General features: G+C 33.5%; 5 protein-coding genes across 5 annotated transcripts; 4 read left to right on the top strand and 1 right to left on the bottom strand.

Moving 5' to 3' along the window:
• The first annotated feature begins 24,830 nt into the window (after window positions 1-24,830).
• Window positions 24,831-26,778, top strand: LOC139866176 (U-box domain-containing protein 40-like). Its single transcript, XM_071854328.1, has one exon. It carries the CDS (start codon window positions 24,993-24,995, stop codon window positions 26,577-26,579), a length of 1,587 nt encoding a protein of 528 aa, XP_071710429.1. The 5' UTR covers window positions 24,831-24,992; the 3' UTR covers window positions 26,580-26,778.
• A 35,980-nt stretch (window positions 26,779-62,758) lies between these two features.
• Window positions 62,759-246,892, top strand: LOC139868045 (uncharacterized). The gene is made up of 4 exons (XM_071856383.1): window positions 62,759-63,055; window positions 242,979-243,904; window positions 244,082-244,397; window positions 246,878-246,892. Exons 1-4 carry the CDS (start codon window positions 62,759-62,761, stop codon window positions 246,890-246,892), a joined length of 1,554 nt encoding a protein of 517 aa, XP_071712484.1.
• Window positions 246,893-249,465: 2,573 nt separating this feature from the next.
• Window positions 249,466-250,002, top strand: LOC139868044 (uncharacterized). The gene has a single exon (XM_071856382.1). It carries the CDS (start codon window positions 249,466-249,468, stop codon window positions 250,000-250,002), a length of 537 nt encoding a protein of 178 aa, XP_071712483.1.
• Window positions 250,003-261,439: 11,437 nt separating this feature from the next.
• LOC139868043 (secreted RxLR effector protein 161-like) lies at window positions 261,440-262,197 on the top strand. Its single transcript, XM_071856381.1, has 2 exons — window positions 261,440-261,869; window positions 261,914-262,197. Exons 1-2 carry the CDS (start codon window positions 261,440-261,442, stop codon window positions 262,195-262,197), a joined length of 714 nt encoding a protein of 237 aa, XP_071712482.1.
• A 3,666-nt stretch (window positions 262,198-265,863) lies between these two features.
• Window positions 265,864-273,207, bottom strand: LOC139868042 (uncharacterized). The gene is made up of 5 exons (XM_071856379.1): window positions 272,805-273,207; window positions 268,995-269,527; window positions 268,709-268,811; window positions 268,280-268,501; window positions 265,864-267,401 (listed from the first exon to the last, which is right to left on the bottom strand). The coding sequence occupies exons 1-5, from the start codon at window positions 273,205-273,207 to the stop codon at window positions 265,864-265,866; spliced, it is 2,799 nt and encodes a 932-aa protein (XP_071712480.1).
• Window positions 273,208-288,358: the final 15,151 nt, after the last annotated feature.

Below are 288,358 nucleotides of genomic sequence, written 5' to 3'. Positions count from 1 at the left end.
TTGTTTTTGCATTAAAGACTTGGAGGCACTACTTATATGGGGTCAAAAGTATTATATATACCGACCACAAAAGTCTTCAACACATATTTAATCAGAAACAACTGAATATGAGGCAGCGTAGGTGGATTGAATTGTTGAATGATTACGACTTTGAGATTCGTTACCACCCGGGAAAGGCAAATGTGGTAGCCGATGCCTTGAGCAGGAAGGACAGAGAACCCATTCGAGTAAAATCTATGAATATAATGATTCATAATAACCTTACTACTCAAATAAAGGAGGCGCAACAAGGAGTTTTAAAAGAGGGAAATTTAAAGGATGAAATACCCAAGGGATCGGAGAAGCATCTTAATATTCGGGAAGACGGAACCCGGTATAGGGCTGAAAGGATTTGGGTACCAAAATTTGAAGATATGAGAGAAATGGTACTTAGAGAAGCTCATAAAACCAGATACTCAATACATCCTGGAACGGGGAAGATGTACAAGGATCTCAAGAAACATTTTTGGTGGCCGGGTATGAAAGCCGATGTTGCTAAATACGTAGGAGAATGTTTGACGTGTTCTAAGGTCAAAGCTGAACATCAGAAACCATCAGGTCTACTTCAACAACCCGAAATCCCAGAATGGAAATGGGAAAACATTACCATGGATTTCATCACTAAATTGCCAAGGACTCCAAGTGGTTTTGATACTATTTGGGTAATAGTTGATCGTCTCACCAAATCAGCACACTTCCTGCCAATAAGAGAAGATGACAAGATGGAGAAGTTAGCACGACTGTATTTGAAGGAAGTCGTCTCCAGACATGGAATACCAATCTCTATTATCTCTGATAGGGATGGCAGATTTATTTCAAGATTCTGGCAGACATTACAGCAAGCATTAGGAACTCGTCTAGACATGAGTACTGCCTATCATCCACAAGCTAATGGGCAGAGCGAAAGGACGATACAAACGCTTGAAGACATGCTACGAGCATGTGTTATTGATTTCGGAAACAGTTGGGATCGATATCTACCGTTAGCAGAATTTTCCTACAACAACAGCTACCATTCAAGCATTGAGATGGCACCGTTTGAAGCACTTTATGGTAGAAAGTGCAGGTCTCCGATTTGTTGGAGTGAAGTGGGGGATAGACAGATTACGGGTCCGGAGATTATACAAGAAACTACCGAGAAGATCATCCAAATTCAACAACGGTTGAAAACCGCCCAAAGTCGACAAAAGAGCTACGCTGACATTAAAAGAAAAGATATAGAATTTGAAATTGGAGAGATGGTCATGCTTAAAGTTGCACCTTGGAAAGGCGTTATTCGATTTGGTAAACGAGGGAAATTAAATCCAAGGTATATTGGACCATTCAAGATTATTGATTGTGTCGGACCAGTAGCTTACCGACTTGAGTTACCTCAACAACTCGCGACTGTACATAACACTTTCCACGTCTCGAATTTGAAAAAATGTTTTGCTAAAGAAGATCTCACTATTCCGTTAGATGAAATCCAAATCAACGAAAAACTTCAATTCATGAACCCGTCGAAATAATGGATCGTGAGGTTAAAAGACTTAAGCAAAACAAGATACCAATTGTTAAGGTTCGATGGAATGCTCGTAGAGGACCCGAGTTCACCTGGGAGCGTGAAGATCAGATGAAGAAGAAATACCCGCATCTATTTCCAGAAGATTCGTCAACACCTTCAACAGCTTAAAATTTCGGGACGAAATTTATTTAACGGGTAGGTACTGTAGTGACCCGAACTTTTCCATGTTTATATATATTAATTGAGATTGATATTTACATGATTAAATGTTTCCAACATGTTAAGCAATCAAACTTGTTAAGACTTTATTAATTGAAATATGTTTCATATAGACAATTGACCACCCAAGTTGACCGGTGATTCACGAACGTTAAAACTTGTAAAAACTATATGATGACATATATATGGATATATATATAGTTAACATGATACTATGATAAGTAAACATATCATTAAGTATATTAACAATGAACTACATATGTAAAAACAAGACTACTAACTTAATGATTTTTAAACGAGACATATATGTAACGATTATCGTTGTAAAGACATTTAATGTATATATATCATATTAAGAGATATTCATACATGATAATATCATGATAATATAATAATTTAAAATCTCATTTGATATTATAAACATTGGGTTAACAACATTTAACAAGATCGTTAACCTAAAGGTTTCAAAACAACACTTACATGTAACGACTAACGATGACTTAACGACTCAGTTAAAATGTATATACATGTAGTGTTTTAATATGTATTTATACACTTTTGAAATACTTCAATACACTTATCAAAATACTTCTACTTAACAAAAAAGCTTACAATTACATCCTCGTTCAGTTTCATCAACAATTCTACTCGTATGCACCCGTATTCGTACTCGTACAATACACAGCTTTTAGATGTATGTACTATTGGTATATACACTCCAATGATCAGCTCTTAGCAGCCCATGTGAGTCACCTAACACATGTGGGAACCATCATTTGGCAACTAGCATGAAATATCTCATAAAATTACAAAAATATGAGTAATCATTCATGACTTATTTACATGAAAACAAAATTACATATCCTTTATATCTAATCCATACACCAACGACCAAAAACACCTACAAACACTTTCATTCTTCAATTTTCTTCATCTAATTAATCTCTCTCAAGTTCTATCTTCAAGTTCTAAGTGTTCTTCATATATTCTACAAGTTCTAGTTACATAAAATCAAGAATACTTTCAAGTTTGCTAGCTCACTTCCAATCTTGTAAGGTGATCATCCAACCTCAAGAAATCTTTGTTTCTTACAGTAGGTTATCATTCTAATACAAGGTAATAATCATATTCAAACTTTGGTTCAATTTCTATAACTATAACAATCTTATTTCAAGTGATGATCTTACTTGAACTTGTTTTCGTGTCATGATTCTGCTTCAAGAACTTCGAGCCATCCAAGGATCCGTTGAAGCTAGATCCATTTTTCTATTTTCTAGTAGGTTTATCCAAAGAACTTAAGGTAGTAATGATGTTCATAACATCATTCTATTCATACATATAAAGCTATCTTATTCGAAGGTTTAAACTTGTAATCACTAGAACATAGTTTAGTTAATTCTAAACTTGTTCGCAAACAAAAGTTAATCCTTCTAACTTGACTTTTAAAATCAACTAAACACATGTTCTATATCTATATGATATGCTAACTTAATGATTTAAAACCTGGAAACACGAAAAACACCGTAAAACTGGATTTACGCCGTCGTAGTAACACCGCGGGCTGTTTTGGGTTAGTTAATTAAAAACTATGATAAACTTTGATTTAAAAGTTTTTATTCTGAGCAAATGATTTTTATTATGAACATGAAACTATATCCAAAAATTATGGTTAAACTCAAAGTGGAAGTATGTTTTCTAAAATGGTCATCTAGACGTCGTTCTTTCGATTGAAATGACTACCTTTACAAAAACGACTTGTAACTTATTTTTCCGACTATAAACCTATACTTTTTATGTTTAGATTCATAAAATAGAGTTCAATATAAAACCATAGCAATTTGATTCACTCAAAACGGATTTAAAATGAAGAAGTTATGGGTAAAACAAGATTGGATAATTTTTCTCATTTTAGCTACGTGAAAATTGGTAACAAATCTATTCCAACCATAACTTAATCAACTTGTATTGTATATTATGTAATCTTGAGATACCATAGACACGTATACAATGTTTCAACCTATCATGTCGACACATCTATATATATTTCGGAACAACCATAGACACTCTATATGTGAATGTTGGAGTTAGCTATACAGGGTTGAGGTTGATTCCAAAATATATATAGTTTGAGTTGTGATCAATACTGAGATACGTATACACTGGGTCGTGGATTGATTCAAAATAATATTTATCGATTTATTTCTGTACATCTAACTGTGGACAACTAGTTGTAGGTTACTAACGAGGACAGCTGACTTAATAAACTTAAAACATCAAAATATATTAAAAGTGTTGTAAATATATTTTGAACATACTTTAATATACATGTATATATTGTTATAGGTTCGTGAATCAACAGTGGCCAAGTCTTACTTCTCGACGAAGTAAAAATCTGTGAAAGTGAGTTATAGTCCCACTTTTAAAATCTAATATTTTTGGGATGAGAATACATGCAGGTTTTATAAATGATTTACAAAATAGACACAAGTACATGAAACTACATTTTATGGTTGAATTATCGAAATTGACTATGCCCCTTATTATTAAGTCTGGTAATCTAAGAATTAGGGAACAGACACCCTAAATGACGCGAATCCTAAAGATAGATCTATTGGGCCTAACAAACCCCATCCAAAGTACCGGATGCTTTAGTACTTCGAAATTTATATCATATCTGAAGGGTGTCCCGGAATGATGGGGATATTCTTATATATGCATCTTGTTAATGTCGGTTACCAGGTGTTCACCATATGAATGATTTTTATCTCTATGTATGGGATGTGTATTGAAATATGAAATCTTGTGGTCTATTGTTACGATTTGATATATATAGGTTAAACCTATAACTCACCAACATTTTTGTTGACGTTTAAAGCATGTTTATTCTCAGGTGAATATTAAGAGCTTCCGCTGTTGCATACTAAAATAAGGACAAGATTTGGAGTCCACGTTTGTATGATATTGTGTAAAAACTGCATTCAAGAAACTGATTTCGATGTAACATATTTGTATTGTAAACCATTATGTAATGGTCGTGTGTAAACAGGATATTTTAGATTATCATTATTTGATAATCTACGTAAAGCTTTTTAAACCTTTATTTATGAAATAAAGGTTATGGTTTGTTTTAAAAATGAATGCAGTCTTTGAAAAACGTCTCATATAGAGGTCAAAACCACGCAACGAAATCAATTAATATGGAACGTTTTTAATCAATAAGAACGGGACATTTCAGTAAAAACATGACTTTTTAGCCGATTTCACCACTCCTCATTAATTGTTAAACCTTTTACTGCTTGTTTAACCTGTTTACATTTCAACAACCACTGAGAAAATTTTGAATTCTCATCCCCCTCTACATCCCATTTAACCTGCGATTTTTGAATAACATCTTTATCCTCTATCTCTTTTAATTTGACCAATTCATGATTCAAGTTGCTCCACTCCATCAACTCTGAATCAGTAGCCAATTGACCATCTATCTTTTTATCAATAACCTCCGACAAAGAGCATACCACACCCTTCCTTGAGTTATTCGCATCTTTAGGATCCCTCACAAAAAGTTTTATCCCACCATGGTGAAATTTAAGCTTATCATGAAAATCATTACATCCTATATACTCCTCATCCTCAATGGCAGATTTTACCATATCATCAAATCCCGGAAAAGCTATCCACGAATGAAAAAATCTGAATGGGTATGGGCCGAAGTCCATTTTCTGACAATGATACATGATCGGTACATGATCCGACAACCACGCGTAAGAGCCGTGAGTTTCATATCCGCGAATAGAGTGGTAATACCATGAGAAACCAACATCCTATCCAATCTACTCATCTTTGAAGCCGTTTTGTTCATCCATATGAACCGATGACCCCCTAAAGGAACGCCGATCAAATTATTGTCACTAATGAAACCGTTAAATACACGAGCCTCTTCACTTCTGAAAGTAGAACCAAACCTTTCACTATCATTACGAATTTCATTAAAGTCACCGAACAAAACAAATTCCCCCACCTGACTTAAAATGAACACCGATAACCGATTCCATAAGTTGCGTTTATCAGTAGTACGTTGAGGCCCATATATATTTATCATGAATACGTTTAATCTGAATTTATCCACTTCCCTTTTACAATGACAAAATTATCATCATACCAAATGCGCTCCTTATTAAAAAATTGGGATCCCACATTGAAACAATTCCTCCAGAAAAACCCCTCGACAAACTACATGCATATTCGAATGCACAATTTCCCCACATAGATTTAATCCGAAATAATTTCAACCGAGACATTTTCGTTTCCTGAACCCCTACAAAGTGAATGTTATTTGCAAAGCATAATTGTTTCACCCTTGCTCGCTTTCTTCCTTTCTGACTCCCCCGCATATTTAATGATAACAAATTCATTAGGATATCATTAGGTCCCCTACTCTTTTCATCAAATTTAAACAAATCTTATGTTTATATCCATCCCACATTGGGGTGTTCATAATATCCGAATCTATAATCCGAATAATCTGAAAATTCGATCCGAAAATATTCGAAAAATCGGATATCCGGATTTTCGGATATCCGAAAATCGAATATCCGATTTTTCGGATTCGGATATCGGATTCAATTTTCAAAATTTTTGGATAATCGGATATCCGAATATCCGAAATTAAATACACTTTATTATTAATATATATTTCATATTAGACTTTATAAACAGAATATAGTCAAGTAAGTGACAACATTTCTCACAAACCAACTTAAATTTTGTTGAATCTCACTCTCAAATTAAACAAAACTACAATACAAAGCTACCAACATATATGTTATTTCCGTTAATTACACACAAATCGATCTGTAAAACAAAGTCATTAACAAAAGTGCAGCTTGTTCTACTTTACCCATCTTTCTCCTCTGTTTTGTAAGTAGATCTCGGTTAATAGATGGCATTAGTTTCTTATTTAAGCACAAATCACTCATATAATTACTTTTGTTGCTAATTAAACCACTACTTTTGACTATCTCCATTTTATTAACTGTTCTTGAATCTCACTTTTGTGGCTAGTTAACCCAACAGTGCTACCAACAGTGCTATGTATTACGAAGTATTTATTAAACTATTCCCATTTAATGTTAAATCTGTTATAATTCAGTAGGCTTATAACTACCTTTAGTGGTCTGACTCTTGGCTATGGACTACTGATATTAAAGAGAAAGGAGAGAGTAATAAACTTCTAATATACTCTAAGAATAATAAGAAGAAGTAATATATTATAACTTGGCATATTTTTGAGGTACATTCATCTGCTTGTAGTATGCTTATTTATAGCAAATAACAATAAGAAGTTTTCGTAGTAATAATGTCCACATCAAATGCATGTGATATGGAATAGTCACAAGATAAGTATCGATAAAATTGATACTATAAATTTTACTGTGCAAGTAACTATTCAAATACATGCGTAACTATTCTTTAAATTGACATCCACACAGCCTTAGTGGTCTGACTTTTGATTTCATAACACTCCCCCTTGGATGACAATTTGTTTTCATTAGAGATCAACTAGTACTGCCTCGTTAAAAATCTTGCTAAAGAAAAACCCAGTGGAAAAAAACTTTAACTAAGAGAAAAAGAGTGCAGCATAGAGTTGACTCCCCCTCAAGTAGACATTGCTGAGCTGTTACATCTTTTGAATATGCCTCATGCCAATATTGTGTGTATGCTTTCTGAAAATAGCAGTTGGAAGTGCTTTGGTGAAAAGATCAGCAGATTTTTTGCTGGATTGAATATATCTCATTTCAATCTGGTTGTCCTTAATGAGATCTTGAGTGTATGAGAAGAATTTAGGAGGTATGTGTTTTGTTCGGTCACTTTTGATATACCCTTCTTTCATCTGTGCTATGTAGGCTGCATTATCTTCATAGATAGTTGTTGGGCTTTTATTGCGTTCTAGTCCACAAGAATCGGTAATGAGTTGTGTCATTGATCTCAACCAAAAACATTCTCGAGTAGCTTCATGTAATGCAATCACTTCGGCATGATTTGATGATGTTGCAACAAGTGTTTGTTTTTGAGAACGCCATGATATTGCAGTACCTCCATTTAGGAATACATATCCATTTTGAGATTTAGCTTTATGTGGATCAGATAAATTAGCTGCATCTGTGATAGTGCTCCAAATGAACATATATTTAGCAGCAATATCCTCCCAATATGTAAATTATTTAGTTGTAATTTCCCTATTTTAAGTTGTAATCGTTTATATTAAATAAGTGCGAAGACAAAAGGCGAAAATGAAGATTTGAAGATGCAAACGTCCAAAAAGCTCAAATGTACAAGATACAATCCAAGTGGTTCAAATTATTGATGAAGAACGTCTAAAAAAGACAAGAGTACAAGTTACAAAACGCAAAGTACAAGATATTAAATTGTACGCAAGGACGTTCGAAAATCCGGAATCGGGACATGAGTCAACTATCAACGCCCGACGCAACGGACTAAAAATTACAAGTCTACTATGCACAAGAATATAATATAATATATAAATAATTATATTAATTATTTATATTTTATATTTATATATAAATTATATCGACAAGCAAGGTTCCAAAATTATGTGAGCTGGTTTTTCAAACTCCACGACTCGTGGAGTTTGCAGGCTTAAAACTCCACGACTCGCGGAGCCACCCTGACAGGCGCAGCCAGGAACCCTACTTCGCATTTATTACGGAATAATATTAATTATTATTATTTTAAAACCCTAATTAGGTTTAATTAATTTAATATTTAATTTTTAGTTTTAATTAAATTTGTAATAATTACTTTTAATTAGTTTTATTATATATAAAAATTAATACTTTTATAAAATAAAAATATAAAAATAATATTTTTATAAAAATTGTACTTTTTACAACTTTAAGTTTATTTTTATATTTTGTATTTTTTTTAGTGTAATATTTGTATCTTTATTGTTCGTAGCTAGTTTTAAGTTCTAGTATTTTGCCGTAGCTTATTTTTATTTTTAGATTTTTAGGCTTTGCCGTTAAATCCCTTAAGTGCTATTTCTTTAAACTAAGATTTAGGTGCTTTAGAATTTTGCGACGATTTTAAAATTTTAGTGCCTTTTAAGTCACGACTCGCTACTTTCTTATTTTTATTTTTCGACATTTTTCGACGCGCATTCTTTTTCTTTCTTATTTCTCGACGCTTTAGTTTTTAGGACTTAGAAATTTTCTCTATTTCTTATCTAATATCTCAAACGGAAAGAAAAATTATTTAAGTGGTTAAATTAATGGACGTTGACAATTTTCTGCTTCGTAGTAATAGTTGGATTTGTTAGTGGCTGAGTTGTGAGCTTCCGATTTAAAGGGTTCTGGCTCCCTGCTGCATCTTTTGGCTATTCGAAACGTGGGCAAAAGCAGAAAAGTCTATTAATTGGACAACTTATATAAGTTTTTCTATTTTTATAACTAATAGGATAATTAGTAAATGCACCACATTGTAGCTAAAATTTGGCCATCGCAATAAAATGAAATTTTTTGAAAACAAGGCTATGGAAACTCTTTTTGATATCCAAAATCAATTAAATCAATACTCTCAAACGGGTGTTGATGACAATTCATTCGGTCAATCTTGGATCACGAATGACGAAATAATAACTGGTTGTGAAATCTGTGGAGATTATCACTCAACATGGGAATGTTATTATTACGTTTCTATGGAAAATTACGCACCCACGGAACCTGAATGGAATGATTATGAAGAATACAATTCAAATTGGGATTATTCCCAAGAATATTTCCAAACTCAACAACCAGTAGACGAGGAAAATTACATGTCTAAAAATTTATTAGACAATATGAAAATCAAACTCGAAGAACTCAATGCTCAAAATGAACAAATGAGAGAGTTTGTAAACCGAAAAGCTGAAACTCTATCAGACTACACACCTGTTGATCTGAGGAGTCGTGTGCAAGAAAATCTCATATCATCGAATTTTGATGAATTCGAGAGCTCCGAAATCACCAACTATCCCGATGATACTTTTTATTCAGTCTTACCAATTTCACAACATATCGACACATTAGCCTCTACCGACGAAATCATCGATCCATCAATGGATAAAGAAGAAGTAAGGGTGACAAATTGGTACTCTTGGGAATACTATAACGTTGAAAATTTTACCCCCGAGGCCAAACCGAACTTCACCATTCCACAACCTTCCAACCCAATATTCTCAATAGACGAGTCATCCACCGGAAATGAACTACGAGCTGTAATAGATAATGACACCTCGAATTTCACCTAATTGGGTAATAGAGGTGAAAACTTTGATCCTGAGAATAAAAAGAAGGAAATATTAGGAATTGTCCACCCTATAGAAATAAGTATGTCGGTGTATATCGATCCATTTGACCAAAAACCAGAAAAGAGACATATCCATTTACTAAAAGCTACACTTAAAAAAGAATTAAGTAGTGACAATCGCCTTGAGTCTAAACTTTAAACCCATTGATATATTATACACCACCCGAGATGTAAATAACTGGCTCACTACTCTAATTCATGGAACTCATTCTACCGACTTCACATGTCATCAGCTAAGTGTGGGGAAGTCTAACCCCACTTAACGTTAAATTCGGGGTTCGGGTTAGTGCATAACTCGTTAATAAAAATGCATGATAATTTAGGGTAAAATACGTATATTCAAATATTAGCAAACAGTTCAGAAAAGCAACCGTTTTTGAAGAAAAATATGTGTGATAAAACAAGAAGGAATGAACGATGAGGCGCGCCATCTATCATTTGAAGAGCTTTGTAATTACAAACTAGGCATTTTCAATCACTTTTCTACACTAATCACCCTCATGAATTTATAATTAGAGTCTGATTTCATGCAAATGAGGGCATTGCATGATCTCAAGTGTGGGGAAGGGTTATAAATTCTCTCGGGTTTATACGCCAAATTTTATGAAAATTTGAAAAAATTGCAACTAAATGAATTTAAAATCATGTTTATATATATTTATGAACGGTGAAAATTAGGTGTTAATACCGAAATTATCGTTACCTCGGAAAGGACATAAATTGAGAAACACCCTAAAACGCTTGAATTTATTTATTTAAGAATAAAAAGGTAAAGAAAGAAACTAAGTGTGGGGAGAATGTACCTAGTTATTCAATTAAAAACTATCTAGCACATGTTTCTGTAAAGTTTATTGCAGGGGCTTTTGTTTTGGACTAAATTAACTATTTTACCCGATGAAAGAAAAGAAAAGATGGATCTACACGATGAATCAATTCCATCATTAAAAGGAAGTAAAGTCTTCCGAAAAAGACACGCGCTTCTTGATTTAGGTCAAGAAGTTGTCGTCCAGACCAGCTGTAGGTTGACGAAAAATCTAGAAAAGTCATCACTAAAATCAGCAGGAAATCTACGGACCTCAGCATCAAACAGGGTCGCCAAGTGGTCAGATTTATCCTAACCATGAGAAGGATTTATCTCGTACAATGGGGGGATACCGTGGAAATTAGCTTGATAAGACTAATGAATCAGATCCCCAGAAAGGATAATCTCCTTAAAGAGTAAAATTCAGCTTTTAAGCCTGATATTACTCGATCCTTGAGATTGACCTTAAAGATTGAGAATTACAAACTCATGGAATTCAATGATATCTAAACTCGAGCTTGAACGAGAAAATATTTTGATCAAAATTACAAACCGATTTGTTTTCTGAAAACCTATTTTCAATGCGTTCATTACCATTGAACGTAAAATCCTAGGAATTCACCTGGAATTCATTAGGTCACCTGAACCAAATCGGGTGTCAACCGTAAGAACGGTGGTTGCATAGCATGGTCAAAGACAGGACCTTGTGCCAGACCGGAAAATTATAAGGGTGAGCTTTACTATTGCTCCTACAAAGGATAGTAATTGCGTCTGACACGTTATAGACCATAATCAAAAGCAAGTCACAGGACATTGCCTTAACAGTTGCTTGTTCATCGCTTTCCTTTACAACCGGACGGTAGTTTACCGAAAGGTAATATACGGGACAAGTAAACTGGACGTGTTGCTTTCCTAATACAAGGTTAGCAAGTGGGTGACACAAAACCATAAAGTTTTGAGCTAAAATTTTCAAATCTGAAACCCACAAAACCCACAAAAATATTTTGCAACACCGGTGAAGGGTTATTCCGAAAAACTTATCTAGGGTAAAAGCTAGATTTAATTTTTAAAAAGATCAAATGTTTCCTTAAGGATCTACATTTTCATAGTCATGTGGGACTGTAAACTACATCGTTACTATCATTGTTTATACCGCCGTATCAAAATCACTGATGTATAAAGTGTGAAGAATAAAGAAGTGATTCGTGTGATTTAATTTCAAGTTCTGTATTGCTTGAGGACAAGCAACGTTCAAGTGTGGGGATATTTGATAGTGCTCCAAATGAACATATATTTAGTAGCAATATCCTCCCAATATGTAAATTATTTAGTTGTAATTGTCCTATTTTAAGTTGTAATCGTTTATATTAAATAAGTGCGAAGACAAAAGGCGAAAACGAAGATTTGAAGACGCAAACGTCCAAAAAGCTCAAATGTACAAGATACAATCCAAGTGGTTCAAATTATTGATGAAGAACGTCTAAAAAAGACAAGAGTACAAGTTACAAAACGCAAAGTACAAGATATTAAATTGTACGCAAGGACGTTCGAAAATCCGGAATCGGGACATGAGTCAACTATCAATGCCCGACGCAACGGACTAAAAATTACAAGTCTACTATGCACAAGAATATAATATAATATATAAATAATTATATTAATTATTTATATTTTATATTTATATATAAATTATGTCGACAAGCAAGGTTCCAAAATTATGTGAGCTGGATTTTCAAACTCCACGACTCGCGGAGCTGTCAGAAATCAAAACGCCTATAAAAGGCCATGCATTCTGCCGAGTAAAAATATAAAAAAATAATAATAATAATACTCTGTAATAAATAATAAATAAATATACATAATATATATATAATATATATATATATATATATATATATATATATATATATATATATATATATATATATATATATATATATATATATATATATATATATATATAGTATAGGGTAGTTTTATATTAGATTAGTTCGGGTTATGTAAAGGTTATTTTACGGGTTTTTGAAGTCGAAATTCTGTCAGTGTAACACTACGCGATAAATACTCAATGTAAGTTATGTTCTCCTTTTTAAATTAATGTCTCGTACTTAAGTTATTATTATACTTATTTAATACCGAAGTAATCATGATGTTGGGCTAAAAATATTAAAATTGGGTAATTGGGCTTTGTAGCATAATTGGGGTTTGGATAAAAGAACGACACTTGTGGAAATTAGACTATGGGCTATTAATGGGTTTTATATTAACTAAACAATACCTTGTTAATTTAATATACAAACTTATAATTTGACGTATTTATATATAACCACATACGCTTGACTGGGTACGGTGGGCGGGATATCTATAAATACCAATAATTATTCATTTTACCGGACACGGAACCTGATTAATAGTTAATAGACTTGTTGAAACAGGGGTGAATTACATTCAAGGGTAATTGGTGTAATTATTAACAAAGTAGTAAAACCTTGGTTTACACGCAGTCGATAACCTGGTGTATTCATTAAACAAAGTATTAAAACCTTGTTACAATTCGAATCCCCAATTAGTTGGAATATTTGACTTCGGGAATAAGAATAATTTGACGAAGGCTTTCGCTCTTTATATTTATGACTGATGGACTATTATGGAAAAATCCGTATGGACATATTAAATAATCCAGGACAAAGGACAATTAACCCATGCGCATAAAACTAAAATCAACACGTCAAACATCATGATTATGGAAGTTTAAATAAGCATAATTCCTTTATTTTCATATTTAATTGCACTTCTAATTATTGCACTTTTATTTATTGTTATTGTATTTAATTGCACTTTTAATTATCGTACTTTTTAATTATCGCACTTTTATTTATCGAAATTTCATTATCATTATTTATTTTACGTTTTAAATTAAGTTATATTTATTTTACATTCGGTTTTAACTGCGACTAAAGTTTTAAAATCGACAAACCGGTCATTAAACGGTAAAAACCCCCTTTTATATATTATTAATATAATATATTTTGTACAAATATAATTGTTTAAAAATATAGTGTGCAATAAGCCCGCTCCCTGTGGAACGAACCGGACTTACTAAAAACTACACTACTGTACAATTAGGTACACTGCCTATAGTGTTGTAGCAAGGTTTAGGTATATCCCATTTGCAAATAAATAATTAAAATTTGTGTAATTTGTAACGTATTTCGTAGTAAAATATAGTACTATCACATACCCCCACGCTACCACATCAATCTGCATAACCAACCAAATCTTGTTTTGATTCGTTAGAATAAAATAATCCTAAATCATTAGTTCCTCGAAGGTATCGAAAAATGTGTTTGATCCTATTCCAATGTCTTTTGGTAGGAGCTGAGCTGAATCTTGCCAACAAATTAACTGCAAAAGAAATGTCAGATCTTGTACAATTTGTAAGATACATAAGAGCTCCAATTGCACTAAGATATGGTACTTCTGGTCCCAGGATATCTTCATGATCTTCACAGGGACGAAATGGATCAGTGTCAACATTAAGTGATCTAACAACCATAGGAGTACTTAATGGTTTTGCCTTGTCCATATTGAAACGTTTTAAAATCTTTTCCGTATAAGTTGTTTGATGTACAAGTAAACCATTAGGCATATGCTCAATCTGCAAACCAAGGCAATACTTGGTTTTTCCGAGTTCTTTCATTTCAAATTCTTTCTTTAGAAGTTGAATGGCTTCATGGATCTCTTTATTTGTACCTATGATGTTAAGATCATCAACATAAACGGCTATGATCACATATCCAGATGTTGTTTTCTTAATGAATACACATGGGCAAATAAGATTATTGGTATACCCTTTGCTTATCAAGTAATCACTTAATCATTTATACCACATGCGACCCGATTGTTTTAACCCATATAAAGACTTTTGTAACTTGATTGAGTACATTTCTTTGGGTTTTGCATTGGTTGCTTCTGATACCTTAAATCCTTCAGGTATCTTCATATATATATATATATATATATATATATATATATATATATATATATATATATATATATATATATATATATATCACCATCAAGCGATCCATATAGATAAGCAGTCACAACATCCATGAGATGCATTTCTAAATTTTTAGAAACTGCCAGGCTGATTAAGTATCTAAAAGTAATTGCATCCATAACAGGAGAATAAGTTTCCTCATAATCAATTCCTGGTCTTTGAGAAAAACCTTGAGCTACAAGTCTAGCTTTATACCTTGTAACTTCATTTTTCTCATTTCTTTTTCGCACAAAAACCCATCTATATCCCACAGGTTTCACATCTTTAGGTGTGAGAACGATAGATCCAAAAACTTTTCTTTTATTGAGCGATTCAAATTCAGCTCGTATTGCTCCTTTCCAATGATCCCAATCATGTCTATTTTGACATTCCATGACAGATTTCGGTTCTGGATCATCATCATCATTCATGATGTCATATGAAACATTATATAAAAACATCTCATCAAGATTTTTCATTTCATTTCGGTTTCATAATATTTTTGAATGTGCATAATTAATTGAAAATTCCGTATTGACATCATCAATCTCCTTTGCAGAAGGAGTATTGATTTGTGGTTCTTCTTGAACACTTTCTTTTACCTCATTATCAGCTGATTTTCTTTTTCGAGGATTTTTATCTTTGGAACCAATTGGTCTCCCACGTTTCTGGCGTGGCAAAGACTCAAGAGTGACATTATTGCCAGCTTTTGGAATTTCAATTCGAGCTGGAGCATTTGCTGCTGGTATATATGATTTAGTCGATCTTTTTGTATCTGTAAATGCATCCGGAAATTTATTCGCAAGTTATTGCATATGCATTATTTTTTGAACTTCGGTCTCGCATTCTTTTGTGCGAGGATCAAGATACATTAATTGAGGTTCACACCTTGAAACATCATTTTCTTTATTTTTTATTTCTCCCCCTAATCTAGGGAACAATGTTTCATTAAAGTGACAATCAGCAAAACGTGCTGTAAAAATATCACCCGTCATGGGTTCAATATATCTTATGATTGAAGATGTTTCATATCCAACATATATTCCCATCCTTCTTTGAGGTCCAATTTTAGTGCGTTGTGGTGGTGCGATAGGAACATAAACCGCACAATCAAATGTTCTAAGGTGGGAAATATTTGGTTGATGGCCAAAAGCAAGTTGCAAGGGAGAACATGTATGACTTGCACTTGGTCTAATGTGAATTAATGATGCAGCATGTAAAATTGCATGACCCCATACAGATACTGGGAGTTTTGTTCTCACTATCAATGGTCTAGCTATTAACTGCAATCGTTTAATTAGTGATTCGGCTAAACCATTTTGTGTATGCACACGAGCAACATGATGTTCAACAACAATCCCAATAGACATGCAAAAATCATTAAATGCTTGAGATTTAAACTCACCAGCATTATCCAATATCACCCTTTTAATAGTATAATCAGGGAAATGTGCTCTCAATTTAATAATTTGAGCAAGAAATTTTGCAAATGCCATGTTTCGACTTGATAATAGACAAACATGAGACCATCTACTAGATGCGTCTATTAGGACCATGAAATATCTAAATGGTCCACATGGTGGATGAATTGGTCCACATATATCACCTTGAATTCTTTCAAGAAACATTGGTGACTCTTTTTCAACCTTAAGAGGTGATGGTCTTATTATCAATTTTCCAAGTGAGCATGATGTACATGGGATAGTTGCATCATGAGAGATCTTTTGATCCGTCAATGGATATCCATGTGTATTTTGAATTATTCTTTTCATCATTGTTGATCCTGGGTGGCCTAATCTTTCATGCCACAGATTGATCATTACAGGATCACATGCCTTTTCATTAACTACCATGTGTGTTTCTGGTACATTTATATATGTATAATGTAAACCAGAACTAAGTCTTGGTAGTTTTTCAATCGCATGCTTCTTGTCAGTGATACTTAAATATTTATCATCTTCTGTAGTCACTGACTGATAATCATATCCATTTTGGTATATGTCAGAGAAGCTTAACAAATTTCTCTTTGACATGGGAGAAAATAACGCATTTTTTATCAGAAAATTTGTACCATTTGGTAACATGAGTTTTGCTTTTCCCATTCCTTTTATTAAATCCGCAGGACCTGATATAGTATGTACCGTTCCTTCTGTTGCTTCAAAATCAGTGAAATATTTTTTAGATTTGAGTATAGTGTGTGTGGTACCACTGTCTGCAATACAAAGATCCCCACCATTTGACTGATTTTGCACTCCAGTAGTGTACATCATGAACTTCAAAATATGAGAAACAAATAATGAGTACATAATTCATCAATATATTACATTCAGAAATATATTATAAACGAAAGTACATAATAAGGAAACATATAGTAAAATAGATATGGTATAGATCGTAAATCTACATCCATTTATTTGATATGGACATATAATAGGAAATTTATTCATTAAAGTAATCACTTGTTGGCTTGGTGATTTTTGTATCAAGGTCATCCACAAGGTTTGCCTCTTTTCCTTTTCCTTTTAGGGATTCCTGATATTGATTAACAAAATATTGATTTGTTCGACAGTTTTTAGACCAATGGCCAATTTTACCACATCGATAACAAGAATCTTTAATATTCTTTGAAGAGCTTCCTTCACCATTATGATTTGTGGGATTGTATGGTGGTTGAAATTTATAATTTTGTGGATTATTATTTCTTTGTCTACGACCACGACCACCGTAACCATTACGACCATGACCACCACCACGACCATTACCATAATGGTGATTTCGAACATAGTTATGATTTTTATTATTGTTATGGTAATTTTCATGATGATGGATTTGGCCAATATGACCACGACCTCGCCCACGTCCTCGTCCAGGTGCATTTCTTTTTATTATTATTATTATTATTGTTAATAGCATTAGCTTCAGGGAATGCTAGCGCACCCGTAGGACGAGACTCTTGATTTTTCATCAGTAATTCTTTATTCACTTCTGCAACTAAGAGATAAGTTTGAAGTTTGGAAAAAGTTTTGTAATTCTGCAATCTTAAATTTTCTTGTATAGTAATGTTTGCAGAATGCATTGTGGAGAAAGTTTTCTCCATCATATCAGCATCACTTATTTCTTGACCATAGAATTGAAGCTTTGAACGGATCTTGAACATGGCCGAGCTGTATTCACTTACCTTTTTAAAGTCTTGGAACCTTAGATTTCTCCATTCTTCCCTCACAGCTGGGAGTAATATTTCCTTTTGATTATCGAATCTACTCTTGATACTTTCCCATAAAACATGTGGATCTTTGATAGTGAGATACATATGTTTTAAAGTGATATCAATATGTTTGCGAATAAAAGCAATTGATTTTAATTTATCTTGATCAGAACAAGTATTGTTTTCTTTTAAAGTTTCTAGAATACCCAATGATCCAAGATTTATTTCTACATTCATGACCCATGATGTGTAGTTTGTTCCCGATACGTCTAGGGCATCAAACTCAAGCTTTGATAAGTTTGACATTTTCTATTTTCAGAAAGATGAACAACATAAATTATAATCATAATCAATTTCTAACAACATGAAATTAGAATCATTTTAAATTCATAAGTAGCAAACAACAGAATAATGGTATGATTACAAATAACAAAACTACAAGGGCAGGATAGAATATAGGTTCACCCGGTGGTATATTAGCAACAATGATGATAGTTAATATGACCAATACAATAGAAAAAATCATCCTTGTGTGAATCATCTTTACAAAAACTTTTTGAGAGTGGTAATCTGAGAAAATGAAGATTGATTTGTGAAAATGTGAAAACGGAGATGTTTATTTTATATTTGAAAAATATAGTCGTCGTAACGTCGTCAGTTGATGTTAACAACCGTTATGTATATATGACCGTTGTAGTGTCGTTAGTTGACGTTAACGACTGTTATGTACTTGTTATATTAATAATAATTTTAATAAAAGAATTTTATTAGTATAAATATGATTACTATAAAATACATTTAGTATAAATACGAAGATTAAGAGAATAAACATTAAGAGAATAAACATATTATGCATAAATAATAAATTTAAGAATAAACATTAGTATGCACGAAATAAGTAATGATTAATTGCATAAGTAATCATAAATGTTAGATAACATAAATATAAATGTTAGTGAAGTTAATAAGAGTTAAATTACAGAAATATAATTCAGGCGGTATAACCGACCATATATAACATAAATATAAATGTTAGTGAAGTTAATAATAGTTAGATTACAGAAATATAATTCAGGCGGTATAACCGACCATATATAGCATAAATATAAATGTTAGTGAAGTTAATAATAGTTAGATTACAGAAATATAATTTAGGCGGTATAACCGACCATATATAACATAAATATAAATGTTAGTGAAGTTAATAATAGTTAGATTACAGAAATATAATTTAGGCGGTATAACCGACCATATATAACATAAATATAAATGTTAGTGAAGTTAATAATAGTTAGATTACAGAAATATAATTCAGGCGGTATAACCGACCATATATAACATAAATATAAATGTTAGTTATGATGATAATAATATTTACCTTGCTAATAAATAATAGAAGATATCGTTAAAGAATTTTTTTTATTATTATTATTATTACCTTGATTAGTGACTTGTGCTTGCTTAGATAAACCTTGATTATACGGAGCACTTCGTGCTGATAACGTGTTATAATTCAGTAGGCTTATAACTACCTTTAGTGGTCTGACTCTTGGCTATGGACTACTGATATTAAAGAGAAAGGAGAGAGTAATAAACTTGTAATATACTCTAAGAATAATAAGAAGAAGTAATATATTATAACTTGGCATATTTTTGAGGTACATTCATCTGCTTGTAGTATGTTTATTTATAGCAAATAACAATAAGAAGTTTTCGTAGTAATAATGTCAACATCAAATGCATGTGATATGGAATAGTCACAAGATAAGTATCGATAAAATTGATACTATAAATTTTACTGTGCAAGTAACTATTCAAATGCATGCGTAACTATTCTTTAAATTGACATCCACACAGCCTTAGTGGTATGACTTTTGATTTCATAACAAAATCTTCTTTATAAAGTTCCATTTAGACAAAATTATGCCGGTCGTCCTTGAACTTGTATCGAAATCACTGACGTCGTCCTTGAACTTTTTTTTTTGCTTGGGTCGTCACTGAGCTTTCAAAAAATAACGTCCGTCATCATTCCGTCTCATTAACGTCAAAATTTACCGTTAACTTTAAGCATGTGACAAAAATGTGAGGTTAGTTTAGTCTTTCAATAACTTTTAATTAAATAAATTAATTTATTATTTCTTTTTTCTTTTATTTTCTCTTTTTCAGTTTTTTCTTTGAAAATCCAATAACTTCTTACTGTACCCTTTGATATCTACCCCATTTTCTTCTCAGACCCAATCGTTCATCATCATCTTTGTGATAAGATCCCAAATCAAACTCTACTTTTTCCCTTTTTTACTCCTTTAAAGACAGAAGAAAACCCTAGATCGTTTTCCTTCTCTCTGCAAATGTCGCCACCTCTTCCTACAATGATGTTGACAAATAACCTCCACTCGTTGCCGGCAGATTGCAGTGGTTCTGGTGGTTGTGATGTGGTGGGTTACGGCCGATCGCGTTCTTTCATCTCCAACCGTTTGATGATGTTAGATTAAGTTGTAAAGACAACTCAGATGAGCAGCACGCACGCATGAATTGATCAAAGGTAGTCTCCAGACCTCAATTCAGAAATTAAAACCATGCTTCCATTTACTACTGCTACTATATTTAATTTTCCATGAAACAGAGGATAGTATCATATTTCAATATTAATAATATAATATATTAATAATTTGATAATAATTAATTAATTAATAATAAACATTTAATAGAAAAAGGTTGGCTGAAAATGGAATGTGCAAGAGTGAGGACAGAAACATGAACGGTGCAGTGAAAAAGATGATAATTTTATGAGGAAACATGAATGGATCATATGATCAGTTGCAACCACCAATTGTTTACGCTCTTGATTTATATATGATTTTATATTTTAGTTTGGATTTGGATTTGGATTTGTTAAGATACTTTCATTTATAATTTTGTAATGTAAAAATGAGAAGGTTGTGTGAAGAAAAAATTAGGGTTTTTGAAATATTGGGGATGAAGATGAAGATAAAGGGAAGAAAGATAAAATTACGTCCTTGTATTATAAAAGAGATAAAATGACAGAATTACCCTCACATGTTTGGCACATGCTTCAGTTTGACAGAGGAAAGAGACGGCAACTAAACAGAATGACGACGAGCGTTATTTTTTTGAAAGTTTAGTGACGACGAGAGCAAAAAAAAAAAAGTTTAAGGACGACGTCAGTGATTTCGATACAAGTTCAAGGATAACGGGAGTAATTTTGTCTTCCATTTATGTGATGTAAACTTTGTTATGTGTGTAACTATTTCAAATTAAATTTGAATTTCGGATATTCGGATTATCCGATATCCGAATCCGAAAATTCGGATATCCGATATTCGGATATCCGAAATTTCAGATTCGAATATCGGATGGCCAAATTCACTATCCGAATTTTCGGATATCCGAAATTCGGATATTCGAATTTTAGGATATCCGGTTTTGAACACCATTCCCACATGTTAACTTTAGATGCATATAATTTGTCCCATTTTTCGAAATTTGCATTCACCTTATAATTAACATTACCTTGATCTGCACCTTTTGAATTATCCTCTGTTGCATAATCCCTCCCTCCTTATCATTATCCCCCATCTGCTTGTTCACCTTTTTCTCCACATTCTGTCTCATCACCTCATCCTCATATGTACTATTAATAATCGAAGGAATTGTGGAATCAACATCCGAACCCTCATCTTCCTCCGAATCCCCTTCATGTAGAGCATCAACTACAATAACACAATCATGTAGATGTAATTAAAGATCACGATGACAATAAATGTGTTGAATACATATAGACATGTTGTTCAAACATGAAAGTAATAAAGATAAAGATGTTTAATGTATGTTGTTCAACTATGGCCCATGTGGATTCAATTTCAATATACACGTGATTTCAATGATTCTAGATTGGCTTTATGTATATGGACCGGTCAACCTTATTTGGACTATGGTATAGGTTTTATAGGTTATAATTAGTTAATAATTACACAATAATTAAATTTTAATATAATAAAAATTAATTAAATTATTTTATTTATTAAAGTAATGATTACTTCATAATGGGGGATGATTCTCACACACATTTTTTTGATCCCCACACACCTATTTTAACCTTTTACTCTTCTAATAATACTCAATTGGTGTGTGATGATCAAAAAAGTGTGTGTGAGAATCATCCTCCCTTCATAATTATTATGTGAATATAAATATATCAATAAATAAAACTAATATTAAGAATATTAAAAAAGTTAAATACTATTAATAAATAAAATACAATACATGTACTAACACTAAAATAATTAATCATTTAAATCGACAAAATATCAATAAATAAAACTAATATTAAGAATATTAAAAAAGTTAAATACTATTAATAAATAAAATACAATACATCTACTAACACTAAAATAATTAATCATTTAAATCGACAAAATCAGCTTCACGGCGGTTAAATCGGATAAATTGTTCAAAGCGCTCCTTATAAACTTCTTTCCATCTAGCTGCAGAAGTGGTAATATAGCGATCATGAAAGTAACCTGTAACCGGAGGCATATGGTAATCTCCTTGTAATTCCACCGTAACATAATGATTCTCACAATTTACTAGGGCAATTGTAAGAACTCTTATTTGTTGAAACTCTTCTTGACCCATCCAAAACTCTTCTGGACCCTTCAAAAATAATATCAACAATATAATATATAATATACAATAATAATGATAGTATAAAGATAACTAATTTACCTGATTAGTGACGAATTCGGGTGTCCTCATGATAAAATCGCCTTGTTCAATCGAGTTATTATCGCTAGAAACCGACATCTACAAATAATGCTCCATAATAATAATAATAAAGTTAATATGTGAATACATTATTATGTGAATACATTATCGCTACTAACATGACTAGTCATGTTATGTAAATTATGGCCATTGGATTTAACCAACGATCAAAATTAACAGTTAATTTCTCATTTATATTTTATCATCCTTATCACAAATTCCCTCCAATTAAAAAACTTCCCATCCCTGTGTTTTTATTCCCTCGAGCCACATTTTTATTCAATTGAGATTAATTAATTGTTTTTATTTTTTTTTTATTATAAATGAATATTTATATTTCAATCTTAGCCGATAATATAAATCAATGGCTATAATCAAAACAACATGACTAATATTCAATCCTCCTAATAAATAGCCTTTTCATTCTCTTTTACAATTTATTCTAACCCTTTTAAACCCATTACGAACCAAAAAACCTCCTACCCTTCCTACCCAAAATCCGCCGCCACCGCCACCGCCACCGCCACCACTCTGACGCCACCAATCATCTAACTCCGTATTATAACCGTGGGAAATCGCCAAGAAACCACTTAATCCGTCGTACAACTTACCGTTTGAATCCGCCGTACAATCATCCAACTTTGACGCCACCAATCAGATCTGTGGTTTCTTGTTTCATTTAGATGTACGGCGACAAACGGCAGTGTGACGGTGGCCGTCGTTGATATTATTCACGGTAACAGCAGATCTATATTATTATTTTTAAGAAAAAAACAACTGGCGGTATGACGATGGTGGCCGGCGATGGTGGCCGTCTGAGATATGTTTTCTGTTAAAATTACCACCATCAAAACACTTTAACTTCTTTGCTTCTTTGCTTCTTTGTTAAAAAGGATTAATTTAGTGACAATGTTTCTTTGTGGTACTAGTAAAATTATTCTTTATTTATTAAAACCGTTTGTATGTTCAATTTCTGAAAAAATAGGAAAACTTGACATTAAAACTACAAGTTAAAAATAAAAAAATGTGTACCTTTGTATTAATCTTGAATCTGAAAACTTAAGTATAACTGATAGGTGATGAATTGAAAGGTGATGAATGTAGATTTAGTTAATTGAATACTCAGTATTTAGATTGATTAAACACGATTAAGTTATATATTAGTATTATGATAATTAAATGTAATCTACTAACTGTATTTTTTCTTAAAATTGTTTTCAAAAAGTTAAAGTGGAGTTTCTAAAAAGTTGACCACTTTGGTATGACATGACAGAAGTAGGGAGACAGAATTTAAAAATATTAAATATTTAGACCATTTTGATCCATAAGACTTAACCCTTCTAGATTTTGCTAATAAAAAACACATCTTGATTGCAGTCAACGAATTCATCAAAACTAAATAAATTCACCAAACATCTAATCTAATAATTACTAATAAAAATTAAATATTACAAAATCAAAATTGAAAATTATAATTAAACCTTCTCTAATAAACTTTAGAGAATGTAATAAAATAAATTTATTTACATTCTCTAATTATCTAATATACATAATAATAATTAAATAAATAATTAAATAATAACCTAAGTTTCCTTTAATACTAGACATCATTCAACATTCAACATCATAATCAAACCAAAAGCATATTAGTAACACTCAATAAAATACAAACCACATTAAGTTAAATAAACAACTTAGGCACGTTACATGTTTGTGGCTCTCGTAACATTTGTTTTATCCCTTTTAAATCTTGATAACAACATAACTCAATATAATAATAATTATTATTATCTAGTTTATTCACAGATATATATCTATCATCAAAAAATCAAAATTCAAAAATCAAATATACTCTTCAACCAATCCCAAATCTCCCTCAAACCTAAACCCTCTTTTTTGAGTCCTTTTCCATTTTCTTCCTTGGACAAAGTCACCAATCTTCACCTACTTCTTTTTTTCCCTTTTTTTGATTCCATTTTATATTTATAATCATGAATCAAACCGCACACTTCTTCTAAAATTATTAAACAAAATGGCCGGTAACAGTAAATTTCGTCGCTGGAGGTTTTCGTTGCACAAATCAAAATCGGAAAAACCAAAACCTTCAGATGAATTCATTTGTCCAATTTCCGGTTCACTCATGTTCGATCCGGTTGTCGTTTCATCCGGTCAAACATTTGAACGGACTTCAGTTGATATCTGTAACCACTTTAATTTCATTCCAGTTCTTTCTGATGGATCTAAACCTGATTTTTCAACTGTAATCCCTAATTTAGCTTTAAAAAAAGCGATTACTAATTGGTGCGTGACTACCGGAACTGATTTACCTCGTTACGCACCGGATTATAACTCCGTTACGGATTCCGTTAAGTCGTTGATGTCTAATTCGGTTCAAACTGAATCCGATTCCAGATTTAGGGATTCAGAACGTGATTTACTTAACCGCGTGACGGAGAAACCGAAAGTGATATTAACGCACGCCGTTACGCAATTGAATAATCGATCTACGCCTAAATGTCAGTTTTATTCATCGAGTTCTGAAGAATCGGTGCTCGCGAACGTTCCGGATACACCGCCGTTACCGTTTGTTACACGGCCGTCGTGTTACACGTCATCACCTTCAGCATCCACGTCATCCGAAATCGTGCTTGACGAAACCCTAGAACCTAACTCTAACCCTAACTCGTCAGATGAGCAAAATTTCATCACGAAGCTTCAAAGTGTCGACGTTTATGAACAGGAACAAACGGTGATTGCGTTAAGGAAAGTAACTAGGACTGATGAAGAAGCTAGGGTTTCACTTTGCACGCCACGGCTGCTCGCAACACTCCGTAATTGTCTAGTTTCGCGATACGTGGTAGTGCAAACGAACGCTGTTGCTGCGTTGGTGAACTTATCGCTTGAAAAATCGAATAAACTGAAGATTGTACGGTCGGGGATTGTACCGGTGTTGATTGATGTCTTGAAAGCTGGATTTGTTGAATCTCAGGAACACGCGGCTGGTGCTTTATTCAGCCTTGCATTAGAAGAAGAGAACAAGACTGCTATAGGCGTTTTAGGTGCGTTACAGCCATTGTTACACGCATTGCATTCTGATAGCGAGCGAACGCGTCACGACTCAGCATTAGCACTGTACCATTTGTCTTTGGTGCAGAGCAACCGAGTGAAACTTGTTAAACTCGGCGCACCTTCAACTTTATTATCAATGCTGGAAACTGGATTAGCTGGTAGGGTGTTACTGGTGCTATGCAATTTAGCTGCTTCTAGTGAGGGTAAATCAGCATTGTTAGACGCAAATGCGGTTGAATGTTTGTTTAATAAATTGAGGACCGAAGATGTTGATTCCGCGGAGTCAACTCGTGAGAACTGTGTGGCGTGTTTGTATTCGCTGAGTCAGGGGAGTATGAGGTTTAAAGGGTTGGCGAAGGCTGCAAGAGCGGTTGAAGTTCTTCGTGTGGTGGAGGAAAAAGGAAGTGAGCGAGCGAGAGAGAAGGCGAAACGTATGATAACGATGCTTCGTGAACGGGATGATGGTGAAGAGAGTATGGATTGGGATGCTTTGTTGGAGGGAGGATCGAGTCATAATCGGTATGGATGTAACAACTCAACTCAGTTTTAATGGTTTAGTGCAGTAGGTTTTATTGATTGAATTTGTTATATAAATTATTATGGTGCTGGTTTTAGTGTTTTGATATGTAATTTTTGCTAGGGTTGAAGGAATTGTAAATAATGATTCTTTAGAAATCTTGTTTTGTAAACGTTTTGTAAATGCTTAGTTTGCAAGTGAATGATTTGCAGGTAGTCCTTAATTAAGGAAAATTTACATATTATCAATATTTAATGAAATAAATGATGTTAGATGTTAGTACAATGCAAGCCTGATTAATTAAAAAATATATATGAGTTATTACACTATGCTGAATCTTCTGTTTCTCTATCCTTTTTTTGGTGTTGGGTTATACTATGAGTTATTACAGTGTTTGCAGAACTCAGAATTAGTCGGTGAGTACTCGGTTTATTTTATGCAACTTGGGTACTCGGCAAGAACTTGGTCAAAATCGGTCAAACTTAGCCGAAACTCGAAATTAGTTTGAAAACTCGGCAAAAACTTGGGATTACTTGGAAAATCAGTCAAAACTTAATCAAAAGTCAAAGTCAAACTTGGTCAATATCCGAGTATTTCCTGAGTTGCAGTCACCCGAGTAGCGAGATTTGCAACCTTAGGTAGTTATAGGTGTGTGGGTTTTAATTTGTTGGATTCAAGTTCATGTGTGTGATGCATTAGGCTTGGTTGTGTACTTGTGCATATCATCAATTTGGTACAGATGTTGGATCGTTTGATTTGGTCAGCTCGTAGTTGAAGTCAGTTGCAGCTGGATGCATTAGGCTTGGTTGTGTACTTACGCTTATTTACAGATGTTGGATTTGATTTGGTGTGCTCCTAGCCGAGGTCAGCGCTTGCAACTGGGTGCATTAGGCTTGGTTGTGTACTTGTGCATATCGTAAAGTTGGTACAGATGATGGATTGTTTGATTTGGTCCCCTGCTAGCTTAGGTGAGAGCCTTGGAGCTGGATATGAAAGGGTTTGTTAAAATAAAATAGATACATAAACCTTTCCTCTTTAGGCATGGCTATAAAATTAGCTTTTTTCAAAAAAGGAAAGCATAGTCAAAAGCAGCTACTGATTAGTGATTACTTGTGTACCTATACATAAAATTTTGTGAATCGTGATTGTTCGGTATTTAAACATAAAGCCTTTCCAAAAGTAATGTTAGGCATAAAAAGTATGTTAAGCCGTAACACGGATGCTCTGCATATTCATCTCATTAGTTTGCTTAGGAGTGTGTTGCTCTCAACACTTTCAGGCACCCTTGACAATATTAAACTTGGTATATTTTTAAAGAGGACAAAAAATTTGTCAAACATTTTGACAAATTACAAATTTTGAATGTATGAAAAAAGTTGGGCAGAGCCACATGGTAACTGATCAAAAGTGTTTATTTATTTATTGACGGGAAAACGAAAAGAATACAAAGATGAAAAAAAACGAAAAAGATACAAACCGAACAAGTGAATAACCAAAAATAATAATCTAAGGTGTTGTTTGTTTTTCTATTTGCAGACCTTATTATGTCTTATGTCTGCGCGCTCGCAGACATTTTTACTGCAGACAGTTTGTTTTTCTGAAGACATAAGATAAAATTATATCTTATTATGTCTGCAGCCTCGCAGACTTAGAAATGTGCTTCTAAGTGCTGCAGACAAAATTAAGTTATGTTGCAGACCCAAAAACAAACGGTCTTCATTATTCAGGATACAGACCTTCAGACCGCATCTTCTTTACAGGCATGGTTCGCAGATCTTCAGACAAAAACATCTTAAAAAACAAACAGCATCTTAAAAAATCAACTAAATACCCCCAACAACACTAACACTAGATCGAAAAAAAAGAAGCCAAAACAACATACTAAAACCAAACACAAAACCCGACATAAAGCTAGAAACCACCAGCGAAAACAAATGCAACACGCCAGAAGACTAAATAAAGGATCCTCGACAACCACTTGATCCCTTTCATAAAAGCGACAAATCATTCTAACTCAGACCCAAGAGGATGCTTGCTCTTAAACTTCTTATTCTTCGGGTTAATGAGCTCACCTTCAACGGTATGTAGTAAACTTGATCAAAGCGCCATAATAAAAGAAGACGTGCCATGAGTATCGACACATCTGTCCCACAACCTTCCAACCTCGACATCTTCATCTCTTAAATAAAAAGACTTGGAAAACACCAATCCTTAGACTTAACCTTCTTATTCTCGGAAGAAATCGGGAGCCGATGTTCCTTATGCATTTTGACATTCATCCAAAACTTATCACAAGAGGACCCACACTCAAAACCAACACACTCATCAACCCGCGAAACGTCACCCGGAGGCACGGTAGGCACAGATTTGGGATCAAGGGAAAATGCGGGAGTATGAGCATCACCAACAACACCAGGGGCGTCTTAGAGGGTGTGCGAACATATGCAATCGATTAGGGCCCAAAATTTCAAAAGGGCCCAAAATTTTGAAAACTCAAATATATATATATACTGGTTTTTCTTATCGGTCGTAGAAGAGAAAAGAATTACAACCATAAAACAAACTTTTTATTTGCTTCGGTCGAAAACAAGGTTTATATATCGAAAATCTTAACGTTTATAACGACTCGCATTGTATATTCGAACACGGTCCTATAAATTAATGAGACGGCCCCGAGCAACACGGTCAGTGATGTATGGGGATGTATGCTTTGATTAGTTAAACATGTATAAATCTCAACAGACCATGTGCTCGAAGCTTTCATACAATTTTTAGAAAGGAATAAATTAAAAATTAAACAAACCATGTTGTTTTGAAGCTTTCTACAATTTTACCCCGTGAATGATGTTTTGATGTTTGGTCATTTTGTTACTTTTGTCATTTTGTTAGTTTGATAACAATGAACATTTAACCCTGTTTACATTACACTTTTGATTCCTACAAGGTCCATACAAAACCACAGGTGTGTGTAACACCTGTAACGAAAAGTAATTATATAGTCGAAGATTTAATAATGAAAAGTTTAATGGTAAAAGTAATTATTTTGATAACAACTGTTTCCGGTGTGATTGATGTTTGCTACTGTTGGAGCGAATGGGATTTTAGATTGAAGTTTCTAGCAAATCGTTAACTTTCAGGTATCGATTTAGTCGAACTGATCAATAATTGATGGATTGGATCGATCATCTGTCAAATTTGAAGTTTCTAGAGCATAAAGTTGTGAGGGTTCAGTTTCTAGCGCATAACGTTTACACAGTTGATAAACTGTCAAATTTGCAATAGAAATAAAATTTGCATCAGAAACAAATAAAATATAAACTGAACAATTGTATTTCACAAAATAAACTACATACAAAATTTAGGAACATGAACCCTCATAACGTTCCTATTTGTTCATGTCAAGGATCCTATCTACGCTAAGGCCAGGCTCACCATCTATGGCTTCAATGTAAGGAACCTTCAGTCAGTGGCGGATCCAGGATTTTTTCCACTGGGAGCGAATTTTTTTTTTAAAACCATAGCAATCTTTTTTTAGTGAAATATGGAGGTTTTGGGGCAAAAAATTGAAGTTTTTAGGCAAAATTTGAAGATTTGTGGGTAAAATTTGAAGGTTTTGGGGCAAAAAAAAAATCCACCGGGGGCAAAGTCGAAAAATTCAAAATTTTTAAACTAAAATTTCGAAATCCACCGGGGGCGGGCGCCCCCCCCCCCCCCCTCTTACACTCTGAATCCGCCTCTGCCTTCAGTGCTGCCACTTCGGTCACAATGGCCTCATAATTATTAAAGGCATTTGGATCCACATATTCCTGTATGGCTTCCGGCAAGGGATCCGGGAGCGTAGCGTTGGAGCTGAAAACGTAGAACGCTTCAACGTGTTCAACGGCCCTTGCAGCGTCAAGCAGTTTGGTAAAAGGCTCAATAACGGGCTTTGATTGAAGGACCTTGTTGAAAATGTTGGAGAAGGTAGCGCGGCGCGAGCAACCCCTCAAAGTCATCTGCTGCCTTCTTCTGGCGCTTCAAGCTCTTTGGTTTTTGCAGCAAGAAGTTCCTTGGCGGCCTGTTGTTCCGCCACTTCCTTCTGCGCCAAGTCTTTAAGGGCCTGCTTCTCCTTTTCAGCAATGGTGGCCAACTCCTTAATGGCCCTTTGTGCCTCGCGCTCCGCCTAATTTTGGTTCACCGTCACAACCTCAGCTTCTTTCCTTGTCTCCTCTATCCAACCTGGATTGACACAATCTCAGAGTTCATTTGTGTAACGACCCGACTTTTTCGACTTATATTTATACTTATTATTTTCACGAAACTACGTATTTGTGCGTACTGAGCTATATTATATTTTGGGATCTTAATTCATGTTAATTACTTTCGTTAATATTTTAAAACGTATTATTAAGTGCTTAATCACTTAACTTGGTCCTCGAATGCTTTTATGACCGTTAGTGTCACTTGACGTTTAGAACGAGCTATGTACTTTGTACACGTTAAACTTTTGTCGTAATTGGAATATTATGACTACTTAAAACTAATTGTTATTTTCTAATGACAATTACTTGGCTTATTGGTTGCTTAATTACGCTTAGTAATTTATTAATACACACTAGTTAGTCTTAATGGACTTTTTTTTTACCGTAATGGACTTAGACCCACCCTACTCTAGTTAATGGACCATTAAATTAGCCCAACTTTAATTGATTTATGATCCATTAAGATGTAGGACAAAAACCCATTAAAATGAGCCAACATACTAGCATTTTTGTTAGCCATTACTATACTTTGTTGCATGGGATCCCAACATACAAGCGCCACCTTTGTACCACCACCATGCAAAAAGCAAAAGTTGTCCCCCTTGTGGCCGTCGACCAAACCACCACCACCACCACTATAAATTTCAAACTTGATTCTTCATTTCACACTTCATTTCATTCTCATTTCACACACTCTTGCTCTCTAATTTTCTCTCTAGTATTTCTCACACTAAAATTGTAAGTTCTTGAATTTTCTTCTTCTTCTCTTTTTCTTCTTAATCACGACATCATTATCATCATCATCATCATCATCATCATCATCATCATCATGAGATCAAGCTTTTTAGCTTTTTGATCTTGTTATATCTTGTAGATTCAAACTTTGATTTGAATCCTTCAAGAACATGAAAGATTCAAGCTTTTCAGCTTTGAATCTTCATTACTTTGTTGGATCTAGGTTTTAAGGTTTAAGATCACTTTATTTTGTTAAAAGATCAAAACTTGTGTTTATGATCTTCATGTAACTTGTAGATCTAGCTTTTTGCTTTAAAGATCTCCAAGAACATTAAAGATCCAAGCTTTCTAGCTTAGGGTTTATTATTTTGTTTAGATCTAAGCTTTTTAGCTTATGATCTCATTACTTTTACTAGATCTTAGCTTTCTAGCTTATGGTCTTATTTATCTTGTAAAAATTCAAGCTTTCTAGCTTAGGGTTTCTTAACACTTGAGATCTAAGTTATTATTGTAGATCTCACTTACTTGGAACCTTTCTATGATTTTTGTGGTGATAAGAATCAAGTCTTCATCATCTCATATGATGAAGATGCATAAACTTGTATCAAAAGGACAAAAGTTGAAGCTTTATTGTGTTTATACAATAAAGAGACAACTTTGATGTTCCAAATTTATAAAAAGTTAGCTTTTACTTTTAGTTGTGTGTTGATGGTTAAAACTTGGTCATAATGATGCTAAAACATCAAAGAGTTGTACACTTGAGGCTTATACGCATCAAGGATGAGAACCGTGATTAGCATCAAGCACCAAGGAACCCACCGGAGCACTTGTTTCTGTTTTAAGGTTCTTATTAGACTCCTGGGGCTTCTGGAAAGTTGATTTCCAGATATTTTGGTTCGAGTAGATGACTTTTCGTTTAAGACTCGCATAAATCCGATATACGGTTTAGGATTTATAGCCTTCCGAAAATCACTACGCCTTCGTAACGACGTGCTGAAATTTCTGACCTACTCGCGCTTGAACCGACGCCACGGTCAAACAACATCGAGTTAGGATCTGAAAATTGTACAGCGGTAAGAGGACTCACAAACGGATCCTTGGCCACTGGCCGCACGTCATTTCAGTTTGTATAGAGGTCGTAGTATCTGTCCGAAGTCAGCCCTTTGTTTCGATCTCTATTCTTGTTGAAAACTTACTTTATCTTTTACGTATGATGATAATGATGATGCTTAGGACTTAACTTTCGTACTTTTAAACCTTTTGGGAAAATTTACTGACTTAGTAACCTTTGACTTAGGTTGAGGACTGATGTTATGCGAGGGGTATATGAAATAGTATTATTTTTACAACGAAATACTATTAAATACGATACAAATTACACAAGATATTTATTTATTTATAGAATGGATATACCTAAACCTTGCTACAACACTTATAGGCAGTGTACCTAATCGTACAGTAGTGTAGTTTTTAGTAAGTTCGGTTCGTTCCACAGGGAAAATTAAACAAGCTTAACGCTATATTAGTTTTAACTTATAAAAATACAAATATATATATATAAGTAATATTATTATTATAAAAGGGGGTTTTTACCGTTTAATGACCGGTTTGTCGATTTTAAAACGTTAGTTGCAATTAAAACCTAATGTAAAATATTAAAAAAAAAATACAACTTAATTTAAAGCGTAAAGTAAATAACGATAATGAAATTGCGATAAATAAAAAGTATGACAATTAAAGAGTATGATAATTAAAAGTGTAATTAAATACAATGACAATAAATAAAAGTGCGATAACTAAAAGTGCAATTAAATATAAAATAAAGGAAATTAAATATGAAATAAAGGAATTATGCTTATTTAAACTTCCGTAATCATGATGTTTAACGTATTGATTTTAGTTTATTCCCATGCGTTAATTGTCCTTTGTCCTGGATTATTCGATATGTCCATACGGATTTGTCCATAATAGTCCATCAGTCATAAATATAAAGTGCGAAAGTCTTCGTCAAATTATTCTTATTCCCGAAGTCAAATATTCCAACTAATTGGGGATTCGAATTGTAACAAGATTTTAATACTTTGTTTAATGAATACACCAGGTTATCGACTGCGTGTAAACCAAGGTTTTACTACTTTGTTAACAATTACACCAATTACCCTTGAATGTAATCCACCCCTGTTTCAACAAGTCTATTAACTATTAATCAAGTTCCGTGCCCGGTAAAATGAACAATTATTGGTATTTATAGATATCCCGCCCACCGTACCCAGTCAAGCGTATGTGGTTATATATAAATACGTCAAATTATAAGTCTATATATTAATTTAACGAGGTATCGTTTAGTTAATATAAAACTCATTAATAGCCCATAGTCTAATTTCCACAAGTGTCGTTCTTTTATCCAAACCCCAATTATGGTACAAAGCCCAATTACCCAATTTTAATATTTAGTCCAACATCATGATTACTTCGGCATTAAATAAGCATAATAATAACTTAGCTACGAGACATTAATTTAAAAATAACATTAACCATAACTTACAATGATTAAATTAGCGTAGCATTACACGGACAGAATTTCGACTTACACCCTTACAACATTCGCTAACATACCCTTATATATATATATATATATATATATATATATATATATATATATATATATATATATATATATATATATATATATATATATATATGTTTACGTATGAATGAGAAGAGAAAAAGATGATGGATATTGAACCAAAACACGCGAATTTATAGCAATGTGGGCTGTCACCTACTGCCATGCGATCGCATGGCTTTTTGCCTTCCAGGCCATGCGATCGCATGACCCCTTTTTCCAGCTCACAAGACTTTGTTTCTTTGCTTGCCGACGGTTTATAATAATATATATAATATATAAATAATTTTAAAAATTATTTAAATATTATATTATATTCGTGTGCATAGTTGACTTGTAATTTTTAGTCCGTTGCGTCGAGCGTTGAGAGTTGACTTTGGTTCCGGTTCCGGATTTTCGAACGTCCTTGCGTATAATTTAATATCTTGTACTTTGCATTTTGCGTCTTGTACTCTTGTAATTTTGAGACGTTTCTTATCAATAATTGGAACCACTTTGATTGTATTTTGTACTTTTGAGCTTTTTGGTCGTTTGCGTCTTCAATTTGTCGAATCTGTCTTTTGTCTTCACCTTTTATTATTTAAACGAATATCACTTGTAAATAGAACAATTGCAACTAAAAGCTTGTCTTTCTTGAGGGATAATGCTATGAAATATATGTTCGTTTTTAGCATTATCAAGGGCCTTTCGGACCGACTTACTACTTGCTTACATTTTCGTATCGACTTTACCGCACATTCACTGTGAGTTATAGCTCCCTTTTTACTTTAACTATTTTTGGGACTGAGAATACATGCACTTTTTATGTTTTAACATACTAGATGCGACTACTTTAACTTTATATATGTGTGGGTGACATAACGGCACAAATTTTCCCCTTAGCTCGGTAACGTTTAGTCATTGGTTTATGAACCGGTGAACGCGAATCTTAGATATGGATCCATAGGGTTTGACATCCCCACTCGGGCTAGTCGCGCTAGCATTTTGATGTGTGCAGCGGGGTGTACGAAATACTATTAAATTTTACAAGAAAATACTATTAAATACGATACAATTTTACACAAGATATTTATTTATTTATAGAATGGATATACTTAAACCTTGCTACAACACTTATAGGCAGTGTACCTAATCGTACAGTAGTGTAGTTTTTAGTAAGTCCGGTTCGTTCCACAGGGAAAATCTTTAAACAAAGCTTAACGCTATATTAGTTTACTTTTATAAAAATGCAAATATATATATAAGTAATATTTTTATTATAAAGGGGGGTTTTTACCGTTTAATGACCGGTTTGTCGATTTTAAAACTTTAGTCGCAGTTAAAACCAAATGTAAAATAATAAATAAATACAAGACTTAATTTAAAGCGTAAAGTAAATAACGATAATGAAATTGCGAATAATAAAAGTGCGATAAAATAAACTTGCGATAATTAAAAAGTACGATAATTAAAAGTGCAATTAAATATAATAACAATAAATAAAAGTGCTATAATTAGAAGTGCAATTAAATATAAAATAAAGGAAATTAAATATGAAATAAAAGAATTATGCTTATTTAAACTTCCGTAATCATGATGTTTGACGTGTTGATTTTAGTTTTATGCCCATGGGTTAATTGTCCTTTGTCCTGGATTATTTAATATGTCCGTCTGGTTTTTATCCATAACAGTCCATCAGTCATAAATATAAAGTGCGAGTGTCCTCGTCAAATTATCCTTATACCCGAAGTTAAATATTCCAACTAATTGGGGACTTAAACCGTAACAAGATTTTAATACTTTGTTTAATAATTACATCAGGATGTCGACTGAGTGTAACCCAAGGTTTTAATATTTTGTTATCAATTATACCAAGTGTCCTTGTACATAATTTCACCCCTGTTTTAATTATTCTAGTGGCTATTAATCCATTCCCGTGTCCGGTTAAATGAACGATTATTCGTACATATAAATACCCCGCCCATCGTGTCCGATCGAGTGTATATGGTAATTTATAGGGACGCCCAATTGTAAATCTTTATATTAACATTAACAAACTATCATTTAGTTAAACAAATATAAAGCCCATTAATAGCCCATAGTCTAATTTCCACAAGTGTCGTTCCTTTGTCCAAACCCCAATTATGGTACAAAGTCCAATTACTCAATTTTAGTAATTAGCCCAACATCATGATTACTTCGGATTAAATAAGCATAATAATAACTTAGCTACGAGACATTAAATTAAAAAGGTTGAACATAACTTACAATGATTAAAAATAGCGTAGCGTTACACGGACAGAATTTTGACTTACACCCTTACAACATTTGCTAACATACCCTTATTATTAGGATTTAAAATTAAAATTAAAATTAAAATATAAATTATATATATATATTTACGTATATATTGAGAGAGAGATAGATTATATGTTTTTTTTGCGATCAGAATTCGTTTGCTTTTATAGGGAGTTTCAGAATTTGGGGCTCCGCGACTCGCGGCCTTTTTTGCCTTCAAACTCCGCGAGTCGCGGAGTTTGTAAATACAGCTCACTCCATTTTGGCTCTTTGTTTACCGACGGTTTATTATATAAATATAATATATATATAATTTATATAATTAATTATATATTATATTATATTTATATACATAGTTAACTTGTAATTTTTAGTCCGTTGCGTCGAGCGTTGAGAGTTGACTCTGGTCCCGGTTCCGGATTTTGGAATGTCCTTGCGTACAATTTAATATCTTGTACTTTGCGTTTTGAATCTTGTACTCTTGTAATTTCGAGACGTTTCTTATCAATAACTGGAACCTCTTTGATTGTCTTTTGTACTTTTGAGCTTTTTGGTCGTTTGCGTCTTCAATTCGTCGAATCTGTCTTTTGTCTTCACCTTTTATTATTTAAACGAATATCACTTGTAAATAGAACAATTGCAACTAAAAGCTTGTCTTTCTTGAGGAATAATGCTATGAAATATATGTTCGTTTTTAGCATTATCAAATATTCCCACACTTAAGCGTTGCTTGTCCTCAAGCAATATCATCTTGAAATACTAGAATCACTTCTTTATTCTTCACACTTTGTACATTAGAGATTTCTATACGGCGGTATAAACAATGGTAGTAACGATATGGTTTACAGTCCCACATGACTATAAAAATTTAGATCCATTAAGGAAATTGGATCTTTATGAAAACATTTGATCTTTTGAAAATTAAATCTAGTTTTTACCCTAGATAAGTTTTCCGGAATAGCCCTTCACCGGTGTTTGCAAAATATTTTTGTGGGTTTGGTGGGTTTCAGATTTGAAAATTTTAGCTCATAACTTATGGTTTTGTGTCACCCACTTGCTAACCTTGTATTTGGAAAGCAACACGTCCAGTTTACTTGTCCCGTATATTACCTTTCGGTAAACTACCGTCCGGTTGTAAAGGAAAGCGTTGAACAAGCAACTGTTAAGGCAATGTCCTCTGACATGCTTTTAATTATGGTCTATAACGTGTCGGACGCAATTACTATCCTTGGTAGGAGCAATAGTAAAGTTCACCCTTATAATTTTTCGGTCTGGCACAAGGTCCTGTCTTTGACCATGCTATGCAACCACCGTTCTTACGGTTGACACCCGATTTAGTTCAGGTGACCTAATGAATTCCAGGTGAATTCCTAGGATTTTACGTTCAATGGTAATGAACGCATTAAAAATAGGGTTTTCAGAAAACAAATCGGTTTGTAATTTTGATCAAAATATTTTCTCGTTCAAGCTCGAGTTTAGATATCATTGAATTCCATGAGTTTGTAATTCTCAATCTTTAAGGTCAATCTCAAGGATTGAGTAATATCAGGCTTAAAAGCTGATTTTTGATCTTTTAAGGAGATTATCCTTTCTGGGGATCTGATTCATTAGTCTTATCCAGCTAATTTGCATGGTGCCCCCCATTTTACGAGATAAATCCTTCTCATGGTTAGGATATTTCTGACCACTTGGCGACCCTGTTTAATGCTGAGGTCCGTGGATTTCCTGCTGATTTTAGTGATGACTTTTCTAGATTTTTCTTCAACCTACAGCTGGTCTGGACGACAACTTCTTGACCTAAATCAAGAAGCGCGTGTCTTTTTCGGAAGACTTTACTTCCTTTTAATGATGGAATTGATTCATCGTGTAGATCCATCTTTCTTACAGTAAATCAGGTAAAACTTTTTAGTTTAGTCCAAAGCAAAAGTATTTTCAGTTATTTGTACAAAAATATGTGATATATGTTTTGAATAACTTGGAGAATTTTCCCACACTTGGCTTTTATTTTCCTTTTTATTGTCCTCTATTCCATTTTAAATGAATTTTAACATTTTGGTTTGTTTCTCAATTTATGTCCTTTCCGAGGTTATAATAATTTCGGTGTTAAAACCTAGTTTTATCGTTCATAAATATGTATAAACATGATTTTGAGTTCATTTAATTGAAAATTTTGAAAAATTTTACTAGAATTGGGTAGTCAGTATATATGACTAGGGCTGTTCTTTATTATCAGAGAGCACTAGATTCTAATACAACTACTGCTTTACTAGTATTTTTAATGGTAACCCAGTGTTTAAGATAAAAATTTTAAAATCCGAAAGAATTTAACCCCTTTCCACACTTAATATCTTGCAATGCCCTCATTTGCAAGAAATCAGTAACAATTTAAATTATTGAGGGTGATTTGTGTGAAAATGATTAAATTTTTACCAAAGTTTCCAAATATATTGGCGTTTGTTTGCTGAATGATAAATGGTGCACATCATTTGTTCATTCCGTCTTGTTGTTATTTCACATATATTTTGCATCTTGTCGTCAAAATTAGTTACTTTTGCTGAACTTAATGCCAGTCTTTGAAAATGCGTTGTTTTACCCTGTTGTGTACATAAGATAAACTGCAAACATATATACATATTTTTGAAGTTTGGTATATTACCCCACATTAAAAAATTATTAAAATCTAAGAATAAAAGTTAGAAAATTATAAAAACTATTACAATATTAACATAAGTATTAAACGTATCAACATTACAAATTACAAAATAAATAAAACTAAGTAGACTAGGGATGATACTGATACCAATAGGGGTTCCATGCATAACCATAGGTGCTATAGAATGCTTCGGCTGGGTTATACGTAGGATACGGTGGTTGAATCTCTATAGACCAGGGAGGGAATATTGGCTTTGGAGTAGGAATATAGTTTCTACCTATATGTTGGCAATAAACTATGATTTGGTTTTGATGAACTTGCCAATCTTCAAATGCTCTTTGTCTAGCATTTTCGTACTCCTGTGAAGCTATAAACCTTTGCATTTCTTGCATTTCATTTCCCCCTCCTACATTACCTTACTGTTGGTTTCTCTCAACCTGTGGATGTCTACCATGGTATTGTACTGCGGTGTTATTTCGCCTCTTCAAAACTTTCGCACCATGGTATACATTTAAACCTATTGTATCGCGGGGTTCTGGTTCTTCGACTAATAATCCCCCCGACTTATATCCACACCGAGATATTCAGCAATCAAAGTAATAAATATACCACCTCCTATTATGCTATGTGGTCTCATCCCCCTAACCATAGCTGATAAATAATAACCCACACAATAAGGTATACTTACAGCGCTTTGTGGGTCTCGAATACACATATGGTAAAACAAATCCTGTTCATTTACCTTTTCCTTGTTCTTACCTCTTTGTGTAATCGAATTAGCTAAAAACCTATGAATTACTCTTAATTCAGCTCTATCTATATCCAAATAAGAGTAATTTCCCCCTTTGAATCGGTGATGGCTTGTCATTTGACTCCATACACCATGTGTATCAAAATTTTCATCTATCTTTCTACCATTTAGTATCAACCCTCTACAATCGGCAGATGCTAACTCCTCAGGCGTATAATATACGTAAAGCCTGAGCCATGTCTAGTAAAGACATGTGGCGCATCGAACCTCCTAACAAAAATCTAATAAAAGATCGATCGGTTAAACTAGCTACCCGATCATTTAATTCTATACTACACAACAATTCTTCACACCATACTTTATATACAGGTCTACGCATGGTGAATAAATGTACCCAGTCGTTAAAAGTAGAATTACCATACCTCTGTGCAAGTAATTCCCTAATTGGCCCGGCCAATTCTACAGCTTCTAATGATCCCCATTCTATGACCCTAGGTACCTCAACAACTTTAGAATGAAGAGTATGCAAACCCCTTTGGTATTTTGGATAATCTATCCAAAGTATGTCAAATCTCAGGTTCGGGTGCAAATCTTCCAAGTGCATATCAGAAAATGTCATGACTGGATGAGGTATATCTTGTTTGTAGAAGTTATCCACCTCCTGTTGTTCCGCATTCTCGGCAGGAGCATTGCGAGCTTGGGATGAAGATTCACCCCTTTCAGTCTGCAAAACACATCAAACACAATTTTTGTGCATCCAAATATGCATTAGTGTCAGCAAAATCATCAATCAAAATAATTACAATGACATGATCAATTTATATCAAACTTAAGCTCATTTTCATATTTTTATCAAATCTACACTTTTTCAAATAAGCATATACGAAAATGTTCGCCAAGTTTATAAGCATTTAACTCAAATAACATGTCAAAATAATCATTACTAGCAATTAAACAAGTTTCAAATGGCATTATCTTTCAAAAATCAAGTTCATGAATTTTAGACTTGAAAAAGTCCACTTTAATTCTCAAAATCATGTTTAGGCTTAAAGTTTGGATCATTTAACTACCTAAACATGTTACACTACTTAATTTAGCAACAATTCATGACAAAAATCGGCCATAACCTGTTTATATCAAAAAGCCCCAAATTTGCTCAAGAACACAAACCCTAGATTACTCAAAATTTGAAGTTTAAGGCTTCTAATCATGTTAAATAGCATCAATCTAGGTTATACAAGCATAATACATAAGCAATTTAAGCATAATTACACTAAAAAGCATCAAAATCAAATTGGGGAAAAAATTGCTCAAGAACACTAATTTTCGGATTAAATGGTGTTTAGGTGTAGAAATTTACCGTTTTTCTTGAGTAATTCCTTGATAGCATCCTTCTCAACATGATTTTAGTAAAAGATTTGATGATTAACGGTTAAAAATTGTGATTTTGGGGGTGTTTTTGCGGGTTTTTTCGGCAGTATTTTCGCAGTTTTTTCTGTGTTGTGGGTTGGGGACTGATCAGTTCTGCGTTTATATTTTTTTTTTTTGGATTTTAGGAACTCCGCGAGTCGCGGTATATTACCCTTCAAACTCCGCGACTCGCGGAGTTTGTTTGTTTGTTTTTTTTATAACATCTTATACTAATTAAAATAATTAAGTAATTAATTTTAAAATTTTGTTACCCTTGTTATTTAGGACGAGGTCGTTTCGGATCGATGTCCTAGTCCGTCCTTCGACAAAATTTTAAAATTTGTCTTTTTGTAGCGATTGTTTTAAAAGCTAAGATTTTTGGGTTTTTTTTAATGTTTTTGGCATACTTTAATTCAATAAGATTAAAAATAATGATAATAAAAGTTCTCGTCCCTCCCTCGGGTAAAGCAATTTCGGTTTAAAGACCTAGTCTTCAACTTACGACGAAATTTAAAAATCATATTTTTAACTTAATGAGATAAAGTAAATTTTTGTTTTTAAATTCACACAACTTAAATATAAAATTCAAAATTAATATTAAAAATTCACACCAAACTTAAAATTTGAAATGCATAAAATTAAAAATTCATATTTTAAAAATTAAAAATTCACACCAAACTTAATTTAAAAATTCATATTATAAATTCACACCAAACTTACATTAATTTTTCAAATATTTACAATTTTAAAAATATTGTTTTTACAAAGTTTACAATATTAATTTAAGATTTAAATATTAATTTTAAAAATATGGTAAAAATAAAATTAAAAATCTTTTTGGCTTTTTATCCCACTTTAATCAATCAAATATTATCAAAAATATGCACCCCTCTTTTTGGTAAAGTAATTTCGGTTCCAAGACCTAATTTAACTCATGACGAATTTTTGAAATATTTTGGGTTGATTGATTAAAGATATTTATACCTTAAGAATAAACGTTAAATTTCGCAGTGATGTAATAAATTTTTGAATGATATCAATAATTTCGGTCGCCAAACCTAATTTTATTCAATACCAATTTAATACTTTATAGCGAACAAATTAGCGTTTATTATCAAAAGGTTAAAAATAAAAATAAAAAAATAAAAACTGTACAAACATACCTGTGAAATAGATTTCTTAGTTATATGATCTATCCCATTCATAACATAGTCGGTTTAATTGGTTTTCCATGGCTACATAGGCGTAACCTCGAGCATTCAGTGTCTTTTCTTCTAAACATATGAACGGTCCGTCTCTGCATAAAGTAACAAATTCGGTGTTTGAATAGGTTTGATTATTTGAACATTTATGAAAGGATCCGTTCATATACATTATAAACGATTCACAATAGTTGATTACATCGCCAGGTATTTGACCTCTATATGATACGTTTTACAAACATTGCATTCGTTTTTAAAAGACAAACTTTCTTTACATCAAAAATTGACGGCATGCATACCATTTCATATTACATCCAACTATAATTGACTTAATATTAATCTTGATGAACTCAACGACTCGAATGCAACGTCTTTCAAAGTATGTCATGAATGACTCCAGGTAATATCCTTAAAATGAGCTAATGCACAGCGGAAGATTTCTTTAATACCTGAGAATAAACATGCTTAAAAGTGTCAACCAAAAGGTTGGTGAGTTCATAGGTTTATCATATCAATCATTTCAATATATTAATAGACCACAAGATTTCCGTTTATAAATATATGTACACTCGCAAGTGTATAAAAGTATTCTATAAGTTGTAGGCACCCGGTAACAAGCCTTAACGTTCATGTTTTACCCTCTGAAGTACACCAGATCAGCTGTGTTTAATATAACCTCGAAGTACTAAAGCATCCCATAGTCAGGATGGGGTTTGTCAGGCCCAATAGATCTATCTTTAGGATTCGCGCCTACCGTACATAGACAAGTAGTTTAATGTTACCAAGCTAAGGGTATATTTCTGGTTTAAACCCACGTAGAATTAGTTTTAGTACTTGTGTCTATTTCGTAAAATATTTATAAAACAGCGCATGTATTCTCAGCCCAAAAATATATATTGCAAAAGCAATTAAAAAGGGAGCAAATGAAACTCACAATACTGTATTTTGTAGCAATTATGTATATGACGGCACTGAACGAGTGCAGGGTTTGTCTCGGATTCATGAACCTATATTAAGTATATATATATATATATATATATTTATATGTTGGTCAATATCTGTCTAACAATTTAGGTCAGGTCGTAGTGTATCACAATCCTAATGCTCGAGACCGACATGCAAAAGTCAACAAAAGTCAACTTAACCCAAAATGACTTCCAAAATCTATACATGTTTATTATATAACTTATATATAGTCGTTTTATATATTTAAATATATTTATCAGATCTTATTATACTAAATAATACAAGTCATTTATTAATAAATAAAAATTTATATTTAAATTCATATATGATAAAAATATACTTTTATATATCTCAAGTAATAAAATTTATAAAACTCACTTAATATCATAAAAATATAGTGGTATGTATTATTAATGTAATTATATTACGTGTGGTAAAAATATCTGTGTACGCATATTTATTTGATTAAATAATATTGATAATAATAATAATGATAAAAATAATAAAATGATAGTTTCAATAAAAATATTAATTTTTAGTAATAAAAATAATTTTAGTAATAACATCAACTGATAACAATTATAATAATCGTTTTAATAATAATATTAAAATTAATAATAATTCAGTTGACCATATCTTTTAATCCGTTCATCGAACCCACACGATTTCTAAATGAAAAGTTATTAATTTTTCTTTAGCTTTTCAACGACATGCATATCATATACCTTATCTCAGTAGCATATGTATCAAATTCGTGATTTATCATAAACTATTTAACGACGAAACTAAGCATACAAACATGCATAATCATATATACTCGAGCACTAGTCAGGGATACACTATTAATATATAAAAGATAAGATATGAATGCTCACGTATCAATATTGTGATTCAATATTGCAGGAAAGTACGTAGACGCAACGAAAATGATAAAAGTTAGGTTGACCTCACGAGCAATACCCTCGAACAATATCCATAACCTCCATAGCTATAACCCATAATTTCCTTAGCTCTATCCCGTTTAAAAACTTATTTTGAAATCGTCTGAATATAACTCCGTCGTAGTATTTTATGTATACTAATAATATCTTGAAATAATACTAAGTAAATATATATATGTAATTCGATTGAGAGAGTTTAGAGAAATATATTTTCAAGTTTCTATGAAATAATAAAACCTATTGAATTCTATTTATAATAGATTTTTAAATTATTAAAGTGAATTATTAAAGTATGAATTATTAAAGTGAATTATTAAAGTATGAATTATTAAAGTGAATTATTAAAGTATGAATTATTAAAGTGAATTATTAAAGTGAATTATTAAAGTGAATTATTAAAGTGAATTATTAAAGTAATTTATTAAAGTGAATTATTAAAGTTAAAGTAAAGTAAAAGTAAAGTAAAAGTAAAGTAAAGGTAAAGTTAAAGTATAGTAAAAGTATAAAACTATGTACGTATAATACGCGTATAAATATATTTAATATTAATTTAAATCGTTACATCATAAAACATTTTAGAAAAGTAGAATTATATATATTCATAATAGGTTTCAAGATTTTAAATTACAGTCTGTTGGTGAAGCATGAGATAAAATCCAAAGGTTTAATAAACGTATGAAATCATCTTAATGAAAAATGTCGAGTTACTTAACTTGTCGATATCCAACATCTAAGTTATTTACACTCCACGTTCTTACTTATAGATCACTTTACCATTTTCCGAATATTGTCAAAAAGAATAGATTTCTTAAATCACAGTGGACCTCATAACATTGGCCCGTAATCATATCATAATGTATCTGATAATTCAATCATTTGATATTATCTCTTAATTCTGTCGATAAATATATCGAAACAAATACGTTCATGTAAAGTATCATATATATCAAATACTTTGTTAATGTTTTCAGTTATTATATATTATATATACATATCTATATACACATAATTGTTCGTGAATCGTCAAACACGGTCAAAGGGTAATTGATTACATGAATGTAGTTCCAAACTTTTTGAGATTCAACATTACAAATTCTGCTTATCGTGTCGGAAACATATAAAGGTTAGGTTTAAATTTGGTCGGAAATTTTCGGGTCGTCACAGTACCTACCCGTTAAAGAAATTTCGTCCCGAAATTTGATCGTGGTCGTCATGGCTAACTTTAAAAATGTTTTTATGATGAATATGAGTTGATAAATAGAGTTTTATCATCATTGAGTAATATAGATAAAACAATTTGATTACGCGAAGAGTATAAGTGAAGCTATCGCAAGAGAGTGAAATGAGTAAACGTATATTCGTTTAACCGATGACGTAGTTATGATTGATTTCCAGAATTCATGGAATTTAAAGAAAATCTTTACAATAAGATTTGGTTCTTTGGCGATTAAGGAAATCAGGATCTTATTTGATTAAATGCGATAATCTGTCTCGATTTCTCTGTCTGATATTTTACTATAAATCCGCCCCTTCGTTTCTTTATTTCCACAGCTCACACCTTCTAGTCTTTCTCCCCAATTCATACTTTAAAGCATTCATTAATATGCTTCATCCAGTATTGATTCTTGATATACTCTTAACTTTCATATCTGTCATTCTTCTTTTTCATCTACCACCGGAGGAAGTTATTTTCTTCTACCATTACCTTGGGGTTATTGTGTTTTTTATCCTCCCGTGTCTTTATATTGCTATACGCATTGATATACAAAGTTTGTAATTTCGGGGTTGTTATCGGGCTTTATATTCTCCATTATATTTCGGAGCTTCATGCTTTCATTTTCTCTTCCCGACCTTAAGTTAAGCGGATAATGGTCCAGAATTTGTAGATATGAATTTTTGGATGAACATAGTTAATGTTCCAAGAAGAAAATCGTAATGGCACGATCTTGATTTGGCAAATTACCAGAATATCCTAAAATATAGAGCTATCAAGATGATATGTTCTTAATATGTTTGGAAATTGGGTAGAATGTAAGAGTCGTGTAAATAGTACATGATGACGGTATGTTCTGTGAATCATCACGTTCCATTAGAAACTCAGTATGACTTACTGTAATATAATCACATTGATCAAGTGTCATTATATTATACTAACTCATGCTTCAGTTCCCAATACTACTTCAAAAACATTCCTATGTTAAATTCGAATTTTTTTTTCTTCAGAATTTAGAAACTAACACAGTTTCTTTTTATGTTGTAACGCAGATATTGCGAATAGATAGAAGATTTTGGATAAGAATAGTTGTGAAAATATCTTCAGGAATATCGAAGATATTTATAATAAAAGATGCGATAATATCTTAGAATTCTTAACATAGATGGATGATGAAGAAGATTTGTCTGTGAAGGTTTAGAATAAGAAGTAAGGTGTTTGCTAACTATTTCAGTAGACTCTGAATCATTTGGATCCTTTGAAGGCAGGTTTAGTCTTTGTGATTTGTCCACAGCCTCCTTCATGGTCTGCTCAATCCGTTTTCCAGTTTCAAACCTTCTCTTTTTCTCAGCTTTACCACCATACTATTCTTTATCATCAAACTTTTGACTGTTAAAGTCGTTTACAGTTTTTGCTGCTTCATCAGCATTTTTCCAATTTCGGAGAACTAGTTCATAGTTTGGGATGTTTTTCAGAAAATTCACATTCGAAGTATGTAAGTCTAGGAGATAGACGTTATATGTATACATATAACTTTTGACTTAAAATTGTCGCGAAATTCAAAATACTGATTGCTAATTCCCAGTAGTTGGTGTGATAATTATTGTTACAGGATGTAGGTGAGTACATGATGGGGTTTTAATGAATAAGTATAGTGGCTTTTCGGAGAGGCTTAAGTCGAAGGTTAATGAAGTTTTTGATAAGTTTACTGCTAATGTGGCGAGATATGAAAGGTTTCCTGGTAACAATGATGAAGGGGTAATTGTTATAATAAGGTTTATTCGTATAAACAAATGAAGGTGATTTGTTGAAGCTATGACAAAACTGTCTATTTTGGAAAGAGATTGAAAAATTATATTTGGTAATAAATATCAAAGGATCTGACACGGATACGTGTTAAACTATAACTTTGGTTTCGAGAGCTTTTCAGGTGCATGGCAGTGGGTAATGTGTGGTTGGATCATCATCTCGCATGTCTTTAATAATTTCGAAGTGTTTGAACACATATTGTAATTGTTAATATACATATGATGTTCTAAGATTTTGAATGATACAAATATTTTTGTGAGTTCCATAAATAGACATGAGGTTCTAGGACAGTTTTGAAGTCAAAGTATAGTTTTGAAAGATGTAGAAATATAAGAGTGATGATTTCGGTTATATCTTGAATCGAATTCTGAGATTTCAAAATCAGAATATGTAATTAGATTTTGAATGAGTATGGTTGTTTTGATTTCTATAATAGAATGTATATTGTTGTGAAATTAGGGAGTATAATGGATGATTTGCTGAATCAGATTCGAAGAATGTAACATATTAATTGTGAATTTATATATCTCTCGGGTATTACCTACCCGTTAAAAAAAATTTCACAATTAATATTTTGTACAAAAGAATTTTATTACAGTTTTTATGGAAATATATATGTGTATATTTCTTCAGATATAATATAGATTTAATGAGTTAATATTAAATTAAACTCATTTGATTTATGGTTAAGGCTAGCATAGATAATTTATAAACTTTAGAAATTACATAATCGTCGTAGAATGTTTTCCCAATGAAGTTATGAATCAGTACTTCATCGTTGTGGTATTCCTTGGTATCTACACGGCGTATGACGTCGATGCTCGTGGGACAGATTGTGAAGTTGAGGTTTGCGATGCGGTTGTTGTTGGTGGTGGTAATGGTACTGTTGATGTTGTTGATGGTGGTACTGGTTATGCTGCTGGTGCTGCTGCTGGTGTTTGTAACGTTTGCACCATATTCTCCAAAGCCACTACCCGAGAGCGAAGCTCGTTGACTTCTTCTATTACACCGGGGTGATTGTCGGTTCGGACGAGCGGATAAATAAGATCTAGAATTTGGTGTAGTATATAATCATGACGAGATACTCTGGAAATGAGAGAGAAAATGATGTTTCGGACAGGTTCGTCGGTAAGTGCTTCAGGTTCATTGCCAAGAGGGCAATGTGGTGGATGTAAAGGATCGCCTTCTTCTTGTCTCCAATGATTAAGGAGGCTACGAACCCATCCCCAATTCATCCAGAATAGATGATGGCTGATTGGTTGATCCATTCCAGTCACACTGCTTTCAGAGCTTGAGTGGGATTCCATTTCGGAATCCGAGGAACTTGAACTGATGACGAATTCCATTTCGTACGATTTGATAAAGGATTTTTTTGATACGAAATGATTTTCCGGCTATCGGGTGGTATTCTAACTACATAGAATATCTATATATATATAGATCAAAAGATTTCATAGATTACGGAGGAATTTACGGAATATGTCAGGCAAAGTTTACGGTAATAGATACGATAAGATATGATTTAGCAGATACGCTAAGATTTGAATTTTGTCTATACACTATTCATGCAATCAATGCAGCAAGACATGTCTAGACTAAGAATGATAAGCAGGTAATTTCCTAAGGATGGTAAGTAGATGATTTCCGACTAAAAATGATAAACAAAACTTTTGACATGCAGACACGGTCGAAGTCCAGACTCACTAATGCATCTTAACAACTATCAGTTAGACACACTAATGCAAGACCTGGTTCGCTAAGACCACGGCTCTGATAACAACTGAAAGGATCCGTTCATATATATTATAAACGATTCACAATAGTTGATTACATCGCCAGGTATTTGACCTCTATATGATACGTTTTACAAACATTGCATTCGTTTTTAAAAGACAAACTTTCTTTACATCAAAAATTGATGGCATGCATACCATTTCATATTACATCCAACTATAATTGACTTAATATTAATCTTGATGAACTCAACGACTCGAATGCAACGTCTTTCAAAGTATGTCATGAATGACTCCAGGTAATATCCTTAAAATGAGCTAATGCACAGCGGAAGATTTCTTTAATACCTGAGAATAAACATGCTTAAAAGTTTCAACCAAAAGGTTGGTGAGTTCATAGGTTTATCATATCAATCATTTCAATATATTAATAGACCACAAGATTTCCGTTTATAAATATATGTACACTCGCAAGTGTATAAAAGTATTCTATAAGTTGTAGGCACCCGGTAACAAGCCTTAACGTTCATGTTTTACCCTCTGAAGTACACCAGATCAGGTGTGTTTAATATAACCTCGAAGTACTAAAGCATCCCATAGTCAGGATGGGGTTTGTCAGGCCCAATAGATCTATCTTTAGGATTCGCGCCTACCGTACATAGACAAGTAGTTTAATGTTACCAAGCTAAGGGTATATTTCTGGTTTAAACCCACGTAGAATTAGTTTTAGTACTTGTGTCTATTTCGTAAAACATTTATAAAACAGCGCATGTATTCTCAGCCCAAAAATATATATTGCAAAAGCAATTAAAAAGGGAGCAAATGAAACTCACAATACTGTATTTCGTAGCAATTATATATATGACGGCACTGAACAAGTGCAGGGTTTGTCTCTGATTCATGAACCTATATTAAGTATATATATATATATTTATATGTTGGTCAATATCTGTCTAATAATTTAGGTCAGGTCGTAGTGTATCACAATCCTAATGCTCGAGACCGACATGCAAAAGTCAACAAAAGTCAACTTGACCCAAAATGACTTCCAAAATCTATACATGTTTATTATATAACTTATATATAGTCGTTTTATATATTTAAATATATTTATCAGATCTTATTATACTAAATAATACAAGTCATTTATTAATAAATAAAAATTTATATTTAAATTCATATATGATAAAAATATACTTTTATATATCTCAAGTAATAAAATTTATAAAACTCACTTAATATCATAAAAATATAGTGGTATGTATTATTAATGTAATTATATTACTTGTGGTAAAAATATCTGTGTACGCATATTTATTTGATTAAATAATATTGATAATAATAATAATGATAAATATAATAAAATGATAGTTTCAATAAAAATATTAATTTTTAGTAATAAAAATAATTTTAGTAATAACATCAACTGATAACAATTATAATAATCGTTTTAATAATAATATTAAAATTAATAATAATTCAGTTGACCATATCTTTTAATCCGTTCATCGAACCCACACGATTTCTAAATGAAAAGTTATTAATTTTTCTTTAGCTTTTCAACGACATGCATATCATATACCTTATCTCAGTAGCATATGTATCAAATTCGTGATTTATCATAAACTATTTAACGACGAAACTAAGCATACAAACATGCATAATCATATATACTCAAGCACTAGTCAGGGATACACTATTAATATATAAAAGATAAGATATGAATGCTCACGTATCAATATTGTGATTCAATATTGCAGGAAAGTACGTAGACGCAACGAAAATGATAAAAGTTAGGTTGACCTCACGAGCAATACCCTCGAACAATATCCATAACCTCCATAGCTATAACCCATAATTTTCTTAGCTCTATCCCGTTTGAAAACTTATTTTGAAATCGTCTGAATATAACTCCGTCGTAGTATTTTATGTATACTAACAATATCTTGAAATAATAATAAGTAAATATATATATGTAATTCGATTGAGAGAGTTTAGAGAAATATATTTTCAAGTTTCTATGAAATAATAAAACCTATTGAATTCTATTTATAATAGATTTTTAAATTATTAAAGTGAATTATTAAAGTATGAATTATTAAAGTGAATTATTAAAGTGAATTATTAAAGTATAAATTATTAAAGTGAATTATTAAAGTGAATTATTAAAGTTAAAGTAAAGTAAAAGTAAAGTAAAAGTAAAGTAAAGGTAAAGTTAAAGTATAGTAAAAGTATAAAACTATGTACGTATAATACGCGTATAAATATATTTAATATTAATTTAAATCGTTATATCATAAAATATTTTAGAAAAGTAGAATTATATATATTCATAATAAGTTTCAAGTTTTTAAATTACAGTCTGTTGGTGAAGCATGGGATAAAATCCAAAGGTTTAATAAACGTATGAAACCATCTTAATGAAAAATGTCGAGTTACTTAACTTGTCGATATCCAACATCTAAGTTATTTACACTCCACGTTCTTACTTATAGATCACTTTACCATTTTCCGAATATTTTCAAAAAGAATAGATTTCTTAAATCACAGTGGACCTCATAACATTGGCCCGTAATCATATCATAATGTATCTGATAATTCAATCATTTGATATTATCTCTTAATTCTGTCGATAAATATATCGAAACAAATACGTTCATCTAAAGTATCATATATATCAAATACTTTGTTAATGTTTTCAGTTATTATATATTATATATACATATCTATATACACATAATTGTTCGTGAATCGTCAAACACGGTCAAAGGGTAATTGATTACATGAATGTAGTTCCAAACTTTTTGAGATTCAACATTACAAATTCTGCTTATCGTGTCGGAAACATATAAAGGTTAGGTTTAAATTTGGTCGGAAATTTTCGGGTCGTCACAATTTACCTCCATGTGACCATTTTCCGCATTTGTGACATCTTTCTAGGTGTCGTGCTCTTCTTTTCGCTGCGGATTTTGATTTTCCTTTACCAAATTGTAACTTATTATCTTCGCATCTGGATTCTTTTCTAACTCCGTCCAATCTTTCTCTGATTACTGATACTATTTCACTCGGTAGTGTGTCATTATTACGTTTAGTGATCAAAGCATTTAGCATTAGACCATGGTTTAGTTCACAGGCAGTCTTCATTTTGTAAAAACCTAAAAAAATAAAAATTCAGAATGGGGGGAGAAGACTAGTTCTTTAGGGTCTGCTAGGGAAAGACCATTCGGGTTCCATTTTCGAGAACTATACGAAAACAGACAATCTAACTCTAACAGAAATACATATTATCCTTTAAAGACTTGATTCTCCCCACACTTAGTTAGCTGTGGTATCGAAATTGTGATTAACTTCGTTGTCGACTTCCATCGGACTATCTATATAATGTTTAACTCTGTGACCATTAACTTTAAATTCAATTCCATTTGAATTTATTAATTCTATAGTTCCGTATGGGAAAACTCTTTTGACTATGAATGGTCCAGACCATCTTGATTTCAATTTTCCAGGAAATAGCTTGAATCGTGAATTGAAAAGAAGAACTCTGTCTCCTTCTTTAAATTCTTTTGAACTTCTGATTCTTTTATCATGCCATTTCTTTGTTCTTTCTTTATAGATTAACGAATTTTCGTATGCTTCATGTCTTAATTCTTCTAATTCGTTTAATTGATTTAATCGTAGACGTCCAGCTTCATGTAAATCAAGATTACATGTCTTCAAAGCCCAAAATGCTTTGTGTTCAATTTCTACTGGAAGATGACATGCTTTTCCATAAACAAGTCTAAAAGGTGTGGTTCCAATTGGAGTTTTGTAGGCTGTTCTAAAAGCCCAGAGTGCATCCTCCAATTTAATGGACCATTCCTTCGGATTTGATCCTACGGTTTTCTCTAGAATACGTTTTAAAGCTCGGTTGGTATTTTCAACTTGTCCACTTGTTTGTGGATGATATGCGGTGGAGATTTTATGAGTTACTCCATATCTTTTAAGAACTTTCTCAAGTTGATTATTACAGAAATGAGTACCCCGATCACTTATTAAAGCTTTCGGTGTTCCAAACCTTGCAAAAAGACGTTTTAAAAAGTTGACTACAACTCGTGCATCGTTAGTTGGGAGAGCTTGTGCTTCTGCCCATTTAGATACATAATCAATGGCTACGAGTATATATAGATTATTATGAGATTTTGGAAATGGACCCATAAAGGCAATACCCCAAATGTCAAATACTTCACATACTTGGATGACATTTTGTGGCATTTCATCACGTTGACTTATTTTTCCGGCCCTTTGACAAGCATCACAGGATTTGCAAAGAAGGTGTGCGTCTTTGTAAATTGTAGGCCAATAGAATCCAGCATCATAAACTTTTCTTGCTGTTAGTTGAGGCCCATAATGCCCTCCTGTTGGTCCTGTGTGACAATGGTTTAAAATTTTACTAGCTTCATCTCCAAATACACATCGGCGTATTATTCCATCGGGACAACTTTTAAACAGATGTGGATCTTCCCAAAAATAGTGTTTTATATCAATGAAAAATTTCTTTCGTCTTTGGTACGATAATCCTTTTTCAAGGAATCTACAAACTAAGTAGTTTGCATAGTCTGCAAACCATGGAATTTCTTTATAATCTATCTTCAATAGATATTCATCAGGAAAGTTGTCTTGTATGGCCGATTCATTTAGAACTTCTAACTCAGGATTTTCAAGACGAGAAAGATGATCTGCGGCGAGATTTTCTGCTCCTCTTTTATCTCGAATTTCAATATCAAACTCTTGTAAGAGTAAGATCCAACGGATTAATCTTGGTTTAGCATCTTGTTTCGAAAATAGGTATCTAAGAGCAGAATGGTCGGTATAGACCACCGTTTTTGCTAGAACGAGATATGATCGAAATTTGTCAAAAGCAAAGACAATAGCAAGGATTTCTTTTTCAGTAGTTGTATAGTTCGTTTGTGCTCCTTGTAACGTCTTACTAGCATAATATATAGGTTGAAATCGTTTTTCAATCCTTTGTCCTAAAACGGCGCCCATTGCAAAATCACTTGCATCGCACATTAGTTCAAATGGTAGATTCCAATTTGGTGTTATCATGATCGGCGCATTAGTGAGTTTCTCTTTAAGAATATTAAAAGATTTGATACACTCATCTGAAAAGATGAATGGAGCATCCTTTTCTAGGAGTTTATTCATAGGAGTGGCAATTTTAGAAAAATCTTTTATGAAACGTCGATAAAAACCGGCATGCCCTAGAAAACTCCTAACTCCTCTAACATTGGTGGGATGTGGAAGTTTAGTAATTACATCTACTTTAGCTCTATCCACTTCAATTCCTTCTTTTGAAATTTTATGTCCAAGAACGATGCCCTCTTTAACCATGAAATGGCATTTCTCCCAATTAAGAACTAGATTTGATTGTTCGCATCTAATAAGCATTCATTCCAGATTAACTAGACATGATTCAAATGTATCACCGAAGACTGAAAAGTCATCCATGAAAACTTCCATGCATTCTTCTATCATGTCATGAAAAATCGCCATCATACACCTTTGAAAGGTTGCAAGGGCATTACAAAGTCCAAACGACATGCGTTTGTAAGCAAAAGTACCATAAGGGCACGTGAATGTGGTTTTCTCTTGATCTTCGGGTGCTATTGGAATTTGAAAATATCCGGAAAATCCATCTAGAAAACAATAGTAACTATTTCTGGCTAATCTTTCCAACATTTGATCTATGAAAGGTAAGGGAAAGTGATCTTTTCTGGTGGCGTCATTTAATTTTCTATAATCAATACATACACGCCATCCTGTTACAGTCCTAGTAGGAATAAGCTCATTTTTCTCATTTGTAATGACAGTCATGCCACCCTTCTTAGGTATGCATTGAACTGGGCTTACCCATGGACTATCAGAAATTGGATAAATTAGACCTGTGTCTAGCAGTTTAATAATTTCCTTTTTAACTACATCTTGCATATTAGGATTTAGTCTTCGTTGGCGTTGCACATACGTTTTATGACCTTCTTCCATAAGGATTTTATGTGTGCAATACGAAAGACTTATTCCTTTAATATCATGAATCTTCCATGCAATGGCTGGTTTATGAGCTTTCAACACAGAAATGAGTTGTGATTTCTCATTTTTAGTAAGAGAAGACGATATTATTACAGGTAATTCAGATTCACCATGTAAATAAGCGTATTCCAAATGGTTTGGAAGTGGCTTTAACTCTAATTTCGGAGGTTCTTCTATCGATGATTTGTATCGATATCTGTCTTCTTCTTTTAGCATTTGAATTTCTTCTGTTGTTGGTTCATATCCATTAGCTATAAGTGTAGCTAACATTTCAGCTTCATCAATTGGTTCATTACCTTCTCCTAAAGAACATTCTCCTGTTCCTTGTAATTCTGGAAATTCTTCTAATAATTCTGCATGTGCATCTATGGTTTGAATATAATAACACGTATCATCTGCAGATTGTGGTTGTTGCATTGCTCTATCAACTGAAAAGGTATCACTCTCATCCTCTATACTTAGGGTCAATTTCTTACCGAACACGTCTATCATTGCTTTAGCCGTGTTTAAGAATGGTCTTCCTAATATGAGAGGAACTTGAGAATCTTCTTCCATGTCCAGAACAACAAAATCTACTGGAAATACTAAAGTACCAACTTTAACTAGCATGTTCTCCATTATCCCTCTAGGATATTTTATTGATCTATCGGCTAGTTGTATGCTTATTCTGGTTGGTTTCAATTCTCCAAGGTCTAGTTTAGCGTATAGTGAATACGGCATTAGATTTATACTAGCACCTAAGTCTGCCAATGCTTCTGTTGAACTAAGACTACCCAAAAAACATGGAATTGTGAAACTTCCTGGATCAGATAGTTTTTCTGGTATCTTATTCAACAGCACTGCTGAACAATTAGCGTTCATGGTAACAGCCGAGAGTTCTTCCATTTTCTTTCTATTTGAGATTAGATCTTTCAAGAATTTAGCATATCTAGGCATTCCTGAAATCACATCAATGAAAGGAAGATTTACATTTATCTGTTTAAACATATCCAAGAATTTGGATTGCTCGGCTTCAAGTTTCTCTTTCTTCATTTTACTCGGGTAAGGAAGTGGTGGTTGGTATGGTTTAACATAAGGTTTAGCCTTAACTGTGTTATCTTCATTAATCTTTTCAATTACCGGTTCTTTTTCCTTATCTTGATTAGGTTGTGGTTCTTGTGGAGTAGGAATAGCTTCATCAGAAGTTACAGGTATTTCAGGTGGTTTAAGTGTTGTACCACTTCTTGTGGTAATGGCTTTAGCTGTTTCATTCCGGGGGTTAGCATTTGTATCACTAGGTAGACTTCCTGGTTTTCTTTCACCTATTAATCTTGGTAGGTTACTTACTTCTTGTTCCAGATTTTGAATAGAAGCTTGTTGATTTCTAAATGCTTGAGCATTTTGTTCATTAGTTTGTTTCTGAGATGTGAAAAACTGCGTTTGAGTTTCAACTAGCTTCGTCATCATATCTTCTAAATTCGGCTTTTTATCATCGGTTTGTTGTGGTGGTTTGTTTTGAAAATTAGGTCTTTGCTGATTGTAAGTATTATTGGATACTTGTTGATTGCTAGGACCTTGTTGGTTGTTGTATGGAATATTTCGGTTATAATTCTGGTTTTGATTGTAAATAGGTCTTGGCGGTTGATAATTATTCTGATAATTATTTCCAGGCCTTTGGTTTATGTATGAAATATTCTCTCTTTGTTCCATTGTTAATTCAATACTGAGACAATCTTTTGTCAAATGTGGTCCTCCACACTGCTCACAACTAATTCGTATTGAGTTAATATCTTTAGTCATCTTTTCCATTCGTCTCTCGACAGCATCTATCTTTGCGAAAATGGAATCTAAGTCATGGCTAGAATCGGCTCTAGCTGCTTTAGATGATCTAACGATATCTTTTTCTTGGTGCCACTCATGTGAGTGGGAAGCAGTGTTATCAATAATTTGTAAGCATCAGTTTCGGTTTTCTTCATAATAGAACCACCAGCTACTATATCTATGTCTTTCCTTGTAGTGATGTCGCATCCTTGGTAGAATATTTGTACTATTTGACAGGTGTCTAAACCATGTTGCGGACATCCTCTTAACAACTTTCCAAATCTAGTCCACGCCTCATATAGAGTTTCATTCGGCTTCTGTGTGAACGTAACAATTTCTCCTTGAAGTCTTACGGCTTTAGATGCAGGAAAGAATTGTTTAAGAAATTTTTCAACTAAAACGTCCCATGTATCAATTGCCCCTTCAGGTAACGATTCCAACCAATCTTTGGCTTCTCCCTTTAAAGTCCAGGGAAATAACATGAGATATATCTGTTCATTCTCCACTTCTCAGATTTTAAATAGTGTGCAGATCCTATTAAAGGTAGGTAGATGTTCATTTGGATCTTCCTTCGGCGCACCACTAAATTGGCATTGATTAGTCACCATGTGTAGAATTTGTCCTTTGATTTCATAATCTGGCGCATTAATGTCTGGATGAGTAATTGCGTGACCTTGGCCAGTGCGTTTAGCTCTCATTCGGTCTTCCATACTTAAAGGTTCCAGATTCTCCATAATTGAATTTGTTGAATCGGAATCACTAGAGGATTCTGATTTAATGGTTCGTTCCTCAACAATCTCTGTTTGAATGATTGGTGGTTCTGGAGGAAAATTTAATGGTTCAGGATCTACGAATCGTTCCTGAATATTCTCCGGATTCTCAATTGTGAGGTCGGGTTCAAAAAATGGATTATCGGAAATTTGAACTGGAGTACTTGGTCGACTGGATGACGATTCTAAAGAAAAATCAACGGTGGTAATATTTGCTAAATGTCTTGATCTAGTTACAGGTGGTGAACGTACAAAAGGTGGTGAACGTCTTGCTCGGTGCATTCACTGAATATCCTATTAGTTTTTAAAAGGAAAGAAAAATTATAATGAGTTATCCAATCAATAGACTTTTCTGATTTTGCCCACGTTTCGAATAGCCAAAAGATGTAGCAGAGGGGCAGGATTCATTTGGTCTCAATATAATTGAGGACTGTTTGGCTCCAATAACCCGGTCCACGTACAAATCCAACTATTACTACGAACCAGAAAATTTTGATGTCTATCAATTTAACCACTTAAAATAAATTTTCGTAATTTTAAGAAATTTAGATAAGAAGTAGAATAAAAATATATGTCCTAAAAACTAGAATATCGAGAAATAAGAAAGAAAAAGAGCGTGTCGAAAAAGGTCGAAAAAGAAAAATGGTTGAAAAATAAAAGGTGACGGAAAAATAAAAGAAACTTATAAAACTTAAAAACACTTGACTAACCTAACCTTATTACTACAACTAACTTAAAATTATAATCGCAAATTGAGATTACTAATTGGAATGATAATTGATACATAGGTAAAAGTCGTCTAAAAATATTAAAGCTTACAGGAAAAACTAAATCCCAAATGGAAATAACTTAAAAAGAAACTAAAACTTAAAAAGGCGTCGCAAAATTCTAAAGCACCTAAATCTTAGTCTAAAGAAAAAGCACTTAAGGGATTTTACGGCAAAGCCTAAAAATCTAGAAGTAAAAATAACTATGGCAAAAACTAAGTTTAAAACTAAATATGAGCTAAAAATACAAATATTACGTTAAAACGATTGAAAAGGGACAAAATATAAAAATATACAAAAAGTTGTAAAAAGTACAATTTTTATAAAAATATTATTTTTATATTATTTATTTATTAAAACTATTAATTTTACAATTTAATTAAACTAATTTAACTAAAATATAAATTAAATAAAAAGTAAAACTAATTATAATAATAAAGATTAATTAGGGTTAATAATAATAATAATTAATAATTACCCGTAATTAAATGCAGATTAGGGTTTCTGTCGGTGTCAGGGTAGCTCCGCGAGTTGCGGTATTCCAAGCAGCAAACCCCGCGAGTCGCGGGGTTCCAAAATTCAACTCTGGTACAGTTTTAAATTTGACGCTTTTTTTATTTTTTTTATTTTATATTTTCTGTTTTATAATCTAAAATTTTTATATAATAAAAACTTATATTTTAAAAATTAGAATAAAAATAGAACTACTTTATAATTTTATAAATAAAAATCTTAAAACTAGATTTATATATATATATTTTTTTATATGTTTTAAATAAAAACAAAATACTTAAATAAAACTTATATAAAAATAAAGAAACTTTATAAAACTTAAATATTTAACAAAATCTTAAAAATACTTATATTTTTGTTTTTCTTTTTATATTTTCAAATATTTAAAACATATTTTTATAAAAACGAATTTTAATAAAAGTAAACTAAAAATCTTTTTTTCTTCTTTATATTAGCGTTGCGCTTCCGGCGTTTAAGAGTTCCCCGGCAGCGGCGCCAAAAATACTTGATGTGTGCAGCGGGGTGTACAAAATACTATTAAATTTTACAAGAAAATACTATTAAATACGATACAATTTTACACAAGATATTTATTTATTTATAGAATGGATATACTTAAATCTTGCTACAACACTTATAGGCAGTGTACCTAATCATACAGTAGTGTAGTTTTTAGTAAGTCCGGTTCGTTCCACAGGGAAAATCTTTAAACAAAGCTTAACGGTATATTAGTTTACTTTTATAAAAATGCAAATATATATATATATAAGTAATATTTTTATTATAAAGGGGGGTTTTTACCGTTTAATGACCGGTTTGTCGATTTTAAAACTTTAGTCGCAGTTAAAACCAAATGTAAAATAATAAATAAATACAAGACTTAATTTAAAGCGTAAAGTAAATAACGATAATGAAATTGCGAATAATAAAAGTGCGATAAAATAAACTTGCGATAATTAAAAAGTACGATAATTAAAAGTGCAATTAAATATAATAACAATAAATAAAAGTGCTATAATTAGAAGTGCAATTAAATATAAAATAAAGGAAATTAAATATGAAATAAAAGAATTATGCTTATTTAAACTTCCGTAATCATGATGTTTGACGTGTTGATTTTAGTTTTATGCCCATGGGTTAATTGTCCTTTGTCCTGGATTATTTAATATGTCCGTCTGGTTTTTGTCCATAACAGTCCATCAGTCATAAATAAAAAGTGCGAGTGTCCTCGTCAAATTATCCTTATACCTGAAGTTAAATATTTCAACTAATTGGGGACTTAAACTGTAACAAGATTTTAATACTTTGTTTAATAATTACACCAGGATGTCGACTGAGTGTAACCCAAGGTTTTAATATTTTGTTATCAATTATACCAAGTGTCCTTGTACATAATTTCACCCCTGTTTTAATTATTCTAGTGGCTATTAATCCATTCCCGTGCCCGGTTAAATGAACGATTATTCGTACATATAAATACCCCGCCCATCGTGTCCGATCGAGTGTATATGGTAATTTATAGGGACGCCCAATTGTAAATCTTTATATTAACATTAACAAACTATCATTTAGTTAAACAAATATAAAGCCCATTAATAGCCCATAGTCTAATTTCCACAAGTGTCGTTCCTTTGTCCAAACCCCAATTATGGTACAAAGCCCAATTACCCAATTTTAGTAATTAGCCCAACATCATGATTACTTCGGATTAAATAAGCATAATAATAACTTAGCTACGAGACATTAAATTAAAAAGGTTGAACATAACTTACAATGATTAAAAATAGTGTAGCGTTACACGGACAGAATTTCGACTTACACCCTTACAACATTTGCTAACATACCCTTATTATTAGGATTTAAAATTAAAATTAAAATATAAATTATATATATATATTTACGTATATATTGAGAGAGAGATAAATTATATGTTTTTTTTTGCGATCAGAATTCGTTTGCTTTTATAGGGAGTTTCAGAATTTGGGGCTCCGCGACTCGCGACCTTTTTTGCCTTCAAACTCCGCGAGTCGCGGAGTTTGTAAATACAGCTCACTCCATTTTGGCTCTTTGTTTACCGACGGTTTATTATATAAATATAATATATATATAATTTATATAATTAATTATATATTATATTATATTTATATACATAGTTAACTTGTAATTTTTAGTCCGTTGCGTCGAGCGTCGAGAGTTGACTCTGGTCCCGGTTCCGGATTTTCGAATGTCCTTGCGTACAATTTAATATCTTGTACTTTGCATTTTGAATCTTGTACTCTTGTAATTTCGAGACGTTTCTTATCAATAATTGGAACCTCTTTGATTGTCTTTTGTACTTTTGAGCTTTTTGGTCGTTTGCGTCTTCAATTCGTCGAATCTGTCTTTTGTCTTCACCTTTTATTATTTAAACGAATATCACTTGTAAATAGAACAATTGCAACTAAAAGCTTGTCTTTCTTGAGGAATAATGCTATGAAATATATGTTCGTTTTTAGCGTTATCACATTTAACGGGTGTTTAATACTTCGTCTGTTTTAACGCACTCGCCAAGTGTACTTTTAGGGGGTGATATATTATTTTACGTTAAGTTAGTTACCAAGTGCCCACGGTTAAGCATATACTTTTTCATACTGTTTTGAATACGAAATCTCGTGGTCTACATTACATTTTTGTTTACAATAAAACTATAGCTCACCAACATCCGTGTTGACATTTTAAAGCATGTTATCTCTCAGGTGCTTAGACGTTTGTTGCTTCCGCTGTTATAGACTTGCTGTGTTAGACTTCCGCTGCATTGTTTAGAGATGTCTCGATCATGGAACTTTTACTTTGCATTCACAACTTATGTTACATTTGAACAATGGTTTTGTAATGACCTTTGTGTCACGTACTTATGTTAATGCTTTCTATTCGTAGAAGCACGTTACCTTTTGTAAAACATTCGACGTTGGTAAAAACGTTATCTTTTTATGAATGCAAACTTGTTTTAAAACAACATGTAGTGTTGTAACCGTGTAATGGAGATGTTGTTGATGATCTGTACACATTGATTTTGTACGGGGCGTCACAATTTCCTTGTTAACTAACTCGCTCCTGCAAAACCTTTGGTCCATGTTATTGGACCTAAGGACAACACTATAGCAGATGTGTTGCACACTGACGTGATGGGTTGCGTTATCAGACATCTTTTTATCTCATCTATCAGAATCGGAGGGACACATCTTTGTAAATAATAAAAGTGCGACATGGCGTCGTTGTGAGGAATGTTCTAGATGGTGTCAAGGTTGCTGAAGGTTAGATGTTTGTCAAAACCGGGTGACAGGTGCACCTCTGATTTGTTATATCCCTCCAAGTCAAATGCTTGCAAGTGTCGGAGGAGGAAATCGTTGTGCTTTTGGTTCTGGTGCAATTGAAGGTAATCATATTCAGAAGTCAAATTGATGGTTGGATCCTGTGATACCAGGTCTACAGACATAAAAACTTTAATTAGTTTCTGCCACTGGGAACTGGTGACGTAGCTACATTATTTTCAGGGTTAATGAAATACCCACCAGTGATGGGCAGCTTCTCGAAAGTATTGAGGTTTCTCTCGGCAACCTCTTTGATGGTATTTTGCTTCTTACGCCCTGCGGGAGTCACAATAAACTTCTCAGGGGCATATTTGGGAGGATGTTCATGTGATGGAGGCGCAACGGATACGGGATCTGAATTGGTGAATGGAGTAGACGTTTCGGCTTGCATGGTGGCGTTTGTGTCACTTGCAGCATTTGTTGATGAGGCAATAAGTTGCTATTTACAAGGGTCACCTTCTAGCATATCAGACTCTTTAATCCTCTTAAACTCCAACCCTTGGACAGAAGGACGCCTCAGAGCATTGGAGAAATCCGTTTTCGCGAAAGTGATTTTAAGTAGAATCAGAAATGTAAAGGAAGATTACTTACATTATAAAAGGTTACATCAGGCGAGGCGAGAGCCTGCCCTATCCATTGGACAAAATTACAGGAACTTTGTTAACCCATGGCTAATAACACCGGAGGTTGCCAAGACATAGCATCACGTCTTCATATCGACGCATCTCCAGCCCCGCATCTTTGCAAAGATCAAACAAGAATGGGTCATTCTCGTCTAGAATTGGCATCTTTAACAAGTCAGCTACTCGTTTGAATTGCCATGGAAGGTGAGACGACCCGTCCTAATCCATAAGGACGAATACAATAACATATGATTACATCGCGAGGTATTTGACCTCTATATGATACATTTTACAAAAATTTCATTCGTTTTTAAAAGATAAACTTTCATTTCATCGAATGTTGACAGGCATGCATACCATTTCATAATATCCAAACTTTAATTGACCTAATCTGTCATTTACTTTAATTATAATCTTTATTGAACTCAACGACTTGAATGCAACGTCTTTTGAAATATGCCACGAATGACTTCAAGTAATATCTTTAAAATGAGCTAATGCATAGCGGAAGATTTCTTTAATACCTGAGAATAAACATGCTTAAAAGTGTCAACCAAAAGGTTGGTGAGTTCATAGGTTTATCATAATAATCATTTTCATAATTTTAATAGAACACAAGATTTTCTTTTTATAACATAATCCTCAAGCAGAATCCTCTCGTCTGCATTAAGGTAAAATCATTCATATGGTGAACACCTGATAACCGACATTAACAAGATGCATATAGAATATCCCCAAAACAGAATCCTCTCGTCTGTATAATAATAAGTCAAAGTACTAGTACCTCGGATGGGGTTTGTTAGGCCCATAGATCTATCTTTAGGATTCGCATCAATTAGAGGTACTGTTCCCTAATTCTTAGGTTACCAAGCTAAAGGGGTGATATTCGATTTCGATAATCCAACCATAGAATGTAGTTTTGAGTACTTGTGTCTATTTCATCAAATATTTATAAAACAGCGCATGTATTCTCAGTCCCAAAAATATATATTACAAAAACATTTAAAAAGGGAACAAATGAAACTCACGATACAATATTTCACGATACTGAACAATGCAGGGTTGGCCTCGAATTCACGAACCTATATCAATTGTATATCTATTAATACATATGATGGAAATCACATAATATCATTTATTAATACATATTATTTATATATTTGTAGTTATATAGAATTTATATTGAATTCCATTTTAAAACATATACTTTATTTATATATATTATATCTTAAAATACATATTTATTTTGTATATATATATCTATTCATTTAGTTATGTTAATATATCTATATATAAGATTAGTATTATGTTTAAAAATCAGTAGTTCGTAATGTGTAATTATTTATGTAAATAATATTAATATGTCTGATATATAGCTATATGAAGTATTAATTTAATTATAGTATATGTAATAAATATGTTTTTATATACAAAATTATTTATCAGTTAATAATGATAGTTTTGATGATAAATAAATGACAATTTTAATAAAGATGTTAATTTCAATGAAAATACTAATTATAAATTTTAAAATAATGATACTTTTAGTAATGATAATAATAATAATAATACTGATAATAGTAATAACTATAATAATAGTAATTTTTATTACTAATGATAATGGTATAGTTGTAGTATTTATAACAATGGTAAAAGTAATAATAATAATAATAATAATAACAATAATAATAATAATAATAATAATAATAATAATAATAATAATAATAATAATAATAATAATAATAACAATAATATTCATAACACTTAATAATAACCATACTAATAATAATAATAATAATAATAATAATAATAATAATAATAATAATAATAATAATAATACTTTTCATAACACTTAATAATAATAATAATACTAATAATAATAATAATAATAATAATAATAATAATACTACTACTTAATAATAATGATAATAATAACAATAAAAATAGAGTACAACCTTTGAAGACAAGCCTTTAAAACAAAATAAACACCTTAGCCAAGGTTCGAACCCACGACCTCTCGTTCCTCGACCACACCGCTAACCATCTAATCCGTTTCATGTTTCTAAAATTAATCTCAGTTTAATTCCTTTTATCCTTTAAATCTCTATCATCTTTATGTCACTCAATTTTTACAGCCACCACAGATTGGGTCTCGGCCCAACAGCATAAACAATCCACGGCCCAATTACAAATTTAGCCCTACGAAACATGTAAGATTTATGAATTTAGTTCGTGGCCCAATAGTGGTTATATAGATTGGGATTTATAGGATTCTGTTTTAAAAAGGCAGCAGGAAAAAGAAAAAAAAACAACAGTAGCCATATGATTGCATGTCTTCATCTATATTGAATTGTATTTCTCAAATATCATACAATCCAAAACTATATTGTTTCCCAACTTGTCGGCCATGATGCTGAAATTTGTCCCATATATTCCGCAAATTATAATGAGTTTTATAAAGATACTTTAATTCAATCAACTTGAACTTTAAATTGTGGACATATATGACCCGTGCCCCACATATTCCTTTCTATCCATTAAAATAAAATAGAAAAAAATTTATGTTGCAACAATTTTTACCATGCAACGATGAGAAAGGATAAAGGGGAAAAAATATATAGTGGTCAGTTTTCATAAAATAGTCTCGGGTATAGCAACAAAACAGATTTTAAAAGATGGTTTTGGTTTTGGGATTAACCTGAAACAGGAAGGCAGGTTTAAGTAGTTATGGAGGTGTTTGACAATATTTGTTGTGGTGTTGGAGTTTGATAATCAGATGGTATTGATATGGTTGGGTTCTCGATTGCCGTGGTTAGCCGAGGATTAAGGTGATTGTTGTGGTGTTGGGTTGATAGTTTATGCTTTGTGTTTCTTATTGTTGGCTCGACAGAAAAATAGAAGGATGGTAGAAAGGTGGTGATGGTTCTTGAATGACGAAAGGTGATGAGGTTGTTGGTGATGAAAGGTGAACGTGGGTGTGGGGTGGTGATTGAGATCGATCAAGGTGGTGAACCAAGATGATGATGGCTGATGGTTGTGTGGTTTATAGTGATCGAAGATGAGAAATAGAAACGTGGTGACAGTGTTCTCGGTTGGTTATAGGTGTTTGCTTTGTGTTCAAGTACGTAGGCACATATATAAATATGAAATGTTAGGTGACAGTAGTATGCTAATAAAAGAAAACAAAAAGCACACTAGACAAAAGTATATCTATATAATATTAGTGGGGATAACTAATCACATGAATAAATTTATGAGGAAAGAAAAATGTGTGAACTTAGTAGTTAGCCATCACTCCTTGTTACTATGTCGACATAATTTTTAATTACCTAGACTTCATGTCTCCACAGGATCTCGTTTTCCCCACAAATCATTGAAAGGAGTATTATATAATGAAAAGAAATAAATGACAGTACAGGTGAATTAGTAGTGGGAATATATACACGGTACATCAATATCTAACTTTTATAATATTATAATAATAATAGTAATAAACATGTTAAAATAATATAGCCGCCCTATTACTATTCCTTTCACGGACTGGATTTCGTGCTCCATTGTTAATCAGTGGTGGATAAAAATATATTCGGAAAAATCCCAAACTTTCACAGTAATTATCTTTATTTATTTCGGTCATTATGGTATAAAATTCGATCATTAATTTATTAAATAAATATTACATCAACTGTCCCGCTCGATTCTGGGTAAAATATAAAAAGTGTTAAAATTTAATAACTAGATCCTAAATACATTTTTAGTAAGCCTAAAATTTATAGAACTCATTTTCGGAACACCATTTATTTTAAAATCATATAAGTTTGAATTTTAACTTGCTTAATATCAATCGAATGACAATTGAGGGTTACTGTTGTTTACTAAATAGATTCGAATTCACAAAATATATATTTAATATACTTTATATATATATATATATATATATATATATATATATATATATATATATATATATATATATATATATATATATATATATATATATATATATATGTTTTAAATATTAATTATCATAATATCATATTTTTATTTTTATTTCACATCCTTACTTTTAATAACTAAATCATATAATCTTTTTCAAATTATATATATATATATATATATATATATATATATATATATATATATATATATATATATATATATATATATATATATATATAAACTTATATAACATCTATTTACAATTAATTGTTCATGAATCATCGGAACTAGTCAAAGGTCAAATGAATATATGAAAACAGTTCAAAAATTTTGAGACTCAACTTTACAGACTTTGCTTATCGTGTCGAAATCATAATAAGATTAGGTTTAAATTTGGTCGGAGATTTTCGGATCGTCACAGTACCTACCCGTTAAAGAAATTTCGTCCCCGAAATTTGATCGAGATCGTCATGGCTAACAGTAAGAATGTTTTCCTAACGAATATGAGCTGATAAATAGAGTTTTATTACTGTTGAGTAATATGGATAGGATAATTCGATTACTCGAAGAGTATAAGTGAAGCTATCGCAAAAGTTTGAAATAAAGAAATAGAGATTCTTCTTAACTTTTGACGTAGTCATGGTTGATTTCTGGAATTCAAGGGATTTAGAGAAAAATTTTGTAATAAGATTTGATTCTCCGGTAATTAAGGAAATATGATCTTCTTTGATTAAATACGATAATCTGTTTTGATTGCTCTGTCGGATACTTCACTATAAATCCACCCTTCTCATTTCCTTTATATTTTAGAGTTCCATACTTTTGTTTTCTCTTCCCGACTTTAAGTCACGCGAATAATGGTTCAGAATTCATAGGTATGAAAATTGAAATGAACATAGCTAACATTCTAAGAGAGAAATTGTAATAGCACGATCTTGATTGGTTATATTATCAAAATTTAAGAGAAAAGATAGAACTATCAAGAAAATATGTTCTTGATGTGTTCATAGATTAGGTAGAATGTAAGAGTCGTGTAACATGGCACATGATGACGTTAATATCTGTGAATCATCAAGTTCCATTAGAAACTCAGCATGACTTACTGTAATATAATCACATTGATCAAGTGTCATTATATTATACTAACTCATGCTTCAGTCCCCAACATTACTTCAAAAATATTCATAATTTAAACTCGAAGGTTTACAGAATATAGAAACTAAACAGTTTCCTTTATGATGTAATACAGATAACGCGAAGAGGTAAATGATTTCAGATAAGAATAGTTATGAAAATATCTTCAGAAATATCGAGGATATTTACAATGAAAGATACGATGATATCTTAGAATTTCTAATATCAAGGATGATGAGGAAGATTTGTCCGTAAAGGTTTAGAGTCAGTAGCAAGGTATTCGTTAATGACTTCAGCAGATACTGAATCATTTGGATTCTTTGAAGGCAGGTTTAGTCTTTGTGATTTGTCCACAGCCTCCTTCATAGTTTGCTCAATCCGTTTTCCAGTTCCAACATTTCTGAGCCTTGCCAACATACAATTCTTTATCATCAAACTTTTGGCTGTTAAGGTCGTTTACAGTTTTTGTTGCTTCATTCAACTTTTCAAAATTCAGACTATTGATTCGTAGACTGGGTACTTTTCAGAATTACAGAATAGAAGGTCATTATTCTAAGAGATAAAGGTTATATGTATACATATAACTGTTGATGTAGACATGCTGCGAGATTTCTAAATACTGATTGCTAATTCTCGATAATTGATGTGGTAATTCTCGTTATAAGATGTGGATGAGTATATGAATAGGTTTTAATGAACAAATATAATGGTTCTTCGGAGAGACTTAAGCCAATAAATAATGAAGTTGCTGGTAAGTTTACTGCTAATGTGATGGGGTATAAAAGGTTCCCCGGTAACGATGACGAAAAGGCAAACGTATATATCAAAGTTATAATAAGGCAAATCCGAATGAAAAGGCAAAATTGATTTGCTGGAGCTGTGACAAAATTGGCTATTTTGAAAAGGGATTGAAAAGTTATTTTTGGTAATAACAACGCCCAAAGGAGTTAGCACAGATACGTGCCAAACGTTTACTCAGGTTCTGAGAGTTTTTCAGGTGAATAACTATATGCATAAATCTTTCCTTCCGTAGATGAAGTGCGGTTGGTTCATTCCCTCGATTGAGGTGTTTTCAAGAATTATGAAAGGTTTGAACGCAGATTGTAATCGTCAAGATACAAATGAGGTTTAAGATGAAATCAAGTGGTAAACTTGAAGAATTGTTTAGTTTCATATGTTATAATCAATATTTTATTTCATTTTAATTGTCCAATGTTGGTAGTCCACAGTTAGTAGTCCACAGTTAGCAATTCAATAATTCATATATAGTTTAATATATAATATTTGAATTAATTAATACTTATCGTGACCCATTGTATACATGTCTCAGACTCGATCACAACTCAAAGTATATATATTATTTGAGAATCAACCTCAACCCTGTATAGCTAACTAGAGCATTACTGCATATAGAGTGTCTATGGTTATTCCAAATAATATATATATATATGACGTCAATATGATATGTCAAAACATTGTATATGTGTCTTGATATTTAAAGTGCGTAAAATAAATAACAGAAATTAAATGATGATAAATAAAATTGCGAGAATTTAAATTGCGATAAATAAATTGCGATAATTAAATTGCGATAAATAAATTGCGATAAATAAAATGTAATACAGAATTAACAGTTAGCTAGGAACAGTTAGCTAGGAATAGTTAGCGTGAATTCTTAACAAAATTTCTCATAATTAATTTGTTTGTTTCTAACAAATTTTATTTTGTCCAATGTTTTCTTCATTATGACACTTGTTGGATTCTGATATATCAAAATCCAAATATAAAATTGAATGAAAATGGTTATTCTGCGGTGAACGGATACGTATATCTGTGGATGTAAGTAGGATAGTAAATGACTATTGAATCAGATTCGAAGAATGTACAGTGTAACTTATTAATGTGAAATCTAAATATTCCTCGGGTATTACCTACCCGGTAAAATATTTTCACCATTAACAATTTGTATAAAAGAATTTTTAATTACAATCTTTATGAAAATATACTTACATATATATATTTTATTCAGATGCAATCGTGGATTTAATGAGTCAATATGATATTAAACTCATTTGATTTACCATTAGAACAAGAATATATAATCTCTAAAACATTAGAGATTACATAATCATCATATCGAACGAAGATAAATGATGTAGAACGTCATGTAGAACGATGATTATACTCGAGGTACAGAATGAGATGTTGAGGCATGTGATGTTGAAACTTGAGTTGTTGGTGGTAATAATATTGATGTTGGTGGTACTGTTGGTGCCGGTGATGTTGCTGAAGCTGGTATGTGTTGCACCATATTTTCTAAGGCTACAACTCGGGTGCGAAGCTTGTTGACTTCTTCGATTACTCCGGGATGATTTACGGTTGGTTTTGAATTTGAGATAGTATATATTCATGGCGAGATATTCGGATAATGAAGGTGAAAATGGTGTTTCGGATTGGTTCGCCGGTGAGTGCTTCAGGTTCATTGCTAAGAGGGAAATTTGGTTGATGGAAAGTATCGTCTTCTTCTCGTCTCCATTAATTAAGTCGACTACGAACTCATCAGATGAATTGGGGATGGTTGATTGGTTGATTCATTCTGGTGACGCTGCCTCCAGAGCTTAGGTAAACATCCATGTCGGAATAGCTGTCGGGTTCCGAAGAACTTGAACTAGTGACGAGTCCCATTTCGTACTTTCGAATAAAGGATTTTTCAATATGAAATGATTTTTGGCTATCGGATGGTATTCTAATTACATAGAATATATATATATATATATATATATATATATATATATATATATATATATATATATATATATATATATATATATATATATATATATATATAGAACAAAAGATTTCGTTGATTACGGAGGAATTTACGGCATATGTCAGGCAAATCTACAGTAACAGATACGCTAGAATATGAATTATCAGATACGCTAAAATATGAATTTTGTCTATACACTATTCATGCAATCAATGCAGTAAGATGTGTAGCATGTAATTTTCGACAAAAATGATAAGCAAAAATTTTGACATGCAGACACGGTCGAAGTCCAGACTCATTAATGCACCTTAATAACTATCCATTAGAAACACTAATGCAAGACCTGGTTTGCTAAGACCACCGCTCTGATACCACATGAGACGACCCGTCCTAATCCATAAGGACGAATACAATAACATATGATTACATCGCGAGGTATTGACCTCTATATGATGCATTTTACAAACATTTCATTCGTTTTTAAAAGATAAACTTTCATTTCATCGAAAGTTGACAGACATGCATACCATTTCATAATATCCAAACTTTAATTGACCTAATCTGTCATTTACTTAAATTATAATCTTTATTGAACTCAACGACTTGAATGCAACGTCTTTTAAAATATGCCATGAATGACTTCAAGTAATATCTTTAAAATGAGCTAATGCACAGCGAAAGATTTCTTTAATACCTGAGAATAAACATGCTTAAAAGTGTCAACCGAAAAGTTGGTGAGTTCATAGGTTTATCATAATAATCATTTCCATAATTTTAATAGATCACAAGATTTTCTTTTAATAACATAATCCTCAAGCAGAATCCTCTCGTCTGCATTAAGGTAAAATCATTCATATGGTGAACACCTGGTAACCGACATTAACATGATGCATATTGTAGAGACCCATCCTAATCCATCCGGACGAAGTCCATATCGATTATAAATGATTCACAACAGTTGATTACATCGCGAGGTACTTGACCTCTATATGATACATTTTACAAACATTGCATTCATTTTTGAAAAGACCATCTTTCATTACATCAAAAGTTGACGATATGCATACCATTTTATAATATATCTAACTATAATTGACTTAATAATAATCTTGATGAACTTAACGACTCGAATGCAACGTCTTTTGAAATATGTCATGAATGATTCCAATTAATATCTTTAAAATGAGCAATTGCACAGCGAAAGGATTTCTTTCGTACCTGAGAATAAACATGCTTTCAAGTGTCAACCAAAAGGTTGGTGAGTTCATTAGTTTATCATAAAGAATCATTTCATAATTTTAATAGACCACAAGATTTCATATTTCCAATTCTCATAAACATACGTCCCATGCATAGAGACAAAAATCATTCATATGGTGAACATCTGGTAACCGACATTAAAAATATGCATATAAGAATATCCCCATTATTCCGGGATCCTCCTTCGGACATGATATAAATTTCGAAGTACTAAAGCATCCGGTACTTTGGATGGGGCTTGTTGGGCCCAATAGATCTATCTTTAGGATTCGCGTCAATTAGGATGTCTGTTCCCTAATTCTTAGATTACCAGACTATAAAGGGGCATATTCGGTTTAATAATTCAACCATAGAATGTAGTTTCGATTACTTGTGTCTATTCCGTAAAACAGTTATAAAAGCAGCGCATGTATTCTCAGTCCCAAAAATATATATTGCAAAAGCATTTAAAAAGGGAGCAAATGAAACTCACGCATATAAATATTGTAAAAACAGTTAATAAAGCATTTGCATGTATTCTCAGCCCAAAAGTGTAAAGAGTAAAAAGGGCAAATGAAGCTCACGCATATAAATATTGTAAAAACAGTTAATAAAGCATTTGCATGTATTCTCAGCCCAAAAGTGTAAAGAGTAAAAAGGGCAAATGAAACTCACCTATTGTATTTTGTAGTAAAAATACATATGACGACATTGAACAAATGTAGGGTTGGTCTCGGATTCACGAACCTATATCATTCATATATATATTAAAACATTTACTCGTAATCGAATAAATCTATATATTATTATTAATGATGTATTTGTTATATTTAATAATTTTTAAGTTTCATTATTTATTTATATATTTTTATTTTATATATAGATATATTAGTATAGTTAAGTTATGTAATTTGAATATATTTTTGTATATAAAATATTTATTTTTATTTTTTTATACTTATAACTTTAGTAATATCTTTAAAACCTTTATTTTAATAATCATAATAATTTTAATAATAATAATATTATTGTTAATATTATTAATAATAATAATGATAGTAAAGTTGTTACTTTTATTGATAATACTAGTTTTAACAAAAACGACAGGTTTAAATATAATATTACTTTCAGTAATAATAATAATAATAATTCCAATACTAATAATAATAATAGCTATAATAATTTTATTACTAATGGTAGTAGTGATAATAGTAATAATGATACTAAGTATAATAATCATTTCAATAATAATAATAATAATAATACATATATTAATTAATAATAATAACAATAACAATATTCCAAACTATAACTATAATCATATATGTATATTATCTTATATATTTAATCTTAACCATAATAACAATAGAATTAATAATAATAATAATAGTAATAATAATAATAATAATAATAATAATAATAATAATAATAATAATAATAATAATAATAATAATAATAATAATAATAATAATAATAATAATAGTAATAAGGATAATAATAATATTAATAATAATAAGAGTTATAACCTTTGAAGAGAAATTCAATAAAAAGAAGACCACCGCCGGGACTCGAACCCACGACCTCCCGCTATATCGCTAACACTCATTACCATCCGACCCTTTCTGTTTTTCTGAAATATATTCAACCTAAATTTTATTTAACTCATCCCTGTCTGTTTTCCATTCTCTTCACCTTCATCTTCAATCAGACCTCAAATCGTTTCCAACAAAGCAATAATCATCACATGATATTTAATGGAGACCGTTATATGAAACAGGAACTAATTGAGAGTGTTTGGATTGAATTTCTTAACAGGAAAATTTAAAAAAAAGGAGCTGTAACAGTCGCTGAAAACAATAAGAACACAATTGATGATTTTGATTTTGAAAATGTTTTAGGCTAAAATTATAACACGAAACATATTGTATTTCATTACCAGAAACTTTTTGAGTTGACAATTACACTTAAAACATCACGAAATCTTCGAATTCGTTCCAAGAACAATCAGTTGACTTTTAAAAATCGAAACTTTGACTTTAAAATTCGGTTTCGTTCTGTAAAAATAATCTTTGAAAGTTTGCAGATACTTTTAATAGATGAATCCTAACAACTCCTCAATTCTAGATTTTGATAATTAATTCGATTTCGAGTTTTGAATAAAAATATATGAAACAGAGATATGTAGTGCTGGGAAAAGAAGAAAGAAAATATATATATATATATATATATATATATATATATATATATATATATACAGATTATCTCGCCAGATTAGAGTAGTTAACATGGATAATTGATAGTGTAATTTCATCTGGTATCCTTTTACAACTGTGATTGAACCGATTTTATGACAAAATTATAGACAGGATATTCTGATCAGGTACAAAGAAAATAAAAAAAAAATTAAAAAGGAGACAATGAGTGCTAACTGATTTTGGATTTGCTCTTTTGGATGGAATATGCATTGTATGAATTGGAGACAGGGACATAAATCATCAACAGTTTGATTGTGAAAAGAAGCTGAATTTGATTCAGTATTTTGTTAAATAAAAGTAATAACAATGAATCCAAATTATATATAATTCTGTAGGTACGTACAAATCAGTGTATATGTATAAATATATACTATGTATATGCAGGGGCGATTCTAGCTAATAGGAGGTGAGGTCCTATGACCCCACTATTTTTGAAAATTTGTATATGATGTAGTAATCAAACTGTATAGGACACCACTAAATTTAGTTATAGGACCCCATAAATTTTAAAAATTGATGATTTTTTTTGGGTAAACAACCACTAAAGTATCCTTAAAATACAGTAAGCTTTGAAATTTTTTTTTGGGACCCCGTCGGGTTTTCATCCTGGATTCGCCACTGTGTATATGTATCTTTATATGTTTAGTTGTATTTCGTAAATGTATATGTATATGTATCCATAAATATATATATAAGTGTATAATACTATTAATACTAATAATAAGTATATAAATAATAATAATACTATTAATAATAATGGTAAAAAAAATAATAATGGTATTAACACTAATGAAGATAATAATATTAACAATTATAATAAGGTTTATAATGATATTATTAATGATAATATTAATAAATTGTATTATTTTTATATTATTAATAATAAGGAGGATATATATCATTAATAATGATTCTTAATGATAATACATAATACTAATACTAGTAATTGCAAGTTACATGTTTCAATTTTTATATCTATATAAAATATATAATGTATTATAATAATATTAATTCTACAATAATAACATCAATATCAATTTTAATAATAACAATGAGAGTAATAATAATAATATTGTTATAATAATCTATACTTATCAAATCTCATATTTATATATATGTATATATATAAACTATATATTAAATTAATAATACTGATATCATTATTAATAATGAGAGTAATATAATAATTAAATTTTTAACTTGTAATTAAGTCTATTACAATAATGTTACATATTACTACTTATATAATACTTATACTATATGATAACATATTTGATTATTTAACATGTATATATATTATATATTACAACATACATAATATATTAATTGTGCATGGAATTCATATATATATATTTCTCTACATTTTTAATTTAATTGATTAAATGGTATTATAAATCCAAATTAATATATATACTTATATTTATAATTATATATAAATATATTTATTTACAAACAATTGTTCGTGAATCGTCGGAACTAGTCGAAGGATAATTGTTTATATGAATATAGTTTCAAAACTTTCGAGACTCAACATTACAGATTTTGCTTATCGTATCGAAATCAAATAAAGATTAAGTTTAAATTTGGTCGGAAATTCCCGGGTCATCACAGTACCTACCCGTTAAAGAAATTTCGTCCCGAAATTTGAGTGAGGTGGTCATGGCTAACAATAAAAATATTTTCATGACGAATATGAGTTGATAACTTGAGTTTTATCATCATTGAGTAATATGGATAAAAATAATTCAATTATTCGAAGAGTACGAATGAAGCTATCACCAAAGAGTGAAATAGGAAAGTAAAGATTCATTTTAACTTTTGACAGAGTCAGGGTTGAATTCCAGAATTCAAGGGATTTAAAGAAAATCTTCGAAATCTAAAAGATTTGATTCTTCGGCGAGTAAGGAAATTAAGATCTCTATAATTAAATACGGTGATTTGCCTTGATTACTCTGTCTGATATTTTCATTATAAATTAAGCTCTTCCTTTCCCTTATTCTCACCATTTCTATACAATCCCCAAATTTAAAAGATTATGAAAATGCTTAATCCAATTCTAAACCCTGAGATTTTCCTAATTATCATTTCTGTCATCCTTCTTTTTAATCTTCCATCAGAAAAATTTGTTTACTTCTACTATTACCTTGGGGTGATACTATTCTTAGTTATACCGTATCTTTATATTGCCATTCGTATTAATATCCATGGTTTGTAACTTTCGTGTTGTTTTTGGGCTTTATATTTTCTCTTATATTTTGGAGCTCTTTTCCTTTTTATTATCCTCCTGACCTCTAGTAAAGCGAGTAACGGTCCAGAATTCGTAAGTATGGAATTTCGAATGAACTTAATGTTCTAATTAAGAAAGAACGTAATCGCGCGATTTGATTTGTCAAATTACCTAAATCACTGAGAATAGAACTATCAAGAATATAGTTTCTTGATATGTTCAGAAGTTAATCAGAATGAAAGAGTTATGTAACATGACACATGATGACGTTATAATCTGTGAATCATCATGTTCCATTTAGAAACTCAGCATGACTTATTGTAATATAATCACGTTGATCAAGTGTCATTATATTATACCAACTCATGCATCAGTTCCCAACATTACTTCAATAACATTCATATTTTAAGCTCGAAAGTTTACAGAATATAGAAACTAACAGTTTCTATATGATGTAACACTGATAGCACGAAGAGATTAATGATTTCAGACAAGAATAGTTATGAAAATATCTTCAAAAATATGGAAGATATTTATAATGAAAGATACGATGATATCTTGAAATTTCTAATATCGAAGGATGGTGAAGAAAATTAGTTCGCAAGGGTTTGGAGTCGGAAGCAAGGTATTCGCTAAAGATTTCATCAGAAACAGAATCATTTGGATTCTTTGAAGTCAAACTTATTCTTTGTGATTTGTCCACGGCTTCCTTCATAGTTTCGCATAATCCGCTTTTCGGTACTAGATTTTCTATTGAATGTTTCCAATATAATGATACACATGCAGCACGAAGAGGTATATAATTTCGGACGAGAATATTTATGAAAATATCCTCAGAAATATCGAAGATATTGATGATGATATTTTGGAATTTCTAAGTTCGATGGTTGATAGAGAAAGATTTTCCGTAAAATTTTAACATGACTTCGGAGCAAGATATTCTCTAAAGATTTCAACGGATCCAGAATTATCTGGGTTCTTTGAATATAGGGTATGGTCCTTGTATTTGTCCTTGGTCTCCTTCATGGTTAACTCTTTCCGTTTTCCAGTTCCAACATTTCTGAGCTTTTCCAACATATTATTCTTTATCATCAAACTTCCGACGACTAAGGTCATTTACGGTTGCCTACAGTTTCTGTTGCTTCATTCAGCTTTTTCAACATTCAGAGTATCAATTCGTAAACTGGGTGCCTTTTCAAAATTTCGGAATTGAAGATCGTAATTCTAGGAGATAATTGTTATATGTATACATATAACTATTGATGTAGAAACGCTACGAGATTCGAAATACTGATTGCTGATTCCCGGTAATTGGTATGGCAATTATTGTTACAGGGTATAGATGAATACAAGATGGGATTTCAATGAATATAATAATTTTTCGGAAAGTCCAAATTCATTGAAGTTGCTGGTAATTTTACTGCTAATGTGATGAAATATAAATGGTTCTCCGGTAACGATGACGAGAAGCAAACTTATATATCACGGTTATAATAAGGCTGATTCGTATAGAAGTTGAAGTTGATTTGTTGAAGCTGTGAGAAAATTGGCTAATTTGAAAAAGAGTTGCAATGTTATTTTCAGTAATAACAATGCCAAAGGAGCTAACACAGACACGTGTTAAACGTTTACTCAAGTTCTGAATGTTTTCAGGTGCGTAACTATATACATCGATCTTTTCTTTCATAGATGAAGTGCGGTTGGTTCATCCTCTCGATTGAGGTGTTTTCAAGAATCATGAAAGGTTTGAACGCAGATTGTAATCGTCAAGATACAATGAGATTTAAGATGAAATCAAGTGGCAAACTTGAAGAATCGTTTAGTTTCATATGTTATAAACAATATTTTAATTCATTTTAATTGTCCAATGTTGGTGGTCCTCTATTGATAGTCCACAATTAGCAATTCAATAATTCATATATAATTTAATATATAATATTCCAATTAATTAATACGTATCGTGACCCGTGTACATGTCTCAAACTCGATCACAACTCAAAGTATATATATTATTTGAGAATCAACCTCAACCCTGTATAGAGAACTCGATCATTACTGCATATAGAGTGTCTATGGTGATTCCAAATAATATATATAGATGTGTCGATATGATATGTCAAAACCTTGTATACATGTCCCGATATTTAAAGTGCGCAAAAATAAATAACAGAAATTAAATGACGATAAATAAAGTGCGTAAAGTAAATAACAGAATTTAAATGACGATAAATAAAATTGCGAGAATGTAAATGGCGATAAATAAAATGTAATCAGTTAGCTAGGAAGAATTAGCTAGGAACAGTTAGCGTGGATTCTTAACAAAATTTCTCATAGTTAATTTGTTTGTTTCTAACAAATTTTATTTTGTCAAATGTTTTCTTCATTATGCCACTTGTTGGATTCTGATAAATCAAAATCCCAATATGAAATTGGATGAATATGGTTATTCTGTGGTGAACGGATTTGTATATCAGTGGATGTAAGTAGGATAGTAAACGACTGTTGAATCAGCTTCGAAGAATGTACAGTGTAACTTATTAATGTGAAATCTGAATATTCCTCGGGCATTACCTACCCGTTAAAATATTTTCACAATTAACACTTTTTACGAAAGAATTTTTAATTACAATCTTTATGAAAACATATATACATATATATTTTCTTCAGATGTAATCATGGATTCATTGAGTTAATATGATATTAAACTCATTTGGTTTACCGTTAGAACTAGAATACGTAATCTCTAAAACATTTAGAGATTACTTAATTTCCATGAAGAACGAAGATAATTTATGTAGAACGATACGTAGAACGATGATTATACTCGAGGTACAGAATGAGATGTTGAGGCATGGATGGTTGATCGTACTGGTGCTGTTACTGATGGTACTGTTGGTGCCGGTGATGTTGCTGAAGCTGGTAAATTTTGCACCATATTTTCCAAGGCTACAACTCAGGCGCGAAGCTCGTTGACTTCTTCCATTATTCCGGGATGATTGTCGGTCAAAACGAGTGGATGAATGAGGTTTAGAATCTGAGATAGTATATGATTGTGACAAGATACTCTGGAAATGAGAGAGAAAATGGTGTCTCGAACAGGTTCGTCGGTAAACGCTTCAGGTTCATTGTCAAGAGGTGAATTCGGTTGGTGGAAGGGATCGCCTTCTTCGCGTCTCTATTGATGAAGTCGACTACGAACCCATCAGATGAATTGGGGATGGCTGATTGGCTGATTCATTCTGGTGACGCTGCTTCCGGAGCTTAGGTGAACATTCATGTTGGAATAGTTGTCGGAATAACTATCGGAATAGCTATCAGAATTTGAGGGACTCGAACTGGTTGAGGGATTCATCTCGTATGATCAGATAAAGGATTTACGATAAAAAATAGATTATAGGATGTAGATTAGTACCCTGCAATACATAATTTACATATGCATATATAATACTAAAATCCTATAAGTTACGGAGAAATCTACGGAAGCTGTCAGGCAAAGGTAACAGTAACAGATACGCTAAGATAGGAATTTCTCTATACACTGTCTATGCAATAGAGGCAGTAAGACATGTCTAGACTAAGAATGATAAGTAGATAATTTCCTAAGGATGATAAGCAGATGATTTTCAACAAAAATGATAAGCAAAACTTTTGACATGCAGACACGGTCGAAGTCCAGACTCACTAATGCATTCTAACGACTATCAATTAGACATACTATCGTAAGACCTGGTTCGCTAAGACCACCACTCTGATACCAACTGTAGAGACCCGTCCTAATCCATCCGGACGAAGTCCATATCGATTATAAACGATTCACAACAGTTGATTACATCGCGAGGTACTTGACCTCTATATGATACATTTTACAAACATTGCATTCGTTTTTGAAAAGACCATCTTTCATTACATCGAAAGTTGACGATATGCATACCATTTTATAATATATCTAACTATAATTGACTTAATAATAATCTTGATGAACTTAACGACTCGAATGCAACGTCTTTTGAAATATGTCATGAATGATTCCAATTAATATCTTTAAAATGAGCAATTGCACAGCGGAAGGATTTCTTTTGTACCTGAGAATAAACATGCTTTCAAGTGTCAACCAAAAGGTTGGTGAGTTCATTAGTTTATCATAAAGAATCATTTCATAATTTTAATAGACCACAAGATTTCATATTTCCAATTCTCATAAACATACGTCCCATGCATAGAGACAAAAATCATTCATATGGTGAACACCTGGTAACCGACATTAACAATATGCATATAAGAATATCCCCATCATTCCGGGATCCTCCTTCGGACATGATATAAATTTCGAAGTACTAAAGCATCCGGTACTTTGGATGGGGCTTGTTGGGCCCAATAGATCTATCTTTAGGATTCGCGTCAATTAGGGTGTCTGTTCCCTAATTCTTAGATTACCAGACTATAAAGGGGCATATTCGGTTTAATAATTCATTCATAGAATGTAGTTTCGATTACTTGTGTCTATTCCGTAAAACGGTTATAAAAGCAGCGCATGTATTCTCAGTCCCAAAAATATATATTGCAAAAGCATTTAAAAAGGGAGCAAATGAAACTCACGCATATAAATATTGTAAAAACAGTTAATAAAGCATTTGCATGTATTCTCAGCCCAAAAGTGTAAAGAGTAAAAAGGGCAAATGAAACTCACGCATATAAATATTGTAAAAACAGTTAATAAAGCATTTGCATGTATTCTCAGCCCAAAAGTGTAAAGAGTAAAAAGGGCAAATGAAACTCACCTATTGTATTTTGTAGTAAAAATACATATGACGACATTGAACAAATGTAGGGTTGGCCTCGGATTCACGAACCTATATCATTCATATATATATTAAAACATTTACTCGTAATCGAATAAATCTATATATTATTATTAATGATGTATTTGTTATATTTAATAATTTTGAAGTTTCATTATTTATTTATATATTTTTATTTTATATATAGATATATTAGTATAGTTAAGTTATGTAATTTGAATATATTTTTGTATATAAAATCTTTATTTTATTTTTTTATACTTATAACTTTAGTAATATCTTTAAAACCTTTATTTTAATAATCATAATAATTTTAATAATAATAATATTATTGTTAATATTATTATTAATAATAATGATAGTAAAGTTGTTACTTTTATTGATAATACTAGTTTTAACAAAAACGACAGGTTTAAATATAATATTACTTTCAGTAATAATAATAATAATAATTCCAATACTGATAATAATAATTGCTATAATAATTTTATTACTAATGGTAGTAGTGATAATAGTAATAATGATACTAAGTATAATAATCATTTCAATAATAATAATAATAATAATACATATATTAATAATAATAACAATAACAATATTCCAAACTATAACTATAATCATATATGTATATTATCTTATATATTTAATCTTAACCATAATAACAATAGAATTATTAATAATAATAATAGTAGTAGTAATAATAATAATAATAATAATAATAATAATAATAATAATAGTAATAAGGATAATAATAATATTAATAATAATAAGAGTTATAACCTTTGAAGAGAAATTCAATAAAAAGAAGACCACCGCCGGGACTCGAACCCACGACCTCCCGCTATATCGCTAACACTCATTACCATCCAACCCTTTCTGTTTTTCTGAAATATATTCAACCTAAATTTTATTTAACTCATCCCTGTCTGTTTTCCATTATCTTCTCCTTCATCTTCAATCTGACCTCAAATCGTTTCCAACAAAGCAATAATCATCACATGATATTTAATGGAGACCGTTATATGAAACAGGAACTAATTGAGAGTGTTTGGATTGAATTTCTTAACAGGAAAATTTAAAAAAAAGAAGCTGTAACAGTCGCTGAAAACAATAAGAACACAATTGATGATTTTGATTTTGAAAATGTTTTAGGCAAAAATTATAACACGAAACATATTGTATTTCATTACCAGAAACTTTTTGAGTTGACAATTACACTTAAAACATCACGAAATCTTCGAATTCATTCCAAGAACAATCAGTTGACTTTTAAAAATCGAAACTTTGACTTTAAAATTCGGTTTCGTTCTGTGAAATTAATCTTTGAAAGTTTGCAGATACTTTTAATAGATGAATCCTAACAACTCCTCAATTCTAGATTTTGATAATTAATTCGATTTCGGGTTTTGAATAAAAATATATGAAACAGAGATATGTAGTGCTGGGAAAAGAAGAAATAAAATATATATATATATATATATATATATATATATATATATATATATATATATATATATAATACAGATTATCTCGCCAGATTAGAGTAGTTAACATGGATAATTGATAGTGTAATTTCATCTGGTATCCTTTTACAACTGTGATTGAACCGATTTTATGACAAAATTATAGACAGGATATTCTGATCAGGTACAAAGAAAATAAAAAAAATTAAAAAGGAGACAATGAGTGCTAACTGATTTTGGATTTGCTCTTTTGGATGGAATATGCATTGTACGAATTGGAGACAGGGACATAAATCATCAACAGTTTGATTGTGAAAAGAAGCTAAATTTGATTCAGTATTTTGTTAAATAAAAGTAATAACAATGAATCCAAATTATATATAATTCTGTAGGTACGTACAAATCAGTGTATATGTATAAATATATACTATGTATATGCAGGGGCGATTCTAGCTAATAGGAGGTGGGGTCCTATGACCCTACTATTTTTGAAAATTTGTATATGATGTAGTAATCAAACTGTATAGGACACCACTAAATTTAGTTATAGGACCCCATAAATTTTAAAAATTGATGATTTTTTAGGGTAAACAACCACTAAAGTATCCTTAAAATATAGTAAGCTTTGAAATTTTTTTTTTGGGGACCCCGTCGGGTTTTCATCCTGGATTCGCCACTGTGTATATGTATCTTTATATGTTTAGTTGTATTTCGTAAATGTATATGTATATGTATCCATAAATATATATATAAGTGTATAATACTATTAATACTAATAATAAGTATATAAATAATAATAATACTATTAATAATAATGGTAAAAATAATAATAATGGTATTAACACTAATGAAGATAATAATATTAACAATTATAATAAGGTTTATAATGATATTATTAATGATAATATTAATAAGTTGTATTATTTTTATATTATTAATAATAAGGAGGATATATATCATTAATAATGATTCTTAATGATAATACATAATACTAATACTAGTAATAGCAAGTTACATGTTTCAATTTTTATATCTATATAAAATATATAATGTATTATAATAATATTAATTCTTCAATAATAACATCAATATCAATTTTAATAATAACAATGAGAGTAATAATAATAATATTTATATAATAATCTATATTTATCAAATCTCATATTTATATATATGTATATATATAAACTATATATTAAATTAATAATACTGATATCAATATTAATAATGAGAGTAATATAATAATTAAATTTTTAACTTGTAATTAAGTCTATTACAATAATGTTACATATTACTACTTATATAATACTTATACTATATGATAACATATTTGATTATTTAACATGTATATATATATATATTATATATTACAACATACATAATATATTAATTGTGTATGGAATTCATATATATATTTCTCTACATTTTTAATTTATTTGATTAAATGGTATTATAAATCCAAATTAATATATATACTTATATTTATAATTATATATAAATATATTTATTTACAAACAATTGTTCGTGAATCGTCGGAACTAGTCGAAGGATAATTGTTTATATGAATATAGTTTCAAAACTTTCGAGACTCAACATTACAGATTTTGCTTATCGTATCGAAATCAAATAAAGATTAAGTTTAAATTTGGTCGGAAATTCCCGGGTCATCACACATATAGAATATCCCTAAAACAGAATCCTCTCGTCTGTATAATAATAAGTCGAAGTACTAAAGCATCCGTACCTCGGATGGGGTTTGTTAGGCCCATAGATCTATCTTTAGGATTCGCGTCAATTAGGGGTACTGTTCCCTAATTCTTAGGTTAACAAGCTAAAAGGGTGATATTCGATTTCGATAATCTAACCATAGAATGTAGTTTTGAGTACTTGTGTCTATTTCGTCAAACATTTATAAAAACAGCGCATGTATTCTAAGTCCAAAAAATATATATTGCAAAATCATTTAAAAAGGGAGCAAATGAAATGTAACACCCCGTTTTCCCGTATATGATATATATAGGCGTATTGTATATGTACGACTAGCGTATGAAGGATTTGATACATGTTCGTGTTTTAAAGTTCATGTATGCGAGAAGTGATCAGGCCACGGCTAAGGTCGCGACGTGGAGCTGCCGGTCGCGGCGCGACAATTAACCAGAATCAGAATCAGGAGACATGGTAAGGCAGGCAACAAATCACGACTAATGTCATGGCGCGGCATTCAACTGGTTTCAGTTTCAGTAGGCTCAACAAAACAGTCCCAGATCGAGGCAAAGGTCACGACGTGATAATTAAGGCCGCGGCGCGGCGTTCTGGGCGGAATGGTACCTGATTTTCGTAATATTAAATAAGGTTCAAGGGCATTTTGGTCATTTCGCGTGTGAGCCAGATTGGGATCTTAAATCCTATCCATCCACTTCATTTTCTTTTATCTTTTTCCTTTTCTTCTTCATTTTCTCTCAAAAACTCAAACACCCTAATTGATTCAAAGGGATTTTTGAAAAGGAAGAAGCGGGTTTTGATCGAAAGCGTAAGAGACAAGTTTGTTCTCCTCGTTCTTAGCTACAAGGTGATACTAGCGGTAAGCTCTAACTCTGAATTTCATTTTCGTGTCCATCATTCAAATTTGGGGCTTTTGGCTTGTATGTTCATAGATGGAACCCATTTAGTTGTTAATTAAAGATTAACACCAAGATTCGGGTTTATTATTGTTATTGGCGGGTTTTAGGTTTGGTGAACAAGTGTAAGTTTGTAAGACTTGCAAATGGGTGTAATCACTAGTATTTAGTGATTATTGAGGTGTTGGAAGCCTTTAGGGTTCATTTGGTTGACTAATTTTGAAATGGGTCAAAATTAGGGTTTTGGTGTCAAATTGGGCAAGACAAGTGTTTAACACTTGTGTTCGGGTTTAATTGGCTTATTAGGACTATTGTCACTAGTATTAGTGATTATTGGTTAGTTTGTGCGCGATTTGTGCTTGAAGGTGCATTTGGGTCGAAATTGCGCTAGTTGTCGATTTGGGTTGGTTTGTAAATCCACCCTAATTGTGTTATTTGTCATGTGATAATGGAATAGGAATGTTCCATTGGCGTTTGCAGATTTTGTTTGGCATCCATCAAGACTTCAAGGTGAGTGTAAATTTACTATGCACATGTATATGTGTAAAATGGGTGCGTGTGTGTAGGGTGATCCTTGTTCGGGTTTACTCTATGTTCGTGTGGGAGAATGGACCTTGTGCTTCGGGTCCATGTGATACGCTTATGCGTTGTGGGTTTTACCCTTGGTGTTGCGAATTGGCTAGCGTTTTGAATACCCCTTTTTGGCGATGGGTTGCTAGCATTTGTTGTTGAGGAAATGAATCTCGGTTAGTGCGGATTCATGATGACTCAGGTTGTTTCAGTCATCTTGGGGTGGTGAATTTCGGGTTGTGCGAATTCACTAAGGCTCGGGTAGTTCGGCCAACCTCGGTTGAAGAAGTGGTGAAGGAAATGAATCTCGGGTAGTGCGAATTCACTAAGGCTCGGGTAGTTCGGTCGACCTTCATGTGGTTTGGGTTAAGGGGTTAACCTTATCGTTATTGTTGATTTTATTTGTTATATACGCGTATATACTTATTGTTGTGTTATAGCTAATCTTGTGACATTAGCTTGGTGATTACGTAGCGTGTAGCTACTTTGTGTATGTGCTCTTTTGTAGTTTGTTTACCATGTGGAGCTGGTATGTGTTTATTTGATGCTTAGTGATGCGTAGCCATTTTATGCATATGTATGTGTATAGTATCTTTACATTCACTAAGCATTAGTTTACCCTCTCGTTGTTGATATTTTTATAGGTTCGTGCGTTGGCGGCTCGGGTAAGCGTGGGGATTAGAGATCTTAGGTAGGTTGCTTTAGAAGATCTTGCTTTTGGACTCGATTAGGATTTGGGTAGCGTAGTCCCAAATCACCATGCTCGATTTTGTGTAAACGTAACTAGTCGGGTCATAATGATTATAACCGATTTATGATTTAACCAACGTATTATTATATTAAATAGTTTTAATTATTATTGTATGTTTTCAAGTTCGTTGAACTTACTTTGGCAATAAATACGTTTTGGAAATAGTGTATTAGGACCTAAATATTAATGTATTAACAAAAAGTTTTTTATGGACCGGTTTAATACGAGTTGGGTTGTTTCAAGTGGTATCAGAGCATGGTCTAAGGGATTTAGGCGACTTGAGAAAGGTGCCTAGACTTAGACTTTTGTGTGTACTTATTTGTTGCGGGAGTTGTAGGTGAACGGGTCGGAACGGGTTATAGTTAGTGCCTTGTTTGTAGGTGGACTAACGTTTATGTTAATATGTGGATTCAATTAATATATTATTGCGTTGTGTTGGTTTATATCATCGACCGAGACGGTCGTTGTACTAACGAGTCGATACGGCGTGTGTGCGTAATAAGGACTTGTAAACCTTATTACGGGTGCAAATAGTGTCAAACAAGTGATGTACGACGGGTGTTGAGCAATATAGGGCGGTGTTGTGCTTGTGGTTTTATACGTTCATGGACTAATCATTTTGCATTCTTTAGAATGACGATGCAAAACGAGATCGAGACGAATGCCGAGGAGTTTAATACTAGAGTTGCGACCGCCGTTGCGGAGCAAATGAGTGCATTGGAAGAAAGAATGGATAGGAGGTATTCCGAATTTCGGGGTAGTAGTGAAATGGAGCGTTGTTTTAAGAGCTTCATGAGGACTAAACCTTCGATGTATGACGAGAAGCCGGATCCTTTGGTAAGCACAACTTGGATCTCGGATGTCGAAGGGTGTTTTTGTACTATTGAGTGCCCTCCCGAGAAAAGGACGAGACTCGCTACTAGCTTGTTGCGGGGTAGGGCCAAGGATTGGTTGGATGGTAAGATTGATCTTGTCGGTGGTGAACCGTTTGTGGCGTTATCATGGGGCGATTTTAAGAAGGAATTCTTCGAGGAGTTCCGGACATCAGCCGATTTGTCAAAAATGCGAAATGAGTTGCGAAATTTGCAACAAAGATCGATGGAATTGAATACTCTAAAGACGACCTTTATGTCGAAGGCTCGTTTTTGCCCGGAGTATATTGGGAATGATCGGATGTTGATGGAAGATTTCTATCGGACTTTGAATGATGAGTTGCAGGGCAAAATTAGCGTTGGCCAAGTGAACTCGTTTGCAGAGTTATTCAACATGGCTAGGGGTTTCGAATCATATTCGCGATCGAAGGCTAGGGAGCTTTCAAGTAAGAGAAGGGTTGATTCGTATGGTGCTCCAAGTAAGAAAACTAAGGGCGCGAGTGCGAGTATGGATAATGTGGAGAAAGGTTCGACGAGTTTTCGTGCGCCTAGATGTTTCAGTTGTGGTGTTAGGGGCCACAAGTTATAGGAATGCACAATGCCGAGAAGTGATGACGGAATGTGCTACTATTGTCATAAAGAGGGACATCGCAAGTCGGATTGTCCCGAGTTGGCAGCGGCAAATGCCGCAAGGAGACGTTAAGGTACGTTTCGTTTTAATAAATATGTCCTTTGGATATTTATTATGTGTCGTCGTGTGCGAATTTGTTGAATGCATTGCGTTGTGCGTATTATTGTTATGAATGATGTTCCTATTGAAATTACTCTATGGTGGCATTTTGATTGGCGAACGAAGGCCGTAAGACTTGGTACAACCAAGCATTCCTTAGTGTTGGGAAATATTTCTACCAAGCCTTGGGTATGGGCTTTGGTGTTCAGTTGTTAGCACGTGTTTGCTTCCGTGTTGAAGTAGTGGAACCATGAGGTTTAATGGGTGGATAAAAGCCTAAAGGTTGAGTGTTTGATCTCGATGTATGTTGGTAATGGAGTCTACGCGACGCGGTGTTAGGTGCCTCTTTCATACCTAATAGCGTGGTATTTGACTCCGATGGTAGTGCGGTTACTTTGTGCTTAGGGTACCGGTAAGAAAATCTTAGGTACATGAGTGACTAGGTGGAAATTGGACAAGCCATAGCAATTGGAAGATTGCAAGAGGAAAGTTTTGCAACTTGTAGTGACTTCTGTTCGAAGTGTTTAAGGATTGGTTAAAATCCTTTGCATGCTCAAGGTTGGAGCAAGATGTGGTGATGGGTCGTGTAAACCCAATTGTTAGTAGAGTCTACATTTGGTAGCATGGTACGGTTGTACAAGGGGCGGTTATGGAACGTAGTTCCGAGTGGGGGAGTTACACTCCCACACTAGGAGGTTTTAGTGTAAGGTTTCAGATGATGCTCTTAGTAGGTCCGAAAATTTGTGACGGGACCTAGATTTGGTCGATTTGTGGTAGAGTACGATTTCGGTTAAATTGTACTCATGGTTTCGGTTTTGGATTATCATCGAGGTGGTAATGTGGTGAATCTCGTTGAGAGATAATGGGCGTATTTGGCGAACAAGGTGAAATCCCTCGGTTAAGGGATGTGTGTGTCGGATTCTCTTCTAGAGAATTATTGTTTTGTGCCTATGTGCGATATTGGTGGTTCTTGCTCGATTTTGATAGCGATGTTCGCTTATTCGTATACATTTCGTTTGTGGTGAATGGTTAGTGTGATCCGTTAGGATTCACTATAGTGTAGCAGTGCGCGATGTTGCACTACTCGTTGTATGAGGCCAAAAATGCGTAAGTGATTGGTGGGTTATGGCCGTGGTTCGGTCCGCTAACTTCATCGTGGGTTTAGTGTTATATCGGTATGGTATAACGTTATCGGGAAATTCGAGTACCGATGGGGAATGGGAGTACCATTCTTGCGTGTGGTTTGGGACGTGAATATCGGGTTGTTCGTATTCACAATATTTCGGGTGGTACGATTGTCCATGTTGGTTGGACTCATAGTTTGAGGTAGTGAATGTCGGGTAGTTCGGTTTCACTAAGGCTCGGGTTGTACGGCCATCCTCGATTATACTATGGGGTAGAGGTAGTGAATATCGGTTTGCGCGTATTCATGGTGACTTGGGTTGTGCGGTCATTTCGTTGTGGGAAATATGGATTGGGTTGGTGAATTTTGGGTTGTTGTGAATTCACTAAGGTTTGGGTTGTTTCGACCATCCTCCATATGTGTTTAGGCTCGGGTTATTTCTGCCATGTTGTGTGAACTATTGGTTGTTTTATACACCAATGGTGGGGTCGTATGGACCATGTTGTGTTGTGATCTATTGGTTGTTTTATACACCAATGGTGGGGTCGTAAGTACCATGTTGTGTTGCGAACTATTGGTTGTTTATACACCAATGGTGGGGTCGTGAAGACCATGTTGTGTGATTAGTGATGCGATGGCTGTGTTTCGCTCACATGTTGTTACGGGTGTGACAATAGTCGATTTTGTACACCTCGGGATTTGTATTGCCATAGTCATTTTGGGCACTATCGGTTTTAGCCATTTGCTTACGATGTTATGATAGTTGCGTAATAGACGTGTTTGCACACTACAAGGATTGTTGAGTGGTAAGTGTTATCCGTAAGGATTCACTTTTGGTCGGTCTTCATCGGTTAGATGGTTGACTTTATTTTTTTGGTATGTGGTTGTTACTAGCAATGCATTTGGTATGGTATGCTAGGAGTTGATATCTCGGTTTGGGATTGGATGAGTTCATATGATGTGAGGGATTGAGCAAGTTTGTAGTGCTCGGATTTGTGGATTCTTAATAAGTTGCGGGTGACGATTTAGTTGTTAAGGGTAACTCTTTGAGAAGAATTGCCTAGAGAAGTTGGAAGGATACGTGGCGATTTCGCGTATTCTAAGTGATCGTTGTAGACTTCGGTTGTTGCGTGTATTGCGCGTCTTGGAATACGTGCGTGTGTGTATTTAGTAAATGAATTAATCTTCGGGTTAATGAGGAATGTGTCGGAAGTCAGATTGGAACGATTGTTTGAGAACCATCGAGTGTAGGTTCGGATTGGTTAAGTGACTAGGATCACGAGGACGTGATCGAATCTAAGTGGGGGAGAGTTGTAACACCCCGTTTTCCCATATATGATATATATATGCGTATTGTGTATGTACGACTAGCGTATGAAGGATTTGATACATGTTCGTGTTTTATGAAAGGACCCGTTCATATACATTATAAACGATTCACAATAGTTGATTACATCGCGAGGTATTTGACCTCTATATGATACATTTTACAAACACTGCATTCATTTTTAAAAGACAAACTTTATTCATATCTAAAGTTGATGGCATGCATACTGTTTCATAATACATCCAACTATAATTGACTTAATAATAATCTTGATGAACTCAATGACTCGAATGCAATGTCTTTCGAAATATGCCATGAATGACTCCAAGTAATATCCTTAAAATGAGCTAATGCACAGCGGAAGATTTCTTTCAAACCTGAGAATAAACATGCTTTCAAGTGTCAACTAAAAGGTTGGTGAGTTTATTAGTTTATCATAATCATTCATTTCCATTATCTTAATAAACCACAATATTTTTATTAAACATAATTCCAATAGCAGAATCCTCTCGTCTGCATAAAGGTAAAATCATTTCCAATAATATAATAGACCACAAGATTTTCATTTTTCATAAACATAATCCTCAAGCAGAATCCTCTCGTCTGCATTAAGGTAAAATCATTCATATGGTGAACACCTGGTAACCGACATTAACAAGATGCATATAGAATATCCCCAAAACAGAATCCTCTCGTCTGTATAACAGAATCCTCTTGTCTGTATAAAAATCGAAGTACTAAAGCATCCGTACCTCGGATGGAGTTTGTTAGGCCCACAGATCTATCTTTAGGATTCGCGCCAATTAGAGGTACTGTTCCCTAATTCTTAGGCTACCAAGCTAAAAGGGGTGATATTCGATTTCGATAATCCAACCATAGAATATAGTTTTGAGTAGTTGTTTCTATTTCGTCAAACATTTATAAAAACAACGCATGTATTCTGAGTTTCAAAAATATATATTGCAAAAGCATTTAAAAAGGGAGTAAATGAAACTCACAATACTGTATTTTGTAGTAAAAATACATATGACGTCATTGAACAAGTGCAATGTTGGCCTTGGATTCACGAACCTATATTAATTATATATATATTTATATGTTTGATCAATATCTGTCTAACAATATAGGTCAAGTCGTAGTGTATCAAAATCCTAATGCTCGAGACTAAATATGCAAAAGTCAACAAAAGTCATATTGACCAAAATGTCTTCCAAAATTTATACATGATTATTATATAGTTTAAATATAGTCATTTTATTTATTTAAATATTTTTAATAGATTTTATTAAAGTAAATAATATAGTTCTTTTATTAATAAATAAAATTTTATATTAAAATTTATATAATAAAAATATACTTTTATATATCTTAAGTAATAAAATTTATAAAGTTCATTTAATATCATAAAAATAATATAATAGGTATTATTAATGTAATTATATTATACGTAGTAAAATATCTTTGTATCACATATTTATTTGATAAAATAATATTGATAATGATAATAATAAGTAAAAGTTGTATTATTTTGTAATAATTATTATTATTCTACTAATAAAAATAACAATAATTATATTTTCTAAAAATGATAAAATGATAATTTTTATTAACAATACTACTAAAATGATAATAATAATAATGATGTTTCATATTAACAATGATATTTTTATTAAAAATAATAATTTTAGTAAAAATGATAGTTTTAATATTAATAATACTTTTAATAATAATAATAGTAAAATAATGAAAACGATATTTTTCCTTTAAATCAATATCTTACAATATATTAATTTCATCATGATACTCATACTCATTATTTCCTAATCGCTTCGTTTAATAGCTTTTAGTCATCTTTTATATCGCATTCATATTAATAATAATAATAGTAATCATAATAATTAGATGTTACTAATATTAGTTTTAATTATAATAATACTAATAATAATAATATTAATGATAATACTAATAACTATTTGAATGATAATAATAATAATAATAATAATAATAATAATAATAATAATAATAATTATAATAATAATAATAATACTAATTATAACCTTAACGATAATAACGATAGTAATAATAATAAAAATAACAATAATATCTTTTATTAATAACGACAATGATAATAATAATAATAATAATAATAATAATAATAATAATAATAATAATAATAATAATAATAATAATAATAAGATTATAACGATGATAATAACGACGATAATAATAATCATTTTTAATAATAATACAAAAATTTAATTGACTATAACTTCTAAACCGTTCATCGAAACCATTCGATATCTAAATGAAAAGTTCTCAATTTTTCGTTAGCTATCCAATGACATGCATATCATATACCTTATCTTAATAGCATATGTATTTAATTCAAGATTCGACATAACCTATCTAACGACAATAACGAACGTATAAGCATGCATAATCCTATATACTCGAGCACTAGTCAGGGATACACTAATAATATATAAAAGTTAAGTTATGAGTTGTGATGACCCGGAAATTTCTGATCAAATTTAAACTTAATCTTTGTATGATTAACATTTCTGACACGATAAGCAAAGTCTGTAAAACTGAATCTCAAAATTTTTGAACTACTTTTATATATTTAAATACCCTTTGGTTGTTTTCGACGATTCGCGAACAATTATATGTAAATAGATACATATATACTATAACTTGAAAAGGTAACAATGTATTAAATATTTGATACCGTACATTAAACTTATTGGTTTGAATATCTATTTGAATATATATGATAAGTTGAAATATTTATTATTAAAATTTATTTATAAATAACTTCCAATGTGTATTTAAAAACTGATTTATGTATATATATACATATATATAATTTCAAGTTATTTAGTAAACGATAGTAACAATCGTTTATTGATTCGATTGATATTTAGATAAGTTAACTAAAGCGTTTAAGATGAACCAGTAAAACACTAATTTACTGCAGTATTTTCAAATTGCTACAGTACTCAAAATGCTACAGTGTTTTTGAAAATCACTATTTGCTACAGTGAATTGCAACAGTAAAAATTGACTTTGCTACAGTAATTTAGCTACAGTAAAACACTATTTCAAAATTAAAAAATATATATATATGTATATGTATATACTATGAGACGATGATTTATAGAAGCAAATAACCAAAACACTTAATTGATTAAAGCTACACTTAGAGTGACATAGTTATCAATGATTAAGTTTATATTTTGACAAATGTACGAGTCACGAAACGAAAAGTACTAGTTTTCTCAGCGTACGAAAGTGCGTTCGAAAAACCGAAAGTGGTATGTGAGTCGAGTGACAACGACCGTATCATTTGAGTAAAAATTATATTTTTACTATGCACGTAAATATAATATATTATATAATTAATTATATAAATTAAATAATAATTAATAATAATTAAAATTATGTCGACAGCCTTAAAAAGAAATGGGTTCCAGCTGTATGAGTGTGCCATGCGATCGCATGGCATAACCACACCAAGCCCATGCGATCGCATGGCTAGGTGGGGAGGGTCAGGTCTTTAAATATCCGCTGGTTCTCATTTTGATTCATTTTCATTTAAACACTCGCACACATACACTTATACATTATTATTATTATTATTATTATTATTATTATTATTATTATTATTATTATTATTATTATTATTATTATTATTATTATTATTATTATTATTATTATTATTATTATTATTATTATTATTATTATTATTATTAAGATTAAGATTAAGATTAATATTATTATTAATCTTAATTAGTGATATTGGTATTACTAAATATATTATACATAAAATATTACGACAAGGTTATGGGAGTGTCACTTTCAAAATGGTTTTCAAGCGGGATAGAGCTAAGGAAATTATGGGTTATTGCCAAGGAGGTTATGGGTAATGTTCGGGGGTATATTTGTGAATCAAACCTAGTGTTTATCATCTCCGTTGCATCTACGTACTTTCCTACAATATTGAATCTCAATATTGATACGTTGAGATCTACGGTTATTTGGTAATCCGAGTTTCGATCACATTTTGGTGAACGACTTTATATGCTGCTAAGGTGAGTTTCATATGATCCTTTTTACTCTCTACATTTTTGGGCTGAGAATACATGCAAATCCTTTATTAACTAATTTACAATATTTATATGCGTGAGTTTCATTTGCTCCCTTTTTAATTGCTTTTGCAATATATATTTTTGGGCTGAGAATACATGCACTTTATTTGAAACGCAATGGATACAAGTACATACTAAATTCTACACCGAGTTTGAACCGAAAATCCCTTAGCTTTGGTAACTAGTAACTGCCGGTTATAAGAACTGGTGGGCGCGAGTAGTAGTATATGGATCCATAGAGCTTGATATCCCCGTCCGAGCTAAAGCACTAGCCTTTTAACGGACGTATGCTATTTGAGAAGCGTACACATTGGTTTGCGTGTATTATTAAGATGATTATACAAATGGTACAAATTATATATACGTTAAGTTTAGTTACCAGGGTGCTCAATCTTGTAGAATGATTTGATAAACGTTTCTGGATGAAACAACTGAAATCTTGTGATCCACTTTTATATACAGATTATGCGAAACACTAAAACTATGAACTCACCAACCTTTGTGTTGACACTTGTTAGCATGTTTATTCTCAGGTTTCCTAGAAGTCTTCCGCTGTTTGCTTATATGATAGACAAGCTATGTGCATGGAGTCTTACATGGCATATTTTTCAAGAAAACGTTGCATTCACCAAATCATCACCATGTATCTTATTTTGACTGCATTGTCAACGAAAGTACTGTTGTAAACTATTATTTACAGTGATTGTCTATATGTAGAAATCATCAGATGTCGAAAACCTTTGATTTAAATATTCATTTATGGTGTGCGTTTTCAAAAGAATGAAATGTTTACAAAACGTATCATATAGAGGTCAAATACCTCGCAATGAAATCAATGAATGACGTGTTCGTCCATATGGATTTGGAGCGATCATCACATGAGTGATCACGTATCAATATTGAGATTCAATATTGCAGAAAAAGTACGTAGACGCAACGGAGATGATAAATACTAGTTTGACTCACGAGCAATACTCCCGAACCATACCCATAACCTCCATAGCTATAACCCATAATTTCCTTAGCCTTATCCCGCTCGAAAAACAATTTCGAAATCACTCAGACTGCACTCCGTTGTAATATTTTATGTATACTAATAATATCTTGAAATAATATGGAGTAAATATATATATGTAAATCGATTGAGAGAGTTTAGAGAAAAATATTTTCAAGTTTCTATGAAATATTGAAACCTATTGAATTCTATTTATAATAGATTTTTAAATTATTAAAGTGAATTATTAAAGTATGAATTATTAAAGTGAATTAATAAAGTATGAATTATTAAAGTGAATTATTAAAGTATGAATTATTAAAGTGAATTATTAAAGTATGAATTATTAAAGTGAATTATTAAAGTTAAAGTAAAGTAAAAATAAAGTAAAGGTAAAGTTTAAGTTTAGTAAAAGTATAAAACTATGTACGTATAATACGCGTATAAATATATATAATATTAATTTAAATCGTTATATATATTTAATAAAATAAAATATAAATATCGTTATCTTTATCATACTGGTTAAGTAATGAGTTGTCAAAGGTGGTTCTAGATATTTATAAAAGTTATATACGTTTTAATAATAAAGTTCTTTTTAAACTGAAAACGTTTTTGTACGTTTGAAACTAAATCAAATAAGAATGATAATTTTGTTTTCCAAAACTAAATATATTTAAGAATCATTTTGTTTAAAGGTTAAAATAATGGAAATCGTTATATCATAAAACGTTTTAGAAAACTAGAATCATATATATTCATAATAGGTTTCAAGTTTTTAAATTACAGTCTGTTGGTGAAGCATGAGATAAAGTTCAAAGGTTAAATAAACGTATGAAATCATCTTAATGAAAAATGTCGAGTTACTTAACTTGTCGATATCCAACATCTAAGTTATTTACACTCCATGTTCTTACTTATAAATCACTTTACCATTTTCTGAATGTTGTCAAAAAGAATAGATTTCTTAAATCACAGTGGACCTCATAACATAGACCCATAATCATATCACAATGTATCTGATAAATCAATCATTTGATATTATCTTCTAATTCCATCGATAAACATATTGAAACAAATACGTTCATGTAAAGTATTATACGTTTAATACTTTATTAATATTCTCAAGTTATAATATATATATATATATATATATATATATATATATATATACATATATATAAATATTTATTTATATATAACGGTTCGTGAATCGTCGGAATTTGGTCGAGGTTATAATGAATGTATGAACACAATTTAAAATTCTTGAGATTTAACTTAACAAACTTTGCTTATCGTGTCGGAATAATATAAAGATAAATTTTAAATTTGGTTGGAAATTTCCGGGTTATCACAGTACCTACCCGTTAAAGAAATTTCGTCCCGAAATTTGAATGGAATGGTCATGGCTGACAATAAGTATGTTTTCATGATGTATACGAGTTGGAAATTAGAGTTTTATTATCATTAAGTAATATAGATAAAGCAATTTGATTTTTGTGAAGAGTACGAGTGAAGTTATCACAAAAGAATGAAATGAGTAAATGCACGTTCTTTTTAACCAATGACATAGTCACGGTTGATTTCCGGATTTCAAGGAATTTAGAGAAAATCTTCGTAATAAGATTTGGTTCTTCGGTAATTAAGAAAGTTAGGATCAGCTTTGATTAAATGTGATAATCTGTTTTGATTGCTCTGTCGAATATTTTACTATATATCCACCCCCTTCGTTTCCTTATTTCCACAACTCACACCTTTTATTCTTTCTCCCTCAATTCATACTTTATAGCATTTGCTAATATGCTCCATCCAGTTTTGATTCTTGATATACTACTCACTTTCATATCTGTCATTCTTCTTTTTCATCTGCCGCCGGAAGAATCTATTTACTTCTACTATACTCTTGGTTTTATAGTGTTTTTAGTTCTCCCGTGTCTTTATATTGCTATATGCATCGATATATATGGTTTGTAATTTCCGGGTTATTGTTGGGTTTTATATCTTCCCTTATACTTCAAAGTTCCTGCTTCTGTCTTCTATAATCATTGTCATCCACAGTTAATACTCCCTCCTATTTACTACGATTTATACTCCAATTTCTATTTTGGAGCTTTGTCATTTCGTTTCTTCTTCTTGCGATTAAGCATCGCTTGTAATGGTCCATAATTCGCAGATATAAATTTCGGAATGAACATTGTTAATGTTCTAAGAAGGAAATGGTAATGGCACGGTCTTGATTTGTTAAATTACCAGAATACCCTGGAAAAGACCGAATCATCAAGAAATATTTTCTTAGTATTTTAGAGGTTAAATAGATTACAAGAGTCGTGTAACATGGCACATGATGATGTTATGATATGTGAATCATCACGTTCCATTTAAAAAGTCAGCATGACTTACTATAATATAATCACGTTGATCAAGTGTCATTATATTATACAAACTCATGCTTTAGTTCCCAACACTACTTCAATAGTATACATATTTTAAATTCGAATTTTTCAGAATTTAGAAACTAAAATAGTTTCTTTTATGATGTAACATAGATAGCGCAAACAGATAAATGATTTCGAATAACAATAGTTATGAAGATATCTTCAGAAACATTGAAGATATTTATAATGAAAGATATGATGATATTTGACGTTAAAGCGAAGGGGTACTAAATACTATAATATTTTAGTCGGAAATACTATTAAATACGATACAATTTTACACAAGCTATTTATTTATTTATAGAGTGGATATACCTAAACCTTGCTACAACACTTATAGGCAGTGTACCTAATCGTACAGTAGTGTAGTTTTTAGTAAGTCTGGTTCGTCCACAGGGAACTAGCCAAGTTTAACGCTATATTTTTAAAAACTATATTTGTATATAAATATATATATATATATATAAATATAAGAAGTATTATTATTATAAAAGGGGTTTTTTACCGTTTAATGACCGGTTTGTCGATTTTAAAACTTTAGTCGCAGTTAAAACCTAATGTAAAAAAAATAAATATAACTTAATTTAAAGCATAAAGTAAATGATAATAATTAAAGTACGATAAATTAAAGTGCGATAAATAAAATGACGGTAAATAAAATTGTGATAATTAAAAAGTACGATAATTAAAATGACAATAAATTAAAGTGCGATAATTAAAAGTGCAATTAAATATGAAATAAAGGAATTATACTTATTTAAACTTCCGTAATCATGATGTTCGACGTGTTGTTTTTAGTTTTGAACCATGGGTTAATTGTCCTTTGTCCTGGATTATTTGATATGTCCATATGGTTTTGTCCATAATAGTCCATCAGTCATAAATATAAAGTGCGAGAGTCTTCGTCAAATTATCCTTATACCCGAAGTCAAATATTCCAACTAATTGGGGATTCGAATTGTAACAAGGTCTTAATACTTTGTTTAATGAATACACCAGGTTATCGACTGCGTGTAGTCCAAGGTTTTACTACTTTGTTAACAATTACACCAATTACCCTTGAATGTAATCCACCACTGTTTCAACTAATCCATTAACTATTAATCCAGTTCCGTGTCCGGTAAAATGAACAATTATTGGTATTTATAGATATCCCGCCCACCGTACCCGATTAAGCGTAAGTGGTTATTTATAGATACGTCAAATTATAATCTTTATATTAAATTAACGAGGTATCGTTAAGTTAATATAAAACCCATTAATAGCCCATAGTCTAATTTCCACAAGTGTCGTTCTTTTATCCAAACTCCAATTATGCTAAAAAGCCCAATTACCCAATTTTAATATTTAGCCCAACATCACGATTACTTCGGCATTAAATAAGCATAATAATAATTTAGCTACGAGAAAATAATTTAAAAAGGTTGAACATAACTTACAATGATTAATAATAGCGTAGCGTTACACGGACAGAATTTCGACTTACAAACTTAAAACATTCGCTAACATACCCTTATTATTAAAATTAAATTAAAATTAAAATTATAAATTATAAATATAAATGCATATATTGAGTAATAGAGAGTGAATTAGAAAAAGATGTGTTTTCGTTGTGCAGAATTCGTTGCCTTTTATAGGCCCACATTTTACTGTGCAGCTACACGAGTGTGGAGTTTTTACCCTTCTAAACTCCGCGAGTGCGGAGGTTCGCATTCCAGCTCACAAAAATTGGATCCTAGGCTGCCGATGTTTATTTTTATAATATATAAATATAATATATATATAATTTACATAATTAATTATATATTATATTATATTTATATACATAATTAATTTGTAACTTTCGGTCCGTTGCATCGTGCGTTATTAGTTGGTTCATGTCCTGGTTCCGGTTTTTTGAACGTCCTTTTGTACGATTTAATAATTTGAACTTTGCATTTTGCGGCTCGTACTCTTGTACTTTTGAGACGTTTCTCATCAATAATTTGAACCTCTTTAATTGTACTTTGTATTTTTTAGCTTTTTGGTCGTTTGCGTCTTCAATTCGTCGAATCTGCCTTTTATCTTCACCTTTTATTATTTAAACGAATATCACTTGTAAATAGGACAATTGCAACTAAAAGCTTGTCTTTCTTGAGGGATAATGCTATGAAATATATGTTCGTTTTTAGCATTATCAAATATTCTCACACTTGAGCGTTGCTTGTCCTCAAGCAATATAGTACTTGAATAAAAACATACTTGAATCACTTCTTTATTCTTCATACTTTGTACATCAGTGATTTCAATACGATAGTATGAACAATGATAGTAACGATGTGGTTTACAGTCCCACATGACTATGAAAATTTAGATCCTTAAGGAAATTGGATCTTTATGAAAACATTTGATCTTTTGAAAATTAAATCTAGCTTTTACCCTAGATAAGTTTTCCAGAATAACCCTTCACCGGTGTTTGCAAATTGTTTTTGTGGGTTTTGTGGGTTTCAGATTTGAAAATTTTAGCTCAAAACTTGAGGTTTTGTGTCACCCACTTGCTAACCTTGTATTAGGAAAGCAACACGTCTAGTATACTTGCTCCGTATATTACCTTTTGGTAAACTACCATCCGTTTGTAAAGGAAAGCGTTGAACAAGCAACTGTTAAGGCAATGTCCCGTGACATGCTTTTGATTATGGTCCACAACGTGTCGGATGCAATTACTATCCTTTGTAGGAGCAATAGTAAAGATCACCCTATAGTTTTTCGGTCTGGCACAAGGTCCTGTCTTCGACCATGCTATGCAACCACCGTTCTTACGGTTGACACCCGATTTGGTTCAGGTGACCTAATGAATTCCAGGTGAATTCCTAGGATTTTACGTTCAATGGTAATGAACGCTTTGAAAATGGGTTTTCAGAAAACAAATCGGTTTGTAATTTTGATCAAAATATTTTCTCGTTCAAGCTCGAGTTTAGATATCATCGAATTCCATGAGTTTGAATTCTCAATCTTTAAAAGTCAATCTCAAGGATTGAGTAATATCAGTCTTAAAAGCTGATTTTTGATCTTTTAAGTAGATTATCCTTTCTATGGATCTGATTCATTAGTCTTATCAAGCTAATTTGCACGGCGCCCACCCCATTTTACGAGACAGATCCTCTCATGGTTAGGATAAGTCTGACCACTTGACGACCCTGTTTGATGCTGAGGTCCGTGGATTTCCAGCTGATTTTCGAGAAAAGTTTTCAAGGTTTTTCGTAGACTCTACAACTGGTCTAGACGACAACTTCCTGACCTAAATCAAGAAGTGCGTTTCTTTTTCGGAAGACTTTACTTCCTTTTAATGATGGAATTGATTCATCGTGTAGATCCATCTTTCTTTCAAATATATTACAATTTACTGGAAAAAACGGTTAATTTTGTCTAAAACAAAAGTATCTTCAATTATTTGTACAAAAATATGTGATATATGTTCTAAATAACTTGGTAATTTTTTTCCCACACTTGGCTTTTATTTTTCTTTCTTTGCCTTTTTATTGTCCTCTATTCCATTTTAAATGAATTCTAACATTTTAAGTTGTTTCTCAATTTATGTCCTTTCCGAAGTAACAATAATTTCGGTGTTAACACCTAGTTTTATCGTTCATAAATATGTATAAACATGATTTTGAATTCATTTATTTAAAAATTTTGAAAAATTTTACTAGAATTAGGTAGTCAGTATATAAGACTAGGGCTATTCTTTATTATCAGAGAGCACTAGATTCTAATACAACTACTGCGTTACTAGTATTTTTAATGGTAACCAAGTGTATAAGTTAAAAATTTTAAAAATCCGAAAGAATTTAACCACTTCTCACACTTAAGATCTTGCAATGCCCTCATTTGCAAGAAATCAGTACAATTTAAATTATTGAGGGTGATTAGTGTAGAAAAATGATTAAATTTTACCAAAGTTTTCAAACATATTGGCGTTTGTTTTTTTTTAAATGTTTTTGGCATACTTTAGATCAATAAGATTAAAAATAATGATAATAAAATTTCTCGTCCCGCCCTCGGGTAAAGCAATTTCGGTTCAGCGACCTAGTCTTCAACTCACGACGAATTTTAGAAATCATTTTTTTTAACTCAATGAAATAAAGTAAATTTTTATTTTTAAATTCACACCAAACTTAAATTTAAAATGCATAAAATTAAAAATTCATATAAATATTATTAATATTTTTATACATTAATTTTACAAACATATATTGAAAATATTAATTTTTAAAAATATTTAAAAACTTAAATATATGAATTTATAAAAATTTATAATATTAATTTAATATTTATATATTAATTTTAAAAACAAGTTAAAAATAAAATTAAAAATATTTTTGGTCTTTTATCCCACTTTAATCAATCAAATATAATCAAAAATATACGCCCCTCTTTTGGGTAAAGTAATTTCGGCTATATTACCTAGTTTTACTCCTGACGAATTTTTGAAATATTTTGGGTTGATTGATTAAAGATATTTATACCTTATGAATAAACGGTAAATTTCGCAGTGATGTAATAAATTTTTGTATGATATCAATAATTTCGGTTACGCATACCTAATTTTATTGAATACTAATTTAATACTTTATAGCGAACGATTCAGCGTTTATTATCAAAAGGTTAAAAGTAAATAAAAATAAAAACTGTACATACTTACCTATGAGAAAGAATTCTCAGAGACCTGCTTTAGCCAACTCATAGGAGAGTCATGTGATTTGGTTCTCCATAGCTACGTAAGCTAAACCTCGATTCTTCAATATCTTTTCTTCTAAACATATGAACGGTCCTTCTCTGCATAGAGTAACAAATTTGGTATTTGAAAGTGTTTGATTATTTGAACATTTACCTTCGTGTGACCATTTTCCGCATTTATAACATCTTTCAAGGTGTCGTGCTCTTCTTTTTGTTGCGGATTTTGATTTTCCTTTACCAAAATGTATCTTATGATGATCTTTTCTGAGTTCTTTCCTTACTTTGTCACATCTGCTTCTTATTACTGACACCAGGTCACTCGGGAGTGTGTCATTATTATGTTTAGTAATCAAAGCGTGTAGCATTAGACCATGGTTCAGATCAAAGGAATTCTTCATCTCGTAAAACCTAAAAAAAATAAAAATTCAGAATGGAGGGAGAAGACTAGTTCTTTAGGGTCTGCTAGGGAAAGACCATTCAGATTCTATTCTCGAGAACTACACGAAAACAGAATATCTAACTCTAACAGAAATATATATTATCCTAAAAAGATTCGATTCTCCCCACACTTAGTTAGCTGTGGTAAATTATGATTGACTTCATTGTCAACTTCCATCGGACTATGTATGTAATGTTTAACTCTGTGACCATTAACTTTAAATTCAATCCCATTTGAATTTATTAACTCCATTGTTCCATATGGGAAAACTCTTTTGACTGTAAATGGTCCAGACCATCTTGATTTCAATTTTCCAGGAAATAGCTTTAATCCTGAATTGAAAAGAAGAACTCTGTCTCCTTCTTTAAATTCTTTTGAACTTCTGATTCTTTTATCATGCCATTTCTTCGTTCTTTCTTTATAGATTAACGAATTTTCATACGTTTCATGTCTTAATTCTACTAATTTGTTTAGTTGACTTAATCGTAGACGTCCGGCTTCATGTAAATCAAGATTACATGTCTTCAAAGCCCAAAATGCTTTGTGTTCAATTTCTACTGGAAGATGACATGCTTTTTCGTAAACGAGTTTAAAAGGTGTGGTTCCAATTGAAGTTTTGTAGGCTGTTCTAAAAGCCCATAGTGCATCCTCCAATTTCATGGACCATTCCTTCGGATTTGATCCTACAATTTTCTCTAGAATACGCTTTAAAGCTCGGTTGGTATTTTCAACTTGTCCACTTGTTTGTGAATGATAAGCAGTTGAGATTTTATGAGTTACTCCATATCTTTTGAGAACTTTCTCAAGTTGATTATTACATAAATGAGTACCCCGATCACTTATTAAAGCTTTCGGCATTCCAAACCTTGCAAAAAGACGTTTTAAGAAGTTGACTACAACTCGTGCATCGTTAGTTGGGAGAGCTTGTGCTTCCGCCCATTTAGATACATAATCAATGGCAACGAGAATGTAGAGATTATTATGAGATTTTGGAAATGGACCCATAAAGTCAATACCCCATATGTCAAATACTTCACATACTTGAATGACATTTTGTGGCATTTTGTGACAATCGCTCCAAATCCATATGGACGAACACGTCATTCTTTTGAAAAGGCACACCATAAATGAATATTTAAATCAAAGGTTTTCGACATCTGATGATTTCTACATATAGACAATCACCATAAATAATAGTTTACAATAGTACTTCCGTTGACAATGCAGTCAAAATAAGATACATGGTGATGATTTGGTGAATGCAACGTTTTCTTGAAAAAAATATGCCATGTAAGACTCCATGCACATAGCTTGTGTAACATATAATCAAACAGCGGAAGAGTTCTAGGAAACCTGAGAATAAACATGCTAACAAGTGTCAACACAAAGGATGATGAGTTCATAGTTTTAATGTTTCGTATAATCTGTATATAAAGGTGGATCACAAGATTTCAGTTGTTTCATCCGAAATGTTTATCAAAATATTCTACAAAATTGAGCACCCTGATAACTAAACTTAACGTATATATAATTTGTACCCTTTGTATAATCATCTTAATAATACACGCAAACCAACGTGTACGCTTATCAAATAGCATACGTCCGTTAAAAGGCTAGCGCTCTAGCTCGGACGGGGATATCAAGCCCTATGGATCCATATACTACTACTCGCGCCCACCAGTTCTTATAACTGGCAGTTACTAGTTACCAAAGCTAAGGGATTTTTGGTTCAAACTCAGTGTAGAATTTAATATGTACTTGTATCCATTGTGTTTAAAATAAAGTGCATGTATTCTCAGCCCAAAAATATATATTGCAAAAGCAATTAAAAAGGGAGCAAATGAAACTCACCTTAGCAGCATATAAAGTTGTTCATCGTAATTTGACCGAAACTCGGTATATCAAATAATCGTAGATCTCAACCTAGAGAACATATGTTGGTCAATAAATGTCTATCAAGCTAGGTCAGGTCATAGTGTATCACAATCCTAATGCTCGAGATCGACACACAAAAGTTATCCAAAGTCGTTTCAAAAAGTCAATTTTGACAGTTGTTTAACCAAATGAGACGTGTTTTATATAAGGATTCATTTACTCAGCTGGTAATATTCAAAAATCCATTTTATCAATCTCGTAAACAAGTTGTTTAAATCCTAATTGCAGATTCAAAAGCAATTTCAATTAACGTCAATTATAATTCAGTTGACCATATCTTTTGATTCGTTCTTCGAAACTATCCGATATCTAAATGAAAAGTTATTGATTTTTCGTCAGCTTTCCGAAAACATGTATATCATATACCTTTTACCAGTAATATATGTATTTAATTCGTGATTTATTATAAACTGTTTAACGACGAAATTTAGTATACAAGCATGTATAAATATATACACTCGAGTACTAGTATGTATACACTATTAATTTATAAAATATAAAATATAAATGCTTACGTATTAATATTGAGATTCAATATTGTAAAAAAGTATGTAGACGTAACGGAGATGATAAACACTAGGTTTGATTCATAAATATACCCCCGAACATTACCCATAAACTCCTTGGCAATAACCCACAATTTCCTTAGCTTTAGCTTGCTCGTAAACTCGTTTTGAAAGTGACACGCTCATAACCTCGTCGTAGTATTTTATGCATTAATAATAATAATAATAATAATAATAATAATAATAATAATAATAATAATAATAATAATAATAATAATAATAATAATAATAAGATTAATATTAATAATCTTAATATTAATAATAATAATAATAATATAAATTATAAATATAATACAGTGTAATATAGATGGATATGTGTGTGTGCATTATGCCAGAACTCGATCGAATTTATAGACTTTTCCTGAAATCTGACCCCATGCGATCGCATGGGTTTTGTGGGTAAATGCCATGCGATCGCATGGCCCGTAAATCCAGCTCACATATGTTTTAACTTCTAGTTTGTCGACATATTAAATAAATATAATATATATAATTTATATAATTAATTATATATTATATTAAATTCACGTGCATAGTTGATTTGTAATTTTTGTTCCGATAAGTCGTACGTTGTCACACGACTTATGTCCCGGTTCCGGTTTTTCGAACGTCCTTACGTACACTGAGAAAACTGGCACTTTACCTTTCGTGACTCGTACATTTGTCAAAATATTGACTTAACTATCCATAAATTATATCACTCGAAATATAACTTATACATTCGAGTGTTTTGGTCATTTACTTCTATAAATCATCGTCTCGTTATCTATCAAAGTAAATTTAATAATATTGTTTTAAATCAAAACGTTTAATAACCAAGTTAATATTCATAAACACGTTTTAAGTACACATCGCAAGTTATTCATACAATTACAATTCCAACTTATCATATATGTTCAAATAGATATTTAAACCAATAATTTTAATGTACGGTATCAAACAATTAATACATTGTTACGTTTTCAAGTTATAGTATATATGTATCTATTTACATATAATTGTTCGCGAATCGTCGAGAACAACCGAAAGGTATTTGAATAGTTTAAAATTTTTGAGATTCAGTTTTACAGACTTTGCTTATCATGTCGGAAATGTTAATCATACAAAGATTAAGTCTAAATTTGGTCAGAAATTTTCGGGTCATCACAGTACCTACCCGTTAAAGAAATTTCGTCCCGAAATTTGAGTGAGGTCGTCATGACTAACAATAAAAATGTTTTCATGCCGTACATGTGTTGATAAATAGAGTTTTATCACCGTTAAATAATATGGATAAAACAATCCGATTATTCGAAGCGTATGAGAGAAGTTATCGTAAAAGAGTGAAATGAAAGAATAGAGATTCGTCTTAACTTTTGACGTAGTTACGATTGATTTCCGGAATTTAAGGAATAGAAAATCTTCATAATCTAAATAAGATTTGATTCTTTGAAATTTAAGGAAATTAAGATTTCCTTTAAATGCGTAATCTGCCTCGATTGTTATGTCTAATATTTCGCTATAAATTAACCACTTCCGTTTCATTATTTTCACCACTCCTACATCTTCTTCCTTATTTCATACTTCCAAAAGATTGTGAAATACTTAATCCAGTTCTGATTCTTGATATTTTCTTAGCTATCGTATCCTTCATTCTTCTTTTTCATCTGCCACCAGAGGAGGTTATTTTCTTCTACTATTACCTTGGGGTTATATTGTTTTTCATTCTCCCGTGTCTTTATATTGCTATACGCATTGATATACACGGTTTGTAATTTCTAGGTTGTTTTCGGGCTTTATATTTTCCATTATATTTCAGAGCTTCATGCTTTCGTTTTCTCTTCCCGACTTTAAGTCAAGCGAATAATGGTCCAAAATTCGTAGGTATGGATTTTGAAATGAACATAATTAATGTTCTAAGAAAGAAACGGTAATGGCACAATCTGACTTGTCAAATTACCAGAATACCACGAAAAAAACCGAATCATCAAAAAAATATTTTCTTGATATGTTTAGAGGTTAAATAGAATGAAAAAGTTATGTAACATGGTTCATGATGAGGGTGTGATCTGTGAACCTTTGTCACGTTCCATTAGAAACTCAACATGACTTACTGTAATATAATCACGTTGATCAAGTGTCATTATATTATACTAACTCATGCTTCAGTTCCCAACATTACTTCAAAACATCCATTTTTTCGAATTTTTCAGATTTTAGAAACTAAAATAGTTTCTTTTATGATGTAACACAGATAGTGTGAAGAGATGAATGATTTCCGATAAGAATAGGTATGAAGATATTTATAATGAAAGATACGATGATATCTTAGAATTTCTAATATCAGAGGATGATGCGGAAAATCTGTCTGTGAAGGTTTAGAATAAGAAGTAAGGTTCTTACTAATGGTTTTAGCAGTCACTGAATCATTTGGATTCTTTGAAGGTAGGTTCAGTCTTTGTGATTTATTCACATCCTCTTTCATACTTTACTCAATCCGTTTTTCAGTTCCAAACCTTCTCTTTTTCTCAGCTTTACCACCATACTATTCTTTATCATCAAACTTTTGACTGTTAAGGTTGTTTATAGTTTTTGCTGCTTCATCAACATTTTTCCAAAATTCGGAGAACTAGTTTCGTAGTTTGGGGTGTTTTTCGGAAACTTCACATTCGAAGTATGTAAGTCTAGGAGGTAGACGTTATATGAACACATATAACTGTTGGCGTAGACGTGCTGCAAGATTTCAAAATACTGCTTGCTAATTCCCGATAGTTGGTATGGCAATTGCCGTTACAAGATGTGGATGAGTACATGATACGGTTTCAATGAGTATAAGGATTTTTCGGAAGGTCAAAAATCAATGAAGTTATTGGTAAATTTACTGCTAATGTGGTGGAACATGAAGGATTCCCCGATAACAAAAACGTATATGCCAAAGTTACAAGTCTGAAAGGTCGTCGTTGACTAGTTGAACGGTTGATAATACTGGATACTTTGAAAAGAAATTGCAAGGTTATTTTCAGTAATAACAATGCTAAAGGATCTTTCACATTTTTGAAGTCAAAGTATAGCTTTGAAAGATGTAGAGATCTAAGAATGATGTCACCCGTTAAATCTTGACTTGGATTCTGATCCGTCAATATCAGAATATGTAATGGAATTTGTATGGAAACGATTGTATATCGCTGTGAGCATAGTTAATAATTTTTGAATCAAAGTTGACGAATGTACAGTATAACATATTAATTGTGAACTTATATATTTCCCGGGAATTACTTACCCGTTAAAGATTTCACAAGTAATATTTTGTACAAAAGAATTTTTATTACCGTCTTTATGAAAATATATGTATGTATATTTTCTTCAGATGTAATACAGATTTGATGAGTTAATATCATATTAAGCACATTTGATTTTTGACTTGAATTAGAAATGAATAATCTCTAAAACATTAAAGATTTAATAATCTTTACGGAGTATTTCACTAATGTAATCAATACTCAGTTTTTCAGTGAATCATGTTAGTGCTCATGGAACTCTTGCTAACTTCGCAAGGTACGAATGATGTTTTCTATAAAGTTTCGAATATATCGAAGATAAAAGTATAAAATCAACCATATAATTGAATAATATACTTAGTTTATTATGAAATAGAATTCATTGAGTTGGAAACAGATATTGTAGTTAACGATGGTTAAGTCATTAACGAAGGATGTACATCATAGCATATTAGTAATATGAATTAACCGAGTAGTACCTACCAGTTAAGATTCACACGTAATAACTTGGTACGAAAAGATTTATTTTGATTTCAAAATTCATATATATTAAATATACATAAAATTTCTTCAGGGGAAATGAGTTAATACTTCATCGGTTATTGTTGCTGGTATTTCTTGGTAACTACGGTGCGTATGACGTTGATGCTCGTGGAACAGATTGTGAAGTTGAGGTTTGCGATGCGGATGTTGTTGGTGGTGGTAATGGTACTGTTGGTGTTGTTGTCGGTGGTACTGTTTGTAGTGACCCGAACTTTTCCATGTTTATATATATTAATTGAGATTGATATTTACATGATTAAATGTTTCCAACATGTTAAGCAATCAAACTTGTTAAGATTTGATTAATTGAAATATGTTTCATATAGACAATTGACCACCCAAGTTGACCGGTGATTCACGAACGTTAAAACTTGTAAAAACTATACAATGACATATATATGGTTATATATATAGTTAACATGTTTTTATTATAAGTATGTATCTCATTAGGTATTTTAACAATGAGTTATATACATAAAAATGAGACTATTAATTTAAGAAACTCGAAAACGATATATATAACGATTATCGTTATAACAACGTCTTACTAGGTACATATGAATCATATTAAGATATTGATACACTTGGTTAATTATGTTAAATTATAAGTAAATATATTATTAAGTGTATTAACAATGAAATACATATGTAAAAATAAGACTACTAACTTAATGATTTCGAAACGAGACATATATGTAACGATTATCGTTGTAACGACATTTAACTGTATATACATCATACTAAGATATATTATATATCATAATATCATGATAATATAATAATTTAATATCTCATTTGTTATAATAAACAATGGGTTAACAACATTCAACAAGATCGTTAACCTAAAGGTTTCAAAACAACATTTACATGTAACGACTAACGATGACTTAACGACTCAGTTAAAATGTATATACATGTAGTGTTTTAATATGTATTCAAACACTTTTGAAAGACTTCAAGACACTTATCAAAATACTTCTACTTAACAAAAATGCTTACAATTACATCCTCGTTCAGTTTCATCAACAATTCTACTCGTATGCACCCGTATTCGTACTCGTACAATACACAGCTTTTAGATGTATGTACTATTGGTATATACACTCTAATGATCAGCTATTAGCAGCCCATGTGAGTCACCTAACACATGTGGGAACCATCATTTGGCAACTAGCATGAAATATCTCATAAAATTACAAAAATATGAGTAATCATTCATGACTTATTTACATGAAAACAAAATTGCATATCCTTTATATCTAATCCATACACCAACGACCAAAAACACCTACAAACACTTTCATTCTTCAATTTTCTTCATCTAATTGATCTCTCTCAAGTTCTATCTTCAAGTTCTAAGTGTTCTTCATATATTTTACAAGTTCTAGTTACATAAAATCAAGAATACTTTCAAGTTTGCTAGCTCACTTCCAATCTTGTAAGGTGATCATCCAACCTCAAGAAATCTTTGTTTCTTACAGTAGGTTATCATTCTAATACAAGGTAATAATCATATTCAAACTTTGGTTCAATTTCTATAACTATAACAATCTTATTTCAAGTGATGATCTTACTTGAACTTGTTTTCGTGTCATGATTCTGCTTCAAGAACTTCGAGCCATCCAAGGATCCGTTGAAGCCAGATCAATTTTTCTCTTTTCCAGTAGGTTTATCCAAGGAACTTAAGGTAGTAATTATGTTCATAACATCATTCGATTCATACATATAAAGCTATCTTATTCGAAGGTTTAAACTTGTAATCACTAGAACATAGTTTAGTTAATTCTAAACTTGTTCGCAAACAAAAGTTAATCCTTCTAACTTGACTTTTAAAATCAACTAAACACATGTTCTATATCTATATGATATGCTAACTTAATGATTTAAAACCTGAAAACACGAAAAACACCGTAAAACCGGATTTACGCCGTCGTAGTAACACCGCGGGCTGTTTTGGGTTAGTTAATTAAAAACTATGATAAACTTTGATTTAAAAGTTGTTATTCTGAGAAGATGATTTTTATTATGAACATGAAACTATATCCAAAAATTATGGTTAAACTCAAAGTGGAAGTATGTTTTCTAAAATGGTCATCTAGACGTCGTTCTTTCGACTGAAATGACTACCTTTACAAAAACGACTTGTAACTTATTTTTCCGACTATAAACCTATACTTTTTATGTTTAGATTCATAAAATAGAGTTCAATATGAAACCATAGCAATTTGATTCACTCAAAACGGATTTAAAATGAAGAAGTTATGGGTAAAACAAGATTGGATAATTTTTCTCATTTTAGCTACGTGAAAATTGGTAACAAATCTATTCCAACCATAACTTAATCAACTTGTATTGTATATTATGTAATCTTGAGATACCATAGACACGTATACAATGTTTCGACCTATCATGTCAACACATCTATATATATTTCGGAACAACCATAGACACTCTATATGTGAATGTTGGAGTTAGCTATACAGGGTTGAGGTTGATTCCAAAATATATATAGTTTGAGTTGTGATCAATACTGAGATACGTATACACTGGGTCGTGGATTGATTCAAGATAATATTTATCGATTTATTTCTGTACATCTAATTGTGGACAACTAGTTGTAGGTTACTAACGAGGACAGCTGACTTAATAAACTTAAAACATCAAAATATATTAAAAGTGTTGTAAATATATTATGAACATACTTTGATATATATGTATATATTGTTATAGGTTCGTGAATCAACCAGTGGCCAAGTCTTACTTCCCGACGAAGTAAAAATCTGTGAAAGTGAGTTATAGTCCCACTTTTAAAATCTAATATTTTTGGGATGAGAATACATGCAGGTTTTATAAATGATTTACAAAATAGACACAAGTACGTGAAACTACATTCTATGGTTGAATTATCGAAATCGAATATGCCCTTTTTTATTAAGTCTGGTAATCTAAGAATTAGGGAACAGACACCCTAATTGACGCGAATCCTAAAGATAGATCTATTGGGCCTAACAAACCCCATCCAAAGTACCGGATGCTTTAGTACTTCGAAATTTATATCATATCCGAAGGGTGTCCCGGAATGATGGGGATATTCTTATATATGCATCTTGTTAATGTCGGTTACCAGGTGTTCACCATATGAATGATTTTTATCTCTATGTATGGGATGTGTATGGAAATATGAAATCTTGTGGTCTATTGTTACGATTTGATATATATAGGTTAAACCTATAACTCACCAACATTTTTGTTAACGTTTAAAGCATGTTTATTCTCAGGTGAATACTAAGAGCTTCCACTGTTGCATACTAAAATAAGGACAAGATTTGGAGTCCATGTTTGTATGATATTGTGTAAAAACTGCATTCAAGAAACTGATTTCGATGTAACATATTTGTATTGTAAACCATTATGTAATGGTCGTGTGTAAACATGATATTTTAGATTATCATTATTTGATAATCTACGTAAAGATTTTTAAACCTTTATTTATGAAATAAAGGTTATGGTTTGTTTTAAAAATGAATGCAGTCTTTGAAAAACGTCTCATATAGAGGTCAAAACCTCGCAACGAAATCAATTAATATGGAACGTTTTTAATCAATAAGAACGGGACATTTCAGTTGGTATCCGAGCGTTGGTCTTAGAGAACCAGAATTTTGCATTAGTGTGTCTTATCGAGTTTGTTAGGATGCATTAGTGAGTCTGGACTTCGACCGTGTTTACTTGAAAAATGATTGCTTAACAAATTTTGTTGGAAACTATATATTTTTAACATGTGAATATTATGTGATATATTAATCTCTTAACGCGTTTGATATTATGTGATAGATGTCTACCTCTAGAACAAGTCCCATTGACTCACCTAATAATAATGAAGAGTCAAATGTAAATTGGAATGATTCGTGGACTGATTCACAAGTTCCCGAAGAGGAACCGGAAGAAGAGTCGGAACCGGAAGAAGAATCGGAACCGGATGAAGAAGTAGAACCGGTGGGGGAAATAATAAAACGGTTAAGTAAAAGAAAATCCTCAACCAACCGACCAAGGTTAATTATGGTCAATGGTGTTTCCACCAAGGAAGCAAAAAAATGGGAGGATTACAAATTCTCCGATGAATCGGATTCCGACGAGAATTCCGATGATGTTATAGAAATTACCCCAACTGAATTTAAAAAGGCAAAAGAAAATAATAAGGGAAAGGGCATAAACATAGAGAAATCTAATTCCAACCCTGATGAACTTTATATGTATCGTCAACCCCCGAAGTCCTTAAGTTGTAACAATGACCCGGGAACCTCTAAACCACCAGGTTTTTCTAAACCGTTGTGGAAAACGACAGTTAGTATTAGGGGAACATCATATATCCCTAGAAACTTGGCAAAACGAACCAAAACCGAAGAATAAGAAACGAGCGAGTCGGAATAAGATAGTTGTATTCGTGTGGTGTAATATATGTAATATAGTGTGCTTATGCTTTATGATATATGTAAAAATTGCTTGTATTAATAAGTATTTTTTATGAATCTAACTCTTGTCTATTTTACAGTTTAAAAACACAAAATGGATAGACAACCCACTATTTTAAGAGACCTACCCGGAGACATGATTGATGAAATCTTGTCTAGAGTCGGTCAGAATTCCTCGACACAACTATTTAAGGCGAGATCAGTTTGTAAGACATTCGAAGAACGTTCCAAGAATGTCTTGGTTTATAAGAGACTTTCGTTTGAAAGATGGGGGATATCACATTGGGAAACCCATAAGTTACGATGTGTTTACTTTGACGCATATATTGCGGGGAACCCAAATGCTATGTTACGCAACGGGTTTAGAAATTATTTTGACTCAATATATCCGAATATTGGACTTCGTGATTTAGAAAAAGCGGCTAACATGCAACATAAAGAAGCATGTTATGCTTACGGATTAGTAATGTTCGCTTCTCACCAAAGTGAGAACAAGAACATCGGGCTACAACTATTAAACAAAACGTTTCCACAAGTGACGGAGTCGGTAATTGGGGTAAGAAATGAGGTTTTTAGATTGTTACGGGACTGTTGGACATTACGTAACCCTCGTCCTTTTGACGACGTTACAACACGCTGTCTTATCAACGGCCATAACGGTTATGTTCCACAAGACCAAGGATGGGAAGTAATCCTAGTAAAACCAGAATGCATGACTTGTTTCTGGACGTATGAATTACGTGTCTTTATTGCCTTTGCTGAACGACTTGTGTACTAGCTAGAATTATCTTCACAACTATCTTGTATCAAAGTTATTGTGTGCTATATTTCATGTTTTATGTAAAATAAGCGGTATTGTAAGTTTGTAAAATATTGTATAAAAGTTTGAACGCGAAATATTATTATAATCAGTTTTTCAAATAGAATTGTAGTAGTTGAATTGTATATTAGCTACTAAGTATGAACTTAACGGGTAGGTACTACCCGAATTTAAACTTATAAAATGCTAATATGAAGAAAAAGCTTTTATAAATGAGTTCATATTATGCTACGAAATACTATTAACTACTCTTAATATTTTGTATGATTAACTTGTTCCATTTGACTATTTTGAAGGAAATGGCACCGACTACTCGACACACCGTGAATATGAATGAAGAGGAATTCCGTACTTTTCTAGCTTCAAACATAGCCGCAGTACAGGCTGCGCTACATACCAACAATAACCTTGGATCTAGCAGTACAGGAAATTGTGTAGGATGCACCTACAAAGAATTCACTGCCTGCAAACCTTTGGAATTTGATGGAACCGAAGGACCGATCGGATTGAAACGGTGGACCGAGAAGGTCGAATCGGTGTTTGCCATAAGTAAGTGTACTGAAGAGGACAAAGTGAAGTACGCTACGCATACCTTCACAGGTTCTGCATTAACATGGTGGAATACCTATCTAGAGCAAGTGGGACAAGACGATGCGTACGCACTACCGTGGTCAGCATTCAAGCACTTGATGAACGAGAAGTACCGTCCCAGAACCGAGGTCAATAAGCTCAAGACAGAACTTAAAGGGTTACGAACCCAAGGATTTGATATTACCACGTACGAAAGACAATTCACAGAATTGTGCCTATTGTGTCCGGGAGCATTCGAAGATGAGGAAGAGAAGATCGACGCGTTTGTGAAAGGATTACCGGAAAGAATCCAAGAAGATATAAGTTCACACGAGCCCGCCTCTATACAACAGGCATGTAGAATGGCTCACAAACTAGTGAACCAGATTGAAGAAAGAATTAAAGAACAGACTGCTGAAGAGGCCAATGTGAAGCAAGTCAAAAGAAAGTGGGAGGAAAACGGTGATAAGAATCACCAATACAACAACAACAGCAATTACAACAATAATCGCAACAATTATCCCAATAATCGCAACATCAATCGCAACTACAACAAACGGCCCAACAACAACAACAACAACAACAACAGCAGCAACTACAACAATCATCCCAACAACAATAATAACCGCAATAACAACAACAATCAGAAGCAGCTATGCCAAAGGTGTGAAAAGTATCACTCGGGGTTCTGCACCAAATTTTGCAACAAGTGTAAAAGAAATGGTCATAACGCGGCGAAGTGTGAGGTCTACAGACCAGGGGTTAATAGAACGAAAGTAACAAATGGTGTCGGAACGAGTAATGGCGGAGCAAGTAGTGTCGGAGCAAGTTATGCCAATGTAGTTTGTTATAAATGTGGAAAACCGGGCCACATTATTAGAAATTGCCCGAACCAGGAGAACACGAATGGACAAGGCCGCGGAAGAGTTTTCAATATTAATGCAGCAGAGGCACAGGAAGACCCGGAGCTTGTTACGGGTACGTTTCTTATTGACAATAAATCTGCTTACGTTTTATTTGATTCGGGTGCGGATAGAAGCTATATGAGTAGAGATTTTTGTGCTAAATTAAGTTGTCCATTGACGCCTTTGGATAGTAAATTTTTACTCGAATTAGCAAATGGTAAATTAATTTCAGCAGATAATATATGTCGGAATCGAGAAATTAAACTGGTTAGCGAAACATTTAAGATTGATTTGATACCAGTAGAGTTAGGGAATTTTGATGTGATAATCGGTATGGACTGGTTGAAAGAAGTGAAAGCAGAGATCGTCTGTTACAAAAATGCAATTCGCATTATACGAGAAAAAGGAAAACCCTTAATGGTGTACGGAGAAAAGGGCAACACGAAGCTACATCTTATTAGTAAATTGAAGGCACAAAAACTAATAAGAAAAGGTTGCTATGCTGTTCTAGCACACGTCGAGAAAGTACAAACTGAAGAAAAGAGCATCAATGATGTTCCCATTGCAAAAGAATTTCCCGATGTATTTCCGAAAGAATTACCGGGATTACCCCCACATCGATCTGTTGAATTTCAAATAGATCTTGTACCAGGAGCTGCACCAATAGCTCGTGCTCCTTACAGACTCGCACCCAGCGAGATGAAAGAACTGCAAAGCCAATTACAAGAACTTTTAGAGCGTGGTTTCATTCGACCAAGCACATCACCGTGGGGAGCTCCTGTTTTGTTTGTCAAGAAGAAAGATGGTACATTCAGGTTGTGTATCGACTACCGAGAGTTGAACAAACTTACCATCAAGAACCGCTACCCACTACCGAGAATCGACGACTTATTTGATCAACTACAAGGATCGTCTGTTTATTCAAAGATTGACTTACGTTCCGGGTATCATCAAATGCGGGTGAAAGAAGATGATATTCCAAAGACTGCTTTCAGAACACGTTACGGTCATTACGAGTTTATGGTCATGCCGTTTGGTTTAACTAATGCACCAGCTGCGTTCATGGACCTTATGAACCGAGTGTGTGGACCATACCTTGACAAGTTTGTCATTGTTTTCATTGATGACATACTTATTTACTCAAAGAATGACCAAGAACACGGTGAACATTTGAGAAAGGTGTTAGAAGTATTGAGGAAGGAAGAATTGTACGCTAAGTTTTCAAAGTGTGCATTTTGGTTGGAAGAAGTTCAATTCCTCGGTCACATAGTGAACAAAGAAGGTATTAAGGTGGATCCGGCAAAGATAGAAACTGTTGAAAAGTGGGAAACCCCGAAAACTCCGAAACACATACGCCAGTTTTTAGGACTAGCTGGTTACTACAGAAGGTTCATCCAAGATTTTTCCAGAATAGCAAAACCCTTGACTGCATTAACGCATAAAGGGAAGAAATTTGAATGGAATGATGAACAAGAGAAAGCGTTTCAGTTATTGAAGAAAAAGCTAACTACGGCACCTATATTGTCATTGCCTGAAGGGAATGATGATTTTGTGATTTATTGTGACGCATCAAAGCAAGGTCTCGGTTGTGTATTAATGCAACGAACGAAGGTGATTGCTTATGCGTCTAGACAATTGAAGATTCACGAACAAAATTATACGACGCATGATTTGGAATTAGGAGCGGTTGTTTTTGCATTAAAGACTTGGAGGCACTACTTATATGGGGTCAAAAGTATTATATATACCGACCACAAAAGTCTTCAACACATATTTAATCAGAAACAACTGAATATGAGGCAGCGTAGGTGGATTGAATTATTGAATGATTACGACTTTGAGATTCGTTACCACCCGGGGAAGGCAAATGTGGTAGCCGATGCCTTGAGCAGGAAGGACAGAGAACCCATTCGAGTAAAATCTATGAATATAATGATTCATAATAACCTTACTACTCAAATAAAGGAGGCGCAACAAGGAGTTTTAAAAGAGGAAAATTTAAAGGATGAAATACCCAAAGGATCGGAGAAGCATCTTAATATTCAGGAAGACGGAACCCGGTATAGGGCTGAAAGGATTTGGGTACCAAAATTTGGAGATATGAGAGAAATGGTACTTAGAGAAGCTCATAAAACCAGATACTCAATACATCCTGGAACGGGGAAGATGTACAAGGATCTCAAGAAATATTTTTGGTGGCCGGGTATGAAAGCCGATGTTGCTAAATACATAGGAGAATGTTTGACGTGTTCTAAGGTCAAAGCTGAGCATCAGAAACCATCAGGTCTACTTCAACAACCCGAAATCCCGGAATGGAAATGGGAAAACATTACCATGGATTTCATCACTAAATTACCAAGGACTGCAAGTGATTTTGATACTATTTGGGTAATAGTTGATCGTCTCACCAAATCAGCACACTTCCTGCCAATAAGAGAAGATGACAAGATGGAGAAGTTAGCACGACTGTATTTGAAGGAAGTCGTCTCCAGACATGGAATACCAATCTCTATTATCTCTGATAGGGATGGCAGATTTATTTCAAGATTCTGGCAGACATTACAGCAAGCATTAGGAACTCGTCTAGAGATGAGTACTGCCTATCATCCACAAACTGATGGCCAGAGCGAAAGGACGATACAAATGCTTGAAGACATGCTACAAGCATGTGTTATTGATTTCGAAAACAGTTGGGATCGACATCTACCGTTAGCAGAATTTTCCTACAACAACAGCTACCATTCAAGCATTGAGATGACGCCGTTTGAAGCACTTTATGGTAGAAAGTGCAGGTCTCCGATTTGTTGGAGTGAAGTGGGGGATAGACAGATTACGGGTCCGGAGATTATACAAGAAACTACCGAGAAGATCATCCAAATTCAACAACGGTTGAAAACCTCCCAAAGTCGACAAAAGAGCTACGCTGACATTAAAAGAAAAGATATAGAATTTGAAATTGGAGAGATGGTCATGCTTAAAGTTGCACCTTGGAAAGGCGTTGTTCGATTTGGTAAACGAGGGAAATTAAATCCAAGGTATATTGGACCATTCAAGATTATTGATCGTGTCGGACCAGTAGCTTACCGACTTGAGTTACCTCAACAACTCGCGGCTGTACATAACACTTTCCACGTCTCGAATTTGAAGAAATGTTTTGCTAAAGAAGATCTCACTATTCCGTTAGATGAAATCCAAATCAACGAAAAACTTCAATTCATCGAAGAACCCGTCGAAATAATGGATCGTGAGGTTAAAAGACTTAAGCAAAACAAGATACCAATTGTTAAGGTTCGATGGAATGCTCGTAGAGGACCCGAGTTCACCTGGGAGCGTGAAGATCAGACGAAGAAGAAATATCCGCATCTCTTTCCAGAAGATTCGTCAACACCTTCAACAGCTTAAAATTTCGGGACGAAATTTATTTAACGGGTAGGTACTGTAGTGACCCGAACTTTTCCATGTTTATATATATTAATTGAGATTGATATTTACATGATTAAATGTTTCCAACATGTTAAGCAATCAAACTTGTTAAGACTTGATTAATTGAAATATGTTTCATATAGACAATTGACCACCCAAGTTGACCGGTGATTCACGAACGTTAAAACTTGTAAAAACTATACAATGACATATATATGGTTATATATATAGTTAACATGTTTTTATTATAAGTATGTATCTCATTAGGTATTTTAACAATGAGTTATATACATAAAAATGAGACTATTAATTTAAGAAACTCGAAAACGATATATATAACGATTATCGTTATAACAACGTCTTACTAGGTACATATGAATCATATTAAGATATTGATACACTTGGTTAATTATGTTAAATTATAATTAAATATATTATTAAGTGTATTAACAATGAAATACATATGTAAAAATAAGACTACTAACTTAATGATTTCGAAACGAGACATATATGTAACGATTATCGTTGTAACGACATTTAACTGTATATACATCATACAAAGATATATTATATATCATAATATCATGATAATATAATAATTTAACATCTCATTTGTTATAATAAACAATGGGTTAACAACATTCAACAAGATCGTTAACCTAAAGGTTTCAAAACAACATTTACATGTAACGACTAACGATGACTTAACGACTCAGTTAAAATGTATATACATGTAGTGTTTTAATATGTATTCAAACACTTTTGAAAGACTTCAAGACACTTATCAAAATACTTCTACTTAACAAAAATGCTTACAATTACATCCTCGTTCAGTTTCATCAACAATTCTACTCGTATGCACCCGTATTCGTACTCGTACAATACACAGCTTTTAGATGTATGTACTATTGGTATATACAGTCCAATGATCAGCTCTTAGCAGCCCATGTGAGTCACCTAACACATGTGGGAACCATCATTTGGCAACTAGCATGAAATATCTCATAAAATTACAAAAATATGAGTAATCATTCATGACTTATTTACATGAAAACAAAATTACATATCCTTTATATCTAATCCATACACCAACGACCAAAAACACCTACAAACACTTTCATTCTTCAATTTTCTTCATCTAATTGATCTCTCTCAAGTTCTATCTTCAAGTTCTAAGTGTTCTTCATATATTTTACAAGTTCTAGTTACATAAAATCAAGAATACTTTCAAGTTTGCTAGCTCACTTCCAATCTTGTAAGGTGATCATCCAACCTCAAGAAATCTTTATTTCTTACAGTAGGTTATCATTCTAATACAAGGTAATAATCATATTCAAACTTTGGTTCAATTTCTATAACTATAACAATCTTATTTCAAGTGATGATCTTACTTGAACTTGTTTTCGTGTCATGATTCTGCTTCAAGAACTTCGAGCCATCCAAGGATCCGTTGAAGCTAGATCAATTTTTCTCTTTTCCAGTAGGTTTATCCAAGGAAATTAAGGTAGTAATGATGTTCATAACATCATTCGATTCATACATATAAAGCTATCTTATTCGAAGGTTTAAACTTGTAATCACTAGAACATAGTTTAGTTAATTCTAAACTTCAAAAGTTAATTCTTCTAACTTGACTTTTAAAATCAACTAAACACATGTTCTATATCTATATGATATGCTAACTTAATGATTTAAAACCTGAAAACACGAAAAACACCGTAAAACCGGATTTACGCCGTCGTAGTAACACCGCGGGCTGTTTTGGGTTAGTTAATTAAAAACTATGATAAACTTTGATTTAAAAGTTGTTATTCTGAGAAGATGATTTTTATTATGAACATGAAACTATATCCAAAAATTATGGTTAAACTCAAAGTGGAAGTATGTTTTCTAAAATGGTCATCTAGACGTCGTTCTTTCGACTGAAATGACTACCTTTACAAAAACGACTTGTAACTTATTTTTCCGACTATAAACCTATACTTTTTCTGTTTAGATTCATAAAATAGAGTTCAATATGAAACCATAGCAATTTGATTCACTCAAAACGGATTTAAAATGAAGAAGTTATGGGTAAAACAAGATTGGATAATTTTTCTCATTTTAGCTACGTGAAAATTGGTAACAAATCTATTCCAACCATAACTTAATCAACTTGTATTGTATATTATGTAATCTTGAGATACCATAGACACGTATACAATGTTTCGACCTATCATGTCGACACATCTATATATATTTCGGAACAACCATATACACTCTATATGTGAATGTTGGAGTTAGCTATACAGGGTTGAGGTTGATTCCAAAATATATATAGTTTGAGTTGTGATCAATACTGAGATATGTATACACTGGGTCGTGGATTGATTCAAGATAATATTTATCGATTTATTTCTGTACATCTAATTGTGGACAACTAGTTGTAGGTTACTAACGAGGACAGCTGACTTAATAAACTTAAAACATCAAAATATATTAAAAGTGTTGTAAATATATTATGAACATACTTTGATATATATGTATATATTGTTATAGGTTCGTGAATCAACCAGTGGCCAAGTCTTACTTCCCGACGAAGTAAAAATCTGTGAAAGTGAGTTATAGTCCCACTTTTAAAATCTAATATTTTTGGGATGAGAATAAATGCAGGTTTTATAAATGATTTACAAAATAGACACAAGTACGTGAAACTACATTCTATGGTTGAATTATCGAAATCGAATATGCCCCTTTTTATTAAGTCTGGTAATCTAAGAATTAGGGAACAGACACCCTAATTGACGCGAATCCTAAAGATAGATCTATTGGGCCTAACAAACCCCATCCAAAGTACCGGATGCTTTAGTACTTCGAAATTTATATCATATCCGAAGGGTGTCCCGGAATGATGGGGATATTCTTATATATGCATCTTGTTAATGTCGGTTACCAGGTGTTCACCATATGAATGATTTTTATCTCTATGTATGGGATGTGTATGGAAATATGAAATCTTGTGGTCTATTGTTACGATTTGATATATATAGGTTAAACCTATAACTCACCAATATTTTTGTTGACGTTTAAAGCATGTTTATTCTCAGGTGAATACTAAGAGCTTCCGCTGTTGCATACTAAAATAAGGACAAGATTTGGAGTCCATGTTTGTATGATATTGTGTAAAAACTGCATTCAAGAAACTGATTTCGATGTAACATATTTGTATTGTAAACCATTATGTAATGGTCGTGTGTAAACAGGATATTTTAGATTATCATTATTTGATAATCTACGTAAAGCTTTTTAAACCTTTATTTATGAAATAAAGGTTATGGTTTGTTTTAAAAATGAATGCAGTCTTTGAAAAATGTCTCATATAGAGGTCAAAACCTCGCAACGAAATCAATTAATATGGAACGTTTTTAATCAATAAGAACGGGACATTTCACTGTTGATGCCGGTGATGCTGCTGGTGCTTGTAACCTTTACACCATATTCTCCAAAGCCACTACCCGAGCGTGAAGCTCGTTGACTTCTTCTACTACACCGGGATGATTGGAGGTTCGGACGAGCGGATGAATAAGATCCAGAATTTGAGAGAGTATATGATCATGACGAGATATTCTGGAGATGAGAGAGAAACTGGTATTACGAACAGGTTCGCCGGTAAGTGCTTCAGGTTCTTCGCCAAGAGGGCAATGTGGTGGATGGAAGGGATCACCTTCTTCTTGTCTCCAATAATTAAGTAGGCTACGAACCCATCCCTAATTCATCCAGAATAGATGATGGCTAATTGGTTGATCCATTCCGGTTACACTTTCTTCAGAGTTCAGGTGAATATCCATATCGGAATAGCTGTCAGAGTTTAAGGAATTTGAACTAGATACGGGATCCATCTTGTATAATTAGGGAGATGATTTTTTTTTATATGAATTAGATTATAGAATTTAGTTTGGTATTCTTCAATACATAATTTACATATGTATATATAATACCAAATTCCATAAATCACGGAGAAATTTTCGGAAGATGTCAGGAAAAGTTTACAGTAACAGATACGCTAAGATATGAATTTTGTCTATACACTATTCATGCAATCAATGCAGTAAAACGTGTCTAGACTTAAGAATGATAAGCATGTAATTTCCGACAAGAAATGATAGGCAAAACTTTTAACATGCAGACACGGTCGAAGTCCAGACTTACTAATGCATCCTAACAACTATCAGTTAGACACACTTATGCAAGACCTGGTTCACTAGGACCAACGCTTTGATACCAACTGTGACGATCGCTCCAAATCCATATGGACGAACACGTCATTCATCGATTTCATTGCGAGGTATTTGACCTCTATATGATACGTTTTGTAAACATTGCATTCTTTTGAAAAGGCACACCATAAATGAATATTTAAATCAAAGGTTTTCGACATCTGATGATTTCTACATATAGACAATCACCATAAATAATAGTTTATAATAGTACTTCCGTTGACAATGCAGTCAAAATAAGATACATGGTGATGATTTGGTGAATGCAACGTTTCCTTGAAAAAAATATGCCATGTAAGACTCCATGCACATAGCTTGTGTAACATATAATCAAACAGCGAAAGAGTTCTAGGAAACCTGAGAATAAACATGCTAACAAGTGTCAACACAAAGGTTGGTGAGTTCATAGTTTTAATGTTTCGTATAATCTGTATATAAAGGTGGATCACAAGATTTCAGTTGTTTCATCCGAAACGTTTATCAAAATATCCTACAAAATTGAGCACCCTGATAACTAAACTTAACGTATATATAATTTGTACCCTTTGTATAATCATCTTAATAATACACGCAAACCAATGTGTACACTTATCAAATAGCATACGTCCTTTAAAAGGCTAGCGCTCTAGCTCGGACGGGGATATCAAGCCCTATGGATCCATATACTACTACTCGTGCCCACCAATTCTTATAACTGGCAGTTACTAGTTACCAAAGCTAAGGGATTTTTGGTTCAAACTCAGTGTAGAATTTAATATGTACTTGTATCCATTGTGTTTAAAATAAAGTGCATGTATTCTCAGCCCAAAAATATATATTGCAAAAGCAATTAAAAAGGGAGCAAATGAAACTCACCTTAGCAGCATATAAAGTTGTTCATCGTAATTTGATCGAAACTCGGTATATCAAATAATCGTAGATCTCAACCTAGAGAACATATGTTGGTCAGTAAATGTCTATCAAGCTAGGTCAGGTCATAGTGTATCACAATCCTAATGCTCGAGATCGACACACAAAAGTTATCCAAAGTCGTTTCAAAAAGTCAATTTTGACAGTTGTTTAACCAAACGAGACGTGTTTTATATAAGGATTCATTTACTCAGCTGGTAATATTCAAAAATCCATTTTATCAATCTCGTAAACAAGTTGTTTAAATCCTAATTGCAGATTCAAAAGCAATTTCAATTAACGTCAATTATAATTCAGTTGACCATATCTTTTGATTCGTTCTTCGAAACTATCCGATATCTAAATGAAAAGTTATTGATTTTTCGCCAGCTTTCCGAAAACATGTATATCATATACCTTTTACCAGTAATATATGTATTTAATTCGTGATTCATTATAAACTGTTTAACGACGAAATTTAGTATACAAGCATGTATAAATATATACACTCGAGCACTAGTATGTATACACTATTAATTTATAAAATATAAAATATAAATGCTTACGTATTAATATTGAGATTCAATATTGTAGAAAAGTATGTAGACGTAACGGAGATGATAAACACTAGGTTTGATTCATAAATATACCCCCGAACATTACCCATAACCTCCTTGGCAATAACCCACAATTTCCTTAGCTTTAGCTTGCTCGTAAACTCGTTTTGAAAGTGACACGCTCATAACCTCGTCGTAGTATTTTATGTATTAATATTAATAATAATAATAATAATAATAATAATAATAATAATAATAATAATAATAATAATAATAATAATAATAATAAGATTAATATTAATAATCTTAATATTAATAATAATAATAATAATAATAATAATAATATAAATTATAAATATAATACAGTGTAATATAGATGGATATGTATGTGTGCATTATGCCAGAACTCGATCGAATTTATAAACTTTTCCTGAAATCTGACCCCATGCGATCGCATGGGTTTTGTGGGTAAATGCCATGCGATCGCATGGCCCGTAAATCCAGCTCACATCTGTTTTAACTTCTAGTTTGTCAACATATTAAATAAATATAATATATATAATTTATATAATTAATTATATATTATATTAAATTCACGTGCATAGTTGATTTGTAATTTTTGTTCCGATAAGTCGTACGTTGTCACACGACTTATGTCCCGGTTCCGGTTTTTCGAACGTCCTTATGTACACTGAGAAAACCGGCACTTTACCTTTCGTAACTCGTACATTTGTCAAAATATAGACTTAACTATCCATAAATTATATCACTCGAAATATAACTTATACATTCGAGTGTTTTGGTCATTTACTTCTATAAATCATCGTCTCGTTATCTATCAAAGTAAATTTAATAATATTGTTTTAAATCAAAACGTTTAATAACCAAGTTAATATTCATAAACACGTTTTAAGTACACATCGCAAGTTATTCATACAATTACAATTCCAACTTATCATATATGTTCAAATAGATATTTAAACCAATAAGTTTAATGTACGGTATCAAACAATTAATACATTGTTACCTTTTCAAGTTATAGTATATATGTATCTATTTACATATAATTGTTCGCGAATCGTCGAGAACAACCGAAAGGTATTTGAATAGTTTAAAATTTTTGAGATTCAGTTTTACAGACTTTGCTTATCGTGTCGGAAATGTTAATCATACAAAGATTAAGTTTAAATTTGGTCAGAAATTTCCGGGTCATCACACATTTCATCACGTTGACTTATTTTTCGGCCCTTTGACAAGCATCACAGGATTTGCAAAGAAGGTGTGCGTCTTTGAAAATTGTAGGCCAATAGAATCCAGGATCGTAAACTTTTCTTGCTGTAAGTTGAGGCCCATAATGCCCTCCTGTTGGTCCTGTGTGACAATGGTTTAAGATTTGACTAGCTTCATCCCCGAATACACATCGGCGTATTATTCCATCGGGACAACTTTTAAACAAATGTGGATCTTCCCAGAAATAGTGTTTTATATCACTAAAGAATTTCTTTCATTTTTGGTACGACAACCCTTTTTCAAGGAATCCACATACTAAGTAGTTTGCATAGTCTGCAAACCATGGAATTTCACTATAATCTATCTTCAATAGATATTCATCAGGAAAGTTATCTTGTATGGCTGATTCATTTAGAACTTCTAATTCAGGATTTTCAAGACAAGAAAGATGATCAGCAGCGAGATTTTCTACTCCCTTTTTGTCTCGGATTTCAATATCGAACTCTTGTAAGAGTAAGATCCAACGGATTAATCTTGGTTTGGCATCTTGTTTCGAAAATAGGTATCTAAGAGCAGAATGGTCGGTATAGACCACCGTTTTAGCTAGAATGAGATATGAACGAAATTTGTGAAAATCAAAGACAATAGCAAGGAGTTCTTTTTCAGTAGTTGTGTAATTTGTTTGTGCTCCTTGTAACGTCTTACTAGCATAATATATAGGTTGAAATCGTTTTTCAATCCTTTGACCTAAAACGGCTCCCATTGCAAAATCACTTGCATCGCACATGAGTTCAAATGGTAAATTCCAATTTGGAGTTATCATAATCGGCGCATTAGTGAGTTTCTCTTTAAGAATATTAAAAGATTTGATACATTCATCCGAAAAGATGAATGGAGCATCCTTTTCTAGGAGTTTATTCATAGGAGTGGCAATTTTAGAAAAGTCTTTTATGAAACGTCGGTAAAAATCGGCATGCCCTAGAAAACTCCTAACTCCTCTGACATTAGTGGGATGTGGAAGTTTAGCAATTACATCTACTTTAGCTCTATCCACTTCAATTCCTTCTTTTGAAATTTTATGACCGAGAACTATGCCTTCTTTAACCATGAAATGGCATTTCTCTCAATTTAGTACTAGATTTGATTGTTCGCATCTAATAAGCATTCGTTCAAGATTAACTAGACATGATTCAAAAGTATCACCGAAGACTGAAAAGTCATCCATGAAAACTTCCATGCATTCTTCTATCATGTCGTGAAAAATCGCCATCATGCACCTTTGAAAGGTTGCAGGGGCGTTGCAAAGTCCAAATGGCATGCGTTTGTAAGCAAAAGTACCATAAGGGCACGTGAACGTGATTTTTTCTTGATCTTCGGATGCTATTGGAATTTGAAAATATCTGGAAAAACCGTCAAGAAAACAATAGTAACTATTTCCGGCTAATCTTTCCAACATTTGATCAATGAAAGGTAAGGGAAAGTGATCTTTTCTGGTGGCGTCATTTAATTTTCTATAATCAATACAAACTCGCCATCCTGTTACAGTCCTAGTAGGCATAAGCTCATTTTTCTCATTTGTAATGACAGTCATGCCACCCTTCTTAGGTACGCATTGAACTGGGCTTACCCATGGACTATCAGAGATTGGATAAATTAAACCTGCATCAAGCAGTTTAATAATTTCTTTCTTAACAACATCTTGCATATTAGGATTTAGTCTTCGTTGGTGTTGTACATACGTTTTATGACCTTCTTCCATAAGGATTTTATGTGTGCAATACGAAGGACTTATTCCTTTAATATCATGAATTTTCCATGCAATAGCTGGTTTATGAGCTTTTAGCACGGAAATGAGTTGAGATTTTTCATTTTCCGTAAGAGAAGACGATATTATTACAGTTAATTCAGATTCACCATGTAAATAAGCGTATTTCAAATGGTTTGGAAGTGGCTTTAACTCTAATGTCGGTGGTTCTTCTATCGATGATTTATATCGATATCTGTCTTCTTCTTTTAGCATTTGAATTTCTTCTGTTGTTGGTTCGTATTCATTAGCCATAAGTGTAGCTAACATTTCAGCTTCATCAATTTGTTCAGTTCCTTCTCCTAAAGAACATTCTCCCGTTCCTTGTAATTCTGGAAATTCTTCTAACAATTCTGCATGTGAATCTATAGTTTGAATGTAATAACATGTATTATCTGCAGATTGCGATTGTTGCATGACTCTATCAACAGAAAAGGTAACACTCTCGTCCTCTATACTTAGGATCAGTTTCTTACAAAACACGTCTATTATTGCTTTAGCCGTGTTTAAGAATGGTCTTCCTAATATGAGAGGAACTCGAGAATCTTCTTCCATGTCCAGAATAACAAAATCTACTGGAAATACTAAAGTACCAACTTTAACTAGCATGTTCTCCATTATCCCTCTAGGATATTTTACTGATCGATCGGCTAGTTGTATACTTATTCTTATTGGTTTCAATTCTCCAAGGTCTAGTTTAGCGTATAGTGAATATGGCATTAAATTTATACTAGCACCTAAGTCTGCCAATGCTTCTATTGAACTAAGACTACCCAGAAAACATGGAATTGTGAAACTTCCTGGATCTAAAAGTTTTTCTGGTATCTTATTCAACAACACTGCAGAACAATTAGCATTCATAGTAATAGCCGAGAGTTCTTTCATTTTCTTTCTATTTGTGATTAGATCTTTCAAGAATTTAGCATATCTTGGCATTCCTGAAAAATTACATCAATGAAAGGAAGATTGACATTTATTTGTTTAAACATATCCAAGAATTTGGATTGCTCGGCTTTAAATCTTTCTTTTCTCATTTTACTTGGGTAAGGAAGTGGTGGTTGGTATGGTTTAACATAAGGTTTAGCTTTAACTGTGTTATCTTCATTAACCTTTTCAACTACCGGTTCTGTTTCCTTTTCTTGCTCAGGTTGTTGTTCTTGTGGAGTAGGAATAGAGTCATCAGAAATTACAGGTATTTCAGGTGGTTTAAGTGTAATACCACTTCTTGTGGTAATGGCTTTAGCTGTTTCATTCCGGGGGTTAGCATTTGTATCGATAGGTAGACTTCCCGGTTTTCTTTCACCTATCAACCTTGCTAGGTTGCTCACTTCTTGTTCCAGATTTTGAATAGAAGCTTGTTGATTTCTAAATGCTTGAGCATTTTGTTCATTAGTTTGTTTCTGAGATGTGAAAAATTGAGTTTGAGATTCAACTAGCTTCGACATCATATCTTCAAAATTTGGCTTTTTTATCATCGGTTTGTGGTGGTTTGTTTTGAAAAATAGGCCTTTGCTAATTGTAAGTATTGTTGAATACTTGTTGATTGCTAGGACCTTGTTGGTTGTTATATGGAACATTTCGGTTATAATTCTGGTTTTGATTGTCGATTGGTCTTGGCGGTTGATAATTATTCTGATAATTATTTCCAGGCCTTTGGTTCATGTATGAAACATTCTCTCTTTGTTCCATTGTTTGTTCAATACTGAGACAATTTTTGTCAAATGTGGTCCTCCACACTGCTCACAACTAATTCGTATTGAGTAAATATCTTTAGTCATCTTTTTCATTCGTCTTTCGACATCATCTATCTTTGCGGAAATGGAATCAAAGTCATGGCTAGAATTGGCTCTAGCTGCTTTAGATGATCTAACAATATCTTTTTCTTGGTGCCACTCATGTGAGTGGGAAGCAGTGTTATCAATAATTTTGTAAGCTTCATTTGCGGTTTTCTTCATAATGGAACCACCAGCTGCTATATCGATGTCTTTTCTTGTAGTGATATCACATCCTTGGTAGAATATTTATACTATTTGATAAGTATCTAAACTATGTTGCGGACATCCTCTTAACAACTTTCCAAATCTTGTCCACGCCTCATATAGAGTTTCATTCAGCTTTTGTGTGAATGTAACAATTTCTCCTTGAAGTCTCACGGCTTTAGATGCCGGAAAGAATTGTTTAAGAAATTTTTCAACTAAAACGTCCCATGTATCAATCGCCCCTTCAGGTAACGATTCCAACCAATTTTTGGCTTCTCCCTTTAAAGTCCAGGGAAATAACATGAGAAATATCTGTTCATCCTCCACGTCTCTTATTTTAAATAAAGTACAAATTCTATTAAAGGTACGAAGATGTTCATTTGGATCTTCCTTCGGCGCACCACTAAATTGGCATTGATTAGTTACCATGTGTAAGATTTGTCCTTTGATTTCATAATCTGGCGCATTAATGTCTGGTTGAGTAATTGCGTGACCTTGGCCAGTGCGTTTAGCTCTCATTCGGTCTTCCATACTTAGAGGTTCCAGATTTTCCATGATTGAAATGGTTAATTCTGAATCACTAGAGGATTCTGATTTAATGGTTTCTTCCTCGACAATCTCTGTTTGAATGATTGGTGGTTCCGGAGGAAAGATTAATGGTTCAGGATCTCTGAATTGTCCCTGAATATCCTCCGGATTCTCAATTGTGAGGTCGGGTTCAAAAAATGGATTATCGGAAATTTGAATTGGAGTACTTGGTCGACTTGATGACGATTCTAAAGAAAAATCAACGGCGACAATATTGGCTAGATGTCTTGATCGAATTACAGGTGGTGAACGTATAAAAGGTGGTGAACGTTTTGCTCGGTGCATTCACAGAATATCCTATTAGTTATAAAAATAAAAATTATATAAGTTATCAAATTATTAGACTTTTCTGATTTTGCCTACGTTTCGAATAGCTAATAGATGCAGCAGGTAGCCAGGACCCTTTAAATCGGAAGCCCACAACTCGCCACTAACAAATCCAACTATTACTACGAACCGGAAAATTTTGGCTGTCTATCAATTTAACCGCTTAAAATAATTTTTCGTTTTGAATTATTAGAGAAGAAGTAGAGAAAATTCTAAGTCCTAAAAACTAGAGCGGCGAGAAATAAGAAAGAAAAAGAGTGCGTCGAAAAACGTCGAAAAATAAAAGGTCGAAAAATAAGGCGTCGAAAAATAAAAATAGAGTAGCGCGTCGAAACTTAAAAAAAACTAAAATTTATAAACAGCGTTGCAAAATTCTAAAACACCTAAATCTTAGTCTAAAGAAAAATCACTTAAGGGATTTTACGGCAAAGCCTAAGAATCTAAAAATAAAAATAAACTACGGCAAATACTAGTCTTAAAACTAATTACGAGCGAAAAATATAAATATTACGAATAAACGATTAAAAAAGGTACGAAATAAAAATAAAACTTAAAGTTGTAAAAAAATACAATTTTTATAAAAATATTATTTTTATATTATATTTTATAAGAGTATTAATTTATATATTAATAAAAATAAATAAAACTTAAAAATACAAATTTAATTAACTAAAATTAATTAATATTTTAATTAAACCCTAATTTCGCATTAATTACGTACTATGTTTTAGTCTGTCAGAGACCTCCGCGAGTGCGGATATCCTCAGTTTAAAAACTTCGCGAGTGCGGAAGCTGCAGGTTCAGTTGAAGTGCAGGTCGAATTATTACAGGTTCAGTTATTTTTTTGTTTTTACTTTTTTTTTTGTTTTTATTTTATAGAAAATGTTTTATAATATAACTAAAACTTATATTTTGAATAAAAATTACTTATTAGTATTTTATAACTAAAAATATTTTTTTTAAAGACTTAAAGATATATATATATATATATATATATATATATATATATATATATATATATATATATACATATATATATATATATATATATTTTTTTTTTATATTTTTATATTTATGATATTTAAAAAACTTATGTAAATATATTTTTACAAAAATAACGTAAAAACTAAAATTTTTTTAATAGCGTCTCGCTTCGGCGTTAAGTGTTGTTTGAAATGTCCCGTTTTTATTGATTAAAAACGTTCCATATTAATTGATTTCGTTGCGAGGTTTTGACCGCTATATGAGACGTTTTTCAAAGACTGCATTCATTTTTAAAACAAACCATAACCTTTATTTTATAGATAAAGGTTTTAAAAAGCTTTACGTAGATTATCAAATAATGATAATCTAAAATATCCTGTTTACACACGACCATTACATAATGGTTTACAATACAAATATGTTACAACAAAATAAGTTTCTTGAATGCAGTTTTTACACAATATCATACAAGCATGGACTCCAAATCTCGTCCTTATTTAAGTATGCGACAGCGGAAGCTCTTAATAATCACCTGAGAATAAACATGCTTAAAACGTCAACAAAAATGTTGGTGAGTTATAGGTTTAACCTATATATATCAAATCATAATAATAGACCACAAGATTTCATATTTCAATACACATCCCATACATAGAGATAAAAATCATTCATATGGTGAACACCTGGTAACCGACATTAACAAGATGCATATATAAGAATATCCCCATCATTTCGGGACACCCTTCGGATATGATATAAATTTCGAAGTACTAAAGCATCCGGTACTTTGGATGGGGTTTGTTAGGCCCAATAGATCTATCTTTAGGATTCGCGTCAATTAGGGTGTCTGTTCCCTAATTCTTAGATTACCAGACTTAATAAAAAGGGGCATATTCGATTTTGATAATTCAACCATAGAATGTAGTTTCACGTACTTGTGTCTATTTTGTAAATCATTTATAAAACCTGCATGTATTCTCATCCCAAAAATATTAGATTTTAAAAGTGGGACTATAACTCACTTTCACAGATTTTTACTTCGTCGGGAAGTAAGACTTGGCCACTGGTTGATTCACGAACCTATAACAATATATACATATATATCAAAATATGTTCAAAATATATTTACAACACTTTTAATATATTTTGATGTTTTAAGTTTATTAAGTCAGCTGTCCTCGTTAGTAACCTACAACTAGTTGTCCACAGTTAGATGTACAGAAATAAATCGATAAATATTATCTTGAATCAATCCATGACCCAGTGTATACGTATCTCAGTATTGATCACAACTCAAACTATATATATTTTGGAATCAACCTCAACCCTGTATAGCTAACTCCAACATTCACATATAGAGTGTCTATGGTTGTTCTGAAATATATATAGATGTGTCGACATGATAGGTCGAAACATTGTATACGTGTCTATGATATCTCAAGATTACATAATATACAATACAAGTTGATTAAGTTATGGTTGGAATAGATTTGTTACCAATTTTCACGTAGCTAAAATGAGAAAAATTATCCAATCTTGTTTTACCCATAACTTCTTCATTTTAAATCCGTTTTGAGTGAATCAAATTGCTATGGTTTCATATTGAACTCTATTTTATGAATCTAAACAGAAAAAGTATAGGTTTATAGTCAGAAAAATAAGTTACAAGTCGTTTTTGTAAAGGTAGTCATTTCAGTCGAAAGAACGACGTCTAGATGACCATTTTAGAAAACATACTTCCACTTTGAGTTTAACTATAATTTTTGGATATAGTTTCATGTTCATAATAAAAATCATTTTCTCAGAATAACAACTTTTAAATCAAAGTTTATCATAGTTTTTAATTAACTAACCCAAAACAGCCCGCGGTGTTACTACGACGGCGTAAATCCGGTTTGACGGTGTTTTTCGTGTTTCCAGGTTTTAAATCATTAAGTTAGCATATCATATAGATATAGAACATGTGTTTAGTTGATTTTAAAAGTCAAGTTAGAAGGATTAACTTTTGTTTGCGAACAAGTTTAGAATTAACTAAACTATGTTCTAGTGATTACAAGTTTAAACCTTCGAATAAGATAGCTTTATATGTATGAATCGAATGATGTTATGAACATCATTTCTACCTTAAGTTCCTTGGATAAACCTACTGGAAAAGAGAAAAATGGATCTAGCTTCAACGGATCCTTGGATGGCTCGAAGTTCTTGAAGCAGAATCATGACACGAAAACAAGTTCAAGTAAGATCATCACTTGAAATAAGATTGTTATAGTTATAGAAACTGAACCAAAGTTTGAATATGATTATTACCTTGTATTAGAATGATAACCTACTGTAAGAAACAAAGATTTCTTGAGGTTGGATGATCACCTTACAAGATTGGAAGTGAGCTAGCAAACTTGAAAGTATTCTTGATTTTATGTAACTAGAACTTGTAGAATATATGAAGAACACTTAGAACTTGAAGATAGAACTTGAGAGAGATCAATTAGATGAAGAAAATTGAAGAATGAAAGTGTTTGTAGGTGTTTTTGGTCGTTGGTGTATGGATTAGATATAAAGGATATGTAATTTTGTTTTCATGTAAATAAGTCATGAATGATTACTCATATTTTTGTAATTTTATGAGATATTTCATGCTAGTTGCCAAATGATGGTTCCCATATGTGTTAGTTGACTCATATGGGCTGCTAAGAGCTGATCATTGGAGTGTATATACCAATAGTACATACATCTAAAAGCTGTGTATTGTACGAGTACGAATACGGGTGCATACGAGTAGAATTGTTGATGAAACCGAACGAGGATGTAATTGTAAGCATTTTTTGTAAGTAGAAGTATTTTGATAAGTGTATTGAAGTCTTTCAAAAGTGTATAAATACATATTAAAACACTACATGTATATACATTTTAACTGAGTCGTTAAGTCATCGTTAGTCGTTACATGTAAGTGTTGTTTTGAAACCTTTAGGTTAACGATCTTGTTAAATGTTGTTAACCCAATGTTTATAATATCAAATGAGATTTTAAATTATTATATTATCATGATATTATCATGTATGAATATCTCTTAATATGATATATATACATTAAATTTCTTTACAACGATAATCGTTACATATATGTCTCGTTTAAAAATCATTAAGTTAGTAGTCTTGTTTTTACATATGTAGTTCATTGTTAATATACTTAATGATATGTTTACTTATCATAGTATCATGTTAACTATATATATATATATATATATCCATATATATGTCATAATATAGTTTTTACAAGTTTTAACGTTCGTAAATCACCGGTCAACTTGGGTGGTCAATTGTCTATATGAAACATATTTCAATTAATCAAGTCTTAACAAGTTTGATTGCTTAACATGTTGGAAACATTTAATCATGTAAATATCAATCTCAATTAATATATATATAAACATGGAAAAGTTCGGGTCACTACAGTACCTACCCGTTAAATAAATTTCGTCCCGAAATTTTAAGCTGTTGAAGGTGTTGACGAATCTTCTGGAAATAGATGCGGGTATTTCTTCTTTATCTGATCTTCATGCTCCCAGGTGAACTCGGGTCCTCTACGAGTATTCCATCGAACTTTAACAATTGGTATCTTGTTTTGCTTAAGTCTTTTAACCTCACGATCCATTATTTCGACGGGTTATTCGATGAATTGGAGTTTTTCGTTGATTTGGATTTCATCTAACGGAATAGTGAGATCTTCTTTAGAAAAACATTTCTTCAAATTCGAGACGTGGAAAGTGTTATGTACAGCCGCGAGTTGTTGAGGTAACTCAAGTCGGTAAGCTACTGGTCCGACACGATCAATAATCTTGAATGGTCCAATATACCTTGGATTTAATTTCCCTCGTTTACCAAATCGAACAACGCCTTTCCAAGGTGCAACTTTAAGCATGACCATCTCTCCAATTTCAAATTCTATATCTTTTCTTTTAATGTCAGCGTAGCTCTTTTGTCGACTTTGGGCGGTTTTCAACCGTTGTTGAATTTGGATGATCTTCTCGGTAGTTTCTTGTATAATCTCTGGACTCGTAATCTGTCTATCCCCCACTTCACTCCAACAAATCGAAGACCTACACTTTCTACCATAAAGTGCTTCAAACGGCGCCATCTCAATGCTTGAATGGTAGCTGTTGTTGTAGGAAAATTCTGCTAACGGTAGATGTCGATCCCAACTGTTTCTGAAATCAATAACACATGCTCGTAGCATGTCTTCAAGCATTTGTATCGTCCTTTCACTCTGCCCATCAGTTTGTGGATGATAGGCAGTACTCATGTCTAGACGAGTTCCTAATGCTTGCTGTAATGTCTACCAGAATCTTGAAATAAATCTGCCATCCCTATCAGAGATAATAGAGATTGGTATTCCATGTCTGGAGATAACTTCCTTCAAATACAGTCGTGCTAACTTCTCCATCTTATCATCTTCTCTTATTGGCAGGAAGTGTGCTGATTTGGTGAGACGATCAACTATTACACAAATAGTATCAAAACCACTTACAGTCCTTGGCAATTTAGTGATGAAATCCATGGTAATGTTTTCCCATTTCCATTCCGGGATTTCGGGTTGTTGAAGTAGACCTGATGGTTTCTGATGCTTAGCTTTGACCTTAGAACACGTCAAACATTCTCCTACATATTTAGCAACATCGGCTTTCATACCCGGCCACCAAAAATGTTTCTTGAGATCCTTGTACATCTTCCCCATTCCAGGATGTATTGAGTATCTGGTTTTATGAGCTTCTCTAAGTACCATTTCTCTCATATCTCCAAATTTTAGTACCCAAATCCTTTCAGCCCTATACCGGGTTCCGTCTTCCCGAATATTAAGATGCTTCTCCGATCCTTTGGGTATTTCATCCTTTAAATTTCCCTCTTTTAAAACTCCTTGTTGCGCCTCCTTTATTTGAGTAGTAAGGTTATTATGAATCATTATATTCATAGATTTTACTCGAATGGGTTCTCTGTCCTTCCTGCTCAAGGCATCGACTACCACATTTGCCTTCCCCGGGTGGTAACGAATCTCAAAGTCGTAATCATTCAATAATTCAATCCACCTACGCTGCCTCATATTCAGTTGTTTCTGATTAAATATGTGTTGAAGACTTTTGTGGTCGGTATATATAATACTTTTGACCCCATATAAGTAGTGCCTCCAAGTCTTTAATGCAAAAACAACCACGCCTAATTCCAAATCATGCGTCGTATAATTTTGTTCGTGAATCTTCAATTGTCTAGACGCATAAGCAATCACCTTTGTTCGTTGCATTAATACACAACCGAGACCTTGCTTTGATGCGTCACAATAAATCACAAAATCATCATTCTCTTCAGGTAATGACAATATAGGTGCCGTAGTTAGCTTTTTCTTCAATAACTGAAACGCTTTCTCTTGTTCATCATTCCATTCAAATTTCTTCCCTTTATGCGTTAATGCAGTCAAGGGTTTTGCTATTCTGGAAAAGTCTTGGATGAACCTTCTGTAGTAACCAACTAGTCCTAAAAACTGGCGTATGTGTTTCGGAGTTTTCGGGGTTTTCCACTTTTCAATAGTTTCTATCTTTGCCGGATCCACCTTAATACCTTCTTTGTTCACTATGTGATCGAGGAATTGAACTTCTTCCAACCAAAATACACACTTTGAAAACTTAGCGTACAATTTTTCCTTCCTCAATTCTTCTAACACCTTTCTCAAATGTTCACCGTGTTCTTGGTCATTCTTTGAGTAAATAAGTATGTCATCAATGAAAACAATGACAAACTTGTCAAGGTATGGTCCACACACTCGGTTCATAAGGTCCATGAACACAGCTGGTGCATTAGTTAAACCAAACGGCATGACCATAAACTCGTAATGACCGTAACGTGTTCTGAAAGTAGTCTTTGGAATATCATCTTCTTTCACCCGCATTTGATGATACCCGGAACGTAAATCAATCTTTGAATAAACAGACGAGCCTTGTAGTTGATTAGATAAGTCGTCAATTCTCGGTAGTGGGTAGCGGTTCTTGATGGTAAGTTTGTTCAACTCTCGGTAGTCGATACACAACCTAAATGTACCATCTTTCTTCTTGACAAACAAAACAGGAGCTCCCCACGGTGATGTGCTTGGTCGAATGAAACCACGCTCTAAAAGTTCTTGTAATTGGCTTTGCAGTTCTTTCATCTCGCTAGGTGCGAGTCTGTAAGGAGCACGAGCTATTGGTGCAGCTCCTGGTACAAGATCTATTTGAAATTCAACGAATCGATGTGGAGGTAATCCCGGTAATTCTTTCGGAAATACATCGGGAAATTCTTTTGCAATGGGAACATCATTGATGCTCTTTTCTTCAGTTTGTACTTTCTCGACGTGTGCTAGAATAGCATAGCAACCTTTTCTTATTAGTTTTTGTGCCTTCAAATTACTAATAAGATGTAGCTTCGTGTTGCCCTTTTCTCCGTACACCATTAAGGGTTTTCCTTTTTCTCGTATAATGCGAATTGAATTTTTGTAACAAACGATCTCTACTTTCACTTCTTTCAACCAGTCCATACCGATTATCACATCAAAACTCCCTAACTCTACTGGTATCAAATCAATCTTAAATGTTTCGCTAACCAGTTTAATTTCTCGATTCCGACATATATTATCTACTGAAATTAATTTACCATTTGCTAATTCGAGTAAAAATTTACTATCCAAAGGCGTCAATGGACAACTTAATTTAGCACAAAAATCTCTACTCATATAGCTTCTATCCGCACCCGAATCAAATAAAACGTAAGCAGATTTATTGTCAATAAGAAACGTACCCGTAACAAGCTCCGGGTCTTCCTGTGCCTCTGCCGCATTAATATTGAAAACTTTTCCGCGGCCTTGTCCATTCGTGTTCTCCTGGTTCGGGCAATTTCTAATAATGTGGCCCGGTTTTTCACATTTATAACAAACTACATTGGCATAACTTGCTCCGACACTACTTGCTCCGCCATTACTCGTTCCGACACCATTTGTTCCTTTCGTTCTATTAACCCCTGGTCCGTAGACCTCACACTTCACCGCGCTATGACCATTTCTTTTACACTTGTTGCAAAATTTGGTGCAGAACCCCGAGTAATACTTTTCACACCTTTGGCATAGCTGCTTCTGATTGTTGTTGTTGTTGCGGTTATTATTGTTGTTGGGATGATTGTTGTAGTTGCTGTTGTTGTTGTTGTTGTTGGGCCGTTTGTTGTAGTTGCGATTGATGTTGCGATTGTTGGGATAATTGTTGCGATTATTGTTGTAATTGCTGTTGTTGTTGTATTGGTGATTCTTATCACCGTTTTCCTCCCACTTTCTTTTGACTTGCTTCACATTGGCCTCTTCAGCAGTCTGTTCTTTAATTCTTTTTTCAATCTGGTTCACTAGTTTGTGAGCCATTCTACATGCCTGTTGTATGGAGGCGGGCTCGTGTGAACTTATATCTTCTTGGATTCTTTCCGGTAATCCTTTCACAAACGCGTCGATCTTCTCTTCCTCATCTTCGAATGCTCCCGGACACAATAGGCACAATTCTGTGAATCGTCTTTCGTACGTGGTAATATCAAATCCTTGGGTTCGTAACCCTCTAAGTTCTATCTTGAGCTTATTGACCTCGGTTCTGGGACGGTACTTCTCGTTCATCAAGTTCTTGAATGCTGACCACGGTAGTGCGTACGCATCGTCTTGTCCCACTTGCTCTAGATAGGTATTCCACCATGTTAACGCAGAACCTGTGAAGGTATGCGTAGCGTACTTCACTTTTTCCTCTTCAGTACACTTACTTATAGCCAACACCAATTCGACCTTCTCGGTCCACCGTTTCAATCCGATCGGTCCTTCGGTTCCATCAAATTCCAAAGGTTTGCAGGCAGTGAATTCTTTGTAGGTGCATCCTACATGATTTCTTGTACTGCTAGATCCAAGGTTATTGTTGGTATGTAGCGCAGCCTATACTGCGGCTATGTTTGAAGCTAGAAAAGTACGGAATTCCTCTTCATTCATATTCACGGTGTGTCGAGTAGTCGGTGCCATTTCCTTTAAAATAGTCAAATGGAACAAGTTAATCATACAGAATATTAAGAGTAGTTAATAGTATTTCGTAGCATAATATGAACTCATTTATAAAAGCTTTTTCTTCATATTAGCGTTTTATAAGTTTAAATTCGGGTAGTACCTACCCGTTAAGTTCATACTTAGTAGCTAATATATAATTCAACTACTACAATTCTATATGAAAAACTGATTATAATAATATTTCGCGTTCAAACTTTTACACAATATTTTACAAACTTAAAATACCGCTTATTTTACATATAGCATGAAATATATCACACAATAAATTTGATACAAGATGGTTGTGAAGATAATTCTAGCTAGTACACAAGTCGTTCAGCAAAGGCAATAAAGACACGTAATTCATACGTCCAGAAACAAGTCATGCATTCTGGTTTTACTAGGATTACTTCCCATCCTTGGTCTTGTGGAACATAACCGTTATGGCCGTTGATAAGACAGCGTGTTGTAACGTCATCAAAGGGACGAGGGTTACGTAATGTCCAACAGTCCCGTAACAATCTAAAAACCTCATTTCTTACCCCAATTACCGACTCCGTCACTTGTGGGAACGTTTTGTTTAATAGTTGTAGCCCGATGTTCTTGTTCTCACTTTGGTGAGAAGCGAACATTACTAATCCGTAAGCATAACATGCTTCTTTATGTTGCATGTTAGCCGCTTTTTCTAAATCACGAAGTCCAATATTCGGATATATTGATTCAAAATAATTTCTTAACCCATTGCGTAAAATAGCATTTGGGTTCCCCGCAATATATGCGTCAAAGTAAACACATCGTAACTTATGGATTTCCCAATGTGATATCCCCCATCTTTCGAACGAACGCCTTTTATAAACCAAGGCATTCTTGGAACGTTCTTCGAATGTCTTACAAACTGATCTCGCCTTAAATAGTTGTGCTGAAGAATTCTGACCGACTCTAGACAAGATTTCATCAATCATGTCTCCGGGTAGGTCTCTTAAAATATTGGGTTGTCTATCCATTTTGTGTTTTTATACTGTAAAATAGACAAGAGTTAGATTCATAAAAAAAAATACTTATTAATACAAGCAATTTTTACATATATCATAAAGCATAAGCACACTATATTACATATATTACACCACACGAATACAACTATCTTATTCCGACTCACTTGTTTCTTCTTCTTCGGTTTTGGTTCGTTTTGCCAAGTTTCTAGGGATATATGATGTTACCCTAATACGAGCCGTCGTTTTCCACATTGGTTTAGAAAAACCTGGTGGTTTAGAGGTTCCCGGGTCATTGTTACAACTTAAGGACTTCGGGGGTTGACGATACATATAAAGTTCATCGGGGTTGGAATTAGATTTCTCTATTTTTATGCCCTTTCCCTTATTATTTTCTTTTGCCTTTTTAAATTCAGTTGGGGTAATTTCTATAACATCATCGGAATTCTCGTCGGAATCCGATTCATCGGAGAATTGGTAATCCTCCCAATATTTTGCTTCCTTGGCGGAAACACCATTGACCATAATTAACCTTGGTCGGTTGGTTGAGGATTTTCTTTTACTTAACCGTTTTATTATTTCCCCCACCGGTTCTATTTCTTCATCCGGTTCCGATTCTTCTTCCGGTTCCGATTCTTCTTCCGGTTCCGACTCTTCTTCTGGTTCCTCTTTGGGAACTTGTGAATCAGTCCACGAATCATTCCAATTTACATTTGACTCTTCATTATTATTAGGTGAGTCAATGGGACTTGTTCTAGAGGTAGACATCTATCACATAATATCAAACGCGTTAAGAGATTAATATATCACATAATATTCACATGTTAAAAATATATAGTTTCCAACAAAATTTGTTAAGCAATCATTTTTCAAGTAAACACGGTCGAAGTCCAGACTCACTAATGCATTCTAACAAACTCGATAAAACACACTAATGCAAAATTCTGGTTCTCTAAGACCAACGCTCGGATACCAACTGAAATGTCCCGTTCTTATTGATTAAAAACGTTCCATATTAATTGATTTCGTTGCGAGGTTTTGACCTCTATATGAGACGTTTTTCAAAGACTGCATTCATTTTTAAAACAAACCATAACCTTTATTTCATAGATAAATGTTTTAAAAAGCTTTACGTAGATTATCAAATAATGATAATCTAAAATATCCTGTTTACACACGACCATTACAGAATGGTTTACAATGCAAATATGTTACAACAAAATAAGTTTCTTGAATGCAGTTTTTACACAATATCATACAAGCATGGACTCCAAATCTCGTCCTTATTTAAGTATGCGACAGCGGAAGCTCTTAATAATCACCTGAGAATAAACATGCTTAAAACGTCAACAAAAATGTTGGTGAGTTATAGGTTTAACCTATATATATCAAATCATAATAATAGACCACAAGATTTCATATTTCAATACACATCCCATAAATAGAGATAAAAATCATTCATATGGTGAACACCTGGTAACCGACATTAACAAGATGCATATATAAGAATATCCCCATCATTTCGGGACACCCTTCGGATATGATATAAATTTCGAAGTACTAAAGCATCCGGTACTTTGGATGGGGTTTGTTAGGCCCAATAGATCTATCTTTAGGATTCGCGTCAATTAGGGTGTCTGTTCCCTAATTTTTAGATTACCTGACTTAATAAAAAGGGGCATATTCGATTTCGATAATTCAACCATAGAATGTAGTTTCACGTACTTGTGTCTATTTTGTAAATCATTTATAAAACCTGCATGTATTCTCATCCCAAAAATATTAGATTTTAAAAGTGGGACTATAACTCACTTTCACAGATTTTTACTTCGTCGGGAAGTAAGACTTGGCCACTGGTTGATTCACGAACCTATAACAATATATACATATATATCAAAGTATGTTCAAAATATATTTACAACACTTTTAATATATTTTTATGTTTTAAGTTTATTAAGTCAGCTGTCCTTGTTAGTAACCTACAACTAGTTGCCCACAGTTAGATGTACAGAAATAAATCGATAAATATTATCTTGAATCAATCCATGACCCAGTGTATACGTATCTCAGTATTGATCACAACTCAAACTATATATATTTTGGAATCAACCTCAACCCTGTATAGCTAACTCCAACATTCACATATAGAGTGTCTATGGTTGTTCCGAAATATATATAGATGTGTCGACATGATAGGTCGAAACATTGTATACGTGTCTATGGTATCTCAAGATTACATAATATACAATACAAGTTGATTAAGTTATGGTTGGAATAGATTTGTTACCAATTTTCACGTAGCTAAAATGAGAAAAATTATCCAATCTTGTTTTACCAATAACTTCTTCATTTTAAATCCGTTTTGAGTGAATCAAATTGCTATGGTTTCATATTGAACTCTATTTTATGAATCTAAACAGAAAAAGTATAGGTTTATAGTCAGAAAAATAAGTTACAATTCGTTTTTGTAAAGGTAGTCATTTCAGTCGAAAGAACGACGTCTAGATGACCATTTTAGAAAACATACTTCCACTTTGAGTTTAACCATAATTTTTGGATATAGTTTCATATTCATAATAAAAATCATTTTCTCAGAATAACAACTTTTAAATCAAAGTTTATCATAGTTTTTAATTAACTAACCCAAAACAGCCCGCGGTGTTACTACGACGGCGTAAATCCGGTTTTACGGTGTTTTTCGTGTTTCCAGGTTTTAAATCATTAAGTTAGCATATCATATAGATATAGAACATGTGTTTAGTTGATTTTAAAAGTCAAGTTAGAAGGATTAACTTTTGTTTGCGAACAAGTTTAGAATTAACTAAACTATGTTCTAGTGATTACAAGTTTAAACCTTCGAATAAGATAGCTTTATATGTATGAATCGAATGATGTTATGAACATCATTTCTACCTTAAGTTCCTTGGATAAACCTACTGGAAAAGAGAAAAATGGATCTAGCTTCAACGGATCCTTGGATGGCTCGAAGTTCTTGAAGCAGAATCATGACACGAAAACAAGTTCAAGTAAGATCATCACTTGAAATAAGATTGTTATAGTTATAGAAATTGAATCAAAGTTTGAATATGATTATTACCTTGTATTAGAATGATAAACTACTGTAAGAAACAAAGATTTCTTGAGGTTGGATGATCACCTTACAAGATTGGAAGTGAGCTAGCAAACTTGATAGTATTCTTGATTTTATGTAACTAGAACTTGTAGAATATATGAAGAACACTTAGAACTTGAAGATAGAACTTGAGAGAGATCAATTAGATGAAGAAAATTGAAGAATGAAAGTGTTTGTAGGTGTTTTTGGTCGTTGGTGTATGGATTAGATATAAAGGATATGTAATTTTGTTTTCATGTAAATAAGTCATGAATGATTACTCATATTTTTGTAATTTTATGAGATATTTCATGCTAGTTGCCAAATGATGGTTCCCACATGTGTTAGGTAACTCACATGGGCTACTAAGAGCTGATCATTGGAGTGTATATACCAATAGTACATACATCTAAAAGCTGTGTATTGTACGCGTACGAATACGGGTGCATACGAGTAGAATTGTTGATGAAACTGAACGAGGATGTAATTGTAAGAATTTTTTGTAAGTAGAAGTATTTTGATAAGTTTATTGAAGTCTTTCAAAAGTGTATAAATACATATTAAAACACTACATGTATATACATTTTAACTGAGTCGTTAAGTCATCGTTAGTCGTTACATGTAAGTGTTGTTTTGAAACCTTTAGGTTAACGATCTTGTTAAATGTTGTTAACCCAATGTTTATAATATCAAATGAGATTTTAAATTATTATATTATCATGATATTATCATGTATGAATATCTCTTAATATGATATATATATACATTAAATGTCTTTACAACGATAATCGTTACATATATGTCTCGTTTAAAAATCATTAAGTTAGTAGTCTTGTTTTTACATATGTAGTTCATTGTTAATATACTTAATGATATGTTTACTTATCATAGTATCATGTTAACTATATATATATCCATATATATGTCATCATATAGTTTTTACAAGTTTTAACGTTCGTGAATCACCGGTCAACTTGGGTGGTCAATTGTCTATATGAAACATATTTCAATTAATCAAGTCTTAACAAGTTTGATTGCTTAACATGTTGGAAACATTTAATCATGTAAATATCAATCTCAATTAATATATATAAACATGGAAAAGTTCGGGTCACTACATTGTTCCCCGGCAGCGGCGCCAAAAACTTGATGTTAAAGCGAAGGGGTACTAAATACTATAATATTTTAGTCACAAATACTATTAAATACGATACAATTTTACACAAGTTATTTATTTATTTATAGAGTGGATATACCTAAACTTTGCTACAACACTTATAGGCAGTGTACATAATCGTACAGTAGTGTAGTTTTTAGTAAGTCCAGTTCGTCCACAGGGAACTAGCCAAGTTTAATGCTATATTTTTAAAAACTATATTTGTATATAAATATATATATATATATATATATATATATATATATATATATATATATATATATATATATATATATATATATATATATATATATATATATATATAAGAAGTATTATTATTATTATAAAAGGGGGTTTTTACCGTTTAATGACCGGTTTGTCGATTTTAAAACTTTAGTCGCAGTTAAAACCTAATGTAAAAAAAACTAAATATAACTTAATTTAAAGCATAAAGTAAATGACAATAATTAAAGTACGATAAATTAAAGTGCGATAAATAAAATGACGGTAAATAAAATTGCGGTAATTAAAAAGTACGATAATTAAAATGACAATAAATTAAAGTGCGATAATTAAAAGTGCAATTAAATATGAAATAAAGGAATTATGCTTATTTAAACTTTCGTAATCATGATGTTCGACGTGTTGATTTTAGTTTAGTACCATGGGTTAATTGTCCTTTGTCCTGGATTATTTGATATGTCCATACGGTTTTGTCCATAATAGTCCATCAGTCATAAATATAAAGTGCGAGAGTCTTCGTCAAATTATCCTTATACCCGAAGTCAAATATTCCAACTAATTGGGGATTCGAATTGTAACAAGGTCTTAATACTTTGTTTAATGAATACACCAGGTTATCGACTGCGTGTAGTCCAAGGTTTTACTACTTTGTTAACAATTACACCAATTACCCTTGAATGTAATCCACCCCTGTTTCAACTAATCCATTAACTATTAATCCAGTTCCGTGTCCAGTAAAATGAACAATTATTGGTATTTATAGATATCCCGCCCACCATACCCGATTAAGCGTAAGTGGTAATTTATAGATACGTCAAATTATAACCTTTATATTAAATTAACGAGGTATCGTTAAGTTAATATAAAACCCATTAATAGCCCATAGTCTAATTTTCACAAGTGTCGTTCTTTTATCCAAACCCCAATTATGGTACAAAGCCCAATTACCCAATTTTAATATTTAGTCCAACATCACGATTACTTCGACATTAAAAAAGCATAATAATAACTTAGCTACGAGACATTAATTTAAAAAGGTTAAACATAACTTACAATGATTAATAATAGCGTAGCGTTACACGGACAGAATTTCGACTTACAAACTTAAAACATTCGCTAACATACCCTTATTATTAAAATTAAATTAAAATTAAAATTATAAATTATAAATATAAATATATATATTGAGAGATAGAGAGTGAATTAGAAAAAGATGTGTTTTCGTTGTGCAGAATTCGTTGCCTTTTATAGGCCCACATTTTACTGTGCAGCTCCGCGAGTGCGGAGTTTTTACCCTTCTAAACTCCGCGAGTGCGGAGGTTCGCATTCCAGCTCACACAAATTGGATCCTAGGCTGTCGACGTTTATTTTTATAATATATAAATATAATATATAAATATATATATATATATATATATATAATTTACATAATTAATTATATATTATATTATATTTATATACATAATTAATTTGTAACTTTCGGTCCGTTGCGTCGTGCGTTATTAGTTGGTTCATGTCCTGGTTCTGGTTTTTCGAACGTCCTTTTATTCGATTTAATAATTTGAACTTTGCGTTTTGTGGCTCGTACTCTTGTACTTTTGAGACGTTTCTCATCAATAATTTGAACCACTTTGATTGTACTTTGTACTTTTTAGCTTTTTGGTCGTTTGCGTCTTCAATTCGTCGAATCTGCCTTTTGTCTTCACCTTTTATTATTTAAATGAATATCACTTGTAAATAGGACAATTGCAACTAAAAGCTTGTCTTTCTTGAGGGATAATGCTATGAAATATATGTTCGTTTTTAGCATTATTAATATCTTAGAATATCTAAGATCAGAGGATGATGAAGAATATTATTCACAAGGGTTTAGAGTTAGGAGTAAGGTATTTGATAATAATTTCAGCAGACACTGAATCATTTGGATTCTTTGAAGCCAGGTTTAGTCTTTGTGATTTGTCCACAGCCTCCTTCATGGTTTGCTTAATCTGTTTTCCAGTTCTAAACCTTCTCTTTTTCTGAGCTTTTCCAATACACTATTCTTTATTATCAAACTTTTGACTGTTAAGGTCGTTTACAGTTTTTGCTGCTTCATCAGCATTTTCCAAACTTCGGAGAACTAGTTCGCAGTTTAGGGTGTTTTTCAGAAACTTCACATTCGAAGTATATACGTCTAGGAGATAGACGTTATATATACACCTATAACTATTGGCGGAGACCTGCTGCAAGATTTCAAAATACTGATTGCTGATTCCCAGTAATTGGCATGACAATTCTTGTTACAAGATGCGGATGAGTAAATGATGGGGTTTCGATAAATATAATGATTTTTCGAAAAGTCAAAGATCAGTGAAGTTGTTGGTAAGTTTATTGCTAATGTGGTGAGACATAAAAGGTTCTCTGGTAACGATGACGAAAGGGCAACGTCTATATCAAGGTTATAATAAGACTGTTTCAACTGAAAAGTTGAAGTTGACTTGCTGGAGCTGTGACAAAACTGACTAATTTGAAAAGGAATCGCAAAGTTATTTTTGCTAATAAATGCCAAAGGGTCTGACACGGATATGTGTTAAATTATGACTCTGGTTTCGAGAGCTTTTCAGATGCAAAACTGTGGTTAATATGTGGTTGGAACATCATCTCGATTGTTCATTATTTGAAGTGTTTTCAGGAATTTTGAAGGGTTTTGAACATAGATTGTAATCGTTAATATACATATGATGTTCTAACACAATTTTGAAGTCAAAGTATAGCTTGTGAAAGATGTAAGGATCTAAGAGTGATGATTTTAGTCATATCTCGAGTTGAATTCTGAGATTTCAAAATCAGAATATGTAATTAAATTTTGAATGAGTATGGTTGTTTTGATTTCTATAAAAGAATGTATATTGTTGTGAAAGTAGGAAGTATAATGGATGATTTGTTGAATCAGATTCGAAGAATGTAATATATTAATTATGAATTGATATATCTCTCAGGTATTAACTACCCGTTAAAAAAAATATCACAATTAATATTTTGTACAAAAGAATTTTATTATAGTGTTTATGAAAATATATATATGTATATTTTCTTCAGATGTAACATAGATTTAATGAGTTAATGTTAAATTAAACTCATTTGATTTACGGTTGAAACTAGAATTGAATAATCCCTAAAGGCTTTAAAATTTACATAACTTTTACGGAGTATTTCTTTAATGACATTGAAATTATAAATCAATACTTGGTTATTTGTTGATGTATGATGTTCGGTTCGTGGAATTCTTGTGAATTTCGCAAAGTATGATATGATGTTATTTGAAAAGTTTCGAGTACATCGATGATGAAAGTGTAAAATCAAACATATATTTGAATAATACACTTGATTTATTATGAGATGGAATTTATTAAATTAAAACAGAGATTGTAGTTAACGATGGTTAAGTTGTTAAGGAAGGATGTACATCTTAGCATATTAGTAATATGAATTTAATCAAGTAGTATCTACCCTTATTTAATTCATACATAATAGCTTAGTACGAAAGATTTATTTTGATCTCAAAATTTATATATATATAATATACATATAATTTCTTCATAGGGAATGAGTTAATACTTCATAACTCGTTGATACAATATACGCGTTATTGATTCATAATGATGTCCATGGTGATTCTTGAACTGACGGAGTTTGTGATGTTAAAGGTGCTGCTGATTCTGATGACACTGACGGCACTGACTGTGATGGTGATGCTACGGTACTGTTGATGTTGTTGGTAAAACAAGTCTAGCTTATAAATCATGCATCATTCTTGTCAGGGTTTCTACTCTTCATTCTATCATTTCGATTCACTCATCTGATTTATGGTTAGCGTTAGAATAGATAATCTCTAAGACTTTAGAGACTACATAATCATCGCAGAATGTTTCTCCAATGAAGTTATGAATCAACACATCATCGTTTGTTGTTGTTGGTATTCCTTGGTATCTACAGGGCGTATGATATTGGTGCTCGTGGGACAGATTGTAAAGTTGAGGTTTACGACGCAGTTGTGGTTGGGGGTGGTAATGGTACTGTTGGCGTTGATGATGGTAGTACTGGTTATGCTGCTGGTGCTGCTGCTGGTGTTTGTAACCTTTGCACCATATTCTCCAAAGCCACTACCCGAGCGCGAAGCTCGTTGACTTCTTCTATTACACCGGGGTGATTGTCGGTTCGGACGAGCGGATAAATAAAATCTAGAATTTGATTTAGTATATAATCGTGACGAGATACTCTGAAAATGAGAGAGAAAATGGTGTTCCGGACAGGTTCGCCGGTAAGTGCTTCAGGTTCTTCGCCAAGAGGGAAATGTGGTGGATGGAAAGGATCGCCTTCTTCTTGTCTCCAATGATTGAGAAGGCTACGGACTCATCCCCAATTCATCCAAAATAGATGATGGCTGATTGGTTGATCCATTCCGGTCACACTGCTTTCGGAGCTTGAGTGGGATTCCATATCAGAATTCGAGGGACTTGAACTAATGATGAATTCCATTTCGTTCGATTGAATAAAGTATTTTTCGATATGAAATGATTTTCCGGCTATCGGGTGGTATTCTAATTACATAGAATATCTATATATATATATATATATAGCGCAAAAGATTTCGTAGATTACGGAGGAATTTACGGGATATGTCAGGCAAAGTTTACAGTAACATATACGCTAAGATATGAATTTTGTCTATACACTATTTATGCAATTAATGCAGTAAGACGTGTCTAGACTAAGAATGATAAGCAGGAAATTTTCGACAAAAATGATAAGAAAAACTTTTGACAATGCTGACACGGTCGAAGTCCAGACTCACTAATGCATCCTAACGACTATCAGTTAGACACACTAATGCAGACCTGGTTCGCTAAGACCACTGCTCTGATACCAACTGAAAGGACCCGTTCATATACATTATAAACGATTCACAATAGTTGATTACATCGCGAGGTATTTGACCTCTATATGATACATTTTACAAACATTGCATTCATTTTTAAAAGACAAACTTTATTCATATCTAAAGTTGACAGCATGCATACTATTTCATAATACATCTAACTATAATTGACTTAATAATAATCTTGATGAACTCAATGACTCGAATGCAACGTCTTTCGAAATATGCCATGAATGACTCCAAGTAATATCCTTAAAATGAGCTAATGCACAGCGGAAGATTTCTTTCAAACATGAGAATAAACATGCTTTCAAGTATCAACCAAAAGGTCGGTGAGTTCATTAGTTTATCATAATCATTCATTTCCATTATCTTAATAAACCATGATATTTTTATTAAACATAATTCCAATAGCAGAATCCTCTCGTCTGCATAAATTTAAAATCATTTCCAATAATATAATAGACCACAAGATTTTCATTTTTCATAAACATAATCCTCAAGCAGAATCCTCTCTTCTGCATTAAGGTAAAATCATTTATATGGTGAACACCTGGTAACCGACATTAACAAGATGCATATAGAATATCTCCAAAACAGAATCCTCTCGTCTGTATAACAGATTCCTCTCGTTTGTATAAAAATCGAAGTACTAAAGGATCCGTACCTCGGATGGGGTTTGTTAGGCCCATAGATCTATCTTTAGGATTCACGCCAATGGTGGGGTCGTGAAGACCATGTTGTGTGATTAGTGATGCGATGGCTGTGTTTCGCTCACATGTTGTTACGGGTGTGACAATAGTCGATTTTGTACACCTCGGGATTTGTATTGCCATAGTCATTTTGGGCACTATCGGTTTTAGCCATTTGCTTACGATGTTATGATAGTTGCGTAATAGACGTGTTTGCACACTACAAGGATTGTTGAGTGGTAAGTGTTATCCGTAAGGATTCACTTTTGGTCGGTCTTCATCGGTTAGATGGTTGACTTTATTTTTTAGGTATGTGGTTGTTACTAGCAATGCATTTGGTATGGTATGCTAGGAGTTGATATCTCGGTTTGGGATTGGATGAGTTCATCTGATGTGAGGGATTGAGCAAGTTTGTAGTGCTCGGATTTGTGGATTCTTAATAAGTTGCGGGTGACGATTTAGTTGTTAAGGGTAACTCTTTGAGAAGAATTGCCTAGAGAAGTTGGAAGGATACGTGGCGATTTCGCGTATTCTAAGTGATCGTTGTAGACTTCGGTTGTTGCGTGTATTGCGCGTCTTGGAATACGTGCGTGTGTGTATTTAGTAAATGAATTAATCTTCGGGTTAATGAGGAATGTGTCGGAAGTCAGATTGGAACGATTGTTTGAGAACCATCGAGTGTAGGTTCGGATTGGTTAAGTGACTAGGATCACGAGGACGTGATCGAATCTAAGTGGGGGAGAGTTGTAACACCCCGTTTTCCCATATATGATATATATATGCGTATTGTGTATGTACGACTAGCGTATGAAGGATTTGATACATGTTCGTGTTTTATGAAAGGACCCGTTCATATACATTATAAACGATTCACAATAGTTGATTACATCGCGAGGTATTTGACCTCTATATGATACATTTTACAAACACTGCATTCATTTTTAAAAGACAAACTTTATTCATATCTAAAGTTGATGGCATGCATACTGTTTCATAATACATCTAACTATAATTGACTTAATAATAATCTTGATGAACTCAATGACTCGAATGCAATGTCTTTCGAAATATGCCATGAATGACTCCAAGTAATATCCTTAAAATGAGCTAATGCACAGCGGAAGATTTCTTTCAAACCTGAGAATAAACATGCTTTCAAGTGTCAACTAAAAGGTTGGTGAGTTTATTAGTTTATCATAATCATTCATTTCCATTATCTTAATAAACCACAATATTTTTATTAAACATAATTCCAATAGCAGAATCCTCTCGTCTGCATAAAGGTAAAATCATTTCCAATAATATAATAGACCACAAGATTTTCATTTTTCATAAACATAATCCTCAAGCAGAATCCTCTCGTCTTCATTAAGGTAAAATCATTCATATGGTGAACACCTGGTAACCGACATTAACAAGATGCATATAGAATATCCCCAAAACAGAATCCTCTCGTCTGTATAACAGAATCCTCTTGTCTGTATAAAAATCGAAGTACTAAATCATCCGTACCTCGGATGGAGTTTGTTAGGCCCACAGATCTATCTTTAGGATTCGCGCCAATTAGAGGTACTGTTCCCTAATTCTTAGGCTACCAAGCTAAAAGGGGTGATATTCGATTTCGATAATCCAACCATAGAATATAGTTTTGAGTAATTGTGTCTATTTCGTCAAACATTTATAAAAACAGCGCATGTATTCTCAGTCCCAAAAATATATATTGCAAAAGCATTTAAAAAGTGAGCAAATGAAACTCACAATACTGTATTTTGTAGTAAAAATACATATGACGTCATTGAACAAGTGCAATGTTGGCCTTGGATTCACGAACCTATATTAATTATATATATATTTATATGTTTGATCGATATTCGTCTAACAATGTAGGTCAAGTCGTAGTGTATCACAATCCAAATGCTCGAGACTAAATATGCAAAAGTCAACAAAAGTCATATTGACCAAAATGTCTTCCAAAATTTATACATGATTATTATATAGTTTAAATATAGTCACTTTATTTATTTAAATATTTTTAATAGATTTTATTAAAGTAAATAATATAGTTCTTTTATTAATAAATAAAATTTTATATTAAAATTTATATAATAAAAATATACTTTTATATATCTTAAGTAATAAAATTTATAAAGTTCATTTAATATCATAAAAATAATATAATAGGTATTATTAATGTAATTATATTATACGTAGTAAAATATCTTTGTATCACATATTTATTTGATAAAATAATATTGATAATAATAATAATAAGTAAAAGTTGTATTATTTTGTAATAACTATTATTATTCTACTAATAATAATAACAATAATTATATTTTCTAAAAATGATAAAATGATAATTTTTATTAACAATAGTACTAAAATGATAATAATAATGATGTTTCATATTAACAATGATATTTTTATTAAAAATAATAATTTTAGTAAAAATGATAGTTTTAATATTAATAATACTTTTAATAATAATAATAATAATAATAGTAAAATAATGAAAACGATATTTTTCCTTTAAATCAATATCTTACAATATATTAATTTCATCATGATACTCATACTCATTATTTTCTAATCGCTTCGTTTAATAGCTTTTAGTCATCTTTTATATCGCGTTCATATTAATAATAATAATAGTAATCATAATAATTAGATGTTATTAATATTAGTTTTAATTATAATAATACTAATAATAATTATATTAATGATAATACTAATAACTATTTGAATGATAATAATAATAATAATAATAATAATAATAATAATAATAATAATAATAATAATAATAATAATAATAATAATAATAATAATAATAATAATACTAATTATAACCTTAACGATAATAACGATAGTAATAATAATAAAAATAATAATAATATTTTTTATTAATAACGACAATGATAATAATAATAATAATAATAATAATAATAATAATAATAATAATAATAATAATAATAATAATTAGATTATAATGACGATAATAACGACGATAATAATAATCATTTTTAATAATAATACAAAAATTCAATTGACTATAACTTCTAAACCGTTCATCGAAACCATTTGATATCTAAATGAAAAGTTCTCAATTTTTTGCTAGCTTTCCATCGACATGCATATCATATACCTTATCTTAATAGCATATGTATTTAATTCAAGATTTGACATAACATATCTAACGAAAATAACGAACGTATAAGCATGCATAATCCTATATACTCGAGCACTAGTCAGGGATACACTAATAATATATAAAAGTTAAGTTATGAGTGCTCACGTATCAATATTGAGATTCAATATTGCAGGAAAAAGTACGTAGACGCAACGGAGATGATAAACACTAGTTTGACTCACGAGCAATACTCCCGAACCATACCCATAACCTCCATAGCTATAACCCATAATTTCCTTAGCCTTATCCCGCTCGAAAAACAATTTCGAAATCACTCGGACAGCACTCCGTCGTAATATTTTATGTATACTAATAATATCTTGAAATAATACGGAGTAAATATATATATGTAAATTGATTGAGAGAGTTTAGAGAAAAATATTTTCAAGTTTCTATGAAATAATGAAACCTATTGAATTCTATTTATAATAGATTTTTGAATTATTAAAGTGAATTATTAAAGTATGAATTATTAAAGTGAATTATTAAATTATGAATTATTAAAGTGAATTATTAAAGTATGAATTATTAAAGTGAATTATTAAAGTTAAAGTAAAGTAAAAATAAAGTAAAGGTAAAGTTTAAGTATAGTAAAAGTATAAAACTATGTACGTATAATACGCGTTTAAATATATATAATATTAATTTAAATTGTAATATATATTTAATAAAATAAAATATAAATATCTTTATCTTTATCTTTATCATACTGGTTAAGTAATGAGTTGTCAAAAGTGGTTCTAGATATTTATAAAAGTTATATACGTTTTAATAATAAAGTTCTTTTTAAACTGAAAATATTTTCGTACGTTTGAAACTAAATCAAATAAATATGATAATTTTGTTTTCCAAAACTGAATATATTTAAGAATCATTTTGTTTAAAGGTTAAAATAATGGAAATCGTTATATCATAAAACATTTTAGAAAAGTAGAATCATATATATTCCTAATAGGTTTCAAGTTTTTAAATTACAGTCTGTTGGTGAAGAATGAGATAAAGTTCAAAGGTTAAATAAACGTATGAAATCATCTTAATGAAAAATATCGAGTTATTTAACTTGTCGATATCCAACATCTAAGTTATTTACACTCCACATTCTTACTTATAAATCACTTTACCATTTTTCGAATGTTGTCAAAAAGAATAGATTTCTTAAATCACAGTGGACCTCATAACATAGACCCGTAATCATATCACAATGTATCTGATAAATCAATTATTTGATATTATCTTCTAATTCCATCGATAAACATATTGAAACAAATACATTCATGTAAAGTATTATACGTTTAATACTTTATTAATATTCTCAAGTTATAATATATATATACATATATATACATATTTATTTATATATAACGGTTCGTGAATTGTCGGAATTTGGTCGAGGTTATAATGAATGTATGAACACAATTTAAAATTCTTGAGATTTAACTTAACAAACTTTTCTTATCGTGTCGGAATATAATAAAGATAAAGTTTAAATTTGGTTGGAAATTTTCGGGTTGTCACATTTTAAAGTTCATGTATGCGAGAAGTGATCAGGCCACGGCTAAGGTCGCGGCACGGAGCTGCCGGTTGCGGCGTGACAATTAACCAGAATCAGAATCAGGAGACATGGTAAGGCAGGCAACAAATCACGACTAACGTCGCGGGCGAGGATTGGGACCGCGACGCGGCATTCAACTGGTTTCAGTTTCAGTAGGCTCAACAAAACTGTCCCAGATAGAGGCAAAGGTCGCGGGCGATGATTAAGGCCGCGACGCGGCGTTCTGGGCGGACTGGTACCTGATTTTCGTAATATTAAATAAGGTTCAAGGGCATTTTGGTCATTTCGCGTGTGAGCCAGATTGGGATCTTAAATCCCATCCATCCACTTCATTTTCTTTTATTTTTTTCTTTTCTTCTTCATTTTCTCTCAAAAACTCAAACACCCCAATTGATTCAAAGGGATTTTTGGAAAGGAAGAAGCGGGTTTTGATCGAAAGCGTAAGAGATAAGTTTGTTCTCCTCGTTCTTAGCTACAAGGTGATACTAGCGGTAAGCTCTAACTCCAAATTTCATTTTCGTGTCCATCTTTCAAATTTGGGGCTTTTGGCTTGTATGTTCATAGATGGAACCCATTTAGTTGTTAATTGAAGATTAACACCAAGATTCGGGTTTATTGTTGTTATTGGCGGGTTTTGGGTTTGGTGAACAAGTGTAAGTTTGTAAGACTTGCAAATGGGTGTAATCACTAGTATTTAGTGATTATTGAGGTGTTGGAAGCCTTTAGGGTTCATTTGGTTGACTAATTTTGAAATGGGTCAAAATTAGGGTTTTGGTGTCAAATTGGGCAAGACAAGTGTTTAACACTTGTGTTCGGGTTTAATTGGCTTATTAGGACCATTGTCACTAGTGTTAGTGATTATTGGTTAGTTTGGGTGCGGTTTGTGCTTGGAGGTGCATTTGGGTCGAAATTGCGCTAGTTGTCGATTTGGGTTGGTTTGTAAATCCACCCTAATTGTGTTATTTGTCATGTAATAATGGAATAGGTACGTTCCATTGGCGTTTGCGGATTTTGGTTGGCATCCATCAAGACTTCAAGGTGAGTGTAAATTTACTATGCACATGTGTATGTGTAAAATGGGTGCGTGTGTGTAGGGTGATCCTTGTTCGGGTTTACTCTATGTTCGTGTGGGAGAATGGACCTTGTGCTTCGAGTCCATGTTATACGCTTATGCGTTGTGGGTTTTACCCTTGGTGTTGCGAATTGGCTAGCGTTTTGGATACCCCTTTTTGGCGATGGGTTGCTAGCATTTGTTGTTGAGGAAATGAATCTCGGTTAGTGTGGATTCATGATGACTCGGGTTGTTTCGGTCATCTTGGGGTGGTGAATTTCGGGTTATGTGAATTCACTAAGGCTTGGGTAGTTCGGCCAACCTCGGTTGTAAAAGTGGTGAAGGAAATGAATCTCGGGTAGTGCGAATTCACTAAGGCTCGGGTAGTTCGACCGACCTTCATGTGGTTTGGGTTAAGGGGTTAACCTTATCGTTATTGTTGATTTTATTTGTTATATACGCGTATATACTTATTGTTGTGTTGTAGCTAATCTTGTGATGTTAGCTTGGTGATTACGTAGCGTGTAGCTACTTTGTGTATGTGCTCTTTTGTAGTTTGTTTACCATGCAGAGCCGGTATGTGTTTATTTAATGCTTAGTGATGCGTAGCCATTTTATGCATATGTATGTGTATAGTATCTTTACATTCACTAAGCATTAGCTTACCCTCTCGTTATTGATATTTTTATAGGTTCGCGCGTTGGCGGATCGGGTAAGCATGGGGATTAGAGATCTTAGCTAGGTTGCTTTAGAAGATCTTGCTTTTGGACTCAATTAGGATTTGGGTAGCGTAGTCCCAAATCACCATGCTCGGTTTTGTGTAAACGTAACTAGTCGGGTCATAATGATTATAACCGGTTTATGATTTAACTAACGTATTATTGTATTAAGGAGTTTTAATTATTATTGTATGTTTTCAAGTTCGTCGAACTTACTTTGGTAATAAATACGTTTTGGAAATTGTGTATTGGTACCTAAATATTAATGTATTAACAAAAAAAATTTTATGGGCCGGTTAATACGGGTTGGGTTGTTTCATTAAACTAACGATACAATATTTTGTCGTAAAAATATTCATACGACGGTACTGAACAATGCAGGGTTGGCCTCGGATTCACGAACTTATATCAATTGTATATCTATTAATACATATGATGGAAATCACATAATATCATTTATTAATATATATTATTTATATATTTGTAGCTATATAGAATTTATATTGAATTCCAGTTTAAAACATATACTTTATTTATATATATTATATCTTAAAATACATATTTATTTTGTATATATATCTATTCATTTAGTTATGTTAATATATCTATATATAAGATTAGTATTATGTTTAAAAATCATTAGTTCGTTATGTGTAATTATTTATGTAAATAATATTAATATGTCTGATATATTGCTATATGAAGTGTTAATTTAATTATAGTATATGTAATAAATATGTTTTTATATACAAAATTATTTATCAGTTAATAACGATAGTTTTGATGATAAATAAATGACAATTTTAATAAAGATGTTAATTTCAATGAAAATACTAATTATAAATTTTAAAATAATTATACTTTTAGTAATGATAATGATAATAATAATAATAATAATACTGATAATAGTAATTACTATAATAATAATAATTTTTATTACTAATGATAATGATATAGTTGTAGTATTTATAACAATGGTAAAAGTAATAATAATAATAATAATAATAATAATAATAATAATAATAATAATAATAATAATAATAATAATAATAATAATAATAATAATAATAATAATAATAATAATAATAATAATAATAATAATAATAATAATAATAATAATAATAACAATAATAATAATAATAATAATAATAATAATAATAATAATAATAATAACAATAATATTCATAACACTTAATAATAACCATACTAATAATAATAATAATAATACTTTTCATAACACTTAATAATAATAATAATACTAATAATAATAATAATAATACTAATACTTAATAATGATGATAATAATAACAATAAAAATAGAGTAAAACCTTTGAAGACAAGCCTTTAAAATAAAATAAACGCCTTAGCCAAGGTTCGAACCCACGACCTCTCGTTCCTCGACCACACCCCTAACCATCTAATCCGTTTCATGTTTTTTAAATTAATCTCATTTTAATTCCTTGTAACCTTTAAATCTCTATCATCTTTATGTCACTCGATTTTTACAGGCACCAGAGACTGGGTCTCGGCCCAATAGCATAAATAATCCACGGCCCAATTACAAATACATCCCAACGAAACATGTAAGATTTATGAATTTAGTTAGTGGCCCAATAGTGGTTATATAGATTGGGATTTATAGGATTCTGTTTTAAAAAGGCAGCAGGAAAAAGGAAAAAAAAAACAACAATAGCCATACGACTACATGTCTTCATCTATATTGAATTGTATTTCCCAGATATCATACAATCCAAAACTATATTGTTTCCCAACTTGTCGGCCATGATGATGAAATTTGTCCCATATATTCTGCAAATTATAATGAGTTTTATAAACATACTTTAATTTAATCAACTTGAACTTTAAATTGTGGACATATATGACTCGTGCCCCACATCTTCCTTGCTATCCATTAAAATAAAATAGAAACAAATTTATGTTGCAACAATTTTTACCATGCAACGATGAGAAAGGAGAAAGGGGAAAAATATATAGTGGCCAGTTTTCATAAAATAGTCTCGGGTATAGCAACAAAACAGGTTTTAAATGATGGTTTTGGTTTTGGGATTAACCTGAAATAGGAAGGCAGGTTTAAGTAGTTATGGAGGTGTTTGACAATAGTTGTCATGGTGTTGGAGTTTGATAATCGGATGGTAGTGATATGGTTGGGTTCTCGATTACCGTGGTTAGCCGAGGATTAAGGTGATTGTTGTGGTGTTGGGTTGATAGTTTATGGTTTGTGTTTCTTATTGTTGGCTCGACAGAAAAATAGAAAGATGGTAGAAAGGTGGTGATGGTTCTTGAATGACGAAAGGTGATGAGGTTGTTGGTGATGAAAGGTGAACGTGGGTGTGGGGTGGTGATTGAGATCAATCAAGGTGGTGAACCAAGATGATGATGGCTGATGGTTGGGTGGTTTATAGTGATATAAGATGAGAAATAGAAACATGGTGACAGTGTTCTCGGTTGGTTATGGGTGTTTGCTTTGTGTTCAAGTACATAGGCACATATATAAATATGAAATGTTAGGTAACAGTAGTATGCTAATAAAAGAAAACAAAAAGCACACTAGACAAAAGTATATCTATATAATATTAGTGGGGATAACTAATCAAATGAATAAAATTATGAGGAAATCAAAATGTGTGAACTTAGTAGTTAGCCATCACTCCCTGTTACTATGTCGACATAATTTTTAATTACCTAGACTTCATGTCTCCACAGGATCTCGTTTTCCCCACAAATCATTGAAAGGAGTATTATATAATGAAAAGAAACAAATGACAGTACAAGTGAATTAGTAGTGGGAATATATACACGGTACATCAATATCTAACTTTTATAATATTATAATAATAATAGTAATAAACATGTTAAAATAATATAGCAGCTCTATTACTATTCCTTTCACGGACTGGATTTCGTGCTCCATTGTTAATTAGTGGTGGATAATAATATATTCGAAAAATCCCAAACTTTCACAGTAATTATCTTTATTTATTTCGGTCATTATGGTATAAAATTCGATCATTAATTTATTAAATAAAAATTACATCAACTGTACCGCTCGATTCTGGGTAAAATATAAAAAGTGTTAAAATTTAATAACTAGATCCTAAATACATTTTTAGTAAGCCTAAAATTTATAGAACTCATTTTCGGATCACCATTTATTTTAAAATCATATAAGTTTGAATTTTAACTTGCTTAATATCAATCGAATGACAATTGAGTGTTCTGTCGTTTACTAAATAGATTCAAATTCACAAAATATATATTTAATATACTTTATATATATATATATATATATATGTTTTAAATATTAATTATCATAATATCATATTTTTATTTTTATTTCACATCCTTACTTTTAATAACTAAATCATATAATTTTTTTCAAATTATATATATATATATATATATATATATATATATATATATATATATATATATATATATATATATATATATATATATATATATATATATATATTAAACTTATATAACATCTATTTACAATTAATTGTTCGTGAATCGTCGGAACTAGTCAAAGGTCAAATGAATATATGAAAACAGTTCAAAAATTTTGAGACTCAACTTTACAGACTTTGCTTATCGTGTCGAAATCATAATAAGATTAGGTTTAAATTTGGTCGGAGATTTCCGGATCATCACAGAAGGAGCTGGGCATGCCCGTCGCCGATAGCGGTATGGTGTACAAAGAAATAAGCATGCCTTTACTCATGAAGGGAGGGAGACTTCTTGGTGGTGAAATTACATTTCCTTTCGAAGGTGTACCACTCTTTGCAGGATGCCGTTAACTTAAACGTTGCGTAAAAAATGTTAAGACGTGCCGGCAAGTTATGTCTCCAAAAGAACATCTCGAAATATGCAAGATGTTGTGAAAAATCGCCATGTTAAGATGTGCCGGCCGTTAACTTAACTAGACATGTTTCAAAAGTATCACCGAAGACTGAAAAGTCATCCATGAATACTTTCATGCATTCTTCTATCATGTCATGAAAAATCGCCATCTTGCACCTTTGAAAGGTTGCAGGGGCGTTGCAAAGTCCAAATGGCATGCGTTTGTAAGCAAAAGTATCATAAGAGCACGTGAACGTGGTTTTCTCTTGGTCTCGGGTGCGATTGAAATTTGAAAATATCCGGAGAAACCGTCAAGAAAACAATAGTAACTGTTTCCGGCTAATCTTTCCAACATTTGATCAATGAAAGGTAAGGGAAATTGATCTTTTCTGGTGGCGTCATTTAATTTTCTATAATCAATACAAACACGTCATCCTGTTACAGTCCTTTTAGGAATAAGCTCATTTTTTCATTTGTGATGACAGTCATGCCACCCTTCTTAGGTAAACATTAAACTGGGCTTACCCATGGACTATCAGAGATTGGATAAATTAAACCTGCATCTAGCAGTTTGATAATTTCTTTCTTAACAACATCTTGCATATTAGGATTTAGTCTTCGTTGGCGTTGCACATATGTAGATCAGGTATGTGGCTCTAAATCCCAGCTACATATCTCATTTTCTCCATTTCTTTTCCCTTTTCTTTCTCACTTTTCTCTCAAAACATAAAACCCACTTAAATTCAAAGTGAGATTCGAAGGTGAAGATTTGTGATTCGATCTTTGGAGCAAGAAGGAAATTTTTTCTTCTCGTTCTTAGCTACTAGTGGATAGTAGTGGTAAGTGTTAACTCCGTGTTTTGAGTTTAATTCAATTTATGGCTGGGGTTTTTTCATTTGAGACATGTAAGACCAGTTTGGGGGTTAAATGGGCGAATTTGGGTTAAGTTATTGTAAGAAAACCCCAAGTTGTAGCAATCTAGGGTTTGGACTTGTAATTTGGTGTTTATTGTGTAATTGTGTTGCTAGATCACTAATACATTATGTGTTAGTGAAAGTTTTTGTAAATGGATGCAAGTTAGACCATATTATAAGTTTTGATGACAAAATGGGTCAAATGGGTAATTGTTGACCTAGTTGGGCAAAATGGTTATAAAATGACCCAAGTTTGTGATGGTTGGTGTTGTTAGACCTTAATCACTAGCTTTTAGTAATTAATGATCGGTCTTGGCCTCGAATGGGCGGTTTTAGTGTAAATGGGCCATTTAATGAATTTGGGTCATTAAATGTGCAATAGTAAATTGTGGTGTATAGTCCAACTTGTCATGTGTATTAATTGGGCATTAATTGCAATAGGTAACTTGCCTTGAAGGTTACAAGTTGTTGTTGAATATCTCACAAGACGATAAGGTGAGTGGAATATCTATGTATGTATGTATATGATTTATTTGCTCGTATTAATTGTGCACATAGCCGTGTTTGTGCACATGGTTGTGAGTAATAGCCGTGTTTTACTCACATGTTGTTTGCCCGTATTATTTGTTCACATAGCCGTGTTTGTGCACATGGTTGTAAGTAATAGCCGTGTTTTACTCACACGTTGATCAAGTGATGCCATAGCCATTTTTGGAACTTTTGGGGGTGATGCCATAGCCGTTTTTGGAACACCTCGGGGGTTAGCATACCATAGCCGTTTTTAGGCGCTAACGGTTGTTATGAACACTGATGACTTGTTTGCGAGGTCATTCCCTTGCGATTATTGGTTAACCATGGTTTGTACTTGTTGATGCTTAGCATTTCATTGATGTTACGATTATTATGCTAATGATGTTGCTAGTTGTACGATTTGACGATACTAGCTTTTGTTATGAGATGATATGCGATTATATGCATTGTATAATGTGGTGTATGCGTGTAGGTAAATTGTATATGCATGTATATATTTATTCTAATCACTAAGCTTTAGCTTACCCCCTGGTTGTTTATATTTTTAGATGCGGGCGCGGATCTTGGAAAGGGTAAAGTTGTGGACTAGGCTTTCCCTGTTTAGTGCTTTGAGGATGCTTTTGGAAGTTCGGCCTAACGTTTGGGTAGTTTAACCCCAAACCCATGCTCTAGTGATGTTTGAAACTTAAACTAATCGGTCGAAACTTATATTTTTTGAAATTGTAAAATGGGTCATTGAACCCGAATGTTAATGTACACTTTTAATTTAGATGTATGCGCCTTTTGAATATGAAACAATTATTTAATGATGCGATGGTTCGATGTGTTTAATGATTTGTTATATAAAAAAAAAATATATGCACGTTTTTCTTAATATGACGGGTTGGGTCGTTACAAGTGGTATCAGAGCATGGTCTAAGGGATTTAGGTAACTTGAGATAGGCGCCTAGACTTAGACTTTTGTGTAGTTATTTTATATGTGGGACTTGTAGGACTACGGGTCGCTACGGGTTATGATCAATGCATTAGTGAATAGGTGGACTAACTATGCTAATGTTATGTTGTTACTAATCATGCGTTATGGTTTTAAACATCCAGCAAAATGGTTGTGATACGTTTGAGCATGGCACGGCATGCGAGCGTAATAGTGAGTCGCGACCACTATTACGGTTGTAAGTCAAGTCAAGCAAGGACGTACGACAAGTATTGAGCTAGGTGTGGTGGCGTGCGGTGATATGTATATGTATATATATATCCTTATTGTTTTGATGTGATGTCTAATCCATTTCGGTCTTTAGAATGAAGACAAGAAATGGAACGGACACAAATAACGGTGGTCCTTCACATGTGGAAGAAGATGAAATGACTACCAAGATAGAGGCCGCCCTATAAAACTATGTCTCGGTTTTCTCCCGAAAGGTTAAGCAAATACTTGAAGAGTCGGTTTCGGAACATGTGGTTGATTTAATTCGAGAACAAATGGCCGATGCTGTCACACCCCCAAATAGGGCCTGGGGTATTTGTGACTAATTATATCAAATCACAGTTGTATAAACGAGAATGACTCTATATGAGACGTTTTATTGAGTTTTTTCAGCGGAAGATAAATAGTTTACATTGTATTTAGAGCATTAAATGTTTTTAAATGAATTTGGTAAGTAATGCATAAAAGTTTGAGTATTTGTGTCTAACGTGTAAAACAGTTATAAAAGTTGCGCATGTATTCTCAGCCCAAAAATATATATAAAAAGGGAGCTATGGAAACTCACGATACGATACGATAGTTTGTAGTAAATATACATAGGATGTCACTGAACAAGTGCAGAGTTGACCTCGAATTCACGAACCTATATCAAGTTTATATATTAAAATCTATAATTATAATTGAACAATTATATTATTAATGGTGTAATTGTTATTTCAATAAATTATATGTCTTATTAAACTATTTTAATTAACGAATTTATTGATAATTGATATATATATATATATATATAATAAGTATAATACATATCACTTAATACTTATTTAGTAAAATAATAATAATAATAATAGTAAATAATAATAATAATAATAATAATAATAATAATAATAATAATAATAATAATAATAAAGATAATACTATTAGTAGTACAAATATTGATAATATTAATAATAATGTTAAAAATAATAATTTTAATGTTATTAATAATGATGTTTATAAAAATAATAATAATAATAATAATAACAATAATAATAATAATGATAGTAATAATAATAAAATAAAAGTTTTAATATTATTGTTAAGATAAAAATGTTAGTTTTAATAAAAATAATACTTTTAATAAAAAGGTTAATCATATTGGTAATAATAATGATAACATTAATAATAATACTTATATTAATGGTAATAAATAATGATGATAATTTTAATAGATATAATAATAATAAAATGATTTTTTTACTAAAAATGTTAATTTAAATAATAATACTAATTTTATTAAAATGATAGATTTAAAAGTAATAATATTTTTAGTAATAATAATAAGAATAAGAATAAGAATAATGATAATAATAATAAAAATGAAAACTACCTTATAGGCTTTTTCTAAAAAAATATGCCCCGAACCGGGCTTGAACCCGAGACCTCTCGCTAACCCTCTAACACTTATAACCATCCCTATGTTCCTACTTTTCTGATTAAAACCCCGTATATATTTTATTTAACCCCAATTATCGTGTTCTATATCTTCTTCTTCTTCTTCTGACCACCTTAATCGACCCAGAAATCAAATCAACAACCATATAATTGAATTACCAGCTTAGTTTAATACTTGAATTATAATTAGAAATGTTTAACCATGTTGAATTGATTTAACTAGAAAAGAAAAAAAATATAAAGCAGCAGACCTCGATATGAACCGTATGAACTCCAACATTGATTTTAAGTTTAAGGTTGTTTTAGGTTATGATTCCTACACGAAATAAGCTGCAAATCCATCTTAGAAACTTTTTAAATCCTTAATTTTAACAGAAACGCTTCTACAACTCCAATTTGATCTTAGAACACCCGGTTGACCTTTTGTTTTAGAACTTTGACTCGAAAATTAGAACTCGTTACGAGGAATTGGGAGTTGAAAATTTACAGAAAGATTGAGTATAATATTCTAACAAGATTACAATTACAGATTTTGAAATTCGATAAAAAAATCGAGCTTTTGAAAAAATGGAATAAGAACAGGGTGTCGAGCCTTTTTCTAAAAAAAAATTCGATTAATTTACAATTCAAAGTAATTGAAATTGATAATTGATAACGTGAGATCGATTTGTTTTATAGCAGATGATGGTTCGATAGCAACAAAATTAAAACTAGTAGATGAATAAAAAATAATTAGGATTACTAAAAAAATTAAAAGCAGTTCCTGATATTAGAAAAAAATTGAAAGCAATTAGTTTAAAAATAAAAGCAGATCATGATTGAATAAAAAAAATGACAATTCAATATAAAAATATATAAAAAGCAGATTTAATAAAAATATATAAGATTGGTACATTGTTTTTGACTTTTTAATTTATTTTTAATTGATATTATTATTAAATATATTAATAATAATAATACTAATAATAATAACTATATTAATAATAATAATAATAATAATAATACTTTTATTATTATTAAGAGTAATAAAAATACTAATAATAATAATATAAATAATAATAATATAAATGACAATATTAATAATAAAAATGATAATTTTAATTATAATTAGTAATAATGATAATAATCATTATAAAATGTTAATAATACTATTAATAATAATAATATTATTATTAATAATAATTTGTATTAATAATAATGATATTTATAATAATCTTATCACTTTTAGTAAAAGTGATAATACTAATAATATTATTGATAATAATTATTAATAATAATAATATTAATAATATTAAGAGTAATAATACTTGTAAATGATGATAAATAATAATAATAATATTAATATAACAAATTAATATTAATACTTAATTATTTACAAATAATGGTTTTTGAATCGTCGGAATTAGTCGAAAGATAGGTTTAAATTTAGTCGAAAATTTCCGGGTTGTCATAGTACCTACCCGTTAAAAGGAATTTTGTCCCAAAATTTAGTTGTTGCCATCAGTCAGCGTTGTTCGTAAATAGATGAGGATATTTTCGTTTTATTTGGTCTTCACGTTCCCAGGTATACTCGGGGCCTTGCGTGAATTTCAACGGATAGAATATTGTTTTGTTTCAAGCGTTTAAATCTTACGATCCATAAATTCTACGAAGTGCAGTTTATTAGTAATGCGGAGGTTATTCAAGGGAATAACACGAGTGTCCTTGATTAGGTTTTCTCAGAAGAGATGATGACGCTAAACAAGCATTTCAGTATATATGAAATGTGTTATGAATAATATTAAGCTTATTTAAACCTTGAGCGTCTATGCCACAATATTAGGGTAGAAAAAATATAGAGGAGTTCGTGAAAATCACGGTCATGAAATTTGATAGAGATCATCATTGTTTACAACAAGAATGATGAATATGAGTTGAAAAATAGAGTTTTATCAACATTGGGTAATATGGATGAAACGATTCGATTGCAGGAAGAGTATAAACGAAGCTATCACAAAAGAGTGAAATGAGAAAATTAAATGTTCGCCTTAACTTTTGACGTAGTCACGATTGATTTCCGGAATTCAAGGAATTAAAGGAAATCTTTGTAATCTTTATAAGATTTGATTCTTCGGTAATTAAGGAAATTGGGATTTTCTTTGATTAAATGCGTGAATTGCCTCGATTGTTGTGACTGGAATTTCTCTATAATTTAGCTTCTTCCGTTTCATTATCTTTACCACTTATATACCTTCTTCCTCAATTCGTACTTCCAAAAATTCGTCAATATGCTTCATCCAGTTCTAATTCTGGATATAGTCCTGACTTTTATATCTATCGTTCTTCTTTTTCATCTGTCGCTGGAAGAGTCAGTTTACTTCTACTATGCTCTTGGGTTTATAGTGTTTTTAGTTCTCCCGTGTCTTTATATTGCTATACACATTGATATACATGGTTTGTAATTTCAGTGTTGTTATCGGGTTTTATATTTTCCTTTATGTTTCGGAGTTCCATACTTTTGTAAAGCAAGTAATGGTCCAGAATTCGTAGGTATGAAGTTTCAAATGAACCTACTGTTCTAAGCAGAAAGGAATGTAATATCACAATTTGATTTGTTAAATTACTAGAATCACTGAGGATAGAACTATCAAGAATATATGTTCTTGATATGTTTAGAGGTTAAGTAGAATGTAAGAGTCGTGTAACATGGAAAATGATGACTATAAAGTCTATGAATCATCATCTTCCATTAGAAATTTAGCATGACTTACTGTGATATAATCACGTTGGCCTGACGTCATTATATTATACTAACTCATGCTTCAATTCCCAACACTTCTCTAGAAATTATTCATATTTTAAAGTTGAATTTTATAGAAATATAGAAACATAAATAGTTTCCTTTATGATGTTATAAAGATAGCACGAAGAGATAAATAATCTCAAACAAGAATAGTTATGAAGATATCTTTAGAAATATCGAGGATATCTATACCGAAAGATATGATGATATCTTAGAATTTCTAAGATCGGATGATAATGAGGAAAATTCTTCTGTTAAAGATTTAGAATGTGTAAGGAGATTATATGTCTTCTGTAATTTACATCAGAAATCGAATCATCTAGATTCTTTGGGTATAGGTTTAATCCTTGTAGTTTGTCCACAGCTTCCTTCATGGTTTTGCTCAATCTGTTTTTCAATACCAGATTTTCTTTTTAGCTTTTCCAACACTACATTCTTTATTATTAAGATTTTGGCCATTAAGACCATCTATAGCTTTTTTTGCTTCATTAGCCTTCATAAGGTTAACGAATCTGAATTCGTTGGTTATAGTTCTGATGTGTTTTAAAAAATTTGAAGTTGAAGTGTTTATGCATAAGATGTATCCATCAATGGATCTAACGATTGAAGAAATGTTGTAAATTTCAAAAGTAATGAATGATAATTTCGGTGGTTTTGATGTGATAATTCATCACAGAATACGAATGAATATAATTCATGAATGTAGTGATCTTTAGGAAGACAACACCTGCTAAAGCTTTACTTGAATTCTGATATGTCAAAATCAGAATATGTAATTGAATTTGTATGAAAATGGTTGTTCTTTAGTGAACGGATACACATATCTTGTGAATGTAAGTAGCATAGCTACTGATTATTGAATTAGAATTTGTACAATGTAACATCTTAATGTGAGATATAAATATTTCTCGGGTTTTACCTACCCGTTAAAATATTTTCACAATTAACAGTTTGTACAAAAGAATTTTTAATTACAATCTTTATGAAGATATACATTCATATATGTATTCATCGGATATAATACAGATTTAATGAGTAATATAATATTAAACTCATTTGATTTGCGGTTGTAACGAGAATAAATAATCTTCAAACTTGAGAGATTACATAATCGTAGGGGAATATTTCTCTAATAAAGTTATGAATCAATACTTCATCGTTCATTGTTATTGATATACCTCGGTATATGATGTTGATGCTCGTGGAATCCTTGTGAACTTCGCAAGGCACGAATAATGTTCTTCTAAAAAGTTTCGAGTACATCGAAAATGAAAGTATACAATCAATCACGTATTTGAGTTATACACTTAGTTTATTATGAAATGGAGTTTATTGTGTTGAAGCAGTGATTAAGGATTGTTAAGTCATTAACGAAGAATGTACATTATAGCATATTAGTGATATGAATTAACCAGGTAGTATATACTAGTTAAGATTCACACGTAATAGCTTAGTACGAAAAGATTTATTAAACCATATATATATAAAGTATACATATATAATTTTTCAGGAAGAATGAGTCAATACATCTTAACTCATTATTACTAATATTTCTTGGTGGCTGTGGTGTTGCTGTCTTCAGTAATTTTGAAGTTTGTGAAGCTTGTGATGCTGCTGGTGCTTTCAGTGTTTGCGGTGCTGGTGATGTTGGCGGTACAGCGGGTACTGGTGGTGCTGGTTATGCTGCTGGTACTGCTGATGCTTGTAGACTTCGCACCATATTCTCCAGAGCCACCACTCGAGCGCGAAGCTTGTTGACTTCTGCTATTATTCCAGGATGATTGGCAGTTCGGACAAGGGAATGAATAAGACCTAGAATTCTAGATAATATATAATCGTTGCGAGCTGTTCTGGAAATGAGGGTGAAAATGGTGTTCCAAACGGGTTCGCCGGTAAGTGCTTCAGGTTCTTCGCCAAGTGGTGAATTCGGTTGGTGGAAGGGATCACCTTCTTCTTGTCTCCATTGATTAAGTCGACTAAGAACCCATCCCCAATTCATCCAGAATAGATGATGGCTGATTGGTTCGTTTGTTCCAGTTACGCTGCCATTGGAGCTCGAGGAGTTCGAGGAATCCATATTATGTGTTTGGAATAGGGTTTGATATGAAATGGGTGTTGAATATTGAATGATATCTTCGTCTCCTATATAGTATATATAGCAAAAAGATTTCCGTGACTTACGGAGGAAATTTAGGAAAAAGTGTCAGACAAAGTCTACTGGGATAAATATGATAAGATATGATTTGTCTATACTCCATTTATGCAATAATTGCAGTATGACGTGTCTAGATAAAAATGATAAGTATGTAATCAAATAAACTTTCGATTAAAGACTTTCAATTTGTAATGGCCTATTCAGGTCTAGGGGCTTGAGCTATAGGATCCTTTAAATCGGTAATCCAAACCCTTCCATTCTAGAGTTTCGTAGACGCCATCCGTCAAGAAAGTTCAATGATCAAAATAACGAGAAAGCAAAGATTTTAAAAGTAATGAATATGAATAGTGATGACATTTTAATGTCTTTGAGTTATCGATAACCCAATGACATTTTTCGGTTCGCAAACCGATGCATAAAGGCATAAGGCATATAGGTACGTGATATAACAGGGAGTTATATACGTTTAAGTATGAATAGTAACAAATATAGGAGTTTCAAAACTCATGGATAATATTTCATGTAATATATATGTAATACACAAAACCATGATAGATGACATAGGAATGTCGAGAATTTCAGAAATATTGGTGTCGCATTTAAATGTGGTGGTGGAATTGGATAGAGTGAGTAGAGTTCTTAGATTGGCTTGACATTCTAAGAAAGATTAAGAAATTTAATAAGCATAGTTTCTAAGGTATAGTGTAGCATTTCTCAATTAAAGGCAACGATTAAAGGCACTATGGTCAAGGAAAGTTGTAGTCCTACATTGCTAAGGTACCTAATTGTATATGGCACACTTAAAATGCAATCCTGGTTTCTACAACAATACTGCTCTAATACCAATCTGTCACACCCCCAAATAGGGCCTGGGGTATTTGTGACTAATTTTATCAAATCACGGTTGTATAAACGAGAACGACTCTATATGAGACGTTTTATTGAGTTTTTCCAGCGGAAGATAAATAGTTTACATTGTATTTAGAGCATTAAATGTTTTTAAATGAATTTGGTAAGTAATGCATGAAGACTCCAAGCATGGCAATAAATCATCATCAAAGCAGCAGATATACAGCGGAAGCAATATTTAAGTACCTGAGAATAAACATGCTTAAAAAGTCAACATGAGGTTGAGTGAGTTCATAGGTTTATCATAAATCAATAGTTCAGCATAGCATTAGACCACAAGATTTTAGTTTAAAGTTGATTAATACCAAATATATCAATCGAAAGAGTTGCTGTTTGTAATATCGCGACTAAACAGAATTTTACCCCGAAACACCTTGAACAGTCAGTGTCATTTTGAATCTTTATTATGTAACCAAAGACCAGAGGTCAAATGATTAGAGACGTTACTCTCAATAGCACTATTCATAATAACTAAGTTTGCATCTTATACCTCAGCAATTAACGATATTACGGCAGGGATTTAGCATGACAAAGCACGTATATAGCATACAAGTTTGAGTACTTGTGTCTAACGTGTAAAACAGTTATAAAAGTTACGCATGTATTCTCAGTCCAAAAATATATATAAAAAGGGAGCTATGAAAACTCACGATATGATATGATAGTTTGTAGTAAATATGCATAGGATGGCACTGAACAAGTGCAGAGTTGACCTCGAATTCAAGAACCTATATCAAGTTTATATATTAAAATCTATAATTGTAATTGAACAATTATATTATTAATGGTGTAATTGTTATTTCAATAAATTATATGTCTTATTAAACTATTTTAATTAACTAATTTATTGATAATTGATATATATAATAAGTATAATACATATCACTTAATACTTATTTAGTAAAATAATAATAATAGTAAATAATAATAATAATAATAATAATAAAGATAATACTGTTAGTAATACAAATATTCATAATATTAATAATAATGTTAAAAATAATAATTTTAATATTATTAATAATAATGTTTATAAAAATAATTATAATAATAATAACAATAATAATAATAATAATAATAATAATAATAATAATAATAATAATAATAATAATAATAATAATAATAATAAAATAAAAGTTTTAATATTATTGTTAAGATAAAAATGTTAGTTTTAATAAAAATAATACTTTTAATAATAAGGTTAATCATATTGGTAATAATAATGATAACATCAATAATAAAACTTATATTAATGGTAATAAATAATGATGATAATTTTAATAAAGATAATAATAACAAAATGATATTTTTATTAAAAATGTTAATTTAAATGATAATACTAATTTTAATAAAATGATAGATTTAAAAGTAATAATATTTTTAGTAATAATAATAATAATAATAATAAGAATAATGATAATGATAATAATAATAAAAATGAAAACTACCTTATAGGCTTTTTCTAAAAAAAATATGCCCCGAACCGGGCTTGAACCCGAGACCTCTCGCTAACCCTCTAACACTTATAACCATCCCTCTGTTCCTGCTTTTCTGATTAAAACCCCGTATATGTTTTATTTAACCCCAATTATCGTGTTCTATATCTTCTTCTTCTTCTAACCACCTTAATCGACCCAGAAATCAAATCAACAACCATATAATTGAATTACCAGCTTAGTTTAATACTTGAATTATAATTAGAAATGTTTAACCATGTTGAATTGATTTAATCAGAAAATAAAAAAAATATAAAGCAGCAGACCTCGATATGAACAATATGAACTCCAACATTGATTTTAAGTTTAAGACTGTTTTAGGTTATGATTCCTACACGAAATAAGTTGCAAATCCATCCTAGAAACTTTCTAAATCCTTAATTTTAACAGAAATGACTTCTACAACTCCAATTTGATCTTAGAACACCCGGTTGACTTTTTGTTTTAGAACTTTGACTCGAAAATTAGAACTCGTTACGAGGAATTGGGAGCTTAAACTTTACAGAAAGATTGAGTATAATATTCTAACAAGACTGCAATTACAGATTTTGAAATTCGATAAAAAAATCGAGCTTTTGGAAAAATGGAATAAGAACAGGGTGTCGAGCCTTTTTCTAAAAAAAATTTCGATTAATTTACAATGCAAAGTAATTGAAATTGATAATTGATAATGCGAGATCGATTTGTTTTATAGCAGATGATGGTTCGATAGCAACAAAATTAAAACCAGTAAATGAATAAAAAATAAGTAGGATTACTAAAAAAATTAAAAGCAGTTCCTGATATTAGAAAAAAATTGAAAGCAATTAGTTTAAAAATAAAAGCAGGTCATGATTGAATAAAAAAATCACGATTCAATATAAAAATATATAAAATGCAGATTTAATAAAAATATATAAGATTGGTACATTGTTTTTGACATTTTAATTTATTTTTAATTGATATTATTATTAAATATATTAATAATAATAATACTAATAATAATAACTATATTAATAATAATAATAATAATAATAATAATAATAATAATAATAATAATAATAATACTTTTATTATTATTAAGAGTAATAAAAATAAAAATACTAATAATAATAATATAAATAATAATAATATAAATGACAATATTAATAATAAAAATGATAATTTTAATTATAATTAGTAATAATGATAATAATCATTATAAAATGTTAATAATACTATTAATAATAATATTATTATTATTAATAATAAGTTGTATTAATAACAATGATATTTATTATAATCTTATCACTTTTAGTAAAAGTGATAATACTAATAATATTATTGATAATAATTAATAATAATAATAATATTAATAATATTAATAATATTAAGAGTAATAATACTTGTAAATGATGATAAATAATAATAATAATATTAATATAACAAATTAATATTAATACTTAATTATTTATAAATAATGGTTCGTGAATCGTCAGAATTAGTCGAAAGATAGGTTTAAATTTAGTCTGAAATTTTCGGGTTGTCATAGATGCTGTAAGAGAAGAAGTTTAAAGGAGGTTTCCTAGACCTCAAAATGGGGGCGAGATGGTGTTTAGCTATAAAAACCTTTTGGCGACTAAGCCTCCTCACTTTCACGGGGATCCCAACCCCATGAAAAGTGCGGCTTGGATCTCCGATGTTGAAGGTTACTTTCGCACTAGCGAGTGCCCACCCGAAAAGAAGACAAGGCTTGCTACTAGTTTGTTGAGGGTCCATGCTAAAGATTGGCTTGATGGTAAGATTGATATCGTGGGTGACGCGGCTTTTGTAGGGTTATCTTGGGCGGAGTTCAAGAAGGAGTTCTTCCTTGAGTATCGTACGCAAGCGGATCTTTCCAAATTGCGCAACGAGATAAGAAACATGCGTCAAGGGTCTTTGGACCTAAACACTCTTAAAACTAACTTTCTCGCCAAAGCGCGTTTCTGCCCCGAATATGCGGGGAATGATCAATTGTTAATGGAAGATTTTCATGCAACCCTTAAAGATGATTTTAAGGGTAAAATTAGTATTGGTTATGTTGAAACTTTTGCTAAGCTTTTGGCGGTGGCGAAAGGGTTTGAAGCGCAAGCTCCGAGTCCGGTTAGTTATGTGCCGAGTAAAAGAAAATTTGGAGCATCTTACTCCAACAAGAAAAGCAAGAGTGTATCCGAAAGCATCGAAAGTGTGAGGAAAGGTGGTCCGAGTACTTTTACACCTACTTATTATAGTTGCAGGAAGCAGGGTCATTACTCCCGCGATTGTTTGAATAAGTCGGTCACGTGCTTTAATTGTCAAAAAACGGGGCACCGAAAGTCGAAATGTCCCGAATTGTCAAGTAACCAAGTGAAGAAGCTAGAAAGGGCGGCAGGTACGGCTAGGGGAAGAAACTACTTAATGACCAATGATGAAGCTAAACAATCCAACGAAGTTGTCTCAGGTACTTTCATGGTTAACTCTAATCCGGCAAGGATACTATTTGATAGCGGTGCAAATTTATCGTTTGTGTCACCACGATTTGTGTCTAAGCTTAATAAACCACTAGCTAAGTTAAGTCGTCCGGTAGAAGTCTAAATAGCGGATGGTAAGACGGTGCTAGGGGTTGATGTTTGTAATGATTGTAATGTTATGTTTGGTACCGAAACATTTAAAATCGATCTTATCCCGATGACTTTGGGTGAGTTTGATATTGTTGTGGGTATGGATTGGCTCGATCGTTATAGAGCCGATATGTTATTCCATGAAAAGTCTATTCGTGTGAAGACTCCAAGTGGGGGAGAGTTGATTATTCATGGCGAGAAACGGAGAAGACTCGTGCCATTATGCACTTACGCACATGCACGTCGTTTCCTTGTTAGTGGTGGTATGGCTTTTCTTGCCCATGTGGTTGATACTCGTGAGGAGCCACCATCCATTCGTGAAATTCCGGTGGTTAGTGAATTTGAAGACGTTTTTTCGGACAAGTTACCGGGGGTTCCGGCGGAAAGACAAGTTGAATTTCGCATTGAGTTGGTTCCGGGGGCTACTCCCATTGCTAAAACTCCTTATCATTTAGCACCAACGGAGATGAAAGAGTTGTTAAATCAAACCCAAGAGTTGCTTGAAAAGGGTTTTATTCGACCGAGTGCTTCGCCATGGGGCGCTCCAGTTTTATTCGTAAAGAAGAAGGATGATAGTATGCGGATGTGCATCGATTATCGGAAGTTGAAAAAAGTGACGATCAAGAATCGTTATCCATTACCTCGGATTGTTGCCTTGTTTGACCAACTCCAAGGTGCGACGTATTTTTCGAAGATTGACTTACGGTCCGGCTATCACCAAATGCGGGTCCGTGAGAAAGATATTGAGAAGACAGCCTTTCGAAATCGTTATGGGCATTTTGAATTTGTAGTCATGCCTTTTGGTCTTACGAATGCACCGACGGCATTCATGGATCTTATGAACCGAGTGTGCCAACCTATGTTGGACAAGTTGGTAATTGTGTTCATTGACGACATTCTTGTCTATTCTAAAAGTATGAAGGAATATGAACACCATTTGCGCGAAGTGTTGAAGACATTACGGAAGGAGAAGTTGTATGCTAAATTCTCAAAATGTGAATTTTGGCTAAGGGAAGTGCAATTCTTTGGCCATATTGTAAACAAGGAAGGGATTCAAGTGGATCTGGGGAAGATAGAGACGGTAAAGAGTTGGGAACAACCGACTACCCCTACGGAAATCCGAAGCTTTCTCGGATTGTCCGGTTATTATCGTCGGTTTATCCAAGACTTTTCTAAAATTGCCTCTCCATTGACGAAGTTGACAAGGAAGAATATGAAATTCAATTAGGAGAACGAGCAAGGAATTGCTTTTCAATTGTTAAAGGAGAAATTGTGTCAAGCTCCGGTCTTGGTGTTGCCGGAGGGTGTTGAATATATGACGGTTTATTGCGATGCCTCTTTAAATGGGATCGGGTGTGTTCTAATGCAACGGGGTAAAGTGATCACTTACGCCTCTAGGCAATTAAAGGAACATGAAAAGAATTACCCGACACATGATCTCGAATTAGCGGCGGTGGTTCATGCTTTAAAATTTTGGCGCCACTACTTGTATGGTGTCAAGTGTATGATTTATTCGGATCATAAAAGTTTGAAGCATCTTTTTTATCAACGAGATTTGAATTATCGTCAACGTAGGTGGATGGATGTGGTAAAGGATTATGATTGTGATATACGTTACCATCCGGGTAAGGCAAACGTGATCGCGAATGCGTTGAGTCGAAAGAGTCAACATCCGGCAATACGAGTAGGGTCGTTACGCATGACAATTACTAACGATTTTCTTGTAAAGCTCGGTGAAATTCAAATTGAGGCTTTTGTTAATAACAAACATGAAGAACGAATTGTGGGGCAAACAGAGTCTATTCAATTAGGCCCTAAAGGGTTGTTGTCCTTTCAAAACCCGGTGTGGGTACCAAAGATGGGGGATTACCAAAAAGTGCTTCTCGATGAAGTGCACAAGTCTAAGTATTCCATTCATCCGGGTGCGACAAAGATGTACCTTGATTTGAGGAAAGAATATTGGTGCCCGGGCATGAAACGTGATGTTGTTAAGTATGTTGAGCAATGCGTCACGTGTTTGCAAGTTAAAGCCGAACACCAAAAGCCGTATGGTAAGTTGCAATACTAGAAATCCCGATGTGGAAGTGGGAGCATATTACCATGGATTTTATTACAAAGTTGCCAAAGACGGCGAGGACCCAATATGATACCATTTGGGTGATCGTTGATAGATTGACGAAAAGTGCTTTGTTTCTTCCTATTAAAGAAGCAATTACATCGGAGGAACTTGCGAAGATGTTCATTAAGGAGGTGATATCGAGACATGGCGTTCCCGTGTCTATCGTTTCGGATCGGGACATGCATTTTACTTCTCGATTTTGGAAAAGTTTCATGAAGATATGGGTACGAGGTTGAATATGAGTACAGCATATCATCCTCAAACGGATGGTCAAACCGAGCGTACCAATCAAACGTTGGAAGATATGTTGAGAGCATGCATAATAGATTTCGGTGGAAGTTGGGACGAACATCTACCATTGGTGGAATTCTCATACAATAATAGTTTTCATACTAGTATTGGAATGCCACCATATGAGATGTTATATGGTAGAAGGTGTCGAACCCTGATTTGTTGGGGTGAAGTGGGTCAAAGGGAAGTCGGGAGCACCGAGTTGGTATTAGAGATAAATGGTAAAATCGATATGATTCGAGCTCGTTTGAAAGCGGCACAAGATAGACAAAAGTCTTACGTGGATAAGCGTAGACGACCGATCAAGTTTGAAGAAGGCGATATGGTGATGCTTAAGGTTTCGCCATGGAAGGGTATCATACGGTTCCGAAAATGAGGGAAACTTATTCCTCGGTTTATTGGACCATTTAAAATTTTAGCTCGGGTTGGTGAAGTTGCGTATCGTTTGGAATTACCCGAAGAGCTTGCGGGGATCCATAATACATTTCATGTTTCTCATCTCCGTAAGTGTCTTGTGGATGATTCATCATGGGTGCCGTTAGAAGAGATTGAGCTAAACAACAAATTAGAGTATGTTGAAGAGCCGATTGCTATACTCGATGAAAAAGTGAAAAGGTTGCGAAACAAAGAAGTTAAAACTTACAAAGTGCAATGGCGACATCGAAAGGGTTCCGAGTTTACATGGGAACCTGAAGAGTTTGTTTTGGCGTATCTCCCGGCTTGTCATGCGGCATGGATCGCGAGGACGCGCTCCGATTCAAGTGAGGGAGAGTTGTAACATCCCGTTTTTCATACATGTTCTAAGGTACGTAATTGATCATAAGAACATTTACTTTTGGTCGTATATGCGACTAAATGATATGAAGTTTTAATTTGTAGAACACGATATATATACATATATATATATATATATATATATATATATACACACACACACTTGAGAATGTATACATGTATAAGTATATGCATGGTTTAGGAAAGTACTAGTTCGAATGAAACCTTGTAGTGAAGTATAGATGGTTATACGAAGCGAGATTGGAGTGTACGAGTCGTGTAATCAATAGATTGAACAATGTGGCGAAAAATGGTCAGATGACACCCATGGTCGCGCCGCGAGAAAGGGGGTCGCGCCGCGGTTTTAGGCGTGGATTAAAATCAGTAGGCGAGTTAAACAGCTCAAAAAATGTTTGCATTGTCGCGCCGCGAGAAAGGGGGTCGCGCCGCGACCTTCCTGTACCTCTGATCCGAATTTCAGCTTTTTAAAAGGGTGCCTCGAGGGTATTTTCATCTTTTCACGTGTAGATCAGATATGTGGCTCTAAATTCTAGCCACATATCTCATTTTCTCCATTTCTTTTCCCTTTTCTTTCTCACTTTTCTCTCAAAACATAAAACCCACTTAAATTCAAAGTGAGATTCGAAGGTGAAGATTTGTGATTCGATCTTTGGAGCAAGAAGGAAATTTGTTCTTCTAGTTCTTAGCTACGTGTGGATAGTAGTGGTAAGTCTTAACTCCGTGTTTTAAGTTTAATTCAATTTATGGCTAGGGTTTTGTCATTTAAGACATGTAAGACCCGTTTGGGGGTTAAATGGGCGAATTTGGGTTAAGTTATTGTAAGAAAACCCCAAGTTGTAGCAATCTAGGGTTTGGACTTGTAATTTGGTGTTTATTGTGTAATTGTGTTGTTATATCACTAATACATTATGTGTTAGTGAAAGTTTTTGTAAATGGATGCAAGTTTGACCAAATTATAAGTTTTGATGACAAAATGGGTCAAATGGGTAATTGTTGACCTAGTTGGGAAAAATGGTTATAAAATGATCCAAGTTTGTGATGGTTGGTGTTGTTAGACCTTAATCACTAGCTTTTAGTGATTAATGATGGGTCTTGACCTCGAATGAGCGGTTTTAGTGTAAATGGGTAATTTAATGCATTTGGGTCATTAAATGTGCAATGGTAAATTGTGTTGTATAGTCCAACTTGTCATGTGTATTAATTGGGCATTAATTGCAATAGGTAACTTGCCTTGAAGGTTACAAGTTGTTGTTGGAAATCTCACAAGACGATAAGGTGAGTGGAATATCTATGTATGTATGTATGTATATGATTTATTTGCCCGTATTAATTGTGCATATAGCCATGTTTGTGCACATGGTTGTGAGTAATAGCCGTATTTTACTCACACGCTATTTGCCCGTATTATTTGTGCACATAGTCGTGTTTGTGCACATGATTGTGAGTAATAGCCATGTTTTACTCACACGTTGATCAAGTGATGCCATAGCTGTTTTTGGAACACTTGGGGGTGATGCCATAGCCGTTTTTAGAACACCTCGGGGGTTAGCATACCATAGCCGTTTTTGGGCGCTAATGGTTGTTATGAACACCGATGACTTGTTCGCGAGGTCATTCCCTTGCGATTATTGGTTAACCATGGTTTGTACTTGTTGATGTTTAACATTTCATTGATGTTACGATTATTATGCTAATGATGTTGCTAGTTGTACGATTTGACGATACTAGCTTTTGTTATGAGATGATATGCGATTATATGCATTGTATGATGTGGTGTATGCGTGTAGGTAAATTGTATATGCATGTATATATTTATTCTACTCACTAAGCTTTAGCTTACCCTCTCGTTGTTTATATTTTTAGATGCGGGCGCGGATCGTGGCAAGGGTAAAGTTGTGGACTAGACTTTCCATGTTTAGTATCTTGAGGATGCTTTTGGAAGTTCGACCTAACGTTTGGGTAGTTTAACCCCAAACCCATGCTCTAGTGATGTTTGGAACTTAAACTAATCGGTCGAAACTTATATTTTTGGAAATTGTAAAATGTGTCATTGAACCCGAATGTTGACGTACACTTTTAATTTAGATGTATGCGCCTTTTGAATATGAAACAATTATTTAATGATGCGATGGTTCAATGTGTTTAACGACTTGTTATATAAAAAAAAAATATATGCACGTTTTTCTTAATATGACGGGTTGGGTTGTTACAAAAATGTTAAGAGATGGTAAAAAAGTGAAATGGTTAAACCCCCAAATTATAAAAAACAAACAGATGGCCTTCTATTTTGGGCTTTGATCTGGTGCATACACGTTGAAATGTCCCGTTCTTATTGATTAAAAATGTTCCATATTAATTGATTTCGTTGCGAGGTTTTGACCTCTATATGTGACGTTTTTCAAAGACTGCATTCATTTTAAAACAAACCATAACCTTTATTTCATCAATAAAGGTTTAAAAAGCTTTACGTAGATTATCAAATAATGATAATCTAAAATATCCTGTTTACACACGACCATTACATAATGGTTTATAATACAAATATGTTACAACAAAAAACGTTTCTTGAATGCAGTTTTTACACAATATCATACAAGCATGGACTCCAAATCTCGTCCTTATTTAAATATGCGACAGCGGAAGCTCTTAATAATCACCTGAGAATAAACATGCTTAAAACGTCAACAAAAATATTGGTGAGTTATAGGTTTAACCTATATATATCAAATCATAATAATAGACCACAAGATTTCATATTTCAATACACATCCCATACATAGAGATAAAAATCATTCATATGGTGAACACCTGGTAACCGACATTAACAAGATGCATATATAAGAATATCCCCATCATTCCGGGACACCCTTCGGATATGATATAAATTTCGAAGTACTAAAGCATTCGGTACTTTGGATGGGGTTTGTTAGGCCCAATAGATCTATCTTTAGGATTCGCGTCAATTAGGGTGTCTGTTCCCTAATTCTTAGATTACCAGACTTAATAAAAAGGGGCATATTCGATTTCGATAATTCAACCATAGAATGTAGTTTCACGTACTTGTGTCTATTTTGTAAATCATTTATAAAACCTGCATGTATTCTCATCCCAAAAATATTAGATTTTAAAAGTGGGACTATAACTCACTTTCACAGATTTTTACTTCGTCGGGAAGTAAGACTTGGCCACTGATTGATTCACGAACCTATAACAATATATACATATATATCAAAGTATGTTCAAAATATATTTACAACACTTTTAATATATTTTTATGTTTTAAGTTTATTAAGTCAGCTGTCCTCGTTAGTAACCTACAACTAGTTGTCCATAGTTAGATGTACAGAAATAAATCGATAAATATTATCTTGAATCAATCCATGACCCAGTGTATACGTATCTCAGTATTGATCACAACTCAAACTATATATATTTTGGAATCAACCTCAACCCTGTATAGCTAACTCCAACATTCACATATAGAGTGTCTATGGTTGTTCCGAAATATATATAGATGTATCGACATGATAGGTCGAAACATTGTATACGTGTCTATGGTATCTCAAGATTACATAATATACAATACAAGTTGATTAAGTTATGGTTGGAATAGATTTGTTACCAATTTTCACGTAGCTAAAATGAGAAAAATTATCCAATCTTGTTTTACCCATAACTTCTTCATTTTAAATCCGTTTTGAGTGAATCAAATTGCTATGGTTTTATATTGAACTCTATTTTATGAATCTAAACAGAAAAAGTATAGGTTTATAGTCGGAAAAATAAGTTACAAGTCATTTTTTGTAAAGGTAGTCATTTCAGTCGAAAGAACAACGTCTAGATGACCATTTTAGAAAACATACTTCCACTTTGAGTTTAACCATAATTTTTGGATATAGTTTCATGTTCATAATAAAAATCATTTTCTCAGAATAACAACTTTTAAATCAAACTTTATCATAGTTTTTAATTAACTAACCCAAAACAGCCCGCGGTGTTACTACGACGGCGTAAATCCGGTTTTACGGTGTTTTTCGTGTTTCCAGGTTTTAAATCATTAAGTTAGCATATCATATAGATATAGAACAAGTGTTTAGTTGATTTTAAAAGTCAAGTTAGAAGGATTAACTTTTGTTTACGAACAAGTTTAGAATTAACTAAACTATGTTCTAGTGATTACAAGTTTAAACGTTCGAATAAGATAGCTTTATATGTATGAATCGAATGATGTTATGAACATCATTACTACCTTAAGTTCCTTGGATAAACCTACTGGAAAAGAGAAAAATGGATCTAGCTTCAACGGATCCTTGGATGGCTCGAAGTTCTTGAAGCAGAATCATGACACGAAAACAAGTTCAAGTAAGATCATCACTTGAAATAAGATTGTTATAGTTATAGAAATTGAACCAAATTTTGAATATGATTATTACCTTGTATTAGAATGATAACCTACTGTAAGAAACAAAGATTTCTTGAGGTTGGATGATCACCTTACAAGATTGGAAGTGAGCTAGCAAACTTGAAAGTATTCTTGATTTTATGTAACTAGAACTTGTAGAATTTATGAAGAACACTTAGAACTTGAAGATAGAACTTGAGAGAGATCAATTAGATGAAGAAAATTGAAGAATGAAAGTGTTTGTAGGTGGTTTTGGTCGTTGGTGTATGGATTAGATATAAAGGATATGAAATTTTGTTTTCATGTAAATAAGTCATGAATGATTACTCATATTTTTGTAATTTTATGAGATATTTCATGCTAGTTGCCAAATGATGGTTCCCACATGTGTTAGGTGACTCACATGGGCTGCTAAGAGCTGATCATTGGAGTGTATATACCAATAGTACATACATCTAAAAGCTGTGTATTGTACGAGTACGAATACGGGTGCATACGAGTAGAATTGTTGATGAAACTGAACGAGGATGTAATTGTAAGAATTTTTGTTAAGTAGAAGTATTTTGATAAGTGTATTGAAGTCTTTCAAAAGTGTATAAATACATATTAAAACACTACATGTATATACATTTTAACTGAGTCGTTAAGTCATCGTTAGTCGTTACATGTAAGTGTTGTTTTGAAACCTTTAGGTTAACGATCTTGTTAAATGTTGTTAACCCAATGTTTATAATATCAAATGAGATTTTAAATTATTATATTATCATGATATTATCATGTATGAATATCTCTTAATATGATATATATACATTAAATGTCTTTACAACGATAATCGTTACATCTATGTCTCGTTTAAAAATCATTAAGTTAGTAGTCTTGTTTTTACATATGTAGTTCATTGTTAATATACTTAATGATATGTTTACTTATCATAGTATCATGTTAACTATATATATATCCATATATATGTCATCATATAGTTTTTACAAGTTTTAACGTTCGTGAATCACCGGTCAACTTGGGTGGTCAATTGTCTATATGAAACATATTTCAATTAATCAAGTCTTAACAAGTTTGATTGCTTAACATGTTGGAAACATTTAATCATGTAAATATCAATCTCAATTAATATATATAAACATGGAAAAGTTCGGGTCACTACAGTACCTACCCGTTAAATAAATTTCGTCCCGAAATTTTAAGCTGTTGAAGGTGTTGACGAATCTTCTGGAAATAGATGCGGGTATTGCTTCTTCATCTGATCTTCACGCTCCCAGGTGAACTCGGGTCCTCTACGAGCATTCCATCGAACCTTAACAATTGGTATCTTGTTTTGCTTAAGTCTTTTAACCTCACGATCCATTATTTTGACGGGTTCTTCGATGAATTGGAGTTTTTCGTTGATTTGGATTTCATCTAACGGAATAGTGAGATCTTCTTTAGCAAAACATTTCTTCAAATTTGAGACGTGGAAAGTGCTATGTACAGCCGGGAGTTGTTGTGGCAACTCTAGTCGGTAAGCTACTGGTCCGACACGATCAATAATCTTGAATGGTCCAATATACCTTGGATTTAATTTCCCCCGTTTACAAAATCGAACAACGCCTTTCCAAGGTGCAACTTTAAGCATGACCATCTCTCCAATTACAAATTCTATATCTTTTCTTTTCATGTCAGCGTAGCTCTTTTGTCGACTTTGGGCGGTTTTCAACCGTTGTTGAATTTGGATGATCTTCTCGGTAGTTTCTTGTATAATCTCCGGACCCGTAATCTGTCTATCCCCCACTTCACTCCAACAAATCAGAGACCTGCACTTTCTACCATAAAGTGCTTCAAACGGCGCCATCTCAATGCTTGAATGGTAGCCGTTGTTGTAGGAAAATTCTGCTAACGGTAGAAGTTGATCCCAACTGTTTCCGAAATCAATAACACATGCTCGTAGCATGTCTTCAAGCGTTTGTATCGTCCTTTCGCTCTGCCCATCAGTTTGTGGATGATAGGCAGTACTCATGTCTAGACGAGTTCCTAATGCTTGCTGTAATGTCTGCCAGAATCTTGAAATAAATCTGCCATCCCTATCAAAGATAATAGAGATTGGTATTCCATGTCTGGAGACGACTTCCTTCAAATACAGTCGTGCTAACTTCTCCATCTTGTCATCTTCTCTTATTGGCAGGAAGTGTGCTGATTTGGTGAGACGATCAACTATTACCCAAATAGTATCAAAACCACTTGCAGTCCTTGGCAATTTAGTGATGAAATCCATGGTAATGTTTTCCCATTTCCATTTCGGGATTTTGGGTTGTTGAAGTAGACCTGATGGTTTCTGATGCTCAGCTTTGACCTTAGAACACGTCAAACATTCTCCTACGTATTTAGCAATATCGACTTTCATACCTGGCCACCAAAAATGTTTCTTAAGATCCTTGTACATCTTCCCCGTTCCAGGATGTATTGAGTATCTGGTTTTATGAGCTTCTCTAAGTACCATTTCTCTCATATCTCCAAATTTTGGTACCTAAATCCTTTCAGCCCTATACCGGGTTCCGTCTTCCCGAATATTAAGATGCTTCTCCGATCCTTTGGGTATTTCATCCTTTAAATTTCCCTCTTTTAAAACTCCTTGTTGCGCCTCCTTTATTTGAGTAGTAAGGTTATTATGAATCATTATATTCATAGATTTTACTCGAATGGGTTCTCTGTCCTTCCTGCTCAAGGCATCGGCTACCACATTTGCCTTCCCCGGGTGGTAACGAATCTCAAAGTCGTAATCATTCAACAATTCAATCCACCTACGCTGCCTCATATTTAGTTGTTTCTGATTAAATATGCGTTGAAGACTTTTGTGGTCGGTATATATAATACTTTTGACCCCATATAAGTAGTGCCTCCAAGTCTTTAATGCAAAAACAACCGCGCCTAATTCCAAATCATGCGTCGTATAATTTTGCTCGTGAATCTTCAATTGTCTAGACGCATAAGCAATCACCTTCGTCTGTTGCATTAATACACAACCGAGACCTTGCTTTGATGCGTCACAATAAATCACAAAATCATCATTCTCTTCAGGTAATGACAATATAGGTGCCGTAGTTAGCTTTTTCTTCAATAACTGAAACGCTTTCCCTTGTTCATCATTCCATTCAAATTTCTTCCCTTTATGCGTTAATGCAGTCAAGGGTTTTGCTATTCTGGAAAAGTCTTGGATGAACCTTCTGTAGTAACCAGCTAGTCCTAAAAATTGACGTATATGCTTCGGAGTTTTTGGGGTTTCCCACTTTTCAACAGTTTCTATCTTTGTCGGATCCACCTTAATACCTTCTTTGTTCACTATGTGACCGAGGAATTGAACTTCTTCCAACCAAAATGCACACTTTGAAAACTTAGCGTACAATTCTTCCTTCCTCAATACTTCTAACACCTTTCTCAAATGTTCACCGTGTTCTTGGTCATTCTTTGAGTAAATAAGTATGTCATCAATGAAAACAATGACAAACTTGTCAAGGTATGGTCCACACACTCGGTTCATAAGGTCCATGAACACAGCTGGTGCATTAGTTAAACCAAACGGCATGACCATAAACTCGTAATGACCGTAACGTGTTCTGAAAGCAGTCTTTGGAATATCATCTTCTTTCACCCGCATTTGATGATACCCGGAACGTAAGTCAATCTTTGAATAAACAGAGGAGCCTTGTAGTTGATCAAATAAGTCGTCAATTCTCGGCAGTGGATAACGGTTCTTGATGGTAAGTTTGTTCAACTCTCGGTAGTCGATACAGAACCTGAATGTACCATCTTTCTTCTTGACAAACAAAACAGGAGCTCCCCACGGTGATGTGCTTGGTCGAATGAAACCGCGCTCTAAAAGTTCTTGTAATTGGCTTTGCAGTTCTTTCATCTCGCTGGGTGCGAGTCTGTAAGGAGCACAAGCTATTGGTGCAGCTCCTGGTACAAGATCTATTTGAAATTCAACGGATCGATGTGGGGGTAATCCCAGTAATTCTTTCGGAAATACATCGGGAAATTCTTTTGCAATGGGAACATCATTGATGCTCTTTTCTTCAGTTTGTACTTTCTCGACGTGTGCTAGAACAGCATAGCAACCTTTTCTTATTAGTTTTTGTGCCTTTAAATTACTAATAAGATGTAGCTTCGTGTTGCCCTTTTCTCCGTACACCATTAAGGGTTTTCCTTTTTCTCGTATAATGCGAATTGCATTTTTGTAACAAACGATCTCTGCTTTCACTTCTTTCAACCAGTCCATACCGATTATCACATCAAAACTCCCTAACTCTACTGGTATCAAATCAATCTTAAATGTTTCGCTAACCAGTTTAATTTCTCGTTTCCGACATATATTATCTGCTGAAATTAATTTACCATTTGCTAATTCAAGTAAAAATTTACTATCCAAAGGCGTCAATGGACTACTTAATTTAGCACAAAAATCTCTACTCATATAGCTTCTATCCGCACCCGAATCAAATAAAACGTAAGCAGATTTATTTTCAATAAGAAACGTACCCGTAACAAGCTCTGGGTCTTCCTGTGCCTCTGCCGCATTAATATTGAAAAATCTTCTGCGGCCTTGTCCATTCGTGTTCTCCTGGTTCGGGCAATTTCTAATAATGTGGCCCGGTTTTCCACATTTATAACAAACTACATTGGCATAACTTGCTCCGACACTACTTGCTCCGCCATTACTCGTTCCGACACCATTTGTTCCTTTCGTTCTATTAACCCCTGGTCCGTAGACCTCACACTTCATCGCGCTATGACCATTTCTTTTACACTTGTTGCAAAATTTGGGGCAGAACCCCGAGTGATACTTTTCACACCTTTGGCATAGCTGCTTCTGATTGTTGTTGTTGTTGCGGTTATTATTGTTGTTGGGATGATTGTTGTAGTTGCTGTTGTTGTTGTTGTTGTTGTTGTTGTTGTTGGGCCGTTTGTTGTAGTTGCGATTGATGTTGCGATTTTTGGGATAATTGTTGCGATTATTGTTGTAATTGCTGTTGTTGTTGTATTGGTGATTCTTATCACCGTTTTCCTCCCACTTTCTTTTGACTTGCTTCACATTGGCCTCTTCAGCAGTCTGTTCTTTAATTCTTTCTTCAATCTGGTTCACTAGTTTGTGAGCCATTCTACATGCCTGTTGTATGGAGGCAGGCTCGTGTGAACTTATATCTTCTTGGATTCTTTCCGGTAATCCTTTCACAAACGCGTCGATCTTCTCTTCCTCATCTTCGAACATTCCCGAACACAATAGGCACAATTCTGTGAATCGTCTTTCGTACGTGGTAATATCAAGTCCTTGGGTTCGTAACCCTCTAAGTTCTGTCTTGAGCTTATTGACCTCGGTTCTGGGACGGTACTTCTCATTCATCAAGTGCTTGAATGCTGACCACGGTAGTGCGTACGCATCGTCTTGTCCCACTTGCTCTAGATAGGTATTCCACCATGTTAACGCAGAACCTGTGAAGGTATGTGTAGCGTACTTCACTTTGTCCTCTTCAGTACACTTACTTATGGCAAACACCGATTCGACCTTCTCGGTCCACCGTTTCAATCCGATCGGTCCTTCGGTTCTATCAAATTCCAAAGGTTTGCAGGCAGTGAATTCTTTGTAGGTGCATCTTACACGATTTCCTGTACTGCTAGATCCAAGGTTATTGTTGGTATGTAGCGCAGCCTGTACTGCGGCTATGTTTGAAGCTAGAAAAGTACGGAATTCCTCTTCATTCATATTCACGGTGTGTCGAGTAGTCGGTGCCATTTCCTTCAAAATAGTCAAATGGAACAAGTTAATCATACAGAATATTAAGAGTAGTTAATAGTATTTCGTAGCATAATATGAACTCATTTATAAAAGCTTTTTCTTCATATTAGCGTTTTATAAGTTTAAATTCGGGTAGTATCTACCCGTTAAGTTCATACTTAGTAGCTAATATACAATTCAACTACTACAATTCTATATGAAAAACTGATTATAATAATATTTCGCGTTCAAACTTTTACACAATATTTTACAAACTTACAATACCGCTTATTTTACATATAGCATGAAATATAGCACACAATAAATTTGATACAAGATGGTTGTGAAGATAATTCTAGCTAGTACACAAGTCGTTCAGCAAAGGCAATAAAGACACGTAATTCATACGTCCAGAAACAAGTCATGCATTCTGGTTTTACTAGGATTACTTCCCATCCTTGGTCTTGTGGAACATAACCGTTATGGTCGTTGATAAGACAGCGTGTTGTAACGTCGTCAAAGGGACGAGGGTTACGTAATGTCCAACAGTCCCGTAACAATCTAAAAACCTCATTTCTTACCCCAATTACCGACTCCGTCACTTGTGGGAACGTTTTGTTTAATAGTTGTAGCCCGATGTTCTTGTTCTCACTTTGGTGAGAAGCGAACATTACTAATCCGTAAGCATAACATGCTTCTTTATGTTGCATGTTAGCCGCTTTTTCTAAATCACGAAGTCCAATATTCGGATATATTGAGTCAAAATAATTTCTTAACCCATTGCGTAAAATAGCATTTGGGTTCCCCGCAATATATGCGTCAAAGTAAACACATCGTAACTTATGGGTTTCCCAATGTGATATCCCCCATCTTTCAAATGAAAGTCTCTTATAAACCAAGACATTCTTGGAACGTTCTTCGAATGTCTTACAAACTGATTTCGCCGTAAATAGTTGTGCCGAAGAATTCTGACCGACTCTAGACAAGATTTCATCAATCATGTCTCCGGGTAAGTCTCTTAAAATATTGGGTTGTCTATCCATTTTGTGTTTTTATACTGTAAAATAGACAAGAGTTAGATTCATAAAAAAATACTTATTAATACAAGCAATTTTTACATATATCATAAAGCATAAGCACACTATATTACATATATTACACCACACGAATACAACTATCTTATTCCGACTTGATTGTTTCTTCTTCTTCGGTTTTGGTTCGTTTTGCCAAGTTTCTAGGGATATATGATGTTCCCCTAATACGAGCCATCGTTTTCCACATTGGTTTAGAAAAACCTGGTGGTTTAGAGGTTCCCGGGTCATTGTTACAACTTAAGGACTTCGGGGGTTGACGATACATATAAAGTTCATCGGGGTTGGAATTAGATTTCTCTATTTTTATGCCCTTTCCCTTATTATTTTCTTTTGCCTTTTTAAATTCAGTTGGGGTAATTTCTATAACATTATCGGAATCCGATTCATCGGAGAATTGGTAATTCTCCCAATATTTTGCTTCCTTCGCGGAAACACCATTGACCATAATTAACCTTGGTCGGTTGGTTGAGGATTTTCTTTTACTTAACCGTTTTATTATTTCCCCCACCGGTTCTATTTCTTCATCCGGTTCCGATTCTTCTTCCGGTTCCGAATCTTCTTCCGGTTCCTCTTCGGGAACTTGTGAATCAGTCCACGAATCATTCCAATTTACATTTGACTCTTCATTATTATTAGGTGAGTCAATGGGACTTGTTCTAGAGGTAGACATCTATCACATAATATCAAACGCGTTAAGAGATTAATATATCACATAATATTCACATGTTAAAAATATATAGTTTCCAACAAAATTTGTTAAGAAATCATTTTTCAAGTAAACACGGTCGAAGTCCAGACTCACTAATGCATCCTAACAAACTTGATAAGACACACTAATGCAAAATTCTGGTTCTCTAAGACCAACGCTCTGATACCAACTGAAATGTCCCGTTCTTATTGATTAAAAACGTTCCATATTAATTGATTTCGTTGCGAGGTTTTGACCTCTATATGAGACGTTTTTCAAAGACTGCATTCATTTTAAAACAAACCATAACCTTTATTTCATCAATAAAGGTTTAAAAAGCTTTACGTAGATTATCAAATAATGATAATCTAAAATATCCTGTTTACACATGACCATTACATAATGGTTTACAATACAAATATGTTACAACAAAATAAGTTTCTTGAATGCAGTTTTTACACAATATCATACAAGCATGGACTCCAAATCTCGTCCTTATTTAAGTATGCGACAGCGGAAGCTCTTAATAATCACCTGAGAATAAACATGCTTAAAACGTCAACAAAAATGTTGGTGAGTTATAGGTTTAACCTATATATATCAAATCATAATAATAGACCACAAGATTTCATATTTCAATACACATCCCATACATAGAGATAAAAATCATTCATATTGTGAACACCTGGTAACCGACATTTTCAAGATGCATATATAAGAATATCCCCATCATTCCGGGACACCCTTCGGATATGATATAAATTTTGAAGTACTAAAGCATCCGGTACTTTGGATGGGGTTTGTTAGGCCCAATAGATCTATCTTTAGGATTCGCGTCAATTAGGGTGTCTGTTCCCTAATTCTTAGATTACCAGACTTAATAAAAAGGGGCATATTCGATTTCGATAATTCAACCATAGAATGTAGTTTCACGTACTTGTGTCTATTTTGTAAATCATTTATAAAACCTGCATGTATTCTCATCCCAAAAATATTAGATTTTAAAAGTGGGACTATAACTCACTTTCACAGATTTTTACTTCGTCGGGAAGTAAGACTTGGCCACTGGTTGATTCACGAACTTATAACAATATATACATATATATCAAAGTATGTTCAAAATATATTTACAACACTTTTAATATATTTTGATGTTTTAAGTTTATTAAGTCAGCTGTCCTCGTTAGTAACCTACAACTAGTTGTCCACAGTTAGATGTACAGAAATAAATCGATAAATATTATCTTGAATCAATCCACGACCCAGTGTATACGTATCTCAGTATTGATCACAACTCAAACTATATATATTTTGGAATCAACCTCAACCCTGTATAGCTAACTCCAACATTCACATATAGAGTGTCTATGGTTGTTCCAAAATATATATAGATGTGTCGACATGATAGGTCGAAATATTGTATACGTGTCTATAGTATCTCAAGATTACATAATATACAATACAAGTTGATTAAGTTATGGTTGGAATAGATTTGTTACCAATTTTCACGTAGCTAAAATGAGAAAAATTATCCAATCTTGTTTTACCCATAACTTCTTCATTTTAAATCCGTTTTGAGTGAATCAAATTGCTATGGTTTCATATTGAACTCTATTTTATGAATCTAAACAGAAAAATTATAGGTTTATAGTCGGAAAAATAAGTTACAAGTCATTTTTTGTAAAGGTAGTCATTTCAGTCGAAAGAACGACGTCTAGATGACCATTTTAGAAAACATACTTCCACTTTGAGTTTAACCATAATTTTTGGATATAGTTTCATTTTCATAATAAAAATCATTTTCTCAGAATAAAAACTTTTAAATCAAAGTTTATCATAGTTTTTAATTAACTAACCCAAAACAGCCCGCGGTGTTACTACGACGGCGTAAATCCGGTTTTACGGTGTTTTTCGTGTTTCCAGGTTTTAAATCATTAAGTTAGCATATCATATAGATATAGAACATGTGTTTAGTTGATTTTAAAAGTCAAGTTAGAAGGATTAACTTTTGTTTGCAAACAAGTTTAGAATTAACTAAACTATGTTCTAGTGATTACAAGTTTAAACCTTCGAATAAGATAGCTTTATATGTATGAATCGAATGATGTTATGAACATCATTACTACCTTAAGTTCCTTGGAAAAACCTACTGTAAAAGAGAAAAATGGATCTAGCTTCAACGGATCCTTGGATGGCTCGAAGTTCTTGAAGCAGAATCATGACACGAAAACAAGTTCAAGTAAGATCATCACTTGAAATAAGATTGTTATAGTTATAGAAATTGAACCAAAGTTTGAATATGATTATTACCTTGTATTAGAATGATAACCTACTGTAAGAAACAAAGATTTCTTGAGGTTGGATGATCACCTTACAAGATTGGAAGTGAGCTAGCAAACTTGAAAGTATTCTTGATTTTATGTAACTAGAACTTGTAGAATTTATGAAGAACACTTAGAACTTGAAGATAGAACTTGAGAGAGATCAATTAGATGAAGAAAATTGAAGAATGAAAGTGTTTGTAGGTGTTTTTGTTCGTTGGTGTATGGATTAGATATAAAGGATATGTAATTTTGTTTTCATGTAAATAAGTCATGAATGATTACTCATATTTTTGTAATTTTATGAGATATTTCATGCTAGTTGCCAAATGATGGTTCCCACATGTGTTAGGTGACTCACATGGGCTGCTAAGAGCTGATCATTGGAGTGTATATACCAATAGTACATACATCTAAAAGCTGTGTATTGTACGAGTACGAATACGGGTGCATACGAGTAGAATTGTTGATGAAACTGAACGAGGATGTAATTGTAAGCATTTTTGTTAAGTAGAAGTATTTTGATAAGTGTATTGAAGTCTTTCAAAATTGTATAAATACATATTAAAACACTACATGTATATACATTTTAACTGAGTCGTTAAGTCATCGTTAGTCGTTACATGTAAGTGTTGTTTTGAAACCTTTAGGTTAACGATCTTGTTAAATGTTGTTAACCCAATGTTTATAATATCAAATGAGATTTTAAATTATTATATTATCATGATATTATCATGTATGAATATCTCTTAATATGATATATATATACATTAAATGTCTTTACAACGATAATCGTTACATATATGTCTCGTTTAAAAATCATTAAGTTAGTAGTCTTGTTTTTACATATGTAGTTCATTGTTAATATACTTAATGATATATTTACTTATCATAGTATCATGTTAACTATATATATATCCATATATATGTCATCATATAGTTTTTACAAGTTTTAACGTTCGTGAATCACCGGTCAACTTGGGTGGTCAATTGTCTATATGAAACATATTTCAATTAATCAAGTCTTAACAAGTTTGATTGCTTAACATGTTGGAAACATTTAATCATGTAAATATCAATCTCAATTAATGTATAACATGGAAAAATTCGGGTCACTACACACGTGTCATAGTTACATCATGTTCTAGCCGTTAGATTTCCATCGTTGCAAAGTTACCGTTGTAATTTTTAGGCGGCTCATGAAATGACATATTATGTGACCCTTGGCCTGATATGGTCCACTTTTCAGAATCATTTCAGAATCATTTCAGAATCATTTAATGCATGCCCTTTGGATTTCTGAAGAGGCAATGAGAGAGTTTGACCACGTACAATTTTAGTTTGCATGTAACTAAACTGTGGGGACTTAATGACGTACGTCACGCTATGCATTTTGTCACGTGTAGCGCATACCGTATAACTAATATTTCAACGCTAAAGTGAACAAGCAATCAGGAGGATGTCTGGACTTTATTAATACCGTGTCTTGAAAGGCATAGAGTCCCATCTGACTTGTCAATTTTGTTCATAACGTTACGCCTTGGGAGGATGTGGAGTAGGTTGTGAGTATGATTAGAAGGTTCTGGAGTGGCAGTTAAGGAATAGCGGTTATTCATGTAATCGCTCATTACCCTTTATAAATAGGTATGCTAAGTATCATTTGGAGGTTAATCCACATTCACTGAGTCGAACCTTTAATACTCACCTTAGAGGTTTGACAAAAGTCAACCACCACCATCCGTTAAACTCAACCATTCTAACCGAGCATACTCATCTAAGGTTAGAATCTTAACCTTAATCACCACATTGCACTCAAGTCAATTTTTGGCTTGATCAGTCAACACTTGGTCAACGAATGTTACTCATTTGGAGAAGACAACTAAGCACGTGCATTCCTCGTGATTCATTTAAACTGACCCACGTGCACCTCTCATGACTTATATTTAAACTCATATCACTACGCCGACCCATACCCGACCACATTCGACATCACCCGAAGAATGTCGTACCGTTTGAGATGATCTTAGAATTCCACGCTTTCCCCCAACACCAAATACCGCCAACAAGCACTAAACCTTCTTCCAAACGACGACGTATACAAATCGACAACTTCTCCGACGGAAAGCGTTTTGGACGGTCTAGTGATCGCGACATTGTCCCAAAATACACTGATTTTAGTTCACCAAAATCTGCTTTCCCTAATTGTGAGGATGTTAGTTCTCTCAAAACCCTAAGTTAATGTGTGCATTTGTTTAACTTAGGGTATAAAATAGGATACTTACATTAGATTATCAAACGCGTTGTATTTTCTGTGGTTGAAAATACTTGTTTTTTTTTTTTTCTTTTTTTTTTTTTTTGTAAGCGAGGAAACTCTCCTCTGAACGAGCACATTGACTTCCCCATAGAAGGTAAAACCTCGGTAATCAAACCCCCCAAGCGCGAGACCTGATACCTGGTGAATGCGCATTATGCGCATCCTCTAGTCACACTCTCTTTTTGTTCCTTTAATTAATAAATTCAATTCTGTACTTATGTATATCCATATTCATTCACATGAGGATTGTGTGTAATTAATGTAAGTTCTAGCTGCTGATAAAAACTGTGTTGCGGCCCAACGGTATCTTCTAATTCTATTGTTATTGTTTAAAATGATTTGTAAATCGTAGTATGCGTGTGTTCAGCTTTACTAGAATAAGTATTTTAGTTACTGGGTTCACTTTGTCACCACTATGAACCAAATTTGGAACTCACTCATTACTATTAGAACATCAATTAAGGTTATTATATGGTCAATTTCTATATAAAATATTCTCATTAAGTATTGTAAGGCTTGCCGAAAATGCGTAAGGAAAGAAGATAACAAGTATAAGAAGGAAAGTGATTCATGCTCTATAGTCAATTTCTTAACTAAAAAATAAAGTTTAGCCTTTTCAAAATGTTTGTACAAATATCCAGCTAGCGGCTATAAGTACAAGTAGAGAGTCAAAAACTCCTTAGGGGGTGGATTGTCAATTGACTGTTACAACTTGGACATCGTCCGTGCAGATCCGGATCACGGTGTAGAAATCGTAGGGTGGCTTAAGTCAATCGTGTGGAGCCAAATTGTGAGTTGGCCCGTCTAGCGTGTTGATGCCAGGTCTTTGAGTCCTAGAGAGAGAAGGTATTGTGTTAGAGAAAGTGTTCTCTGCTACAAGTCCAATGGCCCAGGTGTCCTATGTATAGGCGCTTGGGGTCTCAGGACTCTTAGGAGACACGTGTCGCGTTATCATTGGTATATTCATGTGAAAAGTGCGTAACTGACTTTGAGTTTTATGTTGATGTAGCATGTGTGCTACTCACGTGCTTTACACTTAGATATTTAGGGCTTAAGCATTGAAAGTGCCTGCGGTGCTTACGCTGAACGTTAGGCGACCCGATTTGCTCTTTATTAGTTTACTTCGCCGGAGAGCGTTGAACGTGATTATACAAAAAATGCTTTAGACTTACTTTTTCGTGCCTTTTTAAGATCTCTTCTACACTGTGAGGGTTGTTTTATGAGTGCAGACCATAAGATGCACTATTATTTATGAAACAGAACATTATTTACAAAAGTATCAAATACAGTCTATAAAATTGTACAGAAGACTGAAACGGAGATATCTGGATGAGTATGTGATCCCTTTATGAAACAGAACATTTCACGTGTCTATATTATTTATGCACCCGATCTTGACCCTTTTATGCAATATACAGATCATATCCACACAAGATAATCTCGCTGCTAATGATGATGTGTTTTTATACGGCACTAGTGGATAAGACTCACACCTGGGGCAGATTAAAGTATTATGCAGTATTAAAGTTGGGTAATTTTTATCATTGATAAATAATGGCCAATAATAATCCAGTTGGAAAGATATCATCTTAAAAGTTCTGTTCACTTTTTTGCTTTAAGCCTATTATTTATACAATTAAGTATTGTCTTTTACTTAGTGGCCTATAATCCTATATGGAGGTATCCATGTATTCAAATTATAGAAAGACTTTAGTAAGTTGTTTCACAAACATCATCTTCCACTGCTAACGTTGTATATTTGGCAAAGATTTTGTTTAACATTGTTTTCTTATAAATATCAGGTTGAGAGTAGCTAGAATAAATATAAATATATAGGACAAAATGCAAAATCCTGAGATTTTCATCAGGGATTTAATAAATTTCCAGTGCCATCCTGATAGGTGCCAGCAATTTTAACACTTTATTAATCTAAGTTATAAGATTTTTTCCGTTTGGGTTACCCGGAAGAGCGAGTATTCCGACCTCATACCAGGGGATGTATTATTGATTGAGTGGTAGCACGGGACACCACTGAAATACGCGATGTAGTGGAAAATTTTGGAGGTTTTAACTAGTGACACCACTGGATAAGTGACACCAAGGTTGCAAAATTCGCTATTCGGGGATTAATCGGTTGAGACTTTGGAAGGATTAATCGTCAATTCGGAGATTAATCGGATTGTACTGTATACATTTAAATATTAAATTTTAAAAATTATATGTGTAACTATAGAAAAAAAAACCATAATTATAAAGATACTTTTTAACATAATTGTCTAAAATTGTTCATTTTGCTTCAAAACTATAAAATTGTAGTTTAAATTCATGTTAAAATGTTAACCATTTTTTATTTTGACTGACTGGTCAAGCATATTTCCGCCTAGGATAGAAACACGCTTGAGTGCAATAGAGGAGAGTTTTATTAGTTCAGCGGCGTTAACCTCCGGTCCGGTTACCGTGATAACCCTAGCCGAGATGATGATCTCGGGAGGGTGGCTAAGGGCTGACCGCCGGCCGATGGACGGCGCTCCGATTGGCGGCGTAGGGAAAAACCCTACCAAGAGTGGTAGGTAAAAACCCTAGAAAGCATTGTGTAGAGATTGTCTACCGATTGGGTGCCCTAATTGCTTAGATTACCCCCTATTTATAAGAGGGAATTAGGGTTTAGGAGGAAGACTTGACCGCGGCCCATGAACCAAGCCCAATTACTCGGCCCGATGGGCTCCGCACATCATCAAGTCCCCCAAGTTCGGTGTGACATATTAATGTCATATCGAAGTTACAAATATGCCACCGCAAATAACTTATCACATAACCCGCACCGACTACAAAGTCAAGCGCAATGCATAACGAATCCACATAGTAATGTGATGACGTGATGTAATAATTTCGCACGCCATGCAGTCATGCGGTGAGCGGGGATTCATAGGGTGGAACCCTGCACAGTGCGGCCTACACATCATAACTATGCGCGACACGGCCCCGCGCATTGCAATCCTGCGTGATACGGCCAAATGTGAGGCATGCATGTTAACCACAATTCGCGATGCGTCCTTGCGCTTAACGCAATGCAGCGATGTGAGCATGCTAACTTCCACTACCATCCGCAATGCACAAAGTAGCGATGTAGCAAAAACAAAACTGAAGGGATACTGATAGTATACCATCACTCCCCCCGGTTCGGTAAGAAATGTGAAAACATGTCATGGCGAACTATAAATAAGACCACGTCAAATGACATCCTGAAACAACTAGCTAATCGGAACTTGTAGTTGTATACAAAGCATCTCGGACTCGCGGAGTCCAATCTCAGAGTCATATTGAGGCACCCCTACCACATTTGTGAGAGGTATCAAGTAACCATGCGCTTATGCAGCGTAATCATGGACATTTATGCATTTGATTGTAGTTGCCTATTATCGCGAATTAAGACAATTCACACAATGGGCGCATAAGTTAACCAAAACTTATGCACAGTTTTGGGCGCTGCGTAAAATAAACCAATATTTTAACAAAAAGCCCGTGTGCGAGTCCGCACGAAAAAAGTTTATACTCATAAGTTACAGCATCACTTGCTCTGTCACATACTAGGGGTGCACTTAGTTGTGTGGTAAGGCAATGCTAACTAAAAACAAACCAATGTTCTTATACTTAAGAGTTTCCCCAAGTAAACCAATACTTAGGATAATTTAATATGCACAAGCAAACCAATGCTCGTATTTTAAGTCGACTTGGCAGCCTTCTAGTCTGCGTGGCGCTTGGCTAGGGGAAACCCAATTCCCTTCACCTGCCGTTATATTCTAGCCTTGTAACCAAACAGGCATCTGCCGCGCGGGGGCTAGAAGACACCCCTTAAGTAGGCAGGAACCGCACAATAAACTATTGATAAAATATGTGCGAGAGATTTATTGGCATTTGAAAGTTATTATATTCGGGACGCGTTTAATCTTGCCATGAACAATAAAATTTTGAGGACAGGATTCCACTCTTCGGTTCGTAAACCGTAGACAATCCTAGCAGGATTGCGAGTAATGTGGGGTTTAAGGATATTAGAATTTCACTCTCTGGTCCGGCTACCGTGAATAACCCAGATCGATATGATGATATCAATGGGGTGGTTAAATGTTAAGTCCACCATCGATAACGTTCGTTGATCGATGACCCCGTGAAGGTTGTAGGTTACCGTCGTGAGAGACTAACCTGTTAACCTTAACCATGAATGATGGTAGTGATGGTTTACATAACCCGGGTATCGATTTGATAGAGTATAATCTACGTAATGTTGTGCCTTCCGTCAAATGATTTTAATCATGTGACGAACCAGGGAGACCCGTACAATTAATCATACAGTTAAAACCCGAAAACCAATCATGAAAATGATTGTAGGCAAGGAAGTAGACGAGAAGCCATAAGAAGAAGAGGTGTACCGTGGTCGTAAAGAACATAAGCTGATAATTTGGGTGATCAAGTCCATCTAGCTATATATTACCTCTTTAATGTCGCCCCATGCCAAATGAGGTGTGGCCATGGGTTTACGCAGAGCTACCATGGTCTTAAGCAACGTGTGAAATGCACAAATGAAATGCCGCCATGGGCTTACATGGAGCCGCCATGGCGAAAAGTAAAGTGTGCGCAACACATGAAACGTGTTGCGCTACGCACAAATAATCATGCAACCATGGCCTTACGCGGAGCCGCCATGGTGCAAAGGAAAAGTGCGCGCAGTACACACAAAGTGTTGCGCAACGCACGAATAATCTTGCGACCATGGTCTTACGTGGAGTCGCCATGGCATAATACAAAATGCGTAAAAGTGTTTTAGGCTTAGGGTCTTCGCCAAAGGAAACAAATCTTCCCTATCAGTTAAAGCCATATATCAATATATCCTGGTAGCCCCCATTTCAAGACTACTAAGTATTTTGTGGTGTTGAAATCCAACATTAAGTTGATACCACCCTCAAGGGTGATACATAAATGCGCATAGAAATTATAATAGAAAAGAACTGCGCAAAGCATTACATAAAGAACTGCGCTCGAATGGGAGCGCAAAAGGGGCATAGAAAAGACCGCGCATAGCGTTGTGCAAAAGACCCTACACAAATAACCGCTCAAAGAACTATGCAAGGTGCGCGAAGTAAAACTGTGGCCACGGGCTTATGCGAGGCCACCATGGCGCAATGTGCGCGGATCACAGAAACTGAGGTCATGGACTTACGAGGAGCCGCCATGACGCTAAGAAAAGTGTGCAATGTGTTGCGTGTTGCAACTCGCACGAACAAATTGCAGCCATGGGCTTATGCGGAGCCACTGAGGCGCAATGTAAGGTTGATCTAAGCATGTACAACGTACAATAGAGTCGCGAGAAGCGCGAGTGGTGCTATGCGGGATTAATGCCATAAGTGACACTCAACGCGTAAAAGTAGTATGGAAAGATACCGTGTATTGTTGAAGCGTGTTGCGGAATATTTGTGTCATAACTCTACGCCTTTACCATAAAGAAGGTAATGAAGTGTGTCAGTTCCGACAAACCAGTATAGTCAACGACGACACAACGAAACATGAAACGGGAGCGACTCGGTGTTATATAGAGGCATAATGATGCTCCTCCCAAAGGAGAGATATTCCTAAGAACACATATTGTGCAACTGGCCACAAAAAATAAGTTGCACGACCGCACATGACAATGGAACACATCTTTCCCACTACTAACCTAGCACAATGCTAGCCCCCATTTCAATAATACTAAAGTATTTAGTGGTGTTGAAATCCAACATTAAGTTGACGCCACCTTTGGGAGCGATGAACGTGTATGGAACAAGAATTAAAATCCTACGATTTACCATTGTAAAGTAATGGAAATGTACAAGGTATAGTACCCAAAAGAAACTATGCAAAACACATAAACTGCAAACGTGGCCTTACGCGGAGCCACCATGGTGCAAATGCAAAGTGCGCACAACACATTTAAAGTGTTGTTCAATGCACAAAAAATCATGCAACCATGGGCTTACATGGATCCGCCATGGCGGAAAGTGAAGGGCGCAACACATTTCTACGCACAAATAATCATGCAACCATGGCCTTACGAGGAGCCGCCATGGTGCAAAGGAAAAGTGCGCGTAGTACACACAAAGTGTTGCGCAACGCACATAAAATCTTGCGACCATGGACTTATGCGAAGCCGCCATGGTGCAAAGGAAAAGTGCGCGCAACACATGCAAAGTGTTGCGCAACGCACATAAAATCTTGCGACCATGGACTTATGCGAAGCCGCCATGGTGCAAAGGAAAAGTGCGCGCAACACATGCGAAGTTAAATCTTGCTACCATGGACTTATGTGAAGCCTCCATGGTGCAAAGGAAAAGTGTGCGCAACACATGCAAAGTGTTGCGCGACTCGTATAAAATCTTGCGACCATGGACTTATGCGAAGCCGCCATGGTGCAAAGGAAAAGTGCGCGCAACACATGCAAAGTGTTGCGCAACGCACATAAAATCTTGCGACCATGGACTTATGCGAAGCCGCCATGGTGCAAAGGAAAAGTGTGCGCAACACATGCAAAGTGTTGCGCAACGCGCATAAAATCTTGCGACCATGGACTTATGCGAAGCCGCCATGGTGCAAATGCAAAGTTGTTTGCCCAACTACATATGATAACCCGTATACATATATATATTTGATTAATAAAAAGTGCTACGCTGGCAATCCTCAAGTAAATGAGATGCGCTTACTTCTTGTTACCAAAATCGATAATAAATATATTAATTATTCAGTATATACGGAGTTATATAAATCCCATGTATGGCAAAGATTTAGTCACACTTTTTTTTTTTAAAGTAAACCAATGAATACCACTTATACTTTGATAATTGCTCGGTGTAAAAAACATCAGGATCAATCATCGAAAATAAAACCCTATGTTTTATTTGATCACCCACCCGATACAATTAACTGCGAGAATATCGCCACCAATTACGACCATCAACGAAATCTGGCACGTTTGAAGATCCGATCAAAAAGTTTGATCGACGAGCCACAGTGTTCAATAATTGTACGCAAATAGTTACCTTCACCGTCTAAACGACGAAGCAAGGGTTTCCAGATTGAAAAAATGATTTAGAAACGTTTATCGACGGATTTACAAGCGGAAAGCCAACAAAGACCGCCAAATATCGGTGACGAATAAACTCAGTACATATGCAAAATCTCGTTGATGACATGTTTGATTAAATATAAGTATTTTTTATTTCGTATAAGTATATATGTGTTATAATTCAGTAGGCTTATAACTACCTTTAGTGGTTTGATTCTTGATGTTATAATTCAGTAGGCTTATAACTACCTTTAGTGGTTTGATTCTTGATGTTATAATTCAGTAGGCTTATAACTACCTTTAGTGATTTGATTCTTGATTTAGAATACTAATAATGAAGTGTAAGAACAAAGATGATAATGGAGAGAAAGAAAGAAACACTTTGTAAGTGTGAGAAATGGTGCAAGTTTAATGCTTGCATTCATGAGTATTTATAGCCTAAAATCTCAATATAAAAATACATACTTTGTGTACCAAAATTGACTATATGTATACACCAAAATTGACTATCCATATCTATATTATTATTATTATTATAACACTCCCCCTTGGATAGCAATTTTATTTTGTTGAAGATCAACTATAAATTACTGCCTCGTTAAAAACCTTGCTAAAGAAAACCCAGTGGGAAAAAACTTTAGCTAAGGGAAAAAGAGTGCAGCATGGAGTTGACTCCCCCTCAAGTAGACATCGCTTCAGCTGTTACATCTTTTGAACATGTCTCATGCCAATGTTATGAACGTGTGTTCTGAAAATAGCAGTTGGAAGTGCTTTCGTGAAAAGATCAGCAGAGTTTTTGCTAGATTGCACATATCTCATTTCAATCTGGTTGTCCTTAATGAGATTTTGAGTGTATGAGAAGAATCTAGGTGGTATGTGTTTTGTTCGGTCACTTTTGATATACCCTTCTTTCATCTGTGCTATGCAAGCTGCATTATCTTCATAGATAGTTGTTGGACTTTTATCGCGTTCTAGTCCACAAGAATCAGTAATGAGTTGTGTCATTGATCTCAACCAAAAACATTCTCGAGTAGCTTCATGTAATGCAATCACTTCGGCATGATTTGACGATGTAGCAACAAGTGTTTGTTTTTGAGAACGCCATGATATTGCAGTACCTCCATTTAGGAATACATATCCAGTTTGAGATTTAGCTTTATGTGGATCAGATAAATAACCTGCATCTGCATAACCAACCAAATCTTGTTTTGATTCGTTAGAATAAAATAATCCTAAATCAGTAGTTCCTCGAAGGTATCGAAATATGTGTTTGATCCCATTCCAGTGTCTTTTGGTAGGAGCAGAGCTGAACCTTGCCAACAAATTAACTGCAAAAGAAATGTCAGGTCTTGTACAATTTGTAAGATACATAAGAGCTCCAATTGCACTAAGATATGGTACTTCTGGTCCAAGAATGTCTTCTTGATCTTCACATGGACGAAATGGATCAGCTTCAACATTGAGTGATCTAACAACCATAGGAGTACTTAATGGTTTTGCCTTGTCCATATTGAAACGTTTCAAAATCTTTTCAGTATATGTTGTTTGATGTACAAGTAAACCATTAGGCATATGCTCAATTTGTAAACCAAGGCAATACTTGGTTTTTCCGAGATCTTTCATTTCAAATTCTTTCTTTAGAAGTTGAATGGCTTCATGGATCTCTTTATTTGTACCTATGATGTTAAGATCATCAACATAAACAGCTATGATCACATATCCGGATGTTGTTTTCTTAATGAAAACACAAGGGCAAGTAAGATTATTTGTATACCCTTTGCTTATCAAGTAATCACTTAATCGGTTATACCACATACGTCCCGATTGTTTTAACCCATATAAAGATCTTTGTAATTTAATCGAATACATTTCTTTGGGTTTTGCATTTGATGCTTCTGGTACCTTAAATCCTTCAGGTATCTTCATATATATATCACTATCAAGTGATCCATATAGATAAGCAGTCACAACATCCATGAGATGCATTTCTAAATTTTTAGAAACTGCCAGACTGATTAAGTACCTAAAAGTAATTGCATCCATAACAGGAGAATAAGTTTCTTCATAATCAATTCCCGGTCTTTGAGAAAAACCTTGAGCTACAAGTCTAGCTTTATACCTTGTAACTTCATTTTTCTCATTTCTTTTTCGGACAAAAATCCATCTGTATCCTACAGGTTTCACATCTTTAGGAGTGAGAATGATGGATCCGAAAACTTTTCTTTTATTGAGTGATTCTAATTCAGCTCGTATTGCTTCTTTCCATTGAGCCCAATCATGTCTATTTTGACATTCAACCATAGATGTTGGTTCTGGATCATCATCATTATTCATGATGTCATATGCAACATTAAATGAAAATTTCTCATCAAGATTTTTCATTTCATTTCGGTTCCATAATATTTTTGAATATGCATAATTGATTGCAATTTCTGTATTGACATCATCAATCTCCTCTGCAGTAGGAGTACTGATTTGTGGTTCTTCTTGAACACTTTCTTTTACTTCATTATCAGCTGATTTTCTTTTTCGAGGATTTTTATCCTTTGAACCGATTGGTCTTCCACGTTTCTGACGTGGCAAAGATTCATGAGTGATGTTATTGCCAGCTTTTGGAATTTCAATTCGAGCTGGAGTATTTACTGCTGGTATATATGATTTTGTCACCGTTTTTGTATCTGTAAATGCATCAGGCAATTGATTTGCAAGTTCTTGTATATGCATTATCTTTTGAACTTCTGTCTCGCATTCTTTTGTGCGAGGATCAAGATACTTTAATTGAGGTTCACACCATGAAACATCATTTTCTTTATTTTTCATTTCTCCCCCTAATCTAGGGAACAATGTTTCATTAAAATGACAATCAGCAAAACGTGCTGTAAAAACGTCACCTGTCATAGGTTCAATATACCTTAATATTGAAGATGTTTCATATCCAACATATATTCCCAACCTCCTTTGAGGACCCATTTTTGTACGTTGTGGTGTCGCAATTGGAACATACACTGCACAACCAAATGTTCTAAGATGGGAAATATTTGGCTCTTGACCAAAAGCAAGTTGTAGGGGGGAATATTTATGACTTGCACTTGGTCTGATGCGAATCAATGCAGCAGCATGTAAAATTGCATGACCCCATATAGATACAGGGAGTTTTGTTCTCATTATCAATGGTCTAGCGATTAACTGTAAACGTTTAATCAATGACTCGGCTAAACCATTTTGTGTATGCACATGAGCAACAGAATGTTCAACAACAATTCCTATAGACATGCAATAGTCATTAAATGCTTGAGATGTAAATTCACCAGCATTATCAAGTCTCACCCTTTTAATGGTGTAATCAGGAAAATGAGCTCTCAATTTAATAATTTGGGCAAGAAATTTTGCAAATGCCACATTACGGCTTGATAACAGACAAACATGAGACCATCTGCTAGATGCGTCTATTAGAACCATGAAATATCTAAATGGTCCACATGGTGGATGAATTGGTCCACATATATCACCTTGAATTCTTTCAAGAAACATTGGTGATTCTTTCTCAACCTTAAGTGGTGAGGGTCTAGTTATCAATTTTCCAAGAGAGCAAGATGTACATGGAACCATTGTATCATGATGGATTTTTCTATCCTTTAGTGGATGTCCATGAGTACATTCAATAATCCTTTTCATCATTGTTGATCCTGGATGGCCTAATCTGTTATGCCATAAACTGAATACACCAGGATCAATATATTTTTCGTTAACTACCATATGTATTTCTGGTACATTTATATGTGTATAATGTAATCCAGAACTAAGTCTTGGCAGTTTTTCAACCACATGACTCTTGTCAGTGATACTTAAATATTTCTCATTTTCTGTTGTCACTGACTGATAATCATACCCGTTAAGGTATATGTCGGAGAAACTCAATAAATTTCTGCTTGACTTGGGAGAAAATAAGGCATCATTTATTAAAAATTTTGTACCATTTGGTAGTATGAAATTTGCCTTTCCTATCCCTTTTATCAAGTTAGCAGGTCCTAATATTGTATGTATAGTTCCTTCCGTTGGTTTTAGATCAATAAAATATTTCTCGGATTTAAGTATAGTGTGTGTAGTTCCACTGTCTGCTATACAGAGATCTCCACCACTTGATTGATGTTGTATTCCAGCAAAATTCATATTGAACTTCATATATAAGAAATAAATAGTGAGTACATTAATATTACACAATATTTTAAACGCAAATAGATAGTACTGAAACATTTAGCAAACATAATGACAAAGACAGACGATATTAAATCGTTTATTTTTCAAAAGACACACAACTTAAACATTCAAGAAATCTTCATATAAATCAGATGGTTTCTCAGTGACTGTTGGATCAATATTATCCACAAAATTTACTTCCTTTTCTTTACCTTTCAGCGAATCCTGATACATCTTAACAAGATGTTTAGATGTTCGGCAAGTATTAGCCCAGTGGCCCATTCTACCACATCTGTAGCAAGATTCTTCAGAATTTTTAGAAGAATTTTCTTCAACATCTTGTTTAATGGGCTTGTTTTGTGGTTGATATTTATATTTTCGTGGATTACTATTTCTTTGACCACCACGGCCACGACCACGACCACGTCCACGCCCATTACCATTACCATAAGGATGGTTTTTACCATAGTTATGGCTTTTGGCATGATGATGGTGATGGTTATTATAACCACGACCTTGCCCGCGTCCTTGTCCCTGTTTATAATTATTTGCAGTATTTGCTTCAGGGATTGCAAGTGTACCAGTAGGACGGGATTGCTGATTTTTCATTAATAGCTCATCATTTTGCTCTGCAACTAAGAGATATGAATTAAGTTCAGGATATGTTTTGAACTTTAGCATTCTCAAATTTCTTTGCACTGTGATGTTTGCAGCATTCATTGTGGAGAAAGTTTTCTCCATCATGTCTGCATCACTAATTTCATGTCCACAGAATTTAAGTTGTGAACATGTATTATACAGAGCTGAGCTGTATTCATTTACTTTCTTAAAGTCTTGGAACCTTAATGTTCTCCATTGTTCCATTGCAGCTGGAAGTAAAATTTCTCTTTGATTATTGAATCTGCTTTTGAGACCTTCCCATAAAACATGGGGATCTTCTACAGTCACATAATTATTTTGTAAGCATTCATCAATATGTTGATGAATAAAGCAACATGCCGTAGCTTGTTCTTTTTCAGAACAAGTGTTGTTTTCATTTATGGTTTCAAGAATGCCCATTGATTTAAGATGCATTTTTACTTTTATAACCCATGGCATGTAGTTGTTTCCAGTTGATTCTAAAGGAGTAAATTTAAGCTTTTCCAGATTCGACATTTTCTATTATCAAAAATTAAAACAAACATCATGATAAATTAGAGTCAATTTATATTCATAAGTATATAAACATTAAACATAAATTTAATATAACATAAATGATAAGTAGGTGACAGTGTCGACCATGTGTAAGCAATCATAAATAAATGTTATATAACAAAAATATAAATATTAGTAAACATAAATGAAAATTTGGCGACAGTGTCGACCATATATTTTTTCAGGTGGTATAACCGACCTATATCATTCTGGTGGTATAACCGACCATATATCATTTTGGTGGTATAACCGACCATATATCATTTTGGTGGTATAACCGACCATATATCATTTTGGTGGCAGAGCCAACCATATTTAGTATTAAGATTATCGTGCTGATAACGTGTTATAATTCAGTAGGCTTATAACTACCTTTAGTGGTTTGATTCTTGATGTTATAATTCAGTAGGCTTATAACTACCTTTAGTGGTTTGATTCTTGATGTTATAATTCAGTAGGCTTATAACTACCTTTAGTGATTTGATTCTTGATTTAGAATACTAATAATGAAGTGTAAGAACAAAGATGATAATGGAGAGAAAGAAAGAAACACTTTGTAAGTGTGAGAAATGGTGCAAGTTTAATGCTTGCATTCATGAGTATTTATAGCCTAAAATCTCAATATAAAAATACATACTTTGTGTACCAAAATTGACTATATGTATACACCAAAATTGACTATCCATATCTATATTATTATTATTATTATAACAATATGCAAAATCTAGATGTGTTGCGGTTGTGGCTTTTAAAATCATAGATATATTGTATGCATATATGGCCACACAAACAAATATACTCAAAATAAACAATCCATTCCAACCTCTGTGCCGATTAAACCACAGACCAACACATCGATGTACAATTTTCTAGATTATAAGCATAATATAATAATAATGAAATAATATAAAAGTAGACTTACAACCGTTCAGTATGAAGGTAGGAATTATCTCTCAATGAAAGCACCAATTGATCAAGCATATTTCCGCCTAGGATAGAAACACGCTTGAGTGCAATAGAGGAGGGTTTTATTAGTTCATCGGCGTTAACCTCCGGTCCGGTTACCGTGATAACCCTAGCCGAGATGATGATCTCGGGAGGGTGGCTAAGGGCCGACTGCCGGCTGAAGGACGGCGCTCCGATTGGCGGCGTAGGGAAAAACCCTACCAAGAGTGGTAGGTAAAAACCCTAGAGAGCATTGTGTAGAGATTGTCTACCGATTGGGTGCCCTAATTGCTTAGATTACCCCCTATTTATAAGAGGGAATTAGGGTTTAGGAGGAAGACTTGACCGCGACCCATGGACCAAACCCAATTACTCGGCCCGATGGGCTCCGCACATCATCACTGACTTTGATTACCAAATTCGATTTTGATCCATCAATTGACGTTAACCGTTTAATTAAATGGATTTTTAAAAATCGGAACGGATTGCTTCTAAAAATGATTAATCGGGGATTAATCGGCGAGTAATCGGGTTTTTTACAACACTAAGTGACACCATTGAAATAAGCCATATAGTAAAAAATATTTTGGGATTTTAACCGGTGACACCAGTGATTACCATTCCTAGTTCCGCCACTGTCTCATACTATAGTGTACGCGGCCCATCTGGATTAGTCATTAGTCGTTTTTAACCCCACCACAAGTTTTGAACCTGACACCTTTTGCAAGGATAGAGAGCCCCACCAATGGGATATCGTGTGATGGTTATAAAACTTTATTAATCTCTTTGTTGCATTTTGGGTATCCCAATATCTAGATGTCAATTAGTTTTGGATCTTCTTAAAAAGTTAACCAATCTTTGTAACAAAAGTGGGAAAAGTTATGAACTTTATGACATTATAACCTAATAGTAATGCCACTTGTAAGATCTGTAATGTTTATTTTTGTCCATTGCATATATGTCAATAATTGGAATGGCTATGTGCTTGTATAATACTTTCTATAAATAGGTTAATCATATGTTGTAGGTTGTGTACTATATTTCCCATATCAAATAATGGAAGAATCACAAGAATTTTCTAGTGATAAAAAACTTAAACTTTTTGGTTTTTTGATTGATCCTTGTGCAAAAGGTTCCGAAGATGTTGAATCCAACGGGGATAAACGTGTTTTTCTCCATTCGAATCCCAAGAAATACATATGCCAGTTTTGTTGTAAGAAGTTTGTTAATTCACAAGCATTAGGAGGCCACCAAAATGCACATAAGGAGAGACTGAAGAAGAAAAGGATAGAACTACAAGCTAAGAAAGCTAAATTCAATATGCATTTTGGGTCTCTTTTAAATCAAACTATTGATCCTACTTTAGCTTTTAGCAGTTTTTCATCATATTTTAGCTTCTATTCCTCAGAATCCTATTAAAAATATGAACTTTCAGAACACCCATGTTGTAAATATGCCTAGTCTTACTTCTTGCTCCACGTTCTAACAAGACGGATTTACTTTTCCCGTTTGGGATAGGACGTAATGGCACATGTTAGATCGTTTAGAAGTATTGTCACTGAAGTCTGTATTATATATCCTATGTATAAATGTCAAGAGTTTGTTTTTTAATTGGGTTTATGATGGAATTTAGAATCTTAAGCTTCTATACTACTAGAATTCATATTCTGACTAATATCTGGAGAAAACTGTGTAGGAATTGCTAGGGTTGTAATACATCTAGATTATAATATTTGATGTGCATAAAAGTCTACCCTGAACCAAACATAGGTAGTTCAAGGTCTTTGGTTTGTTTATTAGCATAATTGTCATGTTTTCACTCGAGCATGGAATGTTATACACATCTTGATCTTGAGTGGAGTGTCTAGATCGTAATTCAACAGGGTCCTAATTTTTGTTCAGATAACTTACTAAAATGAAAAAATGAATGTGTCAGGTCGGGTCGGATTATTAGATCGGTAATTACAAACACCATCAAACAAAAGCATTTCATTAATACAAAATATCGAATATTCAATCTACTAAATACTAAATGCAACTTTTACTTTAATGTACACGGTATCATACGATAAAATTCATCTACATTTGAATCATTATTAATACCATCAAATACATCTTTCTCAATATATGAAATTAAACAATCATTCATAAATTGATTTGCAATCAATATTTATAATCAACAAACCATAATAGAATAAAGTTACTAGTTTTACTTCTGATCTCTCTTTGCTGAATGAGTGATTCGGAGTTGACATGGACCTTCTAGCAAGTATTATCTTCTAATTTTTTCAAAAATTGAAGAACAAAAGCGTAATTAGGTCTTGTCATGTTGATCAAAGCGTAAAAGGTATGTTTGTGTTACCATGTATGAGAAAACAAAAACAAAAATAAAAAGGATTCACATTTTCTAGTATATATTTATATACTCCGTATTTAGTAGTGACTCGTATTAAAAAATCATAAGTGAGCTAGTTTTTAAGTAATTTTTAGTTGCTCATATAATAAAATTTTAAACTTAGAAATTATATGGGGTTTTACAATTATATTGAGTGGTGTACTGTAAATTTTTTAATAATTTTTTGTAAAAAATTTCTATAACTAGCGGTGTTACGAGGACCCTACGGGTCTATATATAGACTTGCCACTGCTTGAGTGGGTTTGTATTTTTTCATATAATCGTGACTAGATTACATTTCTTTGCAATAAAATGAAATGTAAAAACCACGTAAAAATAAATTGCAATTAGAAAGATAGGTTAGAGTTAAAAGTAGGGTTTAAACTACTCAATAGTTATATATTTTTTTATATTTCAATGTAGGTCATATACCCAAAAAAATACCAACGTAGGTCACATACTTTCAAAAAGTCTATTGATGTATACAAAAGATAATTTGTTACCTGCTAAACCTATCATCTTCATCTCCATCTTCAACTAGAAAAATCTGCCAGAAGCTATGGTGGTCCACGGCGGCTTTTGGTGGTGCAAATCGAAAACACCTCAAAACTTGACCAAAATTCATCGAAATTTGCAGTTAGCTGCGGTAGATCATTCTAAACATAAACTCATTGATGGATTTCACAAACACATAACCAAATCTGAGAAATCACTCGATTATAGTAACGATTTTTTGAATACAAAAAATGCTCATAACTTGACGAAAACGTTGAGTTAGCCTCTGAGATTTTGAGTAAACATTCACTAGATGATTACCAAGCTTTCTTCATTTCTACTTTTCTCAGAATGTGTTAAATCTCTCAAACCCAAAAATAGTCAACAAAAGTCAAAAGGAGCACAAGAAGTTTTCCAGAATTGTTTATAATTCCGGTTAACAAGTTTAGTCAGTTTACAATGATATTAAATAGGTATAGAGTTAAATTCAATTGTGTGTCCTATTTGCAATAATGGTGTTGAATCCCGCGATCATCTCTTTTTCGAATGTTCGATGGTTGTTGAGTTGTGGCGTATGGTTCGGGTTTGGTTAAATTGTGACATGCCTATTTTCGATTCGTGGGACTCGTTTTATTCTTGGGTTGAAGGGATCCGTTTACCGTCTTCGAGCAAGAACCAGATCGTGGCGATTGTATGCACGTTACTTTGGGCTATTTGGAGATTTCGTAATGGTGTGGTCTTTGATAGTCCTTTTTGTCGTTCTAGTAGTCTTTTTGATGTCATTAGATTACTTACTTTTCGTTGAATATTAAATAGGGGTCATCTAGTTTCAAATTGGAACTTGTGGCTCGCTATGCCTTTGTAATTCTCTCTTAGCGCCTTGCTAGAGAGCGTTTTGTTATTTTTTATATAATTGATTCTTTGGCTGTTAAAAAAAAAGTTTACAATGATACATCACTTGAAAGTTTATAACCTACAATAGTATTTTTTTGAGTATATAGCCTACATTGGAAGAAGAAAAAAAAGTGTGAATATTAAGTAGCTTAAACCCAATGTGCCAGACTTGATCAATACACATGTAAAAATTGTTGTACAAAGTAATCTTATAAATTTTGATGACGCGATTGTAAGAGGTTGACTTGGAATGATGTATTATATTTGTACTAGTGTTTATTTGGTTTGATTATAACAATTGATTGACTTGGAATGGAGTATTTATATTTGTACTAGAGTTTACTTGGTTTAATTATAACAACTGTTAGTGTGCTCAGTAAAAAAAAAAAAAAATTAGATGATTTTTTGCCGGAATATGGCTTTTTCATTTGGATATCTCGCCAGAGTAGTGGTCTTTTGGCTTGTTTTGTCTCTTTGTTGGAATATGGTTTGATAGTGAAGGTGGTTCGGTTTCTTGATGGAAGTTGTGGAGTGCGATTTGGCGAGTTTGATTGTTCGCATTCAATGTCAATTGCTTAGTTTGTGTATAATATTTGTGCAATGTATTCAGTGTGTTAGGGTTGTGGTCAAAGGTTAGTAGTTTGCAGCAAATAGATCGTTTAAATTTTGTGAATCAAATTGTTTAGAGTCTGAATAAATTTGTATCTTAGGTAGATCTTGGATCTCCTTTAATGTAATTCTGTTTTTTTATTTTTTTTGCCAAAAACAAAAAATAAATAAATTATTCTCTACTTCGCTTTTAACTGTACTAATTAAGTTTCTTCTACTTTTCTATAAATTATTGTGCTTCTATGTAACATTCAACCTTATCTAGTACTCAAACACATCCAATGTTCCATTACAAATAATGAGAATGCTTGTTGCGTCAGCAACTTCTAAGCGAAAGGCTTCGGGATCCTTGAAATGGTGATGCTCATGGATCAAGTTGGTGCACACGCATTTGAGTTCAGAGACTGCAACGAACTCTAAGCGGGTTGTTTAGCCTAAAATCATGACCCGTCACTCCCAAATTGCTTGCACTACTACACAAAATACAATAGAGACCTCCAATAGAAACCTATTTTAGGGGCATTGTACGAAAATGGTTTTTATAAGCTAGTAGACACCGGTTATTTAGAAGCTTTAGATCTCTATTCCTGAAAAAAAAAATAGAAACCTTTTCTTAATAAAAACGGTTTCTTTTGCGCACTTAAGAGACCTCCTTAATAAACAAACCGGTCTCTACTCTCCTTTCCAGCTACCTATCCGATTTTACTCCACTTCCCAGACATTATTGTTTTCTTTTTTAAACATGAGCTACTTTAAGCGGAAATACAAAAAACTTAGAATTTTCGAAACTCAATGTTATAAACTTAGAATTATGTACGACGAGATCAAAAAATACATGTTTTTAGACTATATGTATTTGTTAATTGATGACCATTTGAACGTCATATACCGTCTCCTAATTTTCTAAGTTACACAATAACAACAACAACAACGATACTCAATCCATCAAAGTGGAGTATGGTGAGGTTAGATGTACACATCCTCTACTCTAAAGTAAAAAGGAACTCATTCCTTCACTCACGGATGAAGAAAATCATTTCTCGACCTCCCGGTAGAAAAAGTTGCCCCTCCTTATACTAGAGTTAGAGAGGCTGTAAGTAGGGATGACAATAGATCGGATATGCATCAGGTAAGCCTATACCCATATCTATATCCATTTAATTTCTAAAATCCATATGCATATCCATTTAAATATAAATCATCTATCCAAATCCATATCTATATTCGTTAGATTAAGCGGGTTAATGGAATTCCGTTAGATGTTAAATTTTTTAAAAAATATTCCAATTATGAAATGAAATCGTAAATTATTATTAACAAAAATATGTAATATATGTAAGATATATGTATCTAATACTATTTATATAGTTGTATCTTTACGATCTATATTTTCGATAATATTTTAGTAATTTATAGTGTACATATATAAGGATATAAGAATATGTAAATATATATACATAATTTAAGTGAATATGTATATATTTATATGTATATCAGGTGGTAATGAATATACCAATGGATGATAAATTGTCATTCATACCCGATCCACTAATTTTTTACATCAATCATATCCATATTCATATCCACTTATCATCCATTTAGATCAATCATATACATTTAATTGGATCATATCGGATGGATATTCGATGAATCAGACATCCAATGGCTAGAGGGTAAAAATGGTTAAGGAATAACTTGTAGCGACCCGACCAAATCATGTTTGACGGCGCCGTCTACTTAGGTCCCGTTACGTGGTCATAAGTCTTTAAAACAACGTTTGACCAAAAGATATGTCGCATTCATTTCAAATGTAAAGATTGTTCCAAGTTTACAAGAATTGTTCATCCAAAAGTTACGTTACAAAGTTATAAGTACAAATGAAACTTATGCGACACAATTTAAAAGTAGCCAAAAGACGCTCCATGTATGCATATATACTCGACATCCAATGCAAGTATCAAAATAATGAGCGGAAGCATGTATCATGTATCGTTCAAGGACCTGAGAAAAACATAGAAAATCTGTCAACGAAAACGTTGGTGAAATCATAGGTTTAAGTAAGTAAGTACAAGTGAACCACAAGATTTGCATCAATGAATTAATAGTAATACATTCCAAAAGTTTGTTTCACGAGCACCCAATTATCAATGCTTAACATTTCTCCCATTGAACCCCATCACTTAGTGCTAGAACATACACTGTTTCTCGAAAATATATTTCATTCGTAAACGGTAGCGAACCGTTTGAATGAGGGTTTGTCAAACCCATATGGATCCATACAACATAAGTTCTCGCTTACACCCGGCAAGTGTAACTAATGATAATCGAATTGAGGATTTTGTTCTAAACTCGTATGTAGAATGTTTGTTTTCCTGTACTTGTGTTCACTTAGTAAAAGAAATGTTTATGTTTTCTCATCCCAAATGTAAGTTCAAAAAGAGTAAAAGTGGGACTATGATCTCACCTTGAGTGCACGAGTAGTAAAGTACTTCAACAAGTAAACGTGTGCAAAGAACAATGCTAATCTTGACCTAAACAATAGGTTGTATCAATAACGGTAAACACGATAGGTCAAAGATGTTCAATTAGTCCTATGGCTCGTTAAGACTCGATCATAATAGCATGTGAATCAAATTGTCATGTTTCATGCAAGGTACAAGTATAAAAGCATGTTAGAACGATTGCACAAACAATTGGTTAAGTTTGATTAAAAGTCAACTTGGTCGGGTCAAAGTCAACGAAAAAGTCAACATGTTCGGGTCGGGTCCCGAACTATTTTTCTGAGGTTTTTAATCATATATGAGCATGTTAGAACAAGTTTCATGTGAATCGGAGGTCCGTAGTTGTGACGATCGCTCCAAATCCATATGGACAATACGTCATTCATTGATTTCATTGCGAGGTATTTGACCTCTATATGATACGTTTTGTAAACATTGCATTCTTTTGAAAAGGCACACCATAAATGAATATTTAAATCAAAGGTTTTCAACATCTGATGATTTCTACATATAGACAATCACTGTAAATAATAGTTTACAATAGTACTTCCGTTGACAGTACAGTCAAAATAAGATACATGGTGATGATTTGGTGAATGCAACGTTTCCTTGAAAAATATGCCATGTATGACTCCATGCACATAGCTTGTCTAACATATAAGCAAACAGCGGAAGACTTCTAGGAAACCTGAGAATAAACATGCTTCAAGTGTCAACACAAAGGTTGGTGAGTTCATAGTTTTAATATTACACATAATCCGTATATCAATGTGGATTACAAAAGTTCAGTTGTTTTATTCAAAACGTTTATCAATAGGTTTTACAACAAAGGGGGATCACAAGATTTCAGTTGTTTCATCCGAAACGTTTATCAATCAGTTCTACAAAGTTGAGCACCCTGGTAACTAAACTTTAACGTATATATAATTTGTACCCTTTGTATAATCATCTTAATAATACACGCAAACCAACGTGTACGCTTATCAAATAGCATACGTCCTTTAAAAGGCTAGCGCTCTAGCTCGGACGGGGATGTCAAGCCCTATGGATCCATATACTGCTACTCGCGCCCACCAGTTCTTATAACCGGCAGTTACTAGTTACCAAAGCTAAGGGATTTTCGGTTCAAACTCAGTGTAGAATTTAGTATGTACTTGTATCCATTGCGTTTAAAATAAATTGCATGTATTCTCAGCCCAAAAATATATATTGCAAAATCAATTAAAAAGGGAGCAATGAAACTCACACTTTATAATTATTGTAAAACAGTTATTAAAGCATTTGCATGTATTCTCAGCCCAAAAATGTAAAGGGTAAAAGGGATCATATGAAACTCACAGTTTAATATTGATATACAATATTGCAGGAAAGCACGTAGACGCATCGGAGATGATAAACACGAGGTTTGATTCACAAAAATACCCCCGAACATTACCCATAATTTCCTTGGCAATAACCCATATTTTCCTTAGCTCTAGCTCGCTCGGAAACTCGTTTTGAAAATTACTTGGACAGCACTCCGTCGTAATATTTTTTGTACATTATTATTTTTGTATCGCAAAAATAATAACACTAATAATAATAAAAAAAATAATAAGATTAATAATAATCTTATTAATAATAATAATAATAATAATAATAATAATAATAATAATAAATAATAAATAATATTACGGAGTATATATATATTTGTGTATGTGTGTGATTTAAATCGAGCGAAAACACTGAAATTTATAGATGTGGCCTGAAATCTGGAGTCATGCGACTCGCATGGAAATGGCCTTCTGGCCATGCGACTCGCATGAGGACCAGGGACAGCTCACAGTGTTTTGGCTCCTAGCTTGTCGACATAATATAAAATAAATATAAATATATAAATAATTAATATAATTATTTATATATTATATTTTATTCTTGTGCATATTAGACTAGATATTTTTGGTCCGTTGCGTCGGGCGTTTCTTCTTGACTCGGGTCCCGGTTCCGGATTTTCAGACGTCCTTGCGTACTATTTTATATCGTGTACTTTGCGTTCCGTAATTTGTACTCTTGTCATTTTTTAGACGTTCTTCATCAATAATTTGAACCTTTTTAATTGTATCTTGTACATTTGAGCATTTTGGACCTTTCCGTCTTCAATTCTTCGTTTTCGCCTTTTGTCTTCGCACTTATTAAATATAAACGAATATTACTTGAATATGGAACAATTACAACTAAAATCCTGTCTTTCTTGGGGGATAATGCTATGAAATATGTGTTCCTTTTTAGCCTTATCAATAGCCTTAAATTATCCCTTAATTATATCACTCAAAGTGTATCTTAAACTTTCGAGTGTTTTGGTCATTTACTTCTATAAATCATCGTCTCGCTATTTGTTAAAATACATTTTTATAATAGCGTTTTACTGTAGCAAAGTTACTGTAGCAAAGTCAATTTCACTGTAGCAAAGTCAATTTCACTGTAGCAAAGTCAATTTCACTGTAGCAAATAGTGATTTTCGAAAACACTGTAGCATTTTGAGTAATGTGGCAATTTGAAAACACTGTAACAAATTAGTGTTTAACTGGTTCATCTTAAACGCTTTAGTTAACTTATCTAAATATCAATTGAATCAATAAACGAATGTTACTATCGTTTATTATATATATGTATATATCTTTTTAATATACATAAATCAGTTTTTAAATACACATTGGAAGTTATTTATAAATAAATTTTAATAATAAATATTTCAACTTATCATATACATTCAAATAGATATTTAAACCAATAAGTTTAATGTACGGTATCAAACAATTAATACATTGTTACCTTTTCATGTTATAGTATATATGTATCTATTTACATATAATTGTTCTCGAATCGTCGAAAATAACCGAAGGGTATTTAAATATATAAAAGTAGTTCAAAAATTTTGAGATTCAGTTTTACAGACTTTGCTTATCGTGTCGAAAATGTTAATCATACAAAGATTAAGTTTAAATTTGGTCAGAAATTTCCGGGTCATCACAGTAGTATGCCAAACATTTTTCGTATTTTGGACATGGAGGTCAGAACCTGACCACGGCATATGCCGCGCCGCGGCCAGAGGTGTCGCGCCGCGACAAAGGCCGGGTGCTGGTGCCTGGCCAGTCCTAAATGTTCAAGTCCCAATCCCAAACCTTTTTGTGCATAAAACACAAACCGCTAACACTTAGGACTCGCACCTTATATCGTTGGAAAGCTCTTTTGACGTAGAATGCAACTAAACACAATTCATCAATCAAAAACCTCATTTGTAACAACCGAATTTTCAAACCAAGTGATCATTCAATGCACACATTAATGCTTCAAACTCACCAATGCACATTTAATGATTTAGGCATTCAATGCATACATATGACATGCCATTTTGTAGGTAATTGAGCATACAATACAACTAACTACTTACTAACTACAATTCATGTCATTCAATGCATCAAATATTCATTTCAAGCTTATCAAACCCTAACCCGAATTCACCAAAATCACTAATCAAGTTTATGGAGTTTTCTCAAGCAACCTACACATCAAATTGAAGCTAGTGATACTAGGAACACAATTAGAACATGAACTTTTAACATCTAACAACATATGATCATCCAAAATTCAAGAACAACACACCAAAATTCAAGTTCATGCTAGTTACACTAAAACAACGAGATCGAGCATATAAATTACACACACGACATCACAATGAGCCATAGACACTAACTAACACCATTTCAAGTCAAAAACATGAATTTAGAGAAATCTAGAGTTTTAGAAATGTTACCAAAACGAGATGAAGTTGGTACCAAAATGAAGAGGATGAAGAGAGGATTACGAATATGTAATTTATTTTGTTGTAAGCCTCCTAGATCGGATTTAGATGATGATTGAATGAATTTGGAAATGGTGTGTGTGTTCTTGCTAGAGAGAAAGAGAGAGAGATGGAGATGATAATGAATGAGTGAAAGGGGTTTGACCCTTTGACCTAGTCAAGGGTTTGATCCCTTGTCAAGTTTAGTCCCTCAACTTTCATTCGGGTGCGTGAATTACCTAAACGAGATAATTTAAAACGCGTATCAACGGGAGATGTTATAAACATATAACGGACTTTAAATTAGTATAACGTAAAAGTAAATGGAAAAAGGCGGGATGTTACATTACCTACTCCTTAAAAGAAATTTCGTCCCGAAATTTAAGTAAGCGTAGTAGTCGTTGTTTCTTCCTCGGAATCCTGCGTTTCCGGAATTGGGAATAAATGAGGGTATTTCTTTTGCATTTGATCTTGCCTTTCCCAAGTAAACTCGGGTCCTCTTTTGGCGTTCCAACGGACTTTAACAATCGGGATTCGGCTTTGTTTCAATGTCTTGACAGAGGTGTCCACAATTTCAACCGGTTCCTCCACAAAATGAAGCTTGTCATCAATAGTAAGTTCCTCGAGAGGGATGACGATATCGGGTTCGGCAAGACACTTTTTCAAGTTAGATACATGGAAGGTAGGATGAACGGAGTTCAATTGAGGCGGAAGATCTAAACGATAAGCAACGTTTCCAATACGTTCCAAGATTTCGAAAGGACCAATATACCGCGGATTTAGCTTCCCGCGTTTCCCAAAACGGATTACACCCTTCCAAGGTGCGACTTTTAACATTACTCGGTCACCGACTTGAAATTCGAGGTCGTTGCGTCTTTTGTCGGTGTAGCACTTTTGACGACTCCGGGCCGTCCGGAGCCTATCTCGGATTTGTACGATCTTCTCGGTAGTTTAGTGAATGAGTTCGGGTCCGGTGATTTGCACGTCGCCCACTTCGGCCCAACAAAGAGGTGAACGACATTTTCGGCCATATAGCGCTTCAAAAGGTGCGACTTTAATACTCGCGTGATAACTATTGTTGTAAGAGAACTCGGCGAGAGGTAAGTGCTTGTCCCAAGCTTTTCCGAAATCAACCACGCAAGCTCGTAACATTTCCTCTAAGGTTTGAATTGTACGTTCGCTTTGTCCATCGGTTTGAGGATGATATGCGGTGCTCATGTCTAAACGCGTTCCCAATGCTTCTTGCAAAGTACGCCAAAATCTAGAAACGAAACGGCCATCTCGGTCGGAGATAATCGATAAAGGTACACCGTGTCGGGCTACGATCTCCTTAATGTAAAGTTGTGCAAGTTTCTGCATTTTGTCCGTTTCTCTCATGGCAAGGAAGTGTGCGGATTTGGTGAGACGGTCAACAATAACCCAAATGGTATCATAACCTCCCGTCGTTTTTGGTAGTTTGGTGATAAAATCCATCGTTATTCTTTCCCACTTCCATTGCGGGATCTCGGGTTGTTGAAGTAGTCCGGACGGTCTTTGGTGTTCGGCTTTGACTTTGGAACATGTCAAACACTTGGAAACATAAGTAGCTACGTCCCTTTTGATGTTCGGCCACCAATATAGCTGTTTAAGGTCGTGGTACATCTTATTGGCACCGGGGTGAATCGAGTATCGTGACTTATGGGCTTCGTCTAAAATAAGGCTTCGTAGGTCCCCATAACTAGGCACCCAAATCCTTCCAGCGTAATATCGGAGTCCGGTCTCCCTAATTTCGAATCGAGAGACGAGAATGTTCAAGAGCTCGTGTGAAAGGTTTTCATCCTTAAGGGCCTCATCTTGGGCTACACGAATTTGACTATTGAGGTTCGTGTGAATGGTGATGTTTAAAGCTCGGACACGAAGAGGCACCGCTCTTTCTTTTCGACTTAAGGCATCGGCTACTACTTTTGCCTTCCCGGGACGGTAACGAAGCTCGCAATCGTAATCGTTCAAAGTTTCAATCCACCGTCGTTGTCTCATGTTTAGTTTCTTTTGATCGAAAATGTGTTGGAGGCTTTTGTGATCGGTGAAGATAGTACTCTTGGTTCCATAAAGATAGTGTCTCCACATTTTAAGTGCGAAGACAACGGCTCCGAGTTCGAGATCATGCGTCGTGTAGTTTTGTTCATGAATTTTGAGTTGTCGAGAAGCATAAGCAATGACTTTCGTTCGTTGCATCAATACACACCCAAAACCATGTTTTGAGGCGTCGCAATACACAACAAAATCATCGTTGCCTTCGGGAAGTGACAAGATAGGAGCGGTGGCAAGCTTTGTCTTCAAGATTTGGAACGCGGATTCTTGCTCGGTCGCCCAAATGAATTTCTTTCCCTTGTGAGTTAATGCGGTTAGAGGACGTGCAACCAAAGAGAAGTTTTCGATGAATCTACGATAGTACCCGGCGAGACCCAAGAATTGACGAATGTGAGTCGGAGTAGTAGGAGTCTCCCATTTACTAATGGCTTCGATTTTCGTGGGATCGACTTTAATACCTTGATCACTTACAACATGACCAAGAAATTGAACTTCCTTTAACCAAAATTCACACTTGGAGAATTTGGCATAAAGTCGTTCTTGTCTCAAGAGTTCAAGCACAAGTCGGAGATGTTGTTCGTGCTCTTCTTCATTTTTAGAATAGATCAATATGTCATCGATGAACACAATAACGAATTTATCGAGATACGGTTTGCACACGCGGTTCATAAGATCCATGAACACCGCCGGTGCGTTAGTGAGACCAAATGGCATGACAAGGAATTCATAACTACCATAACGAGTTCGGAAAGCGGTTTTGGAGACATCTTCCCCCTTAACCCTTAATTGATGATAACCCGAGCGGAGATCGATTTTTGAATATAAACAAGACCCTTGTAATTGATCAAAGAGGTCATCGATGCGAGGAAGAGGATATCGGTTCTTAACCGTCAATTTGTTTAGTTCACGATAGTCAATGCACATTCGTAGGGATCCATCTTTCTTTTTAACAAACAAAATCGGAGCCCCAAGGTGAATGGCTAGGTTGGATAAAACCACGGTCAAGTAGTTCTTGGATTTGACTTTGCAATTCTTGCATTTTGGATGGAGCGAGTCTATATGGTGCACGTGCTACGGGTGCGGCTCCCGGAATAAGATCGATTTGGAATTCAACCGGTCGATGAGGTGGAAGACCCGACAATTCGTCGGGAAATACATCGGAAAAGTCACTAACAATTGGCACATTATCGATATGCTTCTCATCGGACTCGCCTTTCTTAACGTGGGCAAGGATCGCAAAACAACCCTTACGGAGTAGTTTTCTAACCTTAAGGCACGAAACGAGGTTGAGTCTGGTGCAACTCTTATCGCCATAAACAATCAAAGGTTCACCATTCTCGATAGGAATTCGGATTGCGTTAAGATCACAAAGGATGTGAGATTTCGTTTTGACTAACCAATTCATACCGATTATTACATCAAAGCTTCCTAGTTCCATAGGTATCAAGTCAATTTCAAATTCCTTACCCAAAATGTTTAACGTACACCCCCGGTAATATGTGTCGGCACTTAATAGTTTCCCGTTAGCCACTTCGATGGTATAAGTGGTATCTAATGGAAGAGGTGGAGTGCTAAAAGAATGAGTCAAAGTCTTGGATACAAAGCATTTATCGGCACCCGAATCGAATAAGCAAGAGACATAAGAATTGTTGAGAAGAAACGTACCCGTGACTAGTTCAGTGTCATCCCGGGCTTCCTCGGTGTTGATGTTGAAAGCTCGGCCGCGCGTATTGGGGTTATTTTTCCTCTTCGGGCATGCATTTCTATAATGGCCCGTTTGGCCACATTCGTAACAAGTGCCCGTCTTTGGTGCATTGGGCCACTTTCGAGCGACGGGAGTGGCACTTTTACAATCGTTGGCCTTATGACCAATTCCTAGCACCGATGGCAAATTAGCTTACTACATTCGCCAAAGTGATGTTTGTAGCATTTGTTGCAAAGAGGTAGAATTCCGGCATAACCCTTCTTGCCGTCGGAGGTGAAAGATTTCTTGGCAAAGTTGTTGTTGCTTGATTGGGGAGCTTCCCATTTTCTTTTGTTGTTACCCGACTTGTCCTCGGCTTTAGGTGCCGGTACTACGATTTCGTCCACTGTCTCTATCAATTTGTGGGCCATGTTCAAAGCTTCTTGATGATTAGGGGGTTTGGATGACATTACTCTGTGTTTGATGCTCTTTGGAAGACCATCCATGTAAAGTTCAACCCTTAAAGCTTCGGGGTTCACAAGATTTGGGCACATCAAGGCTAGTTCGGAAAATCGTTGATTATAAGCCTTGAGATCATTTCCGATTGCCTTTAAAGTTCTTAGCTCTTGTTCGAGCCTTCGGGTTTCTTCACGAGGGAAATATTCGACAATCATCTTTTCCCTCAAGTCGGCCCAAGAGAGGGCGTGAGCTTCATCGGTACCCACCGATTGTACATAAGTATTCCACCATGTAAGAGCGACACCGGCGAAGGTGTGAGTGGAGTATTTGACCTTGTCTTGGTCCCGACTGTAGTGACCCGAACTTTTCCATGTTTATATATATTAATTGAGATTGATATTTACATGATTAAATGTTTCCAACATGTTAAGCAATTAAACTTGTTAAGACTTGATTAATTGAAATATGTTTCATATAGACAATTGACCACCCAAGTTGACCGGTGATTCACGAACGTTAAAACATGTAAAAACTATACGATGACATATATATGGTTATATATATAGTTAACATGATTTTATTATAAGTATGTATCTCATTAGGTATTTTAACAATGAGTTATATACATAAAAATGAGACTATTAATTTAAGAAACTCGAAAACGATATATATAACGATTATCGTTATAACAACGTCTTACTAGGTACATATGAATCATATTAAGATATTGATACACTTGGTTAATTATGTTAAATGATAAGTAAATATATTATTAAGTGTATTAACAATGAATTACATATGTAAAAATAAGACTACTAACTTAATGATTTCGAAACGAGACATATATGTAACGATTATCGTTGTAACGACATTTAACAGTATATACATCATACTAAGATATATTATATATCATAATATCATGATAATATAACAATTTAACATCTCATTTGTTATAATAAACAATGGGTTAACAACATTCAACAAGATCGTTAACCTAAAGGTTTCAAAACAACATTTACATGTAATGACTAACGATGAGTTAACGACTCAGTTAAAATATATATACATGTAGTGTTTTAATATGTATTTATACACTTTTGAAAGACTTCAATACACTTATCAAAATACTTCTACTTAACAAAAATGCTTACAATTACATCCTCGTTCAGTTTCATCAACAATTCTACTCGTATGCACCCGTATTCGTACTCGTACAATACACAGCTTTTAGATGTATGTACTATTGGTATATACACTCCAATGATCAGCTCTTAGCAGCCCATGTGAGTCACCTAACACATGTGGGAACCATCATTTGGCAACTAGCATGAAATATCTCATAAAATTACAAAAATATGAGTAATCATTCATGAATTATTTACATGAAAACAAAATAACATATCCTTTATATCTAATCCATACACCAACGACCAAAAACACCTACAAACACTTTCATTCTTCAATTTTCTTCATCTAATTGATCTCTCTCAAGTTCTATCTTCAAGTTCTAAGTGTTCTTCATAAATTCCAAAAGTTCTAGTTTCATAAAATCAAGAATACTTTCAAGTTTGCTAGCTCACTTCCAATCTTGTAAGGTGATCATCCAACCTCAAGAAATCTTTGTTTCTTACATTAGGTTATCATTCTAATACAAGGTAATAATCATATTCAAACTTTGGTTCAATTTCTATAACTATAACAATCTTATTTCAAGTGATGATCTTACTTGAACTTGTTTTCGTGTCATGATTCTGCTTCAAGAACTTCGAGCCATCTAAGGATCCGTTGAAGCTAGATCCATTTTTCTCTTTTCCAGTAGGTTTATCCAAGGAACTTAAGGTAGTAATGATGTTCATAACATCATTCGATTCATACATATAAAGCTATCTTATTCGAAGGTTTAAACTTGTAATCACTAGAACATAGTTTAGTTAATTCTAAACTTGTTCGCAAATAAAAGTTAATCCTTCTAACTTGACTTTTAAAATCAACTAAAAACATGTTCTATATCTATATGATATGCTAACTTAATGATTTAAAACCTGGAAACACGAAAAACACCGTAAAACCGGATTTACGCCGTCGTAGTAACACCGCGGGCTGTTTTGGGTTAGTTAATTAAAAACTATGATAAACTTTGATTTAAAAGTTGTTATTCTGAGAAAATGATTTTTATTATGAACATGAAACTATATCCAAAAATTCTGGTTAAACTCAAAGTGGAAGTATGTTTTCTAAAATGGTCATCTAGACGTCGTTCTTTCGACTGAAATGACTACCTTTACAAAAACGACTTGTAACTTATTTTTCCGACTATAAACCTATACTTTTTCTGTTTAGATTCATAAAATAGAGTTCAATATGAAACCATAGCAATTTGATTCACTCAAAACGGATTTAAAATGAAGAAGTTATGGGTAAAACAAGATTGGATAATTTTTCTCATTTTAGCTACGTGAAAATTGGTAACAAATCTATTCCAACCATAACTTAATCAACTTGTATTGTATATTATGTAATCTTGAGATACCATAGACACGTATACAATGTTTCGACCTATCATGTCGACACATCTATATATATTACGGAACAACCATAGACACTCTATATGTGAATGTTGGAGTTAGCTATACAGGGTTGAGGTTGATTCCAAAATATATATAGTTTGAGTTGTGATCAATACTGAGATACGTATACACTGGGTCGTGGATTGATTCAAGATAATATTTATCGATTTATTTCTGTACATCTAACTGTGGACAACTAGTTGTAGGTTACTAACGAGGACAGCTGACTTAATAAACTTAAAACATCAAAATATATTAAAAGTGTTGTAAATATATTTTGAACATACTTTGATATATATGTATATATTGTTATAGGTTCGTGAATCAACCAGTGGCCAAGTCTTACTTCCCGACGAAGTAAAAATCTGTGAAAGTGAGTTATAGTCCCACTTTTAAAATCTAATATTTTTGGGATGAGAATACATGCAGGTTTTATAAATGATTTACAAAATAGACACAAGTATGTGAAACTACATTCTATGGTTGAATTATCGAAATCGAATATGCCCCTTTTTATTAAGTCTGGTAATCTAAGAATTAGGGAACAGACACCCTAATTGACGCGAATCCTAAAGATAGATCTATTGGGCTTAACAAACCCCATCCAAAGTACCGGATGCTTTAGTACTTAGAAATTTATATCATATCCGAAGGGTTTCCCGGAATGATGGGGATATTCTTATATATATGCATCTTGTTAATGTCGGTTACCAGATGTTCACCATATGAATGATTTTTATCTCTATGTATGGGATGTGTATTGAAATATGAAATCTTGTGGTCTATTATTATGATTTGATATATATAGGTTAAACCTATAACTCACCAACATTTTTGTTGACGTTTTAAGCATGTTTATTCTCAGGTGATTATTAAGAGCTTCCGCTGTCGCATACTTAAATAAGGACGAGATTTGGAGTCCATGCTTGTATGATATTGTGTAAAAACTGCATTCAAGAAACTTATTTTGTTGTAACATATTTGTATTGTAAACCATTATGTAATGGTCGTGTGTAAACAGGATATTTTAGATTATCATTATTTGATAATCTACGTAAAGCTTTTTAAACCTTTATTGATGAAATAAAGGTTATGGTTTGTTTTAAAATGAATGCAGTCTTTGAAAAACGTCTCATATAGAGGTCAAAACCTCGCAACGAAATCAATTAATATGGAACGTTTTTAATCAATAAGAACGGGACATTTCAGTTGGTATCCGAGCGTTGGTCTTAGAGAACCAGAATTTTGCATTAGTGTGTCTTATCGAGTTTGTTAGGATGCATTAGTGAGTCTGGACTTCGACCGTGTTTACTTGAAAAATGATTGCTTAACAAATTTTGTTGGAAACTATATATTTTTAACATGTGAATATTATGTGATATATTAATCTCTTAACGCGTTTGATATTATGTGATAGATGTCTACCTCTAGAACAAGTCTCATTGACTCACCTAATAATAATGAAGAGTCAAATGTAAATTGGAATGATTCGTGGACTGATTCACAAGTTCCCGAAGAGGAACCGGAAGAAGAGTCGGAACCAGAAGAAGAATCGGAACCGGAAGAAGAATCGGAACCGGATGAAGAAATAGAACCGGTGGGGGAAATAATAAAACGGTTAAGTAAAAGAAAATCCTCAACCAACCGACCAAGGTTAATTATGGTCAATGGTGTTTCCGCCAAGGAAGCAAAATATTGGGAGGATTACCAATTCTCCGATGAATCGGATTCCGACGAGAATTCCGATGATGTTATAGAAATTACCCCAACTGAATTTAAAAAGGCAAAAGAAAATAATAAGGGAAAGGGCATAAAAATAGAGAAATATAATTCCAACCCCGATGAACTTTATATGTATCGTCAACCCCCGAAGTCCTTAAGTTGTAACAATGACCCGGGAACCTCTAAACCACCAGGTTTTTCTAAACCAATGTGGATCACGACGGCTCGTATTAGGGGAACATCATATATCCCTAGAAACTTGGCAAAACGAACCAAAACCGAAGAAGAAGAAACAAGCGAGTCGGAATAAGATAGTTGTATTCGTGTGGTGTAATATATGTAATATAGTGTGCTTATGCTTTATGATATATGTAAAAATTGCTTGTATTAATAAGTATTTTTTTTATGAATCTAACTCTTGTCTATTTTACAGTATAAAAACACAAAATGGATAGACAACCCAATATTTTAAGAGACCTACCCGGAGACATGATTGATGAAATCTTGTCTAGAGTCGGTCAGAATTCTTCGGCACAACTATTTAAGGCGAGATCAGTTTGTAAGACATTCGAAGAACGTTCCAAGAATGCCTTAGTTTATAAAAGGCTTTCGTTCGAAAGATGGGGGATATCACATTGGGAAATCCATAAGTTACGATGTGTTTACTTTGACGCATATATTGCAGGGAACCCAAATGCTATTTTACGCAATGGGTTAAGAAATTATTTTGACTCAATATATCCGAATATTGGACTTCGTGATTTAGAAAAAGCGGCTAACATGCAACATAAAGAAGCATGTTATGCTTACGGATTAGTAATGTTCGCTTCTCACCAAAGTGAGAACAAGAACATCGGCCTACAACTATTAAACAAAACGTTCCCACAAGTGACGGAGTCGGTAATTGGGGTAAGAAATGAGGTTTTTAGATTGTTACGGGACTGTTGGACATTACGTAACCCTCGTCCCTTTAACGACGTTACAACACGCTGTCTTATCAACGGCCATAACGGTTATGTTCCACAAGACCTAGGATGGGAAGTAGTCCTAGTAAAACCAGAATGCATGACTTGTTTCTGGACGTATGAATTACGTGTCTTTATTACCTTTGCTGAACGACTTGTGTACTAGCTAGAATTATCTTCACAACTATCTTGTATCAAAGTTATTGTGTGCTATATTTCATGCTTTATGTAAAATAAGCGGTATTGTAAGTTTGTAAAATATTGTATAAAAGTTTGAACGCGAAATATTATTATAATCAGTTTTTCATATAGAATTGTAGTAGTTGAATTGTATATTAGCTACTAAGTATGAACTTAACGGGTAGGTACTACCCGAATTTATACTTATAAAATGCTAATATGAAGAAAAAGCTTTTATAAATGAGTTCATATTATGCTACGAAATACTATTAACTACTCTTAATATTCTGTATGATTAACTTGTTCCATTTGACTATTTTGAAGGAAATGGCACCGACTACTCGACACACCGTGAATATGAATGAAGAGGAATTCCGTACTTTTCTAGCTTCAAACATAGCCGCAGTACAGGCTGCGCTACATACCAACAATAACATTGGATCTAGCAGTACAGGAAATCGTGTGGGATGCACCTACAAAGAATTCACTGCCTGCAAACCTTTGGAATTTGATGGAACCGAAGGACCGATCGGATTGAAACGGTGGACCGAGAAGGTCGAATCGGTGTTTGCCATAAGTAAGTGTACTGAAGAGGACAAAGTGAAGTACGCTACGCATACCTTCACAGGTTCTGCATTAACATGGTGGAATACCTATCTAGAGCAAGTGGGACAAGACGATGCGTACGCACTACCGTGGTCAGCATTCAAGCACTTGATGAACGAGAAGTACCGTCCCAGAACCGAGGTCAATAAGCTCAAGACAGAACTTAGAGGGTTACGAACCCAAGGATTTGATATTACCACATACGAAAGACGATTCACAGAATTGTGCCTATTGTGTCCGGGAGCATTCGAAGATGAGGAAGAGAAGATCGACGCGTTTGTGAAAGGATTACCGGAAAGAATCCAAGAAGATATAAGTTCACACGAGCCCGCCTCCATACAACAGGCATGTAGAATGGCTCACAAACTAGTGAACCAGATTGAAGAAAGAATTAAAGAACAGACTGCTGAAGAGGCCAATGTGAAGCAAGTCAAAAGAAAGTGGGAGGAAAACGGTGATAAGAATCACCAATACAACAACAACAATAATCGCAACAATTATCCCAACAATCGCAACATCAATCGCAACTACAACAAACGGCCCAACAACAACAACAACAACAACAACAATAGCAACTACAACAATCATCCAAACAACAATAATAACCGCAACAACAACAACAATCAGAAGCAGCTATGCCAAAGGTGTGAAAAGAATCACTCGGGGTTCTGCACCAAATTTTGCAACAAGTGTAAAAGAAATGGTCATAGCGCTGCGAAGTGTGAGGTCTACGGACCAGGGGTTAATAAAACGAAAGGAACAAATTGTGTCGGAACGAGTAATGGCGGAGCAAGTAGTGTCGGAGCAAGTTATGCCAATGTAGTTTGTTATAAATGTGGAAAACCGGGCCACATTATTAGAAATTGCCCGAACCAGGAGAACACGAATGGACAAGGCCGCGGAAGAGTTTTCAATATTAATGCAGCAGAGGCACAAGAAGACCCGGAGCTTGTTACGGGTACGTTTCTTATTGACAATAAATCTGCTTACATTTTATTTGATTCGGGTGCGGATAGAAGCTATATGAGTAGAGATTTTTGTGCTAAATTAAGTTGTCCATTGACGCCTTTGGATAGTAAATTTTTACTCGAATTAGCAAATGGTAAATTAATTTCAGCAGATAATATATGTCGGAATCGAGAAATTAAACTGGTTAGCGAAACATTTAAGATTGATTTGATACCAGTAGAGTTAGGGAGTTTTGATGTGATAATCGGTATGGACTGGTTGAAAGAAGTGAAAGCAAAGATCGTTTGTTACAAAAATGCAATTCGCATTATACGAGAAAAAGGAAAACCCTTAATGGTGTACGGAGAAAAGGGCAACACGAAGCTACATCTTATTAGTAATTTGAAGGCACAAAAACTAATAAGAAAAGGTTGCTATGCTGTTCTAGCACACGTCGAGAAAGTACAAACTGAAGAAAAGAGCATCAATGATGTTCCCGACGCAAAAGAATTTCCCGATGTATTTTCGAAAGAATTACCGGGATTACCCCCACATCGATCTGTTGAATTTCAAATAGATCTTGTACCAGGAGCTGCACCAATAGCTCGTGCTCCTTACAGACTCGCACCCAGCGAGATGAAAGAACTGCAAAGCCAATTACAAGAACTTTTAGAGCGTGGTTTCATTCGACCAAGCACATCACCGTGGGGAGCTCCTGTTTTGTTTGTCAAGAAGAAAGATGGTACATTCAGGTTGTGTATCGACTACCGAGAGTTGAACAAACTTACCATCAAGAACCGCTACCCACTACCGAGAATCGACGACTTATTTGATCAACTACAAGGCTCGTCTGTTTATTCAAAGATTGACTTACGTTCCGGGTATCATCAAATGCGGGTGAAAGAAGATGATATTCCAAAGACTGCTTTCAGAACACGTTACGGTCATTACGAGTTTATGGTCATGCCGTTTGGTTTAACTAATGCACCAGCTGTGTTCATGGACCTTATGAACCGAGTGTGTGGACCATACCTTGACAAGTTTGTCATTGTTTTCATTGATGACATACTTATTTACTCAAAGAATGACCAAGAACACGGTGAACATTTGAGAAAGGTGTTAGAAGTATTGAGGAAGGAAGAATTGTACGCTAAGTTTTCAAAGTGTGCATTTTGGTTGGAAGAAGTTCAATTCCTCGGTCACATAGTGAACAAAGAAGGTATTAAGGTGGATCCGGCAAAGATAGAAACTGTTGAAAAGTGGGAAACCCCGAAAACTCCGAAACACATACGCCAATTTTTAGGACTAGCTGGTTACTACAGAAGGTTCATCCAAGACTTTTCCAGAATAGCAAAATCCTTGACTGCATTAACGCATAAAGGGAAGAAATTTGAATGGAAGGATGAACAAGAGAAAGCGTTTCAGTTATTGAAGAAAAAGCTAACTACGGCACCTATATTGTCATTGCCTGAAGGGAATGATGATTTTGTGATTTATTGTGACGCATCAAAGCAAGGTCTCGGTTGTGTATTAATGCAACGAACGAAGGTGATTGCTTATGCGTCTAGACAATTGAAGATTCACGAGCAAAATTATACGACGCATGATTTGGAATTAGGCGCGGTTGTTTTTGCATTAAAGACTTGGAGGCACTACTTATATGGGGTCAAAAGTATTATATATACCGACCACAAAAGTCTTCAACACATATTTAATCAGAAACAACTGAATATGAGGCAGCGTAGGTGGATTGAATTGTTGAATGATTACGACTTTGAGATTCGTTACCACCCGGGGAAGGCAAATGTGGTAGCCGATGCCTTGAGCAGGAAGGACAGAGAACCCATTCGAGTAAAATCTATGAATATAATGATTCATAATAAACTTACTACTCAAATAAAGGAGGCGCAACAAGGAGTTTTAAAAGAGGGAAATTTAAAGGATGAAATACCCAAAGGATCGGAGAAGCATCTTAATATTCGGGAAGACGGAACCCGGTATAGGGCTGAAAGGATTTGGGTACCAAAATTTGGAGATATGAGAGAAATGGTACTTAGAGAAGCTCATAAAACCAGATACTCAATACATCCTGGAACGGGAAAGATGTACAAGGATCTCAAGAAACATTTTTGGTGGCCGGGTATGAAAGCCGATGTTGCTAAATACGTAGGAGAATGTTTGACATGTTCTAAGGTCAAAGCTGAGCATCAGAAACCATCAGGTCTACTTCAACAACACGAAATCCCAGAATGGAAATGGGAAAACATTACCATGGATTTCATCACTAAATTGCCAAGGACTGCAAGTGGTTTTGATACTATTTGGGTAATAGTTGATCGTCTCACCAAATCAGCACACTTCCTGCCAATAAGAGAAGATGACAAGATGGAGAAGTTAGCACGACTGTATTTGAAGGAAGTCGTCTCCAGACATGGAATACCAATCTCTATTATCTCTGATAGGGATGGCAGATTTATTTCAAGATTCTGGCAGACATTACAGCAAGCATTAGGAACTCGTCTAGACATGAGTACTGCCTATCATCCACAAACTGATGGGCAGAGCGAAAGGACGATACAAACGCTTGAAGACATGCTACGAGCATGTGTTATTGATTTCGGAAACAGTTGGGATCGACATCTACCGTTAGCAGAATTTTCCTACAACAACAGCTACCATTCAAGCATTGAGATGGCGCCGTTTGAAGCACTTTATGGTAGAAAGTGCAGGTCTCCGATTTGTTGGAGTGAAGTGGGGGATAGACAGATTACGGGTCCGGAGATTATACAAGAAACTACCGAGAAGATCATCCAAATTCAACAACGGTTGAAAACCGCCCAAAGTCGACAAAAGAGCTACGCTGACATTAAAAGAAAAGATATAGAATTTGAAATTGGAGAGATGGTCATGCTTAAAGTTGCACCTTGGAAAGGTGTTGTTCGATTTGGTAAACGAGGGAAATTAAATCCAAGGTATATTGGACCATTCAAGATTATTGATCGTGTCGGACCAGTAGCTTACCGACTAGAGTTAGCTCAACAACTCGCGGCTGTACATAACACTTTCCACGTCTCGAATTTGAAGAAATGTTTTGCTAAAGAAGATCTCACTATTCCGTTAGATGAAATCCAAATCAACGAAAAACTTCAATTCATCGAAGAACCCGTCGAAATAATGGATCGTGAGGTTAAAAGACTTAAGCAAAACAAGATACCAATTGTTAAGGTTCGATGGAATGCTCGTAGAGGACCCGAGTTCACCTGGGAGCGTGAAGATTAGATGAATAAGAAATACCCGCATCTATTTCCAGAAGATTCGTCAACACCTTCAACAGCTTAAAATTTCGGGACGAAATTTATTTAACGGGTAGGTACTGTAGTGACCCGAACTTTTCCATGTTTATATATATTAATTGAGATTGATATTTACATGATTAAATGTTTCCAACATGTTAAGCAATTAAACTTGTTAAGACTTGATTAATTGAAATATGTTTCATATAGACAATTGACCACCCAAGTTGACCGGTGATTCACGAACGTTAAAACATGTAAAAACTATACGATGACATATATATGGTTATATATATAGTTAACATGATTTTATTATAAGTATGTATCTCATTAGGTATTTTAACAATGAGTTATATACATAAAAATGAGACTATTAATTTAAGAAACTCGAAAACGATATATATAACGATTATCGTTATAACAACGTCTTACTAGGTACATATGAATCATATTAAGATATTGATACACTTGGTTAATTATGTTAAATGATAAGTAAATATATTATTAAGTGTATTAACAATGAATTACATATGTAAAAATAAGACTACTAACTTAATGATTTCGAAACGAGACATATATGTAACGATTATCGTTGTAACGACATTTAACAGTATATACATCATACTAAGATATATTATATATCATAATATCATGATAATATAACAATTTAACATCTCATTTGTTATAATAAACAATGGGTTAACAACATTCAACAAGATCGTTAACCTAAAGGTTTCAAAACAACATTTACATGTAATGACTAACGATGAGTTAACGACTCAGTTAAAATATATATACATGTAGTGTTTTAATATGTATTTATACACTTTTGAAAGACTTCAATACACTTATCAAAATACTTCTACTTAACAAAAATGCTTACAATTACATCCTCGTTCAGTTTCATCAACAATTCTACTCGTATGCACCCGTATTTGTACTCGTACAATACACAGCTTTTAGATGTATGTACTATTGGTATATACACTCCAATGATCAGCTCTTAGCAGCCCATGTGAGTCACCTAACACATGTGGGAACCATCATTTGGCAACTAGCATGAAATATCACATAAAATTACAAAAATATGAGTAATCATTCATGAATTATTTACATGAAAACAAAATAACATATCCTTTATATCTAATCCATACACCAACGACCAAAAACACCTACAAACACTTTCTTTCTTCAATTTTCTTCATCTAATTGATCTCTCTCAAGTTCTATCTTCAAGTTCTATCTTCAAGTTCTAAGTGTTCTTCATAAATTCCAAAAGTTCTAGTTTCATAAAATCAAGAATACTTTCAAGTTTGCTAGCTCACTTCCAATCTTGTAAGGTGATCATCCAACCTCAAGAAATCTTTGTTTCTTACAGTAGGTTATCATTCTAATACAAGGTAATAATCATATTCAAACTTTGGTTCAATTTCTATAACTATAACAATCTTATTTCAAGTGATGATCTTACTTGAACTTGTTTTCGTGTCATGATTCTGCTTCAAGAACTTCGAGCCATCTAAGGATCCGTTGAAGCTAGATCCATTTTTCTCTTTTACTGTAGGTTTATCCAAGGAACTTAAGGTAGTAATGATGTTCATAACATCATTTGATTCATACATATAAAGCTATCTTATTCGAAGGTTTAAACTTGTAATCACTAGAACATAGTTTAGTTAATTCTAAACTTGTTCGCAAATAAAAGTTAATCCTTCTAACTTGACTTTTAAAATCAACTAAACACATGTTCTATATCTATATGATATGCTAACTTAATGATTTAAAACCTGGAAACACGAAAAACACCGTAAAACCGGATTTACGCCGTCGTAGTAACACCGCGGGCTGTTTTGGGTTAGTTAATTAAAAACTATGATAAACTTTGATTTAAAAGTTGTTATTCTGAGAAAATGATTTTTATTATGAACATGAAACTATATCCAAAAATTATGGTTAAACTCAAAGTGGAAGTATGTTTTCTAAAATGGTCATCTAGACGTCGTTCTTTCGACTGAAATGACTACCTTTACAAAAATGACTTGTAACTTATTTTTCCGACTATAAACCTATACTTTTTCTGTTTAGATTCATAAAATAGAGTTCAATATGAAACCATAGCAATTTGATTCACTCAAAACGGATTTAAAATGAAGAAGTTATGGGTAAAACAAGATTGGATAATTTTTCTCATTTTAGCTACGTGAAAATTGGTAACAAATCTATTCCAACCATAACTTAATCAACTTGTATTGTATATTATGTAATCTTGAGATACCATAGACACGTATACAATGTTTCGACCTATCATGTCGACACATCTATATATATTTCGGAACAACCATAGACACTCTATATGTGAATGTTGGAGTTAGCTATACAGGGTTGAGGTTGATTCCAAAATATATATAGTTTGAGTTGTGATCAATACTGAGATACGTATACACTGGGTCGTGGATTGATTCAAGATAATATTTATCGATTTATTTCTGTACATCTAACTGTGGACAACTAGTTGTAGGTTACTAACGAGGACAGCTGACTTAATAAACTTAAAACATCAAAATATATTAAAAGTGTTGTAAATATATTTTGAACATACTTTGATATATATGTATATATTGTTATAGGTTCGTGAATCAACCAGTGGCCAAGTCTTACTTCCCGACGAAGTAAAAATCTGTGAAAGTGAGTTATAGTCCCACTTTTAAAATCTAATATTTTTGGGATGAGAATACATGCAGGTTTTATAAATGATTTACAAAATAGACACAAGTACGTGAAACTACATTCTATGGTTGAATTATCGAAATCGAATATGCCCCTTTTTATTAAGTCTGGTAATCTAAGAATTAGGGAACAGACACCCTAATTGACGCGAATCCTAAAGATAGATCTATTGGGCTTAACAAACCCCATCCAAAGTACCGGATGCTTTAGTACTTCGAAATTTATATCATATCCGAAGGGTTTCCCGGAATGATGGGGATATTCTTATATATATGCATCTTGTTAATGTCGGTTACCAGATGTTCACCATATGAATGATTTTTATCTCTATGTATGGGATGTGTATTGAAATATGAAATCTTGTGGTCTATTATTATGATTTGATATATATAGGTTAAACCTATAACTCACCAACATTTTTGTTGACGTTTTAAGCATGTTTATTCTCAGGTGATTATTAAGAGCTTCCGCTGTCGCATACTTAAATAAGGACGAGATTTGGAGTCCATGATTGTATGATATTGTGTAAAAACTGCATTCAAGAAACTTATTTTGTTGTAACATATTTGTATTGTAAACCATTATGTAATGGTCGTGTGTAAACAGGATATTTTAGATTATCATTATTTGATAATCTACGTAAAGCTTTTTAAACCTTTATTGATGAAATAAAGGTTATGGTTTGTTTTAAAATGAATACAGTCTTTGAAAAACGTCTCATATAGAGGTCAAAACCTCGCAACAAAATCAATTAATATGGAACGTTTTTATTCAATAAGAACGGGACATTTCACCGACAACCGCTTATGCTAAAGACGGCTTCCGTTTGCTCAAACCATCGGGTGAGCACGACCGGTCCCCCGGTTCCATCAAAAGTGTGAGGTTTGCACCCCATGAAAGCTTTATAGGAGCATCCTTCGTTTGAGTTACCGGCTCCATTGTTGTTGTTGTTGTTGTTGTTGTTGTTGTTGTTGTTATGGTTGTTATTATTATTGTTGTTAGATGAGTGACCGGCCATGGCCGCATCTACGGCGGTGGCTATCATCCGTTCGAGAGCTTGTTCGGGAGTTTCATTGCGGCGTACACGACGAGGAGCCATTGTTCCTTCAAGACACAAGAATATCATTGATTAGTATTCTCAATAATACTAACCGTGATATAGAATAAAGATAAAGAGAAGTTTTTCCTCGACTCGCCTTAAATTCTTTATGTCATAATGTCGGAACGTTCATATGAGTCACCGTAATATAATCCCGGAAATTATATTACCCTGATTCATATGTGCATTCGACATCATTTCATATAGTCAAGGTGGAGTGTCAATCAAATTAAACAACATGAGATTAAGATGAACTAAGAGTAGAGATGAGTAGAAGCGTTCGAGTATAAATGCACAAGTAGTCAAGTAATTCCTACTTCAAGTCTATATGCCGGTTGTAGTCTAGACTCACCAATGTACCCTATGACTCGGGGTCGACACCAATGAACTCTAAATCCCTACAACCAACGCTCTGATACCATCTGTAGTTACCCGACCAAATCATGTTTGACGGCGCCGTCTACTTAGGTCCCGTTACGTGGTCATAAGTCTTTAAAACAACGTTTGACCAAAAGATATGTCGCATTCATTTCAAATGTAAAGATTGTTCCAAGTTTACAAGAATTGTTCATCCAAAAGTTACGTTACAAAGTTATAAGTACAAATGAAACTTATGCGACACAATTTAAAAGTAGCCAAAAGACGCTCCATGTATGCATATATACTCGACATCCAATGCAAGTATCAAAATAATGAGCGGAAGCATGTATCATGTATCGTTCAAGGACCTGAGAAAAACATAGAAAATCTGTCAACGAAAACGTTGGTGAAATCATAGGTTTAAGTAAGTAAGTACAAGTGAACCACAAAATTTGCATCAATGAATTAATAGTAATACATTCCAAAAGTTTGTTTCACGAGCACCCAATTATCAATGCTTAACATTTCTCCCATTGAACCCCATCACTTAGTGCTAGAACATACACTGTTTCTCGAAAATATATTTCATTCGTAAACGGTAGCGAACCGTTTGAATGAGGGTTTGTCAAACCCATATGGATCCATACAACATAAGTTCTCGCTTACACCCGGCAAGTGTAACTAATGATAATCGAATTGAGGATTTTGTTCTAAACTCGTATGTAGAATGTTTGTTTTCCTGTACTTGTGTTCACTTAGTAAAAGAAATGTTTATGTTTTCTCATCCCAAATGTAAGTTCAAAAAGAGTAAAAGTGGGACTATGATCTCACCTTGAGTGCACGAGTAGTAAAGTACTTCAACAAGTAAACGTGTGCAAAGAACAATGCTAATCTTGACCTAAACAATAGGTTGTATCAATAACGGTAAACACGATAGGTCAAAGATGTTCAATTAGTCCTATGGCTCGTTAAGACTCGATCATAATAGCATGTGAATCAAATTGTCATGTTTCATGCAAGGTACAAGTATAAAAGCATGTTAGAACGATTGCACAAACAATTGGTTAAGTTTGATTAAAAGTCAACTTGGTCGGGTCAAAGTCAATGAAAAAGTCAACATGTTCGGGTCGGGTCCCGAACTATTTTTCTGAGGTTTTTAATCATATATGAGCATGTTAGAACAAGTTTCATGTGAATCGGAGGTCCGTAGTATGCCAAACATTTTTCGTATTTTGGACATGGAGGTCAGAACCTGACCACGGCATATGCCGCGCCGCGGCCAGAGGTGTCGCGCCGCGACAAAGGCCGGGTGCTGGTGCCTGGCCAGTCCTAAATGTTCAAGTCCCAATCCCAAACCTTTTTGTGCATAAAACACAAACCGCTAACACTTAGGACTCGCACCTTATATCGTTGGAAAGCTCTTTTGACGTAGAATGCAACTAAACACAATTCATCAATCAAAAACCTCATTTGTAACAACCGAGTTTTCAAACCAAGTGATCATTCAATGCACACATTAATGCTTCAAACTCACCAATGCACATTTAATGATTTAGGCATTCAATGCATACATATGACATGCCATTTTGTAGGTAATTGAGCATACAATACAACTAACTACTTACTAACTACAATTCATGTCATTCAATGCATCAAATATTCATTTCAAGCTTATCAAACCCTAACCCGAATTCACCAAAATCACTAATCAAGTTTATGGAGTTTTCTCAAGCAACCTACACATCAAATTGAAGCTAGTGATACTAGGAACACAATTAGAACATGAACTTTTAACATCTAACAACATATGATCATCCAAAATTCAAGAACAACACACCAAAATTCAAGTTCATGCTAGTTACACTAAAACAACGAGATCGAGCATATAAATTACACACACGACATCACAATGAGCCATAGACACTAACTAACACCATTTCAAGTCAAAAACACGAATTTAGAGAAATCTAGAGTTTTAGAAATGTTACCCAAACGAGATGAAGTTGGTACCAAAATGAAGAGGATGAAGAGAGGATTACGAATATGTAATTTATTTTGTTGTAAGCCTCCTAGATCGGATTTAGATGATGATTGAATGAATTTGGAAATGGTGTGTGTGTTCTTGCTAGAGAGAAAGAGAGAGAGATGGAGATGATAATGAATGAGTGAAAGGGGTTTGACCCTTTGACCTAGTCAAGGGTTTGATCCCTTGTCAAGTTTAGTCCCTCAACTTTCATTCGGGTGCGTGAATTACCTAAACGAGATAATTTAAAACGCGTATCAACGGGAGATGTTATAAACATATAACGGACTTTAAATTAGTATAACGTAAAAGTAAATGGAAAAAGGCGGGATGTTACATAACTCATTATAATTATGTATATATGAGTAAAATTATTTCTCATCTCGTGTAAACTGAACAAAAATTTTTATCTGTTTACTCAATATTATTATTATTATTATTATTATTATTATTATTATTATTATTATTATTATTATTATTATTATATACTAAGGTCAAAAATAAATAGTACTATTTACTTTGCCCTCGAGTGTCATTTTACTTATTTCCATGATCTTTTATTTACATTGCAACCAATGATATGTAACCAATAATATGTTAAAACCATGGTTGCAAAACTCGGCCTACTCGGCCGATTAATCGGCGAGTAATCGGTTGGAAACACAAAACGAAAAATCGGCCAAAGAATCGCTAAAAAATCGGTCAATAAAAGTCAACGCGTCTAACAAGGTGATATACGTTCAATTTCTAGGGTTTCTTCCACAGCGGAGTCGATATTTTGTGAATATTTTGTGAGATTGATGAGCGGAGTCGATAGATCTATAAACTTACCGGTTTAAATGATCGAAGGTTTCATTGGAAGAGCTGAGGAAGAACGTACAGGAGCATTGGAAGAGATGGATCGATGAAAAGATGAAAAAACATAGATGGAAGAGATAAAAAAAGAGCTGCTGAGTATATTAGGGTTTTGTCCCTGTTTTGTATTATTCAATTTACATTTAAAACCCTCAAAGTTTAATTGTCATACATTTTAACCCCTCATATTTAATTTTCATTTCAACCTAAGTATTAAATTAAATATTAAATAGATACAATATAACTCAACCAATCAAAATCAATGTTTATATGTAATCAAACTTTATATATTTGACATATATATTTATTTATTGCTAACATATGTATTATATATCTATATAAATTATATATATATATATATATATATATATATATATATATATATATATATATATATATATATATATATATATATATATATTAAAAAGTCAACGAAAGTCAACATCCGAGTTCTCCCCCGAGTAGCCGATAACTCCTCAAAAATCTTCTGCCGAGTTCTCCCCGAGTCGCGAGTTTTACAACCTTGGTTAAAACATACACAAACTCTATCAAAAGACATAAATACCCTTCATTTCATTTCAAACCTCACGACCCATGCTTCCATGACACAAAATTGTCAACCCCTCCCCCCTCAAAAATATTGACGTGGCTTTTATTTAGTCACATGCTTTCCACATGACATTTATATGTTGGTTATAATAGTTGATCAAATTTTTGGTATGATTCATCTGTTATTTTTCAAATGTTTAACCATATTATTTGAATTAATGTTGTAATGTTATGATTGATGTTTTGATATACGTTGGTGGTAATAGTGAGTCATTTTTTTGGTGTATTGTATTTGATGAATATTTTGTTTCAAACGTCAGTGTATCTAATTTGTAAACATCATCAACTATGTTCCTGACTATTTACCGTTATGTTCTACGGTTAATCAATTTCTCTCATTATTATATATTGTTTGTTTAAAAGGTTATAATTGATGATTGGCTACTTTATATAGCAGAAACTCTTTCCGTTCATTATGGTTGTTCAAAACTCGCAGCGGAGTGCGGGCTACCAACCTAGTTTATACTATTACAACTACCAAGTAGTAGGTAAAAATCTTTGAATAACATCTTAAAATTTGTTCTAGTTGTGACTGTAGATTGTGAGATATGAAGTAAATTACAACTATTTTCAATGAAATTTGTTATGACTAAATAAATCTCTTAGAATCTTATCTTTTATGTGTTAATGAAGATAGTTTAATTGATTACTCCATTGTAGAAAGAGACTAGATGGAAGGGTGAAGAGGCGATAGAGATTCAGGACTATAAGTTGTGGTACTCGGGTTCTAGGATAGCACGAAACGGGGTAGGTATCTTTTTAGGAAAACTACATAAAGATAACGTTGTTGACGTGGGCAGGTTTAGCGATAGGATTATGTCGGTTAGTTTAATTATTAAGGAGGAGACTTTCACGGTCATTAGTGCATACGCACCTCATGCGGGTTTAGGTGATGCGGAAAAGAAGAGTTTTTGGGAATTGTTAGATGAGGTGGTGAGGGGGTGCCCAGCCGACCATCGACTGATTATAGGTGGTGATCTGAATGGACATATAGGAGTGGAGGCAGAAGGTTATGAGGGAGCCCATGGTGGCTTTGGGTTTGGTCCTAGAAATGAAGAGGGGCGCTCAATTCTTGAGTTTGCCATTGCCCACGAGTTGGTGGTAGCAAACTCTTTCTTCAAGAAGAGGGATGCTCAGTTAGCCACATTCCATAGCGGGGGTCGCAGCACCCAGATTGACTTTTTGCTTCTTCGTAAAGGGGAACTTAGGACATGTAAGGACTGTAAGGTCCTTCCAGCTTTGACGTGCTCCTCCCAGCACAGATTGCTGGTCATGGACCTAGTCACTAGGGGAAGAGTTGGCAGGAGGGCTAGGGCTGTACAACCTAGAATCCTTTGGAAGAACCTCTATGGAGCGAATGCGGAGACTTTTAGAGCGATTGTTGTTAATAGATTGAGTGTAGAAGAGGATTACGTTGCCCCTACGGACGCAGACCAGATATGGAATCGCATGGCGTCCACTATCAGAGATGTGGCAAAAGAGACCTTAGGAGTGGCTATAGGGACATCGAGAGCCCATAAGAGTAGAAGAGAGTCGTGGTGGCTTAGTGACGATGTCCAATCGAAAGTCGCGTTAAAGCAGACGAGGTTTAGGGAGCTCATTACTGTTGGAGAAGGGACACCTGAAGAGAGAACTAGGGTAGAAGAAAGATATAAAGAAGCTAAAAGAGAAGCTAAGAAGGCCGTAGCAATTGCAAAAGACAAAGCATATGAAGACTTGTATAGAAAACTAGACTCTAAAGAGGGAGCTAATGACATATATAGGATAGCCAAAGCTAGGGAGAGAGGAAGGAGGGACTTAGGTAACATCAAATATATCAAGGATGTAGCAGGGCAAAGTATAGTGAGAGAAGACCTTATTAGGAAAAGATGGGAAGAATATTTTGCATCCCTTTTCGGTAGGGGAAGACCAGAGCGGAACGGTGAACCCCACGAGGTTCAGGAGTTTCAAAACAACTGTTTCTACACGAGGATTAATCAGGAGGAAGTTAGATTGGCCCTACGAAAGATGGGGAGAAACAAAGCAGTAGGACCAGACCAAATTCCGATTGAGGCGTGGAAGTGCCTAGGAGGTGACGGGGTTAGATGGTTGACAAACCTTTTCAACACGACGTTTAGAAGCGCAAATATGCCTATGGAATGGAGACTCAGTGAGGTTATTCCCATTTACAAGAACAAGGGAGATGCGCAATTATGTAGTAACTATAGAGGCATAAAGTTACTCAGTCATACTATGAACCTTTGGGAAAGAGTGATCGAGACGAGGCTCAGACGCGAGACAAAGGTTTCAGAGAACCAATTCGGCTTCATGCCAGGACGCTCGTCGATGGAAGCGATTCACATAGTTAGAAGCCTTATGGAGAAGTATAGGGAAAAGCAAAAGAACCTACACATGGCGTTCTTAGACTTGGAAAAAGCTTATGACTGTGTCCCGCGTGAGCTGATTTGGAAGACTCTTAATGCTAGGGGAGTCCCAAGTAGATATATAAGATCTATTAGAGATATGTACGAGGGGGCGAAGACTCGTGTACGTACGACGGTAGGAAACACAGAGTTTTTCCCGGTAGAGGTTGGTTTACATCAGGGATCTGCCCTTAGCCCTTATCTTTTCGCTTTGATCCTAGACGAGTTGACTCATAGGATACAAGACAACATCCCATGGTGCCTGATTTTCGCCGACGATATTGTATTAGTTTCGGATTCTCAGGATGAGCTTAACAGGAGGCTAGAGCAATGGAGGATCGCCTTAGAATCAAATGGCCTACGGATTAGCAGACTTAAATCGGAGTACCTTAGATGCGATTTCAAGGGAGGCGAAGAGGAACACGACGATATAGTGAATATCAGAATTGGGGATCAGATTCTACCCCCGCAAGAGTCCTTTAGATATTTAGGCTCGATGCTTCACATTTCGGGAAGGATAGATGAGGATGTGACGCATCGTATACGAGTAGGATGGTTGAAGTGGAGGGCTGCGAAAGGGGTGTTGTGCGACAAGAAGGTCCCACTTAAACTGAAAGGTAAATTCTTTAAGGTGGAAATTAGACCAGTCATGTTGTACGGATCAGAGTGTTGGCTAATGACGAAGGCCCAAGAGAGGAGGATGGAGGTGGCAGAAATGAGGATGCTTAGATGGACGTGTGGTAAGACCATGCTAGATATGATACCAAATGGAGTTTTTAGAGAGAAATTGGAAGTTGGGAACATCATCAACAAACTTAGGGAAGGACGACTTAGATGGTTTGGGCATGTTAGGAGGCGCCCACTTTTAGCCCCAGTTAGGAGAGTCGAGACCCTCGCCGTTGGCGGCGTAAGGAGAAGGGGTAGACCTAGACGTAGGATGGAGGATAGATTGAAGCTTGACATGAAAGAGCTCCTACTGACGGAGGACATGACTTCTGATAGGAGCCTGTGGAGGAGTAGAATTAGAATTATTGAGTAGGTTTTTTTTTTTTTTTTTTTTTTTTTTTTTCATTGTGTTTGTTACTTTTATTATACAACTACATATATAACTATAACCAGATATTCAATAACCACACTATTTATACCCCTCTACATGGTTTATATGCCTTTGTATCTATGTATATGTTTTTAGGCTATATATATGTACCGATGTATATGTTTGTATCTCTATATATATGTATCTATGTATCTAAGTGCATGTATTGGTGTATGTAGGTTTGTCTGTCTTGTATCTGTACCTAGGTATATATATCTACGAATGTATCTATATGTATTTATGTTTAAGCATGAGTTTTTTTTTTTTTTTTTTTTTTTCATGCTTTCGTGTGGTATATATACATCGATGTGTGTGTCTGTGTGGGTGCGTATATGTATATGTATATATCTTGTTTGTCTGTATGTCTACCTGAAATTAAATGGTTATGTGCACTACTTTATTCATGCTCTTTGCCCTACTGTTGTGCATTACTGCTATATGTGTCCCCTTTATGGTTACTGTGTATGGTTGCTTCTTGCTAGGCGCTCATTACTCGTACAGGTACGTATCATTTGCCCTGTCTATTTCGTTCTTATGAGCTCTTCGGGCCGGAGGTCCTTTAGGAAGCAATCTCTTTTGCGCTAGAGTAGAGGGAGGGACGACCTTATCTAGGCGCGGGTTCTATACCCGCGGGTGGAGTAGTGACTTCCTTCTAATCTAGGGTACGAGGAATGATTGTCTACACTCACCTCCCCCATACCCCACTTTCGTTGGATTGGGTAATGTTGTTGTTGTTGTTGTTGTTGTTGTTGTAGAAAGAAAATAACTACACAGACTTGCTTGAGTGGCTACCGAGTTGCCCAATGAAGCACACCACCCGGGTTCAATTTCTGGCTATGTCAAATTGTTCAAAAAGTGAGTGTGACTAGAGGGTGCACATAATGCACAATTCACCCGGTACCAGGTCTCGCGCTCGGGGGACTTGATTACCCGAGATTGTACCTTCTATGGAGGAGCCAATGTGCTCATTCATAGGAGGGTTTCCTTGTTTACAAAAAAAAAATGTTTGCAAATTGATTAACTACTTCGTTTCACTAAGCTACGTAATTATATACTTATAGGTTACAGAGGAGTAAAAGTCTTCAATATTTAGTTTGTAACTGTTTAACTCGAATTCCAAACCAAATTTAGAAGTTGAAAATTGGTTTTCGTATCGACTAAAATTGAAATCGATTTCAATAATCGATTTTCGGTTTCGTTTTTTATTTTGAATTTTTTAAATTTTTTGAATTTGATTAAACTGAATTATAGAGCGAATTCAACTTACTAATAATATAGCTTATAAATATATTAATAATATAAATGCGACTTTTCGAATTCGAAGAAAATTGAATAGTTAAGCGTTTTGAAAATTTAGCAACTTTAACTACAGGGTTTGTCATGTGACCTAAGAGACAAAATGCAAAATCATGAGAAGAGATTTTCATCTGGAAATTAAAAATTAATTAATTTCCAGTGCCATCCTATAGGCGCCAACAATTTTAACAATTTATTAATCTAAGTTATTAGGTTTTTTTCTGTTCGGGTTACTCGAAAGGACAAGTATTCCGACCCCATACTCTAATGTATGTGATATAGTTTTCAACCCCACCACAAGTTTTGAACTCTTGCAAGGATGTTGGGGCCACCACTGAGCTATCTTACGATGGTTATAACATTTTATTAATCTCTTTGTTCCACTTTGGGTGTCCCAATATCTAGGTGTCAATTGGTTTTGAATCTTCTTAAAAAGTTAACAAAAGTGGGAAAAGTTATGAACTTTATGACATTATACCCTTATAGTAATGCCACTTGTAGGATCTGTAATGTTTATATTTGTCCATTGCATATATGCCAATAATTGGAATGGCTCTGTGCTTGTATAATACTTTCTATAAATAGGTTAAACTTACGTCGTAGGTTGTGTACTATATTTCCTATATCGAATAATGGAAGAATCACATGAATTTGCCAGTCATAAAAAGCTAAAACTTTTTGGTTTTTTGATTGATCCTTGTGCAAAAGGTTCCGAAGACGTTGAATCCAACGAGGATAAACGTGTTTTTCTCCCTTCGAATCCCAAGAAATACAAATGCCAGTTTTGTTGTAAGAAGTTTGTTAGTTCACAAGCTTTAGGAGGCCACCAAAATGCTCATAAGAAGGAGAGACTGAAGCAGAAAAGGATGGAACTACAAGCTAAGAAAGCTAAATTCAATATGTATTTCAGGTTTTTTTTAATTTAAATCACACTAGTGATCCTACTTTAGCTTTTATCAGTTTTTCATCATATTTAACTTCTATTCCTCAAAATCCTATTAAAAATATGAACTTTAAGAACGCCCATGTTGTAAATATGCCTCGTCTTATACTTCTTGCTCCACGTTCCAACAAGATGAATTTACTTTTGAGATAGCATGTAATGGCATTTGTTAAACCTTTCAGAAGTATTGTCACTAAGTGGATTTGTATTTTTTTATTTTTTCATATAATCGTGACTAGAATACATTCATTGCAATAAATTGAAATGTAAAAAACACGTAAAAATAAATTGCAACTAGAAAGACAGGTTAGAGTTAAAAATATGCAAGACTTGATCAATACGCATGTAAAAAAATAATGTTGCAAAGTAATCCTGTAGATTTTGATGACCCGATTGACTTGGAACGAGGTATTTATATTTGTACTAGAGTTTACTTGGTTTAATGATAATTATAGCAATTGTTTGTGTGCAGGGTAAGAAATTTTCTTTAGATGTTTTTTTGCCGGAATATGGCTTTTCCATTGGGATATCTTGCAGGAGCGGTGGTCTTTTGGCCTGTTTTGTCTTTTGCGGAATATGGTTTGATAGTGTAAGGTGGTTCGGGATTCTCAGATGGTTGGTTTCTTGATGGATGTCAATTGTTTTGTTTGTGTATAACATTTGTGCAATATGTGTGTCTGCTAGGGTCGTGGTCAATGGTCAGTAGTCAATAGTTTGCATCAAATAGATCGTTTGAATCTTGTCAATCAAATTGTTTAGAGTTTGAATCAATTTGTATCTTAACTAGATCTTTAATCTTCTACTTTAATTCTCTACTTCTTTGCTTTTTAACTGTATTAAGTTTCTTCTACTTATTTGCAAATTATTGTGCATCTATGTAACACTCAATATTGTCTAGTACTCAAACATATCCAAAATTCCATTACAAATCATTAGAATGCTTGTATCATCCGTTACTTCTAACCGAAACGCTTCAGGATCCATGAAATGGTGACGCTCATGCGTGTTAAAATTAGTGCAACATAATCCCTTGATTTATGGAATTTTATAATCCCTTGATTTATGGGATATTTCCAAATTTTTAGATAAATGCATTTATGATAGTAGTGTAGTTGCCATTTAATATTTTCTAGGTGTAGTTGCCATTTAATGTTTCTTAGGTATAGTTGGTTTGCATTTATTATGCATTTAATATTTCTCTTGTATTTAAAGAGGTAGAATGTAACATTTGAAAATAAGGTAAACCATTTACAATACACTTCAAGTTTATACATTCTTTGTTCATATTTTGTTTACTAAACTTCTATTCTAGCAAGTTATTAATTCTCATATGGTATCAGAGCTTTGTTTTAAAATTAATCTTTGTGTACAAATACTCAAAGTTACAAAGCTAAATTTTTGCTATAAAAAATGGAAGTCTCAAATGTAAACAACGGTGGTATGATCAACGGCATGGAAAGACTTGTAGGCCACAACTACAAGTATTGGAAAATGTGTATGGAAGCTTATCTCCAAGGTCAAGACCTATGGGAACTTGTGGCCGGAAGTGATGCCATAATTCCCGTAGAAACTCTTGAGCAAGGCGAGTCACGAAGAAAATGGAAGATCGAGTCTGGGAAGGCTCTCTTTGCGTTGAGGACATCAATTAGCAAAGAGTTCATAGAACACGTTCGTGATCTTAACTCGCCAAAGAAGGTTTGGGATACTCTTGAGAAACTCTTTACCAAGAAGAATACCGCACGGTTGCAATTCTTGGAAAATGAGTTAGCAATCTCAAGACAAGAAGGTATGTCAGTTTCTGAATATTTCTTACGGGTGAAAACTCTTTGTTCTGAAATTTCAGAGATTGATACAAACGAGAAAATTAGTGAATCTCAGTTGCGAAGATATTTAATTCGTGGTTTGAAGAAAGAGTATGCTCCGTTCATAACCTCTATACAGGGGTGATCTACTCAACCTTCGGTTGAAGAATTAGAGAATTTGCTCTTTAATCAAGAAGCTTTGGCCAAGCAAATGGCTAAAGGATTTGAAAATGATGCGGTATTATTTTCAAAAGGGAAGAACTTCAAGAAAGGTTCTTCTAGCAAAGAAAAAGAAGAAGAGCAAACTAGTTACAAAAGTAACTATGAAAAGAAACCTCCCACATGTTACAAGTGCGGGAAGGTTGGTTACATCAAGAAATATTGTCATACTAAAGTCACAAAAGAAAACGTGGCTTGTTCAAGCAACGATGATGATAAAGTCAAATGGGAGCAATGTTTTACCGTTGATACGGTTGTTAAGAAGAATCAATGGATTATTGATTTGGGTTGCTCTCATCATGTGACCGGTGATGAAACTCTTCTTCATGACATTAGAGATCACAATCAAAATCGAGTTGTAATCACGGCCGACAAATCAACTCATCCGGTTAAAAATGAAGGTAATGCTATTATTGATGTTAATAATAATACTTTTACTTTGGAAGATGTTTATCTTGTTCCTAAATTGACCAAGAATCTAGTTTCGGTACCTCAAATTACCGAATTTGGAAAATATGTTCTTTTTGGTCCAATGGATGTGAAAATCCTTGAGAATGTCAAGGAGATTGTGGGTGATGTTCTCTTCACAGGAGAAAAGAAAGGTTCTTTGTTTGTGTTGTCCGCAGGTGAGGCTTACGTGAATAAAACAAGTCAAACCGACAACGGAGCTATTTGGCATGCTAGACTAGGCCATGTGGGATATCAAATATTGCAAAAGATATTCTCACTTAAACTAGTTGATGGAATTCCTCAATTAAAGAATGTTCGTGAGGAAGTAATATGTCAAGGATGTCAATATGGAAAGTCACACCGACTTCCATATAAGAAGTCAACAAATAAAAACAAGGTTTGCTTGACTTGATTCATATGGACTTGATGGGGCCAACAAAAACACCAAGTTATAGCGGTCATTGCTATGTCATGATGTTAATTGATGACTATTCTCGGTTTACTTGGGTGAAATTCCTAAAGGAGAAAAGTGAAGCCTTATCAAAGTTCATAGAATTCAAAGAAGCGGTAGAATCAGAATTTGGGAGAAAGGTAAAAGCTCTTAGGAGTGATAATGGTAGAGAATTCATGTCAAATGATTTCTTTACTTATTGTAAAACAAATGGTATTTCTCGCCAAATGACTTGTCCGGATACTCCACAACAAAATGGGGTTTCAGAAAGAAAAATTGCTTACCTTGTTTCAATATGCTTATCTTGGTTACATGACAAAGGGTTGCCTAGGGAGCTATGGGCGGAAGCACTTCAATGTGCTTGTCATGTGTCTAATCGGTTACCATCTTGGCCAGGTACACAAAAATCATCTTTTGAGCTAGCTTATGGTCAAAAGCCAAATGTAAGCTATTTTAGGGTGTTTGGTTCTATTTGTTATGTTCATGTTCCAAAAGCTAACCGAACCAAACTTGACCCAAAAGCTCGAAAGTGTATTTTTGTTGGTTATGATTCTCACAGTAAAGGTTCGAGGTGTATGGATCAAGAAACAAAGAAGTTTACCACTTCAAGAGATGTGGTATTTGATGAAGTGTCTTCTCAATTTTCTGAATCAAGCAAAAATGGTGAAGAAAATAGAGAATACAAATTTATGTTTCCTAGCTTCGACACTCAAGAAGAAAGTGAGAATGATGGTGTTTCTCAAACTCAAGAAGAGACACCTAGTGAAGAAGTATCAACTCAAGTTAGAAAGTCAACAAGAGAAAAGAGACAACCAAGACATCTAAGTGACTATGAAGTGAACACAGTCACAACTTGTTTCTTTTCAGGTGGCTTAACCGAAGAACCAACATGTTACGAAGAAGCTAAAGATTCTCCGGATTGGAGAAAAGCAATGCAAGAGGAGATTGATGCATTGGAAAAGAAGAAACTTGGGAGCTTGTCAAGAAACCGGAAGCATGTAAACCGGTTACTTGCAAATGGGTCTACCGTTTGAAGAAGAACTCGGATGGAACCATTAATAGGTTCAAGGCTCGGTTGGTGGCTCGTGGCTTTTGTCAAAGTTATGGGCTTGATTATGAGAAAACTTTTAGCCCCGTGGCTAAAATGGTAACGGTGAGAACAATAATCTCACTAGCGGCTTACAAAGGGTGGAAATTGTGGCAACTTGATGTGAAGAATGCTTTTCTATATGGAGAGTGTAACACCGGCCATTTTTTTTTTTTTTAAATACACAGCGGAAGACTTTATTAACAAACACAATATAAGTCACGTCATTACGTTTAAGTTTACACAACGGTGTTACGTTATCACAAAACATTATTTATACAAAAGTCCACATCAGAGTTGGGTTGTCAAACATGTCTTCTGCAATAGCACCCTTCCCGACTAGCAGTACCTAAACCTGCAAGGGGAGAATATGTGGGGGATTAGCGCACCGCTAAGTGAATGGAATCTATCTAACAGATATAGCTTAAGTCACACACAAGCTATATACTAACAACAACACATGCTAACTATCAACTAGCATACAATAAGACAATACGAGGATCGACGGCTTGTACGAGCACACGACTCTCAGCTGATCGGGCCTGAGTCTACCGATAGTCCCTGCTACTCAATTCACAGTATAGTTATCCAGATGCAGGGGATGCATCATTCACACTATACTCCACAATCAGTAGCCTATGGACCCAACCTCCCCTAGGCACGGTTGACCTCATACGGACTCTAACCTCTCCTAGGCACGGTCTCGAGTCCCCAGTCTCCCTAGGCCCGACTGGTGCCATTCACACAGTGTACACATAATTCACATACAACATCAGGCATACTATATTATTCTAACATGGCAATTTCTACACTATGCATGGTAAAAGAGTCAACCACAGTAGCATGATATGCTACTTAAACTCTATCCGGAGATAGACCCACTCACCAATTACCAGCAACTGCTCAGTTATTATTTCTGAGCTTCCTCCTTGTCCTTATAACCTGAGAACAACACAAACAAAGTTAATATACATATTCAATAAATAATATAATCATTTCATATGATTAACTAGGTCATAACACCATATATTCATAATTTTATGAGTCTACATTATGACTCCATTCAATAATGGCATACAGGTGCGTGCAAAACACGACATACACACTAAAACTCCTTTTTCGACCTAAAAACAGTTTGATCTAGTTTCTTAAAAGTTCACCATTGAAAAGTACTCTTCAATACGATTCCAACGATATTTGATTCATCAAAAACGGAGTTACGGTTTGAAAGTTACGCCCGTTTCAATTTCATAAAAGGTACTGTAGCAAATAGTGACACTTTATCAACTCGGTACTGTAGCAACTCGGGTACTGTAATAACTCGGGTACTGTTGCAACTCGGTACTGTAGCAAATAGTGACACTGTAGCAAATAGTGACACTGTAGCAAATAGTGATACAGTAGCAACTCGGGCACTGTAGCAACCCGGGTACTGTAGCAAACCGGGTACTGTAGCAAACTGGGTTTCGAAGATCTTATGATTTTTTCTCCAAAAACTTGATTTCTAAGTGTTTTTGACCAAATTTTAAGCACAAGAAAGTTACTAAACATATATACAATCTATTTCTAACATCAATTAAGCATAACAAACACCAAATATGAAGATTCAAGCTTAAAATCACACTTTTTATTCAAGAACACAAAAAACCCATTTATTCAAGAATCAAAGCAAGGATTCAAGTAAACAAACCTGATTAGATGATCACAAGAATGATATGAATCAATCCTTAAAGCCTTACAATCAAATTTCTAGCTTGGATTAATTTAGTATTTGTGAAGGATGAAAGAGTAGGTACGTACTAAATTTGGGAAATGTCTAGAAATGAGAATAAAAAAACCATTTACACTCTTAAATAGGCATTAAATCCCATACCCCACAACACACGGGTATTTATCAGTTATCTGATATCTTTCGCACAAGATTAGATAACCCAAACGAGGTCCAAATAAATAAAACAAACATGTTCTGGGACCCTTGTCACAAACTGGTCTTAACCAATTAATAAAATAACACCAATAAAATAATTAAAATAAAAGCACTTAAAACTAAGCATAACCCTAAGGGCAAGATAGACAACTTACAACTAGCTCGGGTTTCAGTCTGTTACAAATCCACCCCCCTTAAGAAGATTCCGTCCTCGGAATCTGGTCTTGGTCAAACAAATGAGGGTAACGGGCCTTCATCAACTCTTCTGTCTCCAACGTAAGATTCGAACCTAAACTGTGTTTCCACTCGATCAACACCATCGGTATCTCTTTATTTCTCAACTTAGTCACCTTTCGGTCAACTACACGGACCGGCTCTTCCACCAATTTCTTATTTAAATCGACCCTTAAATCTTCTAAAGGAAGAAGTTGCGTTTCATCGTCGACTTTACACTTACGAAGATAACATACGTTAAATGTATTATGAATACCGGCTAACTCTGGCGGAAGATCTAACACCACAGTCTGATCATTTAACACTTCACTGATCGGAAACGGACCAATAAATCTAGGTGCTAACTTACCACGTTTACCGAATCTGATAACCCCTTTCCACGGCGAAACTTTTAGATACACTCGTTCACCCACATTAAAGGTTACCGGACGTCTACGCGGATCAGCATACATTTTCTGCCTATCTCTAGCGGCTTTCAACTTTTCTCTCGCAATTGCAACTTTTTCGGCTGTCATTTGAACAATTTCGGGACCTGAAAACTGTTTCTCCCCAGCTTCTAACCAACAAGTCGGAGTTCTGCAACGACGACCGTACAACATTTCATAGGGCGGCATTCCTATGCTCGAATGATATGAATTATTATACGCGAATTCAACCAATGGCAAATGTGTATCCCACGAACCACCATATTCTAACACACAAGCCCTTAACATATCCTCCAAAGTCTGTATCGTTCTTTCACTCTGTCCGTCTGTCTGTGGATGATATGCTGTACTTAAATTCACACGTGTACCCAGATTCTGTTGAAGACTATTCCAAAAATTGGACACAAATCTGGAATCTCTGTCGGAAACGATCGATAACGGCACACCATGACGACTAACTATTTCTTTCACATACAATTCGGCTAACTCACTTAACGAAGCTGTCTCACGAGTAGCAAGAAAATGAGCACTTTTAGTTAGACGATCCACTATTACCCAAATCATATCATGTCTTTTCTGAGTTCGAGGTAATTTGGTCACAAAATCCATCGTTATATGTTCCCATTTCCATTCTGGAATCTGTAACTGACGTAACGAACCATAAGGTTTCTGATGTTCTGCCTTCACTTGAGCACATATATGACACTTTTTGACATAACGGGCAATATCCAATTTCATTGTTGGCCACCAATACACTGTTTTCAAATCATGATACATCTTATTACTACCCGGATGTACTGTCAATCTAGATTTGTGAGCTTCCGTCATGATTAAATCCCTCAAATCTCCAAGCTTAGGCACCCAAACACGATTGTTTAAGGTCTTTAGTCCACGTGAGTCATCAATTAAGTCCACTTTTCGTTTGGTCATTTGTTCAGATTTAATATGTTCGTCCTCTAAAGCACGGGCCTGAATGGTTTTTAAGCTGTTAATCAAATATGAAGTTATATTCAGACGAAGAAATTTCACGTTTTCATTTGACTTTTTACGACTTAGCGCATCTGCAACCACATTTGCCTTACCCGGATGGTATTTAATTTCACAATCATAATCTTTGATCAACTCTTGCCATCGTCTCTGACGCATATTCAATTCTTTCTGTGAGAAGATATACTGCAAACTCTTGTGATCTGTACATATAACACAATGGGTTCCATACAAATAGTGTCTCCACAGTTTCAAAGCAAACACTACCGCAGCCATTTCAAGATCATGTACTGGATAATTCTTCTCATGAACTTTCAACTGTAGCGAGGCGTAGGCGATCACTTTATCTCTTTGCATTAATACACAACCCAACCCATCATATGACGCATCACAATATACCACGAAGTCGTCTGAACCTTCTGGTAAAGCTAACACTGGTGCCTGACACAGTAGTTGTTTCAAAGTCTGAAAAGCCTTTTCCTGTTCATCAGTCCATCGAAAGGCTACATCTTTACGAGTCAACTTAGTCAACGGACCTGCTATTTTCGAGAAATCCTTGATAAATCTGCGATAATAACCGGCTAATCCCAGAAAACTCTTAATCTCAGTCGAAGTCTTCGGAGAATTCCAATTCATTACCGCTTCTATCTTTGTCGGATCAACTTTTATACCTTCGGCGCAAATCACATGACCCAAAAACTGCACTTCACGTAACCAAAATTCACACTTTGAAAATTTTGCAAATAATTGTTCACGTTTCAACATGATCAAAACCTGTCTCAGATGTTCAGCATGTTCACTTTCGGTCTTTGAATACACTAGTATATCATCTATAAACACAATCACAAACTTATCTAAGAACGGGCGACACACTCTATTCATTAGATCCATGAAGATTACTGGCGCATTCGTCAACCCAAACGGCATGACAAGAAATTCATAATGACCATACCTTGTTCTGAACGCTGTTTTCGGTATATCTGATTCAGCAACACGAACCTGATGATATCCGGATCGTAAGTCTATCTTAGAAAAGAATGAAGCACCCTGTAACTGATCGAACAAATCATCTATTCGAGGTAATGGATACTTATTCTTCACTGTTCTTTTGTTCAATTCACGATAATCAATACACATACGCATTGATCCATCTTTCTTTTTAACAAACAATACCGGAGCACCCCACGGTGAAGAACTCGGTCGAATAAAACCACGATCTAATAACTCTTGAATCTGTGACATCATTTCACGAATTTCAGATGGCGCTAATCGGTATGGAGCTTTTGCAACTGGAGTTGTTCCAGGAACCAACTCAATCTTATATTCGACTTCCCTTACCGGCGGCAGACCTGGTAACTCATCTGGGAATACTTCGGGAAATTCTGATACTATCGGAATATCGGCCACTGTTTTCTTTTCTTTCTTCGCATCAATTACATATGCAAGAAATGATTCACAACCCTTTGACATCGACTTTTTCGCTTTCATCATGGTTATCAACGGAAGATTATACCCGCTCCGCTCCCCTCGGGCTACAACACGGGTTCCATCGGTCGAACGAAAGGTAATCATTTTCCTATCACACTTAATATTAGCCCTAAGCGAGCTCAACCAATCCATTCCTAATACTACATCAAAGCTAGGAATAGGTAACACTAAACAAGTCACCGGGAAAGACTTCCCTTCGATCTCTATACAAACCCCAGTCACATAGGTTGTGACGGGTGTGGTCTTACCATCAGCTACTTCTACACTAACCGGCTTGGGTAACATAGTAGCTGGTAAATTCAACTTAGCACAGAAATCTAAGGACATAAAACACCTATTGGCACCACAATCAAACAATACGCGAGCAGGTATTGAGTTGATTAGAAACATACCGGTGATTACTTCGTCGGTTGCCACAGCATTTTCCACCGACATCTGAAAAGCTCTAGCCTCTGCTGTTGGAGGGTTCTTCCTCTTCTGCCCACTCGAGGCAGTTGACCCTCCAGCTGATGCTGAACGTGCCCCTGACCCTGCCCCGGAACTACCACTCTTCGACGGACAACTAATTGCACGATGCCCTGGTTTGTGACAACTCCAACACACACTATTCGGATACGGGCATGCTGAAGACTCATACCCAACAACACCACACTTTAAGCATCTTTTTGTAGCCTCAGAACACTGACCACTGTGAGAAGATCGACACGTGTGACACCAATTCCCTTTACCTGATCCAGATCCAGTACTACTCTGACCACTTTTACCCTTCAATTTAAACCCACTAGAATTCTTAAATTTAGATCCTGATTGACCAGATACTTGTCCACCTTGTTGTAGCACATTACCAAACATTCTGTTTCTGGCAGCCTGAACATCACTTTCTACCATCTTAGCCATCACAACAGCTTGAGACAATGATGTAGCTGTTCTAACAAAAGTTCTGTACTCAGGCAGAATGATATTAACAAAATGCTGGATACGAGATGCTTCGTCTGGCACCCATTGTTGTACAAACCTCAGTTTATCCATAAACTTCTCTACTACCTCATCGATCGTCATTTGAGGTGTCATCTTCATTTCAAGAAACTCAGTCTTGATTCGGTTCATATCAAATGGATTACAATATTGTTCACACACCTTCCCATGAAACTGCTCCCATGTGATCATACTCACTTGCTCTTTTGATATACTAGAAATCAAAGAATCCCACCAAATCATAGCCCTACCTTTCAACAGTCTACTAGCATATGTTACCTTCAGCTCGGGTTCACACTGACACGCTTCAAATACCCTTTCAACTTCTCGCAACCAATTGAGAGTTACAGTCGGATCAGTACTTCCAGAGAACTCGGAGGGTTTGCAATCACGGAAGTTCTTATACGTACATCTTTTTGGTGGTTGCATGTAAGGTTGATGGAACATTTGCATTTGGTATGGATTCATCATCATGGGATTTTGGTAAGTAAAGGTGTTTTGTGGTGGCATATAATATTGGTTAGGTATTTGATTCTGAAACTGGTTCTGGGGCACATTAGGTATCGTTTGGGATTGCGCGGTTGGGAATCCAGGTGGTGTATCATCATTTCCAGAATGCCTCGCCAATTCAAGCTCATTAATTTTGTCCTCGGCCTCTTTTAGCTTGCTTTCTAACTGAAGGATGTAACTACTCTGATCATCATCTGACTCAACACCTTCTTCTGGTGCTCTGAATGTTCCGGGGTTAGATGGGCCAGTTGCGTTTCTATCAGCCATACCTGTGCTACAAAACAGCTCACACAAAAGCTTAGTGGATAACAGTTAGTTCAATCACAACTAACACACGTATATCCTATTTTCACTTAGCCCCCACTCCCACAGACATGTTTGACTTGCCTCAGGGTTTGGGAACAAAATACGCGCACGTATTTGCTGCCAAACCATGCTCTGATACTAACTTGTAACACCGGCCATTTTTTTTTTTTAAATACACAGCGGAAGACTTTATTAACAAACACAATATAAGTCACGTCATTACGTTTAAGTTTACACAACGGTGTTACGTTATCACAAAACATTATTTATACAAAAGTCCACATCAGAGTTGGGTTGTCAAACATGTCTTCTGCAATAGCACCCTTCCCGACTAGCAGTACCTAAACCTGCAAGGGGAGAATATGTGGGGGATTAGCGCACCGCTAAGTGAATGGAATCTATCTAACAGATATAGCTTAAGTCACACACAAGCTATATACTAACAACAACACATGCTAACTATCAACTAGCATACAATAAGACAATACGAGGATCGGCGGCTTGTACGAGCACACGACTCTCAGCTGATCGGGCCTGAGTCTACCGATAGTCCCTGTTACTCAATTCACAGTATAGTTATCCAGATGCAGGGGATGCATCATTCACACTATACTCCACAATCAGTAGCCTATGGACCCAACCTCCCCTAGGCACGGTTGACCTCATACGGACTCTAACCTCTCCTAGGCACGGTCTCGAGTCCCCAGTCTCCCTAGGCCCGACTGGTGCCATTCACACAGTGTACACATAATTCACATACAACATCAGGCATACTATATTATTCTAACATGGAAATTTCTATACTATGCATGGTAAAAGAGTCAACCACAGTAGCATGATATGCTACTTAAACTCTATCCGGAGATAGACCCACTCACCAATTACCAGCAACTGCTCAGTTATTATTTCTGAGCTTCCTCCTTGTCCTTATAACCTGAGAACAACACAAACAAAGTTAATATACATATTCAATAAATAATATAATCATTTCATATGATTAACTAGGTCATAACACCATATATTCATAATTTTATGAGTCTACATTATGACTCCATTCAATAATGGCATACAGGTGCGTGCAAAACACGACATACACACTAAAACTCCTTTTTCGACCTAAAAACAGTTTGATCTAGTTTCTTAAAAGTTCACCATTGAAAAGTACTCTTCAATACGATTCCAACGATATTTGATTCATCAAAAACGGAGTTACGGTTTGAAAGTTACGCCCGTTTCAATTTCATAAAAGGTACTGTAGCAAATAGTGACACTGTATCAACTCGGTACTGTAGCAACTCGGGTACTGTAGCAAATAGTGACACTGTAGCAAATAGTGACACTGCAGCAAATAGTGACACTGTAGCAACTCGGGCACTGTAGCAACCCGGGTACTGTAGCAAATCGGGTACTGTAGCAAACTGGGTTTCGAAGATCTTATGATTTTTTCTCCAAAAACTTGATTTCTAAGTGTTTTTGACCAAATTTTAAGCACAAGAAAGTTACTAAACATATATACAATCTATTTCTAACATCAGTTAAGCATAACAAACACCAAATATGAAGATTCAAGCTTAAAATCACACTTTTTATTCAAGAACACAAAAAACCCATTTATTCAAGAATCAAAGCAAGGATTCAAGTAAACAAACCTGATTAGATGATCACAGGGATGATATGAATCAATCCTTAAAGCCTTACAATCAAATTTCTAGCTTGGATTAATTTAGGATTTGTGAAGGATGAAAGAGTAGGTACGTACTAAATTTGGGAAATGTCTAGAAATGAGAATAAAAAAACCATTTACACTCTTAAATAGGCATTAAATCCCATACCCCACAACACACGGGTATTTATCAGTTATCTGATATCTTTCGCACAAGATTAGATAACCCAAACGAGGTCCAAATAAATAAAACAAACATGTTCTGGGACCCTTGTCACAAACTGGTCTTAACCAATTAATAAAATAACACCAATAAAATAATTAAAATAAAAGCACTTAAAACTAAGCATAACCCTAAGGGCAAGATAGACAACTTACAACTAGCTCGGGTTTCAGTCTGTTACAGAGAGCTTGATCGTAAGGTGTTCATGGAACAACCTATTGGGTTCATTTCAAATCAATTTCCAGAATATGTGTGCCGATTAAAGAAAGCTCTTTATGGCTTGAAACAAGCTCCGAGAGCTTGGTATGGTAAGGTTGCACAATACCTTGTCTTTTGTGGTTTTAAGATTTCTGATGCGGATTCTAGTTTGTTTGTAAAGAAAGAATTAGGTTTCCATGTTTTGGTGTTATTATATGTTGATGACATGATTATCACCGGAGAAAACGAGTCAGAAATCTCTCGTTTAAGTGATGAACTTTCGGTTCGTTTTGAAATGAAGAATCTGGGGGAGATTGGATGTTTTTTTGGCTTGGAAGTTGATAAATTAGAAAAAGGATACTTTATCTCTCAAAGGGGTTATGCAAGAAGTCTCTTGGAACATTTCAACATGGGGGAGTCAAAGCCTATGACTACTCCAATGGAACCAAACCTCAAAATGAAGAAAGATCAAGGAAAAGAGCTCACGGATGTGAAGTTGTTCCGACAAATGGTTGGAAGTTTGATCTATCTTACCATCACAAGGTCGAAAATTGCTTACTCGGTTGGCATTGTTTCACAATTTATGCAATGTCCAACTAATGTTCATATTGATGCAGCAAAAAAGATTCTTCGTTATGTAAAAGAATCAATAGGCCACGGCTTATGGTATAAGAAGTGTGATAATGTTTTGTTAAAAGGTTTCGTGGATGCAGATTGGATGGGAGATGCAAATGATCGCCATTCAACTTCGGGTTACTGTTTTAACATGGGTTCCGCTATTATTTCATGGTGTAGCAAGAAGCAAGATGTTGTTGCTTTGTCTAGCACGGAAGCGGAATACATAGCTGCAACAATGGCAGCTCAAGAATGTATTTGGTAAGAAGATTGATTGGTGACATACTTGAAAAAGTAGATTATGTTGTCAAATTGAAATGTGACAACGAAAGTGCAATCAAGCTTGCTTCGAATCCTGTGTTTCATGCCCGTACTAAGCATATAGAAATGAGATATCATTTTATTCGTGAAAAGGTTCTTAGCGGGAAGATCGAGCTAGCAAACGTAAGGACAAATGCTCAAGTAGCCGACATCTTTACTAAAGCTCTAATGAAAACTAAGTTCATGGAATTTCGAGAAGCGTTGGGGATTTTTGATCGAGAGTTTACACTAAGGAGGAGTGTTAAAATTAGTGCAACATAATCCCTTGATTTATGGGATTTTATCATCCCTTGATTTATGGGATATTTCCAAATTTTTAGATAAATGCATTTATGATAGTAGTGTAGTTGGCATTTAATATTTTCTAGGTGTAGCTGCCATTTAATGTTTCTTATGTATAGTTGGTTTGCATTTATTATGCATTTAATATTTCTCTTGTATTTAAAGAGGAATAATGTAACATTTGAAAATAAGGTAAACCATTTACAATACACTTCGAGTTTGTACATTCTTTGTTCATATTTTATTTACTAAACTTCTATTCTAGCAAGTTATTAATTCTCATAATGGGTCATGTTGGTGCACCCACCTTTGAGTTCAGAGACTGCAACGGACTCTAGAGCAGGTTGCTTAGCCTAAAACCCTGACCCGTCAAATGTGTTTCCATTCCCAAGTTGCTGGAGACGTCGAAAGCAGTTTTTCAAAACTCAATATATTATAAACTTATAATTATGTACTATGAAATCAAAATATACATGTATTTAGACAATATGTATTTGTTAATTGATGATCATATGAACATCATATGTTGGTTCCTAAATTTTAAAGTTACAATGATTAGTTTTGGTATAATTTTTTAAGTGCCTAAAACACATACATGTTTTTTCAGTTGGATATGATGAAGGTTGTAAAAGTCGCCAGAGATTAGTTTGTTAGAATTTCATAAGGATAAATATGTTGAAAAAGATAAGATATAGAGTTGGATATGTTACTGGTTTCTAAGAGATATTGAGATAAATATGTTGATTTTTTTTATTTCCTCTGCATATTCATATATGATTAGAAATTAAGATATAAAGATACTATTCCAACAACCAACATCATACCGGTTGAACTCTGACATTCTCACAAAAGGTTTTAGGGGTGATCAGATAAAAGGATAAAAAATGGTCACGGAATAACTCATTTAGATTATGAATATGTGAGTAAAATTTGTTCTCGTCCCCTGAACAAATTTTTAAAAGTTGTTAAATAACATCTTAAAGTTAGTTGTGAGTATAGATTGTGAGATATGAAGTAAAGTACAACCATTTTGGATGAAATTTATTATAACTAAATAATCTCTTATAATCTTATTTGTTTACTCGCCTATTAATGAAGACTAGCTTAAGACCCGCGGATTCGCGGATTTCATCAATAAAACTTTTAAAATTACTAAATTATGTGATAGCTCATACAAAATTGCGCAATAAATTATGTATATAATAAGCAAATGAATGACAAGAGTGTAGTTAAACATAAAATTAGCCGTAGTAAAAATTAAGTAGAATGAAAATATTAAATATAAGTAAAGATCAATTGGATAAAAAAATAAAATTTGTAACACGAAGTTGGACTTATTCATTGTTGAATGATAAACACAATTTCCATTTTATTTGTCTTCTTAATTCTTACGAAGTATTCTTATTAGCAAGTTGCCAAAAATAATATTTGATTTTCTCTCGTCGATTTGTGTATAAACTTGCTGTCATCAACAATTAAAAAACAATAATAATAATTCTACTGCCACTTTTATGTGTTCGTATTTCTTCTTGCTTTTCTAAACGAAAGTGAATCAATAAACAATCGGCGTGGGGCTAAGCCGCCTAACTTGACTAGGTTCCAAACCCCGGAAAAAAAGAGGAATATAAAAAAAACACAAAAAAGAATATTGTCAAAACTCTTGTTTGCAGCGTTGAAGAATATTGTTATCGTCAACAACAGTAGCATATCAAGCGGTACTTGATCATTAGGCACAGCAAGCCACACCGTAAAAAAAATGCAACGGAAAAGGAGAAGCCGTCAAGAAATCTGCAGCTCTATCAACGAATCTCAGGCTATTCGATGCAACAAATGAGAGAAAAAAAACAGAGTTTATTTATATTATATTTATTGTTTTCTTTCCAGTCCGAACTTTCGCGATTTCGCCATTCGGACTGCGGGGGAGTGTTAGATGATAAAGTTAGCCCAACCCGATTGTGGGCTTAGGTCCACTAGGGTTTGTAGGTTTATTAGGGTTTGCATTGTAATATAAATATCGCATCAATATTGAATAATAATCACGGGTTTTATCATTCAACATTCATGTACTATTAAAATATGATAGTAGACTATTAATTTGTAGCTAAGTATGTCTATGCTGACTTTTCCATAGATTATTCAATGCAACAAACTGCTTGAAGCAACTTGTTTTTCTTTTAATATCCTTCGCATATCCGTTAAACTCTTTTGAAGCACTTTATCAGCCTACATAACAAATAACACAAACAACCACAAAAAATTTGAATGCAAAAAAAAAATAAAATCAAAGGCGTGAGTTGAACAAAATATGCACCTTTACCTTAAAATGATTTTAAATGAATCAAAAAATCAAAATACCTCTAAAAATCATTTTTAAAACACCAAAACTTGACTGCACAATTAGACGGGGCTGTTCGAATCATATATTAAAATGAACTTTGACAATTTTCCCCCATTTGATAAGTGTGACCTGAAACACCAAAAGAAATGAACCATGAATAAATACACCACGTGCAATGTTAGTTTGCTTCTTTGGGATTTCATCTTCACTATTAATCTCATCAAGTGCAGCCAAAAGATTTTCATTTGAAAGTTTCAAAATCCTATCCACTTTATGTAGTTTTACTTTATCTGTTAAAATAGCCAACAACTAAATCATTTTTATCACAACCCCAAGTGATTTAATCACCATATAAAGAATATCCAAATGAGATATATAAATCAAAATATCAAATCATGCAAATTATCTTAAAATGAAGATAAATATATGACACATTTAGTAAGGCCACCTCAATGGTGAAGTCATGACCCATTCATTTGGTAGTAGCTGTAACATAATGAATACTTTATTAAACAATCAAATAATAGTATCAACTTTCTAATGTGGATGAATATAAATCAACAATTTTGTAAGTAACACTGAAGAAAAAAAATACCATATCTTTAGGTTTTGGATGATATATTAGGTGGATGATCGAAGTTGGTCGATTGTATAGAGACGTGTGTTATTGAATATTTCTGAATGAATGATACAATGCCTACACAGCCGATTATATACAGCAAAGTCCTAACTATCATCCCTGATTTCATGGGATTTGATATACTTGCCAAAACTAGATACAAGGTAAATAGGGATAATATATTCTAATTGATATACAATATATATGTGTAAATATATACGGCTAATACACCCCCTCAGTTTGAGCGGGAGATTTGGCGGACGTTCAAGCTGTCTCGGAATGCTTCAAATAGGACTCGGGGTAGACCTTTTGTAAATGTATCCGCAATCTGAAAACGTGTTGGAACATGTAAGACACGAACTTGCCCGTGTGCGACTTTCTCACGAATAAAATGAATATCCATTTCTATGTGTTTTGTTCGTTGATGTTGAACCGGATTACCCGAAAGAAAAATAGCGCTAACGTTGTCACAGAACACCACTGTTGCTTTAGATATAGGACAACGAAGCTCTAAAAGAATATTACGTAACCAACAGGACTCGGATACGACGTTTGCTACTCCCCGATATTCAACTTCAGCACTTGATCTATAAACCGTGGGTTGTCTTTTAGCGGACCAGGACACAAAATTATTACCAAGGAACACACAATATCCGGATGTTGATCAGCGTGTATCGGGATAACCGCCCTAATCGACATCGGTGTAAGACACGGGAGATGATAAGGGAGATCTCGTAAGATGTAATCCGTGAGAAATAGTACCACGAACGTATCGAATGATGCGACATAATGCTTGCATGTGACACACTTTTGGATCATGCATGTGGAGACAAATTTGTTGAACGGCGTATGAGATGTCGGGTCTAGTAAATGTAAGGTACTGTAGAGCTCCAGCTAAGCTTCTAAATTCCGTAGGATTCGAGTAAGAAGGGCCTGTGTTACCACTTAGTTTACCATTGTTGTCGACGGGAGTTTTAACTGTGTTGCTTGTAGCCATCCCTGCTCTGTTGGCAATTGACTCAGCATATTTCTCTTGACTTAAAAATAACCCATCGTGTGTGCGAGTAACAGAGATACCTAGAAAATAGCTGAGAGACCCGAGATCCTTCATGGCAAATTCACTTGCGAAGAGAGACAATAAAGTGGTGCGAAGCTGAATAGATGACGTGACCAAGATGATGTCATCAACGTAGAGTAGTAAGTAAGCAGTGTCGTTACCGTGATTATACACAAAAAGAGAATGATCTGAGGGACTATGTATGAAACCAATTGTGGACGCAAAGGAAGCAAACCGTTGATACCAAGCACGGGGTGCTTGCTTTAATCCGTAGAGTGATCGTTTTAAAAGGCACACATGGTCTGGTTTGGTTGAATCTCGAAAACCAAACGATTGATGCATGTAAACCGTTTCATTTAATGAGCCATGTAGAAATGCATTCTTAACATCGAGTTGATTAATGTGCCATGATTTAGATAAAGCTATAGAGAGCACAAGACGAATTGTAGCCGGTTTAACCACAGGACTAAATGTTTCATTACAATCAATGCCAATCGTCTGCGACTGACCATCACCTACTAGGCGAGCTTTATATCTTTCAAGTGTTCCATCGAATTTAATTTTGTGCCTGAAAATCCAAATACTACGAATAACATGCATGTTAGATGTCCGCGGTACAAGTATCCAAGTATTATTATCCATTAAGGTTTTGTATTCATCGACCATGGTCATGTTCCAATTAGGGTCGGACAGGGCTTCTTTAGGAGAGTGAGGAAGAGGTGATATAGTAGAGGTAGTGGATGAGAGATTAAACGGCACTTTTGGTTTATGAATGCCGGTCATACTATGAGTAATAATGGTGCGAGGTGGTTGATTTGCATTGGAAGGTTGATTAGAGTTGTGAGAGTTTGCTTCTGAATCAGAATTGGAAGTGGCACTAACGGGCTGAGATTGTGATGTGGATGAGACGGGCTGAGGCCCAATGGAACTGGACTGATCTAGAGATGAAGTGGACGTGGGAGAATTAAGGTTAGTAGGTGTGCTGCTTGAGATAATTGGACTTGTGGGAGATGTAGTTGGGTCGGCAGGTGGTGGGCTTTGAGATGGTGGGTTGTGTTGGGCCGTAAAGTCAAGAATAGGCCTAGACTGAGTCAGAGTAGGGTGACAGATAGGAGTTGAGTCCGTATGTGGTGGGCTGCGAGTGGCCTGGGTTCGGTTAGATACAGTAGCTGGGTTTTCGGTTTAAGGTAATAGAAAGTAAGGATGTACATTATCAGTGATGGATCGATAAGTGGATGGAGAAGGATTATGTATTTTGGAGAAGGGAAATTGAGTTTCATCGAATATAACATGACGCGATATGATAAACTTTTGTGATGATAAGTCATAACATTTATATCCCCGGTGATTAGGTGGATAACCAAGGAAAACACATGGCGTGGAACGTGGTTGGAGTTTATTGATAGTATGAGAGGGAAGTAACGGATAACATAAACAACCAAAGGTGCGTAAGTGTGAGTAAGATGGAAAACGATTGTAGAGAAGTTGTGTTGGAGAGGCATAGTTAAGTGTTTTAGTTGGTAAGATATTAAGGATATAAGTTGCCATTTGTAGTGCATGAGGCCAAAAGGCTAATGGAACGGATGCGTGTGATAGAATAGTTCGAATAATGTTGTTGATGGCACGTATTTTGCGTTCAGATTTCCCATTTTAAGGTGAAGAATAAGGACAAGAAAATCGAAATTGCATTCCATTATCTTTACAAAATTGATGAAATTGTTTGTTTTTGTATTCGGTTCCGTTATCGCATTGAAAGGTTTTAATCGGTTTTTCAAATTAGGTTTGTATAAGTTTGTTAAAGATAAGAAAAGTGGAGAAAACATCAGACTTATTTGTGAGAGGATATGTCCACAAAAAATTCGTGTAATTATCTAAAAAAAAATATAGTATCGGTGCCCGTTAGTGCTTGAAACAGGAGAGGTCCAAAGATCACTGTGTATGATATCAAATGGAGATAAAGTAGTAGAATAAGAAGAAACATATGGTAATTTTATTTGCTTTCCAAAAATGCAAGATTGTCAAACAGAATTAAATGGTTGTTTATTACATGTAATAAACTTTTTATTACTAAGAGAACGTAAAACTTCATCGCCCGGATGTCCAAGGCGGTGATGCCATATGTCGGTAGATAAAGCAGTAAATGCGGACGGTTTAGAGAGATGTTGGAGCACGGAGTTGGTGATGGGATAAAGGTCACTTTTACTGTTACATCTCAGAACCGGCGTGCCTTGCGGGAAATCCTTCACAGTAAAACCAAAAGGATCAAAATCTAAAGATATATTGTTATCAGTTGTTAAACGACGAACAGAAATAAGATTTTTTATAAGGTTAGGTGAGTGTAGAATATTTTGTAAGTAAAGAGGTCGTGAAATGTTGGATAAGGTTGAGTGTCCAAAACCCTGTATTGGAATGCGATGACCATTACCGACAATAATATTTTTACGTTGCCTTAAGGGATAATAAGACTCGAGATTACCTGAATTCGCAGTCATATGAGAAGTGGCTCCGGTGTCCAGGTACCATGTATCATCGGGAGGATTGAGAGTCACCGTGTGCAAGGCAGCATTAATATCAGTAGGCTAATATCCATCGATTGAGCCATTAGATAGATGGGCTTGTGCAGGTCTCAGGCCCAAGATACCAGACTGGTTGTTGTTATTCTGATTTGGCCGAGCCCAAGTGGTAGTTGGATAGGGGCATGGTGCATAAGCCCAAGCTGGTTGTGAGGCCCATTGAGCAGAATTGGCCTACGGTGGATAGGCCTGCCATTGAGTTCCTGAGTGATTTGGGGAAAAACCCATGCCCCGACCTCGATTACTATTTCTTCCTCGATTAGGGTAACTGGAACCACCACGAGATTGGTGATGAGCACCACGACCACTGCGACCCCGGTAATTGGATGACCGGAAGTTGGATTGGTGGTTCTGATGACCGATAATTTGATCGTTGAAAGGAACGGATTCAGTAGGTGCCGATGACTTAGAAGATGAATTAGCAAGGAGAGCAGTATCAAATGAGGATGAATTGTTGCTTGCCTGTTTCTTCTTTCGTATTTCTTCCAAGATGAGCTTGGATCTGGCCTCGTAAAAAGATGGTAGCTTGTCTAATTGAGTGAAGTAAGTACCTACAGTATCAAAATTGTCATTCAAACCTGCTTTGAGTTGGAGCACCATTCGATCATCATTAACATTATCTCCAACATTGCGAAGTTGATCGGCTAGGATCTTGATTTCTTGGCAGTAGGCAGCACAGTTGGGAAAGTCATCTAGGCGAATTGTATTTGTAGTGACTCGAACTTTTTCATGATTATATATTATATGAGATTAATATTTACATGAATAAATGTTTCCAACATGTTAAGCAATCAAACTTGTTAAGACTTGATTATTTGAAACGGTTTTTGTATTAACGTTTGACCACCCAGTTTGTCCGATGATTCACGAATGTTATAACTTGTATATGACATGATATTATATATATGAACATATATATATATATGTTTAACATGATTAAATGATAATTAAAGTATTTCATTATGTATATTAACAATGAACCTTATACATAAAACAAGACTACTAACCTAAGAAATTCAAAACGATATCTATACGTAACGATTATCGTTGTAATAACGTCTTAATATTTATATATCATATTAAGATATATTAGTACATCATGTTATCATAATAATGTAATAATTTAACATCTTATTAGATATAATAACAATGAGATTAATTACATTTAACGAAATCGTTAACTTATAGGTTCCGAAACAACATGTACATGTAACGACTAACGATGACTTAACGACTCAGTTAAAATGTATATACATGTAATATATTAAGATGTATTGTTACACTTTTGAAAGACTTCATGACACATATCAAAGTACTTCTACTTAACAAAAATTCTTACAATTACATTCTCATTCATTTTCATCAACAATTCTACTCGTATGCACCCGTATTCATACTCGTACAATACACAGCTCCTAGATGTACATACTATTGGTATATACACTTCAATAATTAGCTCTTAGCCGCCCTTAATGAGTCATCAAACATGTGGGAACCATTCTTTGTAATCTAGTATGAATTATTTAGCAAGATTACAAAAATATTATTAATCATTCATGACTTATTTACAAGAAAACAAACTTACATATCCTTTATATCGAATCTATATATCACGACCTAAAACACATACAAACACCTTAATTCTTCAATTTTCTTCATATAATTGAACTCTCTCAAGTTCTATCTTCAAGTTCTAAGTGTTCTTCATAAATTCTATAAGTTCTAGTTTCATAAAATCAAGAATGCTTTCAAGTTTGCAAGTATAGTTCCAAGCTTTCTAATCCATTCCAAGTAATCATCTAAGATCAAGAAACCTTTGTTACTTACATTAGGTTATCATTCTAATTCAAGGTAATACTCATATTCAAACTTTGATTCAATTTCTATATCTATAACTATCTTAATTCGAGTAAAAATCTTACTTGAACTTGTTTTCGTGTCATGATTCTACTTCAAGAACTTTCAAGCCATCTAAGATCCTTTGAAGCTAGATCATTTCTTGTCACTTCCAGTAGGTTTACCTACTAAACTTGAGGTAGTAATAATGTTCATAACATCATTCGATTCATATATATAACCATCTTATTCGAAGATTTAAACTTGTAATCACTAGAACATAGTTTAGTTAATTCTAAACTTGTTCGCAAACAAAGTTAATCCTTCTAAATTGACTTTTAAAATTAACTAAACACATGTTCTATATCTATATGATATGCTAACTTAATGATTTAAAACCTGAAACCACGAAGAACACCGTAAAACCGGACATACGCCGTCGTAGTGAAACCGGGAGCTGTTTTGGGTTAGATAATTAAAAACTATGATAAACTTTGATCTAAAAGTTGTTCTTGTAGGAAAATGATTTTTCTTATGAACATGAATCTATATCTAAAAATCATGGTTAAACTCAAAGTGGAAATATGTTTTTCAAAATGGTCATCAAGACGTCATTTTTTCGACTGAAATGACTACCTCTACAAAAATGACTTGTAACCTGTATTTCCGACTATAAACCTATACTTTTTCTATTTAGATTCATAAAATACAGTTCAATATGAAACCATAGCAAGTTGATTCACTCAAAACGGATTTAAAACGAAGAAGTTATGGGTAAAACAAAATTGGTTAAAAATGGTTAATTTGACTACGGGATGAATTGACAAAAATCTATACTAACCATATCCTAACTAACTTATATTGTATTATACATGTATTCTAACATATATTATGTAATCTTGATAGACATAGACACGTATACTATGTTTTGACATATTATATTGACGTCATATATATATATTATTTGGAACAACCATAGACACTCTATATGCGGTAATGTTCGAGTTAGCTATACAGGGTTGAGGTTGATTCCAAAATAATATATATACTTTGAGTTTTGATCGAGTCTGAGACTTGTATACACTGGGTCGTGGATTGATTCAAGATAATATATATTGATTTATTTCTTTACTACTAACTGTGGACAACTAATTGTGGACTACGAACGTTGGACTGTTAACTTAACAAACTTAAATCGTTAAAACATAATAAAACATATTGTTAATATATTTTGATCATACTTTGATATATATGTATATATTTGTTATAGGTTCGTGAATTGACCAGTGGCCAAGTGTTATTTTCTGACGAAGTGATAATCTGTGAAAGTGATTTATAGTCCCATTTTTTACTATCGAATATTTTTGGGATGAGAATACATGTAGTTTTATAAATGATTTACAAAATAGACACAAGTACTTGAAAATTACATTCTATGATTGAATTATCTTATTGAATATCACCCTTTTGCTTGGTAACCTAAGAATTAGTGAACGCCACTAATTGACGCGAATCCTGAAGATAGATCTATGGGCCTAACGAACCCCATCCAGGTTATGGATGCTTTAGTACTTCGATTTTTATATACAGATGAGTGTACCTGTATATTTGGGGATATTCTATATGCATTTGTTAATGTCAGTTACCAGGTGTTCTTCATATGAATGATTTTTATACAGATGAGTGTTCCTGTATTATATTTTTTTGCAGATGAGTGTTCCTGCAGTTAATTATGAAAAATGAAATCTTGTGGTCTATTAATATAATTTGATATATAGGTTAAACCTATAACTCACCAACATTTTTGTTGACGTTTAAAGCATGTTTATTCTCAGGTGATTAATAAGAGCTTCCGCTGTTGCATGCTAAATAAAGACAGGATTGGAGTCTGCATGCTTGTACAAAATTGTTTAAAAACTGCATTCGAAGACTTAAGTTGTTGTGTAATATTATTGTAAACTATTATATAATGGTCGTGTGAAAACGCTACATTTTAGATTATCATTATTTGATAATCTTCGTAATATTTTAAACCTTTATTGAAAATATAAAGGTTTTGGTTCGTTTCAAAAATCGAATGCAGTCTTTGAAAAACGCCTCATATAGAGGTCAAAACCTCGCAACGAAATCAATTAATATGAAATGTTTATAATTATTATGAACGGAACATTTCAGTATTGAATTGGCGTTGAAGATAAAGAGCCCTAGAATTTTTCTTGTCTTGAAAAATGTTTTGCAGTCGGAGCCAAGCATTGGCTGCATCAGATTCATCTTCAAGTATTTGATTCATGAGATCATTGGAGATGGTCCCATATATCCATTGAAGAACAAGGGCGTCTAGGCGATACCATAGTGCATCCTTGGTGACAGTGGTGGTGGTACTATCAGACGATGAAGAGAATTCAGGAGAGACAGTGATGATGTGGTCTAGGACATCATAAGCTTTGTAATGCAACTTGAAGAGGTGAGCCCATGAATTGTACTGTGCTTTTTCCATATCAAGGGTAACAGGAATGAGGTTTTTGATATTGGAAATTGAAAGTGCAGGATGGAACTTTTCAGTCATTGTTGTGAGTTGAGAAGAAGATGAAGAATTAGGGTTGTGAAAGCAAGAAGAAGAAGAAGCAAAGTATCGGCTGTTGTAGGGTTAGAGGCCTGATACCATGTTATTGAATATTTCTGAATGAATGATACAATGCCTACACAACCGATTATATACAGCAAAGTCCTAACTGTCATCCCTGATTTCATGGGATTTGATATACTTGCCAAAACTAGATACAAGGTAAATAGGGATAATATATTCTAATTGATATACAATATATATGTGTAAATATATACGGCTAATAACGTGTTCTTTTACAATCATTGATGTTACAAAATGCATAAACATTAGATATCACAAAGTTTGTTAAATAGCATTATTAAAAAAAAGAGTACAAAAGGCAGGTCATTGCATTACAAATGCATATATGACAAACTATATGGTGCACTTACAGATTACAAAGGGTTCAGGCGCATCATCTTGTTTACACATGAGCCATGGAACACCAGTGCCTAGACCTATTACCAAACCTACTAGTTTGACCTATTATGAGACCAGCCAAAATACCCATTTTGCCACTAAAATGAAGAAAAGAAAGAGTTGTACATCGTCATCAAAGATAACTGAGTTTCTGCAACAAGACCAAAATAAAGTCGATGAAACACATAAAAGTAGTTTATTTTATTTCCCAGGCTGGTTATTACGTATGTATAATAACTATATGTATTACCTAATGCAAGTATATATCATATTTTAGTATAAGATCTTGGGACAACCTTCTTTGTGAATAGTAGTCCGGCAGCTTCTGCGGTAGTTTGAGCAGGCTTAGCGTTCTTAGCCTCCAGTTGTCATTTTTTATGTCTCTGGTTTCAATTCAATGCTAAACCATACAATATGCACGAGGATGAGTTACAAAGACGTGATACCCATGGCGTTTTTATAGTACAATGAGTTAAAAAAGTAAATGTATATTTAATTGAATATAAAAACGTTTGTGTATGTTCAATATATATATCGATGTACATTTTTATAGTCATATTGTATAATATTTAGGAATTTATCGGAATGTGTTTGTGTATGTTGATCCTACACGTAGATGGAATGGGTCATATGTATAGCTTCTAATCAACTACAATGAACTACACATGCCAAAATCAAGCCATCTGCATATGAAATGGGTCGATTTGGGTTTAAGCTCTAATACTTAAAAATAAATATGTTGAAAGGGCACACTACATAAGTAGATTGTTTATGCATACAACCTACTACTAAATCATCTACTAAATCATTGTCTTAACAAAATTCGATTTCATTGCAAATATATTAACTTTTACCCTAAAACCTATTTTGTATAAACCCAACCGAGCCCACACAGCAACCTAACCAGACTATATATAAACTATAAACTAAATTGTAACCATGTTCAAAGCTTGGCTAGCCCTGATTAGCAGTTTAACACCATTTTTACCACTTTCTAATAAGCTAAATGATGACAAGATGACTATTCAAATCGACATGCTTAAGTATCATGAAATCCATATAAAGTTCCAAAGAATGTAGTCTACCTTGTAGTACGAAGGCTTCCCGAAGGAGAGAAGTAGGTAGAACGTACACCTCTGCACATGTTATCAACATAAGAGGACTGGGGTTACTCTCACCAAGCTTTCTATCCGATGAGCGTGCATCCATCTTATGTACATTGGGTCTGAATTAAAATCTATTGTATTAATCATAGATTCGTCTTTTAAACCTGCAACAATTGCGGTTGGATAGTCATAATTATCAATTTGATAGCTACATATATTTCGAGACAATCATGTAAAAAAATTTGCAATTAAAATGAAAAATTAATGGTTTAATTTTTTACTTTTGCATACCTGTTAAATTAAAAAAGTAAAATTTTCTAGACCACCCGTTAATTTAATCAGATATAGTGATACACTGTAATAAAAGTATTTGAATTGAAATCACTTTAGGGTGTTTAGAACGCCTAGTGAGGTGATATTATCAGATGAGTACTTACAACAAATGGAACCAAAGAAATTAAAAAATTAAGATTAGATCCTGCAAAATCAAAAAGATATAAAATTCCAAAGATATAAGAAAGAAATAAACAATTGGATGGCAAAACTGAAAAGGATTTCTATTTTCCCTTAATCTAGTTATCCTTTGAAATTCTTCTTCCAGTTATCCTTCAACTGGAAGGCATCTAACTTGAGATACAACATAACATTTTCGTTCTGACCCTTTTATTATATCTATTAAGTCTTACCAAATGGTCTATAACATGAAGCATCTTAAAATGCTGACTGTAGACCAATGACGTACGTAGCATTCCAAACACAGCCTGGTACTTCCGTTAAACTGGTTGGGTCTCATGTATGACACATAAAGAGAAATAAAAAAAGGGAAAAACGGGCAAGAAGTGTTTTACATATTGACTATTACCAACATCCCTCATGTAGCTGTTGTGAGTATGACCACCTAACTAACCAAGGCATTTAAGTGGAAGTGCACTCGTCATTGGGAAAACATTCTACGATGATTATGTAATTTCTAAAGTTTAGAAATTATCTATCCTAGCCTTAACCATAAATCAAATGAGTTTAATTTAATATTAACTCATTAAATCTATATTACATCTGAAGAAATATACACATATATTTTCATAAAGACTGTAATAAAATTCTTTTGAATAAAATATTAATTGTGACATTTTTTTTAACGGGTAGGTAATACCCGAGAGATATATAAATTCACAATTAATATCTTACATTCTTCGAATCTGATTCAGCAAATCATCCATTATACTCCCTACTTTCACAACAATATACATTCTTTTATAGAAATCAAAACAACCATACTCATTCAAAAATCTAATTACATATTCTGATTTTGAAATCTCCGAATTCAATTCAAGATATAACCGGTATCATCACTCTTAGATTCTTGCATCTTTCAAAGCTATACTTTGACTTCAAAACTGTGTTAGAACATCGTATGTATATTAATGATTATAATCTGTGTTCAAGCCCTTCGAAATACCTGAAGACACTTCAAATAATGAATAATCGAGATGATGATCAAATCACATGTTATCCACAGTTACGTACCTGAAAAACTCTTGAAACCAAAGTCATAATTTAACACGTATCCATGTCAGACCTTTTGGCATTTACTAGCTAAAATAACTTTTCAATCCCTTCTAAAAATAGACGATTTTGTCACAGCTCCAGCAAACCAACTTCAATTGTTCATTCGAATAAGCCTTATTATAATGATTACCCCTTCATCATTATTACCGGGAAACCTTTCATATCTCGCCACATTAGCAGTAAACTTATTAACAACTTCATTAATCTTTGACTTTCCGAAAAATCTTTATATTTATCAAAACCTCATCATTTACTCATCTGCATCTTGTAACGAGAATTGCCATACGAATCATCGGGAATTAGCAATCAGTATTTTGAAATCTCGCAGCATGTCTACGCCAACAATTATATGTGTCTATCTTCTGGACTTATATACTTTGAATGTGAAGTTTTTGAAAAACACCCTAAACTGCGAACTAGTTCTCGAAATGCTGATGAAGCAGCAAAAACTATAAACGAACTTAACAGTAAAAAGTGTGATGATAAAGAGTAGTGTGTTGGCAAAGCTCAGAAAAAGAGAAGATTTGTTACTGAAAAATACGAATTGAGCAAACCATGAAGAAGGCTGTGGATAAATCACAAGGATGAAATCTACCTTCAAAGAATCCAAATGATTCCGTATCTGCTGAAGTCATTATCGAATACCTTGCTCCTGACTCCAAACCCTTACGGACAATATTCTTCATCATCCTCTGATATTAGAAATTCTAAGATATCATCGTATCTTTCATTATAAATATCCTCCATATTTCTGAAGATATTTCCATAATTATTCTTATCTGAAATCATTTACCTCTTCGCACTGTCTGTATTACATCATAAAAGAAACTATTTTAGTTTCTAAATTTTGAAACTTTCGAATTTAAAATAGGAATATTTTTAAAGTAGTGTTGGGAACTGAAGCATGAACTAATATAATATAATGACACTTGATCAACGTGATTATATTACAGTAAGTCATGCTGAGTTTCTAAATGGAAAGTGATGATTCACAGATCATAATGTCATCATGTGCTATGTTACATGACTCTTGTATTCTCTTTAACCTCTAAAATATCAAAAAAAAAATTCTTGATGATTCAGCCTTTTCCGAGGTATTCTAGTAATTTGACAAGTCAAGATCGTGCCATTACAATTTTTTTCTTAGAACATTAACAATGTTCATTCCGAAATTCATATATACGAATTCTGGACCATTAAAAGCGGTGCTTAATTGCAAGAAGAAGAAACGAAAGGACAAAAACTCCTAAATAGAAATTGGGGTATAAATCGCAGCAAATAAAAGAGAGCATTAATTGGGGATGATAATGATTATAGAAGACAGAAGCAGGGACATCGAAATATAAGGGAAGATATAAAACCCAACAACAACCGAGAAACTATAAACCGTATATATCGATGCATATAGAAATATAAAGACGCGGGAGAACTAAAAACACTATAAAACCAAGAGTATAGTAGAGGTAAATAGATTCTTCCGGAGGTAGATGAAAAAGAAGAACGACGGATATGAAAGTGAGGAGTATATCGAGAATCAGCACTGGATGAAGCATATTGACGAATAATTTTAAAGTAATAATTGAGGGAGAAAGAATAGAAGGTGTGAATTAAAAAGAAACGAAGGAGGTGGATTTATAGTGAAATATCCGACAGAAAAATCGAAATGGATCATCGCATTAAATCAAAGAGGATCATAATTTCCTTAATCACCGAAGAATCAAATCCTATATAGATTACAAACATTTTCATTAATCCTGAGATCAACCGCGATGACGTCAAAAGATAAGACGAATCCCTATTTTCTCATTTCACTATTTTACGATAGCTTCACTCATACGTTTCGAGTAATCGAATTATTTTATTCATATTTCTCAATCATGATAAAACCCTGTGAATCAACTTATATTCATCATAATAATATTCTTATTGTTAGCCATGACGACCTCGATCAAATTTTGGGAAGAAATTTCTTTAACGGGTAGGTACTGTGACGACCCGGAAATTTCCGACCAAATTTAAACTTAATCTTTATATAATTCCGACTTGATAAGCAAAGAATTTTTAATAAATTTTGAACCTTCGGAAAGAGTTTTACACAAGCTTTTGTTCACCCTTTTATTCCGACGATTCACGAACGTCATAACTTGATTTAATTATTTAATTGTTTAATTATTTTGTATATATATGGATTTATATATATTTAACTTGAAAATATGATAATTAAATATCTCATTAAGTATATTAACAAAGTATTGTATATATATTTTCATACTACTAATTTAAAGAGTTTTTGAATAATATATATGTTACTATTTAAACGACGTAATTAACTTATGTTAAAATGTATTTACATATAATGTATTACGAGTATAAATACATCCTTACAAGTATTGAATACTCTTTATAATATACCAATACATATAAAGGATAGCTATACTCATATTTCTGTTCAATTTTCTCAAGAATTCTACTCGCATTCATACGGTATTTTTACCCATATTATACACAGCTTCTAGAAGTATTTACTATTGGTATATACAAATAGAAATCTGCAATTTTTTGTGTAATATGTCATCCATGACCTAATCAATTTAATATGTTATCTATGACTTAATACATTTTAACTTATCTTAGATATTTTCACTAAATGCCAAATTTTCAAGCCTATAAATAAGCACCATTTCTAACTCATTTTTACACATTCATTTTCCAAATTTTACTTTCAATTTTCACACACACTTGCAAGAACTCTCTCAAGTTTTGTTCTACTACTTCTTTCCAGCAACTTTACATTCTAAACTTCAGGTAAAAACTCTACTTCAACTCTTGTTCAATTCATATGTTTATAGCTATCTATATAAGAGTTTATAAACTAGAACATAGTTTAGTTGATTCTAAACTTGTTTGAAAAACTAATCTAATCTTTCAAATTTACTCTAATAACACTTATTTATATGTATTATGATGTTATATTAAGTTAATATAAGAACTTATAACTTGTACATATGAAGAACACCTTGAAACTTAACATATACCCTTTAATCTCCATTAAGTAAAAAGCGGGCTGTTTTGGGTTGGGAATTAAAAACCTATCTTAGACTTTGAGTTCGAGGCTAAGACTTTGGAAATATGTTAATATATGTAAATAAGACTTTCAGTATTTTTTTCATGATTTTAGACAAGGTGGAAGTATTTTATCAAAAAATCATATATTGGGTGGATGCCGGGATTTTTCCAAATCTGTCCACCGACACAAAAAGAGGGTAAAACTATAAAAGTTACTACTTGGGATGAACTTTTCGAATTGGTTTTATAAAATTGACTTCTTAAGGAATCCATAGCAATTTGATTCACTTTAATCGGAGTTGTAATGAATATTTGGCGAGCAAAACAAAATCTGCTAAAATTAACGTGATATGGACGAAATTTATATTATAAAAACTATATTAACCATATCCTTGTTAACTTTTCCTATATCCTATATATATATTTGGACATGTTATCATTAGTATAACAAAATATTATAATCTTGATTAATTTCGAGATTGTATATATATAATAATCTTGGTACGTTCCATGACAATACGTGCACAATACGTTTTGATAAATCCTAAGACAATATGTACACAATACGTCTTAGTTAATTCTAAGACAATACGTATATAATACATCTCTGGATTGATGCAAGACAATACGTACACAATACGCCGTGGGGTAATTCTAAGATTATATATATATATATATACACCGATTATTGGACTGTTGGACTTTTCGGACTATTTTGGACTACTAACAAAGGACTACTAACAATGGAATACTAACATAAAATGTTAAAAATTATTATATAAGTATTCTATGAACTTGCTTTATTTTATTCATATGTCGTATTATTATCTGAATCGTTATTATTGTTATAGGTTCGTGAATCCAAGGAAACCGTCATATTTTTAATAAGTTGAAAACTTATTATTAATATACTTTTACTACCGTGAGTATATAGTCCCATTTTTAAACTTTACAGATATATTTGGATGAGAATACATGCATTTTATGTTTTACGCCATAGACACAAGTACTTAAAATATATTCTACGTTGAGTTGTACCACTTTGCATATCTTCCCTAATAGCTTGGTAACTAATATTTACATGTTGTAAGAACACGTATACGCGAATCCTATTAATAGATCTATCGGGTTTGACAACCCCAACCGGGTTAGTTGCTCTAGTATCATAAACGGTTGCATAGTACTTTGTTTTTACTACACTTGGTACAGTGTAAGGAGATTTCATAATAAAGGGAATATGCCACATTAATGGTTAAGTATGGTTACCGAAGCGCTCAACAACTTATAGAATACTTTTATACACTTGCGAGTGTACATATATTTATAACTATGAAAATCTTGTGGTCTATATTTATATCGATGCTAAACCTATATATCTCACCAACCTTTGTGTTGACTGTTTAAGCATGTTTATTCTCAGGTCCTTTAGAAAGTCTTCCGCTGTTGCATTATCTGAGCAAGCTGTGCATGGAGTCTCATGCTTTTGTTTAAATGAAGTGTTGCATTCAATAAAACCTTTGTCATGTATTATATTCGATTGTTATGTCACGTGTGTAGTATTTGGAAACCGATGTATCATGGGAATTATTTCTTAAATAATCGCCCACTTGTTTAAAACATGCATTATGTATAATAATGGTGTGCTTTTTATGAAATGAATGCAATATTTTTCTAAAACGTATCATATAGAGGTCAAATACCTCACTATGGGACCAATGAATAACGTACTGCGTTTATAGTAATATGGACGGGTCGTTTCAGTTGGTATCAGAGCGGTGGTCTTAGCGAACCAGGTCTGCATTAGTGTGTCTAACTGATAAGTCGTTAGGATGCATTAGTGTGTCTGGACTTCGACCGTGTCTGCATGTCAAAAGTTTTGCTTATCATTTGTGTCGAAAATTACCTACTTATCATCTTTAGGAAATTACCTATTTATCATTCTTAGTCTAGACACATCTTGCTGCATTGATTGCATGAATAGTGTATAGACAAAATTCATATCTTAGCGCATCTGCTAAATCATATCTTATCGTATCTATTACCGTAAACTTTGCCTGACATATTCCGTAAATTCCTCCGTAATCTATGAAATCTTTTGATCTATATATATAGATATTCTATGTAGTTAGAATGCCACCCGATACCCGGAAAATCATTTCGTATCGAAAAATCCTTTATCAAATCGTACAAAATGGAATTCGTCATCAGTTCAAGTTCCTCGGATTCCGAAATGGAATCCCACTCAAGCTCCGAAAGCAGTGTGACTGGAATGGATCAACCAATCAGCCATCATCTATTCTGGATGGATTGGGGATGAGTTCATAGCCTCCTTAATCATTGGAGACAAGAAGAAGGCGATCCTTTCCATCCACCACATTGCCCTCTTGGCGATGAACCTGAAGCACTTACCGGCGAACCTGTCCGAAACACCATTTTCTCTCTCATTTCCGGAGTATCTCAACACGATTATATACTACACCAAATTCTAGATCTTATTTATCCGCTCGTCCGAACAGACAATCACCCCGGTGTAATAGAAGAAGTCAACGAGCTTCGCGCTCGGGTAGTGGCTTTGGAGAATATGGTGCAAAGGTTACAAACACCAGCAGCAGCACCAGCAACATAAAAAGTACCACCATCAACAACATCAACTGTACCATTACCACCACCAACAACAACCGCATGGCAAACCTCAACTTCACAATCTGTCCCATGATCATCGACGTCATACGCCCTATAGATACTAAGGAATACCACAACGATGAAGTATTGATTCATAACTTCATTGGGAAAATATTCTACGACGATTATGTAATTTCTAAAGTTTAGAAATTATCTATCCTAGCCTTAACCATAAATCAAATGAGTTTAATTTAATATTAACTCATTAAATCTATATTACATCTGAAGAAATATACACATATATTTCCATAAAGACTGTAATAAAATTCTTTTGTACAAAATATTAATTGTGACATTTTTTTTAACGGGTAGGTAATACCCGAGAGATATATAAATTCACAATTAATATGTTACATTCTTCGAATCCGATTCAGCAAATCATCCATTATACTCCCTACTTTCACAACAATATATATTCTTTTATAGAAATCAAAACAACCATACTCATTCAAAAATCTAATTACATATTCTGATTTTGAAATTGCCGAATTCAATTCAAGATATAACCGGTATCATCACTCTTAGATTCTTACATCTTTCAAAGCTATACTTTGACTTCAAAACTGTGTTAGAACATCGTATGTATATTAATGATTAAAATCTGTGTTCAAGCCCTTCGAAATACCTGAAGACACTTCAAATAATGAACAATCGAGATGATGATCCAACCACATGTTATCCACAGTTACGTACCTGAAAAACTCTTGAAACCAAAGTCATAATTTAACACGTATCCATGTCAGACCTTTTGGAATTTACTAGCTAAAATAACTTTTCAATCCCTTCTAAAAATAGACGGTTTTGTCACAGCTCCAACAAACCAACTTCAATTGTTCATTCGAATAAGCCTTATTATAATGATTACCCCTTCATCATTATTACCAGGGAACCTTTCATATCTCGCCACATTAGCAGTAAACTTATTCACAACTTCATTGATCTTTGACTTTCCGAAAAATCTTTATATTTATCAAAACCCCATCATTTACTCATCTACATCTTGTAACGAGAATTGCCATACGAATCATCGGGAATTAGCAATCAGTATTTTGAAATCTCGCAGCATGTCTACGCCAACAATTATATGTGTCTATCTTCTGGACTTATATACTTTGAATGTGAAGTTTTTGAAAAACACCCTAAACTGCGAACTAGTTCTCGAAATGCTGATGAAGCAGCAAAAACTATAAACGATCTTAACAGTAAAAAGTTTGATGATAAAGAGTAGTGTGTTGGCAAAGCTCAGAAAAAGAGAAGATTTGTTACTGAAAAATACGGATTAAGCAAACCATGAAGAAGGCTGTGGATAAATCACAAGGACGAAATCTACCTTCAAAGAATCCAAATGATTCCGTATCTGCTGAAGTCATTATCGAATACCTTGCTCCTGACTCTAAACCCTTACGGACAATATTCTTCATCATCCTCTGATATTAGAAATTCTAAGATATCATCGTATCTTTCATTATAAATATCCTCCATATTTCTGAAGATATTTCCATAATTATTCTTATCTGAAATCATTTACCTCTTCGCGCTGTCTGTATTACATCATAAAAGAAACTATTTTAGTTTCTAAATTTTGAAACTTTCGAATTTAAAATAGGAATATTTTTAAAGTAGTGTTGGGAACTGAAGCATGAACTAATATAATATAATGACACTAGATCAACGTGATTATATTACAGTAAGTCATGCTGAGTTTCTAAATGTAAAGTGATGATTCACAGATCATAGCGTCATCATGTGCTATGTTACACGACTCTTGTATTCTCTTTAACCTCTAAAATATCAAGAAAATATTTCTTGATGATTCAGCCTTTTTCGAGGTATTCTAGTAATTTGACAAGTCAAGATCGTGCCATTACAATTTTTTTCTTAGAACATTAACAATGTTCATTCCGAAATTCATATATGCGAATTCTGGACCATTACAAGCGGTGCTTAATCGCAAGAAGAAGAAACGAAAGGACAAAAACTCCGAAATAGAAATTGGGGTATAAATCGCAGCAAATAAAAGCGAGCATTAATTGGGGATGACAATGATTTTAGAAGACAGAAGCAGGGACATCGAAATATAAGGGAAGATATAAAACCCAACAACAACCCAGAAACTATAAACCGTATTTATCGATGCATATAGCAATATAAATACACGGGAGAACTAAAAACACTATAAAACCAAGAGTATAGTAAAGGTAAATAGATTCTTCCGGAGGTAGATGAAAAAGAAGAACGACATATATGAAAATGAGGAGTATATCGAGAATCAGCACTGGATGAAGCATATTGATGAATAATTTTAAAGTAAGAATTGAGGGAGAAAGAATAGAAGGTGTGAATTAAAAGGAAACGAAGGAGGTGGATTTATAGTGAAATATCCGACAGAAAAATCGAGATGAATCATCGCATTAAATCGAAGAGGATCATAATTTCCTTAATCACCGAAGAATCAAATCCTATATAGATTACAAAGATTTTCTTTAATCCTGAGATCAACCGCGATGACGTCAAAAGATAAGACGAATCCCTATTTTCTCATTTCACTCTTTTACGATAGCTTCACTCATACATTTCGAATAATCGAATTATTTTATCCATATTTCTCAATCATGATAAAACCCTATGAATCAACTTATATTTGTCATAATAATATTCTTATTGTTAGCCATGAAGACCTCGATCAAATTTCGGGACGAAATTTCTTTAACGGGTAGGTACTATGACGACCCGGAAATTTCCGACCAAATTTAAACTTAATCTTTATATAACTCTGACTTGATAAGCAAAGAATTTTTAATAAATTTTGAACCTCCGGAAAGAGTTTTACACAAGCTTTTATTCACCCTTTTATTCCAACGATTCACGAACGTCATAACTTGATTTAATTGTTTAATTGTTTAATTATTGTGTATATATATGGATTTATATATATTTAACTTGAAAATATGATAATTAAATATCTCATTAAGTATATTAACAAAGTATTGTATATATATTTTCATACTACTAATTTAAAGAGTTTTGAATAATATATATGTTACTATTTAAACGACGTAATTAACTTATGTTAAAATTTATTTACATATAATGTATTACGAGTATAAATACATCCTTACAAGTATTGAATACACTTTATAATATACCAATACATATAAAGGATAGCTATACTCGTATTTCTGTTCAATTTTCTCAAGAATCCTACTCGCATTCATACGGTATTTTTACCCGTATTATACACAACTTCTAGAAGTATTTACTATTGATATATACCAATAGAAATCTGCAATTATTTGTGTAATATGTCATCCATGACCTAATCAATTTAATATGTCATCCATGACTTAATACATTTTAACTTATCTTAGATATTTTCACTAAAAGCCAAATTTTCAAGCCTATAAATAAGCACCATTTCTAACTCATTTTTACACATTCATTTTCCAAATTTTACTTCCAATTTTCACACACACTTGCAAGAACTCTCTCAAGTTTTGTTCTACTACTTCTTTCCAGCAACTTTACATTCTAAACTTCAGGTAAAAACTCTACTTCAACTCTTGTTCAATTCATATGTTTATAGCTATCTATAAAAGAGTTTATAAACTAGAACATAGTTTAGTTGATTCTAAATTTGTTTGAAAAACTAATCTAATATTTCTAACTTAACTCTAATAACACTTATTTATATGTATTATGATGTTATATTAAGTTAATATAAGAACTTATAACTTGTACATATGAAGAACACCTTGAAACTTAACATATACCCTTTAATCTCCATTAAGTAAAAAGCGGGCTGTTTTGGGTTGGGAATTAAAAACCTATATTAGACTTTGAGTTCGAGGCTAAGACTTTGGAAATATGTTAATATATGTAAATAAGACTTCCAGTATTTTTTTCATGATTTTAGACAAAGTGGAAGTATTTTATCAAAAAATCATATATTGGGTGGATGCCGGGATTTTTCCAAATCTGTCCACCGACATAAAAAGAGGGTAAAACTCTAAAAATTACTACTTGGGATGAAATTTTGGAATTAGTTTTGTAAAATTGACTTCTTAAGGAATCCATAGCAATTTGATTCACTTTAAACGGAGTTGTAATGAATATTTGGCGAGCAAAACAAAATCTGCTAAAATTAACGTGGTATGGACGAAATTTATATTATAAAAACTATATTAACCATATCCTTGTTAACTTTTCCTATATCCTATATATATTTGGATATGTTATCATTAGTATAACAAAATATTATAATCTTGATTAATTTCGAGATTGTATATATATAATAATCTTGGTACGTTCCATGACAATACGTGCACAATACGTTTTGATAAATCCTAAGACAATACGTACACAATACGTCTTAGTTAATTCTAAGACAATACATATACAATACGTCTCTGGATTGATGCAAGACAATACGTACACAATACGCCGTGGGGTAATTCTAAGATTATATATATATATATATATATATATATATATATATACCGATTATTGGACTGTTGGACTGTTGGACTTTTCAGACTATTTTGGACTACTAACAATGGACTACTAACATAAAATGTTAAAAATTATTATATAAGTATTCTATGAACTTTCTTTATTTTATTCATATGTCGTATTATTATCTGAATCGTTATTATTGTTATAGGTTCGTGAATCCAAGGACGACGGTCATATTTTTAATAAGTTGAAAACTTATTATTAATATATTTTTACTACCGTGAGTATATAGTCCCATTTTTAAACTCTACAAATATATTTGGATGAGGATACATGCATTTTATGTTTTACGCCATAGACACAAGTACTTAAAATATATTCTACGTTGAGTTGTACCACTTTGCATATCTTCCCTAATAGCTTGGTAACTAATATTTACATGTTGTAAGAACATGTATACGCGAATCCTATTGATAGATCTATCGGGTTTGACAACCCCAACCGGGCTAGTCGCTCTAGTATCGTAAATGGTTGCATAGTACTTCGTTTTTACTACACTTGGTACAGTGTAGGGAGATTTCATAATAAAGGGAATATGCCACATTAATGGTTAAGTATGGTTACCGAAGCGCTCAACAACTTATAGAATACTTTTATACACTTGCGAGTGTACATATATTTATAACTATGAAAATCTTGTGGTCTATATTTATATCGATGCTAAACCTATATATCTCACCAACCTTTGTGTTGACTGTTTAAGCATGTTTATTCTCAGGTCCTTAAGAAAGTCTTCCGCTGTTGCATTATCTGAGCAAGCTGTGCATGGAGTCTCATGCTTTTGTTTAAATGGAGTGTTGGATTCAATAAAACCTTTGTCATGTATTATATTCGATTGTTATGTCACGTGTTTAGTATTTGGAAACCGATGTATCATGGGGATTATTTCTTAAATAATCGCCCACTTGTTTAAAACATGCATTATGTATAATAATGGTGTGCTTTTTATGAAATGAATGCAATATTTTTCTAAAACGTATCATATAGAGGTCAAATACCTCGCAATGGGACCAATGAATAACGTATTGCGTTTATAGTAATATGGACGGGTCGTTTCATTACAACTTTCTTGATCGTCGATAAGGTCTATAACTTTCTTGATTATTTCCAGCCGAGATACATAATTTGTAATTGCAACTGCAAGTTTTCAATTATTAATAAATATAATAGATAAAAACACTTGTACAACCATATTCAATATGAAACACTCTATATGTACAGGTAATAAGTAAGATATTTGTGACGACCCGGAAATTTCCGACCAAATTTAAACTTAACCTTTATATGTTTCCGACACGATAAGCCGAATTTGTAATGTTGAATCTCAAAAAGTTTGGAACTACATTCATGTAATCAATTACCCTTTGACCGTGTTCGACGATTCACGAACAATTATGTGTATATAGATATGTATATATAATATATAATATTAACTGAAAACATTAACAAAATATTAGATATATGATACTTTACATGAACATATTTGTTTCGATATATTTATCAACAGAATTAAGAGATAATATCAAATAATTGAATTATCAGATACATTATGATATGATTACGGGCCTATGTTATGAGGTCCACTGTGATTTAAGAAATCTATTCTTTTTGACAACTCAATACTTAACCAGTATGATAAAGATAACGATATTTATATTTTATTTTATTAAATATTTAAAACGATTTAAATTAATATTATATATATTTTTTTATACGCGTATTATACGTACATAGTTTTATACTTTTACTATACTTTA

This window comes from Rutidosis leptorrhynchoides, chromosome 9 (genome assembly GCF_046630445.1).
Source record: "Rutidosis leptorrhynchoides isolate AG116_Rl617_1_P2 chromosome 9, CSIRO_AGI_Rlap_v1, whole genome shotgun sequence".
Lineage (NCBI taxonomy): Eukaryota > Viridiplantae > Streptophyta > Magnoliopsida > Asterales > Asteraceae > Rutidosis > Rutidosis leptorrhynchoides.
This window is presented reverse-complemented; position numbering and strand designations above follow the sequence as displayed.

Bases quoted from the DNA above. Each gene is read 5' to 3' on its own strand.
- LOC139866176 (XM_071854328.1), top strand. From the start codon at position 24,993: ATGGCCGGTAACAGTAAATTTCGTCGCTGGAGGTTTTCGTTGCACAAA.
- LOC139868045 (XM_071856383.1), top strand. From the start codon at position 62,759: ATGGTGGCGTTTGTGTCACTTGCAGCATTTGTTGATGAGGCAATAAGT. The intron at 63,056-242,978 runs GTTGCCAAGACA...ACTCCATTGTAG, and splicing joins CATGGCTAATAACACCGGAG to AAAGAGACTAGATGGAAGGG. The intron at 243,905-244,081 runs GTTTAGGGAGCT...TGACATATATAG, and splicing joins GTCGCGTTAAAGCAGACGAG to GATAGCCAAAGCTAGGGAGA.
- LOC139868044 (XM_071856382.1), top strand. From the start codon at position 249,466: ATGGAAGTCTCAAATGTAAACAACGGTGGTATGATCAACGGCATGGAA.
- LOC139868043 (XM_071856381.1), top strand. From the start codon at position 261,440: ATGGAACCAAACCTCAAAATGAAGAAAGATCAAGGAAAAGAGCTCACG. The intron at 261,870-261,913 runs GTATTTGGTAAG...TTGAAAAAGTAG, and splicing joins AACAATGGCAGCTCAAGAAT to ATTATGTTGTCAAATTGAAA.
- LOC139868042 (XM_071856379.1), bottom strand. From the start codon at position 273,207: ATGACTGAAAAGTTCCATCCTGCACTTTCAATTTCCAATATCAAAAAC. The intron at 268,812-268,994 runs GCCTATCCACCG...GATGGATATTAG, and splicing joins ACTCAGGAACTCAATGGCAG to CCTACTGATATTAATGCTGC. The intron at 268,502-268,708 runs GTAATCTCGAGT...ATATATCTTTAG, and splicing joins TCATATGACTGCGAATTCAG to ATTTTGATCCTTTTGGTTTT.